The sequence below is a fragment of the Cetorhinus maximus genome, chromosome 19 (genome assembly GCF_964194155.1).
Source record: "Cetorhinus maximus chromosome 19, sCetMax3.hap1.1, whole genome shotgun sequence".
In the NCBI taxonomy this organism is placed as follows: Eukaryota; Metazoa; Chordata; class Chondrichthyes; order Lamniformes; family Cetorhinidae; genus Cetorhinus; species Cetorhinus maximus.
In genome coordinates this window covers 66,075,556-66,363,913 of record NC_135897.1, presented here as the reverse complement: position 1 = coordinate 66,363,913, position 288,358 = coordinate 66,075,556, and the positions used below count along the sequence as shown (strand labels likewise).

Below are 288,358 nucleotides of genomic sequence, written 5' to 3'. Positions count from 1 at the left end.
TGGTGAGAATATGGAGTCAAAAGCTCAGTTGAGGGTCAAATAGAATGCCAAGGTTGTGAATGTCCTGGTTCAGCCTCAGACAGTGGCCAGGGAGAGAATGGAATTGGTGGCTAGCTAGGGAATAGAGTTCGTGGCAGGGATCAAAAATAATAGCTTTGGTCTTCCAAATATTTAATTGGAGGAAATTCTGCTTATCCAACAGTGAATATCAGACAAACCATTAACAGATCATGCAGTTCCGTGGCACCTGCCTATATCTCACCATTCCTTTAAAACCATCATATCAACTGGACCTTCAGTCACTTCCTAATTCTGCCACAGTGGCTCAGTGTCCATTTAATTTCTTTTAAATCTTTCTCATCTGCAAAGCACCAAGAGGTGATGTCCTAATTTAAAGGTGACTTGTCAAAGCAAATTGCGCTCCCTGTGTCTACCAATGAAGTTAGCTCCATTGTATTGACTGAAAGGCAAGCAGTGATTTCTCTCCGAATGCTGTCTATTAGTAAGATCATTAGATTAACAGGAACAGGTTTTCTTTGCTGGGAGGGGGCTTGGTGCCTCACGTAAACATGACAAAATACATCCAGTAACAGTACAAGATTGCCTTTGCTCAACTTCAAAGTTTGTGTAAATCAGTTAACACGGCCCAGACTTCCAGCAAAATCTTACGTTACAATGGACAAATATACTTTTGCAATTCTGGAATGTTGCTTCCTTTCTCCAATTACAGATTAACTGAAATATGTGGAAACGCATCATAGGTTATTCCCAGAAAATTCCTTTTTTTTAATCCAATCTAAATGTTACAGCAAATCACAAGCAGGAATATCCTTCAAGCCAATTAATGTTATTGTCTTTAGATCAAGTATTTAGATCAAGTGCACATTATATTCAGAATTTGACTAAACTTGTCATGGGGCTGCTTTCTACTTTAGTTGCTTTGCCTGATACTCAAACATGAATGGCTATGCCTGGGTCCCTGGGGTTGCATTCCTGTCAGCAACTGGTCGGCCTGGAATTCAAGCATGCAAAGAGAATATCTCCACTCTTCCCCCTCCCCCACCCCACTCCAAAGCCTCTTGATACCTTCCAGCCAGACAAGTGTGCTGTTAGAGCGGAGGAAGACCTGTTGTGAGAGGGGCTGGGGTAGCAGGATACATGCACTCTCCTGATCTCCATGAAGCCAATCCTGATGTGACAAGAAACGACACAGCAACTAATCCTACTGCATTTTACTATTTCCTCTTTTCTATTCAAGCCTTCAGATTTACATTTTGAATTAAGTCAGAAGATAGGTTCAATGAACCATGCATGATGGTGAATTGATATTTTCACAGAATCACAGAATTGTTACAGCACAGAAAGAGGCCATTCGGCTCATCATGTCTGTACCAGCTCTCCAAATGAGCATTATGACTTAGTGCCATTCTCCTGCTTTTTTCCCATATCCTTGCACATTGCTTCTATTCAAATAATCATCTAATACCCTCTTGAATGCCTCGATTATACCTGCCTCCACCACACTTCCAGACAGTGCATTCCAGACTCGAACCACTCGCTGAGTGAAAAAGTTTTCTCTCACATCATATTTGTTTCTTTTCCAAATCACTTTAAACCTGTGCCCTGTTGTTCTTGATCCTTTTACAAGCGGGAACAATTTCTTGCTATCTACTCTATCCAGCCCCCTCATGATTTTGAGCACCTCTATCAAATTTCCTGTTACCCTTCTCCTCTCCAAGGAGAACAGTCCCAACCTCTCCCATCTATCTTCATAACTGTAGTTTCTCATCCCTAGAACCATTCTAGTAAACCTCTTCTGCATTCTTTCCAATGCGTTCACAACCTTCCTACACTGTGGTGCCCAGAACTGTACACAATACTCCAACTGGGTCTAACTAGTGTCTTATATAAACATAGCATAACTTCTTTGTTCTTGTATTCTATGCCCCTATTGATAAAGGCCTGGGTACTGTATGTATTATTAACTGCTCTCTCCACCTGCCCTGATGCCTTCAGTGATCTATGCCCACATACACCCAGGTCCCTCTGCTCCTGCACACCCTTAAGAATTGTACCCCTTATTTTATATTGTCTCTCCATCTTCTTCCTACCAAAATGCATCACCTCACACTTCTCTGCATTGAACTTCATCTGCCACCTATCTGTCCACTCCAACAACTTGTCTATGTTGTTTTTGAAGTTCTACACTGTCCTCCTTACAGTTTACAATACTTCCACAAGTTTCATATCATCCGCAAACTTTGAAATTGTCCCCTGCACACCAAGATCTAGATCATTAATATATATCAGGAAAAGCAAAGGTCCCAATACCGACCCCTGAGGAACTCCACTACAAACCTTCCTCCAGCCTGAAAAATATCCATTGACCATTACCCTCTGTTTCCTATTACTCAGCCAAGTTTATATCCATGTTGCTACTGTCCCTTTTGTCCGATGAGCTATAACCTTTCTCACAAGTCTGTTGTGTGGCATTGTATTGAATTCCTTTTGAAAGTCCATGTACATCACATCGACAGCATTACCCTTATCAACCCTCTTTGTTACCTCTTCAAAAAACTCCAGCAAATTAGTTAAACATGATTTCCCCTTTAGAAATTCATGCTGGCTCTTCCTAATCAACCTACATTTTGCCATGTGACTATTAATTCTATCCCAAATGATTGTTTCTAGAAGCTTCCCCACCACCGAAATTAAACTGACTGGCCTGTAATTGCTGGACATATCCTTACAACCTTTTTTGAACAAGGGCATAATGTTTGCAATTCTCCAGTCCTCTGGCACTTCCCCTGAGTCTAGGGAAGACTGAAAGATTATGGCCAGTGCCCCTGCAATTTCCACTCTTAATTCCTTCAATATCCTTGGATGCATCTCATCCGGTCCCGGTGCCTTGTTAACCTTAAGTACCAACAGTTTATCCAATACTTCCTCCTTATCAATTTTGAAGCCTAGTGACAGAGTTTTCTCCTCTGGCACTGTGGCCTCGGTAGCATCTGTTTCCTTGGTAAAGACAAGTGCAAAGTATTAATTTAACACCTCAGCCATGTCCCCTGCCTCCATGTGTAAATCTCCTTTTTGGTCCCTAATTGGCCCTACTCCTCTTTTTACTATTCTCTTACTATATATATGTCGATAGAAGACTTTGGGATTCTCCTTTATATTGGCTGCCAGTCTTTTCCCATGATCCCTCTTTGCTTCTCTTATTTGCTTCTTCACCTCCCCTCTGAACCTTCTGTATTCTGCTTGGTTCTCAGTTGTATTTTCTACCTACACCTATCATAAGCACACTTTTTCTTCTTTATCTTAACTTCTATCTCATTTTTCATCCAGGGGGTTCTGGATTTGTTTGTCCTACCTTTCCCTTTTGAGGGAACATACCTTGACTGTGCCCGAGCCATTTCTTCTTTGAAGATAGCCCATTGTTCAGCTGCAGTTTTTCTCGCCAACCTTTGGTTCCAGTCTATCCAGCCCAACTCCGTTCTTGCCCTATTGAATTCGGCTGTCTCCCAATTAATTATTCTTACTCTGGATTGTACATTGTCCTTTTCTACGTCTGTCCTATGTGACACAATGACCACTGTCTCCTAAATGTTCCCCCGCTGACACTTGCTCTACTTGGCCCATCTCATTTCCACAAACCACGTCCAACAGTACATTCCTTCTTGTTGGACTGGACACATGCTGCTGTAGAAAATTCTCCTGAACACAATCTAGGAACTCTTTCCCCTCTCTGTCCTTTACACTACCACTGTCCCAGTCTACATTCGGATAATTAAAGTCCCCGTTATAACTGCTCTACAATGTTTGCATCTCTCTGTAATTTCCCTACAGATTCGTTCCTCTACATCCTCCCCACTAGTTGGCAGTCTGTAAACTACACCGAGCAATCTAATTGCACCCTTTTTGTTCCTTGGCTCTAACTAAATTGATTCTGTCCTTGAACCCTCTGGGACATCCTCTTTCTCCAGCACTGCAATGCTCTCCTTAACCAATACCGCCACCCCTCCTCCTTTTCTTCCTGCCCTATCTTTCCTGAACACCTTGTATCCAGGAATATTTAACACCCAGTCCTGTCCTTCCTTCTGTTATTGCCACAGCATCATAGTTCCACATGGTAATCTGCACCTGTAACTCCCCAGTCTTATTTACTATACTCCATGCATTCACACATGCACAGTAACCCTGATTTAGACTTCTCCCTTACTCTGACTCCACCTATTAACTTACTATTCCCTATGCTAGTTCTATCTGTCTCTCCCAGTATTTTGTGCACTTTGGTATTCCTCTCGAATACTCTCTCCTGGTTCCCACACCCCTGCTGAGTTTAAAGCCCTCCCAATAGCACTAGCAAAACGCCCCACAAGGAACTCAGTCCCAGCTCTGTTCAGATGCAACCCATCCGGCTTGTGCAGGTGCCATCTTCCCCAGAGCCCGTCCTAGTGTCCCACGAATCTAAAGCCCTCCCTCCTGCACCATCTTTCCAGCCACACATTCATGTGCCTTAGATCGGAAGACCACTGTATACTACATGCAATTTTTCCAGCAGCCTTGTGCTCTTCTTGGGAATGTTGTCCCTAAATTCTGGCGACCCCAGCACCGTTGGTTGTGAATCCAGTTGCAGACCCGTTTGAGCCCATAACATTGGGACCAATTTATGAAGGAGTTTAGGGATTTCATCTAATGGAGGTCAAAGTGAATGAAAGTTATACATTTTCAGTGTTTATAGACCTGTTGTGTAAGGGTCACAGCTGATCAGTATTAATTCTCCACATGTTGACAACCTGATTTCAATTCCTCACATGGAGAGCTTCTGATTTGTTAATTCATTACATAGTGACTTCTGACCTCAACCATGCTGACCAGGAGTCAGACAAGCAACTGGTTAAAATGATATTGGTGAGGACCTGATAGGTTGGACGTAGGGGGTGCGGTTGGGGGGGAGTTTCTGGCGTGTCCAATCAACTGGAAATGGTAAATGGATGTGAAATATTTACCCCCAGCACATATCCTTATAGCCAGGAGCACATATTTGGAAACACGTGTACAATGTATGATTTTTCTCTCCGTAAAAATTAATGTGGACAATTCTGGACATGCATATGGAACCTTTTGGCTCCTGACAAGAAATACCCTATGATGAAAGGAGCTAAAGTAAGATTAAACCAATAAAGTTATGTGAAAGAACACCACAGGAGGGATACAGCTTCCAAATTTGCATAATGTGTGAATATTCTCTGCACCGCCTGCTGCAATCTAAAAAATAGGATAAAATTAGAAACTGTTGCCTGCCAGACAAACCTTTACCAAAATCGTTTGAGTTGTGAATTTAATTCTTACAGCATGAAATCAAACTAGGAATTGCAGCAATGCTTTAAAATGCAACTTCATTATCCAACAGATCAGCAGCAGTCTACATCTGCTGGATTTGAAAAACTGGTGTCCTCAGGGGATATGGAGGGGAGAGACTGGAGAGGTTTCCCAGCTACTTCAAAATTCTATTGCTTATTGTCTGTTGTGATTGATTATGGTTTGCGCATCAATAGGTCTAAACATTGAAAATCAATTTTTCACCATTTCATCATGGGTGGTCATTCTTTCAGCTGTCTAGGCCCTGAGCTCTGGAATTCCCACTCTAGACCTCTCCGTCTCTCTAACCCTCTGGCCTCTTTTAAGATGTTGCTTAAAGTCTACCTCTTTAACCAAGCTTTTGACCATCTCCCCTAATATCGCCTTATATGGCTAGGTGGCAAATTTTGCTTTATAATGCTCCTATACCTTGGGACATTTTATTATCTTAAAGGCACTACATAAATACAAGTTTTTTGTTGAATCAAATCAATCAATGCTTTGTTTTACAGTTTCCTATAAATATTACTTTTTACATTTTGTGTGGAATATTGCATTTATCATTTTTACATCTGACTGAAAATCACAAAGATTATGAAATTGCTAGATGAGTTTTCCCATGCCTTGAGCCACGAAATAAGAAGTTGTTGGTAGGTCTGTTCCATAAACCACAAAGTGAATGTGAGCTTTGATTTATACACTCAGGGATGGCCTTCAGGTGGAATACACATCACAACAGATATGACACACATGCTGTGGGATTCCAGATCTTTCACATGGAAGTGAGTTTATTCTATATCCATCCGTGCCAGCAGCTGTTTCTGTCAGTTTCAACCCTGGATTAGATTTCAGATTCTCTGTGCCCTTCAAACAAAAGCTGTTACGAACTGCCAAACGCACAAAGTAGCTATTAAGTTCAGAATCATGCTTTTGCAAATGTGGAACATTCGTGCTGTTTATCTTCTCATCATCTGCCTGTTTTATACAGGTAAGTGAAGTCTTATTACTGATGAAAGTTTCTGTTCAGTTTTTCAGTGATAATGGTAATCACTTGGTTTGAATTAACAGCATTCTCTGATCTGGCCTTAAACAGGGGCTTTGTTTTATTTAAATCTGTTTAAATTGAAATGTCCTTTTAATCTTAAGAGAACGGAATTCCCTTTGTCGTGTTCAAAACTAGAAAGTTTTCTTTTAAATGGAATGCACAGAAACTTAGTCAGGTAAGTAACCTTGACAATAGCTGTTTTTTAAAACTGAGACTTGCAATATTTGCAGAACCACTCTGTGTGCAGTTGTTCTCTGATGAATCTAAGACCTACTCCAATTTAGTTCATGCAGTCCTCAGACAGCTAACCATAATACTACTAGTAACATCTACACTTAACCAAGGCTATTCATGAATTGACATGAACCAACATCAGAAGCCCAGTCTAGCATTCACCGAATGCTTCCCTTAGTGTACTTCCCAATACTCTGCAATGGCTGTAGCTGAGGAGAAGTCAAAAAGAAAACTGTGTGTAGCAACTGTTTTTTTTTAGCATATTTTACTCGTTAATTCAGGGGGACAGGAATCAGCTATGCATTAAACTGTGTTTACTTATTAAATAATTAGTAATATTTTTCAATTGTAATCACAAAACTAATGAATATATTAAAGAAGTAAACAAAAGCTACAATACTTTAAATAATAGACAGAATTGAAATTAAAACTAGGATTTTAGCAGCAGGGATATTGAGCCAGAAAAAAACTAAATACAATCAATGTAGAACAATCAAGCAGATATAAGTCCCAACAGTTCTTGAGGCTAATGCAGCAGGAAAAAAATCTGTATAGTCTGGAGGTTGGACATATCAAAGGGCATATCCAAAAATCATTGTCCTATAGACAATGGTGAAGCACAGACAGCCGAATTTAGCAAATGTAGTAGGAATATTAAAAGATCCAGAACTCACTTTGTGTAAAATTCATCATGTTGGGGCTAACAACAAAATATGGCTGGCAACAGACCAGGGCTGCAATGCAACATTCCGGAGCCAACCACAGACAGGAGCCGAGCAACAGACCAGGGCTGACTGCAGGACAAAGCCAATTCCAGCAGGAATCCCACAACAGACAGCCAGGAGATCAGCAATGGGCCAGGGCCAACAGCAGGCCAAGACTGACAACAGGCTAGGGTTGACAACATGCCCGAGCTAATGAAAAGCAGGGGCTTGGCAACAGACTGGGACCAACAACAGGCTAGAAGGTCATCATATAGGCCAGAACTGACAATAGGTTGTGGTGACAACAGGTTGTAGTGACAACAGGTTATAGTGACAACAGGCTGGAGCCTAGCAACAGGCGGAGCCTGGCAACAGGCTGGAGCAGACAACAGGCAAGATCCAAACAGGTGGGGCCCGGCTCAAGACCAGAGCTGACAGTTGGGCATTAAATAGATGTGAGATTGTTGAAACTTTTTTAGGTTTATCTAGCTAGTTTCTCAAATATGAAAATGATAAACATAAAAATCCTATTCTGACAGGATGGTAACAGTACTGCTGAGGCTCCTTAATCTGCTGTATCCTCATGGCTAATTTCTAAAATTTTAAAAACTGGACAAAGACACTTTTTAAAATGGTTGTAGCTATATCCCTGTTCCTCGAACAATAGGAGTTAATATGTCAGTTTCGCGAAATTGGCATCTTGTTGTCTCTGAAGAGGTCCTAACAACCCCCTGTGGGCTGTAGAGACCAAATTCAAAGGGAACAATACAAAGGCCATCTTACATTTCATAAGCCAGGCCCGGCCAACTGGAGTCAATTCACCTAGTATGTCAAAAGGCCTCTCAACCACCCTTTCAAGACTTAATGGTTGGAACATTAACAATCCCAGGGACCCAGACAAAGGGTTACATACCCTTTGCCAAAGCCAGAGTGGAGAGGTGGGAGTCATGTGACATGACCCTCTAGCTGGTGGAACCAGTTATATTGCCTTTTGGAGCTGCAAAGCTCAGCCTGCTATTTTCAACATCTACAGGCAGCAACACAGAAAAGGGCCTCTGTCCAGATTTGAATGCCTGGTCCCCATCTGTTTCTGCTGGAACCTCTGTACCATCGCCTACAAAACTGATTCACCTCCACATGTCTACGATATCGTGGAAGGCAACACTACTGGAAAAGTGAACTATACAGCACCAGTTTTCAGCCTGCTGACCTCTGAAAAGGAATACCTCATCAGACTTTGATTCTGGACTGTGGACTCATGTGAAACAGTAATTATTTTCCCTTTGGCCTTTGCCCTGTATATCTTTCCTTCCCCTGTCCCTCCTTTATTGTATGTGTACAGTGAGATACATGGCAACTCCCTCCCATGTTTTGAGCATGTGCAAATAAACTATCTCTGAGTTCACCCTACCACGAGTCTGCTGTGGGGTTATTAGTAGAAATTGGATCACACCAAAAATGAAGGCTAGGGAAATACGCCACCACTTATTAAGGGGGAAATCAAAATCAAAACACATTTCTGTTTACGTCAGGTGGTGAGAGGAGAAATCAGGACTGTTTAAATTAATCCCACCCCCCCACCCCGCATGCGTAACACTACCTTCTATAAGAAAAGTGTTTGCATTCTGGTGACCCAGAAATATGGCAAAGCCACACATAGAATGGGGGAATTTTACCATGTCCTTGGCATTGGGTTTGGAGATTGGGGAGCAAACAAAATCAGAGAAAAATGCATCATTCTGCTTTCTCAATGTCTTCTTTCCCCCTCTCGCTTTTCCTGAGGCGGCTTCTCTGCACTGATGACAATCTGCCAGCAGCAGTGGGAAATCAATTAAATTTGTTAAATGGCTAATCAGCAGAAAATTTCCAAGGGCAATGCAATTTTGATAGTTCACACACGTCTGACACTGTGTCAGAGCCTCGGCTACGTATAGGATGCATCCGCACAGCAGGAGGTCACGCGGATAAGATGCAATATTGACTGCTTAATTGGCGCACCCAGCAAGCCTGAGGGGAACCATGGACGGAGGCTTGCCATTGGAAGTGCAGCTTCCTGAGACTGCTCTCGTGGAAAGTGCTCAGGTTGCAGAGATGGCTGCTGATTCCCTCAGCCTTCTCTTACAGCCATTTTGTTCCACACACCTTTCAGATTTTCACCTCAGCAGCTGCTGTTAAGGCACCAATGTAGGTCAGCGAGTGGGTGAACAGAACTTGGGGCAGAATTTTATGTTTCCCTTCCCTGCTGGTAGGCTTGCAGACAAAGAGTCCATAAAATTACCCTGATGACCTTCTCGCTGCCCTTCAGCCTTCCCCCGACCTGTCTGCAATTTTACAGAGGGTTTGGGCGAGGCCTAGGGTGGCCTAGCCATCCTCACCCCAACTATGTGGCTAATTATTGGCCACTTAAGGACTGCTTCCTGCCCGGCCTCAATTTTGAGACTGGTGGGAGGAGTTCCGGGGCTGGGGAGAAGCCTGTCAAATCACCCTGGATGGGGAGGGGGAGAGAAGTAGGGGAGAAGGGGGGGGTGCCTCCCTCAAGGACCCCCTTTCCACATTAGGCACGCCTCCCTAGGCTTGCATCCCACAGGTACTCCCTCCCCCACTGGGCTCTCCTTTAGGAGGTAAAGGGTGGGTTTTATTGGGGAGCAAGGTTATGATGTCAGATTTCTAGGCGGGACTACAGTTCCTAAGGAGAGGTAATGGTTAAGGATATCAGTTAACATGGGGCCAGGAATGGGTGTTCAGCAGTTTGGTGAAATAGGGTCAAGAGAGAAGGAGGTGGGTCTCATGACAAGGGCAGATAGAAGAAAAACTAGACAAAGATGCAAGTTCAGACTAGGGTCGGGGTAGGGGTCAGGGGTGACTTATGGAAAGTTTGGCTTGATGGTTTAGAAGAGGGAGGGAAGTAGCAGAGGCAGCACACAGGCTGATCTGAATCTTATTGACAAAGAGATCCATAATTTCCATTCATTTGTTGTTGGAGTTGAGAATGGAAGAGACAAGGGATTGGGATCTCTGACAAAATTACAGAGCTGTAAATCTACAGCTACCACTGGAGATTTTAAGAAGCTTCAAAGTTATCAAACACCAGATCCTTACAGGAGAAATATGCCGCTGTTCTGGACACTAATCAGAATGGCTAATGAGCACACTTAGAATCTCCCTCGTTTCGCAACTATGACCCCTCAAACCAGTGCAGAATAAAGGAAAGTCAGAAATTTATAGAAATGCATAATAAACCACAATGCATAATCCATTTTAAAGTGAATTAAATATTCACAAGAAGTGATAAAACCGATTAGGTAAATAACAGTAGATCTTCCATGGCACTACTCATGGTAAGACAGTTGATATGTCGTTTTATAAGGATAGGCATGTTATTCCATGTAATATATTTTTCTTATCCTGCTGTTATGTTGGAACTATGTCCCTTTAAGTCATGTCTCCGGCAAACATGTCTCCAGTCAATCAATGTTTAATTGTCTGGTGAAGGGACTATTAAGGGTAAGGTTAATTAGAGCTTAATTTTTCAGCCTGGGAATCAGAACCCTATATGAAATATCTTGCTGTTTTCTTTTTGTAAAGTGTGATTATTAAGGTTTTTTTTTTAAGTAACAAGCTACAGACATTCTGATTATTGTGTTGCTAAGGTATTTCAGCTGGTGAGGTAATTTCTGCATACATTCCAAATGACATGTGTCCTTTCTCTTTTTATCTGTAGGATGTTCTGGTAAGAATGATGAGGAGAGGCTGATTAATGATCTTTTAGTAGTCAGAAAGTATAATAAAGAAGTACGGCCAGTGCAGCAGAAGGATGAAGTGGTGAACATTGCATTGGGTTTAACACTCTCCAATCTCATTTCATTAGTAAGTTAACACTTATTGAGGGGCATTGACCCCTGAATCTACTAACAGAACATGTACAAATTGCCAATTAAGCAAAGTCAATTACAATTTTACATTCCATTGCGTTTCTGCATATTAAAAGTGCTAACTTTAAAAAAGGAAGTAGTTAGCACTGATTATACAGTTCGCTAGTACTCTTCTACCCATTTCTCATATTTTATTTCTCTCATAGATCCCAGAATACACAAAAAAGTATTTAAATGAATACCTGGCACAATTAACCAAATTTTGTGCCAGGGTAGCATAAAGACTGGGTACAAAGGACATTGTATTTGCATGGGAGTTCTCAAAGGAGAACAGATTGTATTTTTCTTCAGAGCTTTAATGCACTTGCAGTACTGTGCTATTTTAATGTAAATTTGGCATTTTCTTCAAGGATACCTGATAGTCTGCAAAATATGCATGGCACCAAGAACATAAGAGTATAAGAAATAGGAGCAGGAGGAGATCATATAGCCCATTGAGACTGCTCCATCATTTAATATGACCACTTGGCTGATCATCAGCCTTAACTCCACTTTCCCATCCTCTCCCCATTCTCTGAAAGACCAAAAATCTATCTCAACTTCAAATATATTCAACGATGGCACATTCAATCTGGGGCAGAGACTTCCAAAGATTCACAATCATTTCAGTAAAGAAATTTCTCCTCATCTCAGTCCTAAGTGATCACTGAAATGACATTCAAGATTATGTGAGACTGCTCATACCAATTATTTAGTGTTTCTCAATATTGTAATAGGGCTGTTAATTGGGGAAAGTGTGCGGAAACTTTAACTAGGAAAGCTCATGTCCATTTGCGAGTGGTGAGGCAGACTCAGGATGGTCAGAAAGTTGTGGCCTTTCTGGAGAGCATTGGAATTGTCAAATCCAGAATAACAAAGGCACAGATGAGGGTTTCAGCGCCAGGTGAGCTGAGGCAGGCATGAAGACGGGTGATGTTACAGATGTGGAAATAGGAAGCCTGGCATGGATATGTGGTCAGAGGCTCATCCCAGGATCAAATACAACACAAAGGTTGCAATCAGACTGGTTCAGCCTCCAGCAGTTGTTAGGGGAGAGGAATGGAGTTGGTGGCCAAAAAACAGAGTTATATCTGGGACTGTAGACAATGGACTGAATTTAACACTCTCCCACCTGCGGTTTTGAAGGCAGGGGGCGCATGTTAAATCCAACAGACATCCATCCCGTTACCTACATACCACCACAACTTTACCTGTGGCAGGGGTGGCACGGGCTGCTGGCCAACTGGCGGTGAGGGAAGTTCACATCAAGCAGCCAGTTTGGCAGGTTCCCTGCATGGGCAGGTGGTGGGCAGACATATGCCCCTCTTTCATTTGTCCATTGGTAGCCTCTCCCGCACAAGGTGCCCCCCTTGCAAACTTCCCCTCCCCCCATTGTCTCTCAAATCCCAGCCCCATATCCTTGCTGACACCTTCCCTAACCCCAAAACACTTACAAAGTTCTGATCCATCGCTGAATGCCTCCTCCCCTGTACTGGCAAGGGCCATGGTGGCGTTATCAGTAATTGAGAACTGCTGGCCTCTGTTGGGCGAGCGGCTCTCTGAGGCAGGAAATCCCGTCTCCAGCCTATTAATAGCCAATTGCTGTTAAATGGCTGCAGGGCAGACATTCTTCCTCTGGGTGGGCTTTCCCCTGACTTTTTAACTGTGAGGTGGGGACCATAGCACCTGGAATAATTCAACTCAACAGCTTTGGTATTCCCAGTATTCGGATGGAGGAAATTTCAACTCATCCAATACTGGATATTGGGCAAGCAGTCTGGCAATTTAGAGATGATGGAGGGGTCGAGAGAGATGGTGACGGGGAGCTGGGTGTTGTCAGCATACATGTGGAACCTGACATGTTTTTGAATGATGTTGCCAGGGGGCAGCATGTCAATGAGAAATAGGAGAAGGCCAAGGACAGATCCTTAGGGGACACCATGGGTAATGGTACTATAGCAGGAAGAAGAGCCATTGCAGGTGATTCTCTGGCTATGACTTGATAGTTAAGAATGGTACGAGGCAAGTGTAGTCCTACCCAGTTGGATGACAGAGGAGAGACATTGGAAGAGAATGGTCTGGTTAAAGATTGCAGACAGTTTGAGAAGGACAAGAAGGATTAGGTTACCATTGTCACAGTCATTTAGGATGCCATTTACAGCTATGATAAGAGCAGTTTCACTACTCTGGCAGAAGCAGAAAGCTGGTTGGAGGGATTCAAACATGGAGTTCTGGGAATGATGGCCACTGATTTGGGAGGCGAAAGCACTTTCCAGAACTTTGGAGAAGGAAGAAAGGTTGAAGATGAGGTGGTATTTGCTAGGATGGCGGGCTATTAACGCAAAGAGACAAAAAAGATATCTCCTGCACTGGAAGGGTCTTCATCAAACATCACTGTGGGAATGAAGTTCATTGGAACATGTGAAGCTCCTAGTATATGAAACTTGTGTCAATCTTTCATACCTGCCCAAATCAAATGTTATTAAACATATCATCTCTAATGTTCTCAATTCCTTATAGAAAGAAGTTGATGAGACTCTGACAACAAATGTCTGGATTGATCACGTGAGTAAAGGAACTGGTCATGCAGTATATTTCTGAATTCTTTTTACATCATGGCCAGGCGGGGTTTCCTTTCAATGAATGTTAATTGACTGGGTATGGGACTTTCACCCTTCACTCGGGAAGGAGTCCCACCTCAGGGAGCAGCTGGCCAATCAGATTGACTGGCAGCTTTCTAGACCCAGCAGGACAAGCTGCTAGAAGGAAGAGGAGGAACAAGGGTAAGAGAAGGAACAGAAAGAAAGATGATAAGGGGAACAGATAGGCTAGATAGAGAGAAACTCTTTTTACTCTTTGGGCAGTCTAGGATCAGAGGTTATAGTCTAAAAAGTAGAGCCATACTTTTGAGAAGTGAAATTAGGAAACACATCTATAATGCAAAGTATGATAGAAGTTTGGAACTCACTTCCACAAGTGACAATTGATGCTATATCAATTATTAAATTTAAAACTTATGACTGATAGGTATTTTTTAATCAAAGGCAGTAAGGAATATGGGGCAAGGGCAGGTATATGGAATTAAGTCACAGATCAGCAATGATCTCAGTAAATGAAAGAACAAGCTCAAGGAGGTAAATAGCTTGCTCCTTTCCCTGTTCTAATGTTCCTATCTTGTGCAAATTTCTATCTGAGTACTCTATAGGCACTGAAATAGCTTTCTGAATTATTTAATCCTTTTTAACATGATTTCCTTTATTTTATGGCAGAAGAATATTATTTGCCTAACTTGAAACCTCTGCAGCAAAGTCAGTGGTCCCAGTCATCAATGGCTAGGAGGTATTAGAAGCTTCTCCAGTTTAATTGTCTCTTCAGTTGTACTTCTTCAGCACCAAGAGACTATAGCCTTTACTCAGCAATGTCCTACTCCAGGTGAAGATCAGAAAATGAGCTGTACAGCACTCTGTTTAAGTTTTGTTCACTACACCCCAAGGAAACAACTAGATACCAGCTCTGGTGTTTCTGTCATTACTTTTCTAACCAGCCCCTAGATCATGGCCTGTTTGTGGTGCCTGCCTTCGAGTTTTCCTTCATTCAATGAAAGATGGTGGTTACAGTGGAACTTCTTAAGAAGCAGTGCTCACCCCTCCCCCCCCCACCACCCCCCCTCATCAGCATGCTCCTTTGGTCCCACACATACAATGTTAACTTTGACCACAACATTTGCTGCAACTTTAATCCTGCATCTGTAACCTTTAGGATCTCATAAGCACCTGATCATCCTCAGAAAGAGTAAGACATTTTTTAAAATTATTCTTTCACGGGATGTGTGCTTCGCTGGCTGGGCCAGCATTTATTGCCCATCCCTAGTTGCCCTTGAGAAGGCGGTGGTGAGCTTCCTTCTTGAACCACTGCAATCCATGTGCTGTAGGTACACACACAGTGCTGTTAGGGAGGGAGTTCCAGGATTTTGACTCAGCGACAGTGAAGGAACTGCAATATATTTCCAAGTCAGGATGATGATTGACTTGGAGGGGAACTTCCTGGTGGTGGTGTTCCCATCTATCTGCTGCCCTTGTCCTTCTAGGTGGTAGTGGTCGTGGGTTTGGAAGGTGCTGTCTAAGGAGCCTTGGTGAATTCCTGCACTGCATCTTGTAGATGGTACACATTGCTGCTACTGTGCGTCGGTGGTGGAGGGAGTTAATGTTTGTGGATGTGGTGCCAATCAAGCGGACTGCTTTGTCCTGGACAGTGTGCAGCTTCTTGAGTGTTGTAGGAGCTGCACTCATCCAGGCAAGTGGGGAGTATTCCATCACATTCCTGACATGTGCCTTGTAGATGGTGGAATTGAGGAATCAGGAGGTGAATTACTCGTTGCATGATTCCTAGCCTCTGATCTGCTCTTGTAGCCACAGTATTTATATGGCTAGTCCAGTTCAGTTTCTAATCAATGGTAAGCCCCCCAGGATGTTGATAGTGGGCGATTCAATGATGGTAATGCCATTGAGCGTCAAGGGACGATGGTTGGACCTCCTCTTGTTGGAGATGGTCATTGCCTGGCACTTGTGTGGCACAAATGTTGCGTGTCACTTTTCAGCCCAAGCCTGGATATTGTCCAGGCCTTGCTGCATTTGGACATGGACTGCTTCAGTGTCTGAGGAGTCGTGAATGGTGCTGAACATTGTGCAATCATCAACAAGTTTCCCAAGTTTATGAAAACGTTGGGCAATAGGCCTGTGTCCCTGGATTGGCGATGCTTACTTATTAACTAGAGCTGCAGGATTACACTTAAATTATCTTTTCTTTCTCCATTATAACACAGGAGTAGTTTCATTATTTTAACCAAAAATGCATACAAATTCGAACAGAGTTATCACATGGCTCGCTAATCACTATTGTCAGATGGGTGTAAAAGATTGTATTAGGCTTACTGCATTTGGAAATATCAGGGCCAACTACTAACAAGCAACGGCATCTCACATAAAGTAGACTTTACAAGTTGATTAGTAAATAAAAGTAGATATAAAGTGTGAACCATTAGCGTAAAACAAGCCAACCAACATAGCTAAAGAGACTTTCAGTAAGGTTCAGAGAAGCCAGATTCAATCAAGCTTAATTGCACCAATGTAAGAAAGGATATGGGCTGGATTTTTCAGATGTGGGGTTTCCGTCCCTACCAGCTGAAGAGTCAGCAGGGGGTACCAGCTGTCCCACAACCATTTAACGTTCAGCGCGGTGTTATTTGACTAAGGGCAAGACTTTCGCCCCAATCTGGGGAAGAATTCCCGACTTGCAGCTGCCAGCCAATCAGATGGCCGTCAGTCCTGTAGGCCCAGCAGAGGGTTCAAGCGGCAGCCATTATAGGACAACAGCCAGAACCTAATGGAGGCTGGACTGAAGGTAAGTCTGCAGTATTGGCAGGGCCTGGCTGGCAGGGTCCAGCAAGGGGAGTGAGGGAGTTGAAAGCAGATTTGAGAAGCCAAGGGGGGGCAGGTTAAAAAAGTCCATGACCTTTTGGAGGGTGCCTCCGATGAGCACAGGGAACTCCCTTGCCTGACACCAGCCCACACTGCTAAAGCTTGGCGCGGGTCACTCACTGTTGCAAGTTAATTGGCCAATCAATAGGCCCAAAGACAGGTCTCTGCTTCCTGTAAAATGCGAGACAGGTTGGGGGCAGGCGGGTAGGTGGCGGGCAGGCCACGTTTTCCATTTTACAATCTCCCCTGCCTTCAAACTCTGCACACAGGGCTGGTTTTACTCTAGTTCCAGATTCAGTTGGTGATAAGTCTCATTTTCGTTTTTTTTGTTGCAGGGATGGTATGATACTCGACTCACCTGGAATGTATCAGAATACAGTGGAATTAGCATCCTTCGACTTCCCCCCTACTTGCTATGGATACCAGATATTGTCCTAGAAAACAAGTATGAAAATTTATTGCACCAAATTATACCTTGTTGGGGGAAGGGGATATTTTTTGCTCAATGGATATAAAGCAGAATTTATGTTCCCCCACCGGCAGATTTGTGGACGGTGGGGGGGGAAGGGCAGTGGAGGTTGGGGAAGGGGTGGGCGTGACTGTAGTATTATGCTGATGGCTTTGCCACTGGGCTCTCGCCCACCCTAACATCTCCACAATTTTACAGTGAGATGGTTGAGGCCTTGGCTGTGCCAAACATCCACGCCCTAGCCCCTTAAGTGGCTAATTATGACCAAATACGGGCCATTTCCCACACAGACTCAATTTTCCAGGCTGGCGGAAGGAATTCAGGGGCAGGGGGGAAGGCCCTGAGGGGTGGAAGACCCATCTCCAGCCAATTAACAATGGTTGGAGCTTTAGCTGACTGCAGAGCAGGCCGTATCAGCAGCGATGTGTTTGCACCAACTCCTTGGATGGCAGGAAGGGAAACTTCACCATCCAAAAAATCCTGGTCAGTGGTGTGGGTCACACTACAAGATGCAGAACTACACTTCTAGTGCAATATTTTTAAGACCTCACCAGCACAGGTAGGAAAGTGGAGTTGATGTTGAGGATCAGCCATGATCTTCTTAAATGGAGGAGCCGGTTCCAGGGGTCATCCAGCTTTTCTGCTCTATTACTTATGTTCCCACCAGTCTGTATCAATGGGCCTCTGGATTACTAGACCAGTGACATTATCATTACGTCACCATCTCCTGTGTGGTATGTGGGTGTCATCTCACAGGGCAGAAACACTCTGCAGTCTATCTTGAAGAGTATGGTCACCTTCAGGAATGCTTCAAGTGAGCTTTCACAAAGGCGTCACTATTACTAGCATTTGCAGCATTGATGGAAACTCAAACAACTGACATAGGAGCTTAATAAATAGGAGCAGAAGTAAGCCGGACAGCCCCTGGAACCTGTTCCTCCATTTAAGAGGATCATGGCTGATCTTCAACCTCAATTGCACTTTCCCAATTTATCCCTTCCCTTAGAGTCCAAAAGGTTATTAACCTCAGTCTTAAACATACTTAATGACTGAGCATCCACAGCCCCTTTGGGGTAGAGAATTCCAAAGATTCACAACCCTCTGAGTAAATAAATTCCTCCTCATCTCTTCATCATGTTAAATTAATGACCCCTTATTCTGAGACGATGCCTTCTAGCTCTAGACTCTGCAGCTAGGAGAAACAGCCTCTCAACATATACACCTGTCAAGCCTCCTCAGAATCTTATGTGTTTCAATGAGATCACCTCTCATTCTTCTAAACTTCAGAGAGCATAGGCCCATTTTACTCAGCGTCTCATTATAGGACAACCCTTTCACCCCAGAGATTATTCTAATGAACCTTTGATGTACAACTCCTTCCTTAAATAAGGAGACCCAACTGTGGACAGTATTCCAGGTCTGTTCTCACCAAAGCTCTGTGCAATTGTAGCAAGACATCCTTGTAGTTGTACTCCGGCCTCCTTGCAATAAAGACCAACATACCACTTGCCTTCCTTGCTGTACCTGCATGCTAATTTTCTGCATTCCTTGTGCAAGGACACCCCAATCTTACTAAACAGCAAAATTTAAAAGTTTCTCACCATTTAAAAAATATTCTGATATTCTATTCCTCCCACCAAAGTGAATAACCGTACGTTTCCCCACATTATACTCCAACTGCTACCTTATTGGGCACTCACTTAACCTACATTCCTTTGCACCTCTTTGTGTCCTCCACACAGCTTACATCCCCACTTAGCTTTGTATCATCAGCAAACATTAATCATTATTACATTAATCTCACACTAATCATACATTAATCTCGGTCTCTTCATCTAAGTCATTAATATAGATTGTGAATAGCAGAGGCCCCAGCATTGATCTTTATGGCACACCACTAGTTACAGCCTACCAACTTGAAAATGCCCCATTTATCCCTATTCTCTGCTTTCTGTCCATTAACCATGCTAATATGTTACCCCAAGCTCATGAGTCTTACCTAGTGTAATAACCTTTTGTGTGCCATAATATCAAATGCCTTTTGAAAATCCAAATATGCTACATCCACCGATTCCCCTCTACCTACCTTGCTAAGTTACATCCTAAAGAAAATTTAATTTGTCAAACACGATTTCTCTTTCGTGAACCATGTTGACTCTGCCTGATCATGTTTTCTAAGTGCATCGTTAGACTTTGTTAATAATAGATTCCCGCATTTCCCCGGTGACTGATGTCAGGCTAACTGGCCTGTAGTTCCCTGTTTTCTTGTCATGCAGTCTTTTGGCACCACCTTGGAGGTGTTCACCTTGGTCATTTTGATGGACTAAGTACTGCAGATAGGGGCTTTAAGGATTTATTCCTAACATCGGTGTACGAACTGCTCTGGGATGTTTTGAAAGATCTTTCATTGTTTCAACATGGATATGACATGAAATTGAACCATGTCTTTCCATTTGAACTTCCTAATTAACATTTAAGTGTACCTCTGGGAATTAACGCTTTGTAAATGATATCAATAGCATAATAGAAATTAAACCCTTCCAGGCTAAATAGGTGAAAGCCAAGAAACAGTGTAGTGGGTAAAAGTGAAAATAATGACAGGCCTACTGGACTGAAACTAACAAAGACCAATGATTTCGCTGTGAAAAAGATAAGATAAACTTAATCTTTTTGTGAGCTGGATTCAAATCAAGTTTGCAAATGAAAGAAATTTTCTCGTACAGTGTAGCACCTAGAACTTATTCAGAGAAACAGGGGACAGATTTTCTGCCCCCTCTTTGTCTTGGCCGATTGCTCACTGGTGAAATGATTATAGCCTAACTCGGTTCTGAGATCAAATCCCACCTGCCCAGGTTGCTTTGGAATACAAGTCCACAAAATGAAAGAGCACGATCGTAAAACAGACTGTATTATATTACCACCCATGAGATAGATTTTCATCACTTTCATGAGGAAGGGACAAAAAAAAACAAAATCCCAGATCTGCGAGTTGAATTGTATGCAATTTAAACCTGAAAGTTTGATGATTAGGTGGATTAGATACCTTTCTTTCATTTCTGATTGGTAAGGGGATCAAAGGTTACGGGGAGAAGGTGGGAGAATGGGGTTGAGAAACCTATCAGCCATGATTGAATGGCGGAGCAGACTCAATAGGCCGAACGGCCTAATTTCTGCTCCTATGTCTTATGGTCTTATGAATCCAGACTGATAAGACAAAACTGTCTTTCGGCTTGGCTGTAAGACCTGCATGTGTCTACAGCTTGAAACTGCCCCTAATTTGATTCTAATAAGCATTTTCACACCAAAGCCACGGGGTGACTGGCATAGGAACTGGCAACAGTATCTCACTGGTGCACTAGAGGATGCATTTCTGTGTCTGGAGCCAAGGCACATTGTTGGGGCAAATTAAATTGAGTTTTACTCTGCATCTTGTTACACCTGACCTGGTTGGGCACTTGAGACCAACCTTAGCCTTGATGCCTGATATGGTAAGTGTTCAATTCTCCAGTAGTAACATCCCACACTTTGAGCAAAAGAAAATAAAGAAAAAGGACAAAAAGGTACAAAGGTGTGAGGTGACTGATTAAGCAAATTTTTACATAGGCTAAATCAATAGAAAGTATTCGCATTATTTTACAACAAATCTCTGTTATTCTGTGCCTTAATCACCAGCAATGATGGACAATACCAGGTGGCCTTTTTTTGCAATGTGCTGGTCCGACCAAATGGATTCATTACATGGCTTCCCCCTGCAATATTCAGAAGTTCCTGTCCCATCAACACCCTTTATTTTCCATTTGACTGGCAGAACTGCTCCCTGAAATTCATGTAAGTGCAAATTGCATTATCGTATATATAGAAATACTGTTTCTAACTTCTAAATAAAACAAAAGGCAAATGGTGAGGAGGAGGGGCTGAAATTTCCATGTGAAACGTATACCACCTACCCCATAACATTGACGGGAAGCCCAATCGATTTTGGTGGTCGTGCCTCTAGCAGAGAGGTGAGCTGCCTGTGCTAATCGCACAGTTTACAGAAAGCTTGCCATTTGGGAGGGAAAAAAACACACTCAAGCATACACTGATCATGGGCTTGCAGGAACACCATTAGAGGAAAAACAGAAAGATAGGAACCTTAACGGAACAGCTTATTTCAGGATCAAGGAAATTAAAAATTTAGCAGCAAGGTGATAAACTCAAGAAGTTTTTAAGGCTCAAAAGAAAGAAAAATGAATGTCAGATGTGCTACCAACTTTCTCTTGCTGCAGCTATGGTCCCTTTAAGTAGTGCTGTAGCTTTCCTCCCAACCTGTACTGCCTTTGGTTTGTGGGTAGGTTGAAAGAGTGGTGGTGGCAACACTGATTGACATGAAAGATGCGTTAGGAATCCTGCCATCAGTTGACCTCTATTTGAATATATGAATGAGGCCCTTGCCGGTTTCTGGTGGGAACCTAAAGGAAGGTCTGCCCAAAAACCACGAGAGATGGACAATCAGTGCTAAGTATGTGGCTTTCGTTTTGTTAGAATTTTCATCTTCACTTCTGCCCCCTTTAAGCTTAAAAACAGTTCACCTTCGCTCTGTTCACAAAAACTGACCTGACTGTAATGAGGAAAATATCACCCTTATTTGGGATCACTCATCTCACTGCAGTGGAGCTTCTCCTTACTCTAAACTGAGGTATTATTAATGTAATGGTATGTTCCATGTTAAAGGGCTTAAACTTCTAAAAGAGAAAATAGTAAATGCTAGAACAATCCATCACTATATTTGCAGTCAAGCTTAGATGTATCTAAAGAAATACATATCCAATAAGAAGGATGCATCTTCATGAACCATCTACACATGTTGGCAGAGAAAATGAAGAGAACTTTCGAAGTGGTTCACATGGAGATAAATGCCAATACCAACTCTGTATAATCTTCCAGAAGTGAGGTGCAGTGTTTCAGATGAATATATTATGGCAGCTGGTGGCTGTAAATTCCAACTGCTAAAATTAGTCAAGCCTTCCACAGAAGCTCTGCCCACCACAAACTGGATGCACCATAGAATTAAAAACTCCCCCTGACATTAGAGTTCTTGTTATCTGAATCAAAGTAGGTCTAGAGCTGATTGACTTGTTGGTACTGGTGGAAGAAAGATACCGTTCTCCATATCATTGCTTACAGACACTTTTTGAGTGACTTGTTTGACTGGATTTTCCTGCGGGCTTCAGAACCCTGACATCAAGACCAAATGGGGGTCCTGAGCCTGCACTTGCCATCAGCAAGATTAGTGATGCAATCTTCCAGCAGGCAGCTTCCTACCTGGCCAACTCCACACAGCAGGATGATGGGCGGGCTCCCAATGCTACAGGCTCAATCAGAGGGATGGCAGCTCTGGAGTCTCGACAGTCCCACTGAGAAAGGTGGATGCTGCTAAGGAAGATCAGGGGCCCGCCAGGGTGCCGCAACATGGAGGCACAGATCCAAATCAAAGATCATGAGCCACAGCCGTTAAGCCTCTTGGAGTTGAGGAGAAACCACTCTGGAAGAATTGTTTCGGCCAAGGGTGCGGCATTTTCTACCAACGGCTCCATCACTGGGACATGAAACCTCCAGCTCCGATAGACCCCTGCTCAGCAGCAGGGGATTCACCTCTATTGAGTTTCAAGCCTCTGCACATGACAGGAGGCCACTCTGCTGGCAGCAAAATGGCAGATAGGCCACAAAGCTCATCCCTAATTGGAGCCTTAACCATGTTAACTTGCTGCCAACCTCTGTGGAACAGGCAGCTGATCCTAATCAAAGCCTTCCCCTGAGAAAGTTCCCCAGCAGCAGGAATGCATTGAACAGCCATTCCAACATAGCTACTAGCTACTCTCATTTTCCCTGCCCCTTTGTCTCCAAGCCCACCATCACAAGGACGGGAAAATTCAGCCCATTCTGTTACTGACACTTCAGTTACTAGCCCCAAACACTGACAGAAATTCAGCTTTTTGATTTTAATGTTTTTTCTTTATCTTTTTGAAGGTCTTTTAATTACAATGCAAAGGAGATAAATTTGGAACTGCAAACAGATGTTATGGATGACAAAAAGTTTCCTATTGAATGGATTAACATTGACCCCGAAGCTTTCACAGGTAAAGCCTTATTGATGCCTTCTATATTTAGCAAACATCACATGTCATAAAACAAAACTTTAATTCACACATAGTGGTAAAATATCTCATCCTTTACTAGAGTTGCTATTGTAATAACATAGAGACATTCTTGTGAAGCTTCTCATCATTCAGTCACCAGGACAGACAAATGAATGCCAAATCTCAAAGGGAACAGCAATTTACACTGCGTGAAAAAAGGGGTGCTGATTGGTTCAAACGTCGCCATGATGAATGCACCTGGGAGCTATTATTGTCCCATGCTCTTCTTTATTCCAAAAAGGTGCAATGTCTGGACATACTCCTTTTGCCTGAAGAATCATCTGCAAATACTGCAGATGCTTTTTCTGATGGTAAACTGTCATTTTACTATGATACTTCCTCATATCTTCAGATTTTGGTTTTAATCTATTCTACTCATGCTTGACTTCCATCCTTTTCTAATTTGGGCATGTGAGGAACAATCTTTGAGTAGCATTTCATGAAAATACGTTAGCTTTGTCACAATGCCATGCAAGTATTTGGTTTACGCCATTATGTCATATGTTTCCAAATAAGTGAGACAAAGATTAAACTCCCTTAATAATATAACCCTGCTATTGCTGCAAATAATTTTGCATCTTCTTTTAATCAAAACAAAGGACATATATAAGGTTGAATGAGTGAATAAAACAAGAATGACTCCATTTTAAACTCAGTATTTTTATTTGTTGATGGGATGTTGGCATCACTGGCAAAGCCAGCATTTATTGGCAATCCATAATTGCCCTTGAGAAGTTGGTGGTGAGCTGCCTCTTTGAGCTGCTGTAGTCTATGTGGTGTAGATAAACCAAATGTACTGTTAGATAGGGAGTTCCAGGATTTTGATCCAGCGATGATGAAGGAAAGGTGATATATTTCCAAGGCATGATGATGTGTAGTAGAGGGGAAATTGCAGGCGGTGGTGTTCTCATGCACCTGCTGCCCTTGTTCTTCTAGGTGGTAGAGGTTGCGGGTTTGAAAGGTGCTGTCAAAGAAGCCTTTTCTGGCTTCTTTAGATCCTAAGGGCCTGTCGGAATGTGACTATCAACAATTACAATATGTAAAAGAAAGGTACAGCACAAAGTTATTTGGAGTTGAAGAGCTATTTTTATCTGTATAACTCTCATTGGTCCCTCCAAAATACTGACTAATGTTATTCAAATTTCAATTTAAAAAAGATCTGGGGAAAACAGCATTAGAATGGTCAGCAACTATTAATCTGAGAATATTGCGGCCTGAGTGGATCCTTCGCACAAGATTAGATGAGGGAAGGGAAAAAAAACAAAACTGGAGCATCACTACTGCGCATATTTGTATATAATAATATATTTGGGTATGTTTAATGAAGGAAAATTAAACACACAATTTCTTAATTATTGCTAACATCTTTATTTTTCATTTTACAGAGAACGGTGAATGGGAAATTATTCACAAACCTGCAAAAAAGAATATCCATGCAAATATTCCTCGTAATAGCACCAAATACCAGGATATAACGTTCTACCTCATTATCAGACGCAAGCCATTGTTTTATATCATCAACATCATCACTCCCTGCATCCTCATTTCTTTTCTGGCATCATTAGCTTTTTATCTTCCTGCAGACAGTAAGTGTTCCTCTGCATGATTTTATAATTATTCCTAAGTAGTTTTCTTTTAAATATGTTACCACAGCAATGACCTTGGGGCAACAGAACGTTAGATGGAATAAAAACAGAAATACTTAGCTTTTTGTAGACCATTATATGGAGCTACATACAGTAAAGAGTAAAGTTGTATTGTAGAATGCTTGGTGACTTTGGACCTATGATTCACAAAGCTTTCTACCACTAGGGATTTCTTTACCTCCTATCTGGGCCGACTGTAAACTAATTGATAGAGATTAAAAGGCCACACAGAAAAATTGCACTTAAATCTGGCACCTATCATGCAATGTTGACCGATGAGTTAAGAAAAAAGACTTGCATTTACATAACACCTTTGACAACCACAGTATATACGAAAGCACTTTAAGCCAATGAATTACTTTAGAAGTGTAGCCACTGTTATAATGTAGAAAGTGGAGCAGTCAGTTTGCACACAGTGAGTTTCCACAAACAGCAATGTGATAATGATCAGATAATCTGTTTTTGTGGTGATGATGGAGGGAAAAATGTTGGTCAAGACACAAGGGATAACTCCCCTGCTCTTTGAGGTAGTACCATGTCATCTTTTACATCCATCGGAGAGAGCAGAGCCTCTGTTCATGATCTCATCCAAAAGATGGCATCTCCTGGCAGCACATCCTCAGAGTGACCGCCTTGATCTTTGTGCTCAAATCCTGGAGTGCGAATCAAACCTAGGACCTTGTGACACAGAGACAAGAGTGCTATCAACTGAGCCCTAGCTGACACAGAAATATACCTTAGGATAGGTGACCAAAAGCTTGGTTAGAGGTAGATTTTATGGATTGTCTTGAAAAAGAGAAAAGTAGAGAGAGACAGAGAGATTTATGGAGGCAATACTATTGCTTTGGGTCTAGACAGCTGAAGGCATGTCCATGAATTATAGGGCAAAGCAGTCAGGGATGCACAAGAGGATCAGAATTAATGGAGTGCAGCGTTCTTGGTGGGATGTAGGGTCACAAGAGGTTGCAGAGAGAGGGAGGGTAAGGCCATGGAGGGATTTGAAAGATTAGGATGAGAATTTTAAAATCAAGGCTTTCAGGGACCAAGAGCCTGTTTCATATATGAGGATAGTAGTGCTTCATCAGTGCTTCTCAGTGATAGGACTTTTGTTGCCCTTTCTATGTTGGCACATTCAGGGTTCCAAGCCCAAGCTTTAGACTTGCTTCAGCTGAAATGAGTGGCCGTTATGTCCCATCCATGATGTGGAACACTAGATCTTCCATTTTACTATTGCACTGGGCTCTCAGACTAATTTGTCCTCTCGGTATGAGTATCGTGCCATCATATAGCTTCAATCTTACTTTTTGAGAGTTTGCCTTTTCCCGAGTTTTACTTGGAAAACAGTGGCAGAATCGGACAGAGTCAGCATGGATTTACAAAAGGGAGATCATGCTTGACAAACCTACTGGAATTTTTCGAGGATGTAACTAGTAGAGTTGATGAAGGGGAGCCAGTGGATGTGGCTTATTTGGACTTTCAGAAGGCTTTCGACAAAGTCCCACTTAAGAGATTAGCTTGTAAAATTAAAGCGCATGGGATTGGGGGTAGTGTATTGAGATGGATAGAAAACTGGTTGGCAGACAGGAAACAAAAAGTAGGAATAAACTGATCTTTTTCCAAATGGCAGGCAGTGATTAGTGGGGTACCGCAGGGATCGGTGCTGGGACCCCAGTTATTCACAATATATATTAATGATTTAGATGAGGGAACTAAATGTAATATCTCCAAATTTGCAGATGACACAAAGCTGGGTGGGAGGGTGAGCTGTGAGGAGAATGCAGAGATGCTTCAGTGTGATTTGGACTAGCTGAGTGAGTGGGCAAATGCATGGCAGATGCAGTATAATGTGGATAAATGTGAGATTATCCACTTTAGTAGTAAAAACAGGAAGGCAGATTATTATCTGAATGGCTATAAATTGAGAGAGGGGAGATGTGCAATGAGACCTGGGTGTCCTCGTACACCAGTCGCTGAAGGTAAGCATGCAGGTGCAGTAGGCCGTAAAGAAGGCAAATGGTATGTTGGCCTTCATGGCGAGAGGATTCGAGTACAGGAGCAGGGATTTCTTGCTGTAATTATACAGGGCCTTGGTGAGACCACACCTGGAATATTGTGTGCAATGTTGGTCTCCTTATCTGAGGAAGGATGTACTTGCTATAGAGGGAGTGCAGCGAAGGTTTACCAGGCTGATTCCTGGGATGGCGGGACTGACATATGAGGAGAGATTGAGTCGGTTAGGATTATATTCGCTGGAGTTCAGAAGAATGAGGGGGGATCCCATAGAAACCTGTAAAATTCTAACCGGACTAGACAGGGTAGATGCAGGAAGGATGTCCCCGATGGTGTGGGAGTCCAGAACCAGGGGTCACAGTCTGAGGATACGGGGTAGACCACTTAGGACTGAGATGAGGAGAAATTTCTTCACCCAGAGAGTGGTGAGCCTGTGGAATTTGCTACCACAGAAAGTAGTTGAGACCAAAACATTGTATGTATTCAAGAAGGAGTTAGATATAGCTCTTGGGGCGAAAGGGATCAAAGGATATGGGGAGAAAGTGGGAGCAGACTATTGAGTTGGATGATCAGGCATGATCATAATGAATAGCGGAGCAGGCTCGAAGGGCCGAATGGCCTACTCCTGCTCCTATTTTCTATGTTTCTATGTTTCATTTTCTGATTGCTATGTTAAGCCACTTCACACAGATCCATGAAGGTCATCAGATTACACACAATTGTGTCAATTTGACTTTTTTTGTTTGCCTGATGTTCTCCCACTGTGGCATCATTGTAACAGTCACAATCCATTTGTCACCTATTGACTTGATGGAACCAACCTGTTGTATGGTATATAGATCTTCATCAGACTTATCTGCTCTCCCATGGCCATCTGTATGGGCTTGTTTTGCTTCTTTCTAGTCAAACACTTAAGTGCAAAATGATCCTGCTTCTTGGAGTTAAAACACTATTTTACCATGCTGGACAAACTTTTTTTCACTGTGCATGCTGTCCGCTGCAGTATATGCATCCTGTCCTGTGTCTGCGATTGCTCTGCTCTTTTGGCTTGGACCGTCTCTCAGCATAATGTATCTCCTGCTCTGCTCTGCCATACATGTGCTCTAGCTGATGTTTCACAGCTACCACATTTCAACACATGCCTATTGCTTTCTTTAGCGAGAGTTTCTCATCTATCAGTAGACTTGCTCTCAACAAGGGTCCTCGCACACCTAAGACCAGTCTATCTTTAGTTGGATCATCTTCTAGCTGCCTGAATTCACATGATTCTGCCAGCTGTGTTACTGCCATCACATGATCTTCAATGGTCTCATTTTCACTCTGAGCTCTAGTGTTGAGTACACAACGTTCATATGTAACATTCACTCGGGGTTCAAAATGTGCATTCAAGGCTTGCAAAATTTCTATCATTTTTTTTCTTTGCTCATCTATTAGATTTAAGGTGGTATGCACTTTGTAGAGCCAAACAGAGCCAATGTACCAATGAGCATGCCCCTTCTTTGCCAGATGTGAGAAGCGAATGGATTTTGTGTAAAGTCAGAACAGGCAACATTTTTAATGGTGAGGAGAGTGTTTTGCTCTTCTCCATTGACCAAGTGATAGAAATAACCAACCGAATCCATGAGAAAGGATTTGGGTTTTCTTCAAAGACACCTTACCTATTGTAAAGTTTTCCTTTGATCTCAGGGACGTTAACTTCCCTGGAGGGGTGCATTTGCTTTCTATCCTTTCAGTTTACTTGCTTCAACTTTTTAGCTTCATATCACACCAATTAAATATCATGAAGCTTAGCACCCAGTTATGACTATCCAAGTCTAGATTAAAGGAGCTTTTCAGTAGAACTCATGAAAAGAGTAATTGTTAATCTAGTGGTATGTTAACCCATTCATTCCATGCATAAGCTATATAATAATATAAGTATAATATAATAATAATACTAAATTTATATAAGTTTGAGTTTATAATAGGTATGAGCCTGCTTTGCCCATGAATAAAAAGGTGAGAACATTCAAAGGATATAACTGAGTATTTGAGGAAAAATTCTAAACCTGAATTCGAAAACTAAATTAGAAAAAATGTTTGACCATACTGCGGAAAAAGTTGAACAAGTGTTATAACCTGAAATAGGAACATAGGAGCAGGAGTAGGCCATTCAACCCGTTCAGCCTGCTCCACCATTCAATTAGATCATGACTGAACATCTACCTCAATGCCACTATCCCACGCTATCCCCATATCCCTTGATGTCATTAATATTTTTTTTATTTATTCAAGGGATGTGGGCTTCACTGGCTGGGCCAGCATTTATTGCCCATCCCTAGTTGCCCTTGAGAAGGTGGTGATGAGCTGCCTTCTTGAACTGCTGCAAGCCATGTGGTGTAGGTACACACACAGTGCTGTTAGGAAGGGAGTTCCAAGATTTTGACCCAGCGACAGTGAAGGAACGGCAATATATTTCCAAGTCAGGATGGTGAGTGACTTGGAGGGGAATTTCCAGGTGGTGGTGTTCCCCATCTATCTGCTGCCCTTGTCCTTTTAGATGGTAGTTGTCGTGGGTTTGGAAGGTGCTGTCTAAGGAGCCTTGGTGAATTCCTGCACTCCATCTTGTAGATGGTACACACTGCTGCTACTGTGTGTAGTGGTGGAGGGAGTGAATGTTTATGGGTGTGATGCCAGTCAAGTGGGCTGCTTTGTCCTGGATGGTGTCAAGCTTCTTGAGTATTGTGGGAGCTGCACTCATCCAGGTAAGTGGGGAGTTTTCCATCACACTCCTGACTTCTGCCTTGTAGATGGTGGACAGGCTATGGGGAGTCATGAGGTGAGTTACTCGTCTCATGATTCCTAGCCTCTGACCTGCTCTTGTAGCCACAGTATTTATATGGCTCGTCCAGTTCAGTTTCTGGACAATGATGACCCCCGAGATGTTGATAGTGGATGATTCAGCGATGGTAATGCCATCGAATATCAAGGGGTGATGGTTAGATTCTCTCTTGTTGGAGATGGTCATTGCCTGGCACTTGTGTGGCGTGAATGTTACTTGCCACTTGTCAGCCCAAGCCTGGATATTGTCCAGGTCTTTCTACATATGAACGTGGACTGCTTCAGTACCTGAGGAGTCGCGAATGGTGCTGAACATTGTGCAATCATCAGCGAACATCCCCACTTCTGACCTTATGATGGAAGGAAGGTCATTGATGAAACAGCTGAAAATGGTTGGGCCTAGGAGTCTACCCTGAGGAACTCCTGCAGTGATGTACTGTAGCTGAGATGACTGACCTCCAACAACCACAACCATCTTCCTTTGTGCTAGGTATGAATCCAACCAGTGGAGACTTTTCCCCTTGATTCCCATTAACTCCAGTTTTGCTAGGGCTCCTTTATGCCACACTGGTCAAATGCGGACTTGATGTCAAGGGCAGTCACTCTCACCTCACCTCAGGAGTTCATCTCTTTTGTCCATGTTTGTACCAAGGCTATAATGAGGTCAGGAGCTGAGTGGCCCTGGCGGAACTCAAACTGAGTGTCAGTGAGTAAGTTATTGGGAAGCAAATACCGCTTGAAAGCACTGGTGATGACCCCTTCCATTACTTTACTGATGATCGAGAGTAGACTGATGGGGCGTTAATTGGCTGGGTCAGATTTGTCCTGCATTTTGTGTACAGGACATACCTGGGCAATTTTCCACATAGCCGGGTAGATGCCAGTGTTGTAGCTGTACTGAAACAGCTTGGCTAGGGGCACAGCAAGTTCTGGGACACAAGTCTTCAGTACTATTGCCAGAATATTGTCAGGGCCCATAGCCTTTGCAATATCCAGTGCCTTCAGCCATTTCTTGATATGACATGGAGTGACTTGAATTGGCTGAAGACTGGTATCCGTGATGCTGGGGACCTCCGGTGGAAGCCAAAGTGGGTCATCCTCTCGGCACTTCTGGCTAAAGATTGTTGCAAATGCTTCAGCCTTTTCTTTTGCACTGATGTGCTGGGCTTCTCCATCAATGAGGATGGGGATTTTTGTGGAGCCTCCAGTTAGTTGTTTAATTGTCCACCACCATTCATAACTGGATGTGCCAAGACTGCAGAGCTTAGAACTGATCCGTTGGTTGTGGGGTCGCTTAGCTCTGTCTATCGCATGCTGCTTTCGTAGTCTGGCACGCAAGTAGTCCTGTGTTTAGTTTTACCATGTTGGCATCTCATTTTTAGGTATGCCAGCTGCTGCTGGCATGCTCTCCTGCACTCTTCATTGAAACAGGTTGATCCACTGGCTTGATGGTAATGGTAGAGTGGGGGATATGCGAGCCAAGAGGTTACAGATTGTGTTTGAGTGCAATTCTGCTGCTGCTGATGATCCACAGATCCATGGATGCCCAGTCATGAATTGCTCGATCTGTTTGAAATCTATCCCATTTAGCATGGTGTTGGTGTCGCACAAAATGATGGAGGGTATCCTCAATGTGAGGGTAGGACTTTGTCTCCACAAGAACTGTGCAGTCATTAATCCTACTGTCATGGATAGATGCATCTGCATTTCCCACCATCAGACTGTGGGTCTGGAGTCACATGTTGGTCAGACCAGGTAAGGACAGCAGATTTCCATCCCTAAAGGACATTAGTGAACCAGATGGGTTTTTACAACATTAGACTTTTAATTCCAGATTTTTATTGAGTTCAAATTCCACCATCTGCCATGGTGGGATTTGAACCTGGGTCACCAGAGCATTAGCCTGGGTTGCTGTATTATTAGTCCAGCAACAATACCACTATGCCATTGCCTCCCCCAATTTCTGTCTTTAACATGTTCAATGATTGAGCTTCCACAGCCCTCTGGGATACAGAATTCCATAGATTCACCATCTCTGGATGGAACTTTCCCAAATTTGCACTAATTGCAGTAGCAGGCGGGTAAAATGACCACGATGGCAGATTTTCACGCCGTATCGTCCTGAACCCATCTTATTATGCACTCTCAGGAAACACACCGTTTCCATGGCGGGCGGGGTCTCATTCGCCCGCCCACCATCACCTCGCCGCTGCTTCACGCCAGGTGCCACGTTTAAAGTCCAGCTGCAAGCTCACATCTCAGAGCTTCCAGCTCACCCCTGCTGCATGGAAGACATGGCTTTGAAACTGAAGAAGACTGCAGCCCTCAGGTTCAGCAACGTGCCTCTCGAGTGACTTTTAGAGGACATGGAGGCTCGCCGGGCTGTCCTCTACCCCCTCTCTGGCCGCAGGATGGGCAGCAACAGCACCATTCAGCTTGGGTGGCTGTGGCAGCGGTGGTCAATGCGGCCACTCTGCAAAAGAGGACAGCCACCCAGTGCCGCAAGAGGATGAATGATCCCTTCCGTTCTGTCAGGGTAAGTCACTCAACTCATCACTCTCAACTCACACAATCAAAACGCATCACACATCCACAGGGCCTGCACTCACTGCCGGTTCAAGGGACATCACCATTCACTCTCTCACACTCACCGTCATTGTCCTCATCCTGTCCATGGAACCACTCAACGACCTCACAGGCCAGGCATACTTGTCATCTGGCCTGGCAGGTGTCCTGCTTACACTTTCTCCATCTCTATCCATGCAGGACAGGCTGGGACACAATGAGAGAGAGAGATCGCAGACTGGTGGAGGAATGCCTGAAATCAAGGTCCTCATGGACTTTGAAAACAGAGCCATCCAGCTGGCCAGTGATGATCTGGTCTGTTCCTGTGCTGACAGTGAGGTCAGCGCTGCTCTACCAAGTGAGGATCCAGCAGTGCAACATCCTTCAGACAACATGCCGTGAGTGGCATGTCCTCTTTCACAGGCCATTGCCATGCTCTAATTATCTCTCCATGTTTTCACGGGCACATCTGCCAAACAGCCAACAGAGTCCATGACCCAGGGCCTCCAATCAAGGCCCAAAGAAACCTCTGGAGAGGAATCTGGAGACACCTTCCCTGAATTCCCATCACAGCGCTCACCCACACCTTCCACCATCCAGAGACACAAACCTCGGTGGGACCTAGCTTTAGAGTAGCCTCGGGGTCACAATCTGGTGAGCACATCACACTGTCTGATCCACTGCCGGCGGCAGGAACTTTCCAGGTATCTGGCACTCGGCGGACTGCTGGAAGCCAGAGTATTGCTGAGTCCGAGTCAGATGACGAGCCTCTGAACCCAGTCGTGTCACAGTTGCTGGAGCTGCAAAGGCAAGCTCGGGAACATCAGGAAGGGATGTCCGCTGCACTCCCCAGATTTCAAGGCACAATGGAGGAGTCCATCCGCCTCAGTCTGAGGTGATAGCAGCAGCATGCCAACGCACCCATATCAACATCAGTAGGGTGGCGGCCGCCATGGCAACCTTGGTCCAGGACTTTGCTCCTGCACTGCTGATAAGCAGTGTTCTTGTCACTCAGGTGTGAAACCTTTCTGCGCAAGATAAGGCAGTCTCAGTCCAGGGCCTCTTCCCTATGCTTGTTAGCCTTCAGGCCAAAGCGATGGTCCAGCCTCACACTCCCTGGAAACATTACTGATGCCTGCACCTCGGCGGTGCTTGTCATTGTTGCCAGAATGTAGTGGGCAGGTGCCACAGAGTTCTCTCATTTTCTCGGTCTGCTCTCAGCACCTTTGTGGAGGGGCTGGCTCTTCAGCATCTGTGACCACTGATGCTGTGCTCCAGTTCCTGAAGAGCTCAGGCGCTAAAATTGGACAAAGCATCAGAGCTTCTAAAGTTTCATGGCTGCGTCTCTATATGACCCTGATCACGGAGCACAAGCGAGCTGCCCTTGGCCAGGCAGGAGTCAGACATTCCCAGAGGCTGTGTGAAGATTTATGGAATGTCCTCAGTGCATCCTGTCATCATCCTCCTGCAATTGAGTGACTATTAGGGCCTCCACCCCGTCTCCATGACAGGAGCATTCACACAGAGGGTATTCGCAATGCCATAAGCCAGACTGGAGTCAAACGTTCACAAATGCAATGTGAGGATGTATGGGGTCACCTCACTGCATGTCGTCATCATCCTCCACAAATCTAGCAGCTATGAGGGCCTCCCAAGTGCACCTGCCTCATCTAGCCAATGCAAGGACCTCATCCCCATCATCGTCACCTCTGAGGACCTCCTCAGCCTCATCCCCATTGGCGCCCTCCTCATCGGAGGAGATGTGCAGCTTTTCCATGTCCTCCTCAGCCAGCTCGTCTCTCCGTTGGAGCGCCAGGTTGTAAAGGGCGCAGCAGACGACGATGATGCGTGACACCCTCTGTGGACTGTATTGCAGGGCTCCACCAGACCGTTCCAGGCACTGGAACCTCATCTTCAGCATCCCGATGGCCTGCTCCACCAAGTTGCAAGATGCAGCATGAGCTTCATTATACCATCGCTCTGCTGCAGTCTGAGGCCGCTGCATGGGTGTCATCAACCACGGCCTCTGCAGGTAGTCCTTTGCCCCCGAGGAGCCATCCTTGCATCGTCTGTGGACCCTGGAACACTCCAGGGATCTGTGACCAACTGAGGATGTAGGTGTCATGTACAATCCCTGGAAACCGTGCGCACACCTGCAGGATGCGTTTCTGGTGGTCGCACACCAGCTGCACATTCAACGAATGGAAGGCCTTGCAGTTGATGTAGTCCACTGTGTGTTGCGACAGAGATCTGAGCGCCACATGAGTGCAGTCAATCGCAACCTGCACCTGTGGGAAACCCATGGTCAGGACGAATCCAATCGCTCTTGCGTCCTGGCTGTCTTGGTCCCGGGCAAAATGTACAAAGTTGTGTGCCTTTGCGAAAATGGCATCCGTGACCTCATGGATGCATTTGTGTGTGGAGGCTTGTGAGATCCCACAGAAGTCACCTGTGGAGCCCTGAAAGGAGCCACTGGCATAGAAATTAAGTGCTGCAGTCACTTTCACAGCCATTGGTAGTGGATGCCCTCCATGTCCCCATGGCACCAAATCCTATAGTAAATGGCAGATGTTAGCGACCGGTTCCCTAGATGTGCACAGTCTTCAGCAACATTAGTTCTCGGTCATCTGCAGAAATGAAGGGCAGTGTCTATAGACCTTGGGTGTCACTGGGCACTGACAAGCAATGTCTAGCTGTGGCTCTTGGTTGCTGCTCCTGCCTTTGCGCAGCCAGGAGCCTTAGTCGCTCTCTCCTCTGTCTTCTTCATGCTCTGTAGGCCATCAGGCATACAGCTAGTTCACCAGGCTCCATGGTCCTGATGTACTGCTCCTTCAGGATGAAACAGAAAGAGACACATGGTTAGCAAGGGTGTATTAAGAACCTGTCATGGTTAAGTGTGACAGCCCCTTAACATTTCCCGGAGAGTGCTGGCCACCAGGATGGATGGCCAGAGATTGGTGCCCTGTTAGCTTGAACCATGGGGGAGACTGGTCCAAACCAGGATGCTGACATTGCAAGAGGCTGTGAGCGCCTCCAGCTGTGACTGTTACATGGCCAGCTTTAGTGAGGAGATTGTACAACGTGTGCGGTCCAATTGCTCTGCAGTCCCAAGTGTTCATGAATTTGCAGCCTGTGCTGGGGTTGGGGTGGGTGGCCGGCATGGGGTGAGCTCTGCAGAATGTGGGGACACTTTGATGCCTCTGTGTTGCTCAGGTGGGCAGATAAGCTCAGAGCCCGACCCCAAACATAACAATGTGGCTGCGCCTGAACTGGTCACTTTCTACAGGTTTCCCGAATGCGTAGCCACTTCCCTCACCTACCCTACCCACACTCCCCCACTCCGAATGCTTGTTCAACAGCAGGGCTGCACTTACCCCCCAGTTGCCAGATCAGCTAGGTATTTCTACCATACTCTGCTTTTATTTCAGATTTCCAGCTTCCACAGTATTTTGCTTTTGAAACGCTGTTTTCTTGGAATAGTTTATTGGAACCTTTTGCAAGTGAATAATAATTGTGTTCCAGTGTTCTTATGCATCTACTGTGTACTCAGTGTAGTGATTCAGGTTGCCAGAGAGAAAACAGCACTGCCATGGAAATGAACTAAAAAGCTCCTGTATGCATTCGCTTGGCACAATTACATTTAGTTTGCTTGGTGAATTGTTCAACATTCTCAGTGTTATGAATCTGATTCACAAACAAGGGAACAGTCCAAATTCTTCACTGAAATGTCAACTTCACCTATAATCTTGCTATGAGATACCAAAATGATAAGAGTGCAGTGATCTGCTGTTTAGGTAACAGGGTGCTTCTGTCAGTTTTGGAATAATTGTTCTAACTCATTTGACATGGAGAAAGATTCAATATTGGAGCATATAACCTATTTTGATGATAAACATTTCATTCTATGGCGTTTTTAGGAGATGGACAGAATCAATTTTATCTGACACTGGCTCATCTTTTCTGGTGTTCCTTACATTGATTTTTTATATTCACAGGAACACGATTCCATATAACACAGAATCTATTATTTAATATATTTTTTCTCCATATTCTTGTTCATAGACAAAAGAGTATTTCTCATTCTTTCTGCAATAGTCTCTCTGCTTGCCTCTGACTCCCTAATTCTTTCTGTCTCCCCTATCTTTGTCTTTCTTTTTTCTAGTCTTCTTTCTCCCTTTTATTTTCTGCATTTAATTCAATATTTTTGTTATTTCTGCATGTTTGTATTTGTTTAAAACTCTCTCTTATTCTTGTTTCTTTTATATGTGACCCTGCGCCTGCCTCCTCATATTTTGGTGCAGTGGTGGTGGAGGCTATTGATGACCTATTTAACTCTCCATCAAAACTACAAGAAGTATTTTTCTTTTCACATTACAGATTGCCCATTATGTCTTTTGGCTTCACTTTCATACCCACTGATATGATGTGACCAAAACAAGTTAATGGGTACATTCACACTCCATGGGCTGAATTTTACACTCTCCTGGGGCAGGCACAGAAGTGCATAAAACTGGGTGCCATGGCAGTGATGCTGTGTCAGTCAACTGCCCACTCGCCCATGAGCCAATTGAGGTCCCTAAGTGGAGAATTAATCCCACTTAACAGCCTCCTCCCACCACCACTCGAATTCGTCCTGCGGCGAGATTGGTCCACGCCAACTGGCCAGACAGTCCAGAAGACTGGTGGACAGGCTGAGGGAGGAGGGTTGCATCCCTGTGTTCATCAGAGACCTCTCCCTAAGGTATGAATTCACCTCATGTTCTCCCCACTTCACCTGTCACTATGTACCTCCCTCCCCCAACTTGCTGCGGCCTGTCAGCCACGGATTCACCTCACAAGTCTGGGCTCCTTCAGTGAACAGCTTCTATGGAGACTGTTGCAGTCCCAGCAGTGACCACTGCTCCCGGTGATGCCGATGGGACAAGAGATCTGCTGGTCATTTGATTGGCCAACATCTCTCTGAGGCATGACTTCCTCTCGGAAGAGGATAGAAGTCCTGCCTCAAGCCAACTAACAGCCTGGCAACCATTAAATTGCTGCAGGGTGAGCCGGTAAAGCGCAGGCAGGCTCACCGCTGACTTTTATATCAGGAGCTGGGGTCCCAGCCTCAGCATAACATTCAGCCCCACAAATTTAGTATCAGTGTGATGCAGAGATACTGCACTGCTGCTTCATGCTCTCGTCGGGACCTAGAAAAATTTATTAATTTTGCTTCCAATCTCCACCCCTCCATCATCTTCACATGGTCCATCTCTGACACTTCTCTTCCCTTCCTTGACCTCTCTGTCTCAATTTCTGATGATAGACTGTCCACCAATATCCATTACAAGCCTACCGACTCCCACAGCTACCTCGACTACAGCTCCTCACACCCCGCTTCCTGTAAAGACTCCATCCCATTCTCTCAGTTCCTTCGCCTCCGTCGCATCTGTTCTGATGACGCTACCTTCAAAAACAGCTCCTCTGACATGTCCTCCTTCTTCCTTAACCGAGGTTTTCCATCCACGGTCGTTGACAGGGCCCTCAACCGTGTCCGGCCCATATCCCGCGCATCCTCCCTCACGCCTTCTCCTCCTTCCCAGAAACATGATAGGGTCCCCCTTGTCCTCACTTATCACCCCACCAGCCTCCGCATTCAAAGGATCATCCTCCGCCATTTCCGCCAACTCCAGCATGATGCCACCACCAAACACATCTTCCCTTCACCCCCCTTGACGGCATTCCGTAGGGATCGTTCCCTCCGGGACACCCTGGTCCACTCCTCCATCACCCCCTACTCCTCAACCCCCACTTATGGCACCTCCCCATGCCCACGCAGAAGATGCAACACCTGCCCCTTCACTTCCTCTCTCCTCACCGTCCAAGGGCCCAAACACTCCTTTCAAGTGAAGCAGCATTTCACTTGCATTTCCCCTAACTTAGTCTACTGCATTCGTTGCTCCCAATGTGGTCTCCTCTACATTGGAGAGACCAAACGCAAACTGGGCGACCGTTTTGCGGAACACCTGCGGTCTGTCCGCAAGAAAGACCCAAACCTCCCTGTCGCTTGCCATTTTAACACTCCACCCTGTTCTCTTGCCAAAATGTCTGTCCTTGGCTTGCTGCATTGTTCCAGTGAAGCCCAACGCAAACTGGAGGAACAGCACCTCATCTTCCGACTAGGCACTTTACAGCCCTCTGGGCTGAATATTGAATTCAACAACTTTAGATCTTAAACTCCCCCTCCCCCCATCCCCACCCCGTTTCTTTTCCCCCCCCACCCGCTTTTTTTTTTTCTTTTTCAATAATTTATATAGATTCTTCTTTCCCCACCTATTTCCATTATTTTTAAATCTAAAACTAAAACCTTTAGTCTTTCCACCCCACCCCCACTAGAGCTGTACTTTGAATATCCTGTTTTCCATTCTTAATTAGCACTTTTCTCAGACAAAGACTACCACCTTCAACACCTCTTTGACCCTTTTGTCTGTGACATCTTTTGATTATCTGCTCACACCACACCCTCAATGTGTCTCTTCCCCCCCACCACCCACCTTAAACCAATTTATATTTCTCCCTTGTTGAAACTATGCTGCAGTTCTGCCGAAGGGCCATGAAGGCTCGAAACGTTAACTGATTTCTTCTCCGCCGATGCTGCCAGACTTGCTGAGTTTTTCCAGGTAATTCTGTTTTTGTTTTGGAATGTAACTTGTTGATCAAGGCCCCAATTGACTCTGAAGTGAAGCATCCTCCAGGCAGTTTCACTCTGCTTTCTTCCAGCTCCTCATATCGTACTTTCCCATCTAGCTTTGTATCGATGCAAACTTGGATAAATTACACTCAGTCCCTTTGTTTAAGTCAGTGATGTAGGTTGCAATAGCCGAGGCCCATAAGTACTGCTTTTTGCAGCACCCCAGTAGTTACAACTTGACAACTTGAACATGCCCCATTTATTCCTATCCTGTTTCCTGTCCGTTATTCAATTCTTAATCCAAGTTGGTATGTTATGCCCATCCCATGTCCTCAGAACATCCCCAAAGCCCATGGCTGCAAATAAAGTACTTTTGAATTGTAGTTACTGTTATTTTCCAATCTGTGCATAGTAAAATCCCAAACAATAAATAAGATAAATGGCCAGTTAATCTATTTTTTGGTGGTGTTGGTTGAAGTATGAATATTGACCAAGATCCCTGTTTGTTTTCATGTAATGCTTTGGGACCTTTAATACTCGGTCCTTGTGACAACACAGTACTCTTTCAATACTGCAACAGTCTGGAATAGGCACTAAACTCTTGAAGTGGGGCTTGAATCCACAATCTTCTGACTCAAAAGTAAATGCTAACAAATGAACAAAACAGCACCTAAGAGAGTATTAAAGCTCCATTCCTTTAGCTTCAGAAGCCCCAGACATCTCAAAAGCTGGGCCTGAACTCCCCATAATTTCCTTTTTTGTAATGTCATCGCACTATACAATGCCAAAATAAAAATGTTTCATTCATTCTTTTAACTTTTAAAATTATTTCCAATTTCATCCCTCAGAACACCAACTGATTGGAGAATGATTTTCAAAATGCAGATTTTCTTTTCTACATGGCATTGGCAAAATTTGTTTTATGGGACCTGAACTGAAGAGGATGGCATTGACATTACAGATCTGCATGTCAAGTCTAATGTTCGGCAGTTGGGTCTGGATCGCAGTTCTGTCATTGACCCGGTTTACATGCCATCTTTAGTCTTGCTGCAGCCAAATGTGAAAATGCAACCTAGGTCCCAAGTAGGGTAACAAGAATTCATGGGAAATTGTTGCTTGAGAGTGACCAGAAGTTCCAGGCGCTTCATTTTACCAAATCATTGCTTCAATATATTTTGTTTCCACTTTACATCTCTGTGTATTGCAAGCAACATCCTGCACCCTCCCCCCAACCACTCCCCTCCACTCCACCCCCACCACTCCCCCCTCCCCACCCCAAGGAGCAGGCAAACAGTTCCAAATTTCGGTCATTGGTCTTCTTCACCTAGCTGCAAGGTCAATTGGAGATGACTTTCTTCCCTCCCCATAGACGGGCAAGTGGTATTCATTCAATGCCTCACTTAAATGATATGCCCAGGTGTGGAAGTTTTCATGGGGAATGGGGAAGGCATGAAGGTGTCAAGTTCAAATCCATGACCTGACATTTCATGCATAGCATGAAAACTGTTTTCAACATGACATCAAAATATGCAGATTATCTAGGGAGGTTAAACATGTAATGAAAAACAAAACTTTCAGTTTATGAATTTATTGATGTTCTTTTCTCATTTCTTTCTCAGGTGGTGAGAAGATGACCTTGTCTATTTCTGTCTTGCTTGCTCAGTCTGTCTTCCTGCTGCTGATTTCACAAAGGTTACCAGAGACAGCTCTAGCTGTTCCACTAATTGGCAAGTGAGTGATTGTAAACTGTTGCCATAGACCTTGAAAAATTCCAAACCAGTTCCTTATCCAAAATTACTTGCAGAGGTTCAAATATTCATGCTACAAATATTGGAGCATGACAATGCCCAGGAACGGTGAAGAATATCAAGTCAGTATCTTGTTAATTTCTAAATACGCGCATTAAAAAGTTAGCCCTAATAAATGCAGTTTACTTACGTTGAGACAAAGAAGCAAGTCTTTCTGAAATACTTACACTTGCCTAGAATATAAAGGGGAGCTTTTTGCATATACACTTCATGAATGTGCAAGAAATTATTTTCATAGAACAAAATTATGTGTTAGACATTTCCACCACAACAATGCTTCTCTGGGCTCCCTTCACTAGTTCAGCCCTCCAAGTCACAACATGTCAAAATAAGAGCCAGTGGTGCAGCAGCTCCAAGTTTCTTGGCTTTGCACTGCTAATACTTCATGGCTAACTGAGACTTATACCAGGGTCAATAGACAGAAATGATGAGTTCCTAAGCTTAATGAGTCTGGAGAGCTTGAACAATAATTTCTGCAGCAGGGAAACATTTAAAAAAAATTTTCACATTCTTACTTTGGATAACCTGAGCTTCTGATAGGGTCAGACCATTGAGAACTTTTTAGCCCTCCCTCCCCACTACTCCATACCCACAGAGAGCGATTCTCAGCAACAGGTATGGCAGTCCCCATGAGAATATCCGTATTTTCCATTACCATGGAGGAAAGGGAAAAGCATTTCAAGATGGAGCAAATGAGACATGCAGCACCTAATGAGGATGCTGACTAACTGGATGTCACACGACCCCTATGGAATATGCATGCAGCACAGGTCATGTGAGGAGCTTGCTGAGGACTCGTGCATTAGAGGAGTACGCTATTACCATAAAGACAATAGGGCAGCTCTGTTATCTGTCTGACTAGCTCTCATTGTGGCTGTGAAGGTGATCACCACACTTAACTTCAGGATGACATAGATAATGACCCCATAAATAGCACTAGAGCATTACTATCAGACATTTGCCCCAATGGTAGGGTTGAAAGGACAATGCACTAAACACATCATACTTAAGAGTAACAGGCAACTTTGAGACTTGATTACGGCATTTTCAAGTCAAGAAAATAATCTACTGTTTCCATCAGCAAATCAGCCCCCATTTGTACAGTTTGGATACCGACAAAGGTGCAGATTTGATTTTGACAGGAGAACATTGAATAATCTTGCTTGTTTTGTTTTCCAGATACTTGATGTTCATAATGATTCTAGTCACCGTTGTGATAGTGAACTGTGTCATTGTTTTAAACTTCCACTTCCGAACTCCTAGCACGCATGTTCTCTCATCCTGGACTAAATGGGTACAGTAACAACAATAAAGCCTTTGTGTAGTGTTCAATTTCTCTATTTGAATAACAAAGCAACATCACATGCCTTATGAGGAAAAAGCTGGATGAATTAATGTGTTCTCCAGAATGATTAGTATTCTTCTACTCTTACCTATTTACCCTCATGTCCTTGTATCAGTTTGGAAAAGTGAATAAAATGGAACACTAAAAACGCTGACATGAAAAGACTATTAAAACTATCTCCAAACAAAACTATTTTGTAAAGTGGAAATAAGGGGGCCAGAATTCCTTGATCCCATATTAAAGTGGTGGAGCAGAAATCAAGAACTACCTATCAATGCTCTTAAGCCTTCCAATGCAGGGTTAGATGGGCTCAAGTAGTTTAAATAATTCTGGTTGGCACAGTACCAGCATGGGCATATCTTGTTTACCCTCTGGAGGGAAAGATGCAGAAATTACAATTCTGAGGAGCCACATTAAGTTCAAAGTTGACAATGCCAGCTGCCTTTGAATTGTTCACTTAAGGTGTTTTGAATCTTGTAAGTCATATAGCACTAAAAACAAGAAATTCAATTTTATTACTCTCCGCTTTACTCTCCTCAAAGCAGTAACTCGCTCTTCGGTTGTGGCTCCATGAGTGCCAATTGGCCTTTGTTACACCAACTAAGTGGTCATTTTTCAGTTTCAGCAGTGAGAGAGGGACAGCTGCCCACAGGGGGCATCCAGTGCCATCTTCACCCATCAAACACATATGTACACTTTCCAATGGGGTTTCTGGCTAACAATTAGGGTGGGATTTTGAGGGTTAAACTTTCCCATCTCTAACCCAATGGGACTGAGACCAACTGATGTGCACCAGCTCAGATCAATCAACTCAGCATAAATTGGGAATCAAACTTGGACTATCTTAGCCCATAGGGTTAATCTACTATAGAAGTGTGAGATGATCTCATTCAACAGAATTCTTACAGGGCTCGACAGAGTAGATGCAGGAAGGATATTTCCCTTGGCTGGGGAGTCTAGAACCACGGGACACAGTCTCAGAATAAGGGACAGGCCATTTAGGTTTGAGATGAGGAGGATTTTCTTCACTGGTGAATCTTTGGAATTCTCTGCCCCAGAGGGCTGTGGAAGCTTAGTCGAGTATGTTCAAGACTGAGATTGATAGGTTTCTACATACTGAAAACATCAAGGGTTACGGTGATAGTGCAGGAAAATTATTTTGAAGTTGAAGATCAGCCATGATCTCATTGAATGCAGAGCTGGCTCAAAGGACTGAATAGCCTACTCCTGCTCCTATTTCTTATGTTCTTATGTTCAATGGTCCATCAGAGAAAGCTTGGGGTTTAAAATTTCAATTTGAAATTTTTTTGTTTGTTTGATTTTGATTTTTCTTTTTTTGTTTCATTTCCCAACAAAGAGACTGCCAGCTTGCTTGGTTCCAGGCTCCTGGTAGTGTTTCTCTTGAATCAGTCACCACAAGGTATGCTAGATTGGCAAGAGGGTGATGATCAATAGATTTTCTCTCCTACCCTTTCCATGTGAGAGTGGCTAACTTCCACTTCCTTTTGCTCTGTGGGCATTGCAGCTGTGGAGCTTGCAGCATAGAGAATTCTGGTGTAAAACCTGCACTCTGTGACTGCAAAGCAAAGTACAGTAATGAAAGCATCAATGTGCTCTGTCAGTCACTACCTGGCAAACAATAAGGCAGAATTCACATTAGTCAATCTGATAAATGTAATATGCAGGATAAACAAATTTGCATTTTAACTTGAATGAACATGTTTATCATTTCATTGAGCTAGGCAATTTCAATGAAAGAGATTTTGCTTGTAAAGGCGTTTATCCGTACAATCCTATTTTGATATTGTAGCTGTTTTTGGAAAAACTCCCGCGGATCCTGCACATGTCCCAACCTAGTGACAGTGACTCATCGCCATGGGAGAACGGTGTGTTGCAGCGACGCAGCAGCTCCATTGGATACATTGTCAAAGCACAAGAATATTTCACCATCAAATCCAGAAGTGAACTTATGTTTGAGAAGCAATCTGAACGACATGGATTGAGGACACGGGCCACTCCAACTATCAGTGAGCAACGCCCAGCATTGAAATTGCATTAATAAATTAATCAGACAGATCCCAGCCAATTTTACTTATTAAAGAAACTTTCCCGGTTTACTTGATAGCTTAACTGCCAAGGTGCTGAAGAGCTAAACTTTAGAGACCAAAGAGGTTCCCTGATTGAATTCCTGCTTTGCAGTGAGAAAACCAAAACTTGCATGGAACTAATCGGTTTCCTCCCACTGTCCACAATGTGCTGGTCAGGTGGATTAGCTTTGGTAAATTGCCCCTTAGTATGTGTGTCTGCCCTGTAATGGGCTGGTGTCTCGGTCCTGGGTGTGCCCCACTTAACACCCATTGCCTGTCAGGATAGGCTCCAACTCCCCATGACCCTAAATTGGATGAAGCAGTTCTAGAAAAGGGAGTGAGTGAGCAATCATGTGCATCAAAAAATCATTTGCACCGTCATATTGAATCTTTTGAAGCCCAATTTCAAAATATGGTTCTTTATGCGGAATGAAATGATTTATAATCTTTGATAAATAAATTGCCTGTTATTTTGCATGTCATATTTGCAGAATTATAGAAGATGTTCTGATGAGAATGACACATAACTTTATACATTTTAAGATTCAGTTTTTCAAATTAAAGTGTGAAGTAGTAATTTATCTGAAGAAGATAAAAATGGACTTTGCTGGTGACAACATCCGAGCTCTTCTAAATCCGAATTTTCTTTTCTTAAACTTAAACTTTTCTTAAATCAGGGCCAGTTGGAGAGTTGGAATCCAGGTTTCTTATGTGCATTGTTACATGAATTAGTCTCATTAAGAGAAAAGCATTTTACTTAGAAATCCCTTCCAACAGGAAACAAATAAATGCAATTTTTTAAAACCAGGTCTTGGAAGCAATGGCAATGATAATGAGAACATTCCAGACCAGCTATATGCAGAGGTCAAGCCGGGTATTGATGGGGCAAATTTCATTGTGAAGCACATAAAAGAAAAGAATGACTATGATGAGGTAGGTCTGATGAACAAGGAAATCATTTGTTAATCAAGTTTTTCTCCAATTGTTTTCCCTGGCACTTCAAACAACTGAAATTTTAATAGCATTCTCAAAGAAGGGAAGAGGCTTCAAAGCCAATACAGGTGGTGGAAAAATTTGGCAAAAATGTGGAAAAAAGGGGAAACTTAAAAAAATTTGGGGAGGGAGCAAAAGCCTAATTTGAAAAGAAGTTTTTTGGATGCTTTTGAAGGAAAGGAGGGATTATCCCCTTAATGTACAACATACTTAATAATCACAAAAGAAAAATACTGCAGATGCTGGAAATCTGAAATAAAAACAGAAAATGCGAGAAAAACTCAGCAGTTCAGGCAGCATCTGCTGAGAGTGGAACAGCGTTAACACTTCAAGCTGATGATCTTTTGTCAGATACTTATAGTACTTGCTGAGAAAATGATGTTTGAAAACAATGTTTGGTCCCCAAAGTATGAAATGCAGGTCACTTGATTAAAACTCATTGCGATGTATAATTTTTCACAATAGTCTACAGAAAAACAGTCCCACACCACAATAGGATAAAATGTGCAGGGTAATGTTTCAATGGTAATGTGAATCATTTTTGAAAGCCAGCTAGATGACTTTCCTCATCAGAATGCAGCCAAAACTCTGCTGCCCATATCCAAAATCACAACAAGTCCCATTCACCTATCATCGCTGTGCTCACTAGTCTACACTGGTTCTTGATCGTCAAAGGCATTGATTTTAAAATTATCATCCTTGTTTTCAAATGCCTCCATCACTCACCTCCCTCTCTCTGCAACCTCCACCAACACATCTCATGAACTCAACATTCCTCCAATTCTGACCTCTTGCACAGCCCTGACTCCCATTACCCTATAACTGACATCAGCCTACAGCTCTAGAATTCCCTCCCTAAATCTCTCTGCCCCTCCACCTCTTTTTCTTTAAGGCATTCTGTAAAATCTTCCTCTTAGACCAAGTTTATAGTCACCCATCCTAACATCTGTTTCTGTGTCAGCTGTGGTAGCACTCTTGCCTCTGAGCCATCAAGTTTTGGGTTTAATCCCACTCTAGGGTTTGAGTACAAAAATCAAGGTTGATTCTCCAGTGCAGTACTGAGGGAGTGCTGCACTGCTGGAGCCGCTGTCTTTCAAATGAGATGTTAAATGGAGGCCTTGTCTGCCTTCCCAAGGTGGCATAAAAGATCCCATGGCATTATTTTGAAGAAGAGCAGGGGAGTTATCCCCAGTGCCCTGGCCAATATTTTTCCCTCACGAAAGCAGATTAACATATTGCTGTTTATGGGAGCTTGCTGTGCATGATTTGGCTGCATGTTTATGGGAGCATGCTGTGCATGATTTGGCTGCCACATAATTCATTCATGGGATGTGGGCATCACTGGCTAGGCCAGCATTTATTGCCCATCCCTAATTGCCCTTGTTCAGAGGGCATTTTTAAGAGTCAACCACATTGCTGTGAGTCGAGAGCCACATGTAAGCCAGACCAGGCAAGGACAGCAGATTTCTAGAACAGTTGGCAATGGTTTCATGGTCATCCTAAAACTTTTAATTCCAGATTTTCATTGATTTCACCATCTGCCATGGTGGGATTTGAACCTAGATCCCCAGAGCATTACCCTGGGTCTCTGGAATACTAGTGCAGTGAAAATACCATTATGCCACTACTACATTTCCTACACTAGCATAATGACTACACTTTACTTCACATTACGACAGTGATGACATTTCAAAAGTGCTTCATTGACTGTAAAGGGCTTTGAGACGTATGGTGGTCATGAAAGGTGCTTTATAAATGCAAGTCTTTCTTTTTCTGGGTGTGTCAATTTTTGTTTTGTGAAGCCTTTGGAATGTTTTCCACATTAAAAACAATAAATAAATACAACATGTTATTGAATTACCAAGTTGAATTTCCTGAATTTCCTAAAGTTCTATTTTTATAATTCAAAATTAACACATAATAGACATTATATGCAAATTGTGAACCAAATTTTACATTTGAAAACCCTTGACATTTTTATTCATAAAATGATTTCTTTGTCGATGTTATGTGAAAGTTTGCTTTCACTATTTCACATAATACTATGTAACTGACAGTAACTCATCAGATAAAATGTTATTCTTCGCTTGCTTATTTTAACTTCTATCTAAAGTATGCTTTAAGAACAACCCAACCACTTGATTCCCCAGCAGAGAGTGGTACAATCAGTACAAAGAGAATTTTGCCTAAAATTCTATTGTTGAAAAAAATCTTCTGGCTTAAACATTTTTTCTTTTTGTTTCAGGAAGTTGACAGCTGGAATCGAGTGGCCCACACATTAGACAGGTTGTGTATGTTCATCATAACTCCAATAATGATCTGTGCAACATTCATCATATTCATGGCGGGGAACCTCAATCACCCTCCACCATTACCATTTGAAGGCGATCCCTTTGAATATTCAGCAGATCGCCCGCGATGTACATAGATTTCAGGAAACTGCAAAGTACAAGACACCACAGTAGAGACTGCTGCGTACACCTCCACTGCCCATCACCCACACCCCCCGACCTCCCCATTCCCACTGTACACACACAAACATTAAAGTCATCTATGTATACAAAGCTGGAAAGGATACAAGTGCATCACCAGAGACATATACATAGACAGTTATAAATATACGAGGAAGTTTTTTTAAAATACAATTATGCATGCATGCCCTCATACATACAAACATACATTGTAACGAATGAGAATGATAGAAAATACTGGGACATTCAAAACTTGAAATCAGCTGTTTATTTTCAGCCTATAATATTGATGTTGCTGAACCTTATGCTGTAATTATAGTGTATATTGTGATGTACTGCTAGCAGCTCCAGAGTTAAAACACTTCCAGTAGGCAGGAGATCAGCTTTGCATGTACAAAATTTCATGTTCCAGTTTATAAAAACATGATTGTGAACATTGCTTTCCTAGAACATTTAAAACAAAAATTTCTGCTTATGTATTGCTGAAGAAAGAGACGTGTCGAAGCTTTTCGTCTTGCACTCATCAGGACACTTCGCAAGAATACCAATATAAGGGGAAAACAACAATTTATACTGTTTGAGAATAGAGTGCTGATTGGTTGGCAAGTGGACTCTGATTGGTAGCAGCATTGCCATAGAGAATGCACCATACGAACATATGAAATAGGAGCAGAAGTAGACCATTCGGCCCCTTGAGCCTACTCCGCCATTCAATAAGATCATGGCTGATCTGTTTGTGTTTCGAGTTCTACGTTCCCATCTACTACTGCTAACCTTTGATTCCCTTCCCTAACAAGAATCTATCTACCTCTGCCTTAAAAATATTCAGTGACCCCGCCTCCACTGCCTTCTGAGGCAGAGAGTTCCAAAGTCACACAACCCTCAGAAAAAATTTCTCCTCATCTCTGCCCTATAAGGGTGACCCCTAATTTTCAAGCAGTTCCCCCTAGTTCTGGACTCACTTACAAGGGGAAACATCCTTTCCACGACCACCTTGTCAAGGCCATTCAGGACCTTATATACTTCAATCAAGTCACCCCACATTCTTCTAAACTCGAGTGGAAACAAGCCCAGCCTGTCTAACCCTTCCTCATAAAACAACCCACTTATTCCAGGTATCAATCTAGTAAATCTCCTCTGAACCGCCTCCAAACAATTTACATCCTTCCTTAAATAGGAGACCAAAACTGCACACAGTATTCGAAATGCAGTCATACCAATTCCCTGTATAACTGAAGCATAACATCCTTACTTTTTCCTCTCATAATAAAGGATAGCATTCCATTAGCCTTCTTGATTACATAATGTACCTGCATACTTCTTGTGACTCATGCACCAGAACACCTAGCTCCGTCTGCGCCTCTAAATTCTGCAGTCATTCTCCATTTAAGTAATACTTTGCTTTATTATTCTTCCTACCAAAGTGAACAACTACACATTTTCCCAGATTATACTCCATCTGCCAGAATTTTGCTCATTCATTTAACCTATCTATATCCATCTGCAACCTCCTTATGTCCTCTTCACAACAAACTTTCCTATCTCTCTTTGTGTCATCTGCAAATTTAGCTACTATGCCTTTGCTCCACTCCAGGTCAACTGATTTATGTAAAATGTAAAAAGTTGAGACCCCAGCACAGACCTCTGCGGGACCCTACTAGTCACATCCTGCCAATCAGACAAAGACCCATTTATGCATACTCTCTGTTTTCTGCCAGCCTGCCAATCATCTATTCAGGCTAATAAGTTACCCCCTATAGCATGAGCTTTAATTTCCCGCAATAACCTTTGATGTGGCAACTTATCAAATACCTTCTGGAAATCCAAGTACAGTAAGTCTACAGGCTCCCCTTTATCCACAGCACATATTACTCCTTCAAAGAATTCTAATAAATTGGTTAAACATGATTTCCCTTTCACAAAACCATGCTGACTCTTCCTAATTACCTTGTGTTTTTCCAAAGTGCCCAGCTATAGCCTCTTTAACGATCGACTCTAACACCTTCCCCATGACAGGCGTCTGAAGAAGGGTCATACGGACTCGAAACATCAACTCTGTTTCTCTCTCCACAGATGCTGTCAAGCCTGCTGAGTTTTTCCAGCACTTTCTGTTTTTGTTTCAAGCTAACTGGCCTATAGTTTCCTGGTTTCTGCCTCACTCTGTTCTTAAATAGAGGGGTTGTATTTGCTACTTTCCATTCTGATGGAAACTTTCCAGAATCTAGGGAATTTTGGAAAATTAACACCAATGCATCTACTACCTCATTAGCCACCTCTTTTAACACCCTAGGATGAAGTCTATCAGGACCCAAAGACTTGTCAGCCCACAGCTTCATCAGTTTGCTTAGTACCGCTTCCTTAGTGATTGTAATTTCACCAAGTTCCTCTCTCCCCTCCACCTCCTGATTTGTAGCTATTATTGGAATGTTTTTTATATCCTCTATAGTGAAGACAGAAGCAAAATATTTGTTCATTGCATCTACCATGTCCTTCCTGTCTACTGTTAACTCCCCATTCTCACTCTCTAGAGGATCAACACTCACTCTACCTACTATTTTCCTATTTAAATACCTGTAGAAACTCTTGCTATCCATTTTTATATTTGCACCCAGCTTCTCCTCATACTCTAATTTCTTTCTGATGATTAACATTTTAGTCATTCTCTGCAATTCTCTATATTCTGACCAGTCATCTGGCCTGCCATTCATCTTTGCTCAGTTACAGGCTTTTTCCTTAAGTTTGATGCTTTCCCTAACTTCTTTAGTTAACCACAGATGGTGGGTTCTCCCTTTAGAATTTTCCTTTATAGTAGGAAAATACTTTTTCTGAGTATTCTGAAATATCCCCTTAAATGTCTGCCACTGGTTCTCTATTAACCTATCCCCTAATCTAGTATCCCAGTTAATGTCAGCTAGTTCAGCATTCATGCCCACATAAATGCCCTTATTTAAGTTTAAATACTAGTCTTAGACCCACTCTTCTCCCTTTTGTACTGGACATAAAATTCAATCATATTGTGGTCACTGCTACCTGGGGATGCCTTTACCCTGAGGTCATTAATTAATCCTGTCACATTGCACAATATCAAATCTACTACAGCCTGTTCTCTGGTTGGTTCCAGAATGTGCTGCTCTAAGAAGCTAACTTGAAAGCATTTATGAACTCCTCACCCAGGCTACTACTGCCAATCTGATTTTTCCAGTTTATATGTAGATTAAAGTCACCATGATTATTGCCGTCCCTTTATCACAAGTATCCAATATTTCTTCTTGTATATTTTGTCCTACATTGTGGTTACCGTTAGGGGGCCTATAGACCACTCCCACTAGTGACTTCTTTCCCCTACTATTCCTCATCTTCACCCAAACTGATTCTACATCCTGATCTCCCGAACCAAGGTCATCTCTAACTATTGCACAAATGCCATCCTTGATTAACAGTGCTGCCCCTCCACCCTTACCTAGCTACCTATTCTTCTTGAAGGTCACTTACTCCTCAATGTTCAGGACACAATCCTTTTCATCCTGCAGCCATGTCTCTGTTATGGCTATCAGATCATATTTATTTACTCCAATGTGCATTTCATTTACCTTGTTATGAATGCTATGCACAAATACAGAGCCTTTAGTTTTGTCTTTTTGTTATTTTTGTGACATCTAGTCTTGATTCTTGGCGCATTCTTAGTTTTTTTCTCTCTGCCCCTTCCTGCCATTCTTCGACCCTCATTTCTTGTATTACTATTCTCCTCTCTTATTTTGTCTCTACTCTTCGATATACCACATCTTTCAATATTTGATCCCTGCCCCGCTATTTAATTTAAACCCTCTCTACTTCCCTAGTTATGTGGCTCTCAAAAACACTGGTCCCACGCACACTTCAGGTGTAAATCGTCCCAACAGTACAGCCTCCACTTTCCCCAGTACTGATGCCAGTGCTCCACAAACTGAAACCCACTTCTCCTATGCTAGTCTTTGAACCACATGTTCATCTCTCTAATTTTTTGTACTCTATGCCAATTTGCACACAGTTTAGGTAATAATCTAGAGATTATAACCTTTGAAGTTCCGCTTTTCAATTTAGTGCCTAACTCCTCATACTCTCTCTATGCAGAACCTCTTTCTACCTATGTCATTGATACCTAAATGGACCACAACAACCGGATCCTTCCCCTCCCACTGCAAGTTCCTCTCCAGCCTTGAGCAGATATCCCGAATCCTGGCACTGGGCAGGCAACACAGACGTCTGGGCTCTCGTTCTTTGCTGCAGAGAACGATGTCAATCTCCCTCACTATACTGTCCACTACTACCACTACGTTCCTTTTTGCTTCCCCAACTTGAATGACTTCCTGTACCACAGTGTCATGGTCAGTTTGCTCATCCGCTCTGCAGCCCCCACTCTCATCCAAACAAGCTGAGATAACCTCAAACCTATTGGATAATTGTAGAGGCTCACACTCCTGCCCTCTGGATCCCCTCACCTGCCTCACTCATAGTCACACCCTCCTGTCCCTGACCACTGATCAAACAAAGAACAAAGAACAAAGAAAAGTACAGCACAGGAACAGGCCCTTCGGCCCTCCAAGACTGCACCGATCATATTGCCTGTCAAACTAAAACATTTTGCAATTCCGGGGTCCGTATCCCTCTATTCCCATCCTATTCATGTATTTGTCAAGCTGCCTCTTAAACACCACTATCGTATCTGCTTCCACCACCTCCTCTGGCAGCGAATTCCAGACACTCACTACCCTCTGCGTAAAAAACTTGCCCCGCACATCTCCTCTAAAGTTTTCTCCTCTCACCTTAAATCTATGTCCCCTAGTAATTGACTCTTTCACCCTAGGAAAAAGCTTCTGACTATCTACTCTGTCCATGCCACTTATAATTTTGTAAACTTCTATCAAGTCGCCCCTCAATCTCCATCGCTCTAGTGAGAACAATCCAAGTTTCTCCAACCTCTCCTCATAGCTAATAACCTCCAGACTAGGCAGCATCCTGGTAAACCTCCTCTGCACCCTCTCCTATGCCTCCATATCCTTCTGGTAATGTGGCGACCAGAATTGCACGCAATATTCCAAGTGTGGCCTAACCAAGGTTCTATACAGCTGCAGCATGACTTCCCAGCTTCTATACTCAATACTCCTGCCAATGAAGGCAAGCATTCCATATGCCTTCCTGACTACCTTATCCACCTGTGTTGCCACTTTCAGTGAACTGTGGACCTGTACACCCAGATTCCTCTGCCCGTCAATGCACTTAAGGGTTCTGCCATTTACTGTATAATTCCTACCTGTATGTATCAAAAGAGAAGACCCCATCCTCAGTGGTATGACCACCTCCTGGTACAAGCATCCAGGTAATTTTCCCCCTCCCTGATGTATCTCAGAGTCTGCAGCTCAGCCTCCAGCTCAATGACTCTGAACCGAAATTTATCGAGCCACAAACACTTACTGCAGGTGTGTTTGCCCTGGATCACAATGTTATCCAGGAGTTCCCACATGCAGCAGCCTTGACACATCACCTATCCTGCCATCCTTAATGTGTTTTCAATAATTACTTAATTATATTATCCACTTATTTATGTTGCTTTTTTATATATTTTATTAACTTTTTCACTAATTTGTATACTATTTTAAACCTTAGCAATAGAATAGACCGGAGCTACACGTCAGATACTCACCAAACAGCTAGCTCCTTTCCCTGGAAAGGAAAGAACTAGTTCCTACAGGGTGAGAAATTAACACTTTAAACTCCTCCTTTCACCAAACTCCAAGTCTGCACTCAGTTTCCTCAGCTTCACTCCGTTTGCCAAGGCTGCACTCAATTGGTATTCTTGTTAAGTGTCCTGATGAGTGCAAGACGAAAAGCTTCAACATATCTCTTTTTTTACAGCAATGCTCAAGTTCTGTACTACCAAATGGCTATTTCTGCTTATTTCTATTAAATATTCTGGAGTTCACAACAGTCTTAAAAATCTGATGTGACACTATTCTACAATTATAATCCACACAGTGTTAAACACAAGACAGTCATTGACTCTATGCAGTGTTCTGGAGTCAGATTATTTGCTGACTGTGGAATGATGCTGCTGCTCTGCTATGATGCAAAAATCATTTAACAATGGACAAGTGAACTTTTACCCCATTCCTGCAAAGTAATCCAGCAAAGTATTTTTCAAAATATAGGCAAAATTATCTTTGACACATATACACCTATAAAATAATGTGCACGCATCTGTGCTTGGACATATACATAGCCATAAATACACAAACACCAACACTGAACTATACACATGGACATGTGTACGGCACACATATACATTTATGAACAAGATGTGAAAAATGCTTTTATTATATCCACTGCAGCCAAAAGAAGATATACTGAATTCCAGAAATTACAATTCCAGAAAGAAAAACAAATAGCTGATGCTGCCAAAAAAAAGCTGTGCTGTTTCAAAACCTATATATTAGCATTCGTTTTGAGAACACTTTATATAATTATGCTCCAAATAATTTTTATTTTGCCTTGTGTCAAAGTTTGCTTTGGTTATATTTCACACGATGCTATGTAACTGGCAGTAGCTCACCAGATTATGCATTATTCCTTGCTTAATTATATTAACTTTTATTTAAAATATGCTTTAAGATCAATGTTACAATTTGATTCCATCAGTGGTAGAGACAGACACATTCAGTTCAAAGTGTAATTTGGACAACATTTTTTAAAAAGCAGTACATCTTCTGTTGACCCCAGAGTCTTCAGCAGGTGCTCCTGCTGTCTGCTCAGAAGAGCAAGTTAAAATTGAAGATGCAGGATCCATATGTGACATTGACGGGAAAGTCGCCCGACTGATTTCATCTGCCCAGCTGCCCAGTTTCCACAGGTGAAGTTGGATTAAAATTGCCTCTATTGGACTGAAAGGAGTACGTTTTTTCTAGGCTGTCCCTTCCAGCATTCATCTTTGTATTAGCTCCAATCAACATTTTGTGTGGTTATGTCTACGATAGACATATACCTGCTCATCCACTATTCAATAAATATACATATTATTAATAGCCTAATTGCATTTGAAATGAAAGAATATTAAGCCACAAATAAAGTCACTGGATAGCTACTGATGTGAGACCTTTCTAATTAAATTTATAGGGCCATTATTCCTTTCTCTGCTGTTCAGAGTGAAATATACTGCGATGTGGTTCCATTGCACTGTGTCAAGGAGTGGCACAATGTACATTCCAATACATGATGTAGACCCCAAACTTAACTAGCCCGTTAGAGGGAAAGTAAGCACTTCCCTAAAGAGAAAGAATACATCAGGGTAATTCACCCACTCACCTCTTAGCAGCGGGTTGCTATGGGCTCGAGATTAGGTTACTTGCTAACTTTACTGGATGCAGCAAATGGATGAGAAATCAATTTTACAATGGAAGAAACAAATATTTTGTTCATTATGAATTTTGAGAAACCTAGTACTTTGAAAAATAGAAGTAGTTTTTTTTTCAGTAAACTGAGCATTTTTGCTTTGAACAAAAACATGGCTTTAAGATATTTGCTTCTATTTTGTTATTCTGTTCTTTCAGTTCAGTTGCTTGATTGGGGAGTGGAGGGGGGCAATGCAAACTATTGTTATGAGCTAAGTTTCTTCACTATATTTTCTTCAGCTTGCCCAGCACTCAGCAAGATCTGCACTTGCTCACATCATCATAATGAGCTGGTACTTTTCAGAGTCTAAAGAATAGTGCACTCAGATTCTGTTGATAGGGATACACATAATTATCTGGAAGGGCTCAGTTTGGAATTCTACAGCTGTGTTCAGTGTAGTTCTTGGAAGATATACTGGTACATTAAATTGGAAATCAACTTTGGAATTCCATTACTCAGTTTTTAAGGTTCAGCTAAAGATATTAAATATTCCAGTTATCGTGGTTATAGATGTGAATTTATATTGGCACTTTTGGGAAAATCATAGATTAATCATGGAAAAAGTGTTAAAAGTTATCAGGAAATTCATGAACTGTCACAAGCATGCTTTGCCACTGCTCTGCCTACTTGACCAGTCCATTGAGACCCTCCTGCAGTTTATGGCTATCCTCCTCACTATTTACCACCCTACCAATTTTCATGTCATCCGCAAACTTCTTGATCATACCCCCTACATTTAAGTCCAAATCATTTATATACACAACAAACAGCAAGGACTCCAGCACCAGAAGTTTCTCTATGAACTATCTTCCTCAAATCAATGGGCTGAATCTTACAGGCCACCCGTGGTTGGGCAAACAGGCAGGTGGACCCGTAAATTAGAGTCCTGTGCCATCACCCGGGCCACAATTTCACTGGCGAAGGGGGGTGCAGCTGGGCCGCCTGCCCATGCCCCAATTGAGGTCCTTAGGTGGGCAACTAATGCCCAATTAATGCGCATATAATGGATGGTGAGAAAGGCCTATGCCCGACATGTAGGTTTAAAACTGCGGACTGCTGATCAATGAAAGGAGGATGATTCTTTTCTGGATCCCTTGTGCCAATCGGAGGCCTCCCTCACAGTTTCGCCTCCCCACCTTCCATCACCCACTCCCACCACATCTTGTCCAGTATGCCATCCCCACCCCTCTTTCAGGGGCCTGTGAAACCGACCCCGGTGAGACCCCAGATTTACCTGGTTATGGGTGCATCCATGGTTCCTCTTTCTCCCAGGCCTCCTGCAACACCAGTGGTAGTCACCAATCGTGGTGTGGCACAGAGCTGTTGGCCTCCGATTGGCCGGCAGGTTAATGAAGCCGGACACACTCCTGGAGATGGGCGGAAGTTCTGTCTCATACTAATTAAAATGCCATTGCCTGAAAAATTAAAGTAAGTAAGTTGACCATGTGGAGGTGGGCTTGCCCCCAATAATTACGATGGGGCGCAGAGAGCCCACCCTCAGTGTGTAATCCAGCCCAATGTCCTTTTGAAGATAAAGTGCCCAAAGCTGCTTATATTCCAAATGCTGCTTCAATAGTGATCAACAGTCACCTCAGTTCAGCTTCTCCAATATTTAGTGCCAATCAGCATCTTTGAGGAGGCCTGGAAAAATGTCGCTCATCATCATGGCATAAAATAATGTAACCTGATGTTCAGGCATTGCCAGAATTTTTCTTATTTTAGTTTTGCTGATTTAAGATTGGGCAGTTCACAGTAATTGGCTAAAGGTTTAGTCTGGCCCACTTTAGAGTCAGCTAAATAAATGAATTGTTTCCTGCCCTGTTGTTCAGTATAAAGTGTGACCCGTGCTGATTGTTTAAGGCTTAAGAGGGTCGGTTCTGGCCTCAATTATTAGATTTTTCACTTTGGTCCTAGGAGCAGCCAGATATATTTTGCTTCAGCTCACCTTACGGGGATGCTCCTTTCTCTATATGTTCTTGATCCAGATAGACAAAGGACTATTTTTAACTTTGCAGGAATTTTGCCAGAATTTGTCTTTTTTCATAGCTCAAGTTAATATTGCTGTTATTGGATGCTTTGTAAGCTTATAGTAATTATGGGAGAGTTTTAACCTGACAAGGTGGGTGGGTTTGAGAATGGACAGCTGGTTAAAACAGTTGAAACGGTTGTTGTGTTGGGAATCTGGCAGGAACCCGCTGACCTCCGCCTTTAACCTGAGCACAGTCTGTAGCACACTGGAAACCCCAGTGAGACAGGCAGGGAGTCAAACTCACCACAGCTCTTAATTTCTTCACCTCTGGCTCCCTCCAGGCATTTACTGGTGATATTTGTAGAATTTCGCAATCTGCTGCCCACAAGTGAATCTCACATGTGACCGATGCCCTGTTTGCCAGGACTGGTACTTTAGTGCAATTCTTAACTGATGCAGCCAGTTAGAATGACTGGGTGCTCAAACCTTGCCACTCTAGCTGGCTTTCCAGAGCTCCAGGAAATCATCGACAACACATATATGGCAATCAAAGCACCCCAGATCACCATGGACTCTCCCTGGAATTACACTGGAGATTTCCAGTAAGCTACCATGATCATTTATCCTGCACCAGTCAGGCCACCCTGAGGTATTCACACCTCAAAATTGAGTTAGTGGATGGCTCCTTGAGGACAAGGGCTACCTCGGAAGATGTATACCAATGCACAGTAGCAGCAGAGTGTACCATCTACAGATGCACTGCAACTACTTGCCAAGGCTCCTTCGAGAGCACCTTCCAAACCTGGAACCTCTACCACCTGGAAGGACAAAGACAGCAGATGCATGGGAATGCCACACCCTGTAAGTTCCCCTCCAAGACACACAGCATCTTGACTTGGAACTACATCGCCGTTCCTTCACTGTCTCTGGGTCAAAATCCTGGAATTCCCTCCCTACACCGCATGTACTGCAGCAGTTCAAGAAGGCAGTTCACCACCACCTTCTCAAGGGCAATTAGGGATGGGCAACAAATGCTGAACTAGCCAATGATGCCCACAGAAAGAATTTTTAAAATGTGGCTAACGACAACTGTGAGTAGACCAAATAATGACACTCAGGAAAGGTAAAAAAAAAAACCACCTGACTACCATTGTTATTAATAGTATGATTGTTCTACAGCAAGCAATCAGGGTGCTGAAGATGTGATTCAGATGCCTGGTCAGATCTGCACGCACTTGCCAGGGTATCCAGAATGATAGTTCTCTTCCGTGCCTCGCAAAACATAATGCAGCAGCAAGGATTGGATCTGCAGGAGGAGGAAGGGGATGAGTGTTCTGCCTCGTTGGAGGAGGAAGAGGAGGGGGAACATGATGTGGTGGCACCAGTAGCTGCATACATAGCTGCCAGGGATGCCCAGGACAGCCTGGTTCAGGCATAATTCACCTAAACCAAGGCAGTGCAGCTACCCGGCAAACAAGTTCCAAACCCACAGGGTCCCTAGCCCTCAACCCAAAGCACCTGATAATCAACAATCTATCTCTTTTAGAGACCCGTTACTTGTTATTAACTCCTGTCACACCATTCTTCATAAGATAAAAGGCAACTTGACAGGTAGCAGGCAAAAATGGACAAGATGGGCACAATAAAGTACTAAAATAAATTTTATGGTGCATAAACATGAAAGAGTAATATAACAGCATGTTAAACACTTAAGCCGATTCCCATGTGCAACTAAAAATTCACTATCTTCCATTTTCTACACTTTTACACATGTAATCTCTAGCTTCAGCAAAGCCCAAGTTAGGCTATTTGCAGTCTTGTGCTGACTGCTGAGATGCTTTTCACCAACATCCTCTTAAGCCCAGGAGGGCCCTGCCAAACACTGCTCACCTGCACCTGTTCAAGGGCAGACTTGGCCATCAGGATAGGAGGCGACATATATTGGGGTTTGACTAAGGTAGAGAGGAGGGCAAGAGATCAGAAGTGGAAGCACTTTGAGCAGGGCCCATAGTTCCATTTCCATATCCCCTTTCACAGAATCAGAGAATTTTAACAGCACAGAAGGAGGCCATTCGGTCCATTGTGTCTGCACCTGCTCTCCAAATGACCATTATGAGCTAATGCCATGGCCCTGCCTTTTCCCTGTACCCTTGCACATTGTTTCTATTCAAATAATCATCTAATGCCCTCTTGAATGCCTCGATTGAACCTGCCTCCATTACTCTTCCAGGCAGTGCATTCCAGACCTGAACCACTCATTGTGTGAACAAGATTTTTCTCACATCACATTTGCTTCTTTTGCAAATCACTTTAAAGCTGTGCCCTCTTGTTCTTGATCCTTTTACGAGCGGGAACAGGTTCTCCCCATCTATTCTTTCCAGCCCCCTCATGACTTTGAACATCCCTATCAAATCTCCTCTTAGCCTTCTTCTCTCCAAGGAGAACAATCTCTATCGCTCCAATCTATCCTCATAGCTGAAGTTCCTCATCCCTGGAACTCTTCTGTATTTTCTCCAATGTGTTCACATCCTTTCTATAATGAGGTGCCCAGAACTGTGCACAATACTCCAGCTGAGGTCTAATGAGTGTCTTATATAAATTCAGCATAACCTCCCTGCTTTTGTACTCTATGCCCCTATTAATAAAGCCCAGGATACTATATGCTTTATTAACTGCTCGCTCCACCTGTCCAGCCACCTTCAATGATTTATGCACATATACGCCCAGGTCTTTCTGCTCCTACACCCCCTTCAAAATGTTACCCCTTATTTTATATTGTCTGTCCATATTCCTCCTACCAAAATGCGTCACCTCACACTTCTCCGCGCTGAACTTCATCTGCCACCTATCTGCCCACTCCACCAACTTGTCTATGTCCTCTTGAAGTTCCACACCATCCTCCTTGCAGTTCACAATACTCCCAAGTTCTGTATTATCCTTAAATTTTGAAATTGTCCCCTGCACTCCAAGATCTAGATCATTAATATACATCAGGAAAGCAAGTGTCCCAATACCAACCCCTGGGGAACTCCACTACAAACCTTCCTCCAGCTCGAAAAATATCCATTGATATCTCTCTGATGATATCATTGATATCTCTCTGCTTCCTATTTTCCAACAAATTTTGTATCCATGTTGCTACTGTCCCTTTTATTCCATGAGCAATAACTTTTCTTACAAGTCTGTTGTGTGGCACTGTATCAAATGCCTTTTGAAAGTCCGTGTACACCATATCAACAGCATGACCCTCATCGACCTTTTCTGTTACCTCTTCAATAAGCTCCAGCAAGTTAGTTAAACATGATTTCCCCTTTAGAAATCCATGCTGGCTCTTTCTTATCAACCCATATTTTTCCATGTGACTATAATTCTCTCCCGAATTTCTCCATCTTCCATCTCAAGGCCCACCTGTACGTACTTGCTGGCCAATAGTTGGAGAACACTTTGCTGCACTTGCGGTGAAGCACTAAATAGGCAAGGCAATGGTTTTCTCAATCCTGCTTATGGTGACATTCTGAGTGTGCAGTTTACTATTATGAGTATTATGATGATCCATGCAGGCGGCCACTCTTTCCATGGATGCAGACATCAGCACAAAGGCCTGAGGCATCATGGCACTCATGCTAGAGGCCGACTCCTCCAATCTCTCACTAATCATGTACAGTGTAGCTGAAAATGCAGACAGAACCTGACAAATTTCTGCAGTTGCTCCAGAATTGTCTGCTTTATCAACGACACCCGAGGCTCAGCATTTGCACCAACTGAACAGAGCTTGAGGGTTCTGTACGAGATGAAAAACATGAGTTAGAACTGACAGGGTTAGAGGGGTCTAAGTCATCATTGTGCACATTATCATTTTTCATTGCTTGTTGATATCAAAAGTTAGTGCCCTGTCATGGATAGAATGTTCTATTGCCCATGATCAGTATGTTTTTCGTGAAGGTGGTGTGTATTTTTTTACCCCTTGGAGTGTATGTCAATTAACTATCTTCAGCAGCAAGCTTTTGTGGGTTTTAAACTAAAAAAGGTTATTCATTCTTATATACTTACCCCAAATTTAAATGCGATGTCTCACATTCTCATCTGACACACACAAAGAATAGCTACAGGTGAAGGTAATATAATTCTACAGCTCATAATTATCTCAGTCTCTCACAAGACAAGCCTATAGTTTATTTTGATGTTTTAATGTTGAAATGGGAGTTTTGTAAAGCGAAGGCTTCTCAACAGGCTGTGAGCTCCTCATAGTTAACTTTCTAGGAGATTGGATCTCAAGTGAATTTGAAGTTGGAACAAGATGGGGGAGTCCTCTCTGTTGGGATCTCCCACTTTCAAAGCATTGCTGTTAATAACCTTGGCTGTCTGGTGAGTTGCAGTTAGTTCATGGTCTGGCTTTCTGACCACTGAACCACCATTAATTTGATTATTTTTTTTCTTGGAACTGCCTGAAAACAGCTTGTGCTGATTTTTTAAAAGCAGGCAGTAGACATGACTGTCTTACCACATGACTTTCACAAGATCAAAGTCCTTTCCAAATAAGGGGTGGTATTTATGTGGATTCCAATGTCCTGTGTTGTGGTTTAACGCCTTTGAGATTCACCCAATCTAGTTTGGATGGGGATAACCATTATAATACAGAGGAAGGTTAGAGTGTCTATTCACTCCCATCTGCCACCAATTGAGTTTTGATCTCCCCTTTTATTCAGGGTGAACCCTGGAAACAGGCAAACTGGAGGTTCTATAGTCTTTTTGTGTTTGTCCATCTTTAAACAAAGAGATGTGTGAATTCTGCATGGCTGTGAATGTCCATATTTAATTAGGTATTCACTTGAAACTGGGTACTGTCTGTAGCTCAAATGTCAAAGGTCACATGATTTTCAGCAGCCATTTTAATAGCCTTTTTGTGTTCCGTTTTTGAAAGTATTGCCAGAACATGACAACTGCGTGCCATGTTGCTGGGTGATATTTAGTTCTGTCATCAGTAGCTAGGAGGCCCCTATCTCTAATGGCCAGGCAATCTGAGACAGGGCTTATCTCCAGCCCATCCTCCTCCGCGTTTGTCAAAGTAGAGATGACTGAAGGGCCTCTTTGCCTCTTCCAGTATTCTTTTCTCTTACAAGGAAAGAAGATGATCATTAACAATGGGATGTTTTAAGAGGGTAACTGTGAGGGATACGTGTGAGGGTGAATGTCAGTTTTTGCTGGTTAGATGGGGAATGAGGAGGTGCCTAGACAGAGAGAGATAGGTACACATGCAAGGTCTGTTAGTATGAGGCGTGATGTGCAGAAGGCTCAGGAGGGCAAAATTAGAAGGTTGGAGTTAGACACACATCAGGGTGTAGTTGAATGTGCCAAACCACTCATCTTTCCTGCCCTGATTGGGTCATTGAACCTGTTGCAGCACTCTATCCAGGAGCCCGGTATCACATGCCTGCCACAGACCTCCTCTGTTAATTGCAACCATGTTTGCTCGTTTTTAGAGGCAGGCTTCTTCCTCCCATCCATAGGGAACAAAATCTGTCTGCAGGCCCTTATAGCCTGGAGCTGCATGTCCAGAAACTCCTCACTGAAAGATGCCTTGTTGCATTGTGGCTTAATTTCAAAAGCTTCCATTTCTGTATGAAAACCTCAGCCATACCTCAATTCCGGTCCTCACTAGGTCCCTTTAAAAAGTGAAGCTGAAATAGACTAATGTGGGCTGTCATCATGCCCAATTGGTTGGGAAACCCAGAAGTCAGATGCAAGTGCACTGGCTGAATTAAAAAGCCATTGACAAACTTTATGAATATAAAGGCAAACACAGAATACAGATGATATGTTCCATCAGCTAGGTTTTCATAGAATTTTGCTCTCAGTATTGACTCCCAATTGTCCTATAGTTAAGTGTGTAAACTTACCTCCCCTTCTTGTGAAATTGAACTGAATTTCCTGGGAATGTTTTCTCTGGCCCAAATTTATTCTAATGTATTCAGTGTTCTCTTGCTTTTCTTAAAGGCTTTGTTAGTGTTACTGTTACCCTCCCGAGAAAGGATTCTACTTTTTGCTTGAGTGAATCCTTTATTATAAAAACAATGAAAATCCGGTGTGTTGTGATGGTAACTCTGGTAATCTGATAGCGAGTTAGAGAGCATTTTTGAAACAAGTGTGAAGAAGCAGGCAGAAATGTCTGCAGTAACCACACAACCTGTCCCTTTTGGACTTTTGGAAAGGGAAAAACACATTGAAAATGTGTTAGGCAGATTGAAAGGAAAGGGGAATAAAAGAACTGAAGAACCATTGGATAATATAGCACTTTCAGGTGCTACACGGCAGCACCCTATTAGGATTAATTCAGAAAAATCAAAAGTCCTGGAGGAGAAAGCAGCTGATGGAGATTTTGAGAAAGTAAAAGAAGAGACTTCCTGTGGGATGCAATTTAATAATTCGAAGAAAGAAGAGTGGATAGAGACTGCTTTTCACACCCCTTCACTCCCTAAGGACATAAGAGAGCAAGGGACAAGGCAGAATTTCCATGGACTGCAACCACTCCGCAAACTCCATCAGCTATGTATCACTGCAAAGGCTGAGCACCAAGGTGTGTAAGTAATTTTCTTATATCAGTTACTTTGTGCAGCATGCATGTATAGAATTAGTGTTTAGATAGTTGTAAACCATAGAGAAATGGTAGAGAACTGAGTTACAAATTGCATTTTGGTTTTAGGAGTCACATCAGGTTGCATAAAATGTAGTATACTCAAAACTAAGCATATATTTATTAACAATTTATATTTATGTAGCACTTTTAATGTAGTGTAATGTAGAAAAGCACATGCCAAGTTGTAGTAGGAGAGATAGGAAAGATTACAGAAAGCGTGGATGAAGAAGTAAAGCAAAAATAGTACAATTTTTTATTTAGCAGTGCTCAAAGAAAGGAGGCTTTTGAACATGGGTTGTGGTAACAAGGCAGGGGGGTTTGAAAAGTAAGAGGAACATCTTCCCTGGTCCCCAACCTCTAATAACAAATGCAAGTAGCAATAGGCTTCATTGCCATCAAGATGGACACTATCTGTCCAGCTTCTTTTGCTGCTTCCATCTGTTCCTTTTGCCCACCAAGCCAAACCTCCCAGGCCCTCATGCCTCCACTCCCTACTATTATGTAGGGATTGTGAATAGTTTTCATATGTGAATGAGCATATTCCATACTGTAAGTAGAAAAATGAGTAGGGGCAGGGGGTGGCAATGAGTAATTGGAAAGACAGAAAGTTTTGGGGGAGTGAGTATTTGGGGGATTAGGGTAGTAAACATTTGCAGCATGGATGGAGGATAGTGAATAATGACAAAACTACAAAAAATGCGGGATATTCTTTGCGATGGATAGCTAGAGATCAGAACATATTTTTGAAGCAGATTACATAAAGTTCAATTTTAGGTGATCGTTTTAATATCAAACGCGTTGCTTTTTTTTTAACAGTAACACCATTATGAAATAATTTGGTCATTGTGTTTCTGGGTTAGTAATGCAAAGTCATGGGCCAATAATCCAGTGAATACAATTTCAAATCCTATCGTGACAATGTAAGGATTTGAATTTCATTTAAACAAACTGGAAATTAAAAGCTAGTATCAATTAAAGTGACATGATGCCGTCTGGTTGTTGTAAAACCCCAGCTCGTTCACCAATGTCCTTTAGGGAAGGAAATCTACCGTCCTCACCGAATCTAGTCTTAATGTAACTCCAGTCCCACACCATTGTGGTTGATTCTTAACTTCCCTCTTGAAGTGGCCTGACAAGTTATTCTGTTGCTTTAAGCTAGAAGTTCATGAAGTAGGCCCATCACCACCTATCACCATCAAATCAACAAAGGACACACAGTAAATGTCAGCCTTGTGCAAGTTGAGAATGAATAGATGACAAACCTTCATTACTGGTTTTGATCATTTTTCACTATAAAGGTCAAATAATGTAGAATTGCAGATAATATTTAGTCTCAAAGGCATTTGCTGATAACCTATCATAGCTCTGTTTCTATTTTAGGGCTTACCTGTGATCCTGGCAGAACATACATTATCACCTCTCAAAAAGGTGAACAACTGTACATGGCATCAGAAGGTATTGTTTTGGGTGACACAATAATGAAAAAGGCAAAGTATTACTGCATACAGATGAAAAGAAACTGTATGAATAAAGGAGAAACTGAAACGACATAATATATTCAGAAAAAGGTGTAGATGTATCATGAGGTACATTCCATACTCTAAATGGAAAAAAAAGAACAGTTTTGGGGGTAGAATGACAACTAGATTTGCATCCCTTTGTTTACAGGCTTCAAACTGCTTCTCGTGCTTGGGATTTTTTGTGGGTGGGGGTGGGGGGGGGAAGATATTTTTGGCTTCCATGCTTCAGGCTACTCTTGTAAGTGAGTCTTAGTCCCTGTAGCATATTCCAAACCACAATGGGAAGCATTGTATGCTTTCTGAACCGTATTATAGAATTTTATAGAATTCTTGGAATCCTGAAAGGTTAACACTGAACTCTGCCAAAAGAGCTGTATAAGAAGGCAAAGTCACAAGAGATTTTTCATTTGAAACCTGGAAAAAATGTTCATAGAATACTTGAAAGAACATTTTACCCTTTTATGGACTTTCATCAGTTTTATTTCTTCTTCAGTTACTTCTTGCCTGTGTTTGAACTTGTGTGGTGCAGCCCGATCCTGCTGTATAAAGATCTACAACCTGCAATCAGAGGAGGTACTGCACTTTACCAGACCCTTCAGGGTAGATGCCTGTTGTTTTGGATGCTGCCTAATGGAGATATATGTGTTCAATGCCCAGGAGGAACAAATTGGCACAATTAAGCAGAGGTAAATCCAAACATGTTTTGTTCCTATTTATTTAGGCCAGTTCAAGGATAATTGTTTGCAGCAATATGTCTAATTTGTTTCAACTCAATTAGGCTATAGCAGTATGGTTCAAATGCTTTTATAAATTTCTTCCAATTAAATATTGGGAAGATCGAAGCTATTGGCTTCAGTCCCTACCACAAACTCCAGTGCCTCGCCAGCAACTCTACCCCACTCGCTGGTAACTGCCTGAGGCTAACCTGGCCATTCACAAGTTTGGTGCCATGTTTGATCCTGTGATGAGCTTTCAACCACATATCCATGCCAATACTAAGACAGCCTATTGCCACACCATAACAATGCTAGACCCTGCCTTAGCTCATCTGCTGCTAAAACCCTTATCCATGCCTTTGTTATCTTTAGACTTGAGTATTCCACTACACTCCTGAGAGGCCTCCCATATGCTACCCTCTGTAAACCCAAGGCCATCTAAAACACTATTGTCCGTGTCCTAACTCACATCGAGTGCTGTTCACACATCACCCCTGTGCTCACTGACCAATTTTGGTTCCCTGTGAAGCAATGCCTTGATTCTAAAACTCTCATCCATTTTTTCAAATCCCTACATGGCCTTTCCGCTCCCTATCTCTTTAACCTCCCCCAACCCTCTGGATACCTACGCTCTTCCAATTCTGGTCTCTTGAGCATCCCCAATTTTAATCTCTTCACCACTGGTGACAATGCTTTAAGCTGCCATGACCCTAAGCTCTGGATTCCCTCCCTAAATATCTCTGCCTCTCAATACTCTTTTAAGACACTCCTTATAACCTAACTCTTTGACCAAGCTTTTGGTTATCTGCCCTAATATCTCCTTATCTGGCTCAATATCAAATTGTTTGACAATCCTCCTGTGAAGCAACTTGGAATGTTTTACTTTGTCAAAAGTGCCATATAAATACAAGTTGTTGCTATTGTCGTTACAAAAGCACAAAATTAAATCACATTCCCTTACTGATTTACTGCAACCAGATCATATGAAACCTAATTAAATCAGAACTATTAATTTGCATTTTGATTACAAATTGATTTACAGCATGATCTTCAGCCCCATTATTACACCAATAAAAAATCAGCAGGTTAATGTAGCAAGTTAAAGGAATGTTAAATTTTATGAGGGCATGACTAAGTGCTCTAGAAGTTTTATAGTTATCCCATTACCTGTGCACAAAAACAGGCAAATCAGTGATATGACAAGACTCCTCTGCACCGACAGTAAGGGATCTATGTGAGATGGGTTTGGACTGACTCAACCAATCATGAGTGGCTTTAGACCTATTATTTGCTTATTAATTGGTAATGGCTTTCAAAAGAAGGAGTAGAGATAAAGCAGTGTTGAAACAGCTTTACTTTGGTATCCATCCATGCAATATTTGACTTTGGGAATGCTGGACCATGTAACCAAGCAATTAAAGTGAATATGTCCCTTTGTGTCTCTGGCTGCAGGTGGAGCATGTTCACCCCATTGCTGGAAATCTGTGACATGGAAGGACACGGGATTATGAAAATTCATGGCCCCTGTTGTCCTTGCCGCTGTTATTCGGATCAGGAATTTAAGGTATAAAACACAACATAATTTAGCTGATGCTCATTGCTACATCATTCAAAACTAAATTACATAAAAATTCACTCAGGTTGGGGGAATTTTTCTGATGTGTGGCACAAGTTTTTACTTGCCGCTTAATTAAATGATTATTTCCAACAAATGAGTGTCTAACCATTCACTGGCATTAACATTACCACCATCAATATCCTGGAGTTCAAAAGAATTGACCAGAAACTTAGAAACAGACCAGCACATAAATACTGTGGCTATTAGAAAGGGTCATAGGCGGGGTATTCTGTGGCAAGTGACTCACTCCCCAATTCCCCAAAGCCTTTCCACCATCGACAAGTCATAAGAATACTAGCGACATGCCAGGATGAATGCAGCTCCAATAACAACAAAGAATCTTAAGACCGTCCAGGACAAAGCAGCCCACTTGATTCGTACCTCAGCCACCACCTTAAACAATTTCGTTCTTGACCACTAGTGCACTGTGGCTGCCACGTGAACCAACCACAAAATGCACTGCAGCAATTTGCCAAGGATTCTTCCAAGCACCTGCCAAATCCACAACCTCTACTGGCTAGAGGGACAAGGGCATGAGGTGCATGGGAACCTGCTGCAAGCTTCCCTCAAATCACACAGCGGCCTGACATGGAACTATACCACCATTCTTTCATGGGTGCTGGGCCTAAATCCTGCAACACCCAACCTCAGCACTGTGGTGTACCTTCATCACACGGACAGCAGTAGTTCAATGCGGTGACTCACCGCCACCTTCTTGAAGGCAATAAATGCTGGCCTGCCCAGCAATGCTCAAATCCTATGAACAAATGAAAAAGGAATAGAATTCTGATTTGTGCTCTGGTTGACTTTGATTTAGTGTTAACCAAGAAATATCCAACTAATTTCATTTAGTCTGCGTACTCTCCCAACAACATATTTTCCATAGTCAGGCTGCTCCAGATTGGCTCCAAGTCTAGTCAGAAATCATAATTCCCACCAGAATAGATTATGCTTCTCTCAGACCACAAAAGGTTCCTCCCCTTTAATAAGTAAGGTCTAACATGTGTCACCATTGTGGTAAGAAATTGAATGCTTTTAACAGATGACTGGGAGGAGTTCATAGGACAAAATGTACCATAAACTTTTACCTTGTTTCCCTTTTGAAGGTGTGAACTTCTAGATTGAGTTCATCGTAACCATTTTCAATACTTTCCTTAGATTTCAGTGAGCCTGCAGACTGGTTCAAAGTTCATCAATACAACAACACTGTCCTTTAATATTGTGACTAATCAGGCAATGATAATGGCAATTTCCTGCAGTATTACTGTAAATAAAGTGAAGTAATTTTATAAGATGTTGAGAAGCAATATCAAACTGGGGATTTTCTAAAAGAAAGCAATACCAATCACTCTATCTACTAAGTTTTCGAAGATTGATTTTGGTGAACTCACGTGCTCAAGATTTTTAAAAATGTAAAGAAAAATAGGAATATAATCAATTCATCTTAGATAATCAATCTAAAAGGATCATAAAGTTGTTGGAACTTGAGACATTTGAAATAAAAGCAGAGCTTCTGTTCTTCGTATTAATTTTTGGAGGAATTTTGCCACATAAATTTACATTGCTAACAAATCAACAAATCGGTTGCAAGTTAAAATTAGAGAAACTAGATACAATAAAATTTTAAAAGTCACAGGTTTTACACATAGTTTACCAGAACCTTGTGAACAAATGTGATGATGTGCTGTAATTTTACATCTGTAGAATAGCCTCTGTGGTGTCGATAATACAATAGTCTTACTATTTCCATCTATAAACAACGGGTGTCAATTACATTACAGATTACATCCAAGATTGGGAGCCATTTAGGACTGATCTGGAAGCGGTGGCAAGGGTACAATTCAGAATACAACATGGATCATGAATACTTTGGTGTGGACTGTAAGAACATTTAATAAAGAGCAGTTAACAAAAGTTGAAATATTTACTGATAAAGCTCGAGTTTTTTGTCACATAACACTGTCTGGCCTGATGCTTTACCTTGTGTTTTACACAGGAATACACAATGAAAATGCATCAATTTTTCTTTTATTAATAACATTTGGAATATAAACTGATGCAAAACCCATAGCTCAAGGCAATGTTGCAGAAGATATAGCACAAACGTTCCTTTACAACCAGCTTGATGCCATTTCTATGCTTCATTGACTGCTTGATATGGTTACATTGGCTTTAATAATGTAATTATTGCTGAAAGAAGATATTTTGTAAAACCTTTCGTCATGCACTCATCAGAACAATCACAAGAATACCAATGTCAGGGGAAGCAACAAATTTATACTGCATGAGAGTGCTGATTGGTTGGTAAGTGGACTCTCTTTGGTAGAGGCGTTGCCATGGAGAATTTCAAACAATGAAGCATTGTTTGAAATTTAAACCTGGCAGCTTGATTCTGATTGGTCAAGGCATTGCCCTGAGGAATGAACCAGCGAATGGCTATCACTTATTTTGTTTAGCTGAAACAGACGCAATGTGTGTATATGTTCTTCCTATCTGCAAAGAGCAGGGTTCCTGTGTATTAATATATGTAGCTTCCAGTACATGCAAATGCTCCACACTGCGAGCCCAACTGACAATCGTAAATTGGTTGTCAGTGTAACTTTTAGCACTCTGAGGAGTATTTAGCAAATGTTGTCCAATCGCAGAATCACATCTAATGTCGGACACTGTGTTTTGAGTTTTGCAAGCACGGGCTGGTTGGGTACAGTATGTACCTTGCCCGCTGCAAACACAGAAGGGACAAGCTGTTTGGTACGATCCGTCAATCTTTAGAACGTACAGCCTACATACCTAGCATCACACTGGCACTGAAATTCATGTACCACATTATTCATTGGTGTGATAGGGGGAACATCTTTTTGGCTCGACAGCAGCAGCCTGTTAGTGACGGATACCACTCTTGTTGCTAATGCATAACAACAGCGTGAAACAGCTAGCTTCACCTGGTTGCTCAAATTTATGATATATCTTGTCTTTCCAGGGTAATGAGGGGTAGATTGGGCATTTTTCAGGGCCGAAAGTGACGGCTTTTGGCCAGTTCATGAGTTTGCACGATAAAATTAGAGCAGCAGGTGAAGCTAGCTGTTTCACGCTGCTACTATGTAGTAGCGACACGAGTGGTATTCACTACTAACAGGATGCTGCTGTCACGCCAAAAAGATATTCTGCCTATCACACAAATGCGTAATGTGGTATGTGAATTGCAGTGCTAATGTGATGCTAGGTATGTAGGCTGGCAGGTCGTGTCAAACAGCATGTCCCAGCTGCTGTTCACAAGAGGCAATGCACAGGCCGTACCCAGCCGGCTCGTGCTTGCAAAATTCAAATCAGTGTCCAATATTAGATGTGATTCCGCGATTGGGCAACATTTGCTAAATAATCCTCATTGCGCTAAAAATTAGGCTGACAACCAATTTACGAGCTCGCAGTGTGGCGCTTTTGCTTGTACTGGAAGCTACATATATTAATACACAGGGCCCTGTTCTTTGCAGATAGAAAGAACATGTACACACGTTTGGGCCCGTTTCAGCTAAACAAACTATAAGTGATAGCCATTTGCTTTTTCATTCCTCAGGGCAATGGCTTAACCAATCAGAATCAAGCTGCCTGGTTTAAATTTCAAACAATGTTTGGTAGTTAACTGTCAGTCGTCATTAACTGGTGCATTCTCCGTGGCAATACCTCTACCAAACAGAATCCACTTGCCAACCAATCAGCACTCTCTTCTCATGCAGTATAAAGTTGCTGCTTCCCCTGACATTGGTATTCTTGCGATTGTCCTGATGAGTGCAAGACGAAAGGCTTCAACAAAATGTCTTTTTTCAGCAATATTCAAATGCTGTACTACCAAATGACTAAATGTAATTATTAAGAAGTGGTGATATTCATATATTGGACAATTAATATTGTGCCTTTTTGTTGGGGCTTTTGCCAGATAGAAACCAATATAAACCTTAATGGCAAAATACTGCAGATGCTAGAATCCGAAAAATTTGAATGCTGGAAATACTCAACAGGTCTGGCAGCGTCTGTGGAGAGAGAAACAGTGTCAATGTTTCAGATTAATGATCCTTCATTTTCTATTTTTATTCCAACCTTGCTAGTTTCATTTTTCAATAAATCTATTTTCCTCTTGAGCATTCCCAATGCAGAGCTTTGTCTGTAAGGAGAATATATTGGAAAAACAGGCAAACACTACCTACAATTTCCCATCTATCTGTTTTATTGGGTAGACAATAGTGGATAGTGTGTGCCTAATTTGCTGATTTGTCTTTCTGGCATGCAGAGCTCTCTGCCAGGAATGCTGAAGTCAAAAAACAGTCTGGTTTGGTTCAGGTAAGAACACTTTGGAAGGTTATAATATACACTAGTCATGCAATCCTTGTCAGTTAAAAATATATCTAGATTGATACACAAGAAACCTTTTGCCTTTGGTAACTTATATGTGTTAGAGGCAAAGGATGCTAGTATAGCAAAAGCATATATTAATGCCCTGATGTGAAGGACCTTTATTGTTCCACAACACTGATTTGTGCACTGAAACAACATTTACATACTTTAAGTTTATAATTCAAAAAGTTGCAATACCAAATAGGATGAATATTTACTGCAAATATATATGGGCAGCTGTTTTATGCAGAATTTCACGGCAAAATAAATGCTCACATTTTGCCACACAGAACTGAACACAGATGCTTATGGACTAGGAGATTTACAAGAGTGGTACTAGGGATAAAGGGCTTAAATTCTTGGAAGAGATTAAAGAAGCTGGGATTTTCTCCTTAGAGCAGTGAAGATTTAGGGGAGATTTAATAGAAGTTTTTGAAATTTTGGAAGGTTTTGGAGTAAATAAGGAAAACCAGTTTCCAATGGTGGGAGGGCCAGTAACCAAAAAGAGACAGATTTAAGATTATTATAAATAAATGAAGGGAGAGGAAAACTTTTATTACTTTTACACAACCATTTATGATTATCTTGAATGCACCGTCTAAAGGGGCAGTGGAGGCAGATGTAACAATAACATTCAAAAGAAAATTGGATAAATGTTTGAAAAGGAAAACCTTGGCAACTATGGGGGAAAAGCAGATGATGGAGCTACAGTAAACTTTGTGTTATCCGGTACTCGAACTGGAATTCCCTAACTGGAATTTTTCTCCAGTCTGTTTTTTGACTGGGGATGTCTCTCACACCACAGAAGCTGGCACTAATACTTGTTCCCTTTCAATCCCACTATCACACAACCACTAAAAATTGTCAAATTCATGGATAGTTGTTATCTGCCTTCGCTCCAGTCTCAGCCTCCCACTGTTCTACTGCAGCATGTTCTCTCGGTGCCGCTCAGTCGATTCGCATGGTCCGGCACCTCATGCAAGACCTCAATACCCGGATCACCTTGAGATCACCCAAGGGCTTTCTGATTGGTTAAAAATGCATAACTCTTAGGTAACTGGCATTTTTAACTGGCACCACCTATTCCCAGCACATGCTGTATAACAGAAATTTTACTGTATTTGGATAGCTCCTTCAGTCTCATGGTCTCTCTATGCTGTATGACATGATGATTTAGAAGTACTTCCATCTATTATAACACACCAATTTTCAATCTTTTTCCATTGTGAAATCTTCATTGTTAAAATTTAAAGTGATGTACAAATACACATTGAGATTAAGAAATTTGCAGAATGGACATATAACTGGCAAATTAATTTCAACATAGAGAGGTGTTACATTTTGGTAAGAAAAATAAGGAAGTCATATATTACTTTGAAAATAAGAAACTAACTGGGATAGAGCATATGATCTGGGAGCACAAATACAAAAATCATTAAAAGTAGTGATGCAGATTAATAAGGCCATAAAAAAGCAAATTAAACACCAGGGTTTACTTCCATAGGCATAGAATGGAAAAGTAGAGAAGTTGTGCTAAACTCGTATCAAACCTTAGATTACACCCAGTGTGCTGTGTACAGTTCTGGTCATTATATTATTAAAATTTCATAGAGACATTGAAAAGGTGTAAAAATGATTTACGAGAATGACAGCAGAACTGCATGCTTACCCTTCAGGAATTGATGAACAGGCTGGGTTCTCTTCTTGAAAAGAGAATGTGGAGGGGTAACCTCAGAAAGATCTTTACAACTTTGAAAGTTTTTTTTAAAAAAAGAGGACATCAATATATAAGATAGTCATTAAGAAATCAAATTGAGTGGTAAGAACGTGGATCTTGCTCCTATATGGAGTAGTTGAGGCGAATAGTACAGATGTATTTAAAGGGAAGCTAGATATGCATTGACAAAGGGAATAGAAGGCTGTGCTGATAAATGAGGAAGGGTGGGAAGTAGAGCACAAATAGACTGGTTTTATTTGTGCTGTATATTCTATGCACATATTGAGATGTTGCCTTGTGATATTTGACTGAAAACTGGTCCTTGTGCATTTACTTACTTTGTTTTTAAATATAGTTCCAATCAACATGGATCCAAATGCAAAGGTCCTTTTGCTAGCTGCTGCCTTCTTACTCGTAAGTTGTAAATATGATCAAAATTTACTTCAGTGTTAAAAGTTATTAGTTAGTTTATCCTCCCCATACACATAATCATTGTTTTTTTTTAACAGAATTACATGTTCTTTGAAATGAGCTGAACTCCAAGATTTTTTCCATTCTCACCATCAAGGTTGCTTGACAAAACAGCTTAAATGTTGTGGAAGTGCGAAATAATGAAAATAAATTATGTTTCAGTTAATGTAAATGTACCTGTGGTTTGAAACAATTGTCTTGGAGCAAGATATTTATCTGAAAAATCTTTTGTATTATGATGATCAGAATACATGAGAGAAGCTTAAGTCATGCACAAGGATATTATTCTGGTGTAAAATAAAATATCCAAAACATTATTAATTTAATGGAAAATACAAGGCTTCAGAAAAGTTATCTAACTGAGAATAAATAAGACAAGTCACTTTTTAAAATCAAAAGGCAGAATACTGCAGATGCTGGAAATTTGAACTAAAAACAGAAAATGCTGGGAATACTCTACAGGTCAGGCAACATCTGTGGAAAGAGAAACAGAGTTAACGTTTTAGGTCCATGACCTTTTGTGCCTGGCAATGACCATCTCTAACAAGAGAGTATCTAAACATCTCCCCTTGATAATTAATGGCATTACCCCTTTATCGCTGAATCCCCCCATTATCAACATCCTGCAAGTTATCATTGACCAAAAGTTTAACTGGACCAGCCGTATAAATAATGTGGCCACAAGGACAGGTCAGAGACTGGGAATTCTGTGGCAAGTAGCTCACCTCCTGACTCCCCAAAGCCTGTCCACCATCTACAAGAAGCTTGACACCATCCAGGGCAAAGCAACCCTGTTGATTGGCACCCTATTCACCATCTTAGACATTCAGTCCCTCCACCATCGATGCACAGAGGTAGCAGTGTGTACCACATACAAGGTGCAGTGCAGCAACTCACAAAGACTGCTTCGACAGCACCTTCCAAACCCAAGACCTTTACCACCTAGAAGGACAAGGGCAGCAGATGCATGGAACACCACCACCTGCAAGTTCCACTCCGACCCACACACCATCCTGACTTGGAACTTGTCGTTCCTTCACTGGGTTAGGGTTAGGGTTAATCTCCCTTTCTAACAGCACTATGTGCTCCCCTCTTAACAGCGCCCACACAATGTGGGCTGCAGTGGTTCAAGGCAGTAGCTCACCACTACCTTCTCAAGAGCAATTACGGATGGGCAACAAATGCTGGCCTTGCCAGTGATACCCACATCCTGTGAGAGAGTTAAAAAATGGCTAAAAGGAGCAGTTTAGATAAATTAGCTAAGGTAAAGGAAAACAAAAATATGAGGGTCTTGTAGAATACATTCTAGGTTTCAGAGGGAGGAAATTGCTCAATGTGAATAGCACTGATTTGAATATTGGCATTTAGGGAATTATACCAAAATTTGCAAATGATAACAAAATAGCCGGTATGATTAATTCCAAAGGGAGCTGCAAAGCGATATTGATAAGATCGGGAGATGGACTACAAAATGCAGATGTAATTTAATGTCATCATTTTGGCAAATAGAAGCAATATTTACGCACCAAAGGCTTGGTGCTGTGCAGAAGCAGAAGATTTGGAGGTGCAGTTCCAAGGACATTAAAAGCAGAACCTAATTTGATTTAAAAAATTAAGTTTTAGGTTTATTTTAAGGCATATCAAAACAAATTTCAAGGGTAAAGTTTAGCCCACGTCAAACTTCAAGATCTCAGTTAAGAGTGCTGTGTACGGTAATGAGCTCTACACCACAGGATGCGTATGGAGGCTTTAGAGAAGGTACGGCACAGGTGAATAAAAGAAACAGAAGCAGTAGCAGGCCATATGGCCCATCAAACCTGCTCCATTCAAGACTATTACGACATCTTCTACATCAACTCCATTTTCCACCCTATCTTCTTGATTTCCTTAGTGCCCAAAAACCTACTGAACACAGGCTTACTTTAGATTGTAAGAGTTTCTACCTGTAAAAAGTAGCAAAAGTAAATCTGAGTCCTTTAGAGGCTGAGATAGGAGAAATTATAATAGCGAATAAGGAAATGGCAGAGACATTAAACAAATATTGTGACTCTCTTCACAGTAGAAGATGCAGAAATATACCAGAAATGGGGAGGAACCAAGGTTTCACTGAGTGTAACATAAAATAATTAACGTTGGTAAAGAATGCGTACTGGAGGAATTAATAGGACTGAAAGCTGAGAAATCCCCTGACCTGATAGCAAATGGAACACTGATTTGCAATAAAGGAGGCAGAGAGAAATCTGGGAACTACAGGTAAATTAGCCTGATGTCAGTAGTTGGCAAAATACTGAAATTAAAGAAGTGGTAACAGGACACTTGGAAAATTATATAATTAGGCAGAGCCAACATGGTTTTTATAAAAGGGAAGTAATGTTTGAGAAATCTATCAACATCTTTTTTAGAATGTAACTAGCAGTGTAGATTATGGGGAACCAGTGAGTGTAGTGTAATTGGATTTTCAAAAGGCATTCGATAAGGCGCCACATGAAAGGTTATTGCACAAGATAAGGGTTCACGGGGTTGGAGGTAATATATTAGCATGGATAGTGGATCGATAATAGGACAGAAAACCGAGGGTCGGATTAAACAGGTCATTATCAGTGGGCAGGCTCTTACTAGTGAGCACTGCAAGGATCTCTGCTGGGAGCTCAGCTACATACAATCCATATATTAATAACTTAGATGAAGAGACTAAATGTAAGGTTCACTAGATTGATTTCTGGGATGAGAGGGCTGCCCTATGTGGAGAGATCAAGTAGAATTGGCCTATACTCTTTGGAGTTTAGGAGAATGAGAGGTGATCTCATTGAAACATAAGATTCAGAGATGTCTTGACAGGGTAGATGCTGAGAGGCTGTTTCTCCTGTTTGGAGAGTCTAGAACCAGGAGCAACCATTTCAGACTGAGATGAGGAGAAATTTCTTCACTCAGAATATTATGAATCTTTGGCATTTTCGACCCCAGATGTCTGTGGATGCTGAGTTATTCAATATATTCATGGTTGAGGTCAATAGACTTTTGGAGTCAAAGGGAATCAAGGAATATGTGGATTGAGTGAGAAAGTAGAATTCAGATTGAGGATTAGCCATTATTTTATGAAATGGTAGAACAGATTTAGTGGGTCAAGTGGCCTACTCCTGTTCCTATTTATTTTCTTCTTAAGATTAAATGCAAGAGATTTAGAATTGAAAGGAGAATCATCTCCATTCGGCAAGTTGCAAGAGTATGCAACTCACTTCCAGGGTTAGTGGTTGAGGCAATTATGTTAGCCTTCAAGATTGACTAGGTATTAGATTGGATATAGGAAGGCGGTGGTAAAATATAATTATAACTACCTTCTCACATGGAGGATAAACACCAAAACGGGTTGGTTGGGCTGAATGGCTTGTTTCCTTGTGGTAACTTCGATATATATCTATGAGGAAACGAAGGGGTGTGGGACATAGCTATTGGAAGTAATGACCAAGCATGGGAACACACGCTCACATATCACTGTTTTGGTGTCAAGACTGCAGATGGGCAAGCAGTGGCAGCTGATGGTTCATACCTCTGACAACTCTAACATATGTGATGAAATCAGGAATGTGATACTGTACTGTGGATTTCTCAGTTGGTAAATTGGGTTATTCTTGAGCGTCCTCAGGCCAGGCTGACCCAAACACAGTAAGTGCAACTCACTGTTCTGTGCCAATCTTTCAACACAATATCCGTGCAGCTTAGTTATTTTCCCTTTAATTTTGAGGGGTGTAAATTAGATGGTGCCAGATCAACCACCTTATAATGCACCCTTCCTGGTTTTATGATCCACTGAAGGGTAATCTAGTTGATGTATAAGCAGCAACCAATCCAAGACCACCTATTTTATGCAAATACCAAGGATGAAAGATTCCACCGATGTATACAGCCGAATTATTTCTTATTTGTACACATTAGCTAGATTTTAATGGCTGTTTATGTAATATTGATTTTATTTCTGCAGATTTCTAAATTCAAAAACAAAGACAAGTGTCATGTGGCGAGGTTCGCAAACATGATGGCCCAGATCTTCCAGTCTCTGGATCTTCAGAGACTGTACATACCCCACAAGATGTGCTTCAGGGCCCCATGAAAAGCCCTGACTCCATGGGAATTGCTTGGGAAGTATGAACTTCAGATGGACAATTCCCTTGCTCCCCTAAACGCTCCAAAAAGCCTCCAAACTCTGAGTTAGATTCGGAGACTTCCAACCTACTTACCTGGATAGTTTACCCAGGAAATGTTAGACATAAAAATCTTAGTCTAATTCCTGGGTAATTATACAACTGACCCCTCCCTCCACCCGACTCACCCACCCCCACCCAACAGGATCAACCCCACCACCCATCTACCCTCCTACTCTTCTCCTGACCCAGCCTGATCAGACTGCTCCACCATTCAATAACATCACAGCTGATCTGATTGTGGCCTTAACTCCACTTTCCTGCCTGTTCCCATAACCTTGGACTTCCTTGCCGATCAAAACTTGTTAACTCAGCCTTGAATATATTCAATGGCTCAGCCTCCACCGCTTTCTGTGATAAGAGAATTCCAAAGACTAAGGACCCTCAGAGAAGAAATTCCTCCTCATCTCCATCTTAAATGGAAGACCCCTCATATTGAAACGGTGGCCACTAGTTCTATATTCCCCCATGACAGGAAACATCCCCCCAGCATCTACTTTGTCATGCCCCTTCAGAATCTTACATGTTTCAATAAGATCACCTCTCATTCTTCTAAACTTCAATAAGCCCAAGCTTCTCAACCTTTCCTCATAAGACAACACCTTCAGCCCAGGGATTAGGCTAGTGAACCTTCTCTCAACTACTTCCAATGCAAGTCTCTTAAGGGGACAAAAACTGTACATAGTACTCAAGGTGTGGTCTCACCAATGTTCTGTGCAGTTGTAGCAAGGCTTCCTTACCTTTTTACTCCAACCCCTTTGCAATAAAGGCCAACATTCCACTGGCCTTTTTAATTATTTGCTGTACCTGCATGCTAACTCTTTGAGATTCACTTACCAGGACACCCGGATCCCCCTGTACTGCAGTATTCTGCCTCTCCACTATGTATTATTCTGCTTTTCTATCCTTCCTGCCAACCTCACATTTTCCCACAGTGAACTCCACCTGCCAAATTTTTGCCCACTCATTTAACCTCAGTTTGCAGACTCTTTGTATCCTCCTCACAACTTGCTTTCCTACCTGCGTATCAGCAGCAAATTTGGCTAAAATAGTCAGTCCCTTCATTCAAGTCATTAATAACTGTATATAGTTGAGGCGGCAGTACTGTGGCAGTGCACTAATTACAGTTTGCCAATCTGAAAATGACCCATTTATCCCAACTGTTTTCTGTTAATTAACCAATCCTCTATCCATGCCCAACAACAGGGTTCTTATCTTGTGTAGTAACCTTATTGAATGCTTTTTGGAATCCAAATACACTACAACTACTGATTCCCTTTTACCCACTCTGCTTGTTGCATCCTTAAAGAACTCTTAATAATTTTGTCAAACACGATTTCCCTTTCACAAAGCCATGTTAACTTTGCCTGATTGTATTATGATTTTCTAAATGTCTTGTTACTACTTCCTTAACAATGGATTCTAGCATTTTCCCAATGATAGATGTTAGACGAACTGGCCTATAGTTTCCTTTTTGTCTCCCTTTCTTGAATAGTGGTGTTACAGTTAAAGTTTCCCAACCTGCTAAAACCTTTCCAGAATCTAGGGGATTTTGGAAAATTACAACCAATACATCCACCATCTCTGCAGCCACTTTCTTTAGGATGCAGGCCACCAGGGCCTGGGGACTTAGTCCCATTAATTTTCCTAGTACTTTTTCTTTTCGTGGTCATGAATGTATTAAGTTTGTTCTTCCCTTCCTTTTGCCCCCTGCTTTTCCACTATTCTTGGGATGCTGTGTCTTCTACTTTGAAGAAAGATATAAAATACTTGTTCAAAGTCTCTGCTCTTTCCCTGTTTCCCATTATTAATTCCCCAGCTTCACCCTCTAAGGGACCAACACTCATTTTGTATACTTGTAGAAGCTTTTACTATTGTTTTTTATATTTCTTGCTAGTTTTCTCCCATACTTCAATTTCTCCCTTTTTTGTTAAGTCATCTTTTACAGATTTCTAAAATTTTCCAAATCCACTAATCTTTGCGACATCTTTTGACATCATCCTTAACTTCTTTAGTTAGCTACGGATGGTGCATCCATTTCACAGAGTCTTTCTCTCTCAGTGGAATATATCTTTTTTGAGAGTTACGAAATACCTCCTTAAATGTCTGCTACTGCTTGTTTTTCCAGGTTTCATTAGGGTACCTTGATTTTAAAACTGTCTATTCCTCTGTGAAGGCCACTGTGATTATCATCTCTAATAAGCAATTTGCAACTTACTTATTCCAAACATCTGTGCTGTGGCAAACAAATGGGAATAAGGCCAGATTTAATACAAAACACAAAATGCTTTTAGTCATAAAGTGCTCTTTATTTGAAAATAGCACCAAGCTGACAAATAATGTGAAGTTTTGCTTCTGATCCAAACATTTACATCTTCAAATAAAAGACTGTTTACCAAGATGTAGCATTTCTTCATAAAAGCAAAAGATCAAAGAGGATAAATAGAAAGGTAAAAAAAGTAGAGAAAATTTGGAAGATCAGAGAATAAGATGAAAATGCCATGAGTCAGGTGAAAACCAATAATTTATATACACAGTTAGCAAGCAGACTCATTGAGCAATATTTAATGGAGTCTACAGGGGTCTTGCAACAGCCCTGCTTCATCTCTCTTAGGAGAGGCCCACGGAATTAAGTGGCACTCAAGCATTTAACCAGAGAGTGGTGGGCCTTTCCCAGGGGGAGGGCGGAGGAGAAGGGGAGGATGGCGGAGGGGTAAGTCAGCAGAGGGGGAGGGGTGGGGAGGTGGCCGAGGGGGGTGGCGGTAGTGGCTGGGGCAGGGGGGGCAGAAGAGGAGATGGCTGGGGGGGCTGAGCAAGGGGGAGGTGGCAGAGGGAGGGGTAAGGGGCAGGGGGGAGGTGGCAGAGCAGGGGGAATTGACAGGGGGCAGCGGCAGAGGGGGGATTGGTGGTGGAGAGGGACAGTAGCAAAGGCGGGGGAAGGGTGAGGGGCAGAAGAGGTTGGCAGCAAGTGCGGGAATGGTTCTACCAAACGCCTCTGAACAAGCTGCCTGCCCGCATGCAACCTCAGACAGTTTGCTTCTCATGCTCCCCATGTGACAAGCCCACCACCCTCCCGTCTGATTAAATATCCCCCTCATCACCAAACTCGCTACCGGGGAGGGCATTAAATTTTGCCCATGAGCTCTAAGTCTAATACTTACGTACCCACAAAACACAGACATTCACAATACTCACAAATTTCAAAACAAACATAACAACTGTATAGAAATAGGGGACATTAGCATAGCAGACTCAACTTGACTTAAAAAAAAATAAAAGTTTGATTCTGTCAGAACAATAATTGACCAATAGCAGAGTAAGTTTTCCCTGAAATAATGATGTCCTGTTGGGATTTACACTGAACATCATCCCATTCCAAGATATTTATTTTTTTGTTTAAATGTGGTGTTCCTCTAGAACGAAGCAGAGCGTACCTTTCAACTAAACAAACGGAGTGCAATGAAGATCTCATAAAGTGATTTTCGTATTTCGAAAGCTTGAATTGTCTCTGTGAAAGAAGATTAGAGAATATATTATGGTGCACATTCAACGTAGTTTGAAATATCAGTTGAAGTAACAGTTACAAATATTAAGGCATTTATTATATATGGAGCTTTTACCACATGTAAAAAAGAAAACTAATTCAAATTTTCAGACTTGTTCAAAATCTCAATCTGTTTGCTAAATGCATTGCTCATAGTTTCCAGAACACATCATATTATTCAACTAACTTTATTTCACTAAAAGGAACATTACAATTACTTTATTCCAAAGATTTTGTGAATTAAGACATGCACATTTCTGCACAGCATTGCATTAACCATTTTATGCTCTGCATTGCAAATTGAGCAAATTTCATTTTTATGGACATTATACAACTGTACTGTAGTGTTTTGTAAGAGCAGCCTATACCCATCAGCTTCACACCTTATTCTCAACAGGCACTGTTGGCAATAAATTACAGCCTGATAACATGCTATATACAAGAAAACTGGAATCGGATAGAATTAAGTCCAATATAAATTAAGTTCTAATTATCCAAGTGATGTAGCATTATTGAAGTAATAAAATGTAACCCCCTTTAGTATTATACTCCTTACTATTTCCATATATGGCAACCCAGTTCTGTTTTAGCAGTGATGGTTAAAGAGATGACAGTGCAAATAAAATAAAGGGATATCTCAAAATAAAATGGCCAAGTTCAAATTGCTCCAAACCACAAAAGACAGCGGGAAAGGAAGAGCAATGTACATGTAGGATAAATAGTGTGGAAAGGAAGAGGAGGACCGTATCCTAAAAAAGATTACTTCCAAATTAATTTACACTCCACAAACTGTATGACTAATTTGTTTTTTGAAACCACCTTTGACCCATCATTGCAGGTGGCAGAGCAGGTTGAGAGTGTGGTTAATAAAGCATATGTCATCTTAGGCTTCATCAAGAGGGGCATACAGTACAAAAGCCAAGGGTACAGAACATGGTTTGACCTCAACTGAAGTACTGAGTCCAGTTCTGGACCCCACATTTTAGGAAGAATGTGAAGCCATTAGAGAGGGTGCAGAAAAGATTCACAAGAATGGCCCAGGGATGAGGAACCTCAGTTATGTAGAAAGATTGGAGAAGTTGGGACTGTTCTCCCTGGAGATTTGATAGAAGCATTCAAAATCATGAGAGGTCTGGACAGTGTAAATAGGGGGAAACTGTTCTTATTGGTGGACGGATCGAGAACCAGAAGGCACAGATTTAAGGTAACTGGCAAAAAAAAAACAAAGGCGATATGAGTATAAACTTTTCCATGCAGTGAGTGGTTAGGATCTGGAATGCACTGCCTGAGACTGGTGGAAGCAGGGTCAATTCAGGCTTTCCAAAGGGAATTGAATCATTACCTGAAAAAGGAAAAATTTGCAGGACTATGGGGACAAGACAGGGGAGTGGCACTAGCCAAATTGCTCCTTCAGAGGGCCAGCATGGACACAATGGGTCAAATGGCCCCCTCCTGCGTTGTAACCATTCTATGATTCTATGAATGTAACCTCTTCAGTATACTGATCTAAGTAGTAATTTTAGAGGGGATATGGGAGTTTCTCCGAGTAGCTATGAATAAGAGTCTGTGGAGCATTTTTTTTTAAGAAGTGGACCCAAGTAGAATGAGCTTTTATTTTACTTGATTACTGACACGTTATAAGAAACGCATTCTACTACTCACATCACAATGTCTTTTTGGTCATCAGTAGCATGGTTTCAGCCAATACCAACAAGGCAATTATGTCTAAAATGTCAGTTTTATTTGTTTAGTATACAGGGCAACAAAAAAACCAATGCCATCAGAGAAATGTATTCTTGGAATAAATTAAACTCTGAAACAATTACACAGAAATGTTTCCAAGGACAAATTAAACTTGTCATAAATGACAAAATGATCACAAGGTACAAAGTTCACTTCCTTAACATGCAAAAACAAGAGATAGGAAATTATACAAAATAAATTTGAGGTGCAAGGAGAACATACAGGATGTAAAAGAGCATACAGTAAGCATGAGCTATTAAACTGAAAGTATCTTGGCCCATAACTTCTGAGTTATGGGACGGCGTACCGAAGGGTACCCCAAAACTGTGCTGGGCGCCCCCTACTGGAAGTTCCCACGTAGGGACTGCACAGCAATTGCCCAGGAAGTTCAAACTTTCATTAGGCAATTTCCCTGCAATGGGAACCATCCGAAACAATGATATAAACCACAAACTTCGGGTGGTTCCAACTGTCTTACAATAAGTTACCCAGAAAAAGTTGGAGGAATTAAAACCACTCCCCCACTAACCGCCAAACCCCCTGACGGCCCCTCAATTAACCCCCACGGGACACACCCAGGGGACCAGCCTCCTCTGCTGGATTCCCCCGCATGAAACTGCCTCCGCTGGATTCCCTCCGCGGGAGCCCCCTTCCGCTGGATTCCCCCCTGCAGGAACCCCACTCGGCTGGATTCCCCCCTGCAGGAACCCCACTCAGCTGGATTCCCCCTTGCTGGATTCCCCCTTGCTGAATCCCCCCCTGTGGGACTCCGCCTCCCCTCCGTTGAACTCTCCCCTCCGCTGGATACCCCCCTGCGGGACACCCACCCCTCCGCTGGAGCCCCACCCCTCCGCTGGACTGCCCCCCCCTGCGGGAGCCCCACCCCTCTGCTGAACTCCCCCCGCGGGAGCCCCACCCCCTCCACTGAACTCCCCTCTCCTGCTGGATCGCCCCCCAACGATGACCCCCTCCACTGGAGTCCTACATGAGACACCCCTCAGCGCCCCATGCAAAATCCACAAACCAGACTGTCCTGCTAGATCCATCATGTCAGCCTGCTCCTGCCCCACAGAACCCATTTCTTCCTATCTTGGCTCCATTCTCTCTCCCCTTGTCCAGTCTCATCCCATCTACATTCACGATTCCTCTGATATCCTATCTCATATCAACAATTTCCAGTTTCCTGGCCCTAACCACCTGCTCTGCACTACGGATGTCTAGTGCCTCTACACCTCCATCCCCCACTAGGTCGGTCTGAGGTCTCTCCACTTCTTTGAATAGAGGCCCGAACAATCCCCATCCACCACCGCTCTCCTCCACCTGGCTGAACTTGTTCTCTCACTGAACAGATTCTCCTTTAACTTGTCTCACTTTCTCCAAATAAAAGGTGTTGCTATGGGTACCCACATGGGCCCCAGTTATGTCTGAATTTTTGGGGGGTATGTAGAACATTCTTGTTCCAGTCCTAACTCAGGCCCCCTCCCACAACTCTTGGCCTCCAGGCGGAGGCTAAGCGGAAGGAGCATACCAAAATCCAAGAATCCTACCCACCCGCCTCATCAAACACTACCTGCCCCACCTGCGGCAGAGTGTGCAGATCCAGCATTGGGCTTTTTAGTCACCTCAGGACGCATAACACCGGAGTGGCAGAAAGTCATCCTTGGTCCTGAGGGACAGAAGACAATGAAGCTGAAGATGACCACAATGACGAAGACAAAGAAGAAGCCAACGACGACACGGAAGACTAAAAAGTACAACCACTGCAAGACTTTGCTACTTTTATATTCCATCTCCCTTGTAATGTTAATTGGAGCAAAACACGTGTTCTACAGGGGTCCCAAATGTCAGTCATGGCTCACCTGTGTCAGAAGGTTCAGGGTACAAGACCTACTCCAGGACTTGAGTACTAAAGTTTAGGCTGTCACTCCAGTGCAGGGCTGACCAAGTGCTGAAATGTTGTACATGCCATCTTTCAGATGAGGCCCAGCTTAAATGGTAGTATCTCTCAATCAACATCACAAAAATAGATTATTTGGCCATCAAATTGATCTTTCTGGGAGCTTTCTGTGCACAAATTGGCTGCCACATTTCCAGCATTACAACAATTATACTTCAAAAGTACTTCATTGGCTGTAAGGCATTTTGAGATGGTGGTCGTGAACAGCAGTATATAAATGCAAATTTTCTGGGCGGGTAAAATTGGGGCCTAAATTTTCTTCTTCCATTCCCAGGCTTACAGAACTAAAAACATCCTATAAATCAAAGTGAGGCTAAACATATTTCAACATTAGCTTAAACAGAAAAAGTCCAGCAGTACCAATCAAAACTAATGTGCAAGGCTGGTAGAGATACGAAAGAAACTAAGCTCTCTGTAGTCTGCCAATATGGAAGTATAGCCTTGTTGAATACAACTAGCAACAGGAGGCCAGTCCTCAAAAATGAGTTGAGAGTGATTGCCCTTGACATCAAGGCAGCATTTGACTGAGTGCCCTAGCAAAATTAAAGTCTATGGGAATCAGAGGGAAATCTCTCCACTTGCCGGTGGCATTCCTAGCACAAAGAAAGATGGTTATAGTTGTTGGAGCCAAACATCCTGGCTCCGGACTATCACTGCAGGAGTTACTCAGGGTAGTGTCCGAGGCCCAACTACCCTCAGCTGATTCAATTATTTTCCATCCACCATAAGATCAAACGTGGCCTTGTTCACTGAGGATTGCCATGTCCAGGACCACTCGCAACATCTCAGACACTGAAGCAGTCCGTGTCCAAATGCTGCAAGATCTGGACCACATTCATGCTTGGCTAGTAAGTAGCAAGTAATCTGTGCACCACACAAGTGCCAGACAATGACCATCCCCAACAAGAGAGAATTTAACCATCTCCCCTTGACCATCGCCGAATCCCATCAACAGCCTGTGGATAACCATTGACCAGAATCTTAACTGAACCAATGATATATACATACTGTGGCTACAAGAGCAGATCAGAGGCTAGAAACTCCGCAGTGAGTAACTCACCTCTTGACTCCCAAAGTCAGGCTCACCATGAGCAGCGCAATGGGTAAGCCACTCACCTAATATAAATTTCACACAGATTCTGCCCTACTATTCTAATCAAGCATTTCATTGAATCCCAATAGTTGCTCCTAATTTAACCAAACTAGTCGCCTCATGTTCCATGGAATGTGAGACTTCCCCTCAAGTCAAGGAATTGAGTGGGGTGGGGGAGAGACAGGGGGAGTGGCTGGGAGGAATTAAATTATTTAATTGCTAAACTTAATGGTTTTCACTGTGGCTAGGTAGCACCATTATTAACTGAACTGGCTGAATCCTGAAGACATATCTGCTAGACTGGGCCTGCAGCAGATGGTGAGAAAACCAACAATAGGGAATAAAACAATTTGACCTTGCCCTCATCAATTTACTTGTAGCAAACATAATTGTCCATGACAGTACTGGGGGTTACCACCGCATAGTTCTTATGGAGATGAGATGCCATCTTCACACTAAGGAAGCCCTCCATCGTGTTGTGTGGTACAATCAATGTGCTAAATGCGCAAGATTCAGAATATATCTAGCAGCTCAAAACTGGACATCTATGAAACGTTGCAGGCCATAAGCAGCAGCATTGTATTTAACCACAATCTGTAACCACATAGCTTGGCATATCCTTCACTCTACCATTACCATCAAGCTAGGGGTCAACCCCTGTTCAATCAGGAGTGAAAAGCATGCCAGGAGTAGCAACCAGCATCCCTTAAAAATGAGGTGCCAACCTGGTGAAGCTAGAACACACAACTAAGCGCATGCTAAACAGCGGAAGCAGCATGTGATAGAACACGCGATCCCACAACCAATGGAACTTATCAAAGTTCCGCAGTTCTGCCACATCCAGTCTTGAATGGTGGCAGACTGTTAAACAATTAACCGGAGGAGGCAGCTCCACAAATAACCTCATCTTCAATGTTGGGGGAGCCAAGCACATTCGTGCAAAAGGCAAAGCTGAAGCATTTGCAACCACCTTCTGTCAGAAATGCTGAGTGAATGATCAATCTTGACCTCCTCCTGAGGTCCCCAGCATCACAGATGCCAGTCATCAGCCAATTTGATTCACTCCACATGATATCAAGAAGTGGCAGAAGGCACTGGATACAGCAAAGGCTCTGACAACATCCCGGCTGCAGTGCTGAAGAACTAGCTGGGCCCCTAGCCAAATTGTTCCAGTACAGCTGGCACCTACTCAACAAGATGGAAAAATGCCAGAGTATCTCCTGTCCATAAAAAGCAGAACAAATCCAATCTGGCCAACTGCTGCCCCATCAGTCCACTCTCAATCATCAGCAATGTGATAGAAGGTGTCGTTGGCAGCATATCTAGTGGCACTTAAACATAACATAAGAATTAAGAGTAGTAGCTTAATTTAAAGTTCCATTTAAATTAAGTGTATATTTTGCATTTGTAGCGTAGTCACATTAAAAATCACCATCATAAAGGTGTTTCCTTCCAATCTTAGTTCACAAAAGAGTGTCCCTTTCTGATGTCAGTTTAATAGTGTGTGCAAATGAATGCAATTGAAATGAATAGCAATTCTTATACCTTTAGATAAACTACAGTGCATCTTTCAGGCCAGTAATTTGAACTGGATTACAACACAAGAAAGAAAACAAATCATTACTTCAGACTGATTCGAGAGGTATGGAGTGAGTGTTAGGAGAATAATAACATCAATGTCAACTCTTTTCATTTCACCATCTCAGTTTTGGTGCCACTGATACAAGTGACTACTGACTATGTATTCACTACTTATGCACATTCCCTCATATTTCACTTGATTTATGCAATATTGTTTTAATTTCAATATTTTAAGTTTAATACCCAATATAAACACCTTGGGCTAAACAATTCTGTTAGCTCCTGATTGTACTCACTTGATACTGTCAGTGTGAGTCTTGTATTCCATGATAGTATTAGGTGGTAAGTTTAGGACACGTCGTAATGTGTCTCGTATGCGAGCCGTAGTAGCTTGGTCACTGGCTGTTTTATTCCATATTGAGATAATGTCTTCCTAGTAATAAAGAGAAATCAAAGTGTGTAATTAGTTCTGGAGGATCACACACTGCACTTTATCTCAAAACAACAACAATTTGCATTTATACAGTACCTTTAATATAACAAAACATTCCAAGACTCTTCACAGGAGTTATCAAACAAAATTTGACACAAAACACATAAGAAAATTTGACAAGTGACTAAAAGTTTGGTCAAATAGGTAAGGGGTCAAAAAGGTGAGAGAGAGAGAGAGAGAGAAGCAGATAGCTTTAGGAAGGCAACTCCAGATCTTAGGCCCAAAACAGATGAAGGGATGCCCACCAGAGATGAAGAGTGATAAAAATTAGGAATGTGCTAGAGGCCCGAATTGGAGGCATGTACATATCTTGGAGGATTCTAAGGAATGGCAAGGCCACAAAAGTATTTGAAAACAAGAATGAAAATTTTTAAATTGAGGGGTGCTGGACTGGGAGCAAATGTAGACCATCAAACACAGGCAATGGGTGAATGGGACTTGGTGAAAATTAGGTAATGAACAGCAAAATTTTGAATGAGTTCAAGTTTACAGAGGATACAAGATGAGAGACTAGCCAGGAGAATATTGTCAATAAAAACTAAGCGCTGGAAAAACTCAGGTCAGGCAGCTTCTGTGGAGAGAGAAACAGAGTTAATGTTGAGTTCATTTTGACTCTTCTTTGGATAATTGCCGAATCTAAACATAAAGGCATGGATGATGGCTTCAGCAGCAGATGAACTGGAGCAAGTGGGGAAAGGATGATCTTATGGAGGTTGAAGTAGGCTGTCTTAGCGACTGAGCAGATATGCTGTTGGTAGCTCATCTTGGGGTCAAATAGAACAACAAGGTTGCAAAAAGTCTTGCTCAGCCTCAGACTGTAACCATGTGGAGGGATGGAGGTTGATGATTACAGAAGAGAATATGTGGCAGGGACCGAAGGCAATGGCTTTGATATTTCCAATACTTAGCTAGGGGAAATATCTAATCAACCAATACTGGACAAACAGCTAGATGAATCGCCAGTAACCCTGCCTTCCGACTGCTACTTAACCAGCCGATGCACGAGCAGGAGAACCTTTGCCACCCCCTTTCACTTCTGACCCCATCGCAATAACTTCCAGCCAAGGATTGCATGCCATACATCGTAAATTTAATATATTGTGCTTACATTTTCCAATATGTATAAATATGAATCAACTAAACATAAGGCAAAAAAAATAAAGAAAACCATAAATAACTTAAGTGCATAACACTAATTGTTGTAATCCTCTTTCAGTCATGAAAGATCAACCAATTACCGTTTTGAATTTTTAAACAGCTACCAATTAACAAACACAAGAAAATCAAACAAGTTTTCAAAAATCATTCATCACGTCCACTGAAGGTTAGAATTTCCTGCAGCAATGTTTCTCAACATAGGTCAGATTCTCTCTCTGGGGCCTGACATTTGAGGTCTACTCTATTCCTAAGATAGTGGTCCACCTACTTAACACTATCTGCCTAGCTCTGCTCAGTGCCCTGTACTTCTTTTGGGATATATATGTATTTGTGGGTTAACAGGTCACCTCACTGTCACCCTTTTGAATGTAACTAATCAGATCCTGGAATTTTCTACACTTGATAGTCTGACTTGGGTTAGGCTATCACCACTGCCTCCTTGCCAAACCTAAAAAGTAGAGCAAAAATAGTTGCGTCTAGTTGCTGACAAAAATCAGTACAGATCAAACTCCTCTGTCCTCAATCCCACTCCTACCCATTTAATGGTAATAGACTGGACAGGGCCCTTCTGGCTTTAACACCATTCCTGATGATAATGGAAATGCCTCAAGTCTAGCTGCTGCTTACATGGATGAGAATTCTCCTGGAAACTACCAGGTATAACCAGTATGCAATGGTCAGAATTTGGGTAGAAGTGAGACAGAAGTGAAAAGGGGGAGAAGCTTTGAGGGGGAAAAAAGCTGTTAATGGCAAATTGGGCAGGGGCAGGAGTTAACAAAGGGAGTGGGGAAAGAACGAGCATGGACTGATTGGAGGGGGAAAGAATCGCAGAATCTTAATGGCACAGAAGGAGGCCATTCAGCTCATCAAGCTCTGCACCAGCTCTCCAAATGAGCATTTTGACCTAGTGCTTTGCCCTGCCTTTTCCCCATACCTTTGCACATTGTTTCTATTCAAATAATCATCTAATGCCCTCTTGAATGCCTCAATTGAACCTGCCTCCACCACACTTCCAGGCAGTGCGTTCCAGACCCGAACCACTTGAGAAAAATAAATTTCTCACGTCACACTTGCTTCTTTTACAAATCACTAAATCTGTGCCCTCTTTTTCTTGATCTCATGCCCACGTGTCCATCCTTGGCCCGCTGCAATGTTCCAGTGAAGCCCAACACAAACTGAAGGAACAGCACCTCATCTTCTGATTAGGCACTTTACAGCCTTCTGGACTTAACATTGAGTTCAACAACTTCAGGCCATAACTCTCACCTCTATCCGCAACCCTTTTTTCAAAATTCATTTTTATTTTTATCCACTTATTTTTATTCATTTTAACTTTCATTCATTTATTCATTGTTTTATCACCCTTTTTATCCCCCCTTCTTATCCCATTTTCGATCCCTTCCCCCACCCCCCTACTACCACCCCCTCCCCCCACTAGGGCCATCTGTTACTTGTTTTTTTCTGAGTGCATACTCCTGTCCTGCTATTATCACATTCTGCTTTCTTACCTTAATGCAACTATCAGCACTTTTAGCCCTTACCATTACCATTAATACTCCCTTTGTCCTTTTGCTCATGACATCTTTGTCAATCTCTCCTTTGCCTCCACCTATGGCTGGCCTTCTATCCAGCTTCACCTGCTCCACCCCCTTTATACGGTATAAATTTCATCACGTTTCTACTTCTCTGTAGCTCTGAAGAAGGGTCATATGGACTCGAAACATCAACTCTGTTTCTCTCTCCACAGATGCGATCAGACCTGCTGAGTTTTTCCAGCATTTTCTGTTTTTGGATTAACGAATATAATTTTTACTCACTAGAAATTTTCATAAACCTTTCATGGAACACAAGCACTTTCACAATATGCTTGGTGTAAAGAAATGCATTTTTAAAATAGGCAATTACTATTGTTTGTGCTACTGTTCACACAAAACTAAAACAAGCAATTTTCTCTGCAAAATTGAAGCAGGTGGTATACCTGAAATCGAACTGAAACAACAGCTCCACATATTTCCTCTCCAACCATAAACTGCTCACCCAGCATTGCCAAAATCAGATTCTCCCAGCAACGTGATGCTAGTCCTTTCCGCAAACGGATAATCCACTTTCCACCATTCTTATTAGCTTCATCCTGGAAAAGATCAGAAAAAAACTTAAATCAAAGGCTAGTTTTATGTTCATTCATTTATTTTATCTCTCTCCTCCACAAAATCTGCTGTAACTGGGAAGGGAGGCAGTTGAATTGTTGGCTCCCTTGTGACTTCAACAGTCTAAACAGTCAAGCAGCAGGAGATTCATTGCAATGGAACAAGTAACATTTTAGCAACTTCCTCATTGGTTCCTCAATCTTTCTCATGTCATACTCATCACCAACAGTGCCCTTTTCCATCGCTCAATTATCACCCAGCTTTGTCCTAACTTCACTCTGTTATAAATACCTAGTTCGTGGTCCATAGCAATATTTTAGAGGTAATTTTTAGATCTGGGAAGATTAAGGGTTAAATGTAGAAAATGCAACTAAAGCAGCTTGAAGATTATTACACTAAAAGGTTGGGGCCATGTTGACTTAAGGGGTTAGCAGCTAGAAAGGCAAGACCATAGAACAGTAGGTGGGCTTACTTAGCTGGAGAATTGGAGATGAGGGGGTCTACACTGGTTGCAAAGAAATGCAGCGCAGAGAGTTGTTTTGTTTTGGAAGTTAAAGCTACAATTAATTTAAAAGTATTCAGTGAACCCTGGAAGGCTTTGTCATCATGGAATAGGGTGGAGCTTGAAAAGGTTAGGGCTCAGAAGAAGTCCTGGGAGCTAATTATAGCTTGGTGTGCCTGGGGAGTTTGGAGCTTGGTGAAATCCAGAGGCATTGCCAGCCCAGTGAAGCTATTAGAAAGCTGAAATTGTGCCATTAAGTAGAGGCTGGAGTGCAGGGGAATGGAGTCTCAGGAGATGAGGTTGACACCCTGGGAGGTGTGTTGTTGAGGCAGTCCGAGTTGGAGTAGTTTTGAGGGAATTCAGAGGCTTGATCTTTGAAAGTGAAAAGTTTGGAGGCCCTTGTAAGGAAGGCAGAGTTTCAACGAGATTGGTTGACTCACAGTGTTTACTGACATCTGGGTTGACTGCTGAGAAATCTGTGGCATGTGTCTTGGGCACATTTGCTATTTATTGCAGTGTGGTGTGTTTGAGCACAGTTCGCCTGTTAATTCATATGTGCCTCATATTAACCCTGAATGTTAGATTATAAGATAGATATTGTAAATTGTTTCATCTTTTTGACCTTGTATAGTCAACTTTATTTTTGTTTGTTCAAAACCTGTGGAATTTTGTGGCTTTATTCTCTTAGCAAGTGTCTTGACTCTCAAATTTTATCTTGACTTCTCCAATAACCTTCCTTATCAGCATTCCAAGTTCAATCCAATATAAACAATAAACAGTCCAGAATTCCACCATCTGCATCTTATCCCACACAACCCATTCTCCTGATCATTAAGGATCTTTCCTGGTATCCCATTGTTCAGTACATAAAATTAATACTTGCTAATGAACAACAATAACATATTCCACAACAAACTCAAGAAGCATTTGTTAAATACTCAGCCCAAAATTGCAACCCTTCTTGTACAACATAACAATTAAAATGTCTTTGTACTGGTGCATAGAAACTATATGTTGATTTTCTTGAGCTCATTTCTCTCCTCTTCTCCTGCAGACAATTAATTCTGTGGTACAGAACCAGAGCGGTCAACAATCCCCCACACCTTGATGTGCCCATATATCACATATCAACAGGTCATTCTGGTTGCCTACAACTAATAGAACACAGCAGATATAGTACCACATATTGTGCTTCAATTTTGCTAACAAGCCTATGTGATAAAATGGGCAGTATGGATACAACATTGGCTTAAGGTATGTTAAACAGAATTGTGGTGAATGCCTGTTTTATAGACTGGCAGCAGGGGCACAGTGAAGCTTCCCAAGGTTCAGCATTGGGGCTACTACTATTTTTGAGACATTACGCTTTGCAAAAAGCCTGTATTTTCTTTTGTGAAGGTCCCTTTAAATCCAAAGTGAAACTAAGTTGGCTTCTGAGGAAAGAAGTTAGTGGTTCCCGGCAATGTTGTCATTAGACTTATGAGAAGTGCTCCTGTGACCTAGGTGGCTATGGAGATGAGAGCGAGAAGGGAAAGAGCAAACTGACAAGTAAATGGGAGTCAGGTTACAACTTGGGCTGTGGGCATAAAGCAAAGACACTCTCATAGAAACTCATGTGGCAAAGTAAGTGAACCTTTCCCTGGAAAAGGTCCTTTTCCGTTCAGTAGAAAAAAGGACAGGGAGAAATGGTAAATTTCTCTGTGGAAAAGGCAGTTTTACCAAAGTCAACTTGATTGTTTAATGGGGTTTATTCCAGGGTTATATAAAGGAGTCTCTTGGAATCTGTGCTGTCATGACTGAGGTGACCGGAGGGAGAGAGGGTTTGTCGAAGTGTGCATTGCTGGTGACAATCATATCTGGAAAACATAGAGTGGAGAGGTTGGCTAAAGCTCTGGAAAAATTCAACCCAGCATGATGTGGAATGGTGGAACTCTACCAGAAAAGCTGGGAGGAACTTTGGGACTGCTCTTGATGCCATATGAGTGCCAGTAATGTTTGCGGTATTGGTTTAAAGTGAAACTTATCGTTCTAATTAAGTATTATTTGCCTGTTAGTCAATGTTCAAATTATTTTGATTTTAGTTTGATTGTCGTAGTAAAAGCTTTCGAAAGTGAAATCCTGTCCTTTGATTCTTTCCGTTGGGGTCATTTGGGGATTCCATTCTTTTAAAGAGTTATCAGTCTCTAAGGGGATTAAAAGCATATATATATATATATATATATACAGGGGAGGCGATTGTGTAGTGGTTTGTCACTGGACTAGTAAACCAGAGAGCCAGGGTAAAGCTCTGGGGACCTGGGCTCGAATTTTGCCACGGCAGATGGTGGAATTTGAATTTAATAAAAATCTGGAATTAAAAGTCTAATGATGACCATAAAACCATTGTCGATTGTCGTAAAAACCCATCTGGTTCACTAATGTCCTTTAGGGAAGGAAATCTGCTGTCCTTACCTGGTCTGGCCCACATGTGACTCCAGACCCACAGCAATGTGGTTGACTCTTAAAAACCCTCTGAACAAGGGCAATTAGGGATGGGCAATAAATGCTGGCCTAGCCAGTGATGTCCACGTCCCATGAATGAATCAAAAAATATATACATTTCAATATAGGTTAACACCTTGGACTTGGGAGTACAGGGTACAAATTCAAAATCTGCAGATAACACAAAACTCAGAAGTGTAGGCAGCATTGAGGAAGAGAGTAATAGATTTCAAGAGGACACACACAGGCTGGTGAAATGGGTTGACTCTTAGAAGATGAAATTCAAAATTCACCAAATAGTTTGAGGTGATACATTTCGGTAAGAAGAGTGGAGAGAGACAATACATGTTAACAGTACAATGTTAAAGGGGATGCAAGAGCAGAGAGACCTGGGGTGCTTTGTGCACAAATCTTTAAAGGTGGCAGGGCAGGTTAACAAATCAGTTAATAAAGCATTTGGATCCTGGGCTTCATAAATAGAGGAAGAAAATACAAAGCCAGGAGGTTGTGGTTAATCTATATATAACATGAGTTTAACCCTGGTTGGAGCAGCGTCTAAAATTATGGGCACCACTTTAGGAAGCATACAAAGGCTTTGGTAAGGGTAAAAATTAGATTTACTCTAATGGTCCCAGGAATGAGGGTTTAGTTACGTCAACAGATTGGAGTAGCTGGGATTGTTCTCCTCAGAATAGAGAGAATTATAGGGAGATTTAATAGAAATGTTCAAAATTGAGGGGTTTTGATAAAGGAAGGAAAAACCCGCAGAAGAGTCTGTCGCTAGATGACACAGATCTAAGATAATTGGCAAATGATCCACAAGGGAAATGTGAATAATCAAATTTTTTTAATATAAAAACGTAGCCGGTTTCTATTGTCTGGAATGCACTGCCTGAAAGAGTGGTGGAAGCAAATACAACAGCAATTTTCTAAAGGGAATCAGCTATGTACCTGAAAAGGAAAAGCTTGTAAGCTATAGGAGAAGAGCAGGGGAGTGGGACCCTGCTTTTGAGTAGCCAACATAGGCAAATGGGCCAAATAGCCTCCTTCTATGCTGTCTGATTCTATGAAAAAGCAAAGACGTGGCAGAGATTATCAAATCCATAGTCTACTTCAAATAACGCCACCTATTATAATAAACACAGAATAATTTGTTTAACTGGGTTTGGAATCTCTCTAATTTTTATAGTCCACCCTGTGTTGACAGTCTTTATCCATGGTCAGTGATTTCTCTAGCTACATTAGGCACTATGTAGGAAGCAGATGAAGAAAAATTATGATTTTAAAGATAACACAAACAAGTATAAAGCAGCTGAGCCACGAGTTTTCCCAACCAAAAAAAAAATCACGGAGTTTCTGCATACAGTTTTTCCTCAAAATGACAAATTAGGCTCAAATCTAAAACTAAGAGTTGAGAATGAAATTTGGCTGACTTGGAATTCAGACAATTTCATTCAGTTTCACAACCGACATTAGATTTATCCATATTTATATATCATCGGATAATTATTTTTGCAACCTGAGCCTGAATGATGTGGGTTAAAATTGCTCCAAACAAAAACTATTAACCTATTTAAAATAAATGGGCTAACATTCATTAAAATAGACATGTTATAACAGGTGGATTACAGGTAAATAAAAACAAAAAACAGGATTTATTTGTGAATGTCAGAGGGGGAAATATCAAGCAAATCATATTTATTTAATCATATCCTGTAAAAATAGCTCTTCACCTCCCACATTGGTTTAATGCCATCCTTGAACAGGTGAAAGTCACTGTGTCCTGTGAGGTCACCAGGTCGAACTAAATGGCTATAAAACCTCCAGAACTGCTCAACCTGAAAAGAAAAGGAAAAAAATGTTTTTGTGCAATCTAGCAGAGCTGAATAACTAGAATACCCTGAATGTTTAAAAGTATTGCTGATTAATTCCAGCATTATGTAGGCCACAAAGAACCAAACATTTTAGGTTTTTTTTTCAAACTCAGTTGCGACGGTGTGTTGGGAGATCTGGCTATGATCCCAAGATGAAATTAAGATGTCTCGTTAAGTAGTTACTAGTGGCTTATAAGGACATCCTTTGATCCTGGATAAACTGGTGATGCAACACTTGCACATCACAATGCTAAGATGATTGTGCAGGAGAGTAAAAGAATTAATATTTCAGGTTAATGACCTTTCATCAGAACTGACTTTCTGTTCTGCTTCACTCGACAAAGATATTGCATGACTTGCTGAGCATTTTCAGTATTTTTTGTTTTAAGATTTCTAGCATTTGCAATATTTTGTTTTTGTATGACATGATTGTTATGTTTCTATAAGCCAAGATCTCCTCAGCATAAATACTTTCAATAATACAGCACTAATGATGTCGGCTAGCAATAAACTGGATAACTGGCATCTGATGGTAAAATATTCATGTGGAACCTTTCATTCAGGGCTGAGCTTAATCACACAACATGACAGCAAACCAATCTTATTTTGTTAACTAAACATTTCTGGGTCATCAATTGCAGATGATCACCTGTGAAACCCACTGTGGTGATTATTCAGACATAATTGTGTCAATGGCATGGAATGCCTGGCAATCGATGGCCATCATAACACTTACTGCCAACAAATAGAGTAAGAATCAAATGAAAAAGTCCGCATTTGACTTCACCATATTGCTTCCAAGCTGTAAGATTTTACTCTATGATTGAACTAGTGGTTATTGACCAGGTTTGTAATCATATACCCTCAATTCCTCTACGAGATTACTACCTTGTATATGCCCTCAGGTTATCTATTCCACTCAAATAGCATAATTTTATTGCTTCTTTATTAATAACAAAGTCAATGTTTTCGAATGTATATTTTGGGGCAGTTTGAATGGTTTGGCAATTGCCAGATTGGAGTGAATCCAGGCAATTTCCCCCAACAGTAAAAGGAATGCCAATTTGGTGTCTGTACAATTCAAACCATAGCAGCACAGAAGTCAATTGCCCAACCTGTCCTAGGAGGCAGAAGAAAAGAGGATGAAAGGCCAAATAGCAGAAAACCAGGAACATTAGATGGATTAAATAAATGATATTTGCTTGCTACTTTGTGTTGATATGATAAGTTAATAATTCAAATTACAAAAATGCCAACAGGGACCGTTAACACTGGTTTCAGAGCCTTAATACAATCCTTTATATTCAGACTCATTTCAGATACAATTTATTCATATTCAATGCAGAAATTTCTACTTCCATATGCAAGTTCTTTCCCTTAAGAAACTGAGCATGATCTTATTTGTAAAGCATTCTGGCATAGCAAACAGCCGGGCATAAGTTCTGGTATAGCGTATTGCAGGACATACAATGAACCCAGTTATCAATAAGGTGGAAAATAGAAATAGCACAGGTTATCACTATGCACTCCTGATCTCTCTGCCTGAAATCACATTTAGTCTGAAAGTTATGAATGAAGTTTATTTAGAAGGTTAACGAAAGCAAGATTGAATAAATCAGTAAATTTAACCATTGCTGAAAAGAGAGACATGTTGCCAAATCTTTTTTGTCTTGCACTCATCAGGACAAATGCAAGAATGCAAAATTTTAAACAATCACCACAATTTACATGAGAGAGGAAAAGGGTGCTGATTGGTTGGCAAGTCAACTCTGATTGGCCAAGGCATTCCCATGGAGAAAGCAATGGGGAACTATAAGCTCCAGGTAATTCGAAAAAGTTGCAAGGCCTGAATACATTGCTTTTGTTTGAACACAACAGGTCCCTGCCTATGAATGTTTGTCAATCCGAGCAAGCATAAATGAGCCACATTATGAGCTTGACTGATTAGCTTAAAATAGTTGTTAGTGTGGCTATTAGCACACTCAGGATTGTTCAGTATGATTGTTTGATTCGATTAGCCAATCGCTGGGACGTACAGCCTATGTACTTGGCTTTGCACTGGCACTGAAATTCATATAATGACATTGTTCAATTGTGTGATGGGTAGAAGAATAACATTTTCCTCTGACTGTTCCTAATTGGTATAGTATAGACCATACTCAACCAGCCTGCGTTTGCAAAACCAAAAACAAAATGTCTGCTGTTAGATGTGATTCCACGATTGGGCAACACTTGCTGAACAATCCTGAGTGGGCTAATGGCTACACTAATAATCAATTTAAGATAATCAATCAAGCTCGTAACATGGCTCATTTACGCTTACTAGAAGCAACATAGAATCATACGCAGGGACTCATTGTTTGCAAACATAGAACTGTTTTCATGCCTTGCAGCTTTGAATTACCCGGAAGCATGAGGAGTCTACAGTTCCTTGTTGCCTTCTCCATGGCAATGCCTCAGCCAATCACTATTTGCCAACCAATCTTCTGTAATATAAATTGTTGTGATCATTTGAAAGTTGGCACTCTTGCATTTGTCCTGATGAGTGTAAGACGAAAAGCATGTCCCTCTTCTCAGCAATATTCAGGCTCTGTACTACCAAGCATCTAAATTTAACTAGATTATAATACTTAATGCACTATATCTCTTCTAAGGTGATCAAAATAAAGAAACCTTTTGAAATTCTATGCAGAATGTTCACAACTTACATCCTTGATAAAAAAAATTTTCAGGAGCAATGTCTCCCACTGTATTCTTCCATATCAATCCAGCTTCCAATCCATAGAGGCACAGCAAGAAGGAACTGACCAACTGATCCACTCCTACTTACAGCCCTCATTCCCTTTTGATCCGGTGCTAAGGAAAATAAATGCCTATCATTCACAATCAAAGCCAGCCCACAAATTGTCAGGTTTTCATAGGGCACAGGAGAGGCTGAGTTATCAAACAAGCAAATCAGGCACTGCCACTTCACAGCCAAACTGTGAGCATTTTACTCTTGAGTTTGCTACAACAATTGAAAACATTGGGCCAAATCTTCCGGTCTCCAGATTGTTGGAGCTGGACTTAAGACTAAAGATGCGCGTCGGGACCCTGTGGAAGACCTGACACACAGGGCTACGTGGAAATTGCCCAGGAAGTTTGAACTTCAAATGGGCAATTCCCCTGTTCCCCAGGACCCTCCGCACATGTCTCTGACTCAGAGTTGGAGGCTTCAGGCAGTTCTGCAATGCATATCTGAATAGTTTTCCATGAAATGTTAGACAGATTAAAAAACTGGATAACTACACAACTAACATTCCCCCAATCACCACCCCTCCCCAACACCCAACTACACCCTCCCACCCGACCCTACCACCCCCTCCCCACCCCCATTACCCCCACCAAGAGCACCGCTCCACTACCCCTCCAACCCACACCCCCCCGCCCCACCCAACCCCCACCAAGAGCACTGCTCCACCACCCCTCCAATACCTCATCCACCTCACTCACCTACCCATCCACTCACCCATTCATTAACATTCAGACTGGACATTTAAGCTTACCATACGGCAGCTAGTGTCGTAAAAAGGGGGCGTGTCCTGTCTGCCCCCGACTCTACTCCGCTCCAGTGGAGCTCCCCAAATGATGCTGCGCTGTGCATTTCTGTGCAAACCAAGCTCAGAAGGTCCCAGCAGACATGCGCAGCAGCATCAAGTCAGAGAATTTTCGAGCTATGCGGTAATCTGACGATCATTGCTGCTGCTCGAAAGATCTGGGCCATGATTTCTATCACCTGGGTGGATTTTAAAGTACTTACTTCATAGACAAATACTACAGAAAATTCAGGTAGGACAAACAGCACATAAGAAATGAAAGTGCAAACAGGATTTTGACAAGGCTTTTCAGATCTATGTTGAAAGAACAAAATGTCACATTGGCTCCTTCCAATTTGACTTGAACATACCATTTAAATGATGGATGGGATTCTTGATTTAAAATAATAAAGGATTAGGAATTACTGGAATCAGAAAGGCGAAAGATTCAGTTTCTTTTTTGATTCTACTTTTATTGTGTTAAGTCAATTCATGTTATTTAGAGAATGTTCAGTAAGGAAAAGCAATTGGTCTGCAAGATTATAAACTAACTGCTATGAAATTATTAGTTACACTGTATCACGTAGGATGATTAAAAAGTCAGAGCTGGAGAGGTGTAGATAACCAAGGGCTGATTAGAATCAAGGTGTGGCATGTATTGCCATCATAGAAAAACGTTAACTTTCTAGACAGCACTGCTCACTGGGTGAGCACCTCAATGAAACATCAACTGTAAGCCTCTGCTGGTTCTTTATTTACTTGCAATTAACTATACGTACCTTTTTAATACCAAAGCATTGCCAGAGTAACTAACTTGGATGGATGGTGCGCAAGAGCAGGTGGAAAAAAATCACTGCTCAACTCTCGAGCCAGGTCTTCTGATATCATGCAGAGATATATGCACTTGTCCATTCTCCTAGCCCCAACACCTTCGAAAAAAACTTTATTTTACCTTCCTAAGAATTATCTTAAATTTTTTTGTGCATACAAGTATAAAGAAAACTCCAATGGCAAAACACCTAACCAAACCTCCACCTATTGTAATGGCATACATGATCAATAAAAGCAACACAAGTGCTTACAGATGCAAATGTTCCAATCTGTTTAACATTCTGTTCATAACTCTGAGAGCTGGTGGGTCGACCTGGTGTACGTCTGGAGTACCAGAATGTATAGTTGTACTGTAATGGGTGTTCTCCTGGACCAGGGACCACTGCCTGTAAGGAACAAAATATTAGAATGAAAGTGCAATTGTACCCAAAGTTTTGAGAAGGTCACACTGTTCTTCTTAGATGGTCATATTTCTTATTTGTACACTCTTATGTGGTTATTTGCTGGTCTATAAATAGCAGCTTTAAAGACAGGACCTTTTTTGCTTACTCATACTTCATTGATACTCCATGCTACTTTTGATTCATTTACTCATTTTAGCAGTTTGCAACTGGTAGCCAAGGTGCAGTTTGTAGCCAGCAAAGCCCATTAATATATTGTTAGCTGCCAATCCCAGAGCTCAGTTGCCTGGCAGTAAATTTCTAATGTTGAGTGTTTCAAGCTTTGAAAAATAAACTCTCCATAAGTTTAGCAAAATTAGAGCTGGTTATCAGATTACTTCAGTACTTTTTAAACTGGTTTCACATTACCTGGAATTATGCTCAACACAGTATCAAGCACACCTTTGATAACACTCCCACATAAATCTGAATCAGGATATGAAATTATATTATTGTCACTTTTATGTCACTGAAACAGAAACTATTTCACATTGACACAAAGCGGTGGTATAAATGCATGGGGAGACATTCATCTACTTTGTTATTAAAACTTGGGAGAAAAAAGGATCTGATGAATCAGTATCAGGCTAGTCATCACTGCATATTTATTTGCATAACTTTTAATCCTTCAATTTATATTCTAAATTAACCACTGGATTGCAACTAATATGCCTAAATGCAAGGTTAAAATCCAATTGCTTCTCTTGCCCAGTAGCACATTATAGGTCAACTTGTTTAGTCAGTCAGAGCGCATCGCCTATCAACTATATATCATTCAAATCTTAGGCATGAACACTGCAGTTAATAGGCAAGTAAAACTCTCTGTATGAACCCACCACAGATCAGTTGTCCACAGTTTCTTCTTTCACCCAGCAGAGTCTGAGTGAGAGAGCTGGCTGTTCCTTCAGCAACACATTTTGTATGGCTGTTCTTCCTAATGCAGTGTGTGCCTTTATGCTCTCACCTTCCTTTTGGTACTGTTTTGGGTCTTCTCTTTGTCTGTTTTTTCCTTCTCATTCTCTTTCTGTGTGTGGCTATCCTCATTTTGATCCTGGTCTCCACTGTCATCATCTTTTAAACTGCAAATGAGGGAACAGTTTAACAATTGTCCAGTTTGGTTTGAGAGCTAACAATAGCATTACAATCTGTTTCTATTGTACAAAATCAGTAATAGTTCTATCAATAAGTTGCATACTTGTTGTTGCTTTTGAAATTGCCTGGCATATAGTGCTGCAAGCAGAGTTCACAAATACAAAATTAACCAGTGTATCTGATAAAAATATTCCACATATCTTCTTCAACAAATAAAGTAGTTGAAACAGCAGCACATCAAATTCCAGAGAGAAAACAAAAATACCTGGAAAATCTCAGCAGAACTATTCCATAATAATTCCAAATGATGACATTCTTTAGAATCAAATCTCGCCCCATGACCCATATATAGTCTTGGCGATTAGCTACTATGTTATGTCCAGAGATTTGGTATTTTTATTCTTTACATTGGAGAAAGGGGTTAATAATGAGTTCCTCCATTGGTTCCCAACATTGATAAACAAGACAGGATAAAATGAATATTCACCTAGACAGTCATACTCAATTAAAGGTAGACAATATAGATTCATGATAATATAATAAAGTTCTTGGAAGATTGGAATATATTGATAAAAGAAACAATTTGGAAGTTGTGTATATGGATCTTCAAAAGTGTCAAGGTAAATTATTTTTCCTAATATTATTGTGGAATACTTGAAAGCAGGCTTTTGTGTATGTGTGTGTCTGTGTGGCTAATTTAATTCAACTAGAGACAGTTAGACTGCAAGGTTTAAATTAGCAAATAAGTGAGGTGTAAAACAGGCATTTAAAATGGACATGAGGAAAGCTAGGGTGAGGTCAGTAGATACTGTGTGAATGGAATTTGCATTTTTAGATAAGTGGAGAAGTGTCTGATTTTCAAAGTGACATGGAAAATGTTTACAACTGGCAAGATAAATAGGCAAAGTGATTATGCTGATTTTTCCCAAAAGTGCTGGCCATAAGAAGAAAATGAAAGTTTTTTTATATTCTGGGAAAAGTAACTTCTAAAAGCAAGTGGAATCAAAAGGGATAAAATATATTTAAAGAAGAATGGAAGGCTGTGTGAGGTGTGGCAGTGAGAGATCTGGAAAGGTGAATGCGTGAAATGGACTTAGACAAAAAGCCTTTAGCCAACCTGAAGAAGTTTGCTGTTCCAGTAACCAAAGTTAAGACCCTTTGGAATTCCATTGTCCAGCGGGTGCATGTGGTAATGTTGCTGGATGACTTTATAAATTTGGGCTCTATTTGGACTGCTGCCTTAAAAAGGGTGTGCAGTTGGGAATCTGGTTAAGTAGAAAGTTTGGGAACTGTTACAGCTGTATAACTGCAATCTTGCATGTGTTTAAGTTTCTTTCCTTTTGTTAATAAATGTTTTAATTTGCTCTTTAAAATCTCTAAAGGTGGTAGTGGACTCATTACTTCTGACTTCAGTGCACAAACCTTCTTGTAATAAATACAAAGTAAAATTGCTGTGATAGTGTAGCCAAGTTTCCCTTGTGGGTTTGGTCAATCTGGCAAATACCACCTGCCATATCGTAACAAAATTGGGGGTTCTTTGTGGGAATTTAAAAATTCCTTGATTGCCTTGGGGTTGGTGAATCATAAGGATACATGGATGAGAAGAACACTGAACTCAGGAGTTGGTGTTGAGGGATTTTAAAGTGGTAAGAGTGTAAATATGGCTTTAACAGTTGCTAAATCTTTTCTGGGAGTAAAAGATGTAACCCTGGTTGGTTTACAAAAAGTAACTAAGGCACAGTTAACAGATTTGGTGGATAAGTTGCAGTTAGGGATAACCGCAGGGGCAAAGAAAGCGGATATAATTGAAGTAATAGCGTAGCATTTGAAATTGGAAGGGATACCCGAAACTAGTGAGTCACAGCTGGAGGCAGTGAGACTTCAGTTACAAATGAAGAAGCTTGAACATGAACAAGCAATGCACATGAAAAAACTTGAATTAGAGGTCAAAGAAAAAGAAAACATTAGAATTGAAAAAGCTAGAAGCAGGAGAAAAGGAAAAGGAAAAAGAGAGAGCATTTCAAAGAGAAATGGAAATAGGAAAACTTGACCTTCAGAGGGAGAAGTTAGCAATGGAGGAAAGAGAAAAGGAAATGGAAACAGAGTATCAGCTTAAAAGACTAGTAAAAGACTAGAAGTTAAAAAAGAGACTTCTGATGAAGAGCAAGGTTCTGATGTGGAAACAGCCACTTTTAGCCCAAAAACCCAGTGGGGAGATGTTTAAATTTGTGCAGGCTCTTTCGAGGAAAGGGGTATAGAGGTGTTCTTTATTTCGTTTGAGAAGATAGCCAAACAAATGAAATGGCCACAAGAAATCTGGACATTGCTTTTACAGTCAAGGTTGGTAGGTAGAGCTCAAGGTATGTATTGCTGTCAGAAGTAGTATAGGTGGATTATGAGGCATCGAAAAAGGCTATTTTGAGTGCATACGAGTTGATTCCTGAGGCATAGAGGCAGAAATTTTGGAATCCAAGGAAACAGCCTTGTTAGACTTATATTGAGCTTGAGAGTGTAAAACAAAATAAGTTTGACCGGTGGATACGGGCATTAAAGGTAGAGACAACATATGCAGCTCTTAGAGTCGTAATTCTTTTGGAAGAATTTAAAGATTCAATTCCTTCGGTAATTAGAAATCATGTGGAGGAACAGAGGGTTAAAACAGCTAGGCAAACAGCAGAGATAGCTGGTGGTTATGAACTAGTCCATAGATCTAAATATTTTCTCGTCACCCTTTTAAATCCAAGAAGGATAGAAAGTGGGAAGGTGAAAAGGCAGGCAGGCAGTCAGGGAAGAGAAGGAGCCATCGGAAATTTTCAGGAAGTTTCTCCTCAGACTAGAAAGGAAGGTGCTGAGGGTGGAAGTGACCCTTGAGGACTTACATGTTTTCACTGTAATAATGTGTTAAGAGGTTACATGGAAAACCTACTGCAGTAGTTGGAATGCAGAAAAGTTCTGGAAATAAGAGTATTGTGGGTTCTGAAATCCAGGGGCAACCTGTGTACAGGTGAAGCAGGAAGAATCAGTGAGCTGCAAAGAAGTGATAATATGTTCACAATTTACCCAAGGGAGTTCTGAAGGGCAGGTTACAGAAACGTTTAAAGATTTTGTGTGTGAAGGGAAAGTCTTTCCATGTGTCCAGGGTGGAGCAGGCAAAGATGTTAAAAATTTAAGGGACTCAGGGGCTAGTCAGTCCTTAATGTTATGGGATAGTGCGATTTGTTGTCCAGAGGGACAATTGCAGGAAAGGGTGGTAATGAGTGAAATTCATGGAGATGCTAAACCTATTCCATTGTGGAAGGTAAATTTACAAAGTAAGTTGAAAACAGGTGAGGTTATTGTTGGGAGTAGTGGAAAATTGCCCATTGCAGGGATTCAATTGATATAGCTGGGTCACAAATGTTGGTACACCTACAGTAGTCGAGCGGCCTGTGGAGATGCATTCAACAGAGGTGCTGCAAAAAGAGCATCCTGGATTGTTTCCATATTGTGTAGTAACAAGATCACAAACTCACAGGTTGAAACAGGAGGAGGAGGAATCTAAAAGGCTGGGGAAGGACACTGACATCCAATTAAACGGTCCTGCTTTTGAAAAGATTGTGCAGGAACAGAAGGTTGAAGGGGATGAGGCAGAAGTGTTTAGCTCAGTGAAATTGGTAGAGGTACAGCAGAAGGATCCACGAATAAAGAAGTTATATCAGACAGCTTATTCGGAAAAAGAGGCAGAATGTATTCCAGAATGTTATTACCTTAAATGTAATGTGTTAATGAGGAAATGGAGACCGTCTCATATTCCAGTAGATGAGAAGTGGGCAGTAGTACGTCAAATAATTATACGATCTGGATACAGAAATGAAATATTGAGAGTAGCTCATGAAATTCCAATAGCTGGACATTTAGGAATTAGGAAAACTCATTTGGAAAAAAACATTTTTATTGGCCTGGGCTGTATAAAGACGTGGTCAACTTCTGTAGAACATGTCACACATATCAGATAACAGGAAAACCTCAAGCAGTGATTAAACCTGCACCTTTAATTCCAATTCAAACATTTGGGGAACCTTTTACCAGGGTTCTGATTGATTGTGTAGGGTCCCTCCCTAAGACCAAAAGTGGAAATCAGTACTTGCTGACAATCATGGATGCGTCTACAAGGTTTCCAGAAGCAACATCTTTACGAAATATTACAGCAAAGAGAACTGTAGAGCAGTTGACCAAATTTCTTTACAAGATATGGGTTACCAAAAGAAATATAGTTGGATCAGGGTTCGAATTTCATGTCACAGCTGTTTAAAGTAGTAACGAACAGCCAGAGGATAAAACAATTTAAGTCATCAGCTTATCACCTTGAATCACAAGGTACTTTAGAGAGATGACATCAAACTTTAAAAACTATGATGAGAGCTTATAGTCAAGACTATCCACAGGACTGGGATCGGGGGATTCCATTCTAGTTATTTGTTATTAGGGCTGCCCCTAATGAATCAACAGGGTTTAGTCCTTTTGAATTAGTCTGTGGTCACGAAGTAAGGGGGCCACTCAAATTGATTCAGGATAAACTAGTGGGTTAGAGTTCAGAAACTACTCTCCTGGATTGTGTGACAAAATTCAGAGCAAAATCGAACAGATTATGTGAGTTAGTTAAGGAATATTTAAAGATACCACAGCAGGTGAAGACGACAAATGCAGATAAGAGGGCAAAAGCGCATATTTTTGTTGTTGGAGTTAAGGTGTTAGTTTTGTTACCAGTGTCAGGTGGACCATTAAGGCCCATTAAACCTCATCATTACAGGATTGAAAAGAGACTGAGTGAAGTAAATTATTTAATAAATACTCCAGATAGAAGAAAGCAGAGGGTGTGTCATGTAAATATGCTTAAAAAGTACTTTGACAGGGAAGATCGCCAAAAGGAGGTATTAGTAGTGGTAGATAAAGAGGTAGAAATGAAGGATTCTGAAATTGATCTTCCTCTAATCAAATTGGACAATAAGGGAGTACTTAAAAAACTAAGTATAATATTGAGTTACCTTCCAGACAAGTGTCAAAGTGATTTGGAAAAGCTATTGCAGTCACACAAAAAGCTATTTGTGGGAATAATGTGGGAGATTTCATTTCAATAAGACAACATCCTTATAGATTAAATCTAGTAAAATTAGCTCAAGTACAAAAAGAAATAGAATTCATGCTTCAAAATGACATAATTGAGTCTAGTTGCATTAACTGGAGTTCACTTGTAATGGTGCCAAAACCGGATGGAACGCAAAGACTGTGATTAGCGAAAAGTGAATGCAATGACAAAAGAGGACTTATATCCTATTCCATGATTGCGAGATTGTATTGAGAAAGTGGGACAATCAGAATTTATCACAAAGATTGATTTGCTTCAAGGATATTGGCAAGTACTGTTATCAGAAAGAGCAAAAAAGATATCAGCTTTTGTAACGCCAGATGGGCTATATCAGTTTAAAGTTATGCCATTTGGTATGACGAATGCACCAGCAATATTTCAAAGACTGGCAAACAAAGTAATTGCAGGACTGAGCAATTGTGCTATTTATATTGGTTACTTAGTAGTTTTCAGTCAAACATGGGGGGAGCATTTACAACATCTGAAAGAACTGTTTGATCAGCTGCAAGAAGCTAATTTGGTGGTGAACTTGGCTAAGAGTGAATTTGCAAAAGCGCGAGTTACATATCTAGGCCATGCCGTTAGATGTGGTCAGGTGGCCCCAAGAGTTGTGAAAGTAAAAGCTATCATGAATTTCCCAGTGCCTCCAACAAAACAGGAAGCTTTGAGATTTCTGAGTATGAGTGGATTTTACCAAAAGTTTGCACCAAATTTTAGCAGTGTGGTTGTTCCATTGATTGAACTGCTAAAAAAAGAACAATAAATTTCAATGGACACAGGAGTGGCAGAATGCATGTGACAGTTTAAGAACTGTGTTGACTGCTACACAAGTTTTAGCAGCACCTAATGCCAAGCAGTTTAAGTTGGCAACTGATGTAAATGATTTGGCGCTGTGTTGTTGCAAGAAGATGAAACAGAAATCGAAAAGCTGGTAGATATCATGGAAGCTGAATGTACATCAGAAAAGATACTCAACCATCGAATAAGGGACTCTAGGTCTGGTGTTAGCATTGCAGCATTGAGGTTTGTGTTACAAGCAATTCTTTGAAAACAACTGTTTATACAGGCCACAATCCTTTAAAATATCTGGACAAATTTCAAGACTGAAGTGCAAGACTGTTCAGATGGAGTTTATTACTGCACCCGTTTAATTTACAGATTTACAGCTGCACAAGAAAATTTAATTGCGGATAAATTGTCAAGAGTTTAAAGTTTAAAGGTAATTGGACATTTGACACGTGGACACTGGGTGAAATAACCTCTTGTTGATACAAAGGATTTGTATATATTGCCATGTTAATGCACGTACCTGGTAGTGTAATAGTTTTGTGTATATAGATCCTAAGTATAGTAAGCAATATAAGCTGGGTTGAGAAAATGAAACCGTCTTTTAAAATTATGATGGTTCATTTATCCATAAGGATGGAGGTGTCAGGGAATATCATATTTTTCCTAACATTATTGTGGGATACTTGAAAGCAGGCTAATGTGTGTGTGTGTCTGTGTGGCTAATTTAACTAGAGACAGTTAGGCAACAAGGTTTAAATTACAAAGAAGCGAGGTGTAAAACAGGCATTTAAAATGGACATGAGTAAAGCTAGGGTGAGGTCAGTAGATACGGTGTGAATGGAATTTGCATTTTTTAGATAAGTGGAGGTGTCTAATTTTCAAAGCGACATGGAAAATGTTTATAACTGACAATATAAATAAGGCAAAGTGATAACGTTGATTTTTCCCAAAAGCGCTGGCCATAATGAGAACATGAAAGTATTTTTATATTCTAGGAAAAGTAACTTCTAAAGACAAATGGAAACAATGGGATTTACAAATCAAAAGGAATATAAAATACATTTAAAGGAGGATGGAAGGCTGTGAGAGATCTGAAAAGATGGCTGTGTGAAACAGACTCGGAGAAAAAACCTCTGGCCATCCTGAAGAGGTTTGCTGTTCCAGTAACCAAAGTTGTGTTAAAAGCCTTTGGAATTCCATTGTCCAATGGGTGAATGTGGTAATATTGCTGGATGACTTTATAAAGTTGGAATCTATTTGGACTGTTGCCTCAAAGTGGGTGTGTAGTTGGGAGTCTGGTTAAGTAGAAATTTTGGGAACGGTTATAACCACGTAACTGTAATCTTGTGTGTTTATGTTTTTTGTTCTTTTGTTAATAAATGTTTTAATTTAATCTTAAATCTCTAAAGGTGGTAGTAGACTCAATACTTCTGACTTCAGTGCACAAGTCTTCTCGTTATAAATACAAATTGCGAAATCGTTGTGATAGCGTGGCCAAGTTTCCCTTGTGGATTTGGTCAGCTTGGCAAATACCAACTGCCATATCATAACAAAAAGGCAAATGATAAGGTACTGAACAGGTTTGTAATAAAATTTAGATGGAAGCACAAAAGGGAATATAGTAATATAGATGCAAAGTTAATTAAAAGGCAGCAAATAGTAGCTGGGGGAAGTGGTAGCATAATGATATTGTCACTGGAATTCCAGAGGCCCAGGATAATGCTCTAGGACCCTGGGTTTGAATACCACCATGGCAGATGGAGAAATTTGAATTCAATAAAAGTCTGATGATGATCACAAAACCATTGCCAATTGTTGCAAAAACTTGTCTGGTTCACTAATGTCCTTTAGAGAAGGAATTCTGCCGTCCTTACTTGGTCTGGCCTACATATGACTCCAAACCCACAGCAATGTGGTTGACTCTTAAGGGTGATCAATTAAGGGTGGGTAATAAATGCTGGCCTTGCCAGTGACGCCCACATCCCTTGAACAAATAAAAAAAATGGATGATTTCAGGTTTGAGGGGTGTAAACAATGGTGTGATCCCGGAGTAGCTAATTATGAAGAGAACAGTAAAACAGATGGATAGATTGGTCAGATAGATAGCAGATGAAATCTACTGCAACATATGCTTTGGAAGAAAGATTAAATGGTAAAACTTTGAAAGCACCAGAGGACACTCAGATACACTTTTAAGAATTTGTGCAAGGACAAGCTGATGAAACATATAAGACATGCAAATGTGAGAGTACAAAATCAAAGAGGTAATACTAAATTTATACTAATCATGTTAATCTACAATTAAAACATGATGTCATGGTTTGGGCACCTTAACCTTTAGAAAAGATGTCAAGATCATGTAAAAGGTTGCAGATGATTCACTGTTTCAGGTGAGAGGATTTTGAATGAGGAAACACTAAAGAAACTAAAGCTCTCTTTATTAAAGTGAAGAAAGTTAAAAAAAGATCTGATTGGAGTGCTCAAAGCTGAGAGGTTTTGATAAAGTAAATTGAAAAGCTTGTGCCATTAGTCAGTGAGCAGTCACTAATGGCATAAATTTATGATCACTACCAAAAGAAGATTTTTTTTAAATACAGAGAGCTGCTTGGATATGGGATGTCCCATCAGAAACAGTGGCAAATGCTGAATGTACAATAGCATGTAAAGGGGATGGATAAATATTTTATAAAGAATAATTTAATAGGGAAATACAGCCAAATGAATTTTCAGAAAGCCGTAACACACTTGTAAAATATTATGGTTCTGTACAAACTTCAACTGTTAACCATATACTGTACTTTTCCCCACAATACAATGTATTTACTTGCAGTAGACTTAGAAGGGTATTTGATGAGCAGACCTATCTCGACAAAATCTGCCCTTGAAGAATTTTGATGAAAGTAAAGGATGTCATGGACAATAAGAATCACCCCTTGTCTCATTATTACTGCTGGATGAGTTCAGGGAAACATTAGACCAATAGGTAATTTTGTTTCTTTTTGTTATTCATTTATATGTAACTTTTTCATGGTCAAGCAATGTACCCAAAATGAATTTCAGTATGGACAATAAACTAAAACTGAATTGAATTATTCTACCATACTACTATCAACAGTATTGGCTGCAGAACAGCGAACAAATAGCAACATGTCATCCCTGAAGTCCATGCATGCTACCAAAAGGTAATTTGTGTGGATGCTTCCGTTGGCAACACTCTGCCTAGCAACATAAACAGAGTCTGAAGCATTTATGCTTTCTGGCCACAGAAAGATTGAGCAACTCAGGCAATCCACGCAGGTCAGTTAAGTGATCCTCAGGAATCCTCTGACAACCACTGAGGAATGTATATTGTGTATATGAACTGTAATTTTAAAAATGAAATATCCAGTAGGATTCGCTTCCTTTTGTCCCAAGGATAATCAGTTTCACTTCCTGGCTGCACAATATAAGCAAGGTTAAATACAGGCATAGTAGTATCAGTCAATATCTTATTCAAAAATGCAGTCTTAGAAGTGTGCTTTTGAAAATTTTCAAATTGACCCAATTTTTGGGGCTATACTGCAAAATTTCATAGCAGAACCATCATCTTGAATGCTCTAAAATCGACTGCAGCACAGAATTTCTTTAGAATATACTTCAAATAAGATCAGTGTAATAAAAATACAAAACAAAAAGTTGCATTTATATCACACCTTTCACAACCTCAGGAAAATTGCATAGAATGGTTACAGTACAGGAGGGTGGCATTCAGCCTGTTTCTTCTGTGCTGGCTCCAACGAATGAACAATTTCTCTAGTGCCAATCCCTCCCCTTCTCCCCATCACCCTGCACATTCTTCCTTGAGATAATAACCCTATTCGCTCTCGAATGCCTTGATTGAACCTGCCTCCATCACAATCTCAGGCAGTGCATTCCAGATCCAAACCACTCGCTATGTGAAAAAGCTTTTCCTCATGTTGCCATTGCTCCTTTTGTCAATTACTTTAAATCTGTGCCCTCTGATTCTCGATTCTTCCACCAATGTAAACAACTTCTGCCTATCTACTCTCTCCAGACCCCTCAGGATTATGTATACCGCTATCATATTTAGTTCTAATTTTTAGACTATACCCACTAACATCGACTTCCAAACCAAAAGAAATAGCTTTTCCCTATCTGTTCCTTTTAATTTCTTGAAAGCTTTGATTAAATCACTCTAAAACATTCTGAATTCCAGGGAATACAACCCTAAATTTGTTTAATCTATCTTTGTAGCTTAACTCTTGGAGTCCAGGTATCAGTCCATAAATCTATGTTGCAGCTCCTCCACTGCCAATACAGCCTTTCTAAGGTGTGGCATCAGAACTACTCATAAAGCTCCCGATGTGGCAATATCTTGTATTCTATTTAGCACTATCAAGCAAACTGTGTCGGCAAAAACCTGCTTACTGACACTCAGTTTGGGTTCCCCCAAGGCCACTCAGCTCGTGACTTCACTACAGCCTTGGTCCAAACATGGACAAAAGAGCTGAACTCAAGAGGTGAGGTGAGAGTTACTGCCCTTAACATCAAGGCAGCATTTGACTGAGTGTGGCATCAAGGAGCCCTAGCAAAACTGGAGTCAATGGAAATGGGGAAAACCCACCACTGGTTGGAGTCACACCTAGCACAATGGAAGATGGCTGTGGTTGTTGGAGGTCGATCATTTCAGTCCAAGGACATCACTGCAGGAGTTCCTCAGGGTAGTGTGTTAGGCTCAACCATCTTCAGCTGTTTCATCAATGACCTCCTCTGCATCATAAAGTCAGAAATGGAGGTGTCAGCTGTGGCTCAGTTCATAGCACCCTCGCCTTTGAATCAGAGCGTTGTGGGTTCATGTCCCACTCCCAGAAAACCAAGAACTGTGATTGTACTCAAAGAGTTGCAATCTGTGACTGTTGATAACTCGAAAGAGTATAAAGTCAGAAATGGAGGTGTCAGCTGTGGCTCAGTCCATAGCACCCTCGCCTTTGAATCAGAAGGTTGTGGGTTCATGTCCCACTCCCGGAAACCAAGAACTGTGATTGTACTCAAAAGAGTTGCAATCTGTGACTGTTGATAACTCGAAAGAATAAAGTCAGAAATGAGGATGCTCGCTGACAATTGCACAATGTTCAGCACCATTTGTGACTCCTCAGATACTGAAGCAGTCTGTGCCCATATGCAGCAACCCTGGACAACATTCAGGCTTGGGCTTATAAGTGACAAGTAACATTCATGCCACATAAGTGCCAGGCAATGACCATCTTCAAAAAGAGAGAATTCAACCACCTCCCCTTGATATTCAATGGCATTACCATTGCTGAATGCCCCACTATCAACATCCTCAGGGTTACCATTAACCAGAAATTGAACTGGGCCAGACATATAAACACTGTGGCTACAAGAGCAGGTCAGAGGCTGAGAATTCTGCAGAGAGTAGCTCTGCTGATTCCCCAAAGCCTCTCCACCATCTACAAGGCACAAGCCTGGAGTACGATGGCATACTCTCCACTTGCCTGGATGAGTGCAGCTCCAACAACAATCAAGAATTGACACCATTCAGGACAAAGCAGCCCACTTGTATGGCACCCTATCCACCATCTTCAACATTCACTCCCTCCACCGCCAATGCATAGCAGCAGCAGTGTGCTATCTACAAGGTACACTGCAGCAACTCGCCGATGCTCCTTTGACAGAACCTTCTAAACCTGTGACCTCTACCATCTAGAGGGAGAAGGGCAGCAGACACCTGGGAACACCACCACCTGCCAAGTTCCCTTCCAGGCCAGTCACCATCCTGACTTGGAAACATATCACCTTTCCTTCACTGTCGCTGAGTAAAAATCCTGGAACTCCCTCCTTACCAGCACTGTGGGTACAATACACCACATGGAATGCAGCGGTTCAAGATGGTGGCTCACCGCCTTCTCTAGTGCATCCCATGAGATAATATACAAAAAAAATTCGCCCCCTTAGATAAAGGCCAGCCATTAGCCTTTTGCATTGTTTTCTGCATCTGCTCATGAGATTGTACTGATCAATATACCTGAACCTCTACTGCTTCTTGCTTCACATCATTTAGGAATAACCTCGTTCTTCGACAACACTAGCCCTTAAATACATATTGTCATTTCAAATTATGACCAGCCGACTGGCAAGACAAGAAATCCATCCAAAGAGCTGGATTCATTTTAAAATGTTAAAGATGCTGTTACTACATTGGTTTCAATAGTATCTGTTTGTCAAAGGGACACTAATGTAAGCGTTTGTTATCTCAGGTTTAGCGTGAGCCCCACCCCCGCCGTATCGATTGGATTATCGGAATCACGAAATCGTGACAACGCACAGGGTCAGCCGGCCGGGAGGCACAGCAACTCCAACAGCCCGAATCGGAATGTGGCTGCGGCCCTGCAGGCGACATTTTTACTGGCCCAGAGAGAAAAAAAAATCCGAGATCCAGGCCGCCAAGTGCCGAAATAGGGTTCAGCAGAAAGTTTCAATGGGAGAAGGATGAAGGGAAATCAATGACTCACGCATCAAACTTGTTGTTCATGGTGTTGGGCACCGGGCGGGACCTTCCTCTCTGACTCGGGGAACACTCCCCTTACGGCAGCAGCAGCGACAGCGGCTTCAGCTGCACGGTCATCTGAGGGGGAGGGGCGGGGCCCCGCACATCCGGGAACGCAGCACGTGATGCCCGCTCTGTGCGCGCGAAGGGTCGTCACATCGGCCGTTACGTCATGTCCAACTGCGTTGACAGGTGGGAGGACCACCTGGGACCGGGCGAGGAGGTAGAAGGTGGGCGGACCGGGCGAGGAGAGGACCAGGCGAGGAGGTGGGAGGACCACCTGGGGAGGGGGGGATCAGGCGAGGAGTTGGGTGGACCCAAGGATGACTTGCTTCCACTTTGGTTTGATGCATTCTGAAATGACCAATAAGTCCGTTGTATGATCTGCCGACTCCACCACATGTGGGGCAGATGGTCCTTGAAGGATTGGGCTGATTGGAGATTTGTGTGCTCGCTCTAATGCCTTGATCTCACCTCTGCACAGTTTTGATGAAGTCTCTGAATGTGTTTGGTGCCTTCTCGAATGAGCCTTCTCCATTTTGGTCGGTCACAAGCCAGGGTTCACACATGAATTGGTGGTATGTTTGACCTCTTCAGGGATGCTTTGAGGACATCCGTAAAGTGTTTCCACTGTCCTCATGGGAGCCCCTGCCACAACTGAGTTCCGAGTAGAGCAGTTCCTTTGAGAGTCTGGTGTCAGGCACATGAACGATATGTCTCCTCCACTGATTGTAATTATATAATAATTTATCAAATTGGCTAGACAGAAGAACTGGGTGAGAAGATAGCAAATTATCACAGTAACAAAAGGACATAAGAACCAAGAAATCCTTATTAGCTTTATCTATCCACTCTATTTTTGCATTCTTACTCAATCCAGAATTCTCTCAGTCCAGAAAGACATCTTTTTTTGCTCTTACACACGTTAACAACAATTTGATTCAAATGCCTTCCCTGATAATCCAAGTGTCTGTTACAAATTATCTAAATTCCTCATTATGCCTAATTCCTGAATGTTTAAATTGTATCCTTAGCTTTTGAACATTTGCGAATAACTTTCCGATCACCTTCAAAGATCTCTTTCAATATACTCAAAACATGTATTCAGGCACATCAGAGTTTTCTTTGATGAATTTCTCTCCAATAATGTAAAATGTTCCTCAGCTGTTACAGTGGCTAAGAATAGATCAACCACATACTGCAACAAGTCTTTTGACTGCGGTAAGGTTTTCAGAATTTCTGCCATTCTCTTATGAAAAGTACTAGGAGCATTATGGAACCCCTGCAGGATCAACATCCAAGTGAAGCTACAATCCTCAAATGTGAATGCAAACTTGTACTGATCTCTTTTTGTTAATGGTACGCTCCAGAATCCATTTGCAAAATCCAGTGTAGAAAATACTTTAGCTCTTGCTGGTATTTCAGAAAGCAAGGTGGTTGTGGATCTAATAATGGGCGTGCATTTAGCCATTATCTTATTTAACCCTCTGTAGCCGACCATCAATCTCTAAGAATTGTCTGGGTTTGTCACTGACCATATGGGTGAATTGGTCTCGAAAGTGCCTTGCAACAATACGCCCTACTTAAGGACTCTTCCAAAAAAGGAACGCTTTCCCTGGGAATTGGGCACAGTTTGAGAAAAGAATGACAAGGTCCGTTAATTATTTCTTCAGCCTGCAATTTCCCACAATCATGCTTACTCCTAGCAAAAACTAGCAAATGCTCTTTAATTATCTTTTGGACTTGGCTATCCAAATGGCAAAGAACTTCATATGCTGAAGGCTTTTTAATTGTAAAGACGAAATGAACACCAGAAATCTCAACCAGTTGTTGCCTTGGTTACAATCAACAATAGCCTGATATTGCTTTAACACATTGCTGCCCAGTATTCCTTTTCTATTAACCGTGTTCATAAATACTAGCGCTTCAACAGTGAATGAGATCTCTTGTACTTTAAGGAACAAGACATTTTCTTTATACGCACTTGCTTCTTCCCCATTAAACCCATTTAATTTAATCTGGTTACTGTGAAAATTTGAGCTCTTACCTGTCCCCATTAAACATCTGTTATGACCGATGCAGTTGGTAAAGCGGAGTTATTTAATAAAATCCCAGAAGGAAACAATTGTCATAACCAATAATTTAAGTGTTCTGTTTGAGATGTGACTCTAAACTCAGGAATCAGACCACTAGTTCTCGAGGTTTTACATTAAACTAAATGAAACATTTTATTAATTTACACAGGTTAAAAAAATATATATATGCATATATATACATGTACATATATATACCCATGGCTACAAATTATTACTATCATAACTTTTAACAAATTCCCAAACTAATCTCCATTAAGGGAACAGCAACCCATAGACTTAACCAAACATCGGGCAAAGCATTTTCACCTTACAAATTCAAAATGAGGTTCTTTTCACTGTGGAGCCAGTTGGAGGCTTACAGCTGCCTTTTGATCTTACATTGCCTCTGCCCTGCACACCTGAAAACTACTGAAGTTATACCCTACCACCACTGATTGAATTCAAATTCTCATTGTTTCATCAGCCTCTTTAAATTCCACTTTTTAACCATGAAACCCCTTTCATAGTACCAATTTTATTAGTAATATAAACATATGGCTTGGTATCTGCTAGATAAGCGTCAAGATTTTACCCCACTTTTTGAATGCTCTATTCAAAAAATGCAAATGCACGCTATCTCCCTTACACATCAAAACTAGCATAGCACCCAAACTAGCTGGCTTTAATCCAATTCAGACAGACCCGCAGACTAAACCTCTATTTTAAAAGAAAAATGTTTTCCAGAATATTATATACATTAATAGCTTCATGACATCCCCCTCCTTATCAAAAAATGAACTGTCATAATTCTAAAACACGGCTTCATTTTAATAACCCATCTCACACTATCTCCTATACTCATTACACTATTACATTATCAGGTGCATGCATTAACATAATATGTATACAGAAGTAAAAATAGCTGGAAAAACTCAGCAGGTCTGACAGTATCTGCGGAAAGGAATACAGTTAACGTTTTGAGTCCGTATGACTCTTCAGAGTTCTGACGAAGAGTCACACGGACTTGAAACGTTAACTGCATTCCTATATATATATATATATATATATATAGAAGTCCTTGGTATCAACAGAAATCACTCCAGTTCAGTGTCGAGGTTTTTTTTTCAATGTCCCAATTTCCTTTAAGCTTCAAACTCTTGATAATGCATCTGTGAACAAATTTCCTCTTCCAACAATATGTATAATACGTAGATTAAATGGTTGTAACAATAGACTCCATCTGAAAAGCCTTGCACTTTTGTCACAAAATTTGTCCAAAACCTTCAAAGGATTATGGTCTGTATAAACGATTGTTTCTGATGAATTGTTCGCAACATAAATTTCAAAAAGCTGCAATGCTAACACCAAACTCAAACTCCCTTTTTCGATCGTTGAATATTTTCTCTGTTGTACATTCAGCTTCCGTGAAAAATACCCTGTCGGTTTTTCAATTCCAGTGTCATCTTCTTGTAACAGTACAGCCCCAATGCCTATACTGCTTGCGTCAACGGTCAACTTGAATTGCTTGACATAATTGGGTACTGCCAATACTGGTGTCATAGTTAATACAATTTTCAAACTATCGAAAGACTTCTGACACTCCTGTGTCCATTGAAACTTCTTGTTCTTTTTTTAATAGTTCAGTCAGTGGAGGAACCACTTGGCTAAAAGTTTGGTACAAATTTCCGGTAAAACCCACTCATGCCCAGAAATCTAAAAACTTCTCATTTTGTTGTAGGCAGTGGGAAATCCACGATAGCCTTGACTTTTACATCTCTCGGAGTCACCTTACCATGTCCAATGGTTTGGCCTAGATACGTAACTTGCACTTTTGCAAATTCACTTATTCACTTTTAGCCAAGTTCATCACCAAATTAGCTTCTTGTAGTTGAGCAAATAACTATTCCAGATGCTGTAAATGCTCCTCCCACATCTGACTGAAAACAATTAGATCATCAATATAAACTGCACAATTGCTTAGACCCACAACTACTTTGTCAGTCTTTGAAATGTCACAGGTGCATTCTTCATACCAAATGGCATGACTTTAAACTGAAATGGTCCACTTGGTGTTACGAAAGCTGACATCTCCTTTGCCCTCTCCGACAATGGTACCTGCCAATATCCTTTTAGCAAGTCAATCTTTGTGATAAATTTAGATTGCCCCACTTTCTCAATGCAATCTTCCAACCATGGTATGGGATATGAATCCGCTTTTGTCACCGCATTCATCTTTCGATAGTCTACACACAGTCTTTGCGTTCCATCCGGTTTTGGTACCAGTACAACAGGCAAATTCCAGTTACTGCAACTAGGCTCAATGATATAATTTTGAAGCATGAAATCAATTTCTTTTTGTGCTTGTGATAATTTTGCTGGATTTAATCTATAAGGTTGTTGCCTCACTGAAGATGATATTTCAATACATACATCACGTAAAGCTAAATGTGTCTTTCCCAACTTATTTGCACAAATATGTTTGTGTGACTGCAATAGCTTTTCCAAATCTCTTTGACACTTACTTGGAAGGTAACTCAATATTTCATTTAAATTTTCAAGCACCCCCTCATTATCCAATTTGATTAGAGGAAAATCAATTTCAGAGTCCTGCACTTCTACCTCTTTCTCATAATCCACCGTCATTAGTGGGTCTAACACCTCTTTTTGTTCCTCTTCCCTGTCAAAGTACTTTTTAAGCATATTTACATGACACACTCTCTGCTTCTTTCTTCTTTCTGGAGTATTTATTAAATAATTTACTTCACTCAATTTCTTTTCAATCCTGTAAGGCCCACTATATCTTGCATTTAATGAATCCCATAGTATTAGTAACAAAACTAATACTTTCTCTCCAGAAACAAAACTGAGAATTTTAGCCTTCTTATCTGATTTCACTTTCATCACTTGCTGTGGGATCTTTAAATGTTCCTTAGCCAACTCACATGCTCTGTTCAATCTTTCCCTGAAATTTGACATGCAATCCAGGAGAGTAATTTCTGAATTTTGACCCACCAATTTCTCATAAATCAATTTCAGTGGTCCCCTTACCTCATGACCATAAACTAGTTCAAAAGGACTAAAACCAGTTGATGCATTAGGTGCATCTCTAACAAAAATGGAATTCCTGTATCCGAATCCTGTGCATAATTAGACAGTATCCTCTTATCATAGTTTTTAAAGTTTGATGCCATCTTTCCAAAGCTCCTAGTGACTCAGGATGATAAGATGTTGACTTAAACTGTTTTATCCCCAAACTGTTCATTACTTCATTAAACAGCTGTGACATGAAGTTTGATCCCTGATCTGATTGTATTTCCTTAGGTAAACCATATCTTGTGAAAAATTTAATTAACTCCTTCACAATCTTCTGAGTTGTAACGTTTCTTGAGGGAATCGCTTCAGGAAACCTAGTAGACACATTCATTATTGTCAATAAATACTGATTTCCACTTTTAATCTTAGGAGGAGTCCCACACAATCAATCATGACCCGAGTAAAAGGTTCTTCAAATGCTGGTAATGGAATTAAAGGTGCAGGCTTAATCACTGCTTGTGTTTTTCCTGTTACTTGACACATATGACAGGTTCTACAGAATTTGACTACATCCCTATGCAATCCTGGCCAAAAAAAAACCTCTGTATCTTTTCCTGTGTTTTCCTAATTCCTAAATGTCCCCCCATTGGAATTTCATGAGCAATCCTCAGAATCTCATTTCTATAACCTAATGGGATAACAATCAGATGCACCTCCCACCAGCTTTCATTTGCTGAGACGTAATCCAACCGCCACTTTCTCATTAATATATTCCCTCAAAGATAATAACATACTGGAATACATTTTGCTTTGGTTTCTGAATAAATTTTCTGATATAACTGTTTTAATTCCAAATCATTTTTCTGTAACACCGCTAATCTCTTTGAGTTAAACTTCAACTGAACTGTCCTGCATTCCTTCCTCCTGAACAATGTTATCAAATACAGTGCCAGCTAATTGGATTTCGACACCTTCTTCTTGCCTTTGAACTGCCTGCTTATTTTGTTCTTCCCTATGGGCTTTTGATCTCATTATAACACTTCTGTAGCATTTCTGTTGGAACACTTCTACAGACTGCTCAACTACCATAGGCATCATCCACATTTGCAATCGAGCTATATCATTACCCAGAATAAATGGAACCCCTGCAATGGGCAATTTTCCACCACTTCAACTATAACTTAACCGGTCTCCCATCTGCTCTTTAAATTTACCTTCCACAACGGAATAGATTTAGCATCTCCATGAATCCCACTTATTAGTACCTTCTCCTGCAACACACTCTCTGAAAAACAAATATCACTATCCCACAGCATTAAGGATTGACTGGCCCCTGTGTCTCTTAAAATAATAACAACTTTACCTACTCCACCCTGTACACATGGAAAGACTATCCCTTGACATACAAAATCTTTAAATATTTCTGCAACCTGCTCCTCAGAATTCTCTTGCGTAAACTGTGAACACATTCCCACTTCTTTACCTTTCACTGATTCTCCATTTCATCTGTACACAAACCACTGGTTTCTCCTGTTCCTAAACCTCAGAACCCACAGTACTTTTACTTCCAGAGCTTTTCTGTACCTCAACAATTCCTACAGATTTTTCCTGCAACCTCCAACACACTGACTTTGTGTGCCTCACTGCATTACAATGAAAACACCTCAATTTTCGAATGTCACTTCTACCTTCAGCACCTTCCTTTTTGTTCTGAGAAAAAAACTTCCTGGGAACTTCCAGCTGATCCTTCTCTTCCCTGACTACCTGCCTTCCTTTCACCTTCCCACTTCTTATCCTTTTCCAATTTGAAAGCGTGACGGAAAAAAGGTTTAGCTCTATGAACTAACTTATAATCATCAGCTATCTCTGCTGCTCGTCCTACAAAATCAACCCTCTGTTCCTCCACATGAGTTCTCACTACCGAAGGGATTGAAAAGAATGACTTCCCTAACAGCTGCATAGGCTGTCTCTATTTTTAACACCCGTATCCACCAGTCAAAATTACTTTGTTTTACTCCTTCAAACTCAATATAAGTTTGCCCAGGCTATTTTCTCATATTCCTAAATTTCTGCCTGTATGCTTCAGGAACCAACTCATCTGCATTCAAAATAGCTTTTATCACCACATCATAGTTCACCAACATTTCTTCTGAAAGCGAAGTATATACCACAAGTCCCCTACCTAACAACTTAGACTGTAATAATAATGTCCAGTTTTCCTGTGGCCATTTTATCTGTTTAGCTAGCTTCTCAAATGAAATAAAGAATGATTCAATATCTGTTTCCTCAAACTTTGGAAGAGCTTGTACAATTTTAAACATATCCCCACTGGGTTCTACTCTGGAGATAAATCCTTCCTCACCTACTGAAATCTCTTTTCTAACTGCCAACATTTTCAACTCTTTCTCTCTCTCCCTTCTCCATCTTCGCAATTTCTAATTCCCTTTTAAAAGCCATTTCTCTGTCCTTTGCTTCTAATTCAATCTTCTTCATTTGCAACTGAAGTCTCACTATCTCCAGCTGTGACTCACTAGTGTCAGGTTTCACTTCCAACTGTAGATGCTGTGCTATACTTTTAACTATATCTGATTTCCTAGCTTCCGCCGGTAACCCCAATTGTAACTTATCTGTCAACTCTGTTAACTTACTTTTGGTTATTTTCTCCAACCCACTCAGAGTTATCTCTTCAACTTCCAGACAAGTCTTAGCAATTGCCAAGGCCATCTTTCAGTCTCACCACTTCAAAAATATCTCACCAACTCCTGAATTCAAAGAGCCTCTTGTACTCATAAGCTTAAGATTCACCAATTCCTAACCAATCGAGGAATTAGAAATATAATTTATCCCGGTACAGCCCCCAATTGTTATGATCGATGCAATTGGTAAAGCAGAGTTATTTATAAAATCCCAGAGGGAAACTTTAAACAACTGTCATAACCTATAATTTAAGTGTTCTGTTTGAGATGTGACTCTAAACTCAGGAATCAGACCACTAGTTCTCAATGTTTTACATTAAAATAAATGAAACATTTTATTAATTTACATAGGTTAAAAATATATATATGCATGGCTACAAATTAATTTTTAACAAATTCCCAAACTAATCTCCATTAAGGCAACAGCAACCCATAGACTTAACCAAACACCAGGCAAAACATTTTCACCTTATGAATTCAAAATGAAGTTCTTTTCACTGTGGAGCCAGTTGGAGGCTTGCAGCTGCCTTTTGATCTTACATTGCCTCTGCCCTGCACACCAGAAAACTACTGAAGTTATACCTACCACCACTGATTGAATTCAAATTCTCATTGTCTCACCAGCCTCTTTGAACTCCACTTTTTAACAATGAAACCCCTTTCATAGTACCAATTTTATTAGTAATATAAACATATGGCTTGGCGTCTACTAGATAGGCATCAAGTTTTCACCCCACTTCTTGAATGCTCTATTCAAAAAATGCAATTACATGCTATCTCCCTTACATATCAAAACTGGTACATATCAAGGCACCCAAACTAGCTGGCTCTAATCCAATTAAGACAGACCCGCAGAATAAACCTCTATTTTAAAAGAAAAATGTTTTCCAAAAATTATATACATTAATAGCTTCATGACAGTGTCCAAAGCATGAGGTGTGAACAATGGTAACGGCAGAACCTGTATCCACAAGCATAATTTGAATTTAATCCCCCTGTATTTCAGCTAAGATCTCTGGTTGCCCGTTCGCATAGTGTTGGAACCTCATTACCAACCAAGCAAGGCTTGTTTCTAACCCTGCGGCCTGCTGCTTTGGCCTGCTGAGTCCGTCGAGGACCGTGCGGTAATTTCACACACTGGAGAGCCTTTGCCTCCTTTTGTCTGGGTCTGCGTAGCCATGACCGCTACTAATTTTTACAAATTCTTTCACGGGACATGGGCATCAAGGCCAGGCCAGCATTTTTACTGCCCATCCTTAATGCCCCTTGAGAAAGTGGTAGTGAGCCATCCTCTTCAACCGTTGCAGTCCATTTAATGTAGATACACCCACAATGCTGTTAGGAAGGGAGTGCCAGGATTTTGACCCAGTGACAGTGAAGGAATGGCGATATATTTCCAAGTCAGGATGGTGTGTGACTTGGAGGGGAACTTCCAGGTGGTGGTGTTCCCATCTATCAGCTGCCCTTGTCCTTCTAAGTGGTAGTGGTCGTGCGTTTGGAAGGCGCTGTCTAAGGAGCCTTGGTGAATTCCTGCAGTGCATCTTGTAGATGGTACACACTGCTGCAACTGTGCGTCGGTGGTAGAGGGAGTTAATGTTTGTGGATGTGGTGCCAAACAATCGGACTGCTTTGTCCTGGATGGTGTCCAGCTTCTTTAGTGTTGTGGGAGCTGCACTCATCCAGGCAAGCGGGGAGTATTCCATTACACTCCTGACTTGTGCCTTGTAGATGGTGGACAGGCTTTGGGGAGTCAGGAGGTGAGTTACTCGTCGCACAATTCCTAGCCTCTGACCTGCTCTTATAGCCATAGGATTTATATGGCTAGTCCAGTTCAGTTTCTGGTCAATGGTAACCCCCCCAGGATGTTGATAGTGGGGGATTCAGTGATGGTAATGCCATTGAACATTGAGGGGCGATGGTTGTACACCTATACATCATTTACAAGGCACAAGTCAGGAGTGTGAAAGGATACCCCCCATTTGGCTGGATGAGTGCAGCTCCCATAACACTAAAGAAGCTCGACACCTTCCAGGACAAAGCAGTCCACTTGATCGGCACCATGTCCACAAACATTCACTCCCACCACCACCGATGCACAGTAGCAGCAGTGTGTACCATCTACAAAATACACTGCAGAATTCACCAAAGCTCCTTCGACAGCACCTTCCAAACCCATGACCATTACCATGTAAAAGGACAAGGGCAGCAGAAAGATGGGAACACCCCCACCTAGACGTTCCCCTCCAAGTCACTCACCATCCTGACTTGGAAATATATTGCCGTTCTTTTGCTGTTGCTGGGTCAAAATCCTGGAACCCCCTCCCTAACAGCACCGTGGGTCTACCTACACCACATGGACTGCAGCAGTTCAAGAAAGCAGCTCACCACCACCTTTTCAAGGGAAACTATGGGTGGGCAGTAAATGCTGGCCCAGCCAGCAAAGGCAACATCCTGTGAATGAATTTTATAAAAGTGTAGCCTAACGCAATTTTAACCCGATCTGCTTAAGAAAAGTACTCTTGAAAGGTCTCTGGTCAAACCCTGCTGCCAGTGTGGGAGGAGGTTGTCCATGCGATAAGACATAGAACCCACATAACTGTCGGGCAAATGCTGCTTACAAGACCTCATCTTTTCATTAGTATCCATTTTCTCAACACCTAACACTTTAAAGGACTGCATCTAATTCTTCATTTGCTGTTCTTTGATATATATCCGGATGAAATCTCATCTTTAATCTTGAATCGCAAGCTGCAAGAATTATTTGCTTACAATCCTCTTCCTCGAACACTGGGTGACCCAGCCTGAAATACTGATATTGCATGTACAGTCTCTGACTTAAGAATCCCTAGCTCCTGAACATAAGCCTGAAATGCATTAAGTATCAAACTGTTCAAAGTCATCCTGTACCCCACTATTCCTCTCTGAGGATTCATCTCATCCTGCATTTGTACCACCGCTACTGGGGCTGAAGCTATTGAGGGAGATGAACTCTATCTCTATACATCTCCACGATATTCCAAATCTTCCTTATCAACTAAATCCTAGGACCTAGTAGTCACTGCTGAAAATGCCGCCTGCTGTCTTCCTCGTTTCTTTTTCAACTGCTCAATGTCTACATGAGCTATTATCTGTTTCTTTGTGAGGCTGCTTACTCAATTCCTGGAGTGTCCCACAAGCATCCTCTACTTTCTGTCTGAGACCCTGTTTCCTTCTAACAATGTTTTAATGATTGCTTTACGTCCTGCAACTCATGCATACCATTCCCTGCTTGTTAAGTCATCATCTTCTGATGCTGTAGCATCGCTGAAGATTGCGCTACATCCCTTTATAAATTCTGTACCTGCTTTCTTAGCTTTTCATTCTCCTCTTCCACCCCTCTATTGTGCACCTCATCCCTTTCTGCACAATAAAGAGCTGTGTATGTAATCAACCTTGGTGCCTTGTCTGTTCTAATTTTTCCTTGGTCCACCCATTTCTGAATTAACTTTATTGCTTCCTCTTAGGGTTCTCTACTCCCCTTACTTAAGCATTCCATTATTAAATCCTGGACTCCCTGTGAGTCCGCTCTGCTAATTCTTCCAACTCTGCTATCGCTGTTCCCATTAGAGCCACTATAGTTCCTATTACCCATGTAAACTCACATTTTAGCGAAGCCTAGCTCCATGAGGCCCAAATGTCTAAAATTCTGAATTACTATCACGCCAAAACTGTTTAAACCCCCGCTTTCCTTGTCTCATCTCTTAGAGAAGGCAGGTGATCAAGCAACCAACTCACAAGTTGGTTTGCTCTAGATAAGATACCTCTAGACTTGGAAAAGGCTGTTTTTTATTCATCAACTTGCCCTTGGAAAAAGATTGTCCCTTTTTTCCTTGTCCTCTGTTGGGATTTGGACTCTATACTAAACCCCAGAGTAAGAAAATTCTTTTTAGAGAATAACCTTATTGACAAAAAGGACAATCACTAATTTAGAATGCAAACAAACAAGGTTTATTGGACAACAAAGATTAATATTTAACATTTCACTAATCAAGGCACAGCACAATACACTTTCTTCCTGTGGATCCTGGGACTTCGAGGGTCTTTTCTTCTTGGTTCCTTGAACCTGGTCTCTTGACTCTCGACGTTCTTCGAAATTTTAACTTCATCAAATCCCCTTTTCCGCTTTAAGAATTCAACTCCAATTTCTCAGTCTACCTTAACTGCTGTAGCTACATGTTTTACAGCTACTGCAATCCACAGCCTATGCCAATTTAGTCACTTCTGGATTGGAACGGCAATCCACAACCTAAGACAACTACCCATTGACTGGCAATGTCCTCCACAAATGCTAACTATGAACTCCTAACTTTCCTTCCCGGCAAGAGCCGTCCTTAGCAAGTGTCCTGAGACAATGCTATCCCCTAGAAAGTGCAAAGACTTTTGGCAAACGTCCTATTTTTAAACCCTTTTTACAGGCAACTTTTGCAACATTCAGCCAAGTTGTGCACCTGTTTCAACACTACCAAATGTTTGCAATCCTTGACCAATGGGAAGAGTGCTTCCGGCTTCCTACAACAAACTAACCTGAGCTTTCCTTAAAATGCTAGCCCTCAGGCCATCCTTCTAGCCAATCAGCATCCCAGTTTTGACTCCTGTTTACTGTTAATGCTGGACTCACTGGAGCCCAAATGTGCAAACATGCCCCAGCTGTAACCCCACATGTTATTCAAAGACTTCTCAACAACGTTCCAATAGTACATACAAATTAAGGTGTTTCATCACTAAGCTTATATATAGTACAATTTGATAACTTTGGCCTTATTAATTACACAAATGTGTCAATGAGGTGAATTCTAACAACTAAGACTGCCTTTTTCCACCTCTGTAACATTTCCCAACTTCTCCCATCTTAGCTTATCAGCTGCTGAAACTCTCATTCATGCCTTTTTACCTCTAAACTTGGCCATTCCAACATACTCCTGGCTAGTCTCCCACATCCCTTGACCTCTGCTACCCATGTCTTAACTCACAATAAACCCCGTTCACCTATAACCCTTGTGCTTGCTTACCTACATTGGCTCCCAAACAAGCAATGTCTTGAGTTTAAAATGTCCATCCTTGTTTTCAAATCCCTCCATGGTCTCATGGGAGAAGATAGAAAATTAGAGTGGGGTGGGACCACAGGGAAAAAATAAATCTTGGATGTGGATTTTACTTTGTGAGGAGGTGGTTAGTAATGAGACAATGTTTGGCAAGAATGTAAGGTTGAGCATGAGGGTGTTTTAGGAGGTGATAGTGCAAGGATGATGATTAGGATACTAGGTATCACGTTGAGACGTTGGCCCTGAAAATTTGCAGGCATGTTCTCAGAAGAGCCTTCCAGTGCTGACTACCCTGGAGGTTGCAGAGTTAGTGTTGTTTTATGGGCCGGCAAGCTTTGTGTTAACATCCTGGGGGTTACCATTGACCAGAAACTTAACTAGACTAGCCATATAAATACTGTGACTACAAGAGCAGGTCAGAGGCTAGGAATCCTGCGGCGAGTAACTCACCTCCTGACTCCCCAAAGCCTGTCCACCATCTACAAGTCAGGAGTGTGATGGAATACTTTCCAATTACCTGATTGAGTGCAGCTCCAACAACACTCAAGAAGCTTGACATCATCCAGGACAAAGCAGCCCGCTTGATTGGCACACCATCCACAAACATTCACTCCATCTACCACCGACGCAAAGTGTCAGCAGTACCACCTGCACAATGCCAGGAACTCATCAAGCCTCCTTAGACTGCAGCTTCCAAACCCACAACCACTTCCATCGAGAAGTCAAGGGCAGCAGACACATGGGAACACCGCCACCTGGAAATTCCCCTCCAAGCCACTCACTATCCTGACTTGGAAATATATCACCGTTCCTTAAATGTCACTGGGTCAAAATCCTGGAACTCCCTCTCTAACAGCACTGTGGGTGTACCTTACGTTATCCATTAAATCAACGGGAAGGAAATTCATTCTCAAGTACTTGTCTAGACCCACTTTTTGATCAATGATACCAGAGCCACTCAGTCTGACAACTTTACAGCTCTCATTTAATCCCTAGTACATATCTGCGATAACTTGATCATGTGCGATATAGGATCATAGAAAACAGATGGAAGGTGTTGCAGGAGTGCTCAGTAACTGAAGATCTGAGAAAGATGAATGTGATTATAATATTTTTAAAATGTGGCTGCCCTCTCAAAAATAGCCAGGAGACTTGTCCACTGATGTCCCACTGTCTTCAATTTTAACCAACACTCTGAGCAGGTAGCCACAAGTTAAACCAGCAGGGTCCTTCTGCAGAGTACTGATGGCATAACTGAAGTCCAGCTGCAAATTTAACTGCTGCCCTGTCTTGAGAAACCATCTCTGCCCAACAAATCTAGCACAAAGAGTTAGGGCCAGAAGTGGCAATTTTAAAAACTTTTTTTTAAACCTTCCTTGTGGAACCAGGTTTGCCGCAAAAGTAAAGTTTAGCCACCCTCTGCCCAGGCATCCCTTCATTTCTGATTGTGAGACCCTCCTGAGTGTTGGAGACCATTTGCTCCCGCCAGGTAAGTTCAGGCCTCTGCTTACCTTACTGCCAGAAGTCTTCTGCTGCTCTTAGTTCTCCCCCACCGACAGCTGCTGCTTTCCACTAGAAACAGTAGATCAGCCAACTGGCAGCATTCGAATGAAGCTCGGCAGTTAAAATCTGCTAGGCTTCCAACTCAAATTACTGAGTGGGAATGTATTCCACTTCTGCTGGCTTCTCACTGGGAATCAAAATCAGCTTCAAGATGTGGGATTCTCCTATGTATTGTACAACACCATAAACACAGAAAATCTCTTTAGTTTGGTACCATTTCGTTAAGGAGTCAAAGTCATTGTCGGGAATATTGGCCCAGGTCTAGAAAACCGCTGATCCTGGTTCTCAAGTTATACATGTACATGTGTTATTGTTTGGTAGCTTCTTCTGAATTAAACTCTTAATTATTTAATTTTTGTTTGGTCCCTATTGGGAGTTCATCAACGTGTTCTTTTTGTTTAATCTGGCTTCTAGAGATTTCAAATAAATTAGTGAGTCCAAATATGTACCATCGTTGGCAAAAGAAAACTTTGTGGTATTTTTTCTATTGAAAATACATGTTACCACTACTACTCATGTGTTCTTTCACTGTTTAATAAATTTGGCAGTTAAAGCCTAAAACAAAGCCTAATGTTATTCTGCCACCTTATGAAGACAATAAGCATCTCAAAGACACAAGGTGCAGCCAGGCACATTACTAATTTACCTAAATATGAGGCCATGATAAACTGTCTGGGACAGGGAGCTCGTACTCACCTATGAGAGTAGTCTGAAACATTGACACAAAAAAATCCTGTATGAAGTAAAAGGAACTCAAATATTAAGTCACTTTTTAGTTCAAAATGTCTAGCCACCACTGCTTACCATTTGTAAATCAACAGGGCAGTGTTTTTAAGTCTTCTTTTGATTTGATGGAATGAGAGAAATGCAATATGCCATAAGTGCAAACATAAAAAGTACAAGAAAAGTACATAGAATGAACTTTGGTTATAATACTTACACACATTTTGATGTGGATGAATCTGTTGGGAACTAGTTGAGTAGATTTACCATTGACAAGATAAAGAAATGTATTCTAGACGATTGTTTAATAAATATGATCTAATATAAAATTACAACTGAGAGAGAAATCTAGACCAGTGCATTACAACAACTTATGATTCAGTTTGTAAAGGAAAAAGCATTCAAATTTTTGCACGGGAACAAACGCAACTTTCTCCAAAAAAATTCATTGAAATTTGTTCAGTTTTCAGTGTGTAAAATGTATCTATCCATAACATCCTCTAACTAGCTAACTAACTAACATCCCTGAACTAGGAGTAAGGAAAAATATTATTCATTGTGTTAGGAATAGATGAGATGAGCTAATGCCTCACATCATTAATCAGAATAACAGGACCTTTGTACCTTTTATTATAAGAAGGGGACAATATTTTTTCTAATATAGTTTCTACAAAATTGTTAGAAATATTATGATGATTCAGGGAAAAAACATGATTTTTCCGCCTATGTGCTCTCTGGCCCATAATTTTCCTCCCATTCACTTTAATAAATCAAAAGTTTTGGCCTGACAAGTGCAGAAAGGTTAAATTTAAGCCAACGCTTGGTAGTTGTACAGAGCATCCTAGTCAGGCTAGCATTTTGAAGTACTCACTTGTTATTAATAGGCAATTTCTAATTGAAATTTCCAAGTTTCTAGTTTAAAGAGAAATCTTGCTCTGACAGGTTACTATTCTAGTATACAACCTGACTTCACGATGATTTAAAGTATGCCATAAAGCTAGCTCAAGATTGGCATATAAAAGCACCAAAACTGTATCAAAGTTAGAACTCTGCACCAAGCAAATAACCATATCAAACCTGTACCAGTGCAAACCATTTCTTTATTACACTGTTTGCAAGTATTAAGTGTGCACCAGTTCAGCTGATATATTATTCAGAAATGTAATATTGTGCAGGAGGTCACATGCCCAATATTCTATGGAACAAACCCAAATATTCTTACTGTATGGTCAATACTGAATTAAAAATATCACAGATATAATATTTTGTTATTAATCTGTCTCTAGCTGCAACTCAGGATTTACTCACTGAGAAAAAATGCAAAGTTGCTCATGCACTAAAAGGGTCTGTACTCTTGGTTAATATTCTACCTTAGTACAGTCCTTTGTCAAACAAATTAGGAGAAAAATAATGACATCAGTGAACAGCAGCCTAAGTTCCAGTTTTGTTTTTAAAATGATGGAAAAATCCAGCCCATAGGAGGTCACAACATAAGCAGAACAGAATCAGACCTTTAAAATTCAGTGAACTGTCTAATACGGTGTGTGCTGAAAGTACAAACTGAATTTAAATGTCATTCTCATTTGCCTTCAATAACATCAAAGCAGCAGGAGACTGATCAGCTCTTTGTCCATTACTGTGTGCAGAGCTGCTGGCTCTTTGAAGTAGCGTCCATTCTGAGGCAGCTTTTGTTCTTGCTGCTGCACATCAAGCACATCGCCAGTCTGCTTAAAGCAGAGTTGCTTATTTACAATGACGAGCCCTGTCACATTTTATTAGTGCCAAGAGGGTCGGGTTTTGTGATGTGCAAATTGTACAGAGTGAATGCCTCCAGATTGACTCTCTTCTGGTTATATTTTCTTATTGTTTTCAGGCAGGCGTTTTGAAGGACTTTGCGTTGGTGTTCTACCTTTGCATCACTGAGGTATAGGAAACCTCAAGGAAAAATAAGAGAAAGTTATTGTTACTTAATAACTTGAAAGGTACCATATCTATGTAATTTGTAATCATCTTCACTAATATCACTGGTTGCTATGGGATCAGAAAATATTCAATTCAGAGACACCAAACAGGTATGCAAGCAGTAATTCATGAGTAGATGTGTAGATCATGAAATCTAATCTTTCACCCCCTGCAAAAGTGAAAGTAATCCAACCTTATATTACAGTGCCACTTCATTTCACAACCTAAATGTTCATTAGTATGCAAATAATAGAAAAGAAATGTGCAAAAATGCATCACATCATTACAGAATCCACATCATTATAGAATCCACATTAATACTGCCAACAAAAACAAATATCTTATGTAAAGTGCCTTAAGCCCTTCAATTTCCTACAGGCATAATTCCTTCCCTTAACAATACAAATACAGTAAGTTTTCCCTAGGGAAATAAATGTTCCTGCCAAAGTCACTCCGTAAATACAATGTATTTCTGCACTACCCCCACCTCTGCCACCCTACCAGTAAGACATAGATGCAATCTTCATTCCTGTTTTGAGAGATTAACAGTTTTACTTTGAACAACATAGCTCTTCTGCTCATCAGTTTTGTACCAAAGTTTGAACTATTGCAAGGCGAAGGAATGGATTTTCAATGGGAAATGGATATGTGTTTGTTGGAACTCTGTACAAGCAGACCAGAAAAGAAGAAATGCATGAAGTAGATTGCTGCAAGAACTGACAGAGGGAAAAGTAAAATAACAAGAGCCTGGAATTTGTGGTTTTAATAACAAGGAAACTATCAACGTTCACTATTATTACTGTGTAAAACTGATGGCAACTCCTGACATTCACACATGCGCAGTTAAATACAAATTCAGCAGCTGCTGTCAGTGAAACCATGCTTCTCTACAGGGTTTGTCATTGCAGTCTTCGCTGATGCAATCAGCACCAAATCAATGATTGATGTGAACTTCAACTTTTTAAGCACTATTCTCACTGTTAAAACCATTGAAAAAGTTATACCTTGTTGAATGAGATATAACTTATACCAAGTCATAACTACTGCTGAACAACCTCTCTGGCCCTGGAAAACTAATATTCAAAGTCTGGAGTGTTATCCCCTCTATTCCATGATAAAAATTCCATAGATTTTTAATTTTAAGTTTACTTATATTTCAATTTCAGCCTTAATCACATATACATTCCCAAACTTTATTCATTAAAAAGTGAAGGGCAATTCAGATTGGGCAACAAATGCTGGCCTAGCCAGCGATGCCAACATCTGATTGAAGTCATCAAGAAGGCTGAGCAGTTACTGTTCCTGGATACCAGAGATCCCCAGTAGATTGCGACAGAATGAAAGTGACATCGTAATAGGGGAAATTGATGCCACAGAGTACACTAAATCTTTGTCAGCAGCTTTCTTCGAGAGCAGCAGCGAGCAATGTCCCGTCATCCCTGGCTGCACAATCCAGACTGAGGTCTTTTGCCTAGTTGTGGTTTTGACTGATCTCATGACCTGCTTCATTACATCTCTCTAAAGAATTGCTAAACACAACTAAAATGGGGAAAATTCTTGCTTTTAAAACCGTTGAAAATTTTAATTGCATTCATCTGCATCAGTTGGATGTGTAGCTGATCCAGTGGATAGCCAACTGTAAATCTCAATTTTATGCAGGACTCTTAACAACTGAAAATAATAAAAGCAAAGTTTTCTTTCATTGTTCATGGTCCTGTTTCATACTATTCAATACAAATTAGTAAGGATTCCTCAATCACTCAAACAACTTAATTGACAGTGATTCCACTCCATACAAATGAACTCTCAGTTCCTGAAAAGAGAACGAGAGAGAGAGAACGGGCTCATCAAGCAAAGATGCTGGAGATGAAATTAACAGCTCAAGAAGCAGAGGGGAAATTCCAAAAGGAAATAGAAAGGGGACAGAGGGAACTAGCTATATTATGGGGAAATAACTTGGTGAGGTCCCAAGCACTACTCCCCGAGAAGCCAGAACAGTCCAGAGAAGCTAGGCAACCATTACAATTTCAGCAAAACTCTGCAGTGTTACAGAAAGCTGAAAAAATTTCAGAGACCCTGCAGGGGGGCAAAGGAACCCATCAGGGATAAGGTGGCTCAGGGAAAATAAGGCAGGATCTGGCTAAGGTAGACTGGGAACAACTACTTGTGGGGAAATCTACAGAAGATCACTGGGGGGGCGTTCAAAGAGGAAATGGGGAGGGTACAGGTTCAACCTGTAGGGTGATAGGAAGGAGTAACAAGCGCAGAGAACCATGGATGACCAGAGATATTCACGATATGATGAGAAGGAAAAGAGAGGCTTTTAGCAGGTACAAGGGGAGCAAATCAGCAGAGACATTAGTGGAGTACAGAAAGTGCAGGGTGGAGCTTAAGAAAGCAATTAGGGGAGCAAAGAAGGAATATGAGAAAGCTCTGGCTCGTAAAAGTAGGGAAAATCCCAAGATATTCTATAAGTATATCAATGGGAAGAGGATAACCAGAAAAAAAGAGTAGGGTCCATTAGGGACCAAGGGGGAAATCTATGGGTGGGGCCAGAGGACATCGGTAGAGTGTTGAACCAATACTTCACATCCGTCTTCACCCAAGAGAATGAGGATGAAGGTATGGAACTCAGGGAGAGAGACTGCGAGGTTCTTGAGCAAATTGATATAGGGAGTGACAAGGTATTGGAGGTGTTGACAGGCTTAAAAGCGGACAAATCTCCAGGTCTGGATGATTTGTGTCCCAGACTGCTGAGGAAGGCAAGGGTGGAGATCGCAGGGGCTCTGACCCAAATTTTTAATTCCTCTCTGGCCACGGCGGAGGTGCCAGAGGACTGGAGAACAGCTAATGTGGTTCCGCTATTTAAGAAGGGTTGTAGAGATAAGCCAGAGAACTACAGACCAGTGAGTCTCACGTCAATGGTAGGGAAACTATTGGAAAAAATTCTGAAGGAGAGAATCTATCTCCACTTGGAGAGGCAAGGTTTGATCAGGGATAGTCAGCATAGCTTTGTCAGAGGGAGGTCACGCCAAACAAATTTGATTGAATTTTTGAGGAGGTGACCAGGTGTGTAGATGAGGGTAGTGCAGTTGATGTAGTTTATATGGATTTCAGCAAAGCCTTTGACAAGGTCCCACATGGGAGACTTATAAAGAAGGCAAATGCACATGGGATACGGGTAATTTGATAAGGTGGATTCAAAATTGGCTTAGTTGTAGGAGACAGAGGGTGATGACAGAAGGATGCTTTAGTGACTGGAAGCCAGTGTCCAGTGGCGTACCACAGAGATCTGTGCTGGATCCCCTATTATTTGTCATTTATATAAACGACATAGATGACTATGTCGGGGGTAGGATTAGTAAGTTTGCGGATGACACAAAGATTGGCCAGGTGGTTAACAATGAGGTTGAGTGTCTTGGGCTACAGGAAGATATAGACAGGATGGTCAAATGGGCAGATGGAATTTAACCCTGAAAAAAGTGTGAGGTGATACACTTTGGAAGGAGTAATTTGACAAGGAAATATTCAATGAACGGCATGATATAGGAAGAATGAAGGGACCTTGGCGTGTGTGTCCATAGATCTCTGAAGGCGGAGGGACATGTTAGTGGGGTGGTGAAAAAGGCATTTGGGACACTTGCCTTTATCAATCGAGGCATAGATTACAAAAGTAGGGAGGTCATGTTGGAATTGTATAGAACCTTGGTGAGGCCACACAGCTGGAGTACTGTGTGCAGTTCTGGTTGCCACATTATAGGAAGGATGTGATTGCACTGGAGGGGGTGCAGAGGAGATTCACCAGAATGTTGCCTGGGATAAAACATTTAAGTTATGAAGAGAGGTTGGATAGACTTGAGTTGTTTTCGTTGGAGCAGAGAAGACTGAGGAGCGACCTGATCGAGTGTTCAAGGTTACGAGGGGCATGGACAGGGTGGATAGGGAGCAGCTGTTCCCCTTAGTTGAAGGGTCAGTCACGAGGGGACACAAGTTCAAGGTGAGGGGAAGGAGGTTTATGGGGGATGTGAGGAAAAACTTCTTTACCCAGAGGGTGGTGACAGTCTGGAATGCGCTGCCTGGGAGGGTGGTGGAGGCGGGTTGCCTCACATCCTTTAAAAAGTACTTGGATGAGCACTTGGCACGTCATAACATTCAAGGCTATGGGCCAAGTGCTGGTAAATGGGATTAGGTAGGTAGGTAGGTCAGGTGTTTCTCATGTGTCAGTGCAGACTCGATGGGCCGAAGGGCCTCTTCTGCACTGTGTGATTCTGTGAAAGCTACTTGGATTTACAAGGGCTGAGATTAGGCCAGTAAAAGTTAAAGAGGTCAGGAAAATGGATTTCAAGAGATGAAGGGAGTGAGCCAGAGACCGAATTGGCTAACACCTTCTTTGCTAAATTAAGCAGGGAACAGGACTATTCCCATGCAGCAAAACTAACTGTGATATAGCTGCCTCATACGGTCAAAGAGCCACGTGGCAGGGCAGTAGAAGCTAGCCAGCCCCATGCCAGCCAGGGTGTTCCAGAGGACATGGGACCAAATAGGGACCGGCCCACACCAACAGTAACTACATTGGGGAAGTCGTTACCCTGTGAGCAAGTCCACACTTACCACCGGCCAAGAGTCAGAGCAAGTGTGGCAGATAACTCCCAGGCATCCAAAATGGGTGGGCAGTACTCAGTTGATGAGCCATGGGAAGGCAGAAAGGCTATGATGGTAGTAGCAAAGGGTGAAGGAGATGCAGCCAAAGAGGGGCTAGCGAAATTCTTCTCCCTAGGGTTAAGTAGGGGCACAGAAAGTCCCCAGATTCAGCCCGCAAAATTAAAAAGAAAGGAGCCTGTACCCCTGCTGGATGATCAGAAGGTCTGGCTACCCAAACCTGCCTTTCTGAATTTGGAGGCAGACCCGAGAGATTCCCCAAGTATCCCAGAGGTAATTAGGGACCAGAGATGTCCTAGAGCAGGGAAAGAAAAAATGAGGGAGATGCCCCACGTAGCCAAATAGCCTGAAAAAAGTCAGTTTATTAAGCCTGTAAAGGCTAAGGACTTGCCTGAAATATGGCCAGCAGAAACCTTCTTACTGACCTTAAATAGGGAAAAGGGGAGTTCTCAAACCCATGAGCTGATAGAGTGAGATGCCTCCCCCCAGCTGAAAAGCCACCAGAGTGGGTAGCTGGAGCTGCACCTCCACTCGAGGGCAGCGGTATTCCAGACAAAATGGAAAAATTTAGGAGGGCACCCCTTCCTAAGCCAAAGGCCTTGGCCAGAAAGCCAGTGATTGATTTCGTTAACCACTTTATGGCGAATTTAAATGTGGAGCAGGAAAGTTCCCAAATTGGCCCAGAAAGAGTGAGGGTGATGCCCCACCCAGTTGAGATGCCACCCAGAGGTACAGCCGGAACTGGACAGCACCTGAGGGCAGCAGTGTCCCAAACAAATTGAGACAGGTTGCCTCTTGGCCTCCTGACTCTCCTCATTGCTAGCCAAGACTGGAAGGCACAAAGGCTCCAGCGTAAAATGGTAAGTGAGCAGTCTAAACCATAGTCTACAGCAGGCGCACCCACACTGCCGGTGACCAGAAGACCTGTGCCAATACGTCTTATAGATAAAAGCAGGTTGCAAACAAAACAATGGACTTTAGTCACAATTTAACTGACAGGACAGCTTTTGCACAAGATCTTAACAAGTGAGTTGTACAGTGCAAGATCATGTTTGTTTATTTCATAATTAGATTACATAAACCAGGTGGTTTTGCTACTCCTATAGAGTTTGGTCCCAGCTGGAGTGTTGTGTTCAATTCTGGGCACCACACTTTTGGAAGGATGTGAACATTTTTGGAGAGGGTACGGAAGGGATTTACTAAAATGGTTTAAGGGATGAGGGATTCCAGTTATGTGGATAGGCTGGAGAAACTGGGGTTGCTCTCCTTAGGTCAGAGGAGGCAAAGTGGAGATTTGACAAAGGTATTTAAAATCATGAAGAGTTCAGATATGGGGAATAAAGAGAAACTGTTTCCTCTGGCCGAAAGGCCAATAACCAGAGGGCACAAACTTAAGGTGACTGGCAAAAGGACCAGAAGTGACATGAGGAAAAATGTGGTTAGGATTTTGAATGCACTGACTGAAAGGGTGGTGTGCACAGATTCAACAGTAGTCTTCGAAAGGGAGTTGGATAATTATGTGAAGGAGAAACGTTGCTGGGATTATGGGGAAAGAGTGGACTGCTCTTCAAAAGAGCTGGTGCAGACTTGATGGGCAAAATGGTATCCTCTTGTGCTATATTATTCTATGATCCAATATCTGAAAGCCAGGTACTAAATTGGCATCAGCATAGCTGCAGGAAAAGGACTCATTTAAAAAACTAGAAACACTCTATTGGTACTTTGTAAATGACCACACAAAAGAGGATAGATCACCATTGCAACAATTACAGGCTGGCTGGACATCATTTGAACACCTGCCTACTTAACTTGGTTACATTGTGGACGCAGAAAACAAGTGAATTATCAATAAATGAATCTTGTCTTCGTCAGGACCAGCTGTTGAGGTGTGGTTCTATGTTTTAAAGGTCTTTTAAAGCGAGGCAAAAATAAAAGACGAGACACAGCTCCACAAAAAACTATTCCGACCTGGCCTTTCATCTTCTGGAATCTTCATCACTGCTCGTTACCTCACTGCTTCATGCCTGTTGCAAGTTTACAAACTGTGAAGCAGATAACCTGGCTTCAAGAGAAAGCCATACTACACTACAATGGTAGCCATCAAAATCCTTGAAATCTTCCAGACAAGCTGGAGCCAACCACAAGGAAATAATTTTAATTATGGGGTTAGTCTAAGATAGAATTTGGTAGTTGTGCTTTTATTGTTGTCCAAGCAATTATAAATTCATATCAATATTGTTTAAATTCTAATATCAATTTTTCCAGTGTATAATCAATGATAGTTTTATAATGAAAACAATGGTTCATGCCTGAAGTTTCCTCAGGAGCAAGACCCCAATATAAAGTTAAAATTTGTGCAGATAAAAAAGCACTTCCCAAATTATTAGACTTGCAATTTATTACCAGTTGATAAGCTTTATATAAAGTGGATAACACTTTAAAATGTGTATTAATTGCCAATATTGAACAATGCAATTTCAATTCAAAATGAATGCAAAAGAATCATGCAAATGATATAATTTCAAAGCAATAGAGTATATTATGGTATTATTAACATTAAAAAATCACAGGGTCATAAACTTTAAAATTACCTGGGCCAGGAGTTTACCTTTGGTGCGCGGGCGTGTGCCCAACACGCCGGAACATAAAATGACGTACGATGATGTCGGGCGTGCATTTCGACGTCACCGCGCAACGTCACAATATTTTGTTTGGCGGGCATGCGGCAGAGTCAGCTGCGCGCCCGCCGATAACTGAAAGGCCTATTAAGGCCATGAAGAAGGTAATTAAGTTGAAATTTACGCTGTCAGCCCAACCTAACAGTTGGCGGGCAGGCGAAAAGGCCAAGCGGCCTTTACATTTTTTAGGAAACCTCATCCACGAACAGGATGAAGTTTCCTAAAGCTATTACAAATTAAATAAAAACTTTCTTTTGAAACTAAAAACCATGTCCCATCTCATGTGACACAGTCACATGAGAGGACATGTTTCATTGAATTTTTATTGTATTTCTTAATTTTTTCAAAAAGCGCTTCGATTTCCCTGAGGCAGCTCCGTGCCTCAAGGAGATTCAAGCGCTCCTTCCCGCGCCAGGCCTGCTCTCCCTCCTCCCCCCGCCCGCACAGGTAGCGCTCAGTGCTGCCGCTCGCGATCCTCGCAGGGCGGGCCTTACTTGGCCGGCCCACGTGAAATCACGGTGCGAAGTCGATCGCGGGCAGTGATCAGTTTCCCAAACGCCCCTGCCCGCTCCCGCCAAGCCCACCCGATGCGGGAAAATTTCAGGCCCTGGTGCTGTTGGTATCCTCAAGTTTACAGCCTGAAACTCTACAGCACTATACAGCTTCAGCTTTCTTAGACCTATACTCTGCTGATTTAACAGTGTAGCTCAGCATTTGATCAGTTCCATTGATTGTTGCTCTGCAATGAATGGCTTGTTATAAATCCTGAGCTAACTATCTTTCACAAAAGGTCAAGTTCACAATCAAATCAATTGCTTGCAAGAGATTTTCTAATTGAAGCAGCATTAGTGTTCATTGTAAGCAAAAGATTTGCCACAGCAAGAAAGACAGAACAGTTCAGGAAAAGGATCCTAAACTGTCAGGCCAAAATGGATAAAGGCTCTACAGTTGAAAGTGGAATGGAGGAAGGAAGGAATACGAAGGAGATCAAAGTCAGAGTGGTGTGGGAGGAGTGTGTAGGAACACAGAAATGAAGGATATTGAGGTAGGGAGATTTGAAATGAGGACAAGGAAATCAAAGCATGCCCTAGTATACCTTACTGCAGTGACCATTTTAGTTGGCTGTGATGAGCTGTCCAAATATCCAAGAGGGATATATCCCAATTTCATAAATTTTCAGGAGACATGCATTTGTGATATTCAGGTGCACTCAAAACAGATAGAGTCCCATTACAATCCAGCTAATGCAACTAATTTAAAACCCACATAATCATTTGGTTAATAATATTTGCAGATCTTTTATGATGCAGGCTTCTATCCTCACCCAAGCCTGTAAATATTTCACACTGATGGCATTGAAGATGGCAAATGGAAATTCAGATTACCAGCCACACACACCTCCAGCATGCTCTTAACAGCAGGGTCTATTAATAATGTTATTTTTAAGATGGCTCTGAGAGTTCTTAAAACATTGATTCTGTTGTTTCTGCTGGTTCTATTTTAAGGCTCGATATTTGTTGGTATTGTTAATGAAATGCAAGATTTGCTTTTATTCATGTTCTGCTTACTGAATGATTTATTTTCAATGCTAAGATTTTGTTCCTCAACAGCCTAAATATAGACTCTGTTCACAGTTCATTGATAATATAGTCCAGAGCATTGACATTAAGTTAGGTCTAGGTTCTCACTGATAATACAGTCTCCACACTGGCAATTGCACCAACAAAATAACCCAAGGATCATCAGTAATGTAACTACCGAATGATCAGTATATTGGCAAGACCAGCACACCAATAATTTAGCCTCGCAGCTGGGTGGAACATGAATCGAATAGCTGGATCACACAGCGTACTAATGATTCCAATCTTGTGCTGTTTATACATTCTGCTGGCATGAAGTCTTCACTGTTAAAACTATTGGCCAGGACCTACTGCTATAGTGCACTAAAGATGTTACCATCACAACAGCGGGTATATAAAATTTCCTTATGCCCACTTTTGATGTTGGAGCCATTAAGTTAAAAATCTTTTCTGCTCCGTCCTTCGAATTCAAACCAGCATGTGAGAATCAGAATCCAGTCCTGCATTTTAAAATAAAGTGGACTGAATTACATCATCTTCCTATGGATCAATTATTTCACTTTCTAACTGCATCAAGTAGACACTAACAAGTAGACTACATTTTCTTACTCAAGCATTATAAATAAATCTACGCTTCAAGAGTGTAGAACATTAAACATCCACTACAGTTTTGGACAGACTCAGATCAAATGAGACTCATTTTTACTTAAAGTGAATGTTGTGTGGAGTGATAAAGATCTATTCCTATCCTAATTCTCCAGCAGCAGATAGATGGTTTCCTTTTTAAAAAAATAATTTAGTGCATTGATTCACCTCCTCAACATAAAGGTTTCATCCTCAGCTCCTAACCCATGTGGACACACTTGCACTGCAGCTACACGTCCAAACCAGTTGCTGAAATTCATAATCCGGGCAAGCAGCAACCTATTTGGCTGCTAACTGAAACTTTAGTCATTCTATTTAAAGAGTGTGCATGCCTGGATAAACACAAAGCTCACTCCAAACAATTAGAAATTTAAATCCAGAGGATGAGGAGAACTCCAGATCTCTAAATATAACTAAATTTAAAGTTAAAGGATTTTCAAAAAGCATTCAGCAGGCCCAATAGTTTGACTCTGCAGTGGATTTGTCCTCCATATGATGTAAAATGGTATGCTGGGAGATTACCACTTCCAGCAGGCACCTCAAAGTGCTAGAGAAGTACCAACAGCAATGCCTTCGCAAGATCCTCCAAATCAGGTGGTAAGAAAAGCGGTCCAAAGGCCGCTCCCAAACCAACATGCTCAGCATCCAGGACAAAGCAGCTCACTTGATTGGTACCCCATCCACAAACATTCGCTCCCTCCACTGCTGACGCACAGTAGCACCAGTGTGTACCATCTACAAGATGCACTGCAGGAACTTACCAAGGCTCCTTAGACAGCACCTTCCAAACCACGACCACTACCATCTAGAAGAAAAAGGGTAGCAGACGCATGGGAACACCACCACCTGGAAGTTCCCCTCCAAGCCACTCACCATCCTGACTTTCTGACATCCTGAAATATATCACCATTCCTTCACTGTCGCTGGGTCAAAATACTGGAACTCCCTCCCTAACAGCACTGTGGGTGTACCTACACCACATGGACTGCAGTGGTTCAAGGAAGCTCACCAGCACCTTCTCAAGGGCAGTTAGGGATGGGCAATAAATGCTGGCCAAGCCAGCGAAGCCCACATCCCATGAATGAATATAATTTTAAAAATCAAGGTATGTCACACCTATGTCTGACACCAGACTCCTGAAGCAACTGCTTTACTCAGTTATGCCTGGTGGCGCCCAGGAGGACAGCAGAAACACATTAGGGACGTCCTCAAAGCATCCCTGAGGAGATCAAACATCCTCAACAACTCATGGGAAGCCATGGCTTTTGACTGACCAAAATGGAGAAGGTTCATTTGGAAGACACTGAACAGATTGAGACACTTCATCGGGAACATGTAGAGGCAAAGTTGAAGCTTTGGAGAAAGCTCACAAACCTCCAGACTCCTCATCTGCCCGACCCTTCAAGCACCACCTGTCCCACAGGTGACAGAGTCTGCAGATCGCGCATTGGACTTCTCAGCCATCTCAGATCCCTACAAACCAAAGTGGAAGCAAGTCATCCTCGATCCCGAGGGACTGCCTAAGAAGAAGGCCACTTCCAGAGAAGCTTGTTCTGGATTTATACTGCAAGTTTAATATATTAACAGTTCCCTCTCCTCAGGTTCTGTCTTCCTCTCCATCATCAGTTTATTCTTCAAAAAGTTCATCCTTAACCCCTTTGTCCTTACGGATACTGACCCAACTCAGGCCTCTCTTTCCTCTCCTGCCTTTGAGTGTCTTACCACCTTCCTCCATTCTCCCCAACGCCCCCACAAATCCATGCCCATCTTTTCTGCAACTCCATATTTGAACCCTGATCAGATTTCTGCCCTTGCCAGAGCCTTTATCAAAGTCACAAATTCCATCTCATGTGACTGTGCTAAGCTATTCTTCCTCAACCTCTCCGAAGCTTTTGACCACACCATCCTCCTCCAATGCCACCCCTCTATTGTCCAGCTGGATGGAATTACACTCACCTGTTCTATTCCAATCTACCAGAGAATCAAATGCAATGGCCTCTCTTTATGCTTCTGCACCGTTACCTCTGGAATGACCCAAGGATTTATCCTGGTGCCCTCCTCTTACCTTCATGCTGACCATGAGCAACATTATTCAAAAACACGTCAGATTACACATGTATGCTGATGATACCCAGCTCTACCTCACCACCACCTGTCTCAACCCTTCACTGCCTATGATTTGTCATGCTACTTGTCCGACATCCAGTATCGGACATGCAGAATATCCTCCAATTAAATACTGGAAAGACTGAATCCATTGCCTTCGATGCCCACAACAAATTCTGTTGCCTAGCTAACGATTCCATCCCTCTCCCTTGCCTCTATCTGAAGCTGAATCAGACTGTTTGCAACCATGGTGTCATAGCCTCTCTATCACCAAGACCTTATTTTCACCTCCATAATGTCGCCCCTCTCTACCCGTCTCAGCTCATCCATTGCTGAAACCCTCATTCATGCCTCTAGATTCAATTATTCAGATGCCTCCCACCTTTTATCCTCTGTAAATTTCAGGTCATCCAAAATACTGCTGCCCATATCCATGTCCCGTTCACAGATTGCCCTTGTACTCACTTACACCGGCTCCTGGTATGGCCGCACCTCGATATTAATATTCTCATCCTTGTTTTAAAACCCCTCCATGGCTTCACCTCTGTTTATCTCTGGAACCCCTTCAGACCCACAAGCCTGGGAAATCTCTCTACTCCTCTGATTCTGGGCTCTTGCCCATCCAATTTTTTTTTTCGCTCCACCACTGACAAGCTTTTGAGCTGCCTAGGCCCTAAACTCTAGAATTCGCTGTATAAACCTCTCCGCCTCGCTGTCCCCCTTTATGACGCTTCTCAAAATCTCTGTCTTTGACCAAACCTTTGGTTGCCTGTGCTAACATCTCCTTAAGTGGATCAGTGTCAATTTTTGTTCGACATTCGCTCCTGTGAAATGTCTCAGGATGTTTTACTAGCTTACAGATACAGTACAAATGCAAGTTGTTGTTGCTGGTTACAAAATAGAAATTGGTTCACACCAACACTAAAGTTTCAGTGTAAATGTAACTCAGATCGTAACCTCAGACGCAATCTCAAGAGAAAAGTGAAACTAAAACACTTAACCCTTGATTATAGATTGCAAGTGCAACACATTTCCTATGAATAAAATGGAAACAGTTCTGACTTTTTTTTGACGAAATTCAAAGCCTAGTGTTGCTCCAAATCTTGTGCTACAGTGAGCCCTTCTGGTGGAAGGTGGTTACTACCAGCAAGGCAAACAAATGGACTTGTGTGAAGTGACACCAAAGTCTTTCCTAGCTGTCAGTTGTCACTCCAGCCACCAATCTCAAAAGACAAGTGTGTAGATTTTCTTTTCATAGCCATTTTTCTTCAATTTTACATAATGAAATTAAAATCTAACTTTATTACTTGTCACAAAAAAGAAATATTTGAACAATATTTGTGGGTTTACTTTGAGGTAAACTACATTGTGGAGGAAAAAAAAAAATCAAAGGTTGATAACTAACTGAACAAAATTATGATCAATAGTTTACCAAAGGCCTGACTGGAACTGTAAATAAAGTGCACAATCCTAGCCTTTAATAAGTGATCTGTATTATTTGCAGTAACTGTGGAGTCTATCTGCCTGCAGTTGCTTCTCTGTAGCCTTTAACGGAAACAGGAGTTCATGCTACTGGTTGCTTTGATTTCTCATGTGACTTCACTGCACAGGGACAGGCTGCTTCTGTGGACCAACATACACTGAAGTACATGTTTTTTGTTACTAAGCATAAGTAAATAACCACAGATCTTTCCTTAACCACTGATGAGTTACTTTGTTGGACCATAATTTTACTGCCGGGCTGCCAACGAGGAAACGTATCACCCAGTGGCACAACAGCTGTAAGAAAATCATGCCAAAGTTTGGCCTGGTCATGTCCATAATGTAATCAGGGAAACCTTTACACTTTTCTTCCTCAGTTAGTTCAAAAAATTACTTCTGGAATAGATTTTTTGGATTTTGCTCCTGCTCCAAAAGTAATATTGGGACTGAATAAGAAAGGTGTCTCAAAGTTTAAAGGTTTTTTTATTTAAAAAAATAAGATTGCAATAGTTAGATTAGGTTACATTTATTAACAAAAGAGTTAAATTAAAATAATAGAAACCTAACAAAGAGAATGTAGAACAAGATAGAATGTAAGAGAAAAAGGAAGGCAGGCAAATAGAAAAAAGGACCATGAATTCCCTGGAATGTAGTACATAATATGAGAACAAAGGAAATGGAGGAAGCCTCATGGGGCTGGAAAACTGGAGAGGACTCAGAAATACAGGGTCTTCATCCCAAAGAGCTCCAATGGCAATTCCTGCTGGTGTCTGAGGCAAATGGAATTTCTGTTTATCCCAAAGGCCCATGATGCCAAAAGGATGCGGGACCAATGGGTGAGCTTCCCCCACTAGAATTCTTGCAGCTTTAGACTCCAGAATATCTAACAATCTTGATGCTGGAAAGAAACAGGCACTCCTTTCCTCGGAGGAGCACAAGTGGAGCCCACCTGGATGGCCAAGCCTGAGCCTTGGTCTGGACGTACCATAAAACTGCCAGAAGGGGGTTAATTATGAGCAGGCTCAAGAAAACAATCTTTTAAGCCAGTACAACCAGGTCAACCCTGACTAGCTGTCTAGCGCCACATCTTCTTCCCATTCCCTATAGCTGGTATCTGTATATTTCAACTTAATTTTAAAATTCATTACCTCATTGACTGTTTGTCCTAAGGTCTCCTGACACTGGAATGGCTTCCTAAAGAGAGCAATAAACATTATTTAATATGAAATCATCTATTCTTCAATATATCTGTATTATATATCATACCGATGATCGGAATAAAGACTCAATAACATAAGCACTGATTTTAAATTAACCCAACTACTGAAACAGGACAGACTGGGGTTGGACACTCCCACCGATTTTACGCTCCACTGACTGGGTGTAAAAGAGGTGTCCAACCAGAACCCACTGTTAAAGCTTGACATTTTGAGGCTTTAACATACTATTGTAAATAACCTCATGAAAATAACTATCAGTAAGAAGAAACGAGCTTAGTGGATTGTTGTTCCTTTTTCCTCTCTGGGTCCTTTTCATTAGCTACAAAAGCAAAATACTACGGCTGCTGGAAATCTGAAATAAAAACAGAAAATGCTGGAAATACTCAGCAAGTCTGACAGCATCCGTGGAGAAAGAAAGAGAGTTAATGTTTCAGATGAAGGACCTTTCATCAGAACTCTTTTATATCTGGCCCAGCTTAGATGAATGCCTTCTCTCATCAAAAGATATTGCAACGTTTTGAAGCGTTACCTTTTCAAGCATAAGTTAAAATCCGTGACTAATAAAACAGAATGAAGCGCCTTTTCCTCTCCTAGGTGACTAGATGCAATACTGTCATTTTACTTCTGGGGCCTTCTTCATAAGAAGATAAGAGCAGCAGTAGTCCCTTGAGCCTGCTCCACCTTTCAATAAGATCATGATTGATCTGATTATGGCCCTAATTCCATTTTTCTGCCTGCTCCCCCCATAATCCTCAACTCCCCTGGATATCAAAAGTCTATCTCACTCAGCCTTGAATATATTCAATGACCCATCCTTCTCTGCTCTCAGGGTAGAAAATTCCAAAGATTAATGACCCTCAGAAGAAATTCCTCCTCATCTCCATCTTAAATGGGAGACCCTTTATTTTGAAACTGTGCCTTCTCATTCTAGACTCTCCCCAGGAGGGGAAACATTCTCTCAATATCTATCCTGTCAACCCCCCAGTCAGAATCTTTTCAATGAGATCACCTCTCATTCTTCAAAACTCCAATAAGTATAGGCCCAATTTTCTCAATCTTTCCTCATAAGGCAGCCTCTTCATCCCAGGAATCAACCTAGTGAACATTCTCTGAAGTGCCTCCAATGCAAGTATATTCTTCCTTAAATAAGGAGACCAAAACAGTATGCAGTACTCTAGGTGAGGTCTCATCAGTGTGCTGTGCAATTGCAGCAAGACTTCCCTACTTTTATACTCCATCCCTTTTGCAATAAAGGCCAACATTCCATTTGCCTTCATAATTACTTGCTAGCTCTGCATGCTAACTTTTTGGGATTCATGTACGAGGACATCCAGATTCCTCTGTACTGCAGCATTCTGCAGTCTCTCTCCATTTAAATAATATTGTTTTTCTTCTCTTCCCACCAAAGTGGACAACCTCACATTTTCCCACATGAAATTCCAACTGCCAAAGTTTTGCCCATTCACTTAAATTATCTTGATCCCTTTGCAAGCTCGTTGTCTCCTCCTCACAATTAGCTTTCCCACCTAGCTTTGTATCATCAGCAAGTTTGGCTACAATACACTGACTCTGTCCTTTCATCCAAGTCATTAATGTAGAATGTAAATAGTTGAGGCCCCAGCACTAATCCCTTGGCATTCCAGTAATTACAGTTTGCAACCTGAAAATCACCCATTTGTCCCAACTCCCTGCCAGGCTAATATATTACCCCACTGCTTGTCACATACTCAAAAGAGGTCTAATAAATTTGTGAAACACAAATTTTCCTTTCATAAAACTATGTTGATTCTGCTTGATTGTATTATGATTTTCTGAATGTCCTGCTACAGTTCCCTTAATAATTGGTTCCAACATTTTCCCAACGATAGGTGTTATGATAACTGGCCAATAGTTTTCTGCTTTCTACTTCCTTCCTTTTCTTCAATAGAGGTGTTACATTTGTGGTTTCCCAATCCGCTGGGACCTTCCCAAAGTCATCCACTATCTCTGCAGCCACTTCTTTTAAGATCCAAGGATGCAGACCATCAGGTCCGGTGGACATTTCAACCCTTGGTTTTCCTTGTACTTCTTTTTCTAATGGTAGTGACTGTTTTATGATCCTCCCTGCCTTTTGCCCCTTGATTTTCTACTATTCTTGGGATGAAGACAGATATTAAGTACTTGTTCAAAATCTCTGTCATTTCCTTATTTCCCATTATTAATTCCCCAGTCTTATATTCTAATGGACCAAAGTTTACTTTTGATACTCTCTTCCTTTTGATATACCTGTACAAGCTCTTACTGTCTGTTTTTATATTTCTTCTACATATTCTAACTTCTACATCTTTTTTTGTCAATCTTTGCCGATTTACAAAATTTTCCCAAACTTCCAGCCTACCACTCATCTTCAGAGCATTGTACGCCTTTTCTTTCAATTTGATCCAATCTATAACTTCCTTAGTTAGCCACAGATGGCGCATCCTTCACGTAGAGTCTTCCTTGTTCAAGGGAATTCCTTTGCTGAGAGTTACGAAATATTTCCTTAAATGTCTGCCACTACATATCTTTAATCCACTGCAGCATACTCTATCATCATAAACATAACAATTACAAGTGTAAGACACTAATTTCAGACGCAAATTTCTCATCCTCAAACTGAATGTGAAATTCTACATGTTATGATCACTCTTGCCTACAGTATCCTTTACTATGAGATCATTAGTTTATCCTGTCTCATTACACATTACCAGGTCTAAAATAGCCTGTTCCCTGATTCGTTCCACAATTTATTCTCAAAAACTCTCAGAATATACTCTATAAACTCATCTTCAAGGCTACCTTTGCCAATTTGATTCGTCCAATCTATATGAAGATTAAAATCACTCATTATGATTGCAGTACCTTTCTTACAAGCCCTCATTATTTCTTGATTTAAGTTTTGTCCTACAATGTAGCTACTGTTCGAGGACCCTATGAACTACTCCCACCAGTAACTTCTTTTCCTTGTTATTTCCCGTTCCCACCCAAACTGATTCTACATCTTGCTTTTACAAGCCAACACCATTTCTCACCACTGTACTGATCTCACCCTTTATTAACAGAGCTATTCCATCTTCTTATCCTTTCTTCCTACCCTTCCAAAATGTCAAAAAACCTTGAATACTCTTCAAATTATAGCTCAGATAGGCAAGGATGGCATTATTCTTGATGTCTAGTAGGATCCCAAATTAAATGTTTGGATCTCTCTAACCTACTCACTACCCAAATCATAATTGCTAAATGTGCCAAGGACCAAGGAAAATATGAAAAGACACCAAGAATTGCAATTGTCACTATCTGAAATGGATCTGGTGCTGCTAAATTTTACTGATACTTTTGTAACACAATTTATTTTTTAATGTGTATTTTAATTTAACATAGAATTTATATTGGCACAATGAGCTTGGCCATAATATGTATGTCATCTCACACAAATGAAAAGTTACCAATGGTTTCTATTATATAAATAAATCCAGTGCTTGCCAGAAAAAAAATTAAGTTATTGATATCAAAGGTCAAAGAATTTGGATCCAGTAAAATTAATAAGTAATTCTTTTCCCACCTGTCTATTTTGGTTTCTACAGTGACTGTAAATTGTGCCTCACTGTTGGGCAGGTACGTAGAAGGAATGATCTCATAATTCCCTGTTGGTAGAGTGCAAAGTTGAGTCATTTCCTGTGTGTAGCGATGAGGCACACAAGTCACCACAGGCTCGAGAAGCTGAGGGGATGCTTGATTCAAATTTTTATCACTGTGTACCTGTGTGAAACAAGTAACATACCTGAAAGATCTACAAACAGTTAAGTTCAGAAACTAAGAAATAAATGGTCTCTCAGTATAGGAACAGTAACAAGATTAATTCCTCCCTGGCTATGAAGAAACCTTCAACGTGATGGGGATCAGTGGTACACAACTCCATGTGGAAATAAATGAAATTTTTGGTAAATTATGCAATGTAGTACTGCTGCTAGTTGTTAATATGGGTTACTGGGACTGCAGCTGCTGCATTCAAGTACAAATGAAACAAAAATAGTAGAACATTAGGTGTTACACCATTATTGCTCATCACTACACAGTAGGAAAATAACGCCAAGCCACTAACAGGGAAAAACATTACTATTATTTGTATACAACACAAAAATGCCAGTTTCACTCAGTTGCTCATACCTTTGCCTCTATGTTAGAGAGTTGTGGGTTCAAGCTCCTCCCTAGGACTTGAGAATATTTTTGAGGCTGCCAATTTTGTTACAGTGATGATAGACTTGATAACTCATCAAATCGCTTCAGAGGCAAGCACCACTGAGTGAGAAAAGCTGCTTAGTTTGTCCAGGAGTTGCAGACTCTTCTGCAAGGTCTCAGTTAGAAAGGAACAAACTTAGAGACTAACACAAGTGTCATCTTTGCATTCCATGACGATCTTGAACAAGTGAGCAGTTTTGACGAAGGAGATTAGAGCCTGATAATGCTTGATGTGGTCCACGGAGATCTGGCGATGAACAGCTAAAGTAGTTGCGTGCCAAGTGGTTTCAAGTATGAACCCCTCAGAGTGAGTTAAGATGGGGGCTGTTCCAACGGGAACAACCAGGATGGGAGAAAACAAGAGTTTTACTAAGAACTAGTGCATCAAAGTTGGAAATGAGGGATTGATTGAGCAGGTAACATCTGAAGTATTGTACCCAATGACCTACATTGGAGGACCGCGATTCAATTTAAAATTCTAATCCTCAGGTTCAAATCCTTTCGTGGCCTCTCCCTTCCTATCTCTGTAAACTCTCTCAGTCTTGCAACTCTCAGAGAACTCTGTGGTTCTCCAAACTCTGGTCATACTTGAAACCAAACTCTGGTCTCTTTTGCATCTCCCACTTCCCTTGCCCCATCATTATTAGCCATGTTTTCAACTGACTAAGGCCAGGAATTATCTCTCTAAATCTCTTGACCTTTCTCACATCTTTTAAGACAATTGCTAAAGCCTATCTCATTGACCAAGCTTTTAGTCATCCTTCCTAACATATCCTCCTTTAGCTTGGCATAATATTTTGTATGATTATTCTTTTATGAAGTGCTTTGGGAGATTTTTCTAAATTAAGGTGCTGCATGAATGGGAGTTATTGTTGTTTATGGAGCCAGAAAATCAGTTGCAAAAGATAAAACATAAAAACTCTCATATTGTTCAAAGTAGATGTTAGAAAGTACCAGAAGTTCATATTAAATGGGACAAATGGATCAGAATAAGATCAATATTCACCATATATACATGCAGCTTTTGCAGTCAGTTATATTATAAAATCAGGGCATTGAGATTTATAAATAGGTATTCGTTAATCATTAAAAATGAGGGTTAGTGTTAAGCAGAATCCACTGTAAAGATTATATTTAACTACAATAAAAATTTGGCACTATTGTAATGTATTGCCACACCACAATCAAGCCCAAAAGATAGCAAAATAAATTTAAATCATTAACAATAATAAATTCAAATGATCAAGCATGGTCTTAGAGATTATTTGACCCCAAAGTTCCACGTTATTAAATCTCTTTGTGACATCCCATAGGCTTCATTACCATTTCCTGCTGAATTACAGAAATGTTTTCCAGATTTCTATTATCCAGCTTATATTCCTGTGGTTAGAAAGGCCACCAGTTAGCATTTCTAAAAAATTCTTTCGAGTTATCAACAGATCGCATGTAACTCTTTTCGAGTACATTCACAGTTCTTGGTTTCCGGGAGTGGGACATGAACCCACAACCTTCTGATTCAAAGGCGAGGGTGCTATGAACTGAGCCACAGCTGACACGTCCGGTTAGCATTTCTAGTTGAACATTTGGTTAATTTCAAATTCAACATAACCACTTTCAATCTAGGTCAATCAAAAGTGCTTTCAATTCAGATCCAAGGCCTTAATTCAGACCCGTTAGATTTCCAGTGTCATTCAACACATGGGAATTACCTGATAAACGTGGAATCCTATTGGCAGAAACTGTCCATCAAAATTTTCCTGGCAGAGTGTGATTCTAACATTCCCAACACCAGTATCAGACAGGATTGAGAATGGCAAATGTGGATTAGTGTTGTATGTTGGGAAGTTCCTGCTTCCACCTGCACTCTTTCCACTGATCCATGAATCTGTGAACTGCATTATCTCCCACTCCCCTTCAGAATTCTCCTCAAACTGAGTAAGTGGATGAGCTGCTTTCACTACACTGAGGGCAGAAGAATATTTAATGAGTTACAGTTTTTGATGCCATCATGAAGATTGTTTCATAATATTTGATGCAAAATATTATTAAAGGGGGAGGGGAAGTAAAAAAAAAAAATGTTTTAAATTGCATTTCTTACACCGTCCACCATAGAACCGTTCGAGCATTCTCTTCCCCAGCATAACGGTGGTTTGTTTGTCATAAATAGTGCGGGCTGATCAGATAGCATCTGGTTGTCACTCACTATATTAAATGAAGCTGTTATTGTGCTTGATTAATTTTGTATTCCTCAGCTCTAATAATATGAAACCAATCCTGAAAACCTATTTCTAAAGATAAATTAGATTCCTTATTTTTGTGTATTTATGCCTCTAAAATTAGCAAAAAGTAATTTCTCTACTTCACTTATTTCACATCTTCAAGTTTGGTTCTCTTTGTTCTTACCTCAATGAAATTTTAGATGTTGAAAAAGCACGTAGTAGAAAATGTCCATCTTCATCCTTCATGAATGTACTGGGGATGACAAGATAGTAGCCAGGTGTTAGATCACAGTGCAGTTTCACTTCCCTGTCATACGTATGGCATTCTGTTGAAATGGTTGGTGCTTTGGCAACAGTTTTCTGCAAATTAAATCGTTTCTTCTCCACCTATAATTTTAGAAAGAGATGATAAATGGTTGGTTGAAAGACAAAAAACAAACCGAATTATCCATTCTCTTTCACAAAAAAAATCAAAACCAAACCCTCCATGTTGGCATACTGTTAGTCTTAAGGTCATCTCCTAATTGGGACTGGATTTTGCTTCCTTCTGGTCTCATAAGGATTGAAAAATCTTTCTGCTTCATGTTTCTATTCGTAATAGTAAGTTCTACATGTAAACTTTCCAATTTACATCATTGCTAATTAGGGTCGTCTTAGATATTCTTTCAGTACAGTGGTGCTCATCACTACCATCACAATGCAACAAATGACTGACAAAAAAAACAATGATTTTGATGTTATATATTACACTTAATTCCTGCTTAGCTGTTTGTTTTGAGCTATAAGTACCTTCCATACATGTAGTCCTATTGCTTGGTAACGTTTCTGATGGAGGATATCAGTGGTGAGCCATTCTTCACTATTTTGACAATGCACAGCAGCATTCTCTGACCAAAAAGCTTTGCCATTTTTGCTGCTGGAATCGTGTCTCTTTTGTAAAATTGCGATAACTACTTCACCTGGATCCAGAATTCTCAGCCAAAACTTGGGGTTGCTACAAAAACTGCTGTTGTTACGGCAACCACCTGCAGATTGACCTTTGACCCATTCTCCTGAAAGTTGCCGTGCATGGCACAAACTTTTACCTAAACAAAGAAAGCAAAATTCAAACTACAAACACTGTCACTGTAACAAATAAAAAGAGCCTTCTAATGATTTTACCAGTCAAGTTTATCCTGACACAATACATACTTTGTTCAGCATACTGACCAGGCATCATTCACTGAGTACTACCGTGAACATTTACAAACAGCCTGGCAGTAGCTACACAGATAATAAATGCTGATTTAAAATTTCAAAATATATACACATACATAAAAGTTTGGTTTCCAGAGAAAAAAATACTCATACAGAAAAACAGTAGAACTCAAAAAAAAGAACTTGCATTTTATATTACAATTGCAATTTATGCTGTAATTTAACACAAAAAAAATCACTTCCTTAGCATCTCACAAATCATTTTACAACCAATGGGTTATTTCTGAAGTGCAGTCACTTCTATACGTGACCAGCAAGTGGAAGAACGACCAGAAAATCTGTTTTTTTGTGTTGTTGCTTGACAAAGGAATGTCAACAATCGTAGAATCTTACTCTAGCCGGGGAGTCGTACTGTCTCCCTGACCTGTATTTCTGCACAAATGAAATTGTGACAGTCAGCCCGGACAGTGGGCCCCACAATGGCTGTCGGCCAAGTCCAGTCCAGCCCCGCCAGCTGGTGAGTGACGGTAAAAGACGCAAGGTTAGTGGATTTTTCTGCACCCGGGGTTGGATTTTGAGTGAATTCAGCAGGTTCGTGGGGGCTCGGGACGGGGCCAACAGTTGGCCGGATCTCAACTGTTTTTTTATTTTGAGTTGACAAACGACAGTCAGCAACCGTAATGAATTTGTCTCAAGATAACTTTTTTTATTTATGTACTTAATACTTTTGATGTCAATGGAATAAACTGTCACTGAACTGAAATCTTCATGCATTCAGTGTGCTTTTTCCTATGTTATATTACAGCAAAGAAGGAAGCTAATCAGCCTCTATAGCTCTTTAAAAGAGCCACACGGTATGTCCGGCTTCCCTGCTCTTTCCCCATTGCTATGCAAATGTGTCCTTTTCAAGTAAATATCCAGTTCTCTTTTGAAAGTTATTACTGAATCTTCTTCCACCACCTTTCAGGTCGTGCATTCCAGATTATAACGCACTGTGTAAAAAAAATTCTCATCTCCCTCTAGGTCTTTGATTACCTATCATTCCTGCCAGTAGAAATAGTTTCTCCTTAATTAGTCCCTGCTATGAATATTACCAACAAATTCATAATTTTGAACACCTTCAATAAATCTCCACTTAACATTCTGTGCTGTAAGGAGAACAATCCCAGCTTCTCTGATCACTCCACATAATTGAAGCCCCTCATCCCTGGCATCATTGTGTTAAATCTCCTCTGCATCCTCTCCAAGGCCTCGACATAATTTCAGGTGCCACTTTGACCACCCTTGGTTATAAGGGCATGGAGATAGTGTGGTGGGTTTGAGTAGCTGTGTTAACTTACTGATGGTAATCCATGGGAAAGAAGATGAAATGTCATTTGGGTGTCCACGTAATTTCTTGGAACCAAGGCTTCTAAATGTATTCGAAGACTTTGCTGCTAAGATTCATAGCAGCACCTGAGGCTATATTTTCTATTTCTTAATGTTTCCACCTAGTTACTTAGGAGGCTTAATGTCAATTGTTCTGGTACTTCATGTTGAGATTGAGACAACAGGCTTCCTGATAGGGATATTCCTTTATTTGTTTTGGTACAAGAGGAGAAGAATGGAGGCATCCTAGGCAGGTCGGGCTGCATCAATGACTCTCAATGCCAGCCTCACTGTGGCTGGGAGCTCAGGCACATGATGTAATTGATGCTGATCCAGCAAAGTTAGGTAGGATCAGTTCACTACTACTTCAGCTGGATGCTAACAACATACTGGCTGACTAATGCCTGATGGGAGCCCCAATCAGAAAATCCACTCTGTAAAGTCAGGTAATGAAAGAGGTTTAAGATTGTCTGAGGGCTCTTCTGCAAGGCCCACAAATGTATGGTAGGTTAACAGGCATCAATTTGTGACATGCTCAAATGTAATTTCTTCCCAGTGTCTGCTACTATTGTATAGCCTTACTTAGGTAGCTTTCAGATCAGCCATATTCTTCCACATGTTACCAGATCCTGCAGGCTGTGACCATCATCTCTTCTCAGCTGGAGGGTGTCCTTGAGTGCAAAACAAGACAATCCTCATACAGACACCTCAAACAATACGGCCTGCACGTCAGAGTCCATCAGTCAGATGGTTTGGGCCCTGCATCACCTCATTTTTATCTACAGAGTAATTTCCTATCTCCACATTTATCCACTGTTCTTGCCATCTTAGCCATTATTCAGTCCTTCCACCCACCATTTCCCCCATGTTCACTTGCTGAAAACCTATTATATTTCTAACTTTTCCCAATTCTGATGAAAGGTCACAGATCTGAAACAGTAACTCTTTCTCTCTCTTTCCCTCCCCATAGATGCTACCAGACCTGCTTAGTATTTCCAGGATTTTCTGTTTTCATTTCAGAGGTCCAGGATGCACCATATTTTGCTTTCGCATGGCTCATTATTTTTATCTACTATTGACTTTTGGCCACTTGAAACTCCCTTTCGGTCCCACTTAAAGCTATTCACTTTTAAGCAGTTGCATCCCTTTAAATAGTTGCTGCAATCCTTCAGGTGCAGGAACAATACCAGAATTTGGGAATACCCCTGCACTGTATGAATTCCTAGCAGCGGGTTCACCTGACATAATAAGCCATGATCTGAGGCTAACATAAATCACATTGAAAAATATTGTAATGTATGTTGTCTGTAAAGCTGCCTAAGATTTAAATATTTAACCCTACCTGTTAAAAGACTGAGGATGTGTCCCTCCATATTTATTGGGTAACCCACCGTTACCTCATCAAAATCCCTGAAAAACTCATGCTCCTCCACCCAGAACTCCCCCTCCTCTGCCGTGGACTGCAGTAGTGTAGCGATAGCAGGGTCCAATTTCTTCCAACCATCACCCCTGTAAAATAAATCACTGATCAGAAATTAGGACCAATTTATAATTGATTATTAGTCAATCTCACATGATGTAAGACCAAGTATAGACTTCAGGTGGAGGGAGATCATGAAGTGGAGGTGGTGAACTGAAATCATTTGAAATGCGGTGGGGGAGAAGAGGAGGGGAAAGCAGTGGGTCAGTTACATATGAGAACAGCAGATAGAAGAGGGAAGAATAGAAGGAATAAAGATATGGGAGGAGAGAAGTTGGAGGGGAAGTTGCTACTTAGTAGTTACATGTTGAACTTGCTGCTTAGTTAGGGAGATGACTTCGAGAAGTTTCACAGGTAAGGGTGGGTAGGAGGTCTGGATGATGTACACTGTGCTTGCTGGGTGGGATAATATGCTGCTGAGTGAAGGGGGCAGAGGTTTGGTTGCTGAGCTCAACTGTAATGGGCTGAATATGGAATGGTGGTGGAAAAGATGATCCCTTCCTGGTTATGGGTCTGCTGAGTAAGAAGGGGGCAGTTCAGGTAATCAAAATGGTGCTCAGTGGGGGAAGGGGGAGGCACTTCGGACATAAATTACTTAATGAGGAAGATTGATGGTTACATACGGGAAGGGAAATCATGCACTTTCCATTAAGGTGGCTGAGTATAATTAATTGCTAAAGTTAATTCCTCTTCACATCAGGCTGTTAATTTTCAGGAAATTTCATTGGCTTTATCTTACTCCAACAGAACTTTTGTCAATTGGGAGGAACAGTTAGTGGGGAGGTGGAATATTGGTCAAGTCATCACACCAAGAATCTCAGATGCAAAACCATGCCCTTACTTTGGGGTGTGATTACAGGTGTTGAAAATGAAATTAATTTGCTTTAAATAAATGTGATAAAGGTGTGGAAGAACACTACCCTCAAAACTAATCCACTGAAATGCCTACTAACAGGAACAATTATCGTACAGATGTTAGGAAGGTACAGATTAATGCTAGGCAAGCTCTGAAAGAAGGATCTAGAAAAATCTTTATTCCTATTTTCAATTCAAACAAGAGAGAACAAGCTTACAGCTAAAGGGCAAAACCAAAACTTTCCCGGAAATAAAACAAAATGTCAGCCGGAGATTCTGAACATTTTCAGAGAAGTTCAGCAAGGATGTTCAGGCTGGGTACAAGCCCATCAAGCAGCCAAATTGTGCAATTACAGCATGAAATTTCAGAGGCAAAACACATTATATGATTTATGATAGGAAAAAAATGCGATGAAAACAGTACAACAGGAAGCCAAGGAAGACAGGAAATGCTCACAGATCTAAGACTTTTAAAAGATACAGATGAATTTGGACCCAACTACACATTTTGATAGAAGGTTCGGGACTGAACTACTTAATATCAGGATGTTTTCTGTAGGAGGGAAACAAGAAAAATATAGGAAGAAACAGGTGTAAAGAGATGTGTAAAAGTTCAAAATGGACATAGAATCATAGAATGGTTCCAGCCATTCAGCCTGCTGAGTGCACACCAGTTCTCTGCAAGAGCGATTCAGCTTTTCCTATTCCCTGACCCTTTCCCTGTAACACTACAATTTTTTTATTTATCTTCAATGCCTATCCAATTTGCTTTTGAAAGCTACAATCGAATCTGTCTCTAGCATTTAGTAACCCACTTGCTGCGTAAATTTTATTTTCTCACGTTGCCATTGGTTCTTTTGCCAATGTGTTCTCTGGTTCTTGGTTCCAACAAAGGAAACAGTTCTCCCTATCTACTCTGTCTAGACCCCTCATAATTTGAATACTGCTCCCAAATCTTATCTTAACCTTCCTCTCTAAAGGAGAACAACTCAGTTTTTCCAACCTTTCTTTGCAGCTGAAGTCCCCTATCCCTGAAACCATTTTTGTAAATCTTCTTTCCATCCTCTCTAACACCTTCACATTCTTCCTCAAGTGTGGTGCCACAATTGGACAATACTCCAGTTGTGGCTCAACCAGTGTTTAAAAAGGGTCATCATAACTTCCTTGATTTTGTACTCTACACTTCCATTTACATCACTTCTCTATCACTAAGCCCAAAAAACAATGAGTACTTATTTGACACGGGTCTTTTTACTTTCTGGCAATGCTGGTCTGATGTCTAATCATCCAGGTACAGAAAAGAAGTACCTTTAATATTCCAAAGTCTTTGCTGGTGTTGTTAAGGAGCCACTGGCAGCCTGAACTAGTCATGTGTCAAGGACAATAAAATGATGTAGAAAGAAACACCACTGAGTTCATAACATTTGAACTCATTCGATTACATTGATATTAAATAAATGCATTACCCTTCCTGCCAGGAGCCGTTCCAACATTGTCTATCCCACATATTTCTTATCTTCAGCAAACTGACATAATTGCCTTTCAGTCCACTAATTTGCTTCACATCAGTAACACTGAAGGCATGAAATTCTGCACGTTCACTGGATCCTGAAGGACAAATAGTATAAAATTAAATTATACACTTAGTTCAAATTTAATAAGGGCCCTTATCACACTGACTGATCATAATCTATTTTCTGTTATTTTGCATACTTTGGAATTGTTGATTTTACCTTTGGCCGACCCATGAACAGAGCAACTAATAAAGCTCTTATCGTTTAAATCCTTCATCAATTCAAACTTTGATCTTTCAGAAAAGCAGAAGCGAGGATTTTTTTCATTGTTTTGTTTATAACTCTTCAAAGACCATCTGTCAGCCAGGCCTCCTGTGACATCCACTAGAGCTTCGCAAACTTGACCAGCCCACAGCTGTTCATAGCAACCATGGAGTCTTTGAAAAACATATAAATACCTTTAAGCACAGTTATCACTAAATACTGCTCAATTCAAATTCATCTTACATCTTAGATTACTTACATCTTAGATTATAAACATTAAGTTGCTTTCAAAATCTAAGGTAAAAGAAACACAGTTGTCAAATCTTTCAAATTAAAGAAGTCATATAATCAAAATGCAATAACATTTCTGAACCTCTTCTATAGCCAAGTGACAGCATCTACTTAAAATGTGTTGCTCCTAGATTGTGATCATATAAGTTTAGTGAAACGTTCAAATTACTTTCTGCAATATTTGTATGTTTATTTAAATCATAAAATGGTGAATAAGAGTGAAATGGTATATTGATTCACATCATCCAACTGATCATATGCAACGATACAATCACCAAAAATCCCTGCACACAGCCCTTGGTGCCCTCTAGTGTTGACCCCAATGGAATCAGCAAGGTTGGCAGGAATTCATCTAATTTGCATTGGGCTGGCAGACATAAGCACCACTATTAGTGCATCCTGGCACTTGCCTGCCTTGTGTAGTGAGAAAATCCAATGCTTGCAACCATTTGGAGAGAGGAATTACCCAGCCAGAACCACCCCCACCCCCTCAACCCACCCATGCTCCCTTTGGCTCCATGTTTAAGAAGGCCACTTAAGATTTTACTTTTAAAAATATAATCTTTACAGGGATGTAGGCCATTTGCATCAAAGACAACTGCCTCTGTTGGATTCAGATGCAAATGCCATCAATTAAGGATGATTTTACTTGCATTAGCAATTGTCATTCACAGTTACTTTAACATAACGTCAGACATTATAAACAATTTGAAACAATTACAGGAGAATATTGACTTCCCTAATTTCATGTGAAGATTAGAAAAGCACTAAAACAATCATGTACAACATAATTCTATTTAACCAGTACATTCAAAGACTACTTGCAAAAAGGTTGGATTTTTTTTCTCATTTATATAAATGCAATGAAGGGAAACAGTACATTATAATGTGCATGCCTGGAGAAAATCCATACAGGAGGGTGAATTGTGAACTTTAGAAGCCCTCAATTCAATGTAAAATGTGTGAATTAAAATGTCATATTGAAACTTTGCAGTTGGATCACGAAAAATTCCTTACTTGGCATATGCCTTTTCCAATAATGGTAACCAAAACACTTCTTCAGAGCGACAACGAGAAAAGCAGAGCCTGTGACCAATACATGGTAACCGATCATCTATCATGACTTCAACCCAATGTCCAAACTTCCAAAATCTGCATCTTAAACATCCAGATTGTATCCATGAGTCCTGGCCTGAAGGTATCACCTGGATTAAACATCAAAGGAGTTAAAGTGTATCATGAATAACAGAAAAGTAAATGTTTTGATTAGAACTATAACAACATTACATTATGCTATTAAATGATTAAGGTAGTGTTTCAATGGATGGATAATACCAATTGTACATTTCCTGATGTTGTTCATTCTCCCCTCATCCCCAGATTTCTCACTTTTCTATTATCTACCTCTCCACTGATAAGTATTTAGAAGTTCTCAATAGTAGTAATTGTCGTCTTAAAACTGCTGCTTAGAGGGAGTCTAGCAGTAAACATATTGCCATCGTATGGCATCATAAAGTTTCTCTCCCGTGATTTACAAATAAGTGACGTTGTCCACTTTCCACTTATCTTATTCATATCACTGAAAACGAACTCCATGTCAAATTAAATCACAAAATGTCCGCTTCCAAACTACATCTGGCCAGCTGTCCCAATGCATGCAACCGGGTCACAAGAGGCAACCAGGACGTGGCATTCTGACACCATGTCATCTCCAACTGATATGAAAACTAAGCCAGCAGTGTATATTCCACCTGCCGTTTCCATGGTGTAGCAATTACTTTCTGTAACTGCAGTAAATTTAGACTGACTGAAGTTCCAGGATTATTTTTAAGCTCAGCATATTATTCATCATCAGAGAGTTACAATAATGCAGCTTTCATTAAACGAATGTATGTTATCTAAAAATACCTTCCTCCTGTTCTCAGAATAAACAGTATAAGAACATTAAAATTGCGAGTCGGGGTAGTCCATTTGTCCCTCGATCTTGTTCTCCGATTCCATAAGATCATGGGTGATCCTCAACTCCAGCTCCACTTTCCCATCCTTTAACCAATCCCCTATCTATGCAATTAGATTATCCACAACTTCATAATCCCTTATCTTTCGCAGCAACGTTTCATATAGCATCTTATAGAATCTCTTTTGAAAATCCAAATATACTGTATCCACTGCATCGCCTTTGTCTACCTGCCAAGCACATTCTCAAAAAACTCAAATAGATTTGTAAAACACAATTTCTCTTTGATAAAACCATGTTGATTCAGTTCAATCATATTATGATTTTCTGAATGTGTTGTTCCCACCCAGGACATCACTGCAAGAGTTTCTGAGTGTCCTGGGCTCAACCATCTTTAGCTGCTTTATCAACGACCTCTTTTCCATCATAAAGTTAGAAGTGAGGATGTTTGCTGATGTTTCCACAGTGTTCAGTACCAATCGCAACTCCTTTGATAATAATGCAGCCATGTCAATGTGCAGCAAGACCTGGACAACATTGATGCTTGAGCTGAGAAGTGGCAAGTTACATTCAGGCAACACACATGCCAGGCAATGACTTTCTCCAACAAGAAAGAATCTAACCACCTCCCCTTCACATTCAGCAGCATTACCATCCCTGAATCAACTTCCTGGGGTTCATCACTGACCTGAAACCAGACCAGCTACATCAATACTGTAGCTTCAAGAGCAGCTCAAAGACTGGGTAATCTGCAGAGACTAACTTAGCTCCTAACTCCTCAAAGTCTTTCCACCATCTACAAGGCACAAATCAGTGAGTGGGATGGAACACTCTCCACTTGCCTGGATTAGCACAGCTCCAATAACACTCAAGAAGCTCAATCTATCCAGCAATTTAGATATTCATTTTCTCCACTGGCTCGCTGTGGCTGCAGTGCATACCATCTAAAAGGTGCACTGCAGCAACTTACCAAGCTTCTTTCAACAGCACCTTTCAAACCTGCAGCCTCTACCACCAGAAGGACGAGAGCAGCAGTTACATCACCGAACATTTCACTCCATTTCACTCACCACCCTGACGTGGAACTATATCATCGTTCCTTGAGTGTCGCTGGGTCAAAATTTTGGAACTTGCTACCTACATCACACGGACTTCAGCAATTCAAGAAGACAGCTCACTACCACCTTCTTGAGGGCAATTAGGGATGGGCAATAAACGCTGGCCTTGCCAGTGACGCCCACATCCCATGAATAAAAAAACCTCCTTAATGATAGATTCCAGCCATGTCCCAACCACTGATGTCAGGCTAATTAGCCTTTTGTTCCCTTTTTATTCCCTCCCTCTTTTCTTGAACACTGATCTTACATTCCAGGATTTAGGGAATTTTGAAAAGTCACAACCACAGCCTCTACTATCTCTGCACCCATCTCTTTTCGAACACTAGGATGTAGGCCATCAGGTCCTGGCGACTTGTTGGCTTTCAGCCCATTAGTTTCACTAGTACTTATTCTTTACTAATATTAGTTATTTGAAGTTCCTCACTCGCAGTAGATCCTTGGTCTCCTACTGTTTCTGAAGACCAACACACAATATTTGATTAACCTCTGCTATTTCCCTATTCCTCATTATAATTTCTCATGTCTCACCCTTTAAGGGCCCACATTCAACTATGCTACTCTGTTCCTTTTTACATACTTGCATAAGCTCTTAGAATTTGTTTTTATATTTCTGGCTAATTTACTCTCATAATCTATCTTTTTCCTCTCTTTACCAATTTTTATCATCCTGGTATCTAAAAGTTTTCCAATCCTCAGGCTTATTTTCCTTCTTCACAATATTATAAGCCTTTTCTTTTAATCTGATGCTACCCTTAACCTCCTTAGCTAGCCACCGATGGCTCTCTTTTCGTGTGGGGTTTTTAATTTCTCAATGGCAAGTATATTTGTTGTGAATTATGAAATATTTATTCAAATGTTTGCCATTGTTCACCTACCTTCATACCTTTTAACCCAATTTTCCAATCTACCATAGTCAACTTGTCCCTTCTACCTATGTAATTAGCTTTAAGTTCGATACTGTAGTGTCTGATTTAAGTCTGTCTCTTTTAAACTCAATGTGAAATTCTATAACATTGCTCTTTCCCATAGGACCCCTTATTATGAGATGACTCATTAATCCTGTTTTATTACACAAGACAAGTTGGTTTCAAGATATTTTGTTCCAGGAAACTATCTTGAATGCATTCCATCAAATCGTTCTGCAAACAATTTTTGCTGATTTGATTTGTCCAGTCGATAAGAAGATTAAAGGCCCCCATGGTTATTGCATTGCCTTTATTACAACCCCCTCTTATTTCTTGGTTAATACTCTGTGCAACAGCATAACTACTGTTAGGGGACCTATAAACTACTCCCACCAGCATTTTCTGACCCTTGTTATTTCTAATCTCTAAACATATTGATTTTTCTTGCTCTTCTAAGCCAAGATCCTCCCTCTCTACTGTACGTATGCCATCAGGACTAGCCCTCTTCATTTTACAATTTGTCTCCATTCACGAAACATCAACTACCCTGGAATATTTAGTTCCCAACATTGGTCACCAGGCAACCACATTTCTATAATGGCTATTAGATCAAACTCATCTATTTCTATTTGTGCCACTGATTCATCTATCTTGTTACGTATCGTGCATTTAGATAAAGTACCGTTAATTTTAATTATGTCATTTTTCATTGATCTGATCTTATTCACTGAGGCACTGCTACTGTTAAACATTTTGTCTCTTATCTTTAACCAAAACATTACACAGCTTGACTTTTTCTTTCAATTTATATACTTCCCTTCACTTGAATCCTTCCAACACCCACTTTCAGTTTAAAGCCCTGTCCACACCCTAGTTATATAATTCACTGGGAAACTGGCCCCAGACCAGTTTTAGTGGATCCCACCTGAATGGAACAGCTCCCTCTTTCCACAGATGTGGTGCCTATGCCTCCAGAATCAAAATCTCTGTCTGCAGCACCACTTTGAGCTAAGCATTCAACTCTCTGATCCATATGATCCTATGCCAATTTGCTCATAACTCAGGTTTCGGAGTTTATTACCTTTGAGGTTCTGCTTTTTCATTTGGACCTTATCTCCTCAAACTCCCTCAGCAGAATTCATTGCTTGCTCTATGTATGTTATTGCTTTCTCTATGTGGATTAACTAGAACGTCCCCCTCTCACTCCAAGTTCTTTTCCAGCCTCGAGACGTCTTTAACCTTGACTCCAGTAGGCACCACAACCTTCGGAACATGAAGATCGTGGTGGAGAGAACAGCATCTATCCCCCTGACTATACTGTCCCTGATCATTACCAAATTTCTTTTTACACCCTCCACTTAAATAGCCTCCTGTACCAAGGTGCCTTGGTCAGCTTGCTCATCCACCCAGGAAGCAAGAACCTCATACCTGTTGGATAAGGGCAAAGACTGAGGCTCCTCCAGCACTGCACCTGGATCTCCTTACCTGTCTGACTTGCCTGTCCTTGACCATTAATCAGACCTGTACCATTTCCTAACTACTGTATGTTTTGTGCAAGTTGACATCATTGTCAGCATTGAGTAAAACAGCAAGGATGCTCCAAAATTAGCTTATTTTAATAAGCAGTAACAAAGCAATGCTGTATCATACAATTTTCCTTTTTGAATTTTAGCTTTATGATTGCTGTAACCAATCTTACGTCACATGGCATGGACTCAAAGGAAAACTACATCATGCAGAATTTTGTTTTTAAACTATATGATCTTTCTATTCAAGTATGAAATATTATACTGGGAATGAAGGACAATCTTCTAAAAATTTGGCTGCATTAATGTCTCTATACTGTATCATAACTTCTTTAAAAATTTCTTTAAAAAATGAATAAACTTAAAAGTTTATACAGTTATAAAATTTTTTTGGGGAAAAAAAATCACTTAACCTTGCTACATCATGGGTGTTAAATGAAAGACTTGCATTCATATCATGCATTTCACACTCTCAGGCTTGAGGGGTCGAATGGCCCGCCCCTGCTCACTCTTGCTCCTATTTCCTATGTTCCTATGTTCCAATCATCCCACAGTGTTTTACAGTGAATGAATTACTTTTGAAGTATAGTCACTGTTATAATGTAAGAAACACAGCCAGAGAAAGCAGCCAGTTTGTGGAGCTTTGCTGTGCACAAGCAATGTGATAACGATCAGATAAACCTTCTTTAGACTTTGGTATAAGACTAAATACTCCACACCCTTGTTCTTTTTCAAAACACTGCCATGGAATTTTTTATGTCCAGCCGAGGGATCAAATAGATCCTTGGTTTAATATCTCATCCAAAAATCAGCACTTCCAACAGTGAAGCACTCCCTCACTACCACACTAGAATGGGAGCCTAAAGAGCTCAAGTGGAGTAGGACGTAAACCAACAGCCTGATTAATATGTGAGAATGCTACCAACGGAACCACGCTTGATACTGTTGAGTGATAACATTTATATTTTTACAATGGCAAATATATTTGTCAGACAAGAGTGACATCAAAGATCATTGCAACATGAAATTTGCTATCTCAGATCAATCCCTGAATGTACAAGATTTTATATGTTTTGACTATTAATGATTGATACTATTAGTTGGGGTAAAAATGGATTCATACAAAAACCTACTGAGAAATTAATTTCAACTAAGTTCTAAAGATTCTTATACTTATTTAGAACAGATCATATAATGCCCACAGTATTCATAAATCTAAGGGATTCTGCATCCAAGAGAGATATCAGTAACAACTATAAAAGCTAAGTAGACAGAACAGGTGAGTAACTTTGCATATCAGTGGATGGATAGGATGTCCAGGGAATAGCTAAGAAAAAATTAAGAATATTAATTTATATAACACCTTTCATGACCTCAGTAATACCAAAGCACTTCACAGGCAATAAAGTAATTTTGAAGTGTAGTCATTGTTGTGATATAAGGAAGCCTGGTGGCCACTTTGCATAGCTAAGTCCCACAAGTAGAAATGAGATAAATTACTAGATGATCTGTTTTGGTGCTGTTGCTTGAAGGATCATTACTGGCCAGGACTCTGGCAGAGCTCCTCTGATCACCATTGAAAATGAGATTAGATTTTTTTACATCTGCCCGAGAGGCCAGATATTTCATTCAAGAGATAATGCCACCAACAGTACAATATTCCTTCAGTACTGATTTAATGTGTGTGGCAAAGCATTGTGCTCAAGTCTCAAACTGGGGCTTGAATCTATAGTATTCTGAGGCAGAGATGCTACCGCTGAGCCACATGAGTAAGTGGATGAGTAACGAACAGCTGTGGGAGTGATGGGCAAGATCTGCTCCCACTTGCACTAAACCACACAATTGCTCCTTTCCTTGCCATACTATGAAGGAATATCCACTTCTTCACCTGCAGCATTCAAATATTTTGGAAAGCAGGAAGTCAGGCCCAATTAACATTCTGCCTATCAGCACCAACTGTTCTCGGGATTCCCAATTAAAACAGCCTCTCAAATCGGTACTCTACTTCTAGCTCCAAAACAGCTGCTGCTGCCAACTGGTAACTACATCACAAGTAAATATTTTGCATTCACTGATGAATATCACAATTAGGTTTGTCTTCTTTCTACCTTGTCCAACAATAATCTGTTCTTGCGCAAAGCTTCACAAGCACACAAAAACCAGCAATCTCCCAAAAGGCCTTGTTTGATGTATCCATCCTGTGGGTTTTCTGGAAACAACCGAGGAGAACTGGAAATTTCCTGAAAATTGCAAGCAAATCCGGTCAAACAAAAGAGCATATAAAGGCAGCAAAAGACTCCTAACTCTACCTTATACTAGAGCATGCAGAAAAATCACCACTTCAACTCCCCTTAAAGATATAGAAGAGAGAGTAATTCAGGTTCTAGATTAGAAAATGAAGCTAGTTAACATTTATAACAGGGTTTACTCTATAGTTATTTTTTAAAAAGTGAAATTATTTTTATAGATAATTTATATACATTAGAAAGTTTCCAGTATCATGCAACACAGGGGGCCATTCAGCCATCATACTTGTGTCATATCTTTGAAAGAGCTGTCCAATTATTCCAACCACCCTGTATTTTCCACATACCTGGCAAAATTTTCCTTTTAAAGTATATTCAATTCCCTTTTGAAAGTTATGGTTGAATCTGCTTCCACCATCCATTCAAACAATGCATTCCAAATCACACTAACCGCTCCCCACCCTCACCCATCCAGCTTTTGTCGTCTCCTCTCTGGCCCTTCTGCCAATTATTTTAAATCTGCATCCTCTTGCTACTGTCCCTCTGACCAGTGGAAATAGTTTTGCTTTATTTATTCTATTTTGAATACCATTATTAAATCTCCCATAACCTTTCCTGTCCCGACAACAATCCAAGCATCTCTCATCTCTCCACTTAATTAAGGTTCCTTATTCCTGGTACCATTTTGGTAGAGTTCCTCTGCACCCTTGCTTGACATCCTTTGTAAACTGGGCCCAAGAATTGGACAGCTAAGGCCTAACCAGTGATTTATAAAGGTTCAGCATAACTTCCTTGCTTTTGTACTCTATGCCTCAATTTATAACAATTCCAAATGCTGTTTTTTTAAAAATCAGTTTTAGCAACTTGTCCTGCCAGCTTCAAAGATGTGTGTATGCAAACCCACAGGTCTCTCTCTTCCTGATTCCCCTTTAAAATTGCACCATTTAGTTTATATTGCCTCTCCTCATTCTTTCTCACAAAATGTTTGGCATTACACTTCTCTGCATTAAATTTCACAAGCCATGTTTCAACCATTTCACCAATCTGTTACTATCCCCCTCTCTGTTTAATATATTTCCACAGTTTTGTTTCATCTGTAAATTTTGAAATTATGCCTCCTATACCCAAATCCAGATCATTAATATACTTCAAAAAGACGAGTCCTAATACCGACCACTTAACAGAGGAGACCGCCACTGTATACTTCTCTCCAATCTGAAAAGTCCATTGTCTCCACTACCTTCTAATTTTTGTCTCATAGCCAATTTTGTATCCATGCTGCCACCGTCCTTTTAATCCCATGTGGGCTTCAATTTTGCTAACAAGTCTATTATGTGACACTTTATCAAGCACCTTCTAAAAGTCTACTTACAAATCCTCAACTGCATTACCTTTGTCAACTCTCTTTATTATCGAAGAACTCAATTAAGTACGTGAGACGCGATTTAATTTTAACGAATCCCATATTGGTTGTCATATATTTTTCTCAAGTGAAAATAAATTTGTCCCAGATTATGGTCTCTAGAAGTTTCATCACCACCGCCGTTAGACTGACAAGACCTGAGTTTATCCCTCACCCGTTTTTTTGAATAGGGTGTAACATTTGCAACCTTCCATTCATCTGACACAATTCCCATATCTAAGGGGGATTGATAGATTGTGGCCAGAGCATCCCTTACTTCTCTTAGCAACTGCTTACAACATGAAATATAATTTCAACAGATTGGGTATTAACACATCATATCAGCTTTTGTACAAAACAATATCTGTCAATATCCCTTAGACAACAATAAAAAGTACAGAGGTCTCTTTAGAATTAGTTGTAAAAGTAGTAGAATTTAAATAATTATGCACTTTATATATTTACAGGGCAATATCATCACTGTTTTTAAGTAAGAAACGTAACATTTTATCCATTGCATTTTTCAGGTCTCCCCACTGTACTTCCCACCTAACATAAAAAACAGGATTATGATGAGGCCTCTGCTGAAGGCACTCTGTAAATGTCTGCTCTAAAGCCTAACAAAGTCCCCTAAAATGTCATGAACTTAGATTACACACCCCCACCTTGGGAAAAATATTTGATCTGATCTATTCACAGCATCACAGATGATATCTGATTTGACAGTTATTGACAAAAATCTATGTAAAACACAGTAAATTTAAAACATTACATAAACATGCACATGTAAGCAACATAACTACCCATCAGCCACATGACAAACTATATATTTAGAGCCTGTGTAATTGCTTGAGACGCTTTCTAACCAGACAATAGATTCTCACCTGTGGTCGTAGCCAAGTAATTTTACCTCTAAATTTGGCAATGGGCGTAGAGTAACTTGAAAAAAGAGACGTGTTAGAAGCAGGAAAGTCATTATCTTCAAATAGTTTCTTCTCTGGGATCTCCATATCCCAAACAGTCATTGTCACAGAAGCCTTCACATATGCTCAAAAATATTCCAGCAGAATGACATTTTAATCTCCATCAGTTTTTTTCCTTTAGACTGAGAAATAATTATTCAAGTAAAATTATTACAAGGTTAGCGACAAAAACACTCATTTATTTTTCAATTATAGATGTGATCCATGTAAAAATCATGCCATCACAAAGGTGAAGAGAGCTCACTTAATTCTTATGGCAACACAGGATAATTACCCCTCTCCCTCTGGACATAAAATTATTTCGTCAGTAATTCCAGAGTTTTCACCTCTACTAGAAGTCCAATTTAAGTTTTGATTACAATTACCTTTTTGGTGCTTTTCTACACTTGTTACCCAACCCTTGCATTTTAGATATTTGATCTCCTCTTCCCAAATCTTCAAGAGTCTATCCTAGTCTCTAGGTAAGCAGTCAGTAAGGTCTAGGTAGGCCGCTGTAATGCACCCGAGGTAAAGAATATCAAACACTGTCTGATAATTTATCTTAAAATTACTGGAATTCATCTTTTACCTCCATCTCTCCTAGTCATCAAAAAGTGTTACAGCATATCAAGCCTGGTTTTAATTTTAAAATATTAATAAGATATTAAAAATAAATGAATGAATATTTTAAGTGATGCGCAATTACAAGTTTATAGCACTAAGGTTGTGAGTTGGGAAAAAATAATAAAAGTTGCAATCTAATGCTAAGCCATTCTTTTATAAATAACAACTCAGTCTTTATTTCTTGCAATCATGTGACTGTGATTATCTCACGAATCTACTTTAACATTCCCGATGAAAATTCCAATTGGTTCATCTATCAACTAACTCAGCTCAATGAACAGATCCAGGTCTTTCACGACACCTTTTGACTGTTTAGACTCCAAGTTCTGGAATTACTTCCTTCCCAACACACGTCTCTCCACTTTCATCTTCTCCTTTCAAGGCCACCCTTAAAATCCATATTTTAGTTCAAGCATTTAGTCACCCCTCCTAACATATCATGCCTTGGCTCAGTATTGTCATGTAATTGCAAGTAGTCGCTCCATAATTTAATCACAGGAAGCTACAGTCCACCACTGTCTGAAATACCATCTTGTGAGCAAAGAGAAAACAAACTGCTAAAAGGAAATGATCTCTGGATCAAAACAAATTCCATTGATGCTGGAAGCATAGATTGGAGTGCTTTTCAAGTCAGTAACTCATCAACATGTTGAGGTAACGTTTATAAATACTGTATTGCAATGTATGACCTCTCATGCTTGGGTGGATGTATTAGTGTTTCACCCTGTGCATTATCTTGTGTAATACTGCAGGAACTGAGATACTCTTCATCATACACTGCAGCAGTGATTATAGCCAGAAATTCTAATGAAGTGCAAAAAGCAACCCTTTATTAGCGGAAGCTTGCTTCCAAGATTGGACCAAGTCAGCATCTTGTTACTGGGTCAAGAGTAGTTGTACTGGTTGTGATTTTTATAATGAATTGTATTTGCTATTGTTTCATGTCACTGAATCATGCACTTCCTGTAGATTTCCTACAGTTTTCCCGTGCTTGTGTCACCGGTCGCGGTGAGGAATGTGCTAAAGACTCGTTCACCTGCCTCCCCCGCCTCTGCTCGGCTCCCAGCCGGGCACGGATTCAGCCGAGCGCCGGGGACTCGGGGCCCGGACTCGGATATTTCACAATGGGGGGGGTCAGTCGTTCAAATAGAACAAGAAACCGACAGGCGAGGTGATAGAATTGAATAGATTTACCTGGAGGAGGGACGGTCTGTCTGTCTTCCCGCTTGAAGAGAAATGTGACCAGTTTCAGTGTGTGTGTGTCTCCCCTCATTTCTACTGGCAGCTCCGCCTGTTTGAATGGTGCAGAAATGGCCAGACGCTCAGGCTCACATCACTCTCCAGGCTGACAATGCCGGCAATCGCCCAGAGTGGATGAGGAGGGAAGCAAAGATTCGCATGTTTATGGTGCCACTTATAACCTCAAAGACGTCCCACGGCTGTAAACACAGTCGCTCGGTCACTTTTTGAAGCGTAGCCACTGTTGTAATGTAGGAAATGCACCAATCAACATCACAAAAACAGATGCTCTGGTCCTCACCACATTGCTGTCAGCAAGAGGCTTAAACTGTGCATAAACTGGCTGCTTTGTTTCCCACAAAGTACATCATTGCACGTAAATCACTTCGAGACATCTGGAAAGCGCTATATAAATTCAAATCTTTTTTTTTTATTACTCGCACACAACAAGTTTCCACAAACAGAAGTGTAATAATAACCAGGTGAGCAGGGAAGGAGAAGGTCCTCCGCTGGTGGACCTCAGAAACGGACAACTTGGGTTTGCAATAAATGGAAAAACATTAGGATTTAGTCACCATTTCTGGAACAATGTGACGCAATGAAATATATATAGTTAATAAAAAATTTATTAATGCAATCCTACTTCGTCATCAGAGAAACCTGGTTCACTAAGAAAGTGTGGCTGAGTGGTCTAAGGCACTGGATTTAGGCTCTAATCTCAATGGAGGCATGGGTTCATATTCCACCGCTGCCTGAGTTTCAGACGGTTCATCTTGCAGTCAGTGATGGTGGTATAGTGATGAGCACAGCTGCCTTCCAAGCAGTTGACCTGGGTTCAATTCCTGGCCATTGCAGTTTGTTGGTTTTTAAAACCTCTCACATTAGAAACTCCAAGCTTGGAGCTGAATTTGATCCGTTTCGGTGAGATTTTCTTTTGGTTCTGGGATTTTGAGATCCTTGTCGACATGAGAACTAAGTGGTGGAAGAAGCGTACGCGCAGGCTGAAGCATAAAAGACTAAAAATGAGGCAGAGGTCCATGTGAACAACTGCTGAAGATGCAGTACTGATCAGGCTTTTTTGAATCTTACATGGCAGATGGACTCTGATGCATCTGTTTATATATCTTTTTCTAAGACCAACAATTTAGAGGCACTTCAGATGCTGGTCATGAGAAGATCTTGTACATTAGTCTGGGCCTTCATGTACAGCAGTTGCAAAATAAAATATGAAAACACAAAAAAGAACAATGAAGATCGGTTGTAGAGACAAGGATGAATAAAAAACATTCTTTCTATAATCAGCAAAAACATGTTCAAGATCACAAAAAGTCATGGAAAGATTGGGAGATTAGGGAAGGAAGAGAGCAAAAATAGATTAAAAAATACGAGGAAAGAAAAGCAAAATACTGTAGATGCTGAAAATCTGAAATAAAAACAGGAAATGTTGGAAATACTCAGGTCAGGCATAGTATTTCCGAAAGTTTTTATTTTTATCTAGAGTAAAGGGATGAAGCTGGGAAACATCATGGATATATGGAGGTTAGTTGTGTAATATAAAGGTCTGTGCAAAGCTAATACAACTAGATGCACAGATGATCCCAAGATGATTCATAAAGTACCACACCAAGAGGAAACACACTCATGCTTCTTAGGTGAGGTCAAAGATTAGGGATTTTCTCTCTGGAATGCAGACATCTTGGTTAATAGTCATCACACAAACTTTAAACTGGACACGGGAGCAGAACCATGGCTGAGAGACCTCTGGCTATGAGCAACAGACACACCACTCTATGAGGCCAGAATTTCTGGTTATAGCATAATTCTGAAACCATTAAGGTATGGCAGCAAACAAATCTTTGAAGTCATCTATGTCGTCCATAATCAGTCTTTTTTTCTTGAGCAGAAATGCCTCTGTTGCCCTGAACCTTCTTAAAATGTCAAAACAACTTCTGTCGCAAATTACACAGAACTGCAAGTTCCCAAGAGCCCAAATAGAAAAGATACTCTCGACTAGAACTTCAACTTTGAATTGCCTTCACTCTTTGCAGAGCCAGTTTGTCCATTTTCTTTGCAGGTGTCAGAAGCTCCTCATTGGTCAGACCAGCCAACCACTCAGATAATTACCATGATGCCTTGAGTGGAAGATAGCCAAGAGATGAACCAGCAGCAAGAACAGCCTCAACCTCTGGCTCTGACATCTGTTGGTAAGATACCTCAAGGCACCACAACACAGGTGCTGCAACCTCCGGCAAGTCCAACCGTTAGCCAGATGATGCTGGAAGAGAGAAGCAGCCATCAACTGAGCACAGCACATCTCAGTAAGGCATGGAAGCAAACCAATGATAACATTGTTGCACAGAAAGATGAACCACAAGGTGAGACCATTGATAAGTCACACCCACACAATGGGAAGAGACATCTTCTTACCAACATGCATCACAGTGAACCACATGCAGAAAGAAAAACAGAATGAGCATGATAGACGAGTTGCGAGTTCATTCTCTCCATAAGGAACTGGATAAACCAATGACCATCGATAACACCAGACGGAGAGTTGAGAAGGAGCAGCTCGACTCCAAAGAACGAGAAAAGAGAGTTAAGATCAACCAACAAAACACCAGAACAACCTCATCCAAAACAACCTCCTATTCATCAAGGTTTAACTAATAAAACTGAGTCTACCACTACTCCAACTATTTTAAAAACAAGATCTGGAAGAATTATAAAACCTCCAGACCACCTGAACCTGTAAACACAGAGACTTATGTGGGTGGAGAATCACAGAATCATACAGTACAGAAGAGACCCTTCGGCCCATCGAGTCTGCACCGACACGTGGTAAATACTTGACCTACCGACCCAATCCCATTTACCTGCACTTGGCCCATAGCCTTGAATGTTATGACGTGCCAAGTGCTCATTCAGGTACTTTTTAAAGGATGTGAGGCAACCCGCCTCCACCACCCTCCCAGGCAGCGCATTCCAGACCATCACCACCCTCTGGGTAAAAAGGTTTTTCCTCACATCCCCGCTAAACCTCCTGCCCCTCACCTTGAACTTATGCCCCCTCTTGACTGACCCTTCAACTAAGGGGAACAGCTGCTCCCTATCCACCCTGTCCATGCCCCTCATAATCTTGTACAACTCGATCAGGTCGCCCCTCAGTCTTCTCTGCTCCAACGAAAACAACTCAAGTCTATCCAACCTCTCTTCATAACTTAAATGTTTCATCCCAGGCAACATCCTGGTGAATCTCCTCTGCACCCCCTCCAGTGCAATCACATCCTTCCTATAATGTGGCGACCAGAACTGCACACAGTACTCCAGCTGTGTGGCCTCACCAAGGTTCTATACAATTTCAACATGACCTCCCTACTTTTGTAATCTATGCCTCGATTGGTAAAGGCAAGTGTTCCATATGCCTTTTTCACCACTCCACTAACATGCCCCTCCGCCTTCAGAGATCTATGAACGCAGACGCCAAGGTCCCTTTGTTCCTCAGAACTTCCTAGTGTCATGCCATTCATTTAATACTTCCTTGTCAAATTACTCCTTCCAAAGTGTATCACCTCACAATTTTCAGGGTTAAATTCCATCTGCCATTTATCTGCCCATTTGATCATCCCTTCTATATCTTCCTGTAGCCCAAGACACTGTTAACCACCCGGCCAAACTTTGTGTCATCCGCAAACTTACTAATCCTACTCCCCACCAAGTCATCTATGTCATTTATATAAATGACAAATAATAGGGAACCTAGCACAGATCCCTGTGGTACGCCACTGGACACTGGCTTCCAGTCACTAAAGTATCCTTCTGTCATCACCCTCTGTCTCCTACAACTAAGCCAATTTTGAATCCACCTTATCAAATTACCCTGTATCCCATGTGCATTTGCCTTCTTTATAAGTCTCCCATGTGGGACCTTGTCAAAGGCTTTGCTGAAATCCATATAAACTACATCAACTGCACTACTCTTATCTACACGACTGGTCACCTCCTCAAAAAATTCAATCAAATTTGTTAGGCATGACCTCCCTCTGACAAAGCTATGCTGACTATCCCTGATCAAACCTTGCCTCTCCAAGTGGAGATAGATTCTCCCCTTCAGAATTTTCTCCAATAGTTTCCCTACCACTGACGTGAGACTCACTGGCCTGTAGTTCCCTGGCTTATCTCTACAACCCTCCTTAAATAGCAGAACCACATTAGCTGTTCTCCGGTCCTCTGGCACCTCCCCCGTGGCCAAAGAGGAATTAAAAATTTGGGTCAGAGCCCCTGAGATCTCCTCCCTTGCCTCCCTCAGCAGTCTAGGACACAAATCATCCGGGCCTGGAGATTTGTCCACTTTTAAGCCTGCCAACACCTCCAATACCTTGTCACTCCCTGTATCAATTTACTCAAGAACCTCGCAGTCTCTCTCCCCGAGTTCGATATCTTCCTCCTCATTGTCTTGGGTGAAGACGGATGTGAAGTATTGGTTCAACACTCTAGCGATGTCCTCTGGCTCCACACATAGATTGCCCCCTTGGTCCCTAATGGGCCCTACTCTTTCCCTGGTTATCCTCTTCCCATTGATCTACTTATAGAATGGTGAAAGGCCAGGGGGAAATATTTCCAGCAATACCCCCAACTAGAATTGACAACTCTTGATCAAAGAGTCTTTGCTGCCAGGAGGGAGGGAGTAAACAGTGGAGTGGGGGCAGAGATTGGGGGTGGGGGTGGTAGGGAGGATGGGGGTGGTAGGGAGGGTGGGATTCAAGCCTATGAAGATTAGGGCTCCAACAGTGGTTAGTGAGTGCAGGTGGGAGTAAACAGGTACATTCTCATGAAATATCATCCCCTCTCTCACACCTTGTCTCCCCCCCCACATCCTCCCCCCTCAGCAACAGTCATGAGGGTGATGGTCTCAGCTCAGGACTAACCCAGCCCTCACCCCTGACCCAGCCCAACCATCCACTGCAGTCCAGGCTTACTTTCTCTCCTCAGTTGTTCAATGATTGAGTTTTCTCCTCTGGCAATGGTCCTGTAGTTGAAGTGCAGGGGTAGCAGAAGTAATTTAAATATGTTATGTAAACAAGAATGCATTGCAAATAAGTTGGATAAAGACTTGGAGGGAGGTGTAGTATAAGGATCTGGCATAGAAAGGCTTATCGTGTGACTGGGTACAGTATCACCCACAGTATGATGTAAAAGGACACATGACCTGAGTCTAGAGGGCAGTCTTGTACTGGACAGAAACGTGTGTAGAGACAAGCATGGAGACAGCTCCTAGCTTAGACCTTATGTTGTATATATGTATATAGTTATAAGTAGTTAATAAACACTTGCCATTAAACTATACAAGACTCAGAACCTCTTCATGAAACCTATGGAACTACACACATCTTACTGATGCACACGCATTGTAAACTTTCCTTCTCATCTTTCTCAATCTGTCTGCAGCCTTTGACACAGTTGACTACTCCCTCCAAAACCTCCCTACTGTCGTCCAGCTGGGTCAACTCACCCAATTTCATACTTATCTAATCTTAGACAGAAAATCACTTGCAATGGCTCATCTTCCTACTCCTGCACCATTACCTTTGATGTCCCCCAAGGAGCTATCCGAGGCCCTCTTCTATTTCTCATTTACGTACTGCCCCTCGGAGATCAACCAAAAGCACAACATTAGTTTTCATATGTAGATTGATGATACTCAGATCTACCTCACCACTACCTCTCAACTCCTCCACTGTTGCTAAATTATCAGACTGCTTGCCTGACATTTAGCACTGGATGAGCAGAAATTTCCTCCAATATTGGAAAGACTGAAGCTATTGGCTTCGGTCCTCTCTCCAAACTCCTCTCCCAAGCTACTGACTCCATTTCTCTCCTTGGCAAGAGTCCAAGATTAAGCCAGTCTGTTCACAATCTTGGTGTCATATTTGATCAAGAGATGAACTTATACCATCACGAAGAACGCCTATTTCCAGCTTTGTAATATCATGGCCCAGCTTCACCCCAGTCTTAGTTTGTTTGCTGCTGAAATCCTCATTCTTGACTTCGTTGCTTCGAGATCTGACTCTTCCAATACACTCCTGGCTGGTCACCGACGTTCTAACTCTGCAAACTTGATGTCATCCATACCTCTGCTGCCTATGCCTTAACTCACACTAAGTCCCGTTCACCTATCACCCCTGTGCTCGCTGACCTACATTGGCTCCTGGTCAAACAATGGGTGGAATTTTCCGTGCCCACTGGCGGCATGATAGGTGGCATGCGCGGACAATATGGCGTGATCAGTTTCACGACAGTGGGAAGGCAGGTCACAATCGTCCGCTCAGCCCACCAATGGTAGGCCGTGTTTCCCACCAATTGTCATCAGGGAGCTCATTGTAATACATCAGCATATCATTAAAAGGCAATCCCTCCACGCTCCCCCCCACCCCCCCGATCATTTAACAACGTTGGTGGGAAAGCATATCGTCGTGTTTCACAACAGCACACAGGCAATTGCACTTGGTGGCCTTCACTTTGGGGGAACTGGAAGTGAGTGAACAGCATCGTTCTGCAGAGCTCGCCAGGGTCGCCTGTTGCCTAGCAGGCTTCAGGGGGGCTGGGGAGCCGGGGTGAAGTGCTGCCCTACTATGGAGGCGACTGTTGTCAGGGGCGGGGGAGGGGTGGATGTGGTGTCTGGGGACAACTGCTGCCCTGCCTTGAAGGCGACTGTTGTCTTTAGGGGCGGGGGGGAATGTCCAGAGGCAACTGCTGCCCAGCCTCGGAGGTAACTGTGAGGCGGGTGGTCAACTGCTGCCTTGGTATTGGATCCCGCGCACAAGAAATTGAGCTGGGGGCAGGGTAGGCAAGGGAAGTGGCCATGCAATAGAGACACCTGTATAAACTCACCATTCCCATGCAACTGAGACAGTTCAGGGGCAGCCACTGTGATATAATTGGGGTCAGGCTCCTAGACTGCCCACCCACACAAGCGACACAGAGGCACCAAGTACTCTAGACCTTACCCCCAACCCCCAGCACAGTCTGCAAGTCCGCGACCACTTTACTGGACTGCAGAGCAGTTGAACTGCACACGTTGTATAATATCCTCGCCAAAGCTGGCCATGTAGCAGTCGCTGCTGGAGGCACTCACAGCCCTGGCAATCTCGGCATCCTGGTTAGAAACAGTCTCCCCAATGTCGCAGGCTGACAGGGCAGCCATGCAGCGCACTCATCTGTGGCCATCTGAGTGGAGGTCAGCACTCTCTAGGAAGAGTTAAGGGGCTGTCTCACAGGGCCAGGAAAGGTGCTAAGTACACCCATGCTGACCACGTCTCTCTTTTTCATGCCACAGGAAGACCACATCAGGAGCATGGAGTCTGGTGACCTAGCTGTGTGCCTGATGGCCTACAGAGAGCTGAGAAAACGGAGGAGAGAGTGACTGAGCCTCCTGGCCGCAAAATGGCAGGAGTAGCAACCTCAGGAAGAAAGGGCTGCTGGTGCTCCCACATACGCTGCACTTACGGAGCAACAGTGAGCCATGGCTGGTCGGTGCCTAGCAACACCTAGGGTCTTTACAAGCTGTCTGTCATTCCTGCAGATGACCGAGAACCAGTGTCGCCGACGACTGCGCAGGTCTAGAGACCTAGTCGCTCACATCTGCCACTTACTGCAGGACTTGGCGCCAAGGGAACTATGGAGGGCATCCACTGCTAGTGGCTGTGAAAGTGACCATGGCGCTCAATTTCTATGCCAGTGCTCCTTTCAGGGCTCCACAGGTGGAGATATCATAAGCTGCCATCCACGGGGCAACAGAGTGACTCGTCTATGATGCTTCTAGTTAAAGAAGTTCCATCAAAACCAAACTAAGCAAAATTTACTCGTGAACGGTATCAAGTGACAACCAAGAGAAATGGTCGCAAAACCAGAATGGGAGCAGGAACTGCGCACATATCTGGATAGGAAGTGACCGGATTGGTATAAAGTTTCGGGCTGCGCGACAGATCCCTAGAAACCTAAAGGAAATCAGATGTGGGAGGTAGCCCTGGAGCAACAGGGTAAAAAGGCAAAGGGGTTGATTGGGCCAGCCGTAATGCTCACCTGTTACTTAGAAAGAGATGATTTAGAGAAGAAAAATAAGAAATTGGAAGAAGAAATTACGAGACGAGTTAGAAAATCTGAAACAGCGGACTGCAGCCGTTGAAGTGAATCAGCATAGCTCGGTTATACATGTGGCTAACGTCCAGACCCAGGCTGAAAAGGCTGAGAAGGAAGTTCAGAAGCTAACAAAAGATCTGGGTAATGCCTGACAAATGTGCATCGACTTAAAGGTAGCACTTACGGTGTTGAGAAAGGAACAGCAAACGAAAAATATGATACTGCAGACCATACTAAATGTCAGAAAGAAATAGATCAATTAAAAGCGTAGCTTTTCACCAAGAGAGGAATCACTTGTGCTATGGGTCAGAGTAATAACTACGATGATGAAGGTGACTCTGAGGGTGTAGACTGGGGTAGAGGAGGCATCGGGTACAGACACCACGATGATGGTGACTGGGACCGACCTCCTTTGGAACCCATACCGGCACCCACAGGTCCACCTGCACTTACGGCTCCGTTTACAACTCAGAGGACAACAAACACGGCAGGGACAGAAGCCACGTACAGTACTCCTTATTCAGTCACCCAGTTACTGGACATGTCTAAATTGATACCGAAGTATGATGGTACAGGGGATCCGTTTCAAATGTTCGCTGCCGTCACCCAGCAGAGAGAGATGCATGGGTTGGATGATAGAGAGGAAGTGAAGCTTTTGGGTATGTGTCTGGATCCAACACTGTTTTCGGTGTTGGGCCAGGGACAGAGAGGACAGGGGACACCCCTGGCAATGAAGGATGCAATTTTGAATGTGGCAGGACAACAAAGGAGAGATCCCGCAGAAGGATTACATAGATGCAGTCAGGGTCCAAACGAACACCTGGCGGTTTTTGCCAATTGATTGTAGGGAAACTTCAATGGCATGTATTGGCCAGACCTAGGTAGAAAGGACTTAATAGGTGACAAGCGAAGTGGATGGTTGCATACCATTATCTCACACTCTAACTCAGAGACACAGGACATGTATAATGCATTTGAACCAGAAGACAATACCCATACGGAAGCTTGGGTACTAAAGCGTATGACCCGAGCATGGGAAAAAGGGATAAATAAGAAAGGCCTGAAAGGGAAAATACATGCCCTCCAACCCAATTCGGGAGGAAGACGTGGGGCAGTAGCCTGGAGAAATGAGGGTCCGAGATGGCTGGGACCTCACGGACCTCCTCCACTGTACCAAGGGCACAGGCGAGACCCACACCGGGGTATCCCCAGCCCTACCCAGGGCATCATCCGGACAGTGCTGGAAAGATAACGGGAAAATACTTTCACTGTGGAAAAATAGGACACATGGCAAAAGATTGTAATGCCCCGAGACAATCAAGGTCTCCATCTAGGGAACGAGCCTCTGGCTCGCAAGATGGGAATGAAACCAATAAGGAGGATGCAACCCGCTGTACAGGGAAACCAAGGAAAGCTGTATCCAGTACGTGATTCATGACAGGTCAGGCTTATGGAGGATGATCGTAGTGATGAGGAGTGACAGGGACAAGCCTCGGTTGAATGGGTGTGAGTGTGTGAATGGGATTCCTTTGGGTGACCAGTGGTCACCTGCGGGGTAGGAGGCTGCTCCGCTAAATTTTTATGGAACACCAAAGACTCTAAGACAATCTTAAACACTAGCGAAGGATACGACCCAGATTGGCAAACCACCCAGACCATAGTTTTAAGCTGATTTACGGGACATTCACAAACTGGTGCTATCGCTCAGAAATTACCTTTTCGGGTGGGAAATTATGAAATCCAACATAAATGTGTCCTGGTAAATTTGGGGAAGGATGATTTGAACATTTTGGAAGTCAATGCTATGAGGAAGCAAGGCTTTATGTGGGACATAGTTAAGCATTGTATCTAGCGCCACCCCGACAGAACAGGACCATTACAAATTCCCTCAGGGGAATATACCAAGCGAGTTTGTTGTATGGCTACCTTTTGGATAAAGCTAACAGAAATGTCAGATGATCTAGATGTGCAAAGGATAATTCAAACGCACGAGTGAGCCTTCACCACCCATAAGCATGATTGTGGATAGAGGGCGAGGTCCTCTTGGAGGGGCCTGACCATCATCATACTCCAGGGCACAGAAATAGGTAAACTATTTGATAAGCATTTTGGGATACAAGTAAATATAACAGAAGAAATTAAAAACATAACTGAGAAAATTCGGAAGTGGTCAGAGTCCAGCCATGGCCCAAGGAGAAATTAATAATGCGACCAACATTAATATTAGTTGTTTAATATATGGAAACTGGTGGAAGTCTATAGTTGAGACCACTATTGTGGCCTTGCAATCGGGAAAGGCACCAATATGGGACAAGGGATGCATGGCCCATCCCAATACCAAAGAATAAACATAATATCTGGTTGATTGGATATGTAGCTCGAGACTGGGTAACAAAGGGAACTACAGACAAGGTACACCCTCTTCTCCAGATGGGGAAAGTAACCTTTAAGGATGGACACCCAATGTGGCACCAATGGAAAGCCCCAAACTGGGTAGGATGGAACGGTACTAATATTACCGGGATTGATATAACTAATTGAGAGTTGGTACACACCCATGGTTGGCTCTTTCCTTTTGTAAAGGAGGAGTTGGAAATCGAATCAGTAGACACTTCTCCTCGAGAATCTCGAAACCCCCCTAAATGCCTATTTGGCATAAACGGTTTGATGATAATGGGTCAGTGTGGTGGTGCATTGTCACCAGTAATAACTGGACCCTACGAATCAATGAAATCGAGTGTAATTCATACCCAGAATCAATATGCGTGAATGGATCACGGGGTGATGTGATGTTGAATAATACCATTCACGTACATTAGTTGCACATGGAGAACGAAGCGTGTCTGTCAATTCCCCAAATCTTCTGTTTGATTATCCACCTCTATTACCAACCCTGAAGCTAGATTACGTTAAATTGAATGCGTTAATACAAAAGAGTAGGATAAGATGTATCAGATCGAAGACTCAATTAAGCAAAATATAATAGAGATCCACCACCTGCCGGAACATACACGGTGGGGGTCAGTTAAAGAAATAATGGGTTCTCCTTGGATTTTGATTGTTGTATGTCTTGTGTTGGGTATTCAGGTAAATGGTGTTATTCTGTGTATGTTGCCTGTATTTCCGAGTGAATTGAGAAGTTTGTTTTGTGTACCAGAGATTGTTTCACATGTAGTGTAGGTTGTAATCATGTTGTATCTAAAGCTAAAGTAGAATTTAGAATGAAATGTAACATGATAAATCAATGCACCTCTTGTGTGTGTGATCCTATTTGGCTTAGCCTCAAGGATCAAAGGGGGGCACTGTGATACCCAGTAAAGGGTTAACCTAACTAGTACATGTCAGAAAACAGCTAAAGCAGAGAGATGGGCATGACCAGGGACTGCTGATCACATTCCTGAATGATAATAAGCTTACTGGAAACTGTTTAACCACAAACTGTGGTATTTGATGTGATATTGTACTTTAGCGACATCACAACAGAATTGATCACATTTGGAGCCAGAGGTGTCCTCACCATGAGGTGGGGCCCATTGTGTCCTGTTGTGAAGAACAACACAAGAGATGAGTTAATCAACCAGCAGGATGGGCCGAAGAGATGAGTTAATCAACAACCGGGGCATGTGTTAGAAACTGGAAGGAGCGAGTGTCGATGGTGAAAAGAAAACTGGGCATGTGGGAGCGACGCTCCCTCTCCATTGCGGGTAAGAACCTGGTCATCAGGTGTGAGGCACTCTCGCTGTTGCTGTACGTGGCCCAGGTCTGGCCCATCCGACCCAGTTTCCTGCGCGATGGCGATCACCCGAGCCATCTTTCGCTTTATCTGGAGGTCGAAAATGGATCATGTCCGCAGGGACGCATTGTACAAGCCTCTAGATAAAGGGGGAAAAAATTTGCCCAACATCGCCCTCATACTGATGGCCACCTTTGTGTGTGGCTGCATCAAGCTGTGCGTAGACCCTCGGTACGCAAACACCAAGTGTCACTACGTGCTGAGGTTCTACCTGTCCCCGGTGTTGCGAAGGATGGGCCTGGCCACGCTGCTGCGGAACGCTCCAAGTAGTTGGATCGTGCTGTACCACCTGTCCCGCGTGGAAAAATTTATGCAGAAAAACACCCTTGACCACAAGTCCATCAGGCAGTGGTCGGCACATAACGTCTTAGAGACCCTGCGGGAAAAGGAAAGGTTGGATCCTGTGGGATGGTTCCCCGAGCAGACTGTCAAAGTCATTTGGCAGAATGCCTCATCGCCAGAACTTTCCAACAAGCACCAAGACGTAGCTTGGTTGGTGGTGAGAAAGGGCCTCCCCGTCAGATCCTTCCTATAAGCCAGGAGTCTCACCCCCTCTGCACGTTGCCCTCGAGGTGGCTGTGGTGGGGACGAGACCGTTGTTCACCTTGTGGATTGTGCCTTTGCAAAGAACGTCTGGAGAGAGATGCAGTGGTTTCTGTCGAGGTTCATCCCGAGCAGTTCTGTGACACAGGACTCTGTGCTCTATGGGCTGTTCCCAGGGACACACACCGAGACAAACATTAACTGCAGCTGGAGGATCATCAACTTGGTGAAAGACGCTCTTTGGTCTGCCCGAAACTTGGTCTTCCAGCACAAAGAGTTGTCCCCGACCGATTGTTGCAGACATTCCAAGGTCCTGGACTACGTGCTGAGGGACGCACTAAAGCTTGGGGCAGCCGCTGCAAAGGCGCAATGGGGAAAGGTCGCTGTCTAAGACCTTTCTGTCACAGTGCACTTAGGGGCTGGGAACTGTTGAGAGCCCCTCGGACTGTACAGCTCAAACTAAATGTATGCATTGAATACTAATTGTATTATAATTGTATTGAAGCACCTCAGAGTGCAACATGATGTATGTTGATAACTCCAATACCATCGTCTGTCTGTCTGTAATGACCATATTGAAATGATTGTAATATTCATTGATTGTATTGATGCACCTCGTGATCCATGTGTAAAAGTTGAAACTGATTGTACTTTTGTGATGGTGATTTTGAAATGTTTTGGAATGTTCTTCCAGATATTTTATGAATAAAGTATATTTTTCAAAAAAAAAATCAACAATACAATACCATTGATAAGCCGAATTCCAGCGGCTGTGGTCGTGCACAAGTAAAGAAGGATAAAAGGGAGACTGAAGGCTGGGCGAGGCAGGAGAACCCGGGACCAACATTCCAGATGCAGACCCAAAGTTGGACTTCGTACTCAAGTACCCCGCCAGCAGGCTTGATCAACCTGAGGATAGATGGGTAATGTCACACATACAAGAGAGTATTTGGTTAATGTACTTGGGATATTTAATGATTAAGCTACCTTTAGTAAAATAAAGCACTGTGATTGTTTAAGTGGAAGCTTGTGCGTCCTGGTTGTTACTCGATGCCACTGGCAAGCATGTAGGACGTGCTAGGCATGGGTCAACAGCTCCTCGGGGACAAGGGCTACCCGCAGAGGCTATGGCTAATGACACCCAAGCGGCAGCCTCAGATTGCAGCAGAGCAACAGTATAATGAGGCTCATGCTGCAGCTCGTAACTTGGTGGAGCAGACCATCGGAATGCTGAAGGTGAGGTTCTGGTGCCTGGATTGGTCTGGTGAAGCCCTGCAATACAGTCCACAGAGGGTGTCACACATCGTCATCATCTGCTGCGCCGTTTACAACCTGGCGCTGCAACGGGGAGAGGAGCTGGCTAAGGAGGAGATGGAGGAGCTGCACGTCTCCTCCGATGAGGAGGACGCCAACGGGTATGGGGTTGAGGAGGTCCTCAGAGGCTATGATGATGGGGATGAGGCCCTCGCACTGGCTAGACAAGGTGCGCTCGGGAGGCCCTCATAGATGCTAGATTTGTGGAGGATGAGGACGACAGGCAGTGAGGTGACCCCATAGATCCTCACATTGCATCTGTGAACGTTTGACCCGAGTCTGGCTTATCGCAACACGAATACCCTCTGTGAGAATGCTCCTGTCATGGAGATGCAGTGGAGGCCCTAATAGTCACTCGATTGCAGGAGGATGATGATGATATGCAGTGAGGACACTCCATAAGTCTTCACATAGCCTCTGAGAATGTCTGACTTCTGTCTTGCTGAGGGCAGCTCGCTTGCACTCCGTGATCAGGGTTATATCATAGAGACGCAGCCATGAAACTTTAGAGACATCGGATGCTTTCTCCGGTTTCAGCACCTGAGCCCTTCAGGGACTGGAGCACAGCATCAGTGGTCACAGATGCTGAAGAGATGGGGGCCAGCCCCTCCTTAAAAGTGCTGAGGGCACATCGAGAAACTCTGTGGCGCCTGCCCACTACATTCTGGCAGCAATGACAAGCAACGCCGAGGTGCAGGCATCAGTAATGTTTCCAGGGAGTATGAGGCCGGACCATCACTTTGGTCTGAAGGCTGCACAGAGCACAGGGAAGAGGCTCTGGACTGAGACACCTGCCTTTATCTTGTGCAGAAAGGTTTCACATCTGAGTGACAAGAACACTGCTCATCAGGACAAGGAGCCATAGGCAAGGAGACATTCTTGGGAGTTTATTGACAATAGTGAGCAGTATGTACAAGTGATTAACACCCATGCAAAGGCTGTGCAACTAATTCTCTTTGACTGTCCTAACCCTGCTGCTACATCTTGGTGCTTCCAGGACATCCTCAGCGGAGGTGGAGGCAGCCTGCTGACTGTGGCACCCTGTCTGTGATGACTTTGGCGGGCGTCCTCTGGAGGGCTGAGAATTGGAAGGCCCCAGCTTGCCTTCGGGGTCATGTGTGGCAGTGGCACCCTCCTTGGCTTGTGGAGCTGGAGCTGCTGAGGTCACAGAAAGAGGGGAGTCGGATGGGCTGGACACTTTCGAAGTCACCTGGATGAATGGGCCCGGAGAGTGCACCTGCTGATCCTCCTCCCTATGGGTGCCTGGGGGCCCCTGGCTGACTCCGTGAGGAGCAGGGGTAGCTGGAGTGAGATCGAGCTGCCTAGCACCCCTCTCGCATACATGCTGTTGGAGACCAACTATGACATCAGTGATGGAGTTGAGCCCACACAACAGTGGAGGAGCGAAGTCCTGGACCAAGGTCTCCATGGCAGCCGCCACCCTACCAGCGTTGACCTCGGTGCGTTGGCAGGCCAGCACTATCACCTCAGCCTGAAGATGGACAGTCTCCTACATCGTACCTTGCAATCCAAGGAGTGCAACGGGCATCCCTTCTTGATGTTCCTGAGCTTGCCTTTGTAGCTCCAGCAACTGTGACATGAGCGAGTCCAGAGGCTCGTCATCTGACTCGGACTCAGCAGTATTCTGGCCTCCAGCAGTCCTCCGAGTGCTGGGGACCTGGGAAGTCCCTGCCACCGCCTGCTGTGGATCATTCAGTGCGATGTGCTCACCAGATTGTGATACCGGGGCTATTCTAAAGCTAGGTCCCACCGAAGTTTGTATCTCTGGATGGTGGAGGGTGTGGGTGAGCGCTGCGATGGTACTTCAGGGAGGGTGCTTCCAGATTCCTCTCCAGATGTTTCTTCGGGGTTTGGAGAGCCTGGGTCATGGACTCTGTTGGCTGTTTAGCAGATGTGCCTGCGAAAGCAAGGAGAGATAATTAGTGCATGGTAGTGGCCTGTGAAAGAGGACACATCACTCACGACATGGTTTTCTGATGGATGTTGCACCGTTGGATCCTCACTTGGTAGAGCTGTGCTGACCTCACCGTCAGTACAGGACCTGTCCATATATATCGTGGCCGGCCAGCTGGATGGCTCTGTTTTCAAAGTCCGTGAGGACCTTGATTTTGGGCATTCCGCCACCGGTCTTCAACCTCTCTCTCTTGTTGTGTGCCAGCTTGTCCTGCATGGATACAGATGGAGAAAGAGTAAGCAAGGCCAGAAGATAAGTATGCCTGGCCTGTATGGGTGGTAAGTAGTCCCATGGACAAGATGAGGACAAAGATGGTTAGTGTGAGAGTGAATGGTGATGTCTCTTGAACTGGCAGTGAGTGAGGATCCTGTGGATATGTGATGGGTTTGAATGTGAGAGAGTTGAGAGTGATGAGAAGAGTGACTTACCCTGGTGGACGGAGATCATTCACCTCCTTGTAGCACTGGGTGACTGTCCTCTTCTGAAGGGTATTGGCACTGACCACCGCTACCATCGCCCAAGCAGCATTGGTCATATTGCTACCCATCCTGTGTCCAGAGCTGGGGTATAGGACATCCCGGTGGGCCTTCACAGCATCCAACAGTCACTCGAGGGACCTGTCATTGAAGGGAGGGGGGCGAGGGGGTGGCTGTGGACTTTTCTCCTTTGCTGGCTATGCCTTCCATGGTGGGTGAGCTGGAAGCAATGAATGTTGTGCTTGCGGCTGGGCTTTAAACATGGTGCCCAGTGTAATGCAGTGGCGGAGTGATGGCAGGCAGGCGAATGAGAGCCCACCATGAGAGAATGGCGTGTTTCCCAGCAGTGCATAAATAATGAGGTGGGTTTGGGACGATACAGCGTGAAAACCCGCCATCATGGCCGGAGGGTAAATTGGGTACATCGTTTTACCCACCCGCTACCGCATTTAGTGTAAATCTGGAAAAATTTCGCCCAATGCCTTGATTTTGAAATTCTCATCTTTGTTTTCGGATCCCTCCATGGCCTCACCCCTCACTATCTCTGTAATCTCCTCAAGCCCCACAACCCTCTGAGATTTCTGCGTCCTTTTAATTCTGGCCTTGAGCAAGCTCGATTTTACTATTGGTGGCCGTGCCTTCAGTTGCCCAGGCCCTCACCTCCAGAATTCCCTCTATATCCGTCCATCTCTCCACCACACTTTTTCCTTTTGGGACACTCCTTAAAACCTACCTCTTTGACCAAGCTTCTAGTCATCTGATCTAATATCTCATGTGGCCTGATGTCACATTTTGTTTTATAATGTTTCTGTGAAGTGCCTTAGGACCTTTTATTAATTTAAGGTGCTATATAAATATAAGTTGTTGTTATTTTACTGAAGCCAAGATCCATAGGTATGATAGAAAAACTAACACCTAACCACCTTCAGCTGCTTCATCAATGACCTTCCTTCCATCATAAGGTCAGAAGTGGGGATGTTCGCTGATGATTGCACAATGTTCAGCACCATTCGCGACTCCTCAGATACTGAAGCAGTCCATGTCCAAATGCAGCAAGACCTGGACAATATCCAGGCTTGGGTTGACAAGTGGCAAGTAACATTCATGCCACACAAGTGACAGGCAATGACCATCTCCAACAGAGAGAATCCAACCATCCCCCTAGATGTTCAATGGCATTACCATCACTGAATCCCCCACTATCAACATTCTGGAGGTTACCATTGAGCAGAAATTGAACTGAACTAGCCATATAAATACTGTGGATACAAGAGCAGGTCAGAGGATAGGAATCGTGCAACGAATAACTCACCTCCTGACTCCCCAAAGCCTGTCCGCCATCTACAAGGCACAAGTCAGGAATGTGATGGAATACTCCCCACTTGCCTGGATGAATGCAGCTCCTACAATACTGAAGAAGCTGGACACTATCCAGGACAAAGCAGTCCGCTTGATTGGCACCACATTCACAAACATTCACTCCCTCCACCGCTGACGCACAGAAGCAGCAATGTGTACCATCTACAAGATGCACTGCAGGAATTCACCAAGGCTCTTTCGACAGCACCTTCCAAACCCACGACTGCTACCACCTAGAAGGACAAGGGCAGCAGATAGATGGGAATACCACCACCTGGAAGTTCCCCTCCAAGTCACTCACCATCCTTACTTGGAAATATATCACCGTTCCTTCACTGTCGCTGGGTCAAAATCTGGGAACTCCCTTCCTAACAGCACTGTGGGTGTACCTACACCACATGGACTGCAGCAGTTCAAGAAGGCAGCTCACCACCACCTTCTCAAGGGCAACTAGGGATGGGCAATAAATGCTGGCCCAGCCAGCAAAGCCCATATCCCGTGAATGAATAAAAAATGAATAAAAGAACCTCAGCCCAATTCTATATTGATTGGATTTAAAGGGGGAACAGATGTTGCAGCAGCAATGCTAAAAGATTATCTTCCATTTTACATTGGGTTCAGTAAAAAAAAGTAATCTTTGTCATTAAAACAGAAAATGCTGGAAGCACTCAGCAGATCAGGCAGCATCTGTGATGACAGAAACCAAGTTAACTTTTCAGTTCGATGACCTTTGATTAGAACAGGTCAAATGGCCTTTGTTTCTATCTTCACAGATGCTGCCTGACCTGCTGAGTACTTCCAGCATTTTCCTGCTTTCATTTCAGATTTCCAGCATCCACAGTATTTTCCTTTTGACTTAACCTTTGTCTTTTATTTAAACTCACAATGTTGTGAACACACTATACACATTTTAGAAGGCTTAAACTTCATATTCAAGATACAACAGACTAAAAATTTCAAATCACTCATAATTCAAGTCAGTCTCATTAATTTATTTTTCTAAATAAATTTCAAACAGATTTTAAGAATTAACAAAGCTCTATCTGACAAAATGTGTTTACATCACAACAATCCGTTAGATATTATTTAAATTCTATGAGTAGAATGACCTGATAATTCAAATGAAGTTGCAAATGATTGTGCCACAAGTGTAACACATTCAAAATTGGTTCACATATATATTTGTTTATACTGAAAATGGTTCAGGGAAAGAATTGCATGTAGTTAAAAGGGATAAAGAAGTTAAACATTGAGTTTAATAATGATATATATTGCTTTGCACATTTGTTATTGTTCCAATGGAAATAACAGAACATTGCTGTGTGTCCAAGTGTATTTATACTTGCAATAATCTCTTAGAAAGAATTTTCAAAGAGTAGACCATTATGGTAATAGAATGCATTGTAGGTGTAACCTGGCACAAACAAAGTGAGTTACAATAAAAGGTCACTATAAAGAGCATGTTTTGGAATTATAAGGCATACATCATATAAGAAAGTGAGGCGAGACCTGGTGGATCTTCACTAGGTGCTTGTGTGACATGCAAATCTCTTTTCAGGAAGCAATAAAAGTTTACCCAAGGCGTTTCTTTGGGGAAGAATAGCAGCATAAAATAATTAGATTAAAAGTATTCCCCAGCCTCGAATTTGCACTGCATAATTCTATCATGTTAAATTCAGCACCAAGAATTTGATTTGAATATTCAGTATTAGAAATAACACAAGTAATTTGAAATGATTATAAACTATTTTAGCTGAATAAATTATGTGAATGTGACCATTAAATTGTAAATATTAAAATCCTAACAATACACATTTACATCCTGTTTGCCTCTCCAGTACCTTTGCTACACTGATTGAAGAGCTTCAATCCACTATGAACCCACATTCCAAAACCCTTAGCTGAAATCCCTGCATGGTAGACATGGGCCTTAAATTACACTGCATTTACCCAAATTGAAGAATATGTGTCACACATGGGTTTATTCCCCAAATGCATCTAAATTTAAAAATATCTATCTTCCTGATATTTTTCCATCATCACTAACCCGTGGAATTATTCATTGATTGCCTTCATCAAACTTATTTATGACGATGAGAGCAATGCTCCTAACACAGATCTCTAATTAACACCTTCCAGTATACTTCGTACATCTCTTGTGAAACAGGCTGGCTATACTTCCCACATAATATAAATTATGCTGAAATACACCATCATATTGTTTTTACAAAAGGCAGAATAATGGCAAAACAACAGATCTTTCTTCATTTTTTCCTTGCACCAAACTTTTTCCTGGAAGACAACAGGAGGATGATTTTCATTTGCAGTGCTATTCAGATAGATGATGAGCAAGTACCTGTGTCCTTTTTAGTTCAAAATTCTTCTGACAAAATGGACAGCGAGCTACCAGCGCAAAATGTGCTCCCCATCCAAAACAGTAAGTAGACTTAAAAATCACCCCTAAGGTATCTTCAAAATAGATAGATCCTGTAATCAAATAAAATGTCCTCCTGCGGTAGTCACAGTGCTCTATGATTTGCAGAACCTGCCTCTATTGTTGAACTTAAGCTTCTTGCCCATTTCCAAAAACTGACTCTTGGGTGGATGAAGGGGCTGTCCCATCTTCAGACTAATGAAGCTGCACAACACAGCATGTAAAATTTTAATAAAATACCAGGACAGATTAAATCCAGCATAAGTAAAAGTTCAACCAATTTGAAAGGAAGGTGATGCCGAAGATTTCTAAATTGAAATTGACAAATTATGAAAAATATTTTGACAGCTTTTACCACAATGAGGGTTAAACTGATAGATCACATGATTCAGGATCTATAAATATCAATGGGACACTGGATTAATCACTTCTACATGACCATGATGGGCCTAACCTAAGGCATGCGGAGCATAAGAAATAAAGGAAAAAGATTCAAGGTTCTACAAATCCACAAACATTATGTACATATCGATCAATGGTATTGTACATATCCATCAATAGTATGTACATATCTATCCACGTTACCAAAAGGTGCAAACTAAAAATAAAAATTTCAATCATTATTTTAAATTGCCCAATATACAGAATTGACACATTTAATGCATACAATATATGTTTCTGATCTCCATTACCAAGATGTACTATCCATTGCATAATGTTTTATTCCTATTGAAGTACAATACAATTCATCAATCTTCAATACAAAAAGTTCTGGTGAAAGTCCAAATGAAACATTTGAGGCTTTGATCATCCAATCAAACCCAATTCATTGTACTCATATTTTCTCCAGCAATTGCCTTTCAATTATTTAACTTTAGTTGCAGGCTTTTTCCACTGCCTCACAAAGCAACTTCAGTCCGGCAGTCTGTTTGTTCCTTCTTAGTCTAAAAAATATCATTTTTCAGTCTGCACTATTTTACTCCCCAATATTTAATCAGTTTCAGTAATGCTCCAAAAGGCAGGTAGATGTAACAAATAGTGGCATTGTCCATCACCCACCAAATCAAAGCTTCCTTTGTCTATTTTTGTATACATTCATGTTTTTCACATTATCAGTACTTGCAAAATACTTCTAATGTTTCCACTAGCCTTTTCATTTTTAAAAACAGATACATATAGTTCAATTCAGCTTGATGAATTTGCAGGCATGAGAATGCTTCTATGGCTTTAGTTGGTTAATAAAAAGATGTCCTTTATCTTTGCTGATAAAACTAAGACTGAATGCTGGAAATCTGAAATAAAAACAGAAAATGCTGGAAATATACTGCAGGTCAGTTAACATCTGAGAAGATAAAGACATGTTAGAATGTTTTGGGTGCATACCCTTGATCAGAACTGCTGTTCCATTTTTATTTTAATCTCCATCAGGTTATCATTGAACATTGTGAAAAATATAAACCTGAAAACTACAACTTACACACAAAATGTCAGATAAATAGTATCTTCGGACCTGGAAAATATAACTCCTATCTTAAAGATAATTTGCCACCATGCAAAACATTGTGGTTCTTAAAAAGAACAAAGTTAAATCATTTTGCATTGCTAAGATAGGTGTATTATCTGGACATTATAAAATCATTCCAACTTACCGAATTTTTTTGTAAACAATTAACAATACATTTTCTGAGGAAGTGTTTTCTTTCATTTTGCTAAACAATGTATAATGAGGCTTCTGTTAAAAAAGAACAGAAGCTTATGGACTATAAATCAGTAGAATACTGATGAGAAAGGCACCACTGACTGCACTACCTGAGAAAGGTACGGTCAGTTAAACACTTGCGTACAAATTTTTGTGCAAATCCATAATACAGTTTTTGGCCCCTATGCAAATTAACTTTTTTTTGCACATACTTATGAAGCACACGAACAGGAAGTGGGAAAAAGTACAAAATTTATCAGAATAAATGGACTTTTGCTAATGTGATTCCAGTGTTGACAGAATAGTTACAATTCTCTCAATGTCATCTTTGCCACCTAGATCATGCTTAAGGGTATGTTTGTTAATTCCAACATTTACAGCCATGGCAGAGCATACTACCTATCAAGATGAGTATCAGGGACGTTCTATTCAATCCGTGGAACTATAATCAGGCATTCGATTGAGCAGAAATTGTAGGCAGCAGTCAAAACCGCAACATTAATACAGCTCTAGTCATAACCAACTGCAGCAGATCATACCATTACCTCTGAACCATAACCAGGCACTTAACAGCCAGACAGTGGAAGCAACAGCCAACACTGAACATTAATACATCCCAACCCAATTCCATAACGTTCTGCTCCGGCACAGAATGGTAGCTAAATACTCAGGCACACCTATAAACCTGATAAGTTTGCCAAAATTGTTACAATTGAAACAAGTATAATGGAATTAAAAGAAAACGGTGCTTGGATTAGAGATGCAATATCTTGGACTCCACTGCACAAAGAGCAATTTAAAATGAAGGCTTGTTCTATGGATTAACACTAAAAATGACTAATTTGAAACATTAGAGATAATGTTTGTCTTTTTTTTTAAAACTAAATCACTCTGATGATAATATATGTAACAAAACAGTTGACTAATTTGGATAAAATAATCAAACGCCTAATTCCATTACTTCAAAGGAGTGCAAGAAAATGAACTCTAAGGATTCAGGAGCTCATTTACTTTCTCAAAAACATTCTTTCCAATAATTCTTTTGTAAAAATTATATTCTGCAAGAATGTAAAGTAGAATGTCAGAGAGCAATAACAGAATAAACACACCTTTCTAATCATAGTACAATGTAAAGGCAAAAGAAAAGTCATCTTAAATAATTTTTGGGCAAAATGCAAAGGGTTCAATAGAAAATGCTCTGAAATAACCCTGATGTGAAGCATTTAAGTCATTAGCTTCACATCTCTATCCTTTAGTTTGCATCCTAGTGTGGATTCCAGCCTACTTGACATATGTATAATGAATTTAATTGGGTCTCAACTTGTTTCTGGTGAAACTTCCTTTCCCAGGAACAAACAACATACTTTACGCACCAACTAATGCACTAAAAGGCCTTGCATCGAATATTACATTACTGCTAAACAAACCCTGCTAAGTTACAAATCAAATTTGTATTGAAAATAAACATTTGAACTGAGCAAACTTATACCATCAAACTTATTAGAAATAGGAGGCTTTACCAATTAATCCTCCTGCTTTGGCAAAATCAGAATTCACATGCTTTGTGCTGATATATTCATTGGAAGTACAGATTATGACCTTGATAATTCCTAATGCATTTAGCAATACATCATCGCCAGTCAGCATAACCAACAAATACTGTATTAATTATTTCATTAGAATCAACCATTCAATAGCAGGTCATTTGCTGATTACCTCTTCAGCAGCAATAGGTTCTGCACTGCAGTAGCTAACTTGCCAGAGCTGAGATGCTGTCTTTTATTTCAATATGTTCTGCTCACTGAAGATTTAGAGTGCTTGTATTAATAATGGATCATCCTCAAACTATGATCTTAGAATCTACATGTCCCGTATGTGCTCAAGAGTGACAAGATTACTATTACTGTATAACTATACGGCCAACGGTTGAATGAAATGCTATCTTGTAAGAAACATTTTTGGAATGCTGATTTGGGCTTCTTCATTCCCTGGAAGAGGTCCTTAAAGTAACCAGCATAAATTCTGGAATTCTGATTAAATTAAAAAATAACAGCTGGAAACATTTCAGTTTACAGAGCTGTTAGGTTCTCGTGTAAGGGACCTCAGCTATTTAGTTAGATTCATCCTATAATGGCATGGGTTGATCAGCTATGCGGAGACATTCACATCCCTGAGTGAGATGGGGTTTGACGCATCTGATGGTTTATCTTCAAGCAGTGTCATAACAGCAGCAGGGTTAGCACTGTGTGCAAAAATCTGTTGGATTGCTCTCCTCAAGTTCACATGCAGTCTGTTTTGAGTCAGGTAAAAGGTCTCCATGGCAATGGCCTTCATGGTTCCAGCACATAGATCCTCATACAAAGGACCAGTGTACATTCGTGAGGTCTGGAAGAGATGCAATGTGAGAAGTTAAAGGGCTTCCTGGCTCTCAAATTAAATACAAAATAAAGACAATAAATAGGACACATTAGAAAAAGGTTTTCCCTTTGAATATAAAAGCAGCTCACAAGATTAATTTAAATACTTTAATATGCTTTCTATTTCATTGTCCAATATTTAGTTTGATGAATCCTGTATAAAGGCACAAAGATTGTTTGGTGACCCCTGAAGTAGTTTTAAGAAACCTCTTAAAGGGACAGGCAGGTAGGGAGGCCGAGCTGTTTAGGAAGAGAATTCAAGACCATGTGCCCTAGGTGGCTGAAAACACAGCCACTGACAGTGGAAAATAAGAGCAAGTGAGATACATCATGCCAGAGTTGAAGGTGTTTTGTGCAACACTGCACCCAACTTCAGCCCATTATTGATGGGAATGCCTGCAATCATCTGGGCTTCACTCCTCCACCTCCCACTCAGTTCTAAAACTGGACATTGTAAAGAAGTAGAGCTTGAGAACTACTTGTTTTGCAGTCTGCATATAGAAAAACACCATTGTTGTTGAGCTAAATGCTTTTTGAAAGTGTTTTATATGGTCATAAGTACCTTCAATAGTTTAATTACTGTATTCTTATTTCATTAAGTTTCATTAGTCAATCTTTAATGTTCAGCATTTTAGGCATCTTACATGGTTTTCCAGGAATCGTCGCACTTTGTAGAAATCTGGTAAATAATTATTTCTGACTACAATCTGTAACCATCTAATCCTTATTTCAGCATTCATTGAGTCAAGCAGCGCAGAGTAACTCTTCGATAGCTTCATCATGGCTTCTGACAAGGCAAAAAATAGAAATTAGAAATTCAAGTGTTGTTGAATCTCCACTCAACCAGGCAAGTGCAGAGTAATCCATTACACTCCTGATTTGTGCTTTATAGATGTTGGACAGGCTTTGTGGAGTTAGGAGGCAAGTTACTTGCCACAGGATTCCTAGCCTCTGACCTGCTCTTGTAGCCACACTATTTATATGGCTAATCCAGTTCAGTTTCCGGTCAACAATAACCCCAGGATGTTGATAGTGGGGGATTCAGTGATGGTAATACCTTTGAATGTTAAGGGGTGATGGGTAGATTCTCTCTTGTTGAAGATGGTCATTGCCGAGCACTTGTGTGGCATGAACATCACTTGCCACTTGTCAGCCCCAGCCTGGATATTGTCCAGGTTTTATTGCCTTTGGATATGGACTGCTTCAGTATCTGAGGAGTCATGAATGGTGCTGAACATTGTGCGATCATCAGTGAACATCCCCACTTCTGACCTTATGATGGAAGGAAGGTCATTGATGAAGCAACTGAAGGTGGTTGGGCTGAGGACACTACCCTGAGGAACTCCTGCAGTGATGTTCTGGAACTGAGATGATTGACCTCTAACAACCACAACCATCTTCCTTTGTGCTACTCTCCAACCAGCAGAGAGTCTTCCCCCTTGATTCCCATTGACTCCAGTTTTGCTAGCCTCCCTGATGCCACACTCGGTCAAATGCAGCCTTGATGTCAAAGGCAGTCACTCCCACCTCACCTCAGGAGTTCAGCTCTTTTGTCCATGTTTGGACCAAGGCTATAATGAGGTCAGGCACTGAGTGGCCCTGGCAGAACCCAAACTGAGCATCAGTGAGCAGGTTATTGCTAACCAAGTGCCTCTTGATAACACTGTAGATGGCCCCTTCCATCACTTAGAACCATAGAAAAGTTACAGCATAGAAGGAGGCCATTCAGCCCATCTTGTCCATGCCAGTCCGAGGACACCCAGGTGCCCTTTCTAATCCCACCTTCCTGCACCAGGCCCATAGCCCTGCAGCTTACAGCACTTAAGGTGTACATCCAGGTACTTTTTAAAAGAGTTTAGAGTTTCTGCCTCTACCACCAACTTGGGCAGCAAATTGCAGACACCCACTACCCTCTGCGTAAAAAAGTTCTTCCTCATGTTCCCCCCCTACACCTTTTGCCACTTATCTTGAATCTATGTTCCCTGGTTCTAGAATTCTCCACCAAGGGAAACAATTTTATCCTGTCCACTCTATCTATTCCCCTCATAATTTTGTACACCTCAAATAAGTCACCTCTCAGCCTTCTTTGTTCTAAGGAAAATAACCCCAACCTGTCCAATCTCTCCTTGTAGCTACACTTTTCTAACCCTGGCAACATTCTCGTCTGCACTCTCTCCAGAGCTATTACGTCCTTCCTGTAATGTGGTGACCAGAACTACACACAATACTCCAGTTGTAACCTCACCAGTGTTTTATACAATTCCAACATTATATCCTTACTTTTATATTCTATACCTCTGCCAATGAAGGAGAGCATTCCATATGCCTTCTTTACAACCTTGTCTATTTGAACAGCTGCCTTCAGGGACCTGTGTACTTGTACGCCAAGATCTCTCACTTCACCTACCCCTCTTAGTATATTCCCATTTATTGTGTCATCCCTGTACCTGTCTGACCTCCCTAAATGTATGACTTCACACTTCTCTATGTTAAAATCCATCTGCCACTTTACCGCCCACTCCACCAACCCATCCATATCGTTTTGGAGATTATTGCTATCCTCTACACTATCCACTACTCGGCCAATCTTTGTGTCATCTGCAAATTTCCCAAACTTGCCCCCCACGTTCACATCCAAATCGTTAATATATAACACAAACAGCAAGGGTCCCAACACCGAGCCCTGTGGAACACCACTTGAGACAACTTTCCATTCGCAAGGGCATCCATCAACCATTACCCTTTGTTTCATGTTACAAAGCCAACCTTTCATCTAGTTTGTCACATTACCTTGAATCCCATGGGCTTTTACTTTCCTGACCAATCTGCCATGTGGGACCTTGTCAAATGCCTTACTAAAATCCATGTACACAACATCCACTGCACTACCTTCATCAACCCTTCTTGTCACTTCCTCAAAGAATTCAATCAAATTTGTGAGGCAAGACCTTCCTTTAACAAATCCATGCTGACCATCCCTGACTAGTCCATGCCTTTCCACCTGACAGTTAATCCTATCTCTCAGGATTGATTCTACTAATTTGCTCACCACCGATGTAAGACTAACTGGCCTATAATTGTTTGGCATTTCCTTTGATCCCTTTTTAAACAATGGAACTATGTTTGCATTTCTCCAGTACTGCGGTACCTCCCCTGTATCTAGTAAAGATTGGAAAATCATCCTCAGAGCATCTACTATCTCCTCCGACTTCCTTCAGCAGCCTCGGAAACAATCCGTCTGGCCCTGGTGACTTATCAACTTTCAAGGATTTCAACCCTTCGAGTACTTCCTCTCTCTTTATGACCATCCCGTCCAATATCTCACAGTGTTCCTCCTGGACTACTATATCTACATCCCCCCTTTCCTTTGTAAACATGGAGACAAAATATTCATTCAAAACCCTTCCCACAGCCTCTGCATCTACGCACAAGTTTCCATCTTCATCTCTGATAGGTCCCACTTTTTCCTTAACTAACCTTTTAGCATTAATGTATTGGTAAAACATCTTTGGGTTATCTTTAACTTTACTTGTTAATCTTTTTTCATGCTCGCTCTTTGATTTCCTTATTTCCTTTTTTACTTCGTCCCTGCACTTCCTATATTCATCTAGGCTATCTGCAGTGCTTTGTTCTTTGTGCCTATGGTATGCTTACTTTTTCTGTTTGATTTTCCCCTGTATTCCACTAGACAACCAGGTGGGTCTAGATTTGGCAGTACCACTCTTATTTTTGTAGGGGACATGTCTACTTTGTACAATTAGAATCTCGCTTTTTAGTGCTTTCCAATGGTTTTCCACTGTTTTATCATCCAGCAGTGCAGTCCAGTCCATCTCAGCCAAGTTCCTTCTCATTTCTGCAAAAATGGCCTTCCCCCAGTTCAAGACTTTTACTCCTGCCTTATCGCTGTCCTTTTCCATGGTAATGCTAAATCTAAGTGAATTGTGATCACTGTCCCCAATATGGTCGCCAACTGTCACTTTGCCCACTTGCCCTTCTTCGGTCCCCAAGACTAGGTCCAGAATTGCATCTCCTCTCATTGGGTTTGTCACTAATTGGTTGAAAAAATTTTCCTGGACACACTGCATGAATTTTTCTCCCTCAGTGCCCCTTATATTGTTTGAATCCCAATTGATATTAGGATAGTTGAAGTCTCCTACTATTATTGCCCTCTTGTTCTTACAAGTAGAAATTTGCCTACATATTTGTTCTACTATTTCCCTTTCACTTTTTGGGGGTCTGTAGTATACTCCCAGTAATGTGACTGCTCCTTTTTTATTTCTAAGCTCAATCCATAAAGCCTCGTTTGTTGACCCATTTATATATCATCCCTTCTCACAACTGGAATTGATTCTTTAACCATTAGTGCTACCCCACCTCCTTTTTTATCTCCCACTCTATCGTGTCTGAAGATTCTATAATCAGGGATATTAAGCTGCCAGTTTTGTCCCTCCTTTAGCCAGGTCCCCGTTAAAGCAATGACATCCTGCTGCCATGTGTCTACCTGTGCCCTTAACTCTTCTACCTTATTTGTAATACTCCTTGCACTGAAGTATAAACAGTTTAACCCCGTCAATTTCCCTTGCTGGACACTTTTTAAACTTTGCTTCTCCTGTAACTCCATGTCTATCACAATGTCCCTAGCTAATGTTCTACCTCCATTTTTCTGATCTGAATCTGGCCTATCTGATCCGACTCCTGGAATCCCATCCCCCTGCCACACTAGCTTAAATAATCCCCAACAGAACTAGCAAAAGCCCCCACAAGGACACTGGTCCCAGCTCTGCCTGGGTGCAGCCCGTCCAGTTTGTACAGGTCCCACCTTCCCCAAAACCGGTCCCAGTGCCTCAAGAATCTGAATCCCTCCCGGCTACACCATCTCTCCAGCCACGTGTTCATTTGGTCTATCCTCTTATTCCTGCTCTCGCTAGCACTTGGAACTGGGAGTAATCCTGAGATTACTACATTTGAGGTCCTGCATTTTAATTTATCTCCTAACCTCCTGTACTGAGCTTGCAAGTCTTCATCCCTTAGTTTACCTATGTCGTTGGTACCAATGTGTACCACGACCACTAGCTGTTTACCTTCCCTCCCCAGAATGTCCTGCAGCCGCTCTGTGATATCTGGACCCTGGCGCCAGGGAGGCAACATACCATACTTGATTCATGATTGTGGCCACAGAAGCGTCTGTCTGTGCCCCTAACTATTGAATCCCCTATCACTATAGCCCTGCCACTTGTTTTCCTCCCGCCCCTCTGAGCAGCAGAGCCACCCACAGTGCCGTGAACTTGGCTGTTGCTGCTTTCCTCTGAGAAGCCATCCCCCCAACAGTATCCAAAGCGGTATATCTGTTAGAGAGGGGGATGACCACAGGGGACTCCTGTACTACCTTCCTGAGTCTTTCACTGTTCTGATGGTCACCCATTCCCTTTCTGCCTGTGTAATCTTCACCTGCGGTGTGACCACCTCACTAAACGTGCTATCCACGACTTGCTCAGCAACACAGATGCTCCACAATGAGTCCACCCGCAGCTCCAGCTCTGAAATCCGGTTAGCTAGAAGCTGCATTTGGACACACCTTCTACACACATGGTCACCAGGGACGCAGCATCCCTCATTTCCCACATCCTGCAGGAGGAGCATATCACGGGTCTGAGTTCTCCTGCCATGACGTCCCTCTCGATTAAGCTAGTTACTCCCTTAAATAAAATACGCTAGCTCGGGGCCTTATTTATGTTAGCTAGGAACCTTGTTTCTTGACTAATTATACTTGTACAGTACTACTCTATACTTTTTTTAAAAATTTTTTTTAGCTCCTACCTCAGTATTAAGCAATGAATTACTTTAATAGATTGCAAAAAAAAACTCACCAGGATTTACTCAGCAATCAGCCGGGTTTTTTTTTTAAATCCACTTTCGGAAGAGTGTCCCTCACAGGTCTGGTGCACTCTTGAAGGTCATGCCTCTCCCTCTCTTTTTTTTGGTTTGAGGAGGGAGGGAGGGATGGAAACACTACAGCAATGTAATGTTTGGGGCTATTCTGTTGTTTGACAGTGGGCCCTCCTTGATCCCCTTCTGAGTTGCGGTGACTGCGCTGACTTCTCCCAGAATGCTTCTCAGTCACTTCTCACTACCGCCCTCTGATGATCAAGACTAAACTGATGGGGTGATAATTGGCCAGGATGGATTTGTCCTGCTTTGTGTGTACAGGACATACCCGGACAATTTTCCACATTGCCCGGTAGATGCCAGTGTTGTAGCTGTACTGAACAGCTTGGCTACGGGCACGGCAAGCTCTGGAGCACGTCTACAGTACTGTTGCTGGAATATTGTCAGGGCCCAGAGCCTTTGCAGTGTCCAGTGCCTTCATCAATTTCTTGATATCATGTGGAGTGAATCAAATTGGCTGAAAACTGGCATCTGCTGGGGACCTTCTCGGTCCAACCTTCTTCAGCTGCTTCATCAAAGACTTTTTCTCTATCATAAGGTCATAAGTGGGAGTGTTCGCTGATGATTGCACAATCTTTACTACCATTTTCAACTCCTCAGATACAGAAGCAGTCCGTGCCCGCAATGTGCAAGACCTGAACAGCATTCAGGCTTGGACTTGACCAGTGGCAAGTAATATTTGCACCAGACAAGTGTCAGGCAATGACCACCTCCCCTTGATGTTCAATGGCATTACCATCACTGAATCTCCCACAATTTGGCGCTTACCATTGACCAGAAACTTAACTGGATCAGCTATATGAATACTGTGACTACAACAGCAGGTCAAAGACTGGGAATTCTGACTCACCTCCTAACTCCCAGAGTCTGCCCACTATCTACAAGGCACAAAGCAGAAGTGTGATGGAATATTCTCCACATGCCTAAATGAGTGCAGCTCCAGCAACACTCAAGAAGCTCAACACCATCCAAGAGAAAGCAGCCCGCTTTATCGGCACCCCATTCACAACCAGAAATATTCACTCCCTCCAGCACCAGCACACAGTGGCAGCAGTGTGCACCATCCATAAGATGCACTACAGTGACTCGCCAAGCCTCCTTCAACTGCACCTTCTAAACCCATGATCTCTACCACCTAGAAGGACAAGGGCAACAGACACATGAGAACACCACCACCTGCATCTTTCTTTCCAAGCCGCACATCATCCTGACTTGGAACCATATTGCCGTTCCATCACTGTTGCTGGGCCAAAGACCTGGGACTTCTTTCCTAACAGCACTATGGTTGTACCTACACCTGATGGACTGCAGTGACTCAAGAAGGCAATTCACCACCGACCTTCTAATGTGCAATTAGGGATGAGCAACAAATACTGGCCTTGCCAGAGATGCTCACATCCCATAAACAAAAAAAAAGGTGAGAGTTCCACTGTATAGGACAACTTGTGAGGGTTACATAAGATCAGTCGCAAGCTGCAGGCTCGAAAATTGAAAATTAATGAACAGCATTTTTGCATTCAAAATAATGGCAAATTAATTAGCTTCTCAAAAAAAACTGTCTTGCTTTCATTTCCATGGTCCATCTACAATCGTGATAGCTCCCTATCTCTGGATAACATGTAGTTCAGTCCCAGACTTCAACTGCTTTCATTTTTTGCACAAGTTCCACTATCCTACTCAATAACTTTCTGAATAAGCACATGGAGATTGTTCCCATCTTATTCTGTTCAATTAATTCAATATCTAGAAAAGACTGTCTTAAACAAAGTTTACGATAAGGTGAAGGTTATGCCATATAGGAATTATTTTAAAGATTTTATGGAAATTTGACTTCTGTTTTTCTACTCAAACCAACATCCTTGCTTTTCAAGAAACTTGGTTTAAATCTATAATTTATATCTTGAACAGTTTCTATCTCAGAAAGTAGAATAACCGGTCTAAGAAGGAATCATAGTAATAGCGCTATGTGCATGAAAGGATCCCCCTCGAATTCTTTCTCAGCATGACTCCCAAATATAAAGGATTTCTTAGAAACTAACCAGGTAGAAACCCACAATTTTTACTTAATGCCATCTTTAAATTGCAGGTTATTTTTTATTTGCTTAGTGTTAATAAGAGTAATTTCACAGTAACTAAAATTTGCTGGTTAATGTCCACCCAGAGGGTGGTGGGAATCTGGAACTCACTGCCTGAAAGGGTGGTAGAGGTAGAAACCCTCATAACATTTAAGAAGTATTTGGATGTGCACTTGCAATGCCATGGCATCCAAGGCTATGGGCCTAGTGCTGGAAAATGGGATTAGAAGAGTTAGGTACTTGTATGACTGCAGACTTGACGGGCCAAAGGGCCTTTTTCTGTGCTGTAGACCTCTATGCCTATGACTATGACTCTATGTCCACATATTGAAGCGTGTTTACTTGATAAGACCACCTTCACAACAGTCAGCGTCAGCCTCACCCAGCAGCCCAAAGCCCTTTGGGCCAATGGTCAGAAATAACTATTAAAGGATGGGTGTTCTTACTTAACATTTATGTTAATCCTCAAAATAATAGGGTTCAAAACATTTATTGTCGATGTTCACAGAAATTAAGCATGCTGTAATAACTAGTGGTAATAAATAAACATTTAACAGCAACATTTATGGCAAAACCCCCACATTAGTGGGGGTTGCATATAGACCCCCAAACTGTAGTGGTGATGTTGAGAATGGCATTCAACAGGAAATTAGAGACGCATGCAATAAAGGAACATCTGTAATTATGGGTGACTTTAATCTGCATATAGATTGGGCAAATCAAATTAGTAACAATATTAATGAGGAAGAATTCCCGGAGGGTATACGGGATGGTTTTCTGGACCAATACGTTGAGGAACCAACCAGAGAACAGGCCATCCTAGACTGGGTATTGTGTAACGAGAAAGGAATAATTGGCAATCTAGTTGTACGAGGCCCCTTGGGGATGAGCGACCATAATACGATAGAATTCTTCATCAAGATGGAGTGACGTGGCTGATTCTGAGACTAGGGTCCTGAATCTTAATAAAGGAAACTACGATGTTATGAGGTGTGAGTTGGCTATGATGGATTGGGAAACGTTACTTAAAGGGATGATGGTGGATAGGCAATGGCAAACATTCAAAGAGCGCATGGGTGAACTGCAACAATTGTTTATTCCTGTCTGGTGCAAAAGTAAAACAGGAAAGATGGCAAAACCATGGCTTACAAGGGAAATTAAAGATAGTATTAAATCCAAGGAAGAGGCATATAAATTGGCCAGAAAAAACAGACCTGGTGATTGGGAGCAGTTTAGAATTCAGCAAAGGAGGACCAAGGGATTGATTAAGAAGAGGAAAATAGAATACGAGAGTAAGCTTGCGGGGAACATAAAAACTGACTATAAAAGCTTTTATAGGTATATGAAGAGAAAAAGATTGGTGAAGACAAATGTAGGTCCCTTACAGTCAGAAACAGGGGAATTTATAATGGGGAACAGAGAAATGGCTGACCAACTAAATACATACTTTGGATCTGTCTTCACAAAGGAGGACACAAATAACATACCAGAAATGTTGGGGAACACAGGGTTTAGTGAGAGGGAGGAACCGAAAGAAATCAGTATTAGTAAGGAAATGGTTTTGGAGAAATTGATGGGATTGAAGGCCAATAAATCCCCAGAGCCTGATAATCTACATCCCAGCGGATTTAAGGAAGTGGCCCTAGAAATAGTGGATAGTCATCTTCTGAGATTCTATAGACTCTGGAACAGTTCCTACAGATTGGGGGGTAGCTAATGTAACCCCACTATTTAAAAAGAGAGGTAGAGAGAAAACAGGGAATTATAGACCAGTCAGCCTGACATTGGTAGTGGGGAAAATTCTAGAGTCCATTATAAAAGATTTAATAGCTGAGCATGTGGAAAGCTGTGGCAGAATTGGACAGAGTCAGCATGGATTTATGAAAGGGAAAACATGCTTGTCAAATCTACTGGAATTTTTCGAAGATGTAACTAGTAAAGTTGATGAGGGGGAGCCAGTGGATGTGGTTTATTTGGATTTTCAGAAGGCTTTCAACAAAGTCCCACATAAGGGGATTAGCGTGTAAAATTAAAACACATGGCATTGGGGGTAGTGTATTGAGATGGATAGAAAACTGGTTGGCAGACAGGAAACAAAGAGTAGGAATAAACGGGTCTTTTTCTGAATGGCAGGCAGTGACTGGTGGGGTACCGCAGGGATCGGTGCTGGGACCCCAGCTACTCACAATATATATTAATGATTTAGATGAGGGAACTAAATGTAATATCTCTAAATTTGCAGATGACACAAAGCTGGGTGGGAGGGTGAACTGTGAGGAGGATGCAGTGATGCTTCAGTGTGATTTGGACCAGCTGAGTGAGTGGGCAAATGCATGGCAGATGCAGTATAATGTGGATAAATGTGAGGTAGCAAAAACAGGAAGGCAGATTATTATCTGAATGGCTATAAATTGAGAGAGGGGAATGTGCAACGAGACCCGAGTGTCCTCGTACACCAGTCGCTGAAGGTAAGCATGCCGGTGCAGCAGGCGGTAAAGGAGGCAAATGGTATGTTGGCCTTCATAGCGAGAGGATTCGAGTACAGGAGCAGGAATGTCTTGCTGCAATTATACAGGGCCTTGGTGAGACCACACCTGGAATATTGTATGCAGTTTTGGTCTCCTTATCTGAGGAAGGATGTTCTTGCTATAGAGGGAGTGCAGCGAAGGTTTACCCGACTGATTCCTGGGATGGCGGGACTAACATATGAGGAGAGATTGAGTCGGTTAGGATTATATTCGCTGGAGTTCAGAAGAATGAGGGGAGATCTCATAGAAACCTATAGAATTCTAACAGGACTGGACAGGGTAGATGCTGGAAGGATGTTCCTGATGGTGGGGGAGTCCACAATCAGGGGTCACAGTCTGAGGATACGGGGTAGACCATTTAGGACTGAGATGAGGAGAAATTTCTTCACCCAGAGAGTGGTGAGCCTGTGGAATTCACTACCACAGAAAGTAGTCGAGGCCAAAACATTGTATGTTTTCAAGAAGGAGTTAGCTATTGAGTTGGATGATCAGCCATGACCATAATGAATGGCAGAGCAGGCTCGAAGGACCGAATGTCCTACTCCTGCTCCTATTTTCTATGTTTCTATGTTTAAAACTTTGAGAGTTCACTGGGAAATTCAAAACATGCTGAAGCTCTGAACTCCATGTACTTGGCAGGCCAAATTTTTAACTTTCGAGGAAGCTCTCCTAACACCTATTGTTATATCCCCTTTCACAACTAGTATGCGACAACTCACATACTTCATAAAATTACATAATCCCTTTCCCATGTCCCTCATTAACAACTATAGTTTTTAAATCAGTACAACTCTTGAAACTATTATAGTTTCACCATGACTGAACTATAATGTAAGTCAAATCAATAAACTGGAGACAGTTGGAGAGCTTAATGAACAAAAGCCCATACAGGTGACATTATCACAACTGCATTTCTTATGCATACGTTCTTGGAGTAGTTAATATACCCAAAATATATTTCTACCATACATGAATGTTAGGCTTTGAGAATAAATCAAAATTATAGCTTCTCAAATTGATGGCCAAATTATGTCTTTGCATATTATATTCCAGGAAAACATTTAATTGCCATAAAGATGTCACATACTCATGATTCACTGCAAAGCTGAAAGCTGTTTGAGGCTGGAAGCTGCCTCTATTGTCAAAGGAAGCCTATATTTTCACCACTGAATCTCTGATCAGCTAAACATTATCGCTGCCTGGTACAACTTTTCATTCTCACTGTCTAATTGGAAACTCTGCTCAAACACACTTATATCCAAAATAAAACCATTTACAGCACAGGAGGAGGCCATTTAGCCTATAGTATCTGTGCCAGCCAAGATAGAGCTATCCAGCCTAATCCCGTATTCCAGCTTTTGGTTCAAAGCGCTGTAAGTTAAGGCGCTTTAAGTGCATAACCACCTGCGTTTTTAATGCACTGAGGGTTACAGCCCCTGTCACTTTTTACTCTTCATTCATCTAACAGAAGCTCACTTAACAGGCAAAAGATAAAATTCATTTTACTAAATCGTATAGAGGCTTTAAGACAGTTTAATTAACCCTTTTCTTTACAGTAATAAGCACACCTCTTGATATGATTTTGGTATCTATAGTGTTTGTACCTAAAATCCTACAGTTTACTTGGAGGGTTCTCTCAGTATTACTTTCTCCGCCCATTTGTTTAACTTAGCTTCTTGACAACATGTATATAATCTGGCTCTCTAAATGGGAAGAACAAAATAATGTTTATGAACAACTGTTATCTCTTCTATTTCTCTCCCCCAACAATGAATCTGCTGAACTGGCATGAACTAGAAGCAGTCATTTCTTTATTATTCTTGCTATGGTAGATTGTTTTTGCAGTAAAATAATCAAGAACTGTGCCAAGACAACTGACTGTCAGGCCAATTAATCATAAAAGTGCACTCTTTATGAGGTTGCTTTACTATTTTATCAATTTGCATTAAGTGCACAAAAATGCACGTTTGCACTTTTCAAGTGAAAACATCCATTTCCCTGATATTAAAGAAAAAATATCTACCACTATACAGAACATTAGTCATACCACATAACAAAGACCTCTACCAAAAGCTCTTAATGTTACATATACCAGCAATAAGCAGTTTAAATACACCTCCCAAAAATGACATCTCAGTTCATAATCTGGAGTGGCTAAGGTGGACGCAAGAACAACTTGAACTTATATAGCGCCTTTACTATAGAAAATATCCCAAGCAGTTTACAGAGTAGTACTAACAGGAATGAAGCACCAAGCCAGGGGGAAAAAATTGGAAGGGCTACTTGAAAGCTTAGACACAAAGATGGCTTCTGAGCTGGAGGAAGATATGGAGGGATTTGGTTGAGAGAATTTCAGAAGGCAGCCCTCGGTAGCAGACAGCTCTGTCAGCAATGATTGGATGAAGGAAATTGGGAAGTATAGGAGGTTAAAGTCAAAAGACTGAGGCGTATTGGAGGGAAAGTAAGCCTAGCAGAGGTTGCAAAGTAGCATGCAGTGAGGCCATGGAGAGACTTGAAGATGAGGACAAGGATTTTAATTAAATTCAATGCATCAGGGAATAGAGAGCGAGTGTAGGTCTGCAAGGACAAGTGGATAGTTAAACAAGCCTTAGTGCGGGACAGGATAGGGGCAGCTATATTTTGGTCAAGTTGAAGTCTACGAAGTATAGATAAAACACGGTCAGTAAGAAGAATATTGTAATAAGTAAGGTTGGTGATGACAAAAGGATTGGTAAGAGTTTCAGTGGGAGAGTGACTGAAGTAGGGGAGGAGATGAAAATAAGAGGTCTTGATGATGGAGATGGAAGTGATGTATTCCATTGGCCTCAGAGTCCATGAATGAGTTAGGAAGGGGAAAAGCAAAAAAGTACGGTATTCAGTCTCAAAAACATGGAAAAAAACAAGGTAACAACATGCCTTGTTCACATCATACCTTGCACTAAGTCAGCACAAAGCAGACTTGACAGCTGTCACGTAGGAATCTGTAACTCAGAGTATACTGCCTTCTCTGCTGAAGAATCGGTGGCCTTGAATGGAACAGGAAAAATATCCCTCCATTGTTAATTTAGACTCTTTAACACTAACCGGCCCTGGAGCAAATTTCTTCACTATACAAACCCCATGAGATGTGCAATAAATAGATCAGATTCACTATAGACCTTTTAGATTCATCACACAGAGGAGATGGGATTTACACTACAGCTTCCTACAATACCGATCAAGTCTCTAAAATTATGAAGTTCAAAATTATGTCTCTAAATAAGATTTACAAGTTGATACACTTTCCAATTGTAGTATTTCTACAGAGGAGCGATCACTAAAGTATTTATGAAAGCATGACCCTCTTTTAAAGCAAAATGAGCAAACTTCAAACAAAAACATTTATTTAAATGTGTGAACACTAATCAAAGTATTTATATATAATGGTGAACTCTAAGAAAACAGTTAAACAAGTATGTTATCCTACCATGAGGCAGTGGAGATCTGTCCAGCAGTTTGTCTAACAGGTGGACTATTTGGAACGTTTTCCATTCGGAAATATCAATGTCTGTAATTCGGTTTCCATCAAGAGTTTCTGAACTCCACAGCTGGTAGAGAGCTTCCACCGGTTTAATCAAACTAGATCCCTGAGACAAATCTGGCTCCAACAGCGGAGGTCCAGATGCATTCAGCCAACGCTCAAATTCTAGCCCTAAAAGCAGAGAAAAAACTCCAGATGAAATTAGTGTTTGATAAAATAAAATTCTCACATGAAATATGCAAATCATTTTCCAATATGGTGAAGAAAAACAAAGGTCATAGTGTGAGAAGATGAAAAAGTGATTCAGGCGAAATGTACAGTTTATCTCAGCAATGCGTTCTGAGTGTTTAACAAGGTGATATGAAATTGAATACTTTTGACTGTCTTTCTATTGACAGTTAGAAACACTCAAATTAGAGAAAATAGGTTAGCTGAAAAATGTCTCTTATGACAAGCTCCAACCTAGCCTTAGAATATGTTCCTGCTTTTATACACCAGTCTCATGGCCTCTTGGAGACAGTCGAATCATTTCCAATGAATGGTGAACTAGAGTAGTTTTGATCTGGCGCTCTGTACCTACTAAAAACTTATTAATCTTTTCTATTTCAGTATCATCCCTTGCATAGAACATCGAAGTATGATTACACAGACGGTCCTATTTGAGAGAGTGGATTGCTTGTCTATTTATGTCAGTGATGGCACTGAGCAATGAAGCATGTGGAAACATATGGGTCCAATTTATAATCTCTTTGATCTTTGGGAATTACTCTATAAAGTTGCAGTCTTTCATGCTGTTATTGGTTGTCCATAGATAAGGGGATGAAATTGCTTTTTTCAGCAAACAATGCATTAGTCATCTGCTTTACGTAACTATGGACAGCTGGTTGACTTCTGTTCCTGAGATCTCCAGTCTGAAATGATTCCGAAGCATAAAAATTCAAGCTTATGACCTTGACAGCTCCTGGCATTGCCATACCTGTGAAGAGAGTCCTGGTAGGAGCATGCAGGAGAGGTGCATTATGGCAGCACTTATAAATCACAGTACCTTTGGGCACTGCTCTTCTGACAACAAAGGTATTTCATCTCTGTAGGTTCATGTCTGTAGGTTCTGTCATTGGTGGGGGGGGATACTTGCAGGGAGAGCTCTGGTGCAATCTGACTACCTGGCAACCCTCTGTTGGCCCACCTCTTCTACTCCAAATAATTTACAGCAAGATAATTCCAATAGGAAAAAACCTAAGCGCCAACGGGAAAACAAAAGCAGAAAAATGGCCTGACAATTTGGCAATCTTCTTAATGGGCTATTTGAACGCTATTTCTTCATACGACTCCATACCTAGCCACCCTGGGCATTGAGCTGATATGGGTCAGTATTAAAGGCTGCATTGAACTGGTGAAAATTCTATGCATAATGTCATTTTGGCTTCACTTACATGCATCTGATGTATCTAACAAAACTTCTTGAATTCATCACAATTACTCACAAAACTGAACAGAATAAAAAATGGGCAGAGATTTGGGTAATGGATCACCACCTAATTGCCAGGTCAGTAATGCCAATTTTATGCCCATAAATTAGATGTCATCAATCAGATAATCAGACACTACAGCTTTGAAGCAGAACTGCTAACCTGGTATCACAAGTTGTCAAAGCATTGACCAAAGCTCAGACTAGGCACATTGGTTGTGTATGTTCATAGGAGTTTCTTCAAATCATATGTCCTAATAAACAGGGCATTCCACTTAAAGTTGTGAAGCAACATCTTTCAGAATAGCTTTTCCTCTAGAACGAGGAACAAAGGGCGGAATTTTCCATTCTGGAGACTAAGTGTGGTGGCGGGCGGGAAATTTGGTGCGGTGTCCGCTGGCAGTGAGTTGGATTAATCCGTGCGATTTTCCGCTTTCCAGATCATTCATTATGCATCACCGAGGGGCGGGTCAGGTGGGGATTCATCCGCCCACCATTATTTCATGGGGTCAAAGGTCCTGGCATCATATTTAAATGGCACCTACACAGAAGCTCACTCACTGCAGGCTGGGTGTGTTGTTTCATTCGGCTTCTCAATGGCTCAAAAGAACTAAACCTTCTGCTCCCTGGGGATTCTCCTCCAGACCGCCCAAGAAAGGCGGGCGGTCCTCCTTCCAAGGGATGGGAGCAGGAGGCCCTCCCACCTGACCACACCAGCCCGGGAGGAGGTCGCCAGGGAGGTCAGCACCCATTGCCAACAAAAAAGGACTGCCCAGCAGAGCAGGAAAAGAATGAATGATCTGATGAGTTACACCAGGGTGTGCAACTTCTACTCGGTCCAAACTCTCACTCTCATAAGGGCGTCAGGAAGTCTAAGGGTTAGAGTCCACAGCGTTGTCTCACACTACCAGAAGATGGGACATCTGTACTAAATGTCTGCCAGCCACTTTAAGCTCACCATCTCATTTATATTATTGCACAAACAGCATCCTCATCCCTTACTGGGGAGGGCTCAGCACACACAACAGGCATGCATGCTTCTGAATTGCTCTTTCATCTATAACGTTCACAGTCAATCCATCTGTCTTTATGCAGGGCAAGATCACCCGCAGCAGAAGGGAGCGCGCCAAGATGGGAGGGGGGACCCCAGAGCTGAGGACACTCTCCTCCAAGGAGGAGCAGGCAGCTGAACTTGCTGGAGATGATAGAGATTACTCCTGTGTGGGAGGCAAGATCGGCTTCTCTCAACAAGCCAGTGAGGCTCCATCCAGTATACATCGGCCACATGCGGACAATGAGTGTGAGTGACCTATAATGTTGGAGCCTGCCTGTGCTTTATGAAATCCTTCTGTAAAGGCACAGTACGCAAATCAACATGGAATTCAATGCATGCCTGCATGCACACATTGAATTAGGGTAGATAGAAAGGATTGGCCTTTGTGAGATGGATAATGTAGAGGACTGTAATGTTATGAAAGTGATGCTTTAACACATCTCCTGAGTGCTCAGCAGAATCAATGAAGGGAATAAGTTGCCAATGACTGCTGTGTCAATACTAACTGGCCACATCTCTCCCAAATGCCAAGGTAATGCAGAACATAGACTTGGCAGGCTTCCAACAAATGCATGGGCATGAGTGTTTGTCAATAATGAAACAATGGTCCTGCTGAGCCACTCTCTGTGAGGACAATGTGAACATAGCCCGCAGCATTGGGTGCATGCTGTAGAGTAACAGGTCACTGTATCCTGATGTCAGACGGCATATTGGAGCTCAATAGCAAGATGAGGCCTCTGCATATTCATCCATGACAGCTGGCGTTTGGAGACATGCTGCTTTCCGGATGTTACTCCCTCTTGAGATGGTCAAGCGCTAACCATTGACTAATATTTTTCCTGTTAGCGCCACCTTGCTAAGCTGCTGTCAGACTGGCATGAATGCACCCATATGTGCAATGATGTTTCAGCTGCTTGAAGGCTGCCATGCCCACTGACTTGTTGACGCCATGGTTGAAAGGACTGCGCCATGTGTGGTTGCTTAAAAAGGTGCGGAGGTGGGATGCTAAACACATTCCACAGCGGCCATATATTCCCTAGGCTACTGTGCCTTTCAAGGATGAACACATCATTAAGGATGAGGGTGACTTATGCTGCTTCCGTGATCATTGTGAGATTGATGACCTTTTGTTCACGCTGTGTCCCCTGCAACAAAGCCTCAAGAGAACTTTGATCATGAAAACTTGTCTTCACCTTATTCCTCTTGAAATCATGTAGCTATGAGGTTGTCATGGGAACATCTGGTTCATCATGCCCATGCAACGGCATCTTCGTGTGGCTTATCCAAATCCTTTCCCTCTTCAAATTCATCCCTTCCCAAATCCTCCTCATCTAAGGAGACGACTGATAGAAACATAGAAAAACAGGAGGAGTAGGTCATTCGGCCCTTCGAGCCTGCTCCACCATTCAATATGATCATGGCTGATCCTCTATCTCAACACCATACTCCCACTCTCTCCCCATACCCATTGATGCCTTTAGAGTCCAGAAAGCTATCTATTTCCTTCTTAAATATAATCAGTGACTTGGCCTCCACAGCCTTCTGTGGCAGAGAAATCCACAGGTTCATCACCTTCTGGGTGGAGGTTTCTCCTTTCAGTCCTAAATGGCCTACCCCATATCCTGAGATTGCGACCCCTTGTCCTAGACCCCCCAGCCAGAGGAAACATCATCCCTGCATCCAGTTTCTCCTAACCTGTCAGAATTTTATCTGTTTCAATGAGATCCCCTCTCATTCTTCTAAACTCCTGTGAGTACAGGCCTAGTCAGCCCAATATCTCCTCATACAACAATCCTGCCATCCCAGGAATCAGCCTGGTGAACCTTCGCTGCACTCCCTCTATGGCAAGTATATCCTTTCTTTGGTAAGGGGGCCAAAATTGCACACAATACTCCAGGTGTGGTCTCACCAAGGCCCTGTACGGCTGCAGTAAGACATCTTTGCTCCTGTACTCAAATCCTCTTGCAATGAAGGCCAACGTACCATTTGCCTTCTTAACTGCTTGCTGCACCTGCATGCTTGCTTTCAGTGATAGGTGTACAAGGACGCTCAGGTCCCTTTGTACATCAACATTTCCCAATCTATTGCTATTTAAATAATACTCTGCTATTCTGTTCTTCCTACCAAAGTGGGTCACACTTAACCACGTTATACTGCATCTGCCATGCATTTGCCCACTCACTCAACTTGTCTAAATCACCTTGAAGCCTCTTAACATCCTCTTCACCACTCACATTCCCGCCTAGTTTTGTGTCATCAGCAAACTTGGAAACATTACATTTGGTTCCCTCATCCAAATCATTGATATATATTGTGAATAACTGAGGCCCAAACACTGATCCCTGCAGTACCCCATTAGTCATGGCCTGCCATTCCAAAAAAGACACTGTTTCCTGCCTGCTAACCAATTCTCAAACCATGCCAATATATTACCCCCAATCCCATTGCTTTAACTTTACACATTAACCTCTTATGTGGGATTTTATCAAAAGCTTTCTGAAAATCCAAATACACCACATCCACTGGTTCACCCTTATCTATTCTGCTAGTTAGTCCTCAGAAAACTCCAGTAGGTTTGTCAAACATGATTTCCCTTTCATAAATCCATGTTAACTCTGTCTAATCTCATTAATATTTTCTAAATGTCCTGTTATCACATCCTTTGTAACAGAATCTAGCATTTTCCCTGCTACTGGTGTTGGGCAAACTGGTCTGTAGTTCCCTGTTTTTTTCCCTCCCTCCTTTTTTAAATAGTGGGGTTACATTTGCCACCCTCCAATCTGCCAGGACTGTTCCAGAATCTACAGAATTTTGGAAGACGACAACCAACACCTCCACTATTTCCATGGCACCTCCTTTAGTACCCTGGGATAAAGATTATCAGGCCCTGGGGATTTACTGGCTTTCAGTCCCATTAATTTCTCCAGCACTATTTTTTCAGTAATACTAATTTCCTTCAATTCCTCCTTCTCACTAGACCCCTCATTCCCTAGTATTCCTGGGAGGTTATTCGTGCATTCCTTCATGAAGACAGAACTAAAGTAGTTAATTGCTCACTTCCCTGTTCTCTATTATAAATTATCCTGTTTCGGACTGTAAGGGACCACATTTGTCTTCACTAATCTTTTTCATCTTACATACTTACAGAAGCTTTTACAGTCCTCTTTTATGTTCCTTGCAAGTTTACTCTCATACTCTATTTCCCCTCCCTTAATCAACATCTTGGTCCTCCTTTGCTGAATTCTAAATTGCTCCCAATCCTCAGGCTTGCTACTTTTTCTAGCAACTTTATATGACTCCGCTTTGGATCTAATACTATCCTTAATTTCTTTTGTTAGCCATGGTTGGGCCACTTTTCCTGTTGTATTTTTGCGCCAGAAAGGAATATATAAGTGCTGCAATGTGTACATTCATCCCTTAAATATTAGCTATTGCCTATCCACTGTCATGCCTTATAATGACATTCCCCAATCTATCTTAGCCAACTTACGCCTCATACCTTTGTAGTTTCCTTTGTTTAGATTTAGGACCCTAGTTTCAGATTGGACTACTTCACTTTCCAACCTAAGGAGGAGTTCTATCATATTATGGTCACTGCACAACACGATTATTAATTAACTTCTCATTGTACAAAACCAAATCTTGGATAGCCTGTTCCCTAGTTGGTTCCTCGACGTTCTGGTCTAAAAAATCCATCTTGTACACACTCCAGGAATTCATTCGCCACAGTATTATTGCTAATTTGGTTTGCCCAGTCTATACGTAGATTAAAGTCACACATGATTACTGTAGCACCCTTGTTACATGCAGCTCTAATTTCCTGTTTAATACTGTTCCCTGCCTTACCAGTACTGTTTGGCGACATATATATAACTCCCACTAATGTTTTCCACCCCTTGTTGCTTGTTAGCTCCACCCAGACAGATTCTACATCTAGCCAATATTCTGAGCCAATATCTTCTCTCACTGTTGCACTGATTTCATCCTTAACTAACAATGCCATATCACCTCCTTTACCTTCTTGCCTGTCCTTCCTAAATATCGAATACCCTTGGATGTTCACTTCCCAGCCTTGGTCACCCTGCAGCCATGTCTCTGTAATCGCAATCATATCGTACCTCTATACATCTATTTGCGGTGTTAATTCATCTACCTTATTGCGAATGCTCCGTACAATCAGGTAGAGTGCCTTTTGACTTATCTCGCTCCACAATGTCTCCCTCTGGCAACACATTTCCCACTTTGCAGTGCTAGGTTGTGCAGGGCGCAATATCCAGGCTTGGGTTGACAAGTGACAAGTAACATTTGCGCCACACAAGTGCCAGGCATTGACCATCTCCAACAAGAGAGAATCTAACCTTCACCCCTTGACATTCATTACCATCACTGAATCCCTCACTATCAAAATCCTGGGGGTTACCATTGACCAGAAACTGAACTGGACTAGTCATATAAATACTTTGTCTACAAAGTGGGTCAGAGGTTAGGAATCCTGCGGTGGGTAACTCACCTCCTGAGTCCCCAAAGCCTGCCCACCGCAAGTCAGGAGAGAGAAATACTCTCCACTTACTTGGATGAATGCAATTCCAACAACACTCAAGAAGCTTGACACCATCCAGGACAAAGCAGCCCGATAGATTGGCACCACGTCCACAAAGATTCACTCACTCCAACACCAATGAACAGTAGCAGCAGTGTGTTTCATTTACAAGATGCACTGCAGAAACTCACCAAGGATCCTTAGGCACCTTCCAAACCCATGACCGCTACCATCGAAAATGACAAGGGCAGCAGATACATGGGAACACCACCACCTGGAAGTTCCCTACCAAGCCACTCACCATCCTGATTTGGAAATATATCGCCATTCCTTCAATGTCACTGGGTCAAATTCCTGGAACTCCCTGACTAATAGCACTGTGGGTGCACCTACACCACAGGGACTGTGGTTCAAGAAGGCAGCTCAACACCACCTTCTCAAGGGCAACTAGGGATGGGCAATTAATGCTGGCCTAGCCAGTGAAGCCCACATCCCATAAATCGATAAAACAAAGTGATGTTGTGTGACATTCTATGTGGTGATTTTTTTTGACAGCCCAGCCTGGCCATAGAGCCATAGAACCATAGAAAAGTTACAGCACAGAAGGAGGCCATTCGGCCTATCTTGTCCATGCCAGCCCTAGGACACCCAGGTGCCCTGTCTAATCCCACCTTCCTGCACCAGGCTCATAGCCCTGCAGCTTACAGCACTTAAGGTGTACATCCAGGTACTTTTTAAAAGAGTTTAGAGTTTCTAGCTCTACCACCAACTTGGGCAGCGAATTCCAGACACCAGACACCTCTGCGTAAAAAAGTTCTTCCTCATGTACCCCCTACACCTTCTGCCACTTATCGTGAATCTATGTCCCCTGGTTCTAGAATTCTCCACCAAGGGAAACAATTTTATCCTGTCCACTCTACCTATTCCCCTCATAATTTTGTACACCTCAATCAAGTCACCTCTCAGCCTTCTTTGTTCTAAGGAAAATAACCCCAACCTATCCAATCTCTCCTTGTAGCTACACTTTTCGAACCCTGGCAACATTCTTGTAAACCTCCTCTGCACTCTCTCCAGAGCTATTATGTCCTTCCTGTAATGTGGTGACCAGAACTGCGCACAATACTCCAGTTGTGGCCTCACCAGTGTTTTATACAATTCCAACATTATATCCTTACTTTTATATTCTATACCTCTGCCAATGAAGCAGAGCATTCCATCTGCCTTCTTTACAACCTTGTCTACTTGAACTGCTGCCTCCAGGGACCTGTGTACTTTTACGCCAAGATCTCTCACTTCATCTACCGCTCTTAGTATATTCCCATTTATTGTGTCATCCCTGTAACTGTTTGACCTCCCTAAATGTATGACTTCACACTTCTCTATGTTAAAATCCATCTGCCACTTTACCGCCCACTCCACCACCCATCTATATCGTTTTGGAGATTAGGAAATTGACCTGTCCGAATATTGGAAACGCACCTTTAACAGGCCAATAGTCTGCTCTATTAAGGACCTTGTGGCTGAATGTGCAGCATTGTATCTCTCCTCAGATGCACTCTGTGGCCGACGAACGGGTGTCATTAGCCATGTCTTCTGGAGGGTACCCCCTATCACCGAGGAGCCAACCTTGTAAGCACCGAATTCCCTCAAATATCCCTGGCACCTGTGAGTGACTCAAAATGTACAAGTCATGTGACCTGTGTACCTATCACAAACATGCTGGATCTGCTTTCTGTAATCACAAATGAGCTGGACAGGAGAGTGAAATTCTTTTCTATTAATGAATCTCATAGGCTGCTGCCAGGGAGCTCTCAAAGCCACATGTGCGCAGTCAAAGGTGCCCTGCACTTGTGGGAAGCCTGAGGTCGCAGCAAATCCTATAGCTCTGGCAGCGTGGCTTGCTTCATACATGTGGAACTGCACATAATGGTGAACTTTACTGAAAAGGGCATTTGTCACCTCCCTTCTGCACTTGTGTGTCAACGATTGGGAGATTTCACAAAGATTCCCAGTGGAGCCCGGGAAGGACCCACTGGCAAAAAAGTTCAGTGCAGTGGTAACCTATATTGCAATCAGCATTGGGTGCCCTCCAAATCCATGCGGTGAGAGCTCCTCAGGGAGAGTGTGGCAAATATGTGCTACCACATCCCTAAACAAGTGAAGGTGCCTGCGGCACGGTCTTTTGCTCATCTCCATGTATGCGCTTGCATCTTCTGTAGATCCTTGGTCGCGCCAAACATCTTTGTGGATTTGGCTCCTTCTTGTCCCCATCTGGGACTTCCTGGGACCCCGCTAGCTTTTGTTTTTCAGAGCAATGGTCTTCCCTGAGCTGTGCCAATCGGCGCCGGCCTTTCTTCTACTCATTCTATTCAAAGCTATCAAGAAGGCAGTATTGTCTGCAGCCTGCATTTTCCACTCCTCCTTGGATTTGTGAATGGATAAAATTGAGCAATCAATGGTAGTTCCCCTTGAATGGTCTCCCTCCATATGCAAGGCAGCACTGCAGTCTCTAGCCCTTTACTTGCCCTCAGTCTGTACATGGCATATCAAGACCACTCCTTGCAGGATATGATCATCCTGGAGGATGACAGGTGGCTGAGCTTTCCCCTCAGACATCACTGCTCATTCACAACAATAGCCCTTGTCCTATGACCCACAGTCAGGCTTCTGATGAAACTCAAATCCTTCCAAATATAAAATCTTTGTCTCTGCTTTCGGGTCAATAAAATGTAATATACCCTCTTCTGTTTACCCATTGAACTCCTATAAGATGCAAAAATGTTTCTCGCCACCTCTTCCCTTTGCTATTCAAATGAACTCTCAAGTTATCTAAAAATGCAAATGTTAAATCCAACTTATTTACTTGTACCTCAAACCCACCATAATATCTCATCACAAATGCACAAACTTAACGCCTCTATCCTTTCATGTCGAAAACCTCACAATCTGTCTCCCATAACTTTCCCCAGCTGAATCAAATCATTTACATGCAGACACACAGACTTTTTCACAGAATAACCCAATATTCCCCAAAAATATATTTAAAAAACAACCATTCTCACAACAGCTAAGGAGAACCAAGGAACTGATAAAGAAGGGAAGAATAGAATATGAATGTAAACAAAAAACATAAAAACCGACTGTAAGAGCTTCTAATGGTCTGTTAAAAAGGACACGTTTGGCTAAGACAAATGTGAGTCCATTTCAGGCAGCGTCAGGAGATTTTATAATGGGAAACAAAGAAATGGCAGAGAAGCTAAATGATTACTTTGTGTCTGTCCTCACTGAGGAGGATACAAGAAATCTCCCAGAATTTAGAGATCCAAGGGACTAAGGAGAATGAGGAATTTAAGGAAATTAGTTTTAGTAAGAAGTTTGTATTGGAGAAATTAATGGAACTGAAGGTGATAAATCCGCAGGTCCTGATATTTGACATCCCAGAGTGTTGGAAGAGGTAGGTGTGGAGATAGTGGATACATTCAGCATCTTCCAAAATTCTATAGATTCTGGAACAGTTCCTGTAGATTGGAAGGTAGCAAATGTCACCCTGCTATTTGAGAAAGGAGAGAGAGAGAAAACAGGGAACTACAGACCTGTTAGCTTTACATCAGTAGTAGGGAAAATACTAAAATCTGTTCTAAAGGATGTGTTAAATGGAAACTTGGATAAGAATGATCTGATTGGGCATAGTCAACATGGATAAATGAATGGAAAATCATGTTTAACGAACCTGTTGGAGTTTTTTTGAGGGTGTTACTAACAGAATTGATAAAGGGGAATCGGTGGATGTAGTATATTCCAATTTTCAGAAGGCTTTTGATAAAGTTCCCCACAGAAGGTTGCTTGGCAAAATTAAAGCACATGGGATAGGATGTAATACTGGCATGGATTAAGAATTGGTTAACAGGCAGAAAATGGAAAGTAGGAACAAATGAGCATTCTCATGTTGGCAAGCTGTGACTAGTTGGGTACCACAAGGATCAGTGCTTGGGCCCCAGCTGTTCACAATATACATCAATGATTTGGATGTGGGGACCAAATATAATATTTTCAAGTTCGCGAATGACACAAATCTCAGTGGAATATGTGTTGTGAGGAAGATGCAAAGTGGCTTCAAGGGGCTTTGGACAGACATAGTGCATGGGCAAGAACATGGCATATGCAATATAATGCAGAAAAATTTGAGGTTATCCACTTTGGTCAGAGGAACAGAAATGCAGTGTTTCTTAAATGGTTAGAGATTAGGAAGTGTAGATGTACAAAGGGACCAGGGTATTCTCGTTAATAAGTCACTGAAAGCTAACATGCAGATGCAACTAACACCTGTGTGAAATTTCAGTCCCCATACCTTCAGAATGATATTATTGCCATTGAAGGAGTGCAACAAAGGTTCACCAGATTTGTTCCCAGGATGGTGGGACTGTCCAATGAAAAGAGATTGGGGAAACTGGGCCTCTATTCTCTAGAGTTTTGAAGAATGAGAGGTGATCTCATTGAAACCTACAAAATACTTAAAGGAATAGACAGATTAAATGCAGGTAAGATGTTTCCCCAGGATGGGGAATCTAGAACCAGGGAGCATAAAATGAGGAGGAAGCCACTTGGGACTGAGATGTGGAGAAATTTTTTTACTCAGAGGATTGTGCATCTTTGGAATTCTCTCCCGAACAGTGCTGCGGAAGGTCAGTAATTGAGCGTGTTTAAAGTAGGTATTGACAGATTTCTAAATACCAATGACATAAAGGGATATGGGGATAGTGTGGGAAAAAGGCATTGAAATGGATGATCAGCCATGGTTGTACTGAATGGCAGAGTGGGCTCGATGGGCTGAACGGCCAATGAATTGCTCCTATGTTCCTTTGTTCTAATCCTGCCTCTGTCTCTCACCTCCCTGCTGGTCTTACCTCCCGTGTCCAGCCTTGATGCAGCTTGTACTATAGGCGCCCGATACCTCGCGGCAACACTCTTAAAGAAAGGCATCAACTGATCTCAAGTCATGGATGAACTGAAGCTTGCCAGGTGCTCGCCACTTTTATACAGTGGTGAAACAGACTGTTCTAATTATCTGCTGGTGGGGTATATAATTTGGAGGGGGAACATAATTCTGGCAAGTTGGCCTTTTAATGAGCATTCCTGAGATGCAAATGAATGCATATGTGGTTTCTGACATAAATCAGCTGGAAACTCAACCTGCCTTAATCCTATCATCAAAGTCAGGAGAACAAAATTCCAAACTTATTTCCTGCTGACGGGAAACTGACTTTTCCCATCACACCAAATTCCGTGCCCCTGCCCGCCATGATTCCTGCCTGTGGCGGGAGTGAAAAATTCCATCCAAAATAACAAGTTGTGAGTGAATGTTTTCACCTTATCTTCAAGGACCTAAATTGTGCAGGAATCTGTTTTCTTAAGTTAAAGGAAACATGGTCAAAATAAAATCCAAAGCTTGTTTGTCTACCACCTAAGAGAGAGGATGGATGCGTGGGGTAAACCAGGGACTTCAACTAGCCTCTCGGCTGAAAGGTCAGATATAAAGCACAGGCTGTCGCTAACATATCAACACGGTTTTAAAGAAGATGCAAGAATGAGTTATATTATAGCGGTGTATTATTCTCTTTTATATTTAACCCAAACAGTTCTGCGCTAACGATAAGCCTCAGAAATGAGGGCTGAAACTGTAGAAGTCACTAGAAAGAATTAAATACAGAGAAACAAGTTTAAGACACCAGCTGCCCATAATTTTCCTGCCCATTAAAATGGTGGCGGGGAGGAGGGGGACAGGGGAAGCAATCACAGGGTCACAAGCGAACAAGTGGAAACCCCTAGGCTACAGGTCTAGGGAATACAATAAGCACAATTACCTTTGTAACAAATGAATGATCCAAAGTGTACTTGTATTGGCATGCCATCCAATAATAATTAGAGACAAGTTTAAACAAAACAATAATTAGAGACAAGTTTAAACAAAACGAGGAAGAGAAAAATGTGCTCCCCTAACCTTTTGTTCTACAGTAGGCTTTACTTGTGTAAGAGTCAGATGTAGTGGGCAATTGCTTATGGTCGACAAAGCCTCAAATGCTACTTAGAAATATCCATTTCAAACATCTCACCCACCTTCTTTGTTGTCCACACATTTCTCCCTGAGCTCAGGAAAAAAGCCCAGGAAAAACTCCAGTAGATCAGCTGCAACAACACTTGTAAACTTGAACTTTTCTACATAGGCCTAAAAAAAACAGTTATTAACGTTAGCGGCTTAAATCTTCCACGTTAATCATTTGTGCTTCATGTAACAACGGCAACTGAATCAGTTGTAGTGGACCACAGGACCCATTCTATATTTATTAGTGATGTCATTGTGATTGTGAACAGGTTCTATTGCTGACACCACTTGTACATAAAGACATTTTAACAGTGACAGCATTCCATTTATGGAATGGATTACATGTGGCTGTATCAGCAAGGCCCACTTAATATATTTGAAGCATTCCATTTCTCAATAAATCCACAGCACAAAACTGTTTATGTGGAAAATGGAAATTATTCAGCAGTGCAACTGGGAGCGTTTCTCTGAATCTGAGGTTAGGGCATTCAGTTGGGCAAATCAGAGGACTCTTTACTCTGTGATATTCCAGTGTTTTATACAGATGTTAGCAAGATAAGACAGTTGCTACCAGAATAACAGATTTTCTTTGCTATTTATAAAAGGCGGTTTTAAAAATAAAATTAAAAATTAAATAAGCTGCTGAGTAAACTCACTCTGAGGAAGGAGTCGAAGCACTTTGTGTCTCCACAGAGCTGTGACAAGTAGTACACGAAGCAGAATCCTTTCTCATAGGTAAAAAGATTCATCAGACTGCTGGGATTGACACCTGCACAGGAATGTAGAAGAAATATCACAAATAGTCCTTTATCATGTACACTGCAGCTACTCCTCATCACTAACCAAAAACAGTTTAGTGATAAATGTTAGTGATAAGGACTCTTTATACGGACCAGCAATAGATTAATAATGTTGTCTCCACTGTGAAGGCTGAGTTACAATGTGCACATTGCTGGATTCCAGAGTGATTTATAATGCCTCCCTGGATTGGTTTTGAATACAAACTGGTTTATCTCAGCTGTAATACTAACCTTTGAAAAGTGGGGTAGTGAAAGAAAGAACAAGTAAATACAAGCATTTTAATGTAACCATTCTATTGAATAACCTACTGCATCAACAGCAGGGGATTGAGATCCACTAAAGATTCTATACATCAACCATTCAAATCTAAATGATCTACGGAGTGAGTTTTTCAACTATCGTAGTTTAGATCTATCATAGTTCACTGGACTGCAAGTGCCACACCGTATCACGCAGAAACTGCCAAATACCAGTATATTCTGGTGAAAAAGAGAGTTGTGCTCTGAAATCAGAGAGTAGGTTTAGTTTAGTTTAATTAATGCTTTAATGGGGCAGCTGGTTTCATTTAAATTGCAAACAGAGGTAAAATGGAGACCTGGCTCAAACTTCACTTGTAGTCTGCTGACAGGACTCTCATCTCCAAGCAGTTTCAGCTGACGATGCAGTGCTTCCAGTCGGAAAGTGGTTTCAAGACAAGTAAAAGCAGCCCCTGAAAAAGAAGGGAAACCAGTGTATTTTTTTTTCCTCCCTTGAAAATATTTGCTTTCTTTCTGCCAGTTTTTGAATTCTTTTACATCTTGCATTATTCCTTGAATGGGTGGACAGGGTGGTGGTCTACTCCCTCCAACCTGGAACTGGCCACTTGGAGGCATATGAGGTCACCATGAGGGCACCATAGGGTGGCTCATCTTTGAATTTTTCTTCCATCTTACAAGGAAGCAGCTGCCCTCATGTTGGCACATCCAATGGCACAGGTTAGTGTATGAACCATGTATGAACTCAGCTTAAGGGAGAGGGAACTCTTATAATATGGACCAATGTGCAATGGAGCACCTATGTCATGTCACAACACTGAGAATTATATTTAAGTCAGATGCAAGACTTTAAAATGCTGAACTATAACCCTTCTCTCCTCAAAAAGGATTAAACAGAATTATATGTTACGCAGATGGTATTTAAATGGTTTATTTATTAACCATGCATGACTTTTAAAATCATGACATTTCAGATTGCATTTTAGGGAGAAGCTAGTATGGGGAGGATTTTCCTGCAGGCTTTGGGACCCCACATTATGGTTAAATGGGGGCCAGAAGCCCACACTGTGTGCAAAACAGTCACCAGGCTGGGAATTATCCCAATTCAGTCAATTAAAGACCAGAGGGCAGGCACACCATCCAATTAAAACATCAGGCAGGCTCTTGGAGCTGGAGGGCAAATAGGAGAAACAGGTTGTCTTTTCAGTTAAGTGAGGGAGATGGCACCCCAAGATGGAGGTGCCCAATCCCCTTAATTGCCAAGCCACCATTGTGGAGGGGCAGACCCCTCACAGAGCACGCTGCAGCTACAGCTGAAGCTAGGCAGATGGGGAAGAACTCTAACTCTGCCTGGAGCACTGGTCCCTGATCTGCTGCCAGGACGTCACCTCCAAGCTGCTGCCCAGTTCTCTGATACCTCAGGGTAACTGGAGGCTGACTGGAAATTCCAGTCGGACTCCGATAGCCATTAATAGGGCTTAAAAGAGAAGCCTTCGATAAGGTCAATTGGCTACCCACTGCTTGCAGACAGGTAGCCTTGCCACCCCTCATCCCTGCTCGAGGAAAGTAGCCCCAGGATGGGATGGAGCTGGGGAACCTGAATGCCGGCTGGCAACTTGAATTACACACCTGCCCATCTGTGTGTCTGTCCCCATCGGGGCCTAAAAATTCAACCTGTGATGTATAATCTCCTTAAAAATGAAATTACTAACAGTTGTTTTGGGAGCAAAATGTTGTCAATTTTAAAACACAAAGCAACTGCTGATGCCTCATAAGGTCATCCATCACCTTCAGTATTAAGTCAAAAACTTCCTCGGGGTTAGAAACTTGTCAACCTGTTATAATGATGTCCATATTCCCACACGATTTCAATATGTATGCAATCTTTCAGTTGGACCGAAATCATTTGAATGTTATTCAAAATACCGAAGGCTACATTTTTAACATTATGTCTTCCACAATGACGTACATAATAAAGAAAGTTAAATGATTCAGCCTTAGGCACAACAGTCACATTCACTGAGGTACTATGAATTGTTTTACCACAAGAGAGGAAATAAATACCACAAGGACATCTGTCCATTTGAGCTTTGTGATAAAATAAAGCCTGGGTCCATGGACAGTGTTTTAGTGCCAGCACAGTTTTCTGCCATCACTTACAGCTGACAGCAGAAGTACCTGTCCTGAAATGGAAATCATCTTTTTACAAGGCTCTAACAGACAATGTGATTTATTATTTATTTATCATGCTAGTATAAAATAGATGTCCAGAATAGAAAGAAGGATGAAGTTGATTTAATGAGACCAACAGCTACTTCTAAAGGATTTATCGGAAGCATATTTCTCAGCTGATTTGGATTTTTTATTTTAATCACCACTGACAACTGATTTACTATTTAAACTTCGTAACTTCTGTGGGGTTTCTATTCAACCGTCCCCGACACACGTTTTAAAGAGGGCTTTCCATTGGGAATAACCCAGTACCTTTGTTGATTGAAGGAAGAAGGGAGGCCTGGCTCATCAGGCAACTTAAAAGTTGCTTGGCACCCAGCTGCCGATATCCTCACCACAGAATGAGGCCTTTCTGACTCCAGTTGACCCACTAATAATGCTTGCGGAAGCTACAAAGGAAGCCATCAATGACGGCTCCTGGGAGATTAACCATGACTGATGACACATGTGAAAGCACCTTGAAAGCCCAATGAAGCACTGTTAACAAGATCCATTTTACCACCAGAATTTCGTTTCCACGGTCTTTGAGGACTGAAGGTGTTTCAGGTACCCGGATCTCATCTGATATACCATCTCTCAGGTTCTCAAGAATTATGGTTGTCTGCTGCCTGCTACACAATTTTGCCTTTAAAAGCAGCCACTTCATGAAGGCCTTGCAGGAGACCCAAGGGAACTGGAGCATCAGCCAGAAGAGCACCAGTGATGACTGCAAGAGATATTCACACCAATCTGGTACGATAGACTATTTCTTGACTATTGCATCTGGCCAGAGAACGAACAATGCTGTCTTATATCTTCCCCTTCCCACTACAAAGATGCTACCAAAATTGTACTTAGCAACCATACTGTGTAAATTTACTTACTTCTAACAAAGCACCTCAGCAAGGCTCCTTCTACGCCACCTTCCAAATCCACAAACTCTACCAGTTACAACAGGCTTGTCCAACATGTGGCCTGCCGACCGGATTGTGGCCCCCAAAGCCACTGTTCAAAATGCCCGTTAGACACATAAGTGAAGTTGAAGATTCTTCATGGGGCAGCTTCTCCAATCAGAGACTATTCCTCTCCCACGTTTGCTGCTGTTAGGCTCACTAGTGAGCCTATCAGCAGCAAAGATGGGCGAGAAACCACCAGCAAGTTCCCCTCCAAGCCACACACCATCCTGACTTCCTTCCCTGTTACTGAGTCAAAATCCTGGAACTCCCTCCTTAACAGCACTGTGGGTGTACTTACATCACATGGACTGCAACATGATTTCAACTCAAGGCAGCGGCTCACCACCACCTTCTCAAGGGTAATTAGGGATGGGCAATAAATGCTGGCCTAGCCAGCTATGTCTACATCCCGTGAACAAATAAATAAGAAAAATGTGCTTTCTCTTGGTAGTAGTTTGTGATATAAGATTTTATGCTCCTCCTCAGTGCTAACTGATGCCAGAGTGCAAGAGATGGCTGGCTGCTGTATATCAAAGAAACCTCTTAGAAATGCAGCAGGGTGCATCTCATGGAAGATAAGTCCCGACATGGACCTCCGCCAAGCTGCACTTCTTGTACTGCTGAACAGGCAGCCTTTCCTTGCATCCTTTCTGACACACGTGTAGATATCCAAAGGATATGGTGGGAGAGCACAGATGTGCAGTCATTCTGAGAGACAGCATCATAAGAGTACATTCCTGCTATGCTACCAGCACAAGGCTTTGTGTGGTAAAGTAAACCTAATGGTACCCATGTCATCACTGAAGCCCTGAGAGATACTTTCTGTACCCTGGCATCAATTACTGGGGACCAAAATAATCAGCCCTCTCCACACTGGCACTTAGGCATCTATGGCAGTAGTTTAGCTATCTGTGGCAGGACCTCAGACTTCTATCAGTGCTGCTGTTGTGAGGGCCTCCAAAGCGGATCAGCCTGAAGCTGCCAGGCGCTCCAAGGCAGACAATACTGCAGAGAAGCCATTCATCAGGATAACAGGTACAAGCAGAAGATTCCTCCATTTGATCTACCAGCTGCACATTGTTGGAGATATTACTACATATGTTTGTGCTTTGAAAGCATCCTTATTTTAAAAGCATGACCCATGAATTCTGGACCCTGGGGGTCTTCATCTGAGGGAAGTGTATAGGGTTCTGCATAAAGCATGCGGGCAGAAGAGCTGGTGGTAGAACATGAAGTTGAAGAGGCTGCTAACCAGAGCGTCAAGAGTCATCACCCCTCAGCTGTAGAGGTCAAAATCAGATCTCACAGCTCACTGTCTAATGTCCATCTGGATGATCTTATCTGAGATGGTGCTTGGTAGGGAAGAAGTTATACATGGCATGTGTGATCAAGTGCTGCCACGGGTTGAAGCAGAGGACTTGGTGTTAGTTCTTCCTCTCCATGCATACCAGATGGTGGCGGTGACGTAGTGGTATTGTCACTGGACTAGTAATCCAGAGACTCGGGTTTGAATCCCACCATGGCAGATCTGGAATTTAAGGTCTAATGGTGACCATGAAATGATGGTCGATTGCCATTAAAACCCATCTGATTCACTAATGAAATCTGCCGTTTCCTACATGTGATCGACATGTGGTTGACTCTTAAATGCTCCCTGAAATGGTCTAGCAAGCCACACATCAAACCGCTTCGAAATCTGCAAAAAGGAATGAAACTGGACGGACCACCCGGCATCGACCTAGGCACCGGACATGACCCTGCAAAGTTCTCCTTACTAAGATCTGGGAAATCTGAGATCTAGTCAAGCAACAGCCTGATATAGTCATACTGATGGAATCATCCCTTACAGATAATGCCCAGACACCACCCCAGCAGAGGTGGCAGCACAGTGGTATACAGTCAGGAGGGAGTTGCCCTGAGAGTCCTCAACATTGACTCCGGATCCCACGAAGTCTCATGGCGTCAGGTCAAACGGGCAAGGAAGCCACCTGCTGATTACCACATACCACCCCGCCTCACCCCACCATCCTAGCTGATGAATCAGTACTCCTCCATGTCGAATACCATTTGGAGGAAGCACTGAGGGCAGCAAGGGTGCAGAATGTGCTCTGGGTGGGGGACTTCAATGGACCGCTGCTAGACTGGGTCTGCGGCAGATGGTGAGGGAACCAACAAAAGGGAAAAACATACTTGACCTCATTCTCACCAACCTGCCTGCCGCAGATGCTTCTGTCGATGACAGTAGCGAAAGAAGTGATCACTGCACAGTCCTTGCAGAGACTAAGTTCCGTCTTCACATTGAGGATGCCCTTCATCGTGTTGTGTGGCACTACCACCATGCTAAGTGGAATAGATTTCAAACAGATCTAGCAACTCAAGACAGGGCAACCATGAGGTGCTGTGAGGCATCAGCAGCAGAATTTTACTCAACCACAATCTGTAACCTCATGGCCTGGCATACCCCCCACTCTGCCATTACCACCAAGCCAGGGGATCAACCCTGCTTCAATGAACAGTGCAGGAGGGCATGCCAGGAGCATATCTAAAAATGAGGTGTCAACCTGGTGAAGCTACAGCACAGGGCTGCTTGCATGCCAAACAGCATAAGTGGCAAGTGATAGACAGAGCGAAGCAATTCCATAACCAACAGATCAGGTCTAAGCTCTGCAGTCCACCACATCCAGGTGGTGGACAATTAAACAACTCACTGGAGGAGGTCACTCCACAAATATCTCCAACCTCATCAACTGAGGGAGCCCAGCATATCAGTGCAAAAGATAAGGCTGAAGCATTTGCAAGAATCTTCAGCCAGAAGTGCAGAGTGGATGATTCATCTCGACCTCCTCTGCAGGTCGCCAACGTCACTGATGCCAATCTTCAGCAATTCAATTCACTCCGCATGACATCAAGAAACGGCTGAAGGCACTGGATACTGCAAAGGCTATGGGCCCTGACAATATTCTGGCAATAGTACTGAAGACTTGTGCTCCAGAACTTGCCGCGCCCCTAGCCAAGCTGTTCCCGTACAGCTACAACACTGGCATCTACCCGGCAATGTGAAAAATTGCCTAGGTACGTACCATACACAAAAAGCAGGAGAACTTCAACCTGGCCAATTACTGCCCCATCAGTCTACTCTTATCATTACTAAAATGATGGGAGGGATCATCAATAGTGCTATCAAGCAGCTATTGCTTAGCAATAACCCGCTCACTGATGCTCAGTTTGGGATCTGCCAGGGTCACTCAGCTCCCGATCTCATTACAGCTTTGGTTCAAACATGGACAGAAGAGCTGATCTCCAGAGGTGAGGTGAGAGTAATTGCCCTTGACATCAAGGCATCATTTGACCGAGTGTGGCATCGGGAACCCTTGTAAAGCTGGAGTCAATGGGAATCAGAGGGGGAGCTCTCTGCCAGTTGGAATCATACCTAGCAGAAAGGAAGATGGTTGTAGTTGTTGAAGGTCAGTCATCTCAATTCCAGAGCATCACTGCAGGAGTTCCTCAGGGTAGTGTCCTAGGCGCAGCCATATTCAGCTGCTTCATCAATGACCTTCCTTCCAACATAAGGTCTGATGGGGGGATGTTCACTGATGATTGCACAATGTTGAGCACCATTCGCAACTCCTCAGATACTGAAGCTTTCCATGTCCAAATGCAGCAAGACCTGGATAATATCCAGGCTTGGGCTAACAAGTAGCAAGTAGTGCTACTTTCACACCACAAAGTGCCAGGTAATGAGCATCTCCAACAAGAGAGAATCTAACCATCACTCCTTGATATTCAATGGCATTACCATCACTGAATCCCCCACTATCAACATCCTGGGGGTTACCGTTGGCCAGAAACCAGAATAAATACTCTGGCTTCAAGAGCAGGTCAGAGGCTAGGAATCTTACGACGAGTAACACTTCCTGACGCCACAAAGCCTGCCCACCAACTATAAGGCACAAGGCAGGAGTGTGATGGAATACCACCACTTGCCTGGATGAGTGCATCCCCAACAATACAAGAGAAGCTGGATACCATCCAGGATGAAGCAGCTTGATTGGCACCCCATCCACAAACATTCACTCCCTCTACCATCGACGCACAGTGGCAGCAGTGTGTACCATCTACAAGATGCACTGCAGGAACTTACCAAGGCTCCTTAGACAGTACCTTCCAAACCCACGAACACTACTACCTAGAGGGACAAGGGCAGCAGACACATCGGAACACCACCATCTGGAAATTCCCCCTCTAAGCTACTCACCATTCTGACTTGGATGTATATTGCCTTTCCTTCACTGTCGCTGGGTCAAAATCTGGGGACTCCCTCCCTAACAGCACTGTGGGTGTACCTACAACGCATGGACTGCAGTGGTTCAAGAAGGCAGCTCACCACCACCTTCCTGAGGGCAATTAGGGATGGGCAATAAATGCTGGCCCAGCCAGCGACGGCCAGATCCAACGGATGAATAAAAAAAAGACCAAGAAAAGGCACAGGACACAAAGAGAGGTTTGAATGGGTTCCAAGGGAGCAGAGTTCACACGTCACTTTCAGTAGGAGTGGTACGCGTTTATGACCCAATTCGCTGATAAAGCAATAATGGACGAGAAGGAAAGAAGAAAAATGGCATGGCATTCTCCTGCATTCCATGAGGGCAGAGGTGGTGAAATCTCTCTCTTGTGTTACAGGCATTATTTTGCTTTAACAACGCAAAACATTGGGATCATTAGGTGCTGAGAGGCATAGTCAAACCCAGATGTTATCAGATAGACCACAATGGTGGTAATGACAGATGCATGAACCAAGCAATTAATGGAGCAATTCAACATTGAATTCTCTTGGTATGGAATGATGTTCTGAAGGAACAATGGTCTGAATGGTCAATTTCCAAACATTTAAATTAATAGCAGGAAAATCAGGCCCTACAAATCCACAATTTTCAGGCTAATGTTCCCTGTCATTCTGCACAGAGAATGCCCAAATACAGAATCAGGCTTAATGTGCATTCAGTATTAAGAGAATAGAAAATATGTACTCACCATAGGTTTCCGTGGTGATACGACGTTGCGCATATGTTGCTAACCCCTCACTCAGCCACATCTCTTCCCATGTGGCATTGGTAACTGCATTTCCAAACCAACTATGTGCGATTTCATGGATAACATCAATAATGAGAAACTCATCACTTTCCAAAATGCAGGAAATAATGAAAGTCAAACAGGGGTTTTCCATTGCAACAATTGGAAAAGAGGGCGGAAGGAAAACAACATCATACCTGAAGAGAAAACAGAACGGTTACATTCCACAAAACTTCATTTTCTTTCAAATATTCCAAGCACTTTCTCGATTTCCTCAATGGGTCAGTGTGGAAAAGGAATCAGTACGATCCTGAGTCAACAAAGACCAGTATACTCCGAGGTTATTCCTGGTCAACACTGAATTAATCAATCATAGCTTGGAGGTACTAAATCATGGTCCCTGCATCACCACACTAAAGAGCGACAAAAAAAATCAACAAGGTTTCTTACTCATAGTCACTCTCCAGTGATTCCTGCTAGAAAAGTACATGAGAAGGATAAGATCGTACTCTCCTGTGATGCGTGTACAGGATATCCTGCCAAAATTCACGACTAAGCTCCTAAGTGCAGTGTGATCACATAAATTTAGAACTGGAGAGTTTTCCAGCACCCTTAGACTATACTTCAGCATGAAATACGGCTCCAGGAGAGGACAGGGAGAGAAAAAAAATGAAATTACAGCAAAGCACGCTGTTCCAAATGTTTAAATCAGGGCTCCAGGAAACAGCACTAAATAACATAACTGATTAGCATAAGAACAGCTTCCTGTAAAAGGGGAAGCAGGAAAATGTGGAGGATTATGGGGCTGGGGAAGGATCAATTGCAGCCCTGGCAAAGAACTGCTATAGATGTGATGGGCCCAATTACCTCCTTCAGTACTGTATGATTCTAGAAAATCTAATCCTAATGGTGTCAGCCTATATTAATGGAGGAATTCTTCTAAATTATGAAGCAGATTTATTATTATGCAAGCAACCTTTCACCTACCCTAATTTCCTACCACTAAGCTTCAAGTTAGCAGCAACCTGTGCATTTTCAGTAGACCCACCTCCAGCTTCATAAGCATTTTACAAAATATCTTTCATGTTACTCTCCTGCTCTCTTGCAAACCATGTGCCATTGTATAACTTGCTGAGTTCAGGAAATAGCCATTTTAGTATATGGGTATTTCCCTTGTAGTGAACCAGCAGGGAAGCATCCTGCGGCAGCTAATCATCCAGCCAAGACTTTCATTTAAACTAAGGCTTGCAAGTTCATGTGGCAAGTAGCTTTGGGGCTCAAAGCGATGAGCATCTGATCAGAAAGTAAGCTGCCCTTTCCCTTCAGCATCAGTCAAACCCAGCGAAGTCAAACATAATTTCTGTGCTAGTTATTCTTTCATTTTTTAAGGTACAATGCACCGGTTATCTGCAAGACAGAAATCAGATGACTTGCTCCCAGAAGTGGAGGAGCACTCTCCAGTTTGATTTATTCATTAATCTTTCCTCTTGATGGGGAAGCGCCACAATCATAAATCAGATAACACCACAAAGTACTGGCTAAGCTATGATCAGTAACTTGATATTTAAGAAAGAAGGAAAATATTCTTTGCTTCCCGCGCTTGACAGCAGATGTACCAGTTTCCATCACACACCTGCTATCACCATATCCACTGTTAAACCACATCCAAACTTAGATTAGTTTATTACCTTTCCCACATATAAGGCCCAAAGAGATTCTCTGCAGCACTCAGCCACCGTTCTACAGTGCCATTTAGTTTTGCAGTTGCAATTTTTAACAAACAAGGTTCAGCCCAAACTCTGCTTCTAGATAAAAGAAAAAAGAGAAGAACAATCAGAGAAACTCAGGTACACAGTTAATAAAGGAACAGGCAGCCTGAATAGATAGATGTAGGGAATAAGGAGCTTAAACCTACGCTCAAGCATAAATTTTAAATCCTAAGACTGCCAGCAGCTCTTCAGGAAATTCCAGGCTCCCTAAGCTAACTTTTTTTTTAAGATTTCAGCTTATGCAGTACAATACGGAAACAAACCAGAACACGAATCATAAATAGCTTAATTAATGCTGCAGTTTTGCCTGCTTGGCTCACTTGGAAGTACTCTTGTTTGAGCCAGAGTGTTGTGGGGTTAAGCTCCATTCTTGCATTTGTGTGCATAATCTAGACAGACACTTCATTGCAACACTAAGGCCTGAATTTTCAGCTCAGCGAGCAGGGGCGGGGCCCATAAATTGACGCGGGGTGATGTTGGGCGTGCGTCCCGTCGTTATTTCCATTTTCAGTCCAGCGGGCGCACAGCCGAGTCGGCTGCATGTCCACCGAACTGTCAAAGGCCATTTAAAAACTAATTAAACTAATAAACTGAGTTGCCCGTCCAACCTTAAGGTTGGCTGGGGGGGAGGGGGCAGGCGAAGAGCCCAGGCAGCCTTTGCATTTTTCATGGAACCTCAACCACGGGCGGGATGAGGTTTCATGAAGTGTTTAGAAATTGATTAAAAATTTTTATAAAAATTCATTGACACTGTCGCATGAGGGGACATGTCTTAAAATTTTTTATTTTCTTTATTTAGATTTTTAAAACTTAAACTAATTTCTGCGCTCTTTCACATGCGAAAGGGCGCAGGCCCCGACTCAGGGAACCACCCCCACCTCCCCGCCAGCCTGCACAAGGAGCGCTCAGTGCTTCCAGGTGCACGTCACGTTGGGCAGGCCTTAATTGGCCCGCCCACATAAAATGGCAGTACGGACCTGATCGGGGGTGCCAATCGGGTCAGCGCCTGCTCCCCTCCCCCCCGTCCCCGCACAACCCCCCTGACATGGGGGGAATTCTCCCCTAAGGGAGTTTATGTATATATACTTTGAGTTTGATAAGAAGACCGGCCCACATGCTATCAAATTTCTCCTAATGCCACCCATAGGGTGCATGCACTTTTGGACATCTCTCATTGGACCTGTTGGCACCCTGCAACAAATCGTGATTTTTTGATATATATATATATATATATATTTATATATATATACAGCGGAGCTCCGGATATTGAACCTCACCATAATAAGGGAGCTGCTGTGGTAGGAGACTGCACCAGCAAGTGATCAGGAAAATTCAGATGGACTGTGGATTTGCAATTGCAGGTGGGGGGGAAAATAGAGATTGGTGCTCACTGAGGCTGCATTCTGGGCTAAGGAATGCCATGGAGGCTGCAGTCAAGGGCCAGAGTGGGAGCTGGGGAATGTGGGCGGGTTATGGAGGTGACAATCTAGCGGGAGGAGTGGGGCTGTTGGCCTCGGAGGCAATTGTGGAGTTGAAATATGACATCAGGAACTGGCTTCAGAGAAAACATCAAAGGGCCAGGGAGTGGATTGAGGATCGGAGGCACTGGAGAGAGACTGGGTGTCAGGACAAGGGCCCAGATGTCAGGGACCTTGGAACCAAGAATGCTGACAACCATCCGTACTTAACTGTGCTTTAAAAATTACGCAATGTTTGGGGCTGCTTTTCACAGATGCAACCAGCATCTGCCTTGGGTAAAACCAATCTTTTCACAAGGACATAGGCATATAGGAACAGGAGTAGGCCCATTCAGCCCCTTGAGCCTGTTTCAACATTCAATGAGGTCATAGCTGATCTGCGACATAACTCCAAATACCCACCTTTGCACATATCTCTTAATACCTTTGGCTAACAAAAATCCATCTATTGCACTTTTAAAACTAACAACTGATCTTGCACCAATACAAACATACGAAGTAGAGGCAGAAGTAGGCCATTTGGCCCTCGAGCCTGCTCCACCATTCAATAAGATCATGGCTGATCTGTTTGAGTTTCGAGTTCTACATTCCCATCTCCTCTTGATAACCTTTGATTCCCTTGCCTAACAAGAATCTATCTACCTCTGCCTTAAAAATATTCAGTGACCCCGCCTCCACTGCCTTCTGAAGCAGAGAGTTCCAAAGTTGCACAAACCTCAGAGAAAAAATTGTCTTCTCATCTTCGTATTGCAATTGCTGTTTGCAGAAGAGAATTCCAAAGTTCTCCCGCTTTTTGCGTGAAAAAGCTTCTCGTTTGTTCTTAACTAAAATGGCGGATGGTACACATTCCGTCAGAAGTGTGCATATGCTTCCTACCAAAAAAAAAGGATCACTACATGGCCCAATTTAAACTCCATTAACTGGTCGAAAGAGTGAAGCTGAGTTCCCCACACCAACGTACACGCATCATTTAGAAGTTCTTCCAATAAAACTGCAAATTGCATCTATCAGCCCTAGCCCCTTTCTCCTGTACCACTGGCTTAGGCCCTAGAGTTTTGTTTGATTGCTTTTGTGCAAGAAGATTTTTTTCTTTTTGGGAGATTTTATCAGTGGTTATTCCCATCCCTCAGGAAATTAAATAAAATGAGGGAAACTGCTAGCTAAAAGCGGTACATTGTTATGGGCAGTGTTGGCTCGATAAATCCAGCTGTTTGTATGTTTTGATCAGGAATGGATTTGGGTGAAGCGATTAGATTTATATCTATGGCTTGGTAATTAGGAATAGGATATTAATATCCGCTTACTGTCACAAAAGTGCTTACCGTGGACCTATATCTGCAGAAATTAGATCTCCAGCTACGAGCGCTAACAAGTATGCAGGAACTGGATACTCCATCTGGAATCGGTATATGTTCTTTTGCTCATCAAATGTGCTCCGAGTTGCACTCATTAGTACTTTAATACCAGGTGGAACCTAAGAAACAAAACAGAACATATAAAAAGGGTATTGTTTTCTGACACTATAGTCTTTACAAAGTCAAGAAGCCGAGGGAAGCCAGGTACACAAGCGATTTAATAACATGGAGGGCCAGCATAAATCAAACACCTAGAAAAAAAATAGCAAGAACTGTCTCTCTTTAATCAATGTTCCAAATTACGGATATGTGCCAAAAACAGAGCACACACCGAGCAGTTTCGATCACCAGAACATGCATAATAAAGAGCCACATTAACTCTCTAGGAACAAATTTATTTAGGCATTATGAAGCAACAGGGCATTTAACATAGCAAACTAAAGGACATTACACTTGGGGAAAGGTCCACTCACTGCCAAAAGTACCAGAATCATGCAATGGGCATACGTATACGTGGTGCCGAACATCTGATTTCATTGGAACAGTTTTTCTTTAAGTTTTGAGGTCATGGTACATATGCCAATACTGGCATCATTATTGCCACCAAAATTATGTTAATCAGTAACAAATTACACATTTTCAACTGTAGCACTCTTCAATCTCCTTGTGCAAATTTTAAATGAGCACTGACAGTGGTTGAAACAGGCCTCATTTAAATCAAGGGCGTATCATTTAAGATCAGTTGTATTTTCTGCTTTTCAAAAGTAGGAAATTGGCTCAGTTTGCATTGCTAACTTCATTATTTTCTGTTGCTGAACTTTCCAGCCAAGGCTCCTACCAGCTACACTAGGCATAGCAAGTTGTTCATAAAACATGCCAGAGTTCTGCAAGTGAAAGGAAGCTTTTCTTTGGTGGCCAACAAGTTACAGATGCAACTTCAGAGACACTAGGGTTGTTTTTGAACTCTTTGCCTGGGGGTAAAACTGGTGTTACAGATCAGTTGTCCATTATAGAAGCCACTTGATTTTCATTTTTGCTGATGTCTACCCCATTATTTTGAGGGACTTAACAGCCAGAGGTCGTGGTACACATTGGTACTAACGACACAGGCAGGAAGAATGATGAGGTCCTGCAGCGGGAGTTAGGCAGAAAGTTAAAAAACAGGACCTCTAGGGTTGTAATCTCAGGATTACTCCCTGCGCCATGTGCCACTGAGGCTAGAAATAGGAAGATAGTGCAGCTAAACACGTGGCTGAACAGATGGTGTAGGAGGGAGGGTTTCCAATATCTGGATCAGTGGGATCTCTTCTGGGGCAGGTGGGACCTGTACAAGAAGGACGGGTTGCATCTAAACTGGAGGGGCACCAATATCCTGGCTGCGAGGTTTGTTAGTGTCACTCGGGAGGGTTTAAACTAGTATGGCAGGGGGGGTAGGAACCAGAGCAATAGGTCAGCGGGTGAAATAAATGACTGGGAACCAGTGAATACGGCCAGTAGGACTAAGAGGAAGGGCAGGCAGGGAGAAATTACTGAACACAGTGGGACTGGGGATCTGAAATGCATGTTTCAATGCAAGAAGTATAACAGGCAAGGCAGATGAGCTTAGAGCTTGGATTAGTACTTGGGACTATGATGTTATTGCTATTACAGAGACTTGGTTGAAGGATGGACAGGATTGGCAGACCAACGTTCCAGGATTTAGATGTTTCAGGCAGGATAGAGAGGGATGTAGAAGAGGTGGGGGAGTTGCACTGCTGGTTAAAGGGAATATCACAGCTGTACGACAGGAGGACACCTCAGTGGGCTCATCTAGTGAGGCAATATGGGTAGAGCTCCGAAATAGGAAGGGTGCAGTCACAATGTTGGGGGTTTACTATAGGCCTCCCAATTGCCAGCGGGAGATTGAGGAACAGTTATGTAGGCAGATTTTGGAAAGATGTAAAAGCAATAGGGTTGTTGTGGTGGGTAATTTTAACTTTCCCTATATTGACTGGGAATCACTTAGTGCTAGGGATTTGGATGATGCAGAATTTGTAAGGTGCATCCAGGAGGGCTTCCTGAGACAATATGTAGATCGTCCATCTAGGGAAGGGGCAATACTGGACCTGGTATTAGGGAATGAACCCGGCCAGGTGGTCGAAGTTTCAGTAGGGGAGCATTTCGGGAAAAGTGACCATAATTCAGTAAGTTTCAAGGTACTGGTGGATAAGGATAACAGGAGTCCTTCGGTTAAGGTGCTTAATTGGGGGAAGGCTAAATATAACAATATTAGGCAGGAACTGAGGAATCTAGACTGGAGGCGGATGTTTGAGGGCAAATCAACAACTGACATGTGGGGGGCTTTCAAACGTAAGTTGATAAGAATTCAGGACCGGCATGTTCCTGCTAGGATGAAGGATAAGCGTGGCAAGTTTCAGGAACCTTGGATAACGAAAGATATTGTGAGATTAGTCAAAAAGAAAAGGGAAGCATTCGTAAGGGCTAGAAGGCTGGGAACAGATGAAGCCCGTGGAGAATATAAAGAAAGTAGAAAGAAACTTAAGCAAGGAGTCAGGAGGGCTAAAAGGGGTCATGAAAAGTCACTGGCAACCAGGATTAAGGAAAATCCCAAGGCCTTTTATGCATATGTAAAAAGCAAGAGGATAGCCAGGGAAAAGGTAGGCCCACTCAGGGACAGAGGTGGGAATCTGTGTGTGAAGCCAGAGGAAATGGGAGAGATACTAAATGAATACTTCTCATCGGTATTCACCAAAGGACCAAAGAGCGGTCGATTTGTCTAGGGAAGAGTGTGTAGATAGCCTGGATCATGTTGAGATCAAAAAAGAGGTGTTAGGCGTCTTGAAGAATATTAAGGTGGATAAGTCCCCAGGGCCAGATGGGATCTACCCCGGAGTACTGAGGGAGGCAAGGGAGGAGATTGCTGGGGCCGTGACAGAAATCTTTGTATCCTCACTGGCTACGGTTGAGGTCCCAGAGGACTGGAGAATGGCCAATGCTGTTCCATTGTTTAAGAAGGGTAGCAGGGATAATCCAGGAAATTACAGGCCAGTGAGCCTTACGTCAGTGGTAGGGAAATTATTGGAGAAGATTCTTCGTGATAGGATTTACTACCATTTGGAAGCAAATGGGTGTATTAGTGAGAGGCAGCATGGTTTTGTGAAGGGGAGGTCGTGTCTCACTAACTTGATCGAGTTTTTGGAGGAAGTGACAAAGATGATCGACGATGGAAGGGCAGTGGATGTTATATCCATGGATTTCAGTAAGGCCTTTGACAAGGTCCCTCATGGCAGACTGGTACAGAAGATAAAGTCGCACGGGATCAGAGGTGAGCTGGCAAGATAAATACAGAATTGGCTTGGTCATAGATGACAGAGGGTAGCAGTGGAAGGGTGCTTTTCTGAATGGAGAGCTGTGACTAATGGTGTTCTGCAGGGATCAGTGCTGGGACCTTTGCTGTTTGTAGTATACATAAATGATTTGGAGGAAAATGTAACTGGGCTAATTAGTAAGTTTGCAGACGACACTAAGGTTGGAGGAGTTGCAGATAGTGAAGAGGATTGTCAAAGGATACAACGGGACATAGATCGGTTGAAGACTTGGGCGGAAAAATGGCAGATGGGTTGAATCCGGACAAATGCGAGGTAATGCATTTTGGAAGGTCTAATACAGGCAGGAATTATACAGTAAATGGCAGAACCCTTAAGTGCATTGACGGGCAAAGGGATCTGGGTGTACAGGTCCACAGGTCACTGAAAATGGCAACACAGGTGGATAAGGTAGTCAGGAAGGCATATGGCATGCTTGCCTTCATTGGCAGGGGTATTGAGTATAAAAGCTGCAGCTGTATAGAACCTTGGTTAGGCCACACTTGGAATATTGCGTGCAATTCTGGTCGCCACATTACCAGAAGGATATGGAGGCATTGGAGAGGGTGCAGAGGAGATTTACCAGGATGCTGCCTGGTCTGGAGGTTATTAGCTATGAGGAGAGGTTGGAGAAACTCGGATTGTTCTCACTAGAGCGACGGAGATTGAGGGGCGACTTGATAGAAGTTTACAAAATTATGAGTGGCATGGACAGAGTAGATAGTCAGAAGCTTTTTCCCAGGGTGGAAGAGTCAATTACTAAGGGACATAGATTTTAGGTGAGAGGAGAAAACTATAGAGGAGATGTGCAGGGCAAGTTTTTTACGCAGAGGGTAGTGAGTGTCTGGAATTCGCTGCCAGAGGAGGCGGTGGAAGCAAGTACGATAGTGGTGTTTAAGAGGCAGCTTGACAAATACATGAATAGGATGGGAATAGAGGGATACGGACCCCGGAAGTGCAAAATGTTTTAGTATGACAGGCAATATGATCGGCGCAGGCTTGCAGGGCCGAAGGGCCTGTTCCTGTGCTGTACTTTTCTTTGTTCTTATGAAATGAGAGGTGGGGGTCAGTGTTTTGTAGTCTGCAACACTCAAGTGCCAGCTCATGTGAGCTGAATTCTTAGTGCATACATTGTACGTTTTTTTGTATAAAACCATTTATGTCCATGAACATAGGGAATAGAAACAGGAATAGGCCATTCAGCCCCTCAAGCCTGCTCTGCCATCCAACTAGATCATGGCTGATCTTGTACTTCAACGCCATTTCCCCCCACCATCCCATATTGCTTGATGTCTTTAAAATGCGGAAGTCTATCGATCTCTGTCATGAACACACTCAATGGCTGGAGCCTCCACGGCCCTCTGGGGTAGAAAATTCCAAAGATTAACCACCCTCGGAGTGAAGAATTACCTCCTCATCTCAGTCCCAACTATTTCAAAAACGTCTTAAAACATTTCAAAAAACAAATTAGCATAATTTCCAGTGTTAACTTGTGCAATAAACCATCAAGCATAGTCAATATGTTAAAACATTCATTCATTCTCTGCCTGAAGGCAGGGACTTGGCTCATTCTCTGTTGATCCTGAGCCACTTCCTTGGCAGTTTTTTGCCAGTGGTGATTTGCCACTGCTTTCCATCCTCAGGGGCAGGGCGAGGAGGCAAGTCCCCAAGTCTACCTCAGCTGGAACAGGAATTGAACCTGCTCAGGGATTTAACCAACTAAGCCAACCGGCCCCCACATTAAAACATTCTAAAGTGAAATTGGACGGATCCCGGATTCTGTTGGAGTGGAAGAAATTGTTTTCCTGAAGCCAAGGTGGGAAACTGAATACCCATATGACCTTACCATTTATTCTTGTGCATTTGTGATTATTGATATAATTTTCGCCTAAATTTTCTTTAAGTCTGTACACTCGTTTTAGTCGCAGCTTAAAAAATAAATTGGACTGGGAGCATTATAGCAAGAGCATTTATGAGTGGTAAATGCTCAGCCACAGCAAATGCAGTATTACTCCATTGAGTATAGGAGCAAGTTAGTCATTTACTACATCATTTTAACTGTAAATGTGCACTGAACAGAACAGATTGAAGTATTATCAGAAGGTACACAACTGACACTGGCTCATTTCCAAATAAGGACTAACCTTGGTTCAGCTTGCAGGGTTTCTCTAAGGGAGCAAAACAGGCTGACCTTGGCTGAGGACCAGTACATTGCACATTTCTAATAACTTTTCATCTTAAAAAGGAGGTAAAAAGATTATAAATACTGTGCCCAGCCAGTTCTCATCAAGGCTCTAACCAAAATGTTAACTCTGAATTGTTAATTGTCATTTCCCACCAGCTGTGGAATTCCAGTATTTATTTTACTTTTATTTAACAATAACCTGCATTTAATTACCAATGCCTTCAATGAACAAACATACATCTGAAAACACTTCAGAGACATTAGGGGGCAATTTTAACTGAAAATCACCAGTGGGTAACTAATGGGATCAGATACCATCACAGCTTCACATTGCATCAGCTGGACTCTCCACTGAATTGAATGGAGAATAATATTACACATGGGGTAAAACTGGGATTCTGCCTGATCCCCTGGGTTTTTTTCCCAATGTGTGAGTTAAATTAAAATTACCCCGATTGTTACAGTGGCAAGGGTAGTGAGTTTGTGCTGAGAGTGGAAAATGTTGGCATCAGTCTTCCTGATGTTTAGCTTGAGGAAACTATAATTCACTTAAGACTAGATGTTGGACAAAATGCCTGGCAGCACAATGGCAGTTGGTGAGGCTGAGGCCATTGAGAGGTAGAGCTGGGAGTCACTGCTGTACATGTGGAACCTAACTCTATGCCCATAGAGGATGATTTCAAGGTATAGTATTGTAATTGATATTGTTCAGTACAAATTAAAGAAGAACAATGGCATGAGGCTAAAGTACTTTTGGGGTAAGTCAGTCGCCAAAGAAACTATATATTATAGAAACTATATGCACAAAAAAACTCCTGTTTATTTTAGGCAAAAAAATGACTGCCTCAGAGGGACGTGCTGTGTCAGATCTGAAGTCGAAAAAAAGACCTGTTCTGGTCAACATGTTTGTCCACCATCCAGGATTGGCAGACACATTTCAGTTTGTTAAGATCTCCGCAGAGACCGATAACTTTTAAAAAGAAATTCAAACCACCAGTTCATGGCTGAAAGGATGTCATGACAAGATTTCACGTTTTAAGACATTTACCGTAACAAAAGACCAAAAGCACTGTTGACTAACCACACTCTTTGTAGACAACTTGCGCTTTAAACCACAGAATTTGAACCACAGAATTAGCTCAACTGAAATAACACACTGTCCTTTAAGTAGACATTCAATTCTCCTGAAATCAGTCCAAAGTGATTCTTAGCTCCCAAGGTTTTACTTCTGTTCTTGTCCTTTCTCAGCCTGGTAACCTCTAACCCCAGAAAAGTCCTTCATGATGAGAGTATACTGGTGATCTTCCCTCTACTGCAAGCTAGGCAAACCTTCCAGCTTCATTTAACTCTGCACCAATTTGGTCTTCTTAATCTGAAAGCGAATTTCCACCCAATTTCTGACATGGCAAACCATCAAGACTATCAGCCTCCACCTGTTCTCTCTCTCCAGTATCCTGGTGGACTAACTTTGTCTGAGCTTTCAGGGTTTTTTTTATATGCGTTCATGGGATATGGGTTTTTCTGGCTAAGCCAGCATTTATTGCCCATCCCTAATTGCCCTTGAGAAGGTGGTAGTGAGCTGACTTCTTGAACCACTGCAGTCCATGAGCTATAGGTACACCCACAGTGCTGTTAGGGAGGAAGGTCCAAGACTTTGACCCAGGATGGTGAATGGCTTAGAGAAGAACTTCCAGGTAGTGGTGTTCCCATGTATCTACCACCCTTTTCCTTCCAGATGGTAGTGGTTGTGGGTTTGGAAGGTGCTGTCTAAGGAGCCTTGGTGAGTTCCTGCAGTGCATCTTGTAGATGGAACACACTGCTGCCACTGTGCATCGGTGGAAAGGGAATGAATGTTTGTGGAAGGGGTGCCAATCAAGTGGACTGCTCTGTCCTGGACGGTGTCAAGTTTCTTGAATGTTGATGGAACTGCACCCATCCAGGCAAGTGGAAAGTATTCCATCACACTCCTGACCTGTGCCTTGTAGATGGTGGACAGGCTTTGGGGAGTCAGGAGGTGAGTTACTCGCCGCAGGATTCCTAGTCTCTGACCTGCTCTTGCAGCCACAGATTTTATATGGCTAGTCCAGTTCAGTTTCTGGTCAACGGTAACCCCCAGGAAATTGATAGTGAGGGATTCAGTGATGTTAATACCACTGAATTTCAAGGGGCGGTCGCTAGATTCTCTCTTGTTGGAAATGTTCATTGCCTGGCACTTGTGTGGCGTGAATGTTACCCGCTACTTGTCAGCCCAAGCCTGGATGTTGTCCAGTTCTTGCTGCATTTGGATATGGACTGCTTCAGTATCTCAGGAGTCTCGAGTGGTGCTGAACATTGGGCAATCAGCAGCAAACAGCCCCACTTCTGACCTTACAGTGGAAGGAAAGTCATTGATGAAGCAGCTGAAAATGGTTGGGCCGAGGACACTATCCTGAGGAAGTCCTGCAGTGATGTCCTGGAACTGAGGTGATTGACCTTCAACAACCACAACCATCTTCCTTTGTGCTATGTATGACTCAGTCCAGTGGAGAGTTTTCCCCCAATTCCCATTGACTCCAGTTTTACAAGGGCTCCCTGATGCCACTCGGTCAAATGCTGCCTTGATGTCAAGGGCAATCACTCTTACCTCATCCCTGGAGTTCAGCTCTTTTGTCCATGTTTAAACCAAGGCTGTAATGAGGTCAGGAGCTGAGTGGTCCTGGCGGAATGCAATCTGGGCATCACTGAGCATGTTATTTCTAACCAAGTGCCATTTGATAGCACTGTAGATGACCCCTTCCATCACTTTACTGATGATTGGGTGTAGACTGATGGGACAGTAATTGGCCAGGTTGGATATGTTCTGCTTTTTGTGTACAGGACATACTTAGGCAATTTTCCACATTGCCGGGTAGTTGCCAGTGTTGAAGCTGTACTGGAACAGCTTGGCTAGGGGCACGGCAAGTTCTGGAGCACAAGTCTTCTGTACTATTGCCAGAATACTGTCAGTGCCCATAGCATTTCCAGTGTCCAGTGCCTTCCTGATATGACGTGGAGTGAATTGAATTGGCTGAAGATTGGCATCTGTGATGCTGGGGGCCACCGGAGGAGGCCAAGATGGATCATCCATTCGGCACTTCTGGTTGAAGATTCTTGCAAATGCTTCAGCCTTATCTTTTGTACTAATGTGCTGGGCTCCCCATCATTCAGGGTGGGGATATTTGTGGAGCCTCCTCTTCCAGTGAGCTGTTTAATTGTCCAACACCATTCACGACTGGATGTGGCAGGACTGCAGAGGTTAGGTCTGACCTGTTGGTTGCTCTGTCTATCACTTGCTGCTTGTGCTGTTAGGCATGCAAGTAGTCCTGTGTTGTAGCTTCACTGACTTGACACCTCAGTTTTAGGTATGCCTGGTGCTGTTCCTGGCATGCACTCCTGCACTCTTCATTGAAACAGGGTTGATCCCCTGGCTTGGTGGTAATGGTAGAGTGGGGGATGTGCCAGACCATGAGGTTACAGATTGTGGTTGAGTACAATTTTGCTGTTGCTGATGGCTCACAGCACCTCATGGTTGCCCAATCTTGAGTTGCTAGACATGTTCGAAATTTATCCCATTTAGCAAGGTGGTAGTGCCACACAACACCTTAGAAATACTTCCCTTCTCAAAGCCCAGTTCCATGACAATGTGAATCGGGCCTTGTATCCAGATAGAAATACTGATTAGCTATCCTTGAGACCCCAACTCTCTTTCATCTTGGAGCTAAGTGGGCAGTTTAAAGCACAACTGTTTACAACTCGGCATTCTCAACACTTTTCTGGGACTTTGGAGACTCACATCTCTACACAGTTGGCACATATTGTCTCCAAGTGTGAACACTTCGCACTTTCTTCCCAGTAAAACAATCTGGGGCCCCTTTAATCTCTAACAATCAAACCACCCAGGCTTACTGTCAGGCAGACTTCAAGACAGGTTACATGTCCCTTCATTTCACCCTAAAGATACAATCCCAAAACATAACAATCTTATAAACCTCTCAATTGTAACACGTAATTGTTTTAAAGTGATATATTCTGCCCTTATTATTATACAATACTTCTATTTTATATTATTCATAGTTAAATACATAACATAGAATGGATTGGTAAACAGGGTTCATCGGAGCCAAGAGTTACACCGCAATCCACGGTGAAGAGCTGAGAAAATACACATTTTATATTTCACAGAACCGATTAAAAAAAAAACTGTATATGCCAAAAATCTAGAACAAAAACAGAAAATGTTGTAAAAAATGAAATGTCAGCAGATCTTCCTGGATATGCGGAGAGGAAGGCAAACTAATGTATCAGGTATAACCCTTCATTGGAACTGGAAAAAATTAAAGATAAACAGCATTTATCTTTGTTTCATGCTTAACGCCGGCCAACCAGGTTTCGGGACCTCAGGATACTCAGCAGTTAAAGGAAAGCGAAGACAGTTAAATCAAGAAGTAAACACTTTTTCAGCACTGTTTGTGTGATAGGAGGAGGAGTGATAAAGTTCCCCAGTAATTGGACTGTCCCATCAATCCCACTATCACCAACTTTCCCCAAACTCCTGATCTCTCCCCTTGATCTTGCTTCAACAACCCCACTACAACCTCTCCCAGACCCTCCACCTCTCCCTCTGAGCTGCCTCTGATCCCCTCCCTAAAATCTATCACTGACCCCGTCCATTTCTCCCTCCAATTTCTGTCCCCAATTTCTCCCCAGCATCTCCTCAGCCCCTGGCGTAAATCAGACTGACTTCTGGATGGGGAACCTGTTTAAAAGAAAAAATCATGCACATCAATGAGTTCAAACTCCATGGCATTCCTTCTCACCTCGCTTGAAAATCCTGTCCCAGTTAACATCTGGGTCATTGTCCTTCCTCCATTGAAATGGGAAGTCAGCAGCTTAGAAGTAAATGGTACACAGGCTAAAGTTGACATAATACTAGAGAGATATGGATACCTCCAACTAATGTAAAGTTTTTATAAATCATTAATCCACTCTAACCTTTCCTAGAGAGTAGAGCTTTCCAACAGGCCTACAGGTTAACCTGAAATTGTAGGCAATCTTTTGCAATTAAATGATTTTACTTGATCAGGAGCTGGGGGATTGAAATGACAACTGAAATAAAGCAAGTGACTAATAATTCTATTACAAAATGCAAACTACTCATGTTCTCAATGTTTCCTCAGCTATATGACCATGAAATTAAACTATGGGACATTAATGTAGGAAAACTTACATATTTGAAATATTGTTACTTTAGCATTGGCGTCATCCATTTGAGATGGATGACGCCAGAAATAGAATGGACAGAAACGTTAAATGAACCTGTTAAATGTTTGTCCACTAGTATTACGTGGTGTAATTTCAATGTCTCTAAACTTGAATGTACCACACTTCCTGCTTCTTCAGCCTGGTGACCCAGAGTAGAACTAACTGTGCTTTCACAAAAAATTACAATTCTGAATCCGGTTTTTTGCTATAACGAAACAGAGAACAATATTTTAAAAAGACATGAGAGATTTATTCACTGTGAAGGTGAAGACTATGAATTTTCTAACTGGAATCATCAGCTTCCATTAAAGGGTGGCAGTATTCCATTTCGCATGGGTTAAATAATGGAAAATAAGAGATCAGGTTTTCCCTGCATGCAGCTATTTTAATTACAGCAGCAGTGTCCCTCCAAACATGAAGTCTAACTGGGCACACTGGAGGTTCTACATTATAAAATGTAGCTCATTATAGTGTACTCCACTGCACTATGTTGACAATATTATAGTTGCCCCACTAAAGCGTGAGGAAAGTTGTTGATCATAGGTTGATGTCAAGGTTATTGTGCAAGTGGTATTTGCCAGGATGAGTTCCAATGTCATTTGCTTGCAGTGCATTCTTCAGTTCCTGATTATCATCTGTTTGATCTTTAAATCCAGCACTGCATTGCTCTCTGTGAATTTCAAATAACAGCAACATGAGCTCATCACACTGTCACATATATATGAACCATCATGTGCTCCTGCTATTTGAAGTCAATCCAGCCATCGCATATGAGTGTTGGGAAAAACAAAAAATCCTGCCCACAGTATACAAGCAGCTAGTCACTTCAAATAGCAGCACCACTTGAGTTCAGCAAAAGATAAGGCTGAAGAATTCGCAACAATCTTCTGCCAGAAGTGCCAAGTGGATGATCCATCTCGGCCTCCTCTGGAGGTCCCCAGCATTACAGGTGCCAGTCTTCAGCCAATTCAATTCACTCCATGTGATATCAAGAAACGGCTAAAGGCACTGAATACTGCAAATGCCATGGGCCCTGACAACATTCTGGCAATAGTGAAGACCTGTTTTCCAGAACTTGCTGCGCCCCTAGCTAAGCTGTTCCAGTACAGCTACAACACTGGCATCAGCCCGCCAATGTGGAAAATTGCCCAGGTATGTACTGTACACAAAAAGCAGGACTAATCCAACCCAGCCAATCACCACCCTATCAGTCTACTCTCCATCATCGGAAAGGGTCATCAACAGTGCTATCAAGTGGCACTTGCTTAGCAATAACCAGCTCACTGACATTCAGTTTGGTTTCTGCCAGGGTCACTCAGCTCCTGACCTCATTACAGCTTTGGTTCAAACATGGACAAAAGAGTTGAACACTAGAGGTGAGGTGAGAGTGACTGCCCTTGACACCAAGGCAGCATTTGACCGAGTGTGGCATCAGGGAGCCCAAGCAAAACTGGAGTCGTTGGGATCGAGAGGAAAACTCTCCGCTGGCTGGAGTCATACTTAGCACAGCGGCAGATGGTTGCAGTTGTTGGAGGTCAATCATCTCAGCTGCAGGACATCGCTGCAGGAGTTCCTCAGGGTAATGACCTAGGCCCAGCCATCTTCAGCTGCTTCATCGATGTCCTTCCTTCCATCATAAGGTCCAAAGTAGGACATTCACTGATGATCGCATAATGTTCAGCACCATTCGCAACTCCTCAGATACTGAAGCAGTCCATGTCCAAATGAAGGAAGACCTGGACAATATCCAGGCTTGGGCTGACAAGTGGCAAGTAACAGTTGCACCACATAAGAGCCAGGCAATGACCACCTCCAACAAGAGAGAATCCAACCATCGCCCCTTGCCATTCAGTGGCATTACCAACATGGAATCTCCCACTATCAACATTCTGGGGGGTTACCATTGACCAGAAACTGATCTGGACTAGTCATATAAATACTGTGGCTACAAGGGCAGGTCAGAGTCTAGGAATCCTGCAGCGAATAACTCACCTCCTGACTCCCCAAAGCCTTTCCACCATCTACAAGGCACAAGTCAGGAGTGTGATGGAATACTCTCCACTTGCCTGGATGAGTGCAGATCCAACAACACTCAAGAAGCTTGACACAATCCAAGACAAAGCAGCCAGCTTGATTAGTACCCTATCCACAAACATTCGCTCCCTCCACCACCAACACACAGTGGCAGCAGTGTGTACCATCTACAAGATGCACTGCAGGAACTCACGAAGCCTCTTTAGGCAGCACCTTCCAAACCTACGACCACTACCATCCAGAAAGACAAGGGCAGCAGACATGTGGGAACACCACCACCTGGAAGTTCCCCTCCAAGCCTCTTAACATCCTCACTTGGAAATATATCGCCGTTCCATCATTGTCGCTGGGTCAAAATCCTGGAACTCCCTTCCCAACAACATTGTAGGTGTGTCTACAGCACATGGACTGCAGTGGTTCAAGAAGGCAGCTCACCATCACCTTCTCAAGGGCAATTAGGGATGGACAATAAATGCTGGCCTATTCAGCGCTGCCCAAATGAATAAAAAAAAGGAGGAGAGCAAAGAGCAGAAGAGGAGCGAAGAGCCTCAGGCACAAGGGAGATAAAAGGGGAGACATGAAGGAACTGGTGGAGAAGAAAGAGGTAGGGGGGCTGGGGGGGGTGGGGAGAGAAGAAAAGGGGACATCATCAGTAAAATTTATTTTATTCTAGACCTCTAGCTAATTCTTTGCTTGAATGATCTAAACCAGTTTTTGATTAGCATTTCACGTTTAATGTTTCAATGTTTCGTTCTCTTCTTGTTTCTCGGTTAGTTCATTTTGTTTGTTGTTTAATTTTTTTTCAAAGCTACTGCAGCCTATTTTCCTAGAAGAATTTCTCTCCCATAGATTTTGCCTCTACCTCCCTGTTGTGTTTCTCTGCAACTGTTTGTGCCCTTTTTCTTTTCAGTGCTGTTTCTCACTTTCCTTCTCCCGTTTTGTTGCTCTCTGCATAAACTCTCTACTTTTTAATGAGGTCTGGAAGGACTCCCTAAAAACCTGTATTTGCCCATGTACCAGTGTCTGTAATAGTTTCAAACAATTTGACGATTAAGTAAAGAACTGGCTTCTAAATGTTACCACAGTATAAATGAAGCAAAATATAAATTTATATTTTTACTTGGTCAGATCTCACTGATTTTTGGCAAGGTTGAAATGCAACACTTAAGATCTTTGTAAAATACAAGTGTAGGAGTTAAGGCTGCAACAGGGCTTGAATAAGTTAGTTGAGCCAAGCTGAGAAGGTTGTAGAGGGGAAAGGGATAGAAACAGGCAACAATTTGATTTGTATGATTTTAGCTTGAAAGAAATTAGTATGGGAAAGGATAATACTATCAACAGTTTTTAAGTGCCCCAACTAAATGTTTGGAACTTTCCTGAATAAGAAAATAGTTTGGTTTACTTGCTTTTCATTCCTAGAGAGACTCAACATTTCAGGCCAGAAAGTAGCTCAAGAAAATTCAACTGGTGTTTGCCATGAGCCAACCTGGCAAGGCCAGGCAAGGCCTTAACTGGCAAGACAGAAACAGGGTAGGAAATCTGTAACAGAAACAAAAATAGCTGGAAAAACTCAGCAGGTCTGACAGCATCTGCAGAGAGGAACACATTTAACGTTTCGAGTCAGTATGACTCTTCATCAGAACACAGGAAATCTGAGGAAATCGTAGGAAATCTGTGCTCTCTTATCATTCAGAGTCACTTGGATTAGAGCCTGATGGCTCTCTCAGAATTGGAAAGGGTATAAGTAACAAGTCCCAGTAACAAGGGTATAAGTAACAAGTCGCAGTAGCTTTTAGCTTTTTGTTTTTATCCCAGTTATCATCTCCCTCATCCAGCACTGGCCAAGGCACTGATTACCAACCCAAACTGAAGCTCACACACAAAGTATGAGGAAGACTTTATTTCAGCTCCAGATGTATCTGTGCTCTCCTGCAATGTCAGTTTAACATTGCACAGCATGTCAGTGTCCTCCAGTTAATTATCAACATTCGGTGCCAGATTCTGGAACCGAGAGCGGCACAGAAGTAAGTGATAGAATTGATTGCACCTTACTCTGCAGGAGCACCTATCCATCTCTGTCTATGAACTTCCTCACATCTCTATCTGTCCATCCACCACTGACACTCGCCCTCATCTTTATGCAATGCCATGCCTCTTCCTCATAGTCACCCTCAACAAATACTCTCCATCCATCTGTTCAACTCATCATTACTCTCAGCTAGAAGGTCTCTTCTTTCCCTCCTTATAGGGTACATGAAGGAGAGACAGATAAACAGGGGTCCAGCTATTTCGCAACTGACAGCTGCAGAGGTAGCAGGACTGGACATCAGTAAAATTAGTGCTTGGCAAATAGAGATGGGACCCTCCCAGCTACTTGCTGACAGGACTAAACTTCAGACAACCATGTGGCATACAACACTCACTTGAATGACATGATGTCAACAGCAAGTGAAATGTGATCATGTGCACAATGATCACATAAAACATTCTTGACAGTTTGAATTCATGTCTCTAATCTCCCCACAGGGCCTTCAAGAATCCTACAGGAAGCTGTGCATGAGAATGAGGATGACTCCTCAGCGAAGGTCACGCACTCCAACAGTGTATTATAACAGGACTCTCACAGGCCATGCACCAGCTCAGATATTCACACTTTGTTGAGACTGGCAGAGTATATTGTTGGGTTTTCGTCTGATGACTTAAAGGTCACATGTGAGCAACTGCAGATGGTGGAGACAAGAACAACAGTGGAGAGTCCACATCAGAAGCTGCAGGATGCTCAAAGCTTTGCTCAACTGGATGCAGATGCTGAGCCTCGAGGGCCATCAACAAAGCCTATACTTGTCGAGCAGCAGCAAAGAATGTGCAATACAGCGACAGGTTTCCCAGCCACACCAAACGGTTGCAGAGAGATTGGAGGAACATGTCACAAGCATGAGTGGCATGATGTCACAGGCCTCTACGATGATGTCTTTGTTCATGGAAAGAGTGGTTACTTGTATGGAGAATCAAACATGGAAAAATCAAACTAGAGCATGCAAGCCCTCATCAAAACATCCTTTAGCCCTAGCAAAACTGGAGTCAATGGGAATCAGGGGGAAAACTCCCTGCTGGTTGGGGTCATACCTAGCGCAAAGGAAGATGGTTGTGGTTGCTGGAGGTCAGTCATCTCAGCTCCAGGACATCACTGCAGGAGTTCCTCAGGGTAGTGTCCTTGGCCCAGCCATCTGCTGCTTTAACAATGTCCTTCCTTCCATCATAAGGTTAGAGTGGGGATGTTCACTGATGATAACACAATGTTCAACACGGTGGCTACAAGTGCAGGTCAGAGGCTAGGAATCGTGCAACGAGTAACTCACCTCCTGACTCCCCAAAGCCTGGCCACCATCTACAAGGCACAAGTCAGGAGTGTGATGGGATACTCTCCACTTGCCTGGATGAGTGCAGCTCCCACAATATTCAAGAAGCTTGACACTGTCCAGGGCATAACAGCCTACTCAATTGGCACCACAGCCACAAACATTCACTCTCTCCACCACCAATGCACAGTAGCAGCAGTATTTACCATTTACAAGATGCACTGCAAGAATTCACCAAGGCTCGTTCGACAGCACCTTCCAAACCCACGAGCACTACTATGTAGAAGGACGAGGGTGGCAGATACATGGAAATACCACCACTTGGCAGATCCCCTCCAAGCCACTCACCATCCTGACTTGGAAATATATCGCCGTTCCTTCACTGTCACTGGGTCAAAATCCTGGAATTCCCTTCCTAACTGGACTGTGGGTGTGCTTACACCACATGGGCTGCAGCGGTTCAAGAAGGCAGCTCACCACCACCTTCTCAAGGGCAACTAAGGATGGGCAATAAATGCTGACCTAGCCAGCAAAGCCCATATCCCATGAATGAATTAAAAAAACAAATTGAAGAATGCCTCCCGATCTGAACACACCTTCAGTATGTTGATGGCTTGCTCAGTGATGCATCTGGTTGTCATATGGCTTTCGTTGTTTCGTTGCTGGGCCTCTTTAGTTAGGTTCCTCACAAATGTCATCAGTCATGCTTTAAATGAATATCCCTCATCTCCAAACAGTCAGTAAGTAAGTCTGTTTCGAGGTGAGGGGAAATCTGGGAGGATTGCCTGCCGCAGCACAAAGTCATCATGGCAGCTGGCCAGGAACCTTGTGCGCACCTGCATAAACATCCTTTTGTGGTTTTACATCAGCTGTATATTGATGGCATGGGACCCCTTGCAGTTGAAAGACATTGATGGGGGATTGGGAGGTGCCTTAAAGCTACATGTGTGCGGTCAGTTGCCCTGCACCTGTGTGAAGCCACCTAGTGATGTAAACTCAAGTGTCTGTGCAATCTGACTGACACCATTAGTGGCAAAATTAACATAATTGCCTGCCCTGGAAACAAGCCATCAGTCACCTGCCTCATGCATTTGTGGATCGCCAGCTGTGTGGTGCTACAAATGTCTCCGACTGAGCCCTGGAAAGAACCAGAGGCAAAGAGCTTGAGGGCAGTAGTGACTTTTTCAGCCACTAGTAAAGCGTGGCTACCAGGTCCACTTGGCAGCAGGTTGCAAATGACTGCCATCACCTGATGCGAGACCCCGAGCCCCCATGTGTTCTGACACATTGAAGAAGTTTATCCTCTGCCTGTACACCGTGTTCGGGTCTGGCCTCCTGTGAGCTGCACCTCTCTTCTGTGGGGCAGCAATTCTGTGAGGAGTTGCTACTCCTGCTGCTGGTGCTCTTCCTGCTGATCATTGTGGCCCTCATCTGAGATCCAAAGTAAAACAGCATAAGATGCACACATGGTGATCTTATAGATACAACTCCAAAGTGGAGAGCAGATGTGCAAACTTCTAAAGCTGCAAAAGTAACCGCTTAGCCGAGTATGGTGAATAAAGCTTTTCACAGATTCAGGCAAGACAGCAGCTGTGAGGTTTGTTCTGTGTTGGTATATTTCCTGAGCATGTCTTCATGACTGGAGAGTACGGACAAGCAGAGCAAGAGTGGAAAAAATTAACTGCAAAACACACACGTGTTCACTCCTCCCATTCCTTTGTAGCCACCTTCAGCCCTATGTGCCAGAGCACGCCCCATCTATTTTCACTGCTTTGGACTTCATTTTGCTTCACTCGCCCTCTCTATCCCTGATGGGAGAATATTGGCCGCACACTTGAGAATTCTCTTCTTAAAACTTTCCACTTCGTTATCTCTCTTGCTACCTCAAAACTATCCTCTGTGACCATAATTATCTGTCAACTCCATTAACTTTTCTCCTGTTACCACTTTAAATCTGTTTGACATCTATAAGATACCTTAGGCTATCCTACTATGCTGCCAGTTAAAATATTCAGCCAGCAGCAGGGTTAAAGAAAACTGAAAAACATTCAGGCTCTTATATGATATCAGCATTGCCTCCCTAAAAAGTAGGGAGAAAATTAGTTGTCAACCTTCAGAATAGCTTCAAACCCATCAAAGGGAAGGTTGAAACCTAGTCCCCTGAAGCAAACCTGAACAGTAAATTTCAGTCTTTTACAAACATAGGTTGTCCTCTTCTTGATGTTTTGAATTAATGGTAATTCTGAGGGACAGTACAGCACAGCTGTATTAAAATAAAATGCAACATATAGGAACATAGGACTCAGGAGCAGGAGTAGGCCATTTGGCCCTTTGAGCCTACTCCACCTCACTAAGATCAGGCCTGATTTGGTTGTTGTCTCAGTTCCACTTTCTTTTCTGCACCCCATAACCCTTGACTCCCTTGTCTAACAAAAATCTATCTAACTCAGCCTTGAATAAATTTACCTCAGTATCCACTACCTTCTGGGGACGAGAACTCCTAACTCTAATGATCCTCAGAGAAAAAAAACTCTCCTCATCTCTGTCTTAAAAGGGAGAACACTATTCTTAAACTATGTCCCCGAGTTCCTCCACAAGAGAAACATTCTCCCGGTAGCCACCCTATCCAGTCCCCTCAAGATCTTATATGTTTCAGTAAGATCACCTCTCATTCTTCTAAACTCCAATGGGTATAGGCCTAACCTGTTCAATCTTTCTGCATAAGATAAGGCCTTCATCCCAGGAATGAGTCGAGTGAACCTTCTCCAAGCTGCTAAAGCAATTTTTTTCTTTTCTCAAATAAGGAGACCAAAACTGAACACAGTACTCCAGGTGTGGTCTCACCAAGGCCCTGTACAGCTGCAGTAAAACTTCCTTATTTTATATTCCATCCCTCTTGCAATAAGTGCCAACATTCATTTGCCTTCCTAATCACTTGCTGTACCTGCATACTAACTTTATGAGATTCATGTACCTGGACACCCAGATCCATCTGTACCACCAAGTTCTGCAATCTCTTTCCATTTAAATAGTATACTGCTTTTCTATTCTTCCTGCCAAAATAGACAAGTTCACATTTACCCACGTTATATTCCATCTGCCATATTTTTGCCCACTCACTGAACCTGTCTGTAACCCTTTGCAGACTCTCTACCTCCTCTATAAAATACCTTGGACTATCCTACTATGCTAAAGTTTATATGAATGCTGCCAGTTAAAATATTCAGCCAGCAGCAGGGTTAAAGAACAATGAAAAACATTCAGGCTCTTACATGATATCAGCATTGCCTCCCTAAAAAGTTGGAAAAAAATTGTCAAACTTTAGAATAGCTTCAAACCCATCAAAGGGAAGGTTGAATTCAAGTCCCCTAAAGCAAACCTGAACAGTAAATTTCAGTCTTTTACAATCATAGATTGTCCTCTTCTTGATGTTTTGAATTAATGGTAATTTTGTGGGACAGTACAGTACAGCTGTATAGAGGCATAGAATATAAGAGCAGGGAGGCTATGCTGGAACTGTATAAAACACTGGTTAGGCCACAGCTAGAGTATTACGTGCAGTTCTGGAATCCGCATTATAGGAAGGATGTAATTGCACTAGAGAGAGAGCAGAGGAGATTTACCAGGATGTTGCCTGGGCTGGAGAGTTTTAGTTATGAGGAGAGATTGGATAGACTGGGGTTATTTTCCCTGGAGCAGAGGATATTGAGGGGGGACATGATTGAGGTGTATAAAGTTATGAGGGGCATAGATAGGGTAGACAGGAAGGAACTTTTCCCCTTGGTGGAGGGATCAATAACCAAGGGGCATAGATTTAAGGTAAAGGGCAGGAGGTTTAGAGGGGATGTGAGGAAGAATTGTTTCACCCAGAGGGTGGTGTGAATCTGGAACTCACTGTCTGAAAGGGTGGTAGAGGCAGAAACCCCCATAACATTTAAGAAGTATTTGGATGTGCACTTGCCATGGCATACAGGCTATGGGCCTAGTGCTAGAAAATGGGATTAGAATAGTTAGGTACTTGTTTGACTGGAGCAGACTCGATGGGCTGAAGGGCCTTTTTCTGTGCTGACAACTTACTTTTTAACCTATCTTGGTGTCATCTGCAAATTTAGCTACTTCATCCAAGTCATTGATATAGACTGTAAATAGTTGAGGACTGATCCCTGTGGCACTCCACTAGTTACAGTTTGCCAATCCGAAAGAGACCCATTTATCCCTACTTTCTGCTTCCTGTTAGCTAACCAATCCTTTATCCATGCTAATATGTTATCCCTTACACCATGTGCTCTTATCTTGATTAGTAACCTTTGATGTGGCACCTTATGAAATACAACAATGTCAATGCAATTCCCTCAGGTTTGTGAACTGTGCTTTTGATAAGTGTCAGCCCTGTAAACTGAACAGATTCTGTAGTCATTCTACAGAACTTACACTAAAATTATCACAAATATCAAACAGAATAATATTAAGCACAGCTGTAGAACCGAAAACAAACAATTAACAGCAGTTTAACTGGATAAATGCCCTTCATCCAGAAAGAAGTTGCAACCAATCTGATGGAGAACAATTACAGCCTCAGCAGCTGTACTACCCCATATACCATTGCAAGCCTCAGCAGCTGGGGTACCCCATATACCATTGCAAGTGTTCACAATTACCATATAATCCAAATCAAAGTACTCAACATTCACCAATTTTGGACAGAGTAGAGTTTCTCTCTTGACATAGTCCAGTTGCAAACTTTCAAATGGCAAACAAACTTACCTGTTATCAACCTGAACCCCTGCAGCATCATCAGCGGTTTCACTTATTCATATAAAAGAGCACGTAGTAACAATTAAAGCAATTTCAACAGGAGCTTTCCTACCATAACTGTAGCGGAGTAAGTACTCTTGACAGCAGGTGTATCAAAGCAGGGAAAGAAGGATCTATTACACACCGAGTGACCATGTGTAAAAAGGAATGGTTTGGAATTTCCACTTGTTAATTCTGGATCCAGCCACCAAATCTGAGTGTGAAGAAAACAAAAAACCTTCAGTCACAGAGGGCTTTAAATTACTGATTCTTTTTCTGAAAATTACTTGCATAACGTAGGAAAATCAGTCTTAATCTCGGTTTTGATTTTTTAATCCTCCTACAATCAATCTTCAGTTAGTGCGAGTTGGAGAGTTAGACTTAGAATTCATCACTTTATGTAAATGTTACTGCTGCTATTAAAAGATGAGAATGCGTTTCTTCGTCCTTATCTATTTTGTCACATCATTAGTCAACCAGTAGAAATATTTCAATTGATGCAGCAAACATACATGTTGCTTTGGAAGACAGTAGCAGAAACAGTTTAAAATATATACATCTATTGTAAAAAGGTTTGGTACTGCGGCCTCTTGTCTAAAGTGACTTGTGATGGATTCACTCTTCACTTCAATTTTAATGAGGCCATATGCAAAACAACCAGCATGAAATGCTGATGTCTATGATTAATAATTCATGCTACACTGGGAGTGCCACTTCAGCAGTAAGCAAGTAAATCTCAGCTATATGACATGCTGGAAAAAACTGAGCTGAGAAAACATGTATAACAAATTGCCCCAAGGGAAAATGGGAGTTTCCGTGATGGGTTAAAGTCAGATTTATGTCATATTTACAAATAAAAAAACAATGTTATACCATGTAAACCATTTTCCAGCCTTAAAAGTTGTGTCAAGTAACAGTATTCAATTCTGATGAAGGGTCATTGACCTGAAACATTAACTCTGTTTCTCTCCACAGATGTTGCCCGACTTGCTGAGTATTTCAATCATTTTCCGTTTTTATTTCAAGTTTCCAGCATTTGCAATATTTTGCTTTTGTAATATTATTCAATGTTACTCATTGGGTTTTATACTATGTATTCAAACATTTTTATATCAACAACAATCTGCATATTTGGAGCTTTTTAATGTAGTAAATCATCCCACAGGAGCACTCAGATGAAACCCCAAACAGAATCACATACAGAAATATTAGGACCAGTGGTCAAAAGCTTGGTCATAGAGGTAGATTTTAACAAGTGCCTTACAGGAAAAGAGAGAGGTAGAGAGGCTTAGGAACTTAGGGCCTAGGCAGCTGAGGGCATGGCTACCAAAGATGGTACACTTAAAATCGGGCATGGACAATGCCAAAGTTGGAGGTGCAGAGATCTCAGAGGGCTGTAAAGTTGAAGAAGATCATAGAGATTGGGAAGGATGAGGTCATGGAAGGATTTGAAAACAAGGATGAGAATTTTAAAATTGATATATTGCCTGAAAGGGAGCCACCGTAGGCCAGAGAGCACAGGTGTGATTGGTGAGTAGGCCTTGGTGCGAGTTAGGATACAGACAGTTGATTTGTGAACAAGCTCAAGTTTACAGTGGGTCCAAAGGTGGAACTGCATTCTCACAATCCTTTCTAATCCCTATGTCCCTGAAAAATTACAAGAAACCAGCAGTTGTGATGAATGAATTTAGTGGCATTCTGTGCAACTCCAGAAATTTCCACAGTGTCCATCATCACGCCCAGGAAATGCTTAAATTAAACCAAACTAAACTGATTAAGGTTCAATCAGAATATAAACTGTACTGTAAACTTCTTTCCACAACCTACAGGGATCCCTTTTCTCCAGTTCCAAATCAAAGGATACAAAATCACTGAGGACACCCCATAATGTCCCCTTAGAGCTCCGCGGCCATGCTCAAGTCAGTCCTTTTAAGTTACCCCACAAGTGTGGCCATGCACAAAACTTTAAAGGGCTCGCGCACTTAAACCAAATGGCTGCACACCACAAAAATAACAGGGTACATTGTTCCCAATATTTTGTCATTCTGATATCACCATGTAATTCTGTGGCCTCTATTCAAATGCTTAGTGGTTTGAATAAAATCAAGGCTCCTTCATGCATTTTGGAAAAATCAAACATGTGATGTGCAATAGTGTGAAAGAATTAATAAACTGCACACTTAAACAACATGTGACCCCTACATAAAAAATTAAAACATTGGTACTAAACTCCACGGCAAACTTGTGATGACGCTCATTTGTTGTGTTCAAAAGAACAGGGTGGAACATAGGAACAACAGCAGGCCATTCAGTCCCTTGAACCTGTTCCGCCATTCAGTTATTTAATTCCTGATCTGCACCTCAATCCATTTACCCACCTGTTCAAACCTTGGATCTCCCTGTCTGCACGGGTTTCCGTACATCCCCATCCACTCCACTCTCAGCCATAAGCTGAACACAGTGCGTAATCATACAACAACTAGCATTCATATAGCACCTTAAAGGCAATAAAATACCCTAAGACAATTCACAGATACTGACACTGAGCTAAAAGAAACACTGAGACAGGTGACAAAATGCTTGGTCAAAGAGATAAGTTTTAAATCGAGTATCAAGGAGAGAGCGAGGTGGACAGTCAGAGGTTTGGGGAGCTGAGGTCCCAGCCAACTGAAGGAACAGCTGCCAATGGTGAGGCGAAGAAAGTAGGGAATGCATGAGGCAAGAGTTTCAGGGATGTACAGTTCTCTAAGGGTTGGAGGGCTGGAGGAGGTTACAGGAATTGAAGTGATTGGAACCAGAGGGCGAGGGTTTTAAAATTGAGGTATTGGTAGACTGGGAGCCAATGTGGGAGAGTGAGCACAAGTGATGGGTGAACAGGAGTTAGGAGCAGCAGAGGTTTGGAGGAGCTCAAATTCTTTGGAGGGTGGAAGATGGGAGGCCAGCAAGGAGAACAGTGGAACGATCAAGTCTGGAGATAACAAAAGTATAAATGAGGGCTTCAGCAGCAGAAGGGCTGAGGCAGGGGCAGAAATGGGCAATAGCAGGAAAGTGGAAGTAAGCGGCCAGGGGGGAATATGGGGTTGGAAGCTCATCAGTGCCAAATGGAATGCAGAGTTGGAAACTGGATATCGTCAATGGGTATGTAGAACATGAATTGCGTCTGCAGATTGTGATACTGAGGGGCAGCGTGTAGCTGTGAAAGGGAAGGGGCCAAGGATAGATCCTTGGGAGACTCCAAAGGTAAAAGGTGAGGGAGTGGGAAGAGTAGCCATTGTGTAAGATTCCCTGGCCTCAGCTGGATAGGTAAGAGGGAACCAGGTGAACATCTCAGATAAATGTGCGGGATGATTCAGAATCCTAAATTAGAATTTTTTGATTACTTATTAATAAAAGAGCTAAAGTGTGATAGATGGTTTTAATATATATATAGAAACTTTGCATTTATATAGTGCTTTTAACTAAACAAACTAATGTCACAAGAAGAGATAAATGGGTTTGACATAACCACCAATACAGAATCATGGATGCAAGGTGGCCAGGGTTTAGGAATAAATATCCCACAGTACATTCTTAAAAGGCAGACAGAATAGAGGAGTAGCCCTGATAATAAAGGATAACATAAGGACAGTAGTAAGAAAGGTGCTTAGTTCAGAAGGTCAAGAAGTAGAATCAGTATAGGTGGAGATTAGGAATAACAAGGGTCAGAAAACGCTAGTGGAGTGGTTTATAGGCCCAGTAACAGTAGTTAAACCATTGGACAAAGCATTAAGCATGAAATGATTGGAACATATAACAAAGGCAAAGTAATAATCATGAGGGACTTCAACCTTCATATAGACTGGACAATTCAAACCGGCAAAGAAGTCTGGCAGGTGAGTTTGTAGATTGCTTTTGTGACAGTTTCCTTGAACAATACATTGTGGAGCCAACTATGATAAAGTTATTTGAGATCTAGTATAGGCAGGGTTAATTAGTAATCTCATAATAAAGATCCTCTGGGAAAAAATGATCATAACACAATTGAATTCCATAATATGGTAGAAAATGACATATTCAAGTTCAAAGCAAGAATCTTAAACTTAAAGAAAGCTAATTACATATTACATATGTATGAGGGAGAGCTGTCCAAGGTTAATTGTGTAATTATTATCAGAGCCACTCGGAACAGCAGCTAACCCCAACAGGAACCCTGCCATATTTCGCAAAGCCTGGTGAAAATGATGTCAGAGCAGAGCAGAGAGCTGATTGGGAGGTATTGGGTAAGTCGTTTTTCTCCACTTGAATGCTATATTAAGGAAAGGTAAGAGTTCTAGTTTTTTTTAAAAGAAAGAAACTTAAATAATTTTCTACTTGGCTTAACTTTAGGGTAAGAATATTTTAACTAAAGGTATGGCAGGGGAGCTCAGTCTTGTGTATAGCATGGCCTGCAGAATGTGCGAAGTTTTAGATGCTCCTGGCAGTCTGGATGACCAAATCTGCAGGAAGTGCCACCAGTTTGACCAGCTTGATGGCCGGGTTTCAGAGCTTGAACGTTGGCTGGAGGCACAGCAGAGCATCCGCGAGGCTGAGAGTTACGTGGATAGCATGTTTTTAGACGTAGTCATCCAGCAGCTTAAGGAAGTGCAGTCAGAGAAGGAATGGGTGACACCAGTCAGAAGAGAGGGAGGCAGGCAGGTAGTTAGGAAAGCCACAGAGTGCATCTCACTCAAGAACAGTTTTTCTGTGTTGGAAAATGGTGAGAGTGACAGTTCCTCTGGGGAGTTCAGCCAGAGCACAAGGGGGGAGGAGAAAGAAAGGAAGAGCAATAGTGGTGGGAGGCTCAATAGCGAGGGGTACAGACAGGCATTTCTGCAGCCACAGACAAGACTCCAGGATGGTGTGTTGCCTCCCTGGGACCGGGGTCAAGGACGTCACTGAATGGCTGCAGGGCATTCTGAAAGGGGAGGGCAAACAGTCAGAGATAATGGCTCACATTGGTACCAGTGACACAGGTAGAAAGAGGGATGAGGTCCTGCAACAAGAATTTAGGCAGCTAGGTAGCAGGTTGAAAAGCAGGACCTCAAAGGTTGTAATCTCTGGATTACTCCCAGCGCTGTACGCTAGCGAGTATAGGAATAGGCGGATAGAGCAGGTAAATGCGTAGCTGAAGAGTTGGTACAGGAGGGAGGGCTTTAGATTCCTGGATCACTGGGTCCGTTTCTGGAGAAGGTGGGACCTGTACAAGTCTGACGGGTTGCACCTGAACCGAAACAGGACCAACATCCTTTGCTGGTGCTGTTGGTGGGGGTTTAAGCTAATTTGGCAGGGGGATGGGATATGGAGTGGAGGTATAGTAGAGGGTGATGCATAGACATCATAGAAAAACCAAGTCAGTCTGGATGGCAGAGTGTATATAGTCAACTTAAGGCACAAGGGGGCATGGCAAGGCTGGATGGCATTTATTTTAATGCAAGGAGTCTTGCAAGTAAGGCAGATGAGTTGAGGGTGTTGATTAACACATGGGGATACGATATCATTGCTATCACAGAGACGTGGTTGAGGGAAGAGCAGGACTGGCAGCTCAATATTCAGGAGTATAGAATCTTCAGACGAAACGGGGTGTGGGGTGTAAAAGAGGTGGTGGTGTTGGAATATTGATCAAGGACTCAATTACTGCAATAAGGAGGGAAGATATCTTAGAAGGTTCCTCAAATGAGGCCATATGGGTAGAACCTATAAACAAAAAGGAGGCAATCACATTGCTGGGAGTGTACTATTGACCCCCCAAACAGTCAGGGAGAGATGGAAGGGCAGATATGTAGGCAAATCTCAGAAGTGTAAAAATAATAGGGTAATAATAGTAGGGGATTTCGAATTCCCCAATATTAACTGGGATAGACAAAGTGTGAAAGGCTTAGAGGGGGAGGATTCTTAAAACGTATCTGGGAGAGCTTTTTAAGCCAGCACATAGAAAGTCCTACAAGAGACGAGGCAATGCTGGACCTAATTTTAGGGAACGAAGCCTGGCAAGTGGTAGAAATGTCAGTGGGGGAGCATTTCTGTGATAGTGACCATAACGCAGTGAAATTTAAGGTTGTTATGGAAAAGGACAAAGATGGGCCAGAAATAAAGTTTCTGAATTGGGGGAAGGCCGATTTTAAATGATTAGGCAGGGTCTGGCCAAAGTGGACAGAGGCAGCTACTTGTAGGAAAATCGACATCAGATCAGTGGGTGTTATTCAAAAAGGAAATAGTGAGAGTGCAGAGCCAACATGTTCCCATAAAGGTGAAGGGTGGGACCTACAAGTCCAAGAACCCTGGATGCCGAGGAATGTACAGGATTGGATAAGGAATAAAAGGGAAGCTTGAGGGCTCAAAACAGCGGGAGCCCTAGGGGAGTATAGAAAGTGCAGGGGGTCACTTAAAAAAGAGATTAGGAGAGCAAAGAGGGAGCATGAAAAACACTGGCGGCTAAAATAAAGGAAAATCCAAATGCATTTTATAAGCATATTAGGGGCAAGAGGATAACCAGAGAAAGAGAAGGGTCCATTAAGGACCAAAGTGGCAATTTGTGTGAGGAGCCAGAAGACGTAGGTGAGGTTTTAAATGAATACTTTGCATCTGTGTTCACCATAGAGAAGGATGATGTAGGTATAGAAATCAGTGAGGGGGACTGTGATAAACTTGAACAAATTTGATTTGAGAGGGAGGAGGTATTAGCAGTTTCAGCGGGCTTAAAAGTGGATAAATCCCCAGGCCCAGATGAGATGTATCCCAGGCTGCTGTGGAGGCAAGGGAGGAGATTTCAGGGGCCCTGATATTACTTTTCAAATCTTCTCTGGCCACAGGAAAGGTGCCAGAGGACTGGAGGACAGTTAATGTGGTACCATTATTCAAGAAGGGTGGTAGGGATAACCCAGGGAACTATAGACCAGTGAGTCTAACATCAGTGGTAGGAAAACTTTTGGGAAAAATTCTGAAGGACAGAATTAATCTCTATTTGGAGAAGCAAGGATTAAATAGGATAGTCGGCATGGCTTTGTCAGGGGGAGATCGTGTCTGACAAATTTGATTAAATTTTTCAAGGAGGTGATTAGGTGTGTAGATGAGGGTAGTGCAGTTGGTGTAATCTACATGGACTTCAGTAGGGCTTTTGAAAATACCTCACATGGGAGACTAGTCAAGAAGGTAAGAGCTCATGGGATCCAGGGCAATTTGACAAATTGGATCCAAAATTGGCTTAGTGGCAGGAGGCCGAGGGTGATGATTGAAGGTTGCTTTTGTGACTGGAAGCCTTTGTCCAGTGGCATACTGTGTCCCATGCTGTTTGTAGTGTACATTAATTATCTAGACATGAATGTAGGAGTTATCATCAGTAAGTTCGCAAATGACACGAAAATTGGTGGTGTGGTAAATAATGAGAAGGAAAGTCTTAGACTACAGGACGATATAGATGGGCTGGTCAGATGGGCAGAACAGTGGCAAATGGAATTTAATCCTGAAAAGTGTGAGCTGATGCATTTTGGGAGGACTAACAATCAAGGGAGTACACCATGAATGGTAGGTCTCTAGGAAGTACAGAGGATCAGAGGGACCTTGGTGTGCATGTCCATAGATCTTTGAAGGCAGCAGGGCAGGTAGATAGGGTGGTTAAGAGGGTATATGGGATATTTGCCTTTATTAGTCGAGGCACTGAATACAAGAGCAGGGAGGTTATGATGGAGCTGTATAAAACGTTAGTTAGGCCACATCTGGAGTACTATGTGCAGTTCCAGTCGCTGCACTATAGGAAGGGTATGATTGCATTAGAGGGGGTGCAGAGGAGATTCACCAGGATGTTGCCTGGGCTGGAGCATTTTAGCTATGAAGAGAGACTAGATAGGCTGGGGTTGTTTTCCTTCGAGCAGAAAAGGCTGAGAAGGCACCTGATTGAGGTGTACAAAATTATGAGGGGCATAGATAGGGTAGATAGGAAGAAACATTTCCCCTTAGTGGAGGGATCGATAACCAAGGTACGGGGCAGGAGGTTTAGTGGGGATTTGAGGAAAAGTTTTTTCACCCAGAGAGTGGGGGGTATCTGGAACTCACTGCCTGAAAGGGTGGTAGAGGCTGAAACCCTCACAACTTTTAAGAAGTATTTAGATGAATACTTGAAACACCATAGCATACGAGGCTACGGGCCAAGTGCTGGAAAATGGGATTAGAGTATATAGGGCTTGATGACCGGTGCAGACACAATGGGCCAAAGGGCCTCTTTCCGTGCGGTAAAACTCTATGACTCTAAATAAACAGTGGAAAATATTTAAAGAAATGATTCAAAATTTGCAACAAAAATATGTTCCGTTAAAAAATAAAACCTTAACGAGAAAGATACATCTGTGGTTTACTTTGGCGGTTAAGGATAGTATTAGATTAAAAGAATAGGTTTTTAATCTTGCGAAGAGTAGAATCAAGCCTAAGGAGTGGACAAAGGATAACCTAAAAGTCGGCAAAAAGGGGAAAAAATAGAACGAGAGTAAATTAGCCAGGAATATAAAACTAATTTTAAGAGCTGTTACCAGTATGTAAAGAAGAGAGTTGCTCAAGTAAATGGTTTAGAGGCAGAGACAAGTGAGATTATGAGGAATGAGGAAATGGAATAGATATTGAACAAATATTTTGTGCCTGTCGAAACCACATTAGATATCAAACATAGTGGGTAACCAAGGGGCTAATAAGAGTGTGGAACTTAAGGGCATTAATATGAGCAGAGAAAAAGTGTTAGAGAAACTTAAGGGATTAAAATATGACAAATCCCCAGGACCTGATGGCCTATATCTTAAAATTCTAAGAGATAGCTGAAGGCACAGTGGATCCACTGATTATGATTTTCCAAAATTCTCTAGATTCCAAAATGGTCCCAGCAGATTGGAAGTTAGTAAATGTAACACTGCTACACAAGGAAGAAGAGGGAGAGAAAACAGGGAACTACAGGTCAGTTGGCCTGACATCAGTCATGGGGGAACGACTGGAATCTATTATTAGGGTGGTCTTAAGAACGCACTTAGAAAATCATAGTATGATCGGACAAAGTCAACATAGTTTTACAAAAGGGAAATTGTGTTTGACAAATTTGTTCAAAAACTTTTTGAGAACGTAACTAATTGAGTAGATAAAGGGGGCCAGGAGCTGTAGTATAATTGGATATCCAAAAAGTATCCGATTAGATGCCATACAAAAGGTCAATACGTAAATTAAGGGCTCGTGGAGTTGGGGACAGTGCATTAGCATGGATGGAAGATTGGTTAACGGACAGGGAGCAGAGAGTAGGGGTAAATGGGGCATTTTCAAATTGGCATGAGTAACTAGTGGAGTGCAACAAGGATTAGTGCTGGGGCCTCAGCCATCTATTACTACCGGCTATTCCTCGCTAGCGAGGATGCTTGTCTTCCATGAGTCCAAAGATCCTGATGAGGCCAATTTTGGATCTGCAGACCTTGTGGCATGTAGAGCATTTGTTGTCATGTGTGATGTGTGTTATCAGTTCGGATCATGGCGTGTTCTTTTTGCCATTCTCATTTTTTCTCTTCATTTTGTTGTCATTGGGTTTCAAAATGCTGGGATCCTTCCCAGATTCTGCCACCATTTGATTCGATCTAAGGTAATGGTTGCCCAGGGTTGATGTCAGCATTGCATTTTTTCATGTTGGTTTTCAGCACATCCTTGAAGTGTTTCTTCTGTCCTCCTCTGGTGCATTTCCCTGACTGAGCTGGGAGAAGGTGACCTGCTTTGGAAGCCTGGTATTTGACATCCGAACAGTATGACCAACTCAATGAAGCTGGTGGCAGTTGATTATAGCCTCGATGCTTGTGGTGCCTGCTTGAGAGAGGACATTGATGTTGGTGCATCTATCCTCCACTTAATATGTAAGATCTTCCACTAGCAGCATTGATGGTATGACTCCAGTGCTTTGAGGTGCCTCCTATACATTGTCTATGTTTCAGCCCTGTACAGTAAGGAAGGGATCACAACCGCATGGTAGACCATGAGCTTGGTTTCAGTTTTGATGTTGCGATCAAACACTTGCTTCCTCAGATAGTCAAAGGCTACACCAGCAGATTTCAGGTAACGCTGGATTTCTTTATCAATGTCAGCCTTCTGTGAAAGATAATTTCCAAGGTGCTGGAAGTGTTCCACATTTTTCAAATCTTCTCCAGCCACAGGTGAGGTGCCAGAGGACTGGAGGACCGCTAACATTTTCCCATTATTAAAAAAGGGAGGAAAGAATAGACTAGGAAATTACAGGCCGGTCAGTCTAACCTCGGTGGTGAGGAAGTTACTAGAAAGGATTCTGAGGGACAGGATATATCTGCACTTGGAGAGACACGGATTAATCAGGAATAGTCAGCATGGATTTGTTAAGGGAAGGCTGTATTTGACAAATTTAATTGAATTTTTTGAGGAGGTTACCAGGAGTGTTGATGAGGATAATGCATTTTATGTGGTCTACATGGACTTTAGCAAGGCTTTTGATAAGGTCCCTCATGGCAGACTGGTCAAGAAAGTAAGAGCCCATGGGGTCCAAGGCAAAGTGGCACGTTGGATCCAAAAATGGCTGAGAGGCAGGAAGCAGAGGGTATTGGTAGAAGAATGTTTCTATGGCTGGAAGTCTGTTTCCAGTGGGCTCGGTGCTGGGGCCCTTGCTGTTTGTGGTGTACATAAATGATTTGGGGTATGATCAAGAAGTTTGCGGATGACACGAAAATTGGTAGGGTGGTAAACAGTGAGGATGATAGCTGTAAACTGCTGGAGGATATCAATGGACTGGGTCACATGGGCAAAGTAGTGGCAAATGGAATTCAACCCGGAAAAGTGTGAGGTAATGCACTTGGGGAGGGCTAACAAGGCAAGGGATCACACTATGAGTGGTAGGACCCTGGAAAGTACTGAAGATCAGAGGGACTTTGGTGTGCATATCCACAATCCCTGAAAGTAGCAGGGCAGGTAGATAAGGTGGCTAAGAAGGCATATGGGACACTTGCCTTTATTAGCTGAGGCATAGGATACAAGAGCAGGGAGGTTATGCTGGAACTGTATAAAACGCTGGTTAGGCCACAGTTGGAGTACTGTGCAGTTCTGGTCACCACATTATAGGAAGGATGTGAATGCACTGGAGAGGATGCAGAGCAGATTTACCAGGATGCTGCCTGGCTGGGGGGGGTCTGAGTTATGAGGAAAGATTGAATAGGTTGGTTGTTTTCCTTAGAGCAGCGAAGATTGAGAGGGGACCTGATAGAGGTGTATAAGATTATGAGGGGCATAGATAGGGTGGATAGGAAAAGACACTTTCTCCATTAGTAGAGGGGTCAATAACCAGGGGGCATAGATTTAAGGTACGAGGTAGAAGGTGAAGAGGGGAGTTGAGGAGAAATTCTTTCACCCAGAGGGTGGTGGGAGTCTGGAACTCACTGCCTGAAAGGGTGGTTGAGTCAGAAACTCTCGTAACATTTAAGTATTTGGATATTCACTTGCGTTGCGATAGCCTCCAGGGCTATGGGCCAAGCACTGGAAAATGGGATTAGTCTAGTCAGATTTTTCTTGACCAGTGTGGACACGGTGGGCCGAATGACCTCTTTCTGTGCTGTAAACGTTTATGTGTCTATTTTACAAACACCAATCATGAATCCTTATCAATGGAGCGTGTGCATTTGGAGCTTGCTGATGGAGGACTTCAGTCTTCTGAATGTTGAGCACAAGTCCCAGCTTCTCATATGCCTCAGTAAATATGTCGACAATTCTCTGGAGATCCGATTCCGACACAACATTTACTGCAGCATCATCAGCATGTTGGAGCTCAATGACCAAGGTCAGGGTGGTCTTAGTTTTTGAGTGGAGTTGTCTGAGATTACATAGTTACCGCCCATTTGATAAATAAGCTGCACTCCAGCAGGGAGCTTGTCTCTAGTCAGGTGGAACATGGCAGCAAAGAAGATCGATGACACAGCCTATAATTACTCCTGTCTTAACCTCAAAATGGTCCGTAATGAATCTGTTGTTAAGGATCTACAATCTATGCTAATGAGTTAGACAAAGACACCAAGAGTAAATGTATCTAAGTTTGCTGACGATACAAATTTAGGTGGGAATGTAAACCTTGAGGAGAAACAAAGAGGCTTCAAATAGTTATAAACAAGTTAAGTTAATGGGAAACAAGGTGGCAAATGGAGTGAAATCTGGGCAAGAGTAAGGTTATTCACTTTAGTTGTAAGAGCTGATAACTGGATTTTTTTGCAAGATGTGAAACATGCAAATACCAAGTGTTGGTATTCAGAGAGACTTGGGTGCACTCAAACAAGGAACACAGGAAGTTACCATGCAGGTACATCAAGCAATTAGGGAGCAAATAGTAGTACGTTGGCAACTATTGAAAGGAACTTGGAGTACAAAAATAAGGAAGTCTTGCTACAAAAAAAAGAGATTTGGTGAGACCACACTACAGTACTCTGCACAGTTCTGTCTCCATATCTCGCCTTGGAGGCAGTATAGCGAAGGTTCACTATTTCGTTTCCTGGGATGAGGGTTGTCCTGTGATGAGAGGCTGAGTAAATTGGACCTATACTCTCTAACGTTTAAAAGAATTGGAGGCAGCCTCATTGGCTGGAATTTAATGCCAACTGCCACCACCCCCCGAACATCGCCACCCTTCCCCCCACCCACCTGAGGATCTAGCAGCCGGTAAGGGTGAATGTAAAACCGGGTTGGATGGCAGGGGTGCTCTGTGCCCGTCACCTATCCCTATGCGCTGATATTTTACCAGTGTCAGATAGATGTCAGGCAGTCCACCCACCCTTGGCTCAAGTGAGGCCCTTAAATAGCCAATTCATCCTGATGCACCTGGGGGGTACCCACCTTCAATACATTCATGGCTGATATAGAAAGATTTTTGGTTGCTCAATGCAGAGGGAGAAAGCAGACGATAGCTCAACGAGTACTTTGGAGTGACCTTTGTTAGGCTGTACAGGGTTTTAAATGAAGGTTGTAACAAGGTGAGATGCTCAAAACAGAAGATGCCAGAGGAGTAGGGAGACATACCAAGGTAGAGATAAGGGCTACACCACTGTCATGAGGGTTTGAGTAAGTGGTGGAACGTATAGCCATGCAGAGAGGCTTCATTAAGGGGAACGGTGTCATCATCCCTCAGCCGTGTCTTTGCCAAAGCCAAAATGTCACTGTGATTGTCCACAATAAGCTCATGGATGGCAAGGGCTTTATTAGCAAGGATACTACTGTGTCATCATCACCTCAGGTAGGTCAATCTTTCAGGTGGGACAAGATATTCCCAGGGATGGTGATGAAGGCTTCTGGGACATTGGCTGAAAGGTAAGATTCTGTGAATATGACTATATCAGACTGTTGCTTGACTAGTCTGAGGGACAGCTCTCCCAGTTTTGGCACAAAATCCCAGATGTTAATAAAGAGGACTTTGCATGGTTGACTAGGCAGAGTGTGCCAGAAAGGAAACTAAGGAGCTGAGCTGGGTGGTCAGCAATTGGTGGTGTTGACCACAACATAAATTTATGTTGGATTGGTAGGAGTCCCCATGGGTCATCCTGACACAGGTTAGGAAAATTATGTAGTATGGTAAGTTATGTCCTGAGCAACTGGCCACAGGGGCATTAGTGTTGTAAAAGTAGGTTTCCTGCCCACCATATTCCAGACATACTGAAGAATGAGGCTAACTTTGTCTGGAAAATTACTGACAAAAATGTTTTCTTTAAGTCAAAAGCTTGCATTGACACCACCACCCAGTTCACAGAAGTGAGAAAAGGAAAATAAAAAGAGTTATAGTTGGGAGAAGGGTAATACGTAGCTTAAAAAGATTATAGAATCGCTATATTCATTGAGGATTTTATAAAAGTGCACATTGATTGCATTTTAACAAATTAATAGTTCAATATGCAAGTTTATCTTCTATTGGGAGGGAAGTAGTCAAAGGACTTGCAAATTAAGAAGTTACCCAGGTTCAGGTCTTTGAAAGTTTGGTGACAAGTTGATATGGTTGTTAAAAATCTCTGGGATGTCAAGTTCTTTAAATTGAGTAGACAATACAAAAGAGTTAATGTTAAACTTATATAAAGCCATAGTCACAACTGTTTGCCAGGTTTTAAGCACTAATTTAAGTAATTTAGAGAGGATGTCAAGGCTTTGGACACAGTACAAAATGGATTTACTATGATGATACCAAGGCTGTGAAACTAAAGGAATTATGGCTCTTTCCAGCAGAATACCAGAGGTTAAGAGAAGGTTTGGTAGTGGTCTTCAATAATATAAGAAGTTTTGATGAAGTAAATAAAGAAAAACTATTTTTACAATCTAGAAGACAATGACTACAGGGCATAAATGTAAGACCATTGCTAAAAGGAGAAGCTGAGTTATTTTGTGTATCGGGTGTGAAATGTCAGAATCAGCATTGGAAGTAGAATGCATAATAACTTTTAAAATGGAAGTGATAAGGTTATGAAAAAAAGTCTGAGGAAAGTGGATAACTTTTTCAGAGAGCAGCCACAGTTGAGAGAGGATTTTACAGCTTCAATTAACCGATGATTCTATGTGCTGTGACATTTGGTTTTGCACTTGTTGCTATACACCCATTTACTATATCAATTACCATATGCACAAATATTAATGCATCAAGCTTGTTCAATGACAATCAGAACTAATGAAATTGCAGTAGTCCTTGTACAGTGCATTCCAATGCAGAGTTCTATAATGCAAGTTATAAGTTTTATACAATAAAGGTCAAAGGTTATGTCAAATTGGTTATAGCTGGGGGGGCAGAAGACAATTCACTTATTGTATTCTTTCTGTTTTTGAGTTAGTCAGTTGATGGTGCCTCAGAATTTCAGCCTCACCACAAAACTATAAACCTGAGGTTCCCCAAACTGCCAAGTCACTCAATGAGGAGAGAGGAATCCACCTCAGGAAATGGGAGTTTCAGTACCTGCAGAAAGAGGTAAAACAGGGGCCCTGAAGACTTCTGCAGTTATCCTGAATATAAACTGGTTAGCCCGAGACCCAAAATGAGTTAAGTGCACTGCTTAAATAAAACAAATCAACCCTAAAAGTCTTTGTACTTTGTAATGATCAAATCGCAGTCAAAGAGTTAAACTAAATGCCCATCCATTCAGGAGAAATATGAATGATAAGTACTCAATTCCCTTCTGTTGGGTTGGGTTGGGTTGGGTTGGGGGGGTAGTCTGAAAGAGTCCAGTTAGTTGGAGAGGGGGAGAAGGGGGGAGAGGGAGAGGGAAAGGGTGGGGGGTTTGGAGCTCAAGTTTAAATCTCCACCTGAGCAAGTTGGTCGAGGACTTACCGCCGGCCCATCGGTTGTAGTGTATCTGATGATGATCTGGAAGTTGCTGTGAGGTTTGATGGCAGCCGGCAGGGTGATGACCAGAGAGGAGCCGTACTCGGTGAAGGGGTCGAGCCGGTGAGCCAGGGGCCAGCTGTTCTCCCCCGAGCTGCACCGGCACTTGGCGTTGACGGAGCGGATCAGCAGCGACGGGTGCGAGTCCAGGACCAGGCTGTGGGTGTCGGCTCGCAGGCACACCAGGTCCAGCACCTCCAGCGCCTGGATCTCCCGGCTCGGGAAGCCAATGTCCAACTCCAGGTGGAAATGCCGGATCCGAAAACGCTGAAAGTTGGAGGCGGAGGCGATGTCGACGGGGCAGCCCCGGGACCCACTCAAACTCTCGCCCCTCTTCTTGGAGCCGGTGACAACTTTGCGGCAGCAGCAGAAAGTTGGCCGCTCGAAGGCAGCAGCCATGGTCCAGCCCAGAGGAACACAAACAAACAAACAAACAAACAACAACAACCAAAACAGGCAGAGGGGAATCAAAATGTAATAAATCACCCAACCCCCCGGGTATAACACAGGGAGGGGGGTGTGGGGGGGGGGGCCCCCCCGGCGGCAGCTGGAGAGAGTTTAGGGGGGGGTAAGGGGGTGGGGGGTGTAGGGGGGAGAAATGCGTCGATCAAACCCAACTACGTGAAATCCATCAGATCCCGGGGTCGCAGAGACACAAAAACAAAAAGATCCGAGAGGGGGGAGAAGCTGCAAGTTCCGAGAGAACCCAATGGAAAAGCCCGAGCCCCGGCAAAAACAGGAAGTAAAGGCTCGGGGCTGAGAGGCTGCAGCCGGCAGGGCAACGACTGGAGGGCGCCAGAGAGGGAGCCAGGCCGGGCTGGGCTGGGCCAAGCCAAGGGGGTAGAGGCCATGGACAAATCACCACCCTCTAATGGTCAACCTTTCACAGGAGAACTCAACAATGTTTCAGTGCAACTGGGGGTGGTCACCATGAACCAGCCAGGTTGCAGCCTAGAACTGAAGGCTGTTGGCTCTCATTTTTCTCCCAGGGTGGGTTTGGCCATGCACAAAAAAAAAATGCTTCAAGATGAGCTGATGATTTTAGTGGCAGTTTACTGGCATTTTTCTTTAGCATTTGCACCCCCCCCCCCGCCAACCCCGACAAAGAAAATTTTTTGGAAATACTAGGGCTGCAGCTTTTCAGAAAATTTGTATTCCTCAAAATAATTTTTCTAGGGTGTGCCAGGGCCATTAGAGATGGATGTTGGTGATCTTTGCGCTGCGAAGGGTGAGGGGGATGGGAACTCACCTTGGGACTGAACAGGATGCCAATGTTGTGAACAGTCTAGATAGATAAAAGCAAAAAACTGGGGATGCTGGAAATCCAAAACAAAAATAAAAATACCTGGAAAAACTCAGCAGGTCTGGCAGCATCTGCGGGAGAGGAACACAGTTAACATTTCGAGTCCGTATGACTCTTCAACAGAACTAAGTAAAAATAGAAAAGAGGTGAAATATAAGCTGGTTTAAGGGGTGAAGGGGGATAGAGCTGGATAGAGGGCCAGTGATAGGTGGAGATAGCCAAACAATCGAGTTCAACCTGAGATGGGGCCAAGGATGGGGATGCATCTGGTATTGAGGGTGTGGAGTTTGTACTCTCGGGGCTGAATACGATGGATTCAGTCTTTACAGCGTTTAACTGGTGGAAACTATGGCTTCATCAAACAAGCAGTCAGGTGACAAGAGTTGAGAAGTGGCACTGAAGCAGAGCATACACCTGGAAACCAATCCCATGTCTGGATTGATGTTGTCAAGGGGAAAAATGTAGACAGCACAGCAGTGATTGGCCCTTGGAGAACTCCAGAACTGAGAAGTTGAGGGTAGATAGAGAAGCTATTGCTAGAAATGCTGTGACCATGATCAGATTTGCAAGAGTGGAACCAAATGAAAAAAGCTCCAGCAAGGTGGACAATCAAGAAGCGGTGTTGGATGAGGGCCATATAATTGATCATGTTGAAGGTAGCAATGTTTTTGAAGAGGACAGAGAGTGATAATGAAAATATAATTTGTGACTAAAAAGCAAAATACCGTGGATGCTAGGAATCTGAAATAAAAACAGTGCAAAAGATAAGACTGAAGCATTTGCAACAATGTTCAGCCAGAAGTGGCGAATGGATGATCCATCTCAGCCTCCTCTGGAGGTCCCTAGCATCACAGATGCCAGTCCTCAGCCAATTCAATTCACTCCACATGGTATCAAGAAGGCATTGGTTACTGCAATGGCTATGGGCCCTGACAATATTCCGGCAAGGGTACTGAAGACTTGTGCTCCAGAACTTGCCGTGCCCATAGCCAAGCTGTTCCAGTATAGCTACAACACTAGCATCTACCTGGCAATATGGAAAATTGCCCAGCTATGTCCTGGCCAATCACAACAAATCCAACCTGGCAAATTACTGCCCCATCAGTCTACTCTTGATTATAAGTAAAGTGATGGAAGGGCCACTCAGCTCCTGAGTCCTGACCTCATGTTTGGTTCAAACATGTACATATTAGAATCATATCTCTCAAGTTTGAAGTTTATTTTTACAGAATGGAAGGATTTGGCATGATCTGAACATGTGGATGCTTACCTGGAATTTTTTTTAAAATCAGGTCATAAGTTCACCTTGGAACTGTAAACAAGCAAGCCTCTTCCAAGAAATCACCTGACCTATATAGTACTTGGGAAGTTATTGTTTGTTTGTGTTGAACTGCAAAGCGCTCTACTTAATGAACAGCTGGGAGACAAAAAGGCAATCACATGGGAGAGAGAAAGAAAGAGAGTTGCGAACCTGCTTGTTTTGAAGGCAGTTTTATTGGAGACCAGGCTAAGGAAAGAAGGCTACTTTGACCGGCTCCCTCTCTCTACCTGGCCTAAAATTGTGTGTGGCTATCAACCTGCAGCCAGAGAACCCACATCTGAGTGTAACCAGTCTGCATTTGGACTTGCAAAGCTGAGACCAGTGGTGAGAATGCCCCGGCATCCACTGGGATCAGCGGCCTGTCTTCACATGAGAGAACTCCAGGTCGAAAATGTTGAGACCCTGACGTCTTTATCCTTTATTTTATAAAGCCCATCCTCTAAAGCCCACCTCTGCAGAGACTCTGTATATCCTTTGTTTGTCTGTGTGTGTGCTGGTGGAATTCTTTAGGAAGAGATAGGTAGTTATACTTCCTGATTATAATTCTGTGCTAATCAGTACTTGCAATTTGTTAAAATAAGTTTTGTTTTAAAGAAGCCTGGTCAGAGTCTCTTTTCTTCTGGGTACTAGAAGTGTAGGTACACAATTGGCCATTTTGGTGACAAAATTAAACATTTGAATTAATGGTGCGGCCTGCAGAGTACTAGGGCTTCATAATTCGTGTACTCTTCCCATCCTGGTCGTAACAGACAAAAGAACTGAACTCCAGAGGTGAGGTGAGAGTAACTGCCCTTGACATGAAGGCCGCATTTGACCAAGTGTGGCATCAAGGAGCCCTAGCAAATCGGGAGTCGATGGGTATGAGGGGGAAAAATGTCTGCGGGTTGGAGTCTTACCTAGCGGAAAGTAAGATGGTTGTGGTTGTTGGAGGTCAGTCATCTCAGTTCCAGGATGTCACTGCAGGAGTTCCTCAGGGTAGTGTCCTAGGCCCAACCAGCTTCAGCTGCTTCATCAATAACCTTCATTCCATCATAACATCAGAAATAGGGATGTTCGCTGATGATCGCACAATGTTCAGCACCATTTGCAACTCTTCAGATACTGAAGCAGTCCATGTTCAAATGCAGCAAGACCTGGATAATATCCAGGCTTGGGCTGACAAGTGGCAAGTAACAATCGTGCCACATAGGTGCCAGGCAATGATAATCTCCAGCAGGAAAGAATCTAACCATCGCCTGTTGACATTCAATAGCATTGCCATGGCTGAATCCCCCACTATCAACATCCTGAGGGTTACCATGGACCAGAATCTGAACTGGACTAACCATATAAATACTGTGGCTACAAGAGTGGGTCAGAGGCTACGAATCCTGCAGTGAGTAACTCACTTCCTGACTCCCCAAAGCCTGGCAACCATCTACAAGGCACAAGTCAGGAATGTGATGGAATACGTTCCACTTGCCTGGATGAGTGCAGCTCCAACAACACTCAAGAAGCTTGACACCATCCAGGACAAATCAGTCCACTTGATTAGCACCCCATCCACAAACATTCACTCCCTCCACCACCAACACATGGTGGCAGCTATGTGTACCATCTACAAGATGCGCTGTAGGAACTCACCAAGGCTCCTTAGACACACTTTCCAAGCCCACGACCACTACCATCTAGAAGGACAAGCGCAGCAGACACATGGGAACACCACCACCTGGAAGTTCCCCTCCAAGCCACTCACCATCCTGACTTGGAAGTATATCGCCGTTCCTTCACTGTCTCTGGGCCAAATCCTGGAACTCCCTCCCCAACAGCACTCTGGGTGTACCTACACCGCGTGGACTGCAGTGGTTCGAGAAGGCAGCTCACCACCACTTTCTCAAGGGCAATTAGAGATGGGCAATAAATGCTGGCCTAGCCAGCGACACCCACATCTGATGAATGAATAATAAAAAAAATACTCAGCAGGTCTGGCAACATTTGTGGGGAGAGAAACAGTTAAAGTTTTGTGTTGAGCATTCTTTGGAAATGATGGAAGGTAGAAGTATGGTGGACTAAATTGAGGGAAGTGCAAGTGAAATGCTGCTTCACTTGAAAGGAGTGTTTGGGCCCTTGGACGGTGAGGAGGGGTGAAGTAAAGGGGCAGGTGTTGCACCTTCTGCGGTTGCATGGGAAGGTGCCGTGGGAGGGGGTTGAGGTGTAGGGGGTGATGGAGGAGTGGACCAAGGTGTCCCGGAGGGAACGAAGTATGGTGGGTTTTATGCTGTTGAAAGGCGGGAGGGGAGGGAAGGAAGAACAAAAGGGAAGGCCTGGGATAGGGTGGGCAGAAAAGATTAAATGACAAGTATGCCATGGAACAAAAGGCAAAGGGAGAGGTAATGATTGGTGGAAAGAAACAAAGCATTTATCCAGAGCTGAATAGAGCTGTGCCATTAACACTCACTCTGGACCAATGCTTTGTTTATTTACTACTGTAGAATCTTAACTCTGTGTAGTGTCCACCATTGTGTGAATTGTACACAAATTGTTTCTGGAGATACGTTTAATTGGCCAAGTGACCTTTCCTCATGTTATAGTTTCTTGTATATTTACCTTAATAATTGAAGCCTGAACTAGTCAGAAAATCCAAATAGATAAAGTAACAGATTACAAAGTGCAATTTGGATTAAGTTGGTTGAAGGTAGCAATAAAATTGAACATTTTCTAAATGGCAAAGGAAATAGATACTGCTGGATACATGAGTGATTGATGGTAAATAACAAAGGGATCATGGAGTTGTCTTGATTGCACAGGAGAAAGTGAGTTTTCTATGAGTACTGCAGAACAAAGTTAAAATAGGGAATTTGATTTTGGTATCGCAAGTAGGACCAATAATGTGGCAGAAAACGTTCAAGAACAAGATTATACTTTAATAAGGGAGAGGGCAGTGCAAGTGGGTTATTGTACCGTTTCACTTCTGTAACTGATGGAGTGAAAGTCTTCTCTATTTACTGTCTGTGCAAAGCTCCTGTAAACTCCATCCCTCGCTCTGACAACTGTCTGAAGCTGAACCAGACTGCTTGCAACCTGGATACCATGTAGTGGTGCTACTGAGCCACTCTTGGTGATGGACATTGAAGTCCCCCATCTAGAGTACATTCTGCATCCTTGCCACCCTCAGTGCTTCCTCCAAGTGGTCTTCAACATGGAGGAGTACTGATTCATCAGCTGAGAGGAGGCGGCATGTGGTAATCAGCAGGAGGTTTCCTTGCCCATGTTTGACCTGATGCCGTGAGACTTCACGGGGTCCGGAGTCGATGCTGAGAACTCCCAGGGCAACACCCTCCTGACTGCATACCACTGTGCCACCACCTCTGCTGGGTCTGCCCTGCCGCTGGGTCAGGACATAGACAGGGATGGTGATGGTGGTGTCTGGGACATAATCTGTAAGGTATGATTCTGAGATTATAACTATGTCAGGCTGTTGCTAGACAAGTTTGTGAGACAGCTCTCCCAATTTTGGACAAGCCCCCAGATGTTAGTGAGGAAGACTTTGCAGGGTTGACAGGGCTGGGTTTGCCGCTGTCATTTCGGTGTCTAGGTCGGGTGGTCCGTCCAGTTTCATTCCTTTTTATTGACCTTTTAGCAGTTTGATACAACTGAGTGGCTTGCTAGGTCATTTCAGAGGGCATTTAAGAGTCAACCACATATTTTGAATATGTTACAGGCACTTAACAATATCCTTGTATAAGAATGGCATGTCCAGTTTCCATTCAGGAAATTAGGTCCAATTCTCAGAATTCACAGAGTCATAGAGTTCTACAGCACAGAAAAAGGTCCTTCGGCCCATCGAGCCTGCACCAGTCAAACAAGTACCCAACTATTCTAATCCCATTTTCCAGCACTAGGTCCATAGCCTATATGCCATGACATCGCAAGTGCACATTCAAATACTTCTTAAATGTTATGAGGGTTTCTGCCTCTACCACCCTTTCAGGCAGTGAGTTCCAGATTTCCACTACCCTCTGGGAAAAAGTTCTTCCTCACATCCCCTCTAAACTTCCTGCCCCTTACCTTAAATCTATGCCCCCTGGCTATTGATCCCTCCACCAAGGGGAAAAGTTCCTTCTTGTCTACCCTATCAATGCCCCTCATAATTTTATAAACCTCAGTCATGTCCCCCCTCAATCTTCTCCTCTGCTCCAGGGAAAATAACCCCAGTCTATCCAATCTCTCCTCATAACTAAAATTCTCCAGCCCAGGCAACATCCTGGTAAATCTCCTCTGCACTCTCTCTACTGTAATCTATAATGTGGATTCCAGAACTGCACGCAATACTCTAGCTGTGGCCTAACCAGCGTTTTATACAGTTCCAGCATAACCCCCCTGCTCTTATATTCTATGCCTCGGCTAATAAAGGCAAGTATCCCATATGCCTTCTTAACCACCTTATCTACCTGTCCCATTACCTTAAGGGACCGGTGGACATGCACACCAAGGTCCCTCTGATCCTTGGTACTTCCCAGGGTCTACTATTCATCGTGTATTCCCGTGCCTTGTTTGTCCTACCCAAGAGCATCACCTCACACTTATCTGGATTAAATTCCACTTGCCACTGATCAGCCCATCTGACCAGCCCATCTATATCCTCCTGTAATCTAAGGCTATTCTCCTCAATATTTAGCATCCCACCAATTTTCGTGTCATCCGCAAACTTGCTGATCAATCCTCCTACATTCAAGTCTAAATCATTTATATATACCACAAACACCAAGGGACCAAACACCGATCCCAGTGGAACCCCCCTGGACACAGGCATCCAGTCACAAAAACACTCCTCGACCATCACCCTCTGCTTCCTGCCACTCAGCCAATTCTGGATCCAATTTGCCAAATTGCCTTGGATCCATGGGTTCTTACCTTTGTTATAAGTCTCCCATGCAGGGCCTTATCAAAAGCCTTGCTGAAGTCCAAATAGACTACATCAAATGCATTGCCTTCATCCACACACCTGGTCACCTCTTCGAAAAATTCAATCAAATTGGTCAGACATTACCTCCCCTTAACAAAACCATGCTGACTGTCCCTGATTAATCCCTGCCTCTCCAAGTGTAGATTAATTCTGTCCCTCAGAATTGCTTCCAATAGTTTCCCCACCACTGAGGTTAGACTGACTGGCCTGTAGTTTCCCGGTTTATCCCTTCCTCCCTTCTTGAATAACGGTACCATATTGGCTGTCCTCCAGTCCTCTGGCACCTCTCCTGTGGCCAGAGAGGTATTGAAAATTATTGCCAGCGCCCCTGGTATCTCCTCCCTTGCCTCACTCAACAACCTGAGATACATTTAATCCGGGCCTGGAGATTTATCTACTTTTAAGCCTGCCAGACCACATAGAACCTCCTCCCTTTCTATGCTAATTTCTTTAATTATATCACAGCCCTTCTGCCTGATTTCCATACCCACGTCGTCCCTTTCACTTGTGAACACCGACACAAATTATTCATTTAGAACCCTACTTAGGTCTTCCGGCTCCACACACAAATGACCACCATGGTCCTTAATGGGCCCTACACTTTCCCTAGTTATCCTCTTATTCTTAGTGTGCTTGTAAAATAACTTTGGATTTTCCTTTATTTTACCTGCCAATGTTTTTCATGCCCCCTTTTTGCTATCCTAATTTCCTTTTTAAGTTCCCCCCTACACATTCCATACTCCTCTAGGGCTTCCGCTGTTTTAAGCCCTTGGTATCTGCCATAAGCCTCCCTTTTCCTCTTTATCCAATCCTGTATATCCCTTGACATCCAGGGTTTCCTGGATTTATTGGTCCTACCCTTTGTCTTTACTGGAATATGTTGGCCCTGTGGTCTCCCTATTTCCTTCTTGAATGAGTCCCACTGCTCTGACGGAGATTTACCTAAAAGTAGCTGCTCCCAGTCCACTCTGGCCAAATCATATCTGATCTTATTAAAATCAGCCTTCCCCCAATTTAAAACTCTGATTTCTGGCCCATCCTTGTCCTTTTCCATAACAACCTTGAATCTAATGGAGTTATGATCACTATCTGCAAAATGCTCCCCCACTGATACCTCTACCACTTGCCCGGCTTCATTCCCTAAAATGAAGTCCAGGACCGCCCCCTCTCTTGTAGGACCTTCTATGTACTGGCTTAAAAAGCTCTCCTGGATGCATTTTAAGAATTCCGCTCCCTCTAAACCTATCACACAATGGCTAACCCAGTTAATGTTGGGGAAGTTGAAATCCACCACTATTACTACCCTATTATTTTTACACTTCTCTGAAATTTGCCTACATATCTGCTCTTCTATTTCTCTTTGACAGTTTGGGGGCCTATAGTACAATCTCAGCAATGTGATTGCTCCTTTTTTGTTTTTCAGTTCTACCCAAATGGCTTCATTTGAGGAGCCTTCTAAGATGTCATCCCTTCTTACTGCTGTAATTGATTCCTTGATCAATATTTCAATACCCCCTCCTCTTTTACCTCCTTCCCTGTCTCACCTGAAGACCCTTTTTCTTGGAATATTGAGCCTGTCCCTCTCTCAACTACGTCTCTGTGACAGCAATGACATCATACTTCCATGTGTTAATTTGTGCCCTCAACTCAACGGCCTTATTCGTCAGACTCCTTGCATTAAAATAAATACCATCCAACCTTGCCAAATTCCCTTGTGCCTTAACTGGCCTATAATTTCTATGCCTTCCAGACTCACTTGCTCTCTCTTCTAATTTTGGCTGTGCATCTCCCCCTGCTGAACCTCCTTTCAGGATCCCAACCCCCTATCAAGTTAGTTTAAACCCTTCCCAACAGCACTAGCAAACCTCCCCGCAAGGATGTTGGGCCCATTCCGGTTCAGGTGCAACCTGTACATCTTGTACAGGTCCCACCACCCCCAGAGACGGTCCCAATATCCCAGAAATTTAAAGCCCTCCCTCCTGCACCATCTCTCCAGCCACGCATTCATCTGGGCTAACCTCCTATTTCTATACTCACTAGCGCGTGGCACCGGAAGTAATCCAGAGATTACGACCTTTGAGAATTCAGTAATACCATCTCTAATAACATAAATATATACTCATTGCACACAGCCAGAATTTGATTTTTAAATAAATAGAAAGTATGTAAATTAGGCTTAAATAACTTTTAGCATTGTAGCGATCACAGTGAATATGCCTTCACTGTTGTTCAAAGGTTGATCTTGACAGAGTTGTTAGTATGTTTTCTAAATTTTTGAAAACAGTTCAATCTTCATAAGCAAGTCAACCGGCTGTCATCCAAATAGGAGGAAAATCGACAAAAAATGGGGAAAATTCCAAGTACTCCCATTTTCCGACAGGGGTGCCATGATTCATGATTAGCCCATGCGCAGCCTTGCTGACCAGGCAGCACAAACTTTTGTGTTGCCTCCTCATTTCAATGATTTCAGTGTGCAGCCCAGTGACGAATGTGTTTCCATATGGCTACATGCTCAACAGGGGTACCATTAGTGTGCGAGCCTGCATGACTGACATGGCAGTCATTATATAGAAGCTACTGCTGGCTGCCTGCAGAGGAAATGGCTACAAGGAAAAGCACACCAATGGAACAGCAGGCAAGAGAGAGTTTTCTGACATGGCACTAAAGGCATTCGTGGAGGAGGTTGAAAGGAAGACAGAGACAAGGTTTCTATAGGGGCCTAAGAGGCCCTGAGAAGAGAATGCCAGCAGGTAGCCATGGAGATCAATTCCCAGAGTCTGGCCTGGAGGACCTGATAGCAATGCCCTAAGAAGTTTAGTGACCTCACGCAGGTGGTCAAACTCAGTGTATGCATTTTGACATGATATCTACCTACTGCACCACCAATCTCTCATGCTGTTCAATGCACCACACCCTCATCACTCACTCATCAGGAATTAGGCCAAATATTTAGACACTCCACCTTTCCTTCACACTTCTTCCAATGTTTGCAGTCTCATACCTACCTCTTGCAGCTTTCACATAGCTCCAGGCACAACACCCAAAAATGGCGCAATATAATTGCTGGCATTGTTCCCTCTCTGGTGATGTCAGCCATGACTCACTAGGTAGGACTTGAGCATAAAAATCAAGCTGGCACTCCAGTGCAGTACTAAGGGAGTGGTGGGCAAAGGTGGGCATCTTTCAGATGAAGCATTAAACTGAGGCCCTGCCTGGCCTCTCAAGTGGACATAAAGGATCCCATGGCATCATTTTGAAGAAGAGCAGGAGAGTCATGATAAACAAAAACAGAAAATGCTGGAAAAACTCTGCAGTTCTGACAGCATCTGTGGAGAGAGAAACAGAATTGACGTTTCAAGTCCATATGACCCTTCTTCAGAGCTCTGAAGATGGGTCATATGAACTCTGTTTTTTCTCTCCACGGATGCTGTCAGACCTGCTGAGTTTTTCCAGCATTTTCTGTTTTTGTTTCAGATTTCCAGCATCCACAATATTTTGCTTTCAACATAGGGGAGTCATCATGGTGTCGATATTTATCTCTCAGCCAGATAAGAGGTGCTTGCTACCTGTGTGGATGAGAAGGACTGCAAGGTGGATGAACGGACTAACCATGGCACCATGGTGAAGGATGCCATTCAAGTGAGGTGGGTGGGTAAAGAGGAATGTGGTAGTGATAGGAGACAGCAAAGTCAGGGGGATAGATACTGTTCTCTGCTGTTGAGAGTGTGAGTCCAGACAGCATTTGATAAGGTACCGCACATAAGGCTACTTAATAAGATAAGAGCCCATGGTGTTGGCATGGATAGAGGATTGCCTAACCAATAGAAGACAGAGAGTTGGGATAAAGAGTGGCATTTTCAGGATGGCAACCTGTAACTAGTGGAGTGCCACAGGGATTAATGCTGGGGCCTCAATTATTTATAATATATATTAATGACTTAGATGAGGGAAGTGAATGTACTATCACCAAGTTTGCAGATTACACAAAAATAATTGGGAATGCAAGAGGTGAGGATGACGCAAAGAGTCTACAGAGGGATATAGCCAGATTAAGTGAGTGGGCAAAAACTTGGCAGATGGAATATAATGTGGGAAAATGTGAGGTTATGCACTTTGGCAGGAAGAATAGAGGAGCTGAATATTATTTAAATGGAGAAAGACTGCAGAAGGCTGCAGTGCAGAGGGATTTGGGAGCCCTTGTGCATGAATCTCAAAAAGCTAACGTACAAGTTTAACAGGTAATAGGGAAGACAAATGGAATGTTGGCCTTTATTTCAAAGGGAATGGAGTGTAAAAATAGGGAAGTCTTGCTATAACTATACAAAGCACTAGTTAGACTACACCTAGAATACTGTGAACAATTTTGGTCCCCTTATCTAAGGAAAGATATACTGGCATTGGAGGCAGTCCAGAGAAGGTTCACTAGGTTGCCCCGGGTATGGAGGGATTTTCTTACGAGGAGAGGTTCAGTATGTTGGGCCTGTACTCATTGGAGTTTAGAAGAATGAGAGGCGACATTATTGAAACATATAAGATTCTTAGGGTACTTGACAGGGTAGATGCTGAGAGGTCATTTCCCCTTGTGGGAGAGTCTAGGACCAGAGGTCATAATCTCAGAATAAGGACTCACCCATTTAAAACAGAGACAAGGAGGAATTTCTTCTCTTAGAGGGAAGTCAATCTGTGGAATTCTTTATTGCAGAGGGCTGTAGAGGCTGGGTCATTAAGTGTACTCAAGGCTGAGGTAGACAGATTTTTAATCACTAAGGGAATCACGGATTATGGGGAAAAGGCAGGAAAGTGAAGTTGAGGATTATCAGATCAGCCATGATCTCATTGAATGGCAGAGCAGACTCGATGAGCCAAATGGCCTACTTCTGCTCCTATGTCTTATGGTCTTGTGGCTGTGTTGCCTGCCTGGTGCCAGGGTTCAGGATATCTGCTCAGGGCTGTAAAGGAACTTGCAATGGGAGGGGGAGGATCCAGTGGTGGTGGTCCATGTAGGTACCAATGACACAAATAAGACTAGGAAAGAGGTTCTGCATAGAGAGTATGAGGAGCTAGGCACTAAATTAAAAAGCAGAAACTCAAAGGAATTATCTCTAGATTATTACCTGAGCCATTTGGAAATTGGCATGGGGTAAATAAAATGAGAGAGATTAATTTGTGGCTCAAAGTCTGGTGTGGGAGAAGTTGGTCAGTTCATGGGGCACTGGCACCAGTACTTGGGAAAGTGGGGGCTGAATCATTGGGATGGTCTACACTTGAACTGTGCTGGGACCAGTGTTCTAGCAAGCCACATAACTAGTGGTTTTAAACTAAATAGTAGGGGCAAGCAATCAAATTTGGTAAGTCAAAGAGTAGAGACAAAGCAAGAGAGAAAGGTATTAATAGAGGAAATGATAAACAGACTGTGACAGGAAGGGACAGAGAGTACAAATCTAAGAGCGAATCAGTAGGTAAAGCGAGACCCAGGTTACAAAAATAATAAAAGGACAAAACTAAAGGCTGTGTATCTGAATGCACATAGCTTTCAAAACAAAACAGATGAACTGATAGTGCAAATAGCAATAAATATGATCTGATAGCCATTACAGAGACATGGCTGCAGGATGACATAGATTGGGACCTGAATATTGAAGGGTACATGAAAATTAGGAAGGACAGGAAGCTAGAAAATGGTGGAGGGCTGGCTGTTTTAATTAGTGATGGTATTAACACAATAGGAGGGATGATGTCAGTTCAGGAAATCAGGATGGAGAAGTGATTTGGGTAGAGATGAAAACTGATAAAGGCAAGAAGTCACTTGTGGGAGTGGTGTACAAGCCCCCTAACAGTAACCACATGGTAGGACGAGATATAAAGAAAGAAACAATGGGAGCTTGTCAGAAAGTTACAGCGATAATCATGGGGGAATTTAATTTACATATAGACTGGAAAAATTAGATGGGTAAAGGTAGCCTAGATGAGGAATTCGGGATAGTTTCTTAGAACGCCACATTCTGGTGCCAACCAGAGAGCAAACTATACTAGACCTGGCGTTGTGCAATGAAGCAGGATTAATTAATGACTTGATGGTGAAGGCACTCCTCGGTAGCAGTGATCATAATATGATTGAATTTTACATTCAGTTTGAGGGTGAGAAGAGTGGGTCTAAGACTATTATTTTAAACTTAAATAAGGGCAATTATGAGGGCATGAAAGTAGAGCTAGCAAAGTGAGCTGGCAAATTAGGTTAAGGGAAAAGTCATTAGAGATGCAGTGGTAGACATTTAAGGGGATATTTCAGAATAGATACATTCCAATGAGAAACCCACCATCCGTGGGTTTACTTAACAAAGTTAAAGATAGTATCAAACTTAAAGAAAAAGCATATAATTGTGCAAAGATGGGTGGCAGGTCAGAAGATTGGATAGAATATAAAAAAAAGCAAAGAATGACTAAAAGATTAATAAGGATGGAAAAATTAGAGCCCAAGAGAAAACTAGCCAGAAATATAAAGACATAGTAAGAGTTTCAATAGATATTTTAAAAAATAGTTAACAAAGTGAGCGTTGGTCCTATAGAAAGTGAGCCTGGGCAATTAATAATGGAAAATAAGGAGATGGCAGATGAATTGAACAGGTATTTTGCATCAGTCTTCACTATCGATAATGTAAGTAACATCCCTGAAATAGTTGTAAATCAGGAAATGAAATGGAGGGAGGAACTCGAGAAAATTACAATCATCAGGAAAGTGGTAC

General features: G+C 42.2%; 5 protein-coding genes across 11 annotated transcripts; 2 read left to right on the top strand and 3 right to left on the bottom strand.

The window, feature by feature from the left end:
• The first annotated feature begins 6,288 nt into the window (after positions 1-6,288).
• Positions 6,289-45,300, top strand: chrnd (cholinergic receptor, nicotinic, delta (muscle)). Its single transcript, XM_078564439.1, has 10 exons — positions 6,289-6,352; positions 11,069-11,214; positions 13,779-13,823; positions 17,071-17,180; positions 23,214-23,323; positions 24,769-24,969; positions 40,714-40,825; positions 42,082-42,196; positions 44,058-44,274; positions 45,143-45,300. Exons 1-10 carry the CDS (start codon positions 6,289-6,291, stop codon positions 45,298-45,300), a joined length of 1,278 nt encoding a protein of 425 aa, XP_078420565.1.
• Positions 45,301-63,351: 18,051 nt separating this feature from the next.
• Positions 63,352-74,319, top strand: LOC144694078 (phospholipid scramblase 2). The gene is made up of 7 exons (XM_078564438.1): positions 63,352-63,763; positions 65,204-65,278; positions 65,837-66,029; positions 67,512-67,623; positions 69,459-69,558; positions 74,139-74,197; positions 74,293-74,319. Exons 1-7 carry the CDS (start codon positions 63,352-63,354, stop codon positions 74,317-74,319), a joined length of 978 nt encoding a protein of 325 aa, XP_078420564.1.
• On the bottom strand, positions 71,426-115,543 carry eif4e2 (eukaryotic translation initiation factor 4E family member 2). Of its 4 annotated transcripts, none has more exons than XM_078563986.1 (8): positions 115,412-115,543; positions 102,837-102,951; positions 101,684-101,818; positions 96,886-96,990; positions 92,001-92,153; positions 88,668-88,804; positions 81,888-81,961; positions 71,426-71,705 (listed from the first exon to the last, which is right to left on the bottom strand). In XM_078563986.1, the coding sequence occupies exons 1-7, from the start codon at positions 115,429-115,431 to the stop codon at positions 81,922-81,924; spliced, it is 705 nt and encodes a 234-aa protein (XP_078420112.1). In that variant the 5' UTR covers positions 115,432-115,543; the 3' UTR covers positions 71,426-71,705; positions 81,888-81,921. The 4 variants fall into 4 exon arrangements, with proteins under 4 accessions (XP_078420112.1, XP_078420111.1, XP_078420110.1 ...); XM_078563985.1 differs by lacking the exon at positions 71,426-71,705 and adding an exon at positions 74,352-74,728; XM_078563984.1 differs by lacking the exon at positions 71,426-71,705 and having other exon boundaries at positions 80,742-81,961.
• Positions 115,544-130,903: 15,360 nt separating this feature from the next.
• Positions 130,904-171,858, bottom strand: capn10 (calpain 10). Of its 4 annotated transcripts, XM_078563981.1 has the most exons (13): positions 170,897-171,858; positions 170,433-170,653; positions 168,009-168,140; positions 161,412-161,599; positions 160,059-160,276; positions 159,792-159,933; positions 157,333-157,499; positions 154,215-154,510; positions 153,610-153,812; positions 152,916-153,168; positions 150,530-150,726; positions 146,878-146,923; positions 130,904-132,552 (listed from the first exon to the last, which is right to left on the bottom strand). In XM_078563981.1, the coding sequence occupies exons 2-13, from the start codon at positions 170,571-170,573 to the stop codon at positions 132,523-132,525; spliced, it is 2,013 nt and encodes a 670-aa protein (XP_078420107.1). In that variant the 5' UTR covers positions 170,574-170,653; positions 170,897-171,858; the 3' UTR covers positions 130,904-132,522. The 4 variants fall into 4 exon arrangements, with proteins under 4 accessions (XP_078420107.1, XP_078420109.1, XP_078420106.1 ...); XM_078563983.1 differs by lacking the exon at positions 170,433-170,653 and having other exon boundaries at positions 170,897-171,856; XM_078563980.1 differs by lacking the exon at positions 170,897-171,858 and having other exon boundaries at positions 170,433-170,804.
• Positions 171,859-190,940: 19,082 nt separating this feature from the next.
• rnpepl1 (arginyl aminopeptidase like 1) lies at positions 190,941-274,848 on the bottom strand. Its single transcript, XM_078563979.1, has 11 exons — positions 273,993-274,848; positions 258,735-258,875; positions 237,612-237,763; positions 234,731-234,847; positions 233,004-233,239; positions 225,147-225,260; positions 224,407-224,519; positions 223,765-223,873; positions 210,535-210,759; positions 197,164-197,306; positions 190,941-196,487 (listed from the first exon to the last, which is right to left on the bottom strand). Exons 1-11 carry the CDS (start codon positions 274,443-274,445, stop codon positions 196,251-196,253), a joined length of 2,040 nt encoding a protein of 679 aa, XP_078420105.1. The 5' UTR covers positions 274,446-274,848; the 3' UTR covers positions 190,941-196,250.
• Between the last annotated feature and the right edge of the window lie 13,510 nt (positions 274,849-288,358).

Coding starts and splice junctions, on each gene's coding strand:
- rnpepl1 (XM_078563979.1), bottom strand. CDS start 274,445: ATGGCTGCTGCCTTCGAGCGGCCAACTTTCTGCTGCTGCCGCAAAGTT. Junction 234,848..237,611: donor TCTGCAGATATAGGTCCACG/GTAAGCACTTTT, acceptor TCTTTTATCTAG/AAGCAGAGTTTGGGCTGAAC. Junction 210,760..223,764: donor ATGTGTGGACAACAAAGAAG/GTGGGTGAGATG, acceptor CTCTGCTTTTAG/GGCTAGAATTTGAGCGTTGG.
- capn10 (XM_078563981.1), bottom strand. CDS start 170,573: ATGACTGTTTGGGATATGGAGATCCCAGAGAAGAAACTATTTGAAGAT. Junction 153,813..154,214: donor TAGGACTACATGTATGGAAG/GTACTTATAGCT, acceptor CTAAAATTATAG/GTGGAGAAGAAACGATTTAA. Junction 150,727..152,915: donor TAGGATTCCACGTTTATCAG/GTAATTCCCATG, acceptor TGTTTCACACAG/GTACACAGTGATAAAAATTT.
- chrnd (XM_078564439.1), top strand. CDS start 6,289: ATGCTTTTGCAAATGTGGAACATTCGTGCTGTTTATCTTCTCATCATC. Junction 40,826..42,081: donor GCTGTTCCACTAATTGGCAA/GTGAGTGATTGT, acceptor TTTGTTTTCCAG/ATACTTGATGTTCATAATGA. Junction 42,197..44,057: donor TCTCATCCTGGACTAAATGG/GTACAGTAACAA, acceptor TTGATATTGTAG/CTGTTTTTGGAAAAACTCCC.
- LOC144694078 (XM_078564438.1), top strand. CDS start 63,352: ATGTCTGCAGTAACCACACAACCTGTCCCTTTTGGACTTTTGGAAAGG. Junction 65,279..65,836: donor ACTGTACATGGCATCAGAAG/GTATTGTTTTGG, acceptor TTTCTTCTTCAG/TTACTTCTTGCCTGTGTTTG. Junction 66,030..67,511: donor ATTGGCACAATTAAGCAGAG/GTAAATCCAAAC, acceptor CTCTGGCTGCAG/GTGGAGCATGTTCACCCCAT.
- eif4e2 (XM_078563986.1), bottom strand. CDS start 115,431: ATGAACAACAAGTTTGATGC. Junction 102,952..115,411: donor ATGAACAACAAGTTTGATGC/GTGAGTCATTGA, acceptor CCTCATTTGCAG/TTTAAAAGATGATGACAGTG. Junction 92,154..96,885: donor GCATTAAACCAATGTGGGAG/GTGAAGAGCTAT, acceptor GATCTTTTCCAG/GATGAAGCTAATAAGAATGG.